The 288,358-nt window shown below is 35.9% G+C and overlaps 9 protein-coding genes across 14 annotated transcripts; 6 read left to right on the top strand and 3 right to left on the bottom strand.

Annotated features, from left to right (window-relative positions):
- Window positions 1-166,509: 166,509 nt before the first annotated feature.
- LOC111510076 (nucleolar MIF4G domain-containing protein 1 homolog) lies at window positions 166,510-175,777 on the top strand. Its single transcript, XM_074171450.1, has 11 exons — window positions 166,510-166,851; window positions 166,930-167,125; window positions 167,850-168,601; window positions 168,694-168,802; window positions 168,856-169,068; window positions 170,189-170,507; window positions 172,538-172,713; window positions 172,788-172,975; window positions 174,971-175,135; window positions 175,227-175,358; window positions 175,430-175,777. The coding sequence occupies exons 1-11, from the start codon at window positions 166,603-166,605 to the stop codon at window positions 175,712-175,714; spliced, it is 2,784 nt and encodes a 927-aa protein (XP_074027551.1). The 5' UTR covers window positions 166,510-166,602; the 3' UTR covers window positions 175,715-175,777.
- A 1,726-nt stretch (window positions 175,778-177,503) lies between these two features.
- LOC111510077 (mitochondrial coenzyme A diphosphatase NUDT8) lies at window positions 177,504-178,613 on the top strand. Its single transcript, XM_023165937.2, has one exon. The coding sequence runs from the start codon at window positions 177,782-177,784 to the stop codon at window positions 178,493-178,495; it is 714 nt and encodes a 237-aa protein (XP_023021705.2). The 5' UTR covers window positions 177,504-177,781; the 3' UTR covers window positions 178,496-178,613.
- Window positions 178,614-185,183: 6,570 nt separating this feature from the next.
- On the bottom strand, window positions 185,184-227,368 carry Clic (chloride intracellular channel protein 5). The gene is made up of 4 exons (XM_023165939.2): window positions 227,182-227,368; window positions 193,087-193,353; window positions 188,927-189,129; window positions 185,184-186,039 (listed from the first exon to the last, which is right to left on the bottom strand). The coding sequence occupies exons 1-4, from the start codon at window positions 227,251-227,253 to the stop codon at window positions 185,799-185,801; spliced, it is 783 nt and encodes a 260-aa protein (XP_023021707.1). The 5' UTR covers window positions 227,254-227,368; the 3' UTR covers window positions 185,184-185,798.
- LOC111510080 (mitochondrial pyruvate carrier 2-like) lies at window positions 214,850-218,926 on the top strand. The gene is made up of 3 exons (XM_074171449.1): window positions 214,850-214,987; window positions 215,054-215,157; window positions 218,639-218,926. Exons 1-3 carry the CDS (start codon window positions 214,953-214,955, stop codon window positions 218,902-218,904), a joined length of 405 nt encoding a protein of 134 aa, XP_074027550.1. The 5' UTR covers window positions 214,850-214,952; the 3' UTR covers window positions 218,905-218,926.
- A 4,464-nt stretch (window positions 227,369-231,832) lies between the features above and the next one.
- LOC111510078 (heat shock cognate 71 kDa protein) lies at window positions 231,833-242,811 on the top strand. 4 transcript variants are annotated; one of them, XM_074171441.1, is made up of 3 exons: window positions 231,833-231,985; window positions 234,712-234,919; window positions 239,891-242,811. In XM_074171441.1, exons 1-3 carry the CDS (start codon window positions 231,944-231,946, stop codon window positions 241,495-241,497), a joined length of 1,857 nt encoding a protein of 618 aa, XP_074027542.1. In that variant the 5' UTR covers window positions 231,833-231,943; the 3' UTR covers window positions 241,498-242,811. The 4 variants fall into 4 exon arrangements, with proteins under 4 accessions (XP_074027542.1, XP_074027544.1, XP_023021706.2 ...); XM_074171443.1 differs by lacking the exon at window positions 231,833-231,985 and adding an exon at window positions 232,675-232,789; XM_023165938.2 differs by lacking the exon at window positions 231,833-231,985 and adding an exon at window positions 232,796-233,007.
- A 3,542-nt stretch (window positions 242,812-246,353) lies between these two features.
- Window positions 246,354-262,355, top strand: LOC111510075 (heat shock cognate 70 kDa protein). The gene is made up of 3 exons (XM_023165935.2): window positions 246,354-246,513; window positions 253,572-253,779; window positions 260,642-262,355. The coding sequence occupies exons 2-3, from the start codon at window positions 253,572-253,574 to the stop codon at window positions 262,246-262,248; spliced, it is 1,815 nt and encodes a 604-aa protein (XP_023021703.2). The 5' UTR covers window positions 246,354-246,513; the 3' UTR covers window positions 262,249-262,355.
- On the bottom strand, window positions 247,258-248,782 carry LOC141480825 (uncharacterized). Of its 2 annotated transcripts, none has more exons than XM_074171447.1 (3): window positions 248,261-248,782; window positions 247,980-248,201; window positions 247,258-247,923 (listed from the first exon to the last, which is right to left on the bottom strand). In XM_074171447.1, exons 1-3 carry the CDS (start codon window positions 248,429-248,431, stop codon window positions 247,276-247,278), a joined length of 1,041 nt encoding a protein of 346 aa, XP_074027548.1. In that variant the 5' UTR covers window positions 248,432-248,782; the 3' UTR covers window positions 247,258-247,275. The 2 variants fall into 2 exon arrangements, with proteins under 2 accessions (XP_074027548.1, XP_074027549.1); XM_074171448.1 differs by having other exon boundaries at window positions 247,258-247,888.
- Window positions 262,356-262,478: 123 nt separating the features above from the next.
- LOC141480824 (uncharacterized) lies at window positions 262,479-263,823 on the bottom strand. The gene has a single exon (XM_074171446.1). It carries the CDS (start codon window positions 263,719-263,721, stop codon window positions 262,594-262,596), a length of 1,128 nt encoding a protein of 375 aa, XP_074027547.1. The 5' UTR covers window positions 263,722-263,823; the 3' UTR covers window positions 262,479-262,593.
- A 57-nt stretch (window positions 263,824-263,880) lies between these two features.
- LOC111515553 (heat shock 70 kDa protein) lies at window positions 263,881-287,771 on the top strand. 2 transcript variants are annotated; one of them, XM_074171445.1, is made up of 3 exons: window positions 263,881-264,004; window positions 276,832-277,042; window positions 285,715-287,771. In XM_074171445.1, exons 1-3 carry the CDS (start codon window positions 263,957-263,959, stop codon window positions 286,995-286,997), a joined length of 1,542 nt encoding a protein of 513 aa, XP_074027546.1. In that variant the 5' UTR covers window positions 263,881-263,956; the 3' UTR covers window positions 286,998-287,771. The 2 variants fall into 2 exon arrangements, with proteins under 2 accessions (XP_074027546.1, XP_074027545.1); XM_074171444.1 differs by lacking the exon at window positions 263,881-264,004 and adding an exon at window positions 268,690-269,118.
- Window positions 287,772-288,358: the final 587 nt, after the last annotated feature.

Genomic DNA, 288,358 nt, shown 5'->3' with positions numbered 1-288,358 from the left:
AGAGATGATTCGCCCGGCAGCAAACGTCAAATAATGAATTTTATGGGTGAATTTTTGATATTTTGAGTAGAATTGCAGATATCATTGGGATTTTCTAATTTTTTTTTATTGAAAGACAGCCCATTTCAATCACTGATAATGAAGTTTCGGAATATTTCGTTTCATCGTAAGTTCAGAAAAGATAATTCAATGCGGTGTTCCTCAAGGTACGGTACTGGGACCGATCCTATTCAATATGTATACATAAAACTCGCTATTATTCAAAAATGAACATATTCAGGTAACTTCAGTCGCCCACATAAAATATTTAGGAATAATAATAGACAATCATTTTGAATGTAACTATCATTCCGACTATGTGAGAAAAAAATTGAGTAGCATATCTAGCAGACTCAAACTCTATAAGCGTTTGTTGGATATGAAATATCTAAAAATGTTGCATAGTCCATTGGTACAACCACATTCACCTTACGGGATAAAAATATGGGATGGAATAGCCGATATACATTTAAAATATTCAAATACTTCACAAAACTGGATTTTGAAAATTATATATCGAAAAGATATTACATATCCCACGGAATCACTATTCTCTGATTCTGAAACTTCAGACATTCGACAACTCTACTATCAATCACTAATAATACATAATCATAAGAATAAAGCTAAACTTCAGCCGATACAACATATATATAACACCCGCTTTGAAACCATAACATATCCCGAAAATTAATACGCAAAACAGTAAGAGATCATTGATCTATGTTTGTCCAGTCATATACGCTGATATTCCGGAAGACTTAAAAAACATTCAATCCATTATCTTATTAAAAAAAAAATTGAAGAGATGGTTGCTTAATTCTTCTAGAAAAATGATTCATGAATTCATCGGCAGAAAATATTCAACAACCAATAACAAATTCGGCAACAAACTCCCCATAGCACATTATTTGTAATAAAACCTTGACGCTGAAACCTTTATTCTCAACTCAATAACCATAATTCAGCAATAATGTAATATCAAATCAACATACCAATATCACTGGAGTTTTTTCTCAACACCAAATCGTTATTTTTAACACCTCGACACGTGTTTCGATCACCAAGTGATCATCTTCAAGAAGAAGTCTAAACTGGAAAAACTTGCAAGGGTAACCCTATTTATCTATAAAGGTGTACCATACAGGTATACTCTATTGGTATACCACACCTGTGGTGTCTTAAATTAATTTTACAATATGTCCTTATGCAATAGTTAGTTGAATCTAATATTTAAAAGTTATAGCTATATATATAAAACCCTTTTCAAGCTATATAGAAGTTAATTTCACAAAATTGCCTATCTACTTGTCCTAAATTTATTTTTACAATGTGTCCTCATGTAATAGTCAGTAAATATAATAATATTATTTTAAGAAGCTTTATACTATGCTATTATGCCGTCATTGTTATTTATAATATTATTATGTTTACTTATTTCTACACCCTCATAGGCATCTAGTTGCCTGTTGTTATTAACGCTGGCGGCGTTATCGGTCCATATTTTTTTGGATCGACGTTGGCTAGGCCATCATTGTCAATGTCGAGCACTATAGGTCGATGATAATCAATAGTCGTCAATCGTCGCAAAACGCCGTTCCTTTCATAGGTCTCTGCAATGTTAGAGACAAAAAAAAGTCGCAGAGGGACAAATCTGGTGAATACGGTGGCTGATACATGCTACGAACAAGCTATGACGAGTGAGCAGGTGCATTATCGTGAAGCAAAAGTCATGAGTTGTTTTTCCAGAATACCCTCCTCCCTAGGAGTAAGTATTTTCACTTGCATTGACCTGTTTTTACTAGTTAATGAAATAGTTGTACTTATCTGCTTTTTTGAAGTAGTTGAAACTAGATAAGTACTAATCATATGATCGGACGGTGGATCATAGTAATATTTTCAGAATATAAAATGTTTCAATCTAAAAGTAGTTGATGAAATCTTGCTTGACACTCCGATGGACGACCTCAGCCAGACTAACCCACACAGCACCAGATATTCATGGAATATTCCCTGTATGTCATAAAACGAATGTATATATTCCAAATATTCATAGAATATTCTTGGAATATATACATGCCTTTAGAATATTCATAGAACATGCTTGAATGAATATGGCAGGATTATTCTCGAAAGAATGTGCATAGAATGTTTATAAATGGATTATTCCCCCTTGAATATTCTAAGAATATTGTCGATCGAATATACTATATGGTATATTCTTAGAATATATCGCCACGGTATATTTTGGAATATTCTATACAATGTAATTTTGAATTATCTTATAATAACGTATTCAAATAATTCAATATTATTAAAAACAAAAATATTTGAAGATCTTAATCGAATGCATAACCTAATGTATATAACCCTGATAGTGTTAACCAGTTTTTGAACTCAACGCGAAGATTCTGGATGAATTGCTTCAACGGCAACTGTTGGAAACTACAAAAAAATTTGAATGGGCCAAAAAATGAACCAATTGCATCAATACATTGGTTAATTCTCATCCTATTTGTCTTTGAAATTATTCAATTATAAAGCGAAAAATACTGGCAACAGAAAAATGGGGAAGTGAAGAATTGGAGTAAACGTTTCTCATTGGTCAATTGAGGTATAGCGACAGTCGAATAAGCTCTATGAAAGCGGCTGTCCCTTAATGCTTGGTACCTTTGCGTTAAATTCGACATTTGATTCAACATGGCCTTTGACGTGGCAGGTTCGCGTGTTTAATGCATGGTGTATTGGTGTTATTATCAAAGTATAATTCTCTCACGTCCAGTGTACCATTTATAGTTTGGGGTTGTCCAATTTGCAGTAGAGCGAATAGTTTGATTTTGGATCTTCAAACAGGAGAGTTGCATATATTCAGTCTTATAGAGAAAAGTAAGTGAATGACACATTCTTTTGTATAATTTGTTTTCATAATTTTTATCACTCGTTTTCAAGATAGTATCAATTTGCCCAAAAGAAAACAGAGTGGTACCTGGTACAGGCAGGTGCGCCAAGGAACTGAAAACGTAATGAGTACCTTTCAACAAGACAATGCAAGTTGCTCTCCAAGTCATAAAATGTTGTAAATGTTCATGAGTAACCTATGCGAAAAATATCTATTTGATTTTTATTTCCAGTTTTATTGTGCCACTTTCAAATAGTGATAATGAACGTTAATGTACATTTTGCTCCAGGTATTACTATTGAAAAACTGGCAGATGCATTGTTGGACAAATATAAGGAAAACTATTTTGGTGAGCAAAGTTTGGATAACTTTAGGTAAGTGAAGTTCATTGAAGAACCCATCATACCACTCATTTTAGATACTTCATTTGTGGGTTTATTTTTTGAAGTGAGAAACCTAACCTAACCTATGTCTTGATGTAATACATTTTTTCTTTTCCAATGAAATGATAAATTTATTAATTAGTGCTGAAGAATTCACAGATTTGTTATTTCAGTAGGAGAGTAGGAACATCCTAATTTGAATACATTTCTTATATTTGTAATTTGACAGTATTCAGGAATATTTTATTCAGTAAATAAATATTTTGAATCAGATTTTTTATTTTCAATATTGGTTGAAACGTCAAATATTTCGGTGTATATTGTTTTTGAAATATATTTGTTTATAAATATTGTGTTTTATTACTTGTGTGAATCTTGCATCAAAATGCATCATATACATGCCTAATAGCGTTTACTCGTCACATTCTTGGAATATTCCTCGGGCTCTATTCCTGGAATATTCTTAATAAAAGATACCTTACTATTCTAAGAATATTATAAGATATTCCAAGAATATTCCCAAGGAATATTCTTAAAATATATCAAAGGTTCGCCAGGAGCACTTCCAGGGAATATTCTCCAGAAGATATATATATATATATATATATATATATATATATATATATATATATATATATATATATATATATATATATCCATGGCATATTCATAGCATAATACAATATCCTTAAATGTATATTCATGAAATATACCTGGAATATCTATTGCTATGTGGGAACACCCATACAAGAGGGTGGTCTATTAGGACCATCTCAAATATAATAAATTTTCACCCCAAATTTTTGGATATTTTCAAAAAGTTGCTTTTTGCCTTTATTGTTAGAATAATCCATTATGGAGAGAAATAATGAATACAGAGACGAAATAGTTTGTCAATTGGAGAAAAAAAAGAACAAAAACAAAATTTTAATAGAAAATTTAAAATCAATGCGCCACTGCAGAAACTGTATTGACTTGAATTGACAGTACCGGACTCAGGACCGGTGCTGAATACATTGCATAGCTATTGCATTTCGAATGTAGAAATGTAAACCTGACATAGTAGCTCTGGACTGCATATGGTCTTTCATTAACTCCAAACCCAAATTCTTGATAAATAATCTTCTCTGTTTACTATAATTCTGATTCGGGTCGTTGTGCCTGGTAATTATGAATGCATTTATGCTAGCAATGTTCAAAATACCGTAAAACACTAGTAAAGGCCATCGTTTCGTATTTCTTACAACATGGAGCTCATTTTATCCACAATATCAACTCCACATTTAGAGGAACTTTTGGTTCACCAGTTATTGGATCGATTGTATCACTCTTTTCGAACGAAGATATCATCAGCACATTCTTTCTCTTTCTGGGCACATAAGAAGATGCCACCATATGAACACCAAACCCAAAATTGGAGGAGCCTACAGGACGATCTTTAGTACTTATGTGTTAAAGTTTGCGGCAGTTCTCTTTTATTGCTTTTTATTGTACCCACGATGATGAGTCTATATTCTGTCTTCAATTTTTGACCAGATCGCAACTGACAAACCAGCGATCCAAAGCAACATTTCTCCAAACATCAAACCGGGGATCAACCTAGACGGTGATCTATTGGCACAAAGGTATGAAATCCAAACATGCAAAAAAAGATATTATGGTGAAATAAAGTATAAATTGTAACTTTTTGAATACTTGACAGGTACATGAGATGGTAGATCTATAAAAAAATTATTTCAAACATACCAAGGTTTATTGTATTTTGCCGAAACTAATAGACCACCGTCGTGCATCGAAGTGTTAAACAAAGTGATAATCAACATAAATATTATCAATGAGTTATTCATTTTTCAGCTGATTGAATGACACAGAAAGCCTATCAAGGCTACTTATCTCTTTCGAAATGCTAGTATGAACCAAAATTCATGTTCCATGTTTCAAGTCCATTTGGGTACAAAACTGTATTCGCTATCTTATTTGAAACTCACATGTTACGCCTACTGAAAATGCTTATGAATTTATCAACATTCAGAACACTAAATCTAGTAGGAATAACTAATTCATATCCCTCTGAGAAGGGTTTGCATATAAAAAAACACCGTCTGGAATACACCGAACCGTAAAACCTCCCCTCTTACAAAAGCTGACAAGATGAAATGTGGCCATGAAAAATAAATAAAGCTTTCACGCACTCCCCCAAAGTGATATTCTGGCGTTCAAATGGGCCGAATTTGTTTTATATTGTGTCCTCTAGACACAACAGATCCCGCTTTCAAACGAGATAATTGAAGATGACGATCCCGTACCAAGGGCTCGACAATATTTTCTCTGGCTCATTTCACCATAGATTCATATAGATTTCACGCTGGCTGAAAGAATTCACGACATAATATATACTGAGGTAAACGAATTCAGAAAAGAGAAAATCACCGGATAGCTCAACATGACGCTATTACGATGGCCATATTTCTCTATATCACAGGAGCAATGGAGTTGAACAAAACACTCACAGCGCTCTATGAAGCTACAAGAACTGTCTTGTCTTGGATAAAGAGAATCATAATATTCTTACTGGAGAGGTTGACATCTGGCAAATTACCACCGCCATAAACAGCGCCGTTCAATCGTGTTCCGAATTGAAAAGACGGAATGCCGGAAGTTCGGAAGAACATTGAACGTCGGGTACACAAGATGGAGACTAAGATCACATTGGCAAGGCAACACGTATCAAATGTGTGACGGATGACAGGAAGGCCAATATGCCTTTCACGCCCGCATTGCTGCAACTTTCCATCCACCCTTCAAGTAAAAGCGTGCTACAGACCACCATACAGCACTGCCTTGATAGGATACGAATGCTAGTGGCTGCTGGAAAGTCACTAGTGAGCCGAGCGTGAAGTATCGCAACAAACTTCAGGTTCCTCGAGAAAGCTTCTTGTTCATTTCAAGAGCATCCGCTTGTTGTGGATAATCCACCGACCGCTGATCAGGTGGAATCCATAGACACTTCAGACTTACTGCAGGTCGATGCTTTCAGTACGGAGATTCGACAGCCTGAGCTCAATAAACTGCGCAACTTCATAACCCCGGATGACGATCGAAGAGCCCTTGTGTGTTACGTTGTTCAACGGGGGTGGAAGAGAAATTTGGTTTTGGAATGAAAGTTAAACCCCCCTTCGGTATATTCCAAAACCGTATGGGTATCAGAAATATTTTTTTCGGTCACTGAAAAGTTTACTCAAATGACCACTCGGCTAGCTCAGCAATTTGGGGGTGAGTATGGAGAATAAATCCACCAAAGGGTGCTGTTCTTGATATTTTACAAAAACTTTATTGAATCTTTAACAGGTTTCAAATAACATACAATGACCAATATCAAGAGAGAATATGCAGTGTTTGTATCAACCCAAAGTGGTTTTGAGGGGTATTTCTCAAAGTAGATTAATATATATATATATATATATATATATATATATATATATATATATATATATATATACATATATATATATATATATATATATATATATATATATATATATATATATATATACATATATATATATATATATATATATATATATATATATATATGTTATATATATATATATATATATATATATATATATAACAAAACAAAAATGTTTCCGTGCCTGTGTGATCACACCTGATTTGAGCACGTTACTTAACAGGAAATAGGTTCAATAAATCAATCAATAATAATTCTAATCTAACACTGAATCACTTACAAAACTCAGTAATCACAAATTTGATACAAATCAAAGTTACACTGACTGATAAGGGCAAAATAACAGTTTGATGCAGCACTTCTTATGAAATAGAGGCAGCAAATCGTGTTAAGTCTCTAGTAATCGTAAAGCGTTAAGGATGCTAATGATTAAGCAATGTGTTGTTAAACAAACTGAATCGGTGTCAAGCACAGCTGCGGCAAGCTTTAGGCATTCTTGAAGCTATAATAATTGATCAAGTGTGTTTATATGCCGCGGAATGCAGCAGGATACAGCGGAATGCAACAGGATGCAGCGTGCATGCAAGCTCACGATGGTATTTTCTAGGTTGTGACATGTATTGCATCAGTTAGGCCATAGCAAAAAGAAGCGGACTCACCAGGACAAATCAAATGAATAATGCTATTGCTACTTATCATGCGGCTCCGTGATGTCCAACTTAAATGCAATATCTAACAATGGCGGCTGGTGGTCTGAGGCGGCCGTTTCGAGAGGCTAGGGCAAAACACCAAATCCGACCTCTTGTCGGGATCCCGTACCAGCAAACTCCTTGTACTCGTACTCGGGACTCTCGAGTCTTTCCCTTACGAAACCCAAAATACTTTGGAATGCAACAATTTCTCCAAATTGTTAACAAAATTAGGAAAGACCTCTTGTTTCTTCCTCGTCTCCTCTCATAACCTATTTCCGCCTTTCGAATTCCTATTTATTGAAATTCCTCATATAACACTCTTTCTTGCCTTCAGACTTCCTATAATTGATCAAGGTGATTGTTTGAATGTTCATAACGGTCACCTTTTACGTAACACAGCTGCAGCTATTTTATAATTCGCCTGAATCAAATTTTACCGCCAGGAAGTAAACCTGACTAGTTCGGTAGTCGATCTTTCTCGACCGGCTTGCGAACTACGACGGCAGCAAATGACACCTATGACAAAGGCAACATCTAGGTTTTGTTTACTTTTCCAAATGCGCCAATTGAATATCAAAACAGGAATGCCAAGTAGGTATTGACAATTGTAACATATTGGCCTTCCCTCTACACTCATTATTTTCATCTCTTTATATAAATGAATGAAGATATTTTGACTTTTCTTCCTTTTCTGGAGTACCAAGTTTGTTTATAATAATGAATTCCTTTAAAATGTTCCTAATCAAAGGTAGACAACCAACCCTACTTGGCAGTTGTAGTGTGGGCTGCCTATCTGAACTGATATTAGTGTATTTACATAGAATAAAATAGCCCAATGTTACTTGGCGGGAAACCGGCACGTAACATGTGGTTTCCAAGAACTTTGCTTCTCCAGGTCCAGATAGGCTCAACACTTGGTGGAAAAAACTATCAAACACCTGTAGCTATCTGGACAGAGTTCTCATTCATGACTGGATGGAGAGCAGCCGAGAGGGGGAGCAGAGAAAAGTCTTATCGGTTACTGAGAAATCACTGTTGATATTATTCCAACTACGAAGGACGAGTAACGATGTGCCAAAAAGTTCTGAAATAGCTTCTAAATGGATTGTAGTTTATTGTAGTAACAACAAAATATTATTATATTTTATATTCATTTGAAGTATAGCAAAAAAGCTACGATTACAAGACTTCAAATCATAAAATAACAATTGTCGTCAAAGTGCAGCTGAAATTAGATGTTTGTAGTTACCAATAAACACATAAAAAATGAATGAAATAAAATCGAGTATTTTTCAACTAAACTATCCTATTTCCAGTTCCCAAAAAAGAAAACATCCATTCATGTTATCGATCCAATCAACTGCCAGTGATTTTATTTGATGTGTGTGTTATTTCTAAAATCTATTCATCAGTATTTTTGTATTTCAATTCCCAATCGAAGGAAAAAATCCCTCCGAAATTTTTCCGCTTCGATGGGCTTCGTATATTCCAAATAAAAATCTTTTATTAGTCTAATCAACAAGTTCAAAAACATGAAAAATTGAGATGAAGGTCCTAAAAATATGAGTGATAGCTCATTCGATTCGAAATCACCTCAAGAAGAATGTTTTTGAAGGATTTTGGTGCAGGTAAAAAATTGCAATTGTTATTAACAAAATAAGATAAGAAAAATGGTATTTAGTGTTTCGTTAATAACTCAAAAAATATTAATATTTAAGCAATTTTGAAAAAAGCTCGTTAAAGAGGAGGGAATTTCCGATGAAAAAGTCTTGGATCCAGAAACTTTATCTGCATTATTTATAATTTTAATTTGACGTTGAAAATAGGGTTCCGCGGGGCTGTTACGGCATGCGCGCGCTGCCGCTGAAGAGAGTTTATCAAAAGAAATAATTGGCCTATGAAATTTAAACTTCGTGGAGCTCTTTTGATATTATATACTTCATGCGATTCTGCGATAAAAGTTCATAAAAATTTATTAATTTGTTGATTATGATTTTTTATAATTTATAATTCATTGCAAAATGAAATATCTAAAAATTGTTGATGATTTTTTTTTTCAATTGATATTCAGTGTTTTGGCTTTCTATTACTCCATCTTGATACAAAAAAAGGGTGAGGGAATCTTCCAAAGAAAGGAAGGAAGTAATCAATTTGAAAATAAGTAACTCTATACATGGTGATTCAAAACTACTTTGACAAACTTCAGGAGGTGATTCCTCACATTATTCTGATATGAATTGTCTAAATAAATAAATGTCCGGAAACGCTTCGTTTCCGAGATACAGGATGTTGAAGTTTCATTTTTATTTTCGTTTTTTTTTCGAATAACTTTTGAAATACTGAACTCAATTAAACGAAACTTGGTAATAGGAGGTTTTTGAGGTGTCGAATTCGAACCTGATGTTCTTATTGCTCTTACTCGTAGGGAGCGCCACCTACACGTCTTTTTCTTTTTTAAAGATTCATAACTTTTTTGGGCGTATTTCTAGCACATTTTTCAGTAAAAAAATCGATTCCTCTATCATATCTACGTAAATAAGCTACCCTTGTTACTAGTCGCTGTAAGCAACCGTTTTCTAAATATTTGGACTTGAAAACTTCAAGTCGATTATTTGATAATCGATGCATGTTGAAGTTATTACGAATATTTTGCTTTTTTCACAAGAAATTTTCTCAATTTTAATTTTTAATTGTTCAAAATCGATTTTTTCATATTTCGATTGTTCAAATAATTAGTTAAGAAATAATTTTGCTTCTGAAAATCATAAATAATTTACACTTTGAAATAGTTTGGCAAGAATAATATTTTTTTATTTATTATTCAATTGTTTATTAGTTTAACAATTTGTTATAAACAAATATTGACCAACGTTATATTTTTTTTCGGAAGGAGAAAAAATTATAAAAACAGATACCTATGTATAAGAAAGTGTCATAATTTTTTTTTTATTTATTATAAGAGATATTAGAAAGTATTATGATAAATAAAAAAAAATTGCACTTTTTTAAATATAGCTGTTTTTATAATTTTTCTCTGCTTCAGAAAAGAATATAACGTTATATATGTTTATAACAAATTGTTAAACTGATAAATAATCAAATAATAAATAAAAAAAAGTTTCTGCCAAACTATTCAAAAGTGTAAATTATTATTTTCAAAAGCAAAATTATTTCTCAACTAATTACTTTAACAATCCAAATATAAAAAAATCGATTTTAAACAATTGAAAATTGAAATTGAGAAAAAATGTTTTCAAATCATAATCATCTCTAGACAACAAAACAGAAAAAAAAATTCTTCAAAAATATTGAATTTCTCTATTTGTTTAAAATAATTTAATAAACAAATAACGTAAAAAATTCATGTCCTATGTTAATAACTGCCATTGTTTATGTGAAAACAGAAATAACTGAGTATCAATTGCAATAGTTATAAAAAATCATAATAATTAACAAATCAATAAATTTTCATGAACTTTTATCGCAGGATCGTATGAAGTATATATATCAAAGGTCTCCACGGAGTTTAAAATTTACAGGCCAATTATTTATACCTTTTATCCCATTATTTATGCCAACGGAGATTGGGAAAAAATTTGTTAGTTAACAATTGAATAACTTTTTGAAAAATGGTGATAAAACTTTTTTTTCTACGGGACTCGATTCACTCAAGTGTTAAGAAGATACTAGATTTTTTCAAATTTTTAAAATGACATTTTATGTTACAAAAAAAGTATTTCTTTTGATAAACTCTCTTTAGCGGCAGCGCGCGCATAGCCGTAACAGCCGCGCGGAACCCTATTTTCAACGTCAAATTAAAATCAATAATAATGGAGATAGAGTTTCGGGAGTCTAGACTTTTTTATCGGAAATTTCCTCCTCTTCAACGAGCTTCTTTCAAAATTGCTTGAATATTAATATTTTTCAAGTTATTAACGAAAATCTAAATACCATTTTTTTTATCTCATTTTGTTAATAACAATTGCAATTTTTTACCTGCACCAAAATCCCTCAAATACATTTTTGAAGAGGTGATTCCGAATCGAATGAGCTATCGCTCAAGTGTTTAAGACTTTTATCTCTATTTTTCATGTTTTTGAACTTGTTGATCAGACTATATTTGCATCATTCCAACCCCAGCAGGTCATCACCAGAAGTGAATGCCGGAAACCTTTTGTTTCTATATTTATTTTTCATGTTGGCATATTTCATCCCGTAGGGTTGACTTCCTCGTGAATAACCGTATACTTACATCTTCCTTTTACCTCCTGCATTCGTCTCATTTTCATCCCGTCCACAACGCGCGGCCCCGGCGGAGGTGATATACAACCGTTTTTCCATACATTCCGCGCATATTTCCACCGACAAGAGGTACGAACTCTCCCATTGTTTGGTGATATTAAATTCTGCTTGACTTACGAGGGGATTCTAATAGGTCGATCATTCCTTTGAGGAAGAAATTGCCTGAGATTTATTGTCGTTTTTGAATTGCTTCAATTTTCCAGCCGCACAGGAGACTGGATTGTATCTCGAGTGGCATACATTTGAAGTGGTAATGAAAAAGTAACGAGGGTGATCCAAAAGTACCAGGCCCAACGAAGAAAAACACAAAAATTTTGGAAAAAAATGTATTCATTAATCAATATAATCTCTTTTCAGCTCTATTAACTTTGCCCGCGACGTTGAATAAGTTCGATAACATTTTCATTATAAGAACTGTCTTGCTCCTCAAAATAGCCATCAACTGCTGACATCACTTCTTCTTCGTTGGAAAATCTTTGACCACTGAACCATTTCTTCAAATTTGGGAACAGAAAATAATCCGAGGGGGCTGAATTTGGTAAATAAGGTGGATGAGGTAGCGATTCAAACTTCAGTTAGTTAATTTTGGTCATTGCAGTAATAGCTTTTGTTACAGTTCGATGGCAGGAACTGCGCGAGATAACATATCCGGAACGATATTATCACGACCCTTTCTATGAAGGGTCTCTTTGCGCCTCCAGCAATCAAATTGCTGGACCAAGAAAGTAGAGAAGCGTAGCTTCTCTACTGACCACACTATTGCCAAACATTCTCGTTCGACCGTGCTGTAATTTTTTTGCGCTCTTGTTAGGGATCGGCTAATGTAAGCTATCACGTGTTCTTCGTCCTCTGATCTCTGAGTGAGTACAGCACCGATGCCATAACCACTAGCATCTGTTTGTAACTGAAATGGCTTAGAAAAATCAGGACAGCTGAGGATTGGTGCAGATACAAGATGGTCTTTTATTTTACAAAGGGAAGCTTCGCATAGTTCTGACCAAACGAACCTTTTATTTTTCCTCAATAAATCTGTCATTGGAGCAATGGTAGAGGAGAAATTTGGGATGAAACGCCTGTACCAAGAAGCGGTACCTATGATCCGACGAACCTCGGAAACATTTTTGGGAGAAGGAATATCCAAAATAGCTTTGACCTTTTCCTGATCTACGTGGAGTCCGCAGCTGTCGACAACGTACCCCAAATACCTTAATTCGGGTAAACAAAATCGATATTTTTCGCGAGACAATGTTAGACCAGCGTTTACAATTTTCTCAAAAACCGTTTCTAGAACTTCCAAGTGCTTTTCGAAAGAGTCGGAGACGATGACAACGTCGTCTAAATATACAAAAACATAGCATGTGCTATTCGAACTGCCAAAAGCGAGGCCACTGGAGTGACTCCTTTCCTTACCAATTTTGGTAGAGAAATCATTCTCAACGGAAACAACCATAGAGATTTATCGTTAGAAGACGAAGAAAATATCAAATCTTCCCCTATTAATCGGTCATTAGAGTTTTCTAAACTGTTCGAGGATATCCGAATTCGTCTTACCAATGCCTTCGAGAAGAGTCGTAAAAGATATAATTTGCGTAGACGTGATGTTAAATATGATATTGGTCAGCGTGTTTGGCGAAGAAATTATATACAATCCAATTCATCAGCTTATTTCTCTTCTAAGTTAACTCCAAAATTTGTTGGATCATGCATCGTTCATCAGCGATTGAGCCCCTGGACATATGAGTTAAAAGACTTACAGGGTAAACATATAGGAGTTTGGCATTCTAAAGACTTAAAGCCTGGTAGAAATGAGGGTGAAGACCACAGCGAAAATATGAGCGACGATCAATCCGAATCGTAATCATATCAGTAGTAGCTAAATCAATGTTAGTGTTGTCGGATATAGTGTAACTTTGTTTTACTCTTTGACCCTTTGCTCTCACGAGATTCTTTAGGATATTTTCGGCGTCATAGAAGTACCTTAAGACTAACCTTTTATTTGTAGTTGAAATAGTCTTGGAAGTCTTCGACAACTGTATTAGTGATTTTTTTTTGTATGTTATAGATTTTTTTTGTCTTCTGGTAGTGTCATGTAATTCATGTACATAATTCTAGTTTCCTTTGTTTTCTTTTGAAAATTTCCTAGAAATTTTCTTTGACGAAAGGGGGGAGTTGTTATAGTTCATTTTCCCAGTAGTCTTATTATAGTTGAATTCCTAATAACAAGCAACTTATTTCCGAACGTTGGTAACTGAAGTTAATGAAATTTCCCTATCATTCAATAATTTCTTTTTCAAAAATATAATTATAAATCTCCCGGTATATTATTCATTGGTCTCCGTGCGAACTATCGAATACAATCTATGCCCGCGCTACGCCTACCCTATTCCTTCGAATGAAAGGTGCGAATTCAACAAAGACAGAGAAACGATCAAGTGTCGTCTCTCGTTTCCTCGAATCCTTCCAGCAAATATTAAGTTTTTTTCAAATAGGTTTGTTGATCATTCGTCCCTCGAATTTTGGAATTCTCGGTGCACGGTGAAAATAGGACATTCAGTCAGTAAGCGAGTGTACTGGAGATCAGCGACTTGGTATTGTTATAAAGTTTTGTCGATTTGAGGATTATTGCAGATATAAATCATCACATAGGAATTAGTTTGATGCTCCAATTGATACCAATCCTGAAATCTTCTGCTTCTATGGATTTATGCACTGAACTCTACTGTAGGAAATTTTGTATCTTATCATTTTCTTTTGGAAACCTACTATTGAGTAAATGAACCCTCTAATATTGAGGTAAGGCAAAAACAAACATTGAAAATAACTATTCATCTCCCTTGTTGTGTTATATCCTAAGATTCGAATGGTATAATTTTTAGGGTTCCAGTTTTGGATTTTTCATTTCCTTGAATGCACCACAGATCACTTTCGATTTATTGCTCGACGATAGATTGTCTGGGTGAAATAGGAAAAGTCCTCAAGTCCCGCCAAGCTAAGATCCGAAGTATTGTCGTAGGATCGGTATTCGTGAGGACTATTTGGTCTATTTTTTTTTACAATATTGCAAGAAGGATACGTCCGGTAAGCGAGTATTTCTTCATTGTTTATCTATAATTTCTACCGCTGGGATTGCTGCTACGATACCGTAAAAACCAAGAAATACCAGTGCAGGCTCTTCCTTAATTATAAACATTTTATTATCACCTGAATATATGAGACCATATTTTCTTATGTCATAATAATAATAATTTTATTTTGTGAGCCAATTATAGCTATATTTGGAGATTCATATATGAACGATATGTTGTCAGTTATCAACCATAGTTATCAACTTGTATTGGTTAAGGGATATCTAGTAAATCAATTCTTTTTATTGGACATTAAGTGTTGATTATTTATGATCGGTTGTTATTTATAATTGTCGATTATATTTCTTTCCCGTTTAAGTAAGTTTCTTGGCGACACAAAACCGTATTAAACGGGTGGCGCCCCTTTATTTTATATAACATTTCTTTTCTTTTGAGTTCCCACGCCCACACCACTGAGTGAGCAGGCTGGTTTTGGTCAAGAAACAATAATGCAGCATAATGTCAGATATTTATAGAATCATTTTCATCTCATTGTAGATGAAGGTTCATATTGGAATTGCCCCCGTAACACTTTGTGAACTAGTCTGGATGAAACAACACTTTTTTCTAAGCCAAATACTGTCATTATTGCTTCATTTCTTCACTCAAACGTTGCAATAGGTTCGCATAATACTCGCCTTCGATAGTTCCACTTTTTTTTAAGATAGTCAATGAAAATTATCACACGCGCATCACGAAAAACCGATGCCAAGAACTTGCCTGCAGATGAAACGGTCCTTGCCTTCTTTGAAGCCGGTTCTCACTCTTGAATCTACTGTTGTGGTTGTCCTTCTGCAAATCCCTCTCCTTCTCGACCTGAGCCCTCACCCCAGACTCAGGGGGCTTCAGACATTTGTGCTGCTTTAGACCAGATGAAGAAATTATTCGTCAAATTCCCCGTGCTCGAGAAAATGTTCACGGTGAATACAGCCGTGCTAGCTGGAACTGCCAATGTCTAGACAACCGACATTGCCTAGATTCTGAAGATACTCTTTTGGAATGCCAATTGCATTCGCCACAATAGATTAGATATTTATCAAGCGATCCCTACAATGCGTCCAATACGGCACTGAGGCCGTGGGTGTCGAAATTCAACTGAGCAGGGGTTGTCACAGACTAATCTCGGTTTACAACCCTCCAAACAATCTCATACTCCCAGAATTACTAGATGAACTGCTGATGGGAAGCGACATTCCGACAATTGCTGCTGGTGACTTTAACACCAAGCATGGACTATGGAGCAGAGCCACAAATCGAAACGGTCAAGCGCTCCATGGGCATGCTGACAGGCATGGATTCCGATCATAATCCAGTTATCCTGGTACTGGACGATGATCTTCCTTAGCTTGTCAGAGATAACACAGATTATGTCCAGAAGAATATGATATACTTCCAGGGACCTAAACAAACCTAAACAAAATAGTTGTCATGTATAGATGAATGGGATAACGTGTAATAGACCCATTAGACTGTAGTGTTCTTTGATGAATTGGGAATGGACAAAGTGGTAAAAAAATTGTGATTACTAGCCATCAAATTGAAGAGCATAGTTCCTACTTTCGTGAATGACGGTTTTTTATATCACAATTGTTCCGTGTGAATCTACCATTCCGTTCCAAAATTAAATCCAGACTTCCATTTTCGCAGCAAATCCTGATACATATCGTATAAATCAAGCCTCAACCGGTTTCATCCACTAAAACGTCACTATCGTGCAACATTCGAACGTAATCAAAATCGTTTCATATCTCTTTTATGTGTGTATGATTTGAAATGCGTGTGCAGGGAATCAACAATAATCATCGCCATAGAGACAATCGTTTTCAGTCGAATATCCTCTGAATACAGATGATTTTTCAGTGGTGTAGATTTCAATAAGGTTGAAATAGTATGGCGCTATTGATCTGGTGATAATTCAATACAATGAAATGTTTTTGGTATAACAGTACTAATAACAAATTCTTACAGATCATTCATTTATTGAAACCTAAATATGGTACGGAGATTTTAATAAAATTTCGTTATTTCTGTGATCAAGTCTCCCTCTCACATTTTCTTTAAGAAATACCGATTATTCCTTGTTGACTTAGAAATATCCTTCTATGATGAAGGTTTATTGTGTTTAAATGATTACGTCGAAAAATTATTATTTTACCAGAAGTAACTCATGAAAGTTTTCTTTTTCAAAACATTTCATATGTGTTTCACTTCCACATTCACTTGAAGTTTGAACCTATAACGTTCATCATCATAGATTATCAACAATATTCCAACCAATTTCGAGATATTTTTTCATATACTTCATGATAGACTCATAAATAACCTTAGCACGATGCTACGAAATAATCCGTATATTGAATCTCAAGAAAGGTTGATGCAGTCGAACTGCTGGAAAAAAATTCCATAAAAATGAAAAGATGAATAGATTAGTACGATTCTGATCATTCCCAGGTTGATTTCAACTTAGGAGCCACCGGTAGACAGCTGTTTCAACCTGTTGGGCTTCGTCAGTATCGGGTAGGCGGTCTTCGATTGAAAACAAACCGTGAACCTGCACGTCGTCTTGATTTCAGACAGGTTGGAGCCTCGCTCCCTTACCCTTTGAACTGATGTTTGCCAGAAGGACAAACGGGTCATAACTGATGGTGGGGGTTGATGGTATGACAGCATGAGTGTCCTCAGACATCAGTACCGCCCTTCACGGTGTACCCCTGCCTGGCTGGGGTGAGTTGGATGGAAAAGTTGTTCATCTTTCAACGGAAGATATATGGGCCTCATTCGACAGAGTATCGGGGCCTTCTATATTGGGAGGGGTCGTCTACAGTATAATTCATAGCTTTCGCCGCTTGTCCCCAGGCGCCTGAAGCATACATGATGACAGGCTTGAACATCGTATTGTAGATGGTAATTTTGTTTTTGAGACTCATTTCAGATTTTCTGTTGATCAGAGGGTACAGACGTGCTATCCGACCCTCGATCTTTGATTTGACGCTCGTTATGTGCGGGTTCCAAGTGAGCCTACGGTCTATCAAAAGGCCGAGGTACTTTACCCGCGCTTGCCAGTAAATCTTCCTTCCAGAGATGCTCACTTTTCTGGCCGGAGAAGATTTCAGTCTTCCCATGGTTATTGACTGAGTCTTATCCGGGTTCACTCGGATCTTCCAAGCAAGGTACCAGCGCTCGAGGTCGTCCGATGCACGTTGCATATAGACGACACCGAGCTCCCGACCCATGGAAGATGAGAGGAGAGCCGTGTCATCGGCGTACAGAGATATCTTCACACGCTCGGACCTCGGAAGGTCACTGGTGTAAAGTGAGTATAACGTCGGAGAGAGCACGGCCCCCTGTGGCACTCCAGCAAGGATCTCTCTGTTATCAGACAGAGATCCCTCTACTCTAACCTGAAATGTCCTGTCTTTCAGGAAGGACCTGATCCACTGGACGAGGCCCCGAGGCAGGTCGAGCGCATTTAATTTGTGCAGAAGAGCTTCGTGCTCTCTATTGGTGTACCACCAAAGTTAGCTTGACAAGTTTTGATCAATATATAAGGCTAACAACTGCGTTAGCAGTAATTTGTGAAGATCTACTAGAATGTTATCGTAAAATGTCCACATGTTTCTAGAAATGATATAAAATCAAGAATGAATAATGCAGTCAAGCTGCTGGAAAATAATTCCATAAAAATCAAAAGATGAAATTGAATTCAACTTAAGAGCCACCCGTAGACAACTGTTTCAGCTTGTTGATCAGCATCAGTACCGAGCAGTAGGTCCTCGATTGAAAACAAAATGTGTAGAACCAGGAAGAGTACTTAGTAAACAACTGCGTAAACGCTAGCGAGACAAAAGTGGAATCACCTGTAGGTGTGCACCCAACAGGGCCGTCGCCGTGGGGGGATGGGGGGATAGGTGGAAGCCTCCCCCTGCTTATTCGACTTGGGAAAAAGTTGGAAGATTTTGGGCCGTGAAGATAGAAAAAAATAATAGTAAACAAATGAAAAAAAATTGAATCAATGACAGGAAAGAAAGGGAGAGGTTAATAAGAAAAGGGAAGAATCAGGAGAATGTTGGGATTTTCCAACATGCATAACTTGGAGATCCCATACTTTAAAATTCTGAGTTGTTTGAAAACTTCGAAAAAGTTTAATTTCTCCCAAGTAAGAGTACAGTCCTGAACAGTCCGCACATTTTGAAGTGACAATTTTACAAAATTCCCAACTTTTCGCTGTTTTTTCGACTTGGAAAAGTTGGGAAATTTCGGGCCATGAAGATAGAAAAAATAATAGTAGAAAACAATGAGCACAATATTATTTCTTCGTTATCTTGTTTGAATCAGATTTATGGGCCTAGGACTCTTCATCCTTCCGGCTGTTTGAGTTTTTCTTGGGTTCCTGTGGCGGGGCAGCAGGGGACTGCATGGTCCTCTGTCGTCTTATTTTGGCTCTTTGCCCTGTGTGTAGAAGTCGCAGCGTACTTCTTTGGCTTTGCGGCCATTTAGGCACTGTTTCTCGTTTTATTTTCCGGCAAGAATAGATTGCAGGACCGGAAACTTCACTAGAAGCTCCTGCAGCTGCCCTAAGGCCGTTGGGAGACCTTCGGGAGAGCTGCAGGCGTTCTCTGACGATGAGACGGCCCTCGCATACAATACGTCGCTCCAGATTGAGTTTCCTTCGACAGGCCTTGGGTTTGTGGTCTGTCTGTTTCCGTTCGGCCTATCTGAGGTCCTTTAATTTTCAGAGCGTTCTGGGCACCCATGGAAGCTCGCTGGGTGTTCTCCCTTGCAGTTAAAGCATCACAAGGGCGAGTTTTTAGGTCTTTTGCATTCTTTGGTCATGTGCCGTTCGGCACATCCAACGCAGGCTGGAACTGCTTTACAGTTGCGTTGCGTGTGACCGAACTTTGGGCATCTGTAACATTGCCCTGCTCGGTTTCTCGACTTCTGTGTTTTGGCGCTTACACGCACGTTTTGAATTTCGGTGATCTCATACGTTTTGTTTTGGCTCCTTGGAACTAAAACAAGCACGATATGGAGATAAACTTAGATTAAGTCTACCCTGAAGCCTACAGGGTAGACTCTACCCTCGTTCACCGCCTCTCTTTCGCAAGCTAATTTCCCCTTCCGCTTGGCACGTACATAACATTGCGCGTGCGATAAACAGTATCTAAATGTTTTTTTTGCATTTTCCAAATTAATAAATTGGCCCTCCCTGCTACCCCGTTCGTACGCCGCCTGGGTCTGTGGCCCCCCTGCTCCCCACTAGCTACGCCACTGAATATCAATTATAAATAACAACTTACCATTGAAATGGATTAAGGCCAGAAGTTGCCGTTTAGTAATTGTTCTTCTTCTCACTCTCTATCCAACATTTAGTGGGTTCGATTTATAAGTCATTAACCCAGTTCAACTATAGAAATGTATGCTTTGACGGCTGGCGTCAATGTTTTGGTTGGTTTCCGGGTTTTTCCGGTGTCTTCTTTGGTTATAATTTCCATAATCTCAAACCAAAACACCATTCTTAAATGATTCAATGTAAAGAAGTATTGTCAATTTGGATGGTATTTCCACTCAAGGTGTCCTATACAATATTAAAGAGATTCGAGAGGAACCATTCATTTATTCAGTTCGTAAAACTTTCGTCTGAAAAATCTCATTATTGAAAAGTTTTCAATGTATCAAGAGCATATTGTGTACTAAAAAATTCAGTAACGACATCCGCGTTCAGTATACAAAGCAGCAAGAAAATTAAACCCGACTATTCTCCCACGCGAAACAAGAATTAATCGTCGACGAGAGTGACGTCACACCATTTTGCTGCAATGAACTATGGAGAACAATCCCTCATGGGATATTCGTTCGATTTCCGCCGGCGCTATAATGAATGTCATGAAAAACACTGCTTCGGCAGCAGTGTGAAGAAACGCTCATTAGGAATGTTCAACGAGTTCAGAGTGGGATACAGGTATCATCAATGAATGGCATTTGTTCGAGTTTGTTACGGCAAATCAGGATGGAATTTTCTAGAACACCTTTTATAACTTGAAACCTGTTATGTACATCTTCATGCGGACGACACTCAATTTTATCACAGTTTTTATCCAGAAAATGTCAAAGAAACTTGTGCACGGACCACATGACACCGAAGTACACCTTCAACACAAACTTCACTACCAAAATCATAAGCCGTGAAGAGTGGAAGACCATTAGTCATCACATGTTTGGAAAACACATGGTATACAGATGAATCGAAGACCAAACATGGAACGGGAGCTGGAATATAATAATAATAATAATAATAGCTTCATTTTCCAACAGTTACCCATTTACAAGACAATATAAAATTTCATTCACAATGCTTAACCATAAACGAAAACTGAAATGAACAAAAAAGAAAAACTAATTCTAATTACCTACTTCAAGTACATGTTAGCAATTCTAATAATGTTGTGAAGGTTAGTGAATAATAAATCACCATGGGCACGAATGCTATTTCTTGCTGTGAGAGGTCTGAAAATGGATTGAGATCGTGAAGCTGGCCGTGGTATGTTGATGTTGATTTGTTCAAGAATTTTAGGACAGTCAACTCTCTCATTCACTAACTTGAATAAACATATGAGCGACGCACATTTTCTGCGATGCTCTAAACTAAATAGTTCCAAACGTTCATACATGACATCATTACTGATATCTCTCTCAGGGTAAGAACCATCTATTCTGAAAAGTAGAAATTTACGAAACTTTCTTTGAACTCTTTCAATGGCTATATTATGAATCTCATAGAATGGACTCCAGTCAATACTTGCATATTCGATCTTCGAACGTACGTAGGTGAAATACAACAGCTTCATGGCTTCAATATTATGAAAGTTTCTGCAACTTCTAACAATGAAACCATAAGCTCTGAGAGATTCTGAAACTTTTTGTGGGATATGTCCACCAAATATTTATTTATGATCGAATATTACCCCTAGGTCTTTGATCTCAGTACATCTCAGCAAATCTGAATCCTGTATTACATACGGGAATGTATAAACCTCTTTTTTTCAACTATAACTCACTATTTTACATTTCTACACATTGAGTTTCAATTTAATATCGCTACACCAAGCAACAAGAAATTCTAATTGAGATTGAAAATTTACACAATCACCTACTTCCTTAATCATACAAAATAATTTCAAGTCATCTGCGAAGCATAACCGCTCACAAGCTAAACTTTCACATAAGTCATTAATAAACAATAAAAACAAAAGGACCTAGGTTGGAGCCCTGAGGCACGCCAGAAGAAGCTATATATGTTCTAGATTTATAACCGATATAGAAATTCAAAATACAGCTATCCGCTAGGACTAGACACATCCGTCTTTCAGGCGGAAGTGTATGCTATCTTGCAGTGTGCAGGGCATATTAAATTGAGAATGCCATGAAGAACTGAATGAACTTGCAAACATAAACTCATTAACTTTGTACTAGATGCCAGGGCATTCAGGAATTACAGGTAATGATAAAGCTGATGAACGCGCTAGACCCGGATCATCAACTTCATATATAGGTCCTTAACCAGCTCTGGGGGTACCAAAATCATTGGTATGAAACCAGATTAGAACATGGACCAATAAGAAGCACACAGAGTACTGGACAAAATCCCTGGCAACAAACACAGTAGAACCTTCTTTAGGGAACCGTACAAGAAAAGAACCGAAGGACTATTTTAATATAATAGGGATTGACTTGGAATAATTACAGGGTTACTAACCGGTCATTGTCCACGCCGAACCGCTTGGCTACCGACCGACCAATGGGAGAATAAACGCAATAAGCCCAAGAGGCTGGAGTGTTTTCTGGAAACTTGGACTAAATGGATCAGGTCAGACAGCTCCCAAGGTATCAAAAAAAAAGTGGAAACGTCCACTCTGGTATTAGTCATTTCAATGAACTAGCTACTTGTCACTTGGTTTCGATAAACAGAGAAAAATCTAACGTTTATCATTTTCGACTTTAGAATCAATAGGAGTAAAATTATCAATTCAGTTGAAATTCATATAAATGCAGATACACTTGATGTTGTTGATGGAGCCAGGAATCTTGGCGTGTTGTTTGATTCTCATATGAGGTTTGAAAAACACATCAACAAATGTATTCAACCAGCCTGCCTCCCTCAAACTTTTATATGGTTAATAGAATTCAAAAAAAAAATGTTAGAGTTACGTGTTAGCACAGTTGAATGTTAATTGGATAAAACTGGCCGACACATGATGAAAATCCGTATAAAGGGTTTTACAAAAACCTCAGCACGTGTTTTGCTATACATATAATAGCTTTCTCAAGCGTAAAATAATAATAATTCATTATTTTACTCTTGAGAAAGCTATTGTATGGCGAAACAGATGTAGAGGTTTTTGTAAAAACCTTCATAGTGGTAATCATACAATAAAATGTAGGTATTAATAAATTTCAATTGAATTCTGCAGATATCTCTGATAAGTCATTATAAACGAGAGATTCTGAAAGTCCTGAATTTTTTGTTTGGAATAAGATAAGAAAACAAAATATCTCACAAGCTCAAAGATTTTGGGTGGCTTAATATGGAGAATAGGAGAAAACTGCATGCAGCATATCTCTGTCATATACCTATATATGTGAATGCAATCCATCTTTGTGTTGTTTTATCTGTTGAAGTAGTTGATCCTTGCTAAAGATACCACTTTGCAATGAAGCCCGTAACAAGGAAAGAAAAATTATATACCAAATAGCAAACAAGAACGGATACACTAAAATGACAATAGATAAATTAGAAAATAGAATCAAACAAAAAATACAGAAGAAGGATCAATTTACCTCAACAGATGAAACAACACAAAGATGGACTGCATTCACCAGACCAAAAAATTAACGAACATCTTCAAACCTTTGAACATCAACATCACTCACAAGCCGAACACGAAAATCACACAAAAAATAAACAGCTACGAAAAAGAAGAAGACAAAAAACCAAACGGAGCGTACAGCATACAATGCTCGGACTGCAACAAATTCTATATCGGCCAAAACAAGAAAAAACTGATTCGAAGGTACGACGAGCACAACAAAGCATAAATAAACCCTAAAAGATATAAATCAAACCTCGCAACCTACGTCATACATCACAAACATAACCTTTCCCTACCAAAAAACACCAAACTCATAAAACAACTCAATAAAGGAAACCGTATGAACATCTGGGAAAACCTTAACATCCATAAATTCAAATGTTATAATTCACTCATCGAGAAATAAATACAAATCGAAACCCAGCAAGACCTAACATTCAATATAATCCACAGAACAATACACATTCCTTGAAACAATGAACTTAAAGAAACACCAACTCAAAGGATATTACCTAATGTTACCCAAGTATAGGCGAATTTAAAGAGACATCCGGATGAAAGGAGAGGACAAATACATGCACTATGGCGTTCTAACCGTATGAAAGAACAAACAAGAAGATAAAATGTTCAGTTTGAGTGAAGCCATGAAAGTGATTTGTTCACAAAAAGGATTTGATTCTTTAATAACTTCTAATTATTATATGCGAGCGCTTTCGATAGCAGACTGTGTCGGCCCAAAGCAGCGAAAACCCACGCTACGCCACTGTGTTTAATATCATCAATCAATCAATCAATCAAACATTTATTGAATCAGTTTTTCTTCACAATCACATTAGACAAAAAAAAGCATAACATCATCATAAAATACTGGCTGAATTAACGGGTCAAACAAACATTAAAAAAGACAAAAAAGTCCATATAAAACATACATAAAAAAAATTAATCAACTACAATCAAATTAGGATCCAAGGAGAAAGTTATCCACAGAGTATTATGCTTTTTGCGATAGAAGAATCTTGATTTGCCTTTTAAAGACATTGACATTTGAGGATTTAATGTCCTCACTAAGCTTCAACCCCAATGCACATAGATAGATAGATAGATAGATAGATAGATAGATAGATAGATAGATAGATAGATAGATAGATAGATAGATAGATAGATAGATAGATAGATAGATACATTTATTTTAACAGAGTATTTTATAATCATTCACAGGAGTGGCAGAAAATTTTTGTCTGAGAAATACGTCAAAAGAAAAATTGTAAAGATATCAAATATGTGTACATATAAATCTAAAAATGAAGCATTCAAAATGAATTACTTCAAGTTTCAAACACGATTACAAACATATTAAAATGTGCGTCATATTGCGCATGATTACTGAAAGTAGAGATAATTTCTATAAATACATAGAGCAATTTTGAATAAAATTTTGTTTCATAAATTTCCACAGGCCAGAAAATATTCATCAGTGTTATAGGGCTCCAGATTACATAAGAATTTTCTTACAGATTTCAGAAATCTGTTAGCAACGACAATATCTTTTATGTTTTTCGGAAGATTATTATAAAATTTCATTCCAGCGTAGATAGTGCTACGTTTATATAGGGATTTTGCATGGATGGGATATGAGAAGTCTTTTTTTTGTCTTGTCTCGTAAATATGCGTTTTGCGATGTATGTCAAAATGTCCTGGATGATTGATAATAAATTTTATTGATTCATATATATAGATTGCTGACACAGTAAGTAGTTTGTTGATCTTAAAGGCTCCTCTGCAGGAATCTCTTGTATTTATATTAAAGATTATTCTGATAATTTTTTTTTGACATAGGAAAACTCTATTAAACCCTTGACATGAGCCCCAGATGATTATCCCTTGTCTCATAGCGGAGTAAAAATTCGCATAATATACTGCAACTAGTGCTTCAAGATCAACATTTTTTTTTAGAACTCTCATGGCGTATGTTACCGAAGATAGTTTATTGCAAAGGTTATCTATATGACTACTCCAACTTGGAGTGTCATCAATGTATATGCCTAGAAACTTCACTGAAGTATTACAAATGATTTTTTGATTGTGCATAATTATGTTTTGTGGTGTTTCTATACTGTTATTGACTTTGAACATGATACAATTTGTTTTTCCCTTCGTTCAGAACTAACTTATTCTTATCACATAGGGTGATACTTTAATACTGTCGAAGTAAATATATATATTTTCTGAGCTTCAGTTTGATACTATCAACATGGAACTCCCAGGTAAGTTTATTATGAATATCAACACTTAAGGATTTAGTACAATTAACTTGATATAAAGTTTCATTATTTGATCTAACCAAATAGCTTATATTAATTTTAGTATTTTTAATAATAAAGTTGAGCATTTGAGATTCAGCAGAATTTAGCAGCAGGCCATTTATAGAACACCACTCAGAAATTCGATCAGTTACTTCATTAGCTTTGATAATTACTTCGGACATAGTTCCCGCAGATACTAAGATGTTAGTATCGTCTGCAAAAATAACAGTAATTGAAGCTTTTGAACAAAATTTCGGAAGTGCATTTATAAAAACCAAAAATAGAAAGTGTCCCAAAACAAAGCCTTGAGGTATCCCTCTTGATATACATTTTCTTTCAGAATTCATTCCATTCACATAGACCAGTTGACTACGAACATTTTTCAATGAACTTACAGCGAACATGAAATGTGATCCACTATTAATGGCTTGAGAACATCATTGAATGAATTTTTATGGTCCCGATGGAAAAGTGTTATCTGATATCTGTTCAGTTTTGTAGTTTAGGTTCAGGATCTGTTTAATTCCATACGAACTTTTGTTTATCGAAAAAAAATAAATGAAAATCATCATTATTATCATTATAGGACTCGGTCGTTATGACTGACATTGCAAATTAATATTTTACACATCCAGAAGAGGGAATTGAATTGCACGGCACTGTCTACATTGCACGAAACAATCATCCTTATGTTAATGCACTACCTCTCAAATATGCATCTCATTTCAAACTGCTGCTGCCTATCAATGTATCTGAACTTCAGTCTGGGTAATTTGGAACCTTTCTCAACCCGAATATTCTTCCAGAAATTGAATTCGTCTGGATTTTTGCTCGTTCCATATAATTGCTACGGAGCCACTATGTAGCAGATTCACTTGAATAATTCAGGACGTCTACGTATAGAACCCTACAAAAAACTGGTGTGTTCAAGACGTGATATCGTTCACATTTTCGATGAGTAAATGACTTGGAAGCAAAATATGAAAATGTCGGAATGATGTGACAGATGGTGATGAATTTGCACCATTTATCATTCAGATAGACTGTGTTTGCTTCTTCACGAGAACAAAGAAAAAGTAATGGAAAAGAGTATGTGAATTATTTCGATGACAAGCTTATTTGTATAGGTATAGGCAGATAGAAGGATAGATAGATAATTTATTTGACTACGATACATGATGTTTGTAGCAGGTCTCATTTACAAAAAACAACTATTCACACTGATGAGGGAACAAACACTTAGACCAGGGGTCTCCAAACTACGGCCCGCGGGCCAAATCCGGCCCGCCAGTGTCATCAATCCGGCCCGCGGTAACCAATGATTTACTGCCATCAATCTGGCCCGCGACAGCCAATGATTGCCTAATTGTTGTTACTATTGCTATGATGAGTTGAAGAAGAAAACACAGAATGATAATTACTCGGTTTTATTTACTTGCAAGGTAAAACTTAACGACAGAAATGATGACAAAGAAAACTTAACTGAAGTATCTAAGTTTAAGCATATTAATAACTAACAAATAATTGAAATGTATCACAGTAAAACAAAAACACCAATGAGATTTATGTAATTGTGATTTTCCACCGACAATACTTTGTAGTTGTGGATCAATTTTACTTGTACCAATTATCAAAAGAGATTCAAGATGCTCATCGGTTATTTGAGATCTGTAAACATTCTTTGTGTACTTCATCTTGGAAAACGTTTTCTCACACAAGTAAGTAGTACCAAAAACAGAAAATAACCCACGAGCAAATTTATGCAAATTATCAAATTGTTCCAGTGGAGGACTCTCATAAAATTCCAACAAAGATGAATTTTGATATTTGTTCTCAAGAATATCACTGCACCGTAAATCAATAATTTTCATTGGGACTTCCGGAGCCAGGGTTTCAATGTCAGAATCAAAAGGATTTTGAAAAAGCTTAATTTCATTCGCAATGACATCAAAATCTGAAAAACGAGTATCAAAATTTATCTTCAAAGCACTCAAAGTTTCGATTGCAAAATTGACGGGAAATTCAGTCTCTGTAGTGTGGCTGAATATTTCACATGTTTCAAAATGTGTGAAACATTTTTTACGTAATTGTGATTGAAATAGTATTATTTTCTGCCTGAAGGATTTGATATTGGTGTATAAATCAGGGAGAAGCTGATTTTCTCCTTGCAATCTCAAATTCAGTTCGTTCATATGATTTGTCAAATCGACCTAGAAGGCTAACTTCCACATCCATTCACTATTTTCTAAATCGGCAAAAGGACGCTGTTTCTCATTTAAAAAAATTTTGATCTCTGCTCGAAGTTCAAAAAAGCGCTTGAGGATTTTTCCGCAACTGTTGAATAAACTCGCGGAATTGTCGGTGATTCAGCCCAGTAGATCTGATGAAGTTAACAACTGATATGACTGGTTTTAGAACTTCAGACATATCCAAACATTTTCCGCACAAGGACTGTTGATGAATGAACAATGTAAGACTAATGGTTTTGAACCACCATCATTTTTCACAGCCTTTTACACATGTGCAACCACTCCTTTATTTTTACCATACATATTTTTGCCTCCATCAGTTGTTATAGATTTCAAATTTCTCCATTGAAGGTTCTTTTTATCAGTGGCATTTTCAACTCCCTTAAAAATATCTGCCCTAGTTGTCGTGCCGTGAATACTATCAATATCAAGTTCTTCATACACTTCATAGCTTTTATCTACTCCGCGAAAAAAAATCAACACCTGAGCAGTATCTGACACATCCGCTGACTCATCCAATGCTAGAGAAAACCACTCATGATGTCCATTTTTGTCAGACAGTTGAGATGATATATTTTCTGCGATGTCTTGCACCCTCCGAGCCACGGTGTTTGCTGACAAACTGACACTTTTAAATAAATTTACCTTTTCGGGGCATATTTCTTCGGCTACTGCAATCAAGCATTATTTTATCATTTCTCTAACGGTGAATGGTTTGCCACGTTTTTCGATTTCAAGAACCACACGAAAGCTGGCGCGAGTTGCAGACTCTTGTTCAGTATTCGCTTTGGTAAACAAAGATTGCTGCTATTTGAGTCCGCGTTTCAAAGCTTCAAATTTTTCCTTCCGAAAACTTCATGTATACTTGGAGTAACTTTGAAGATGTTTCGATTCATAGTGTCGTTTAATGTTATAGTCTTTGAGAACAGCTATGGTTTCATTACAAATTAAACATAGCGCCTTATTACTGGACTCAATCACAAAATACTGAAAGTTCCATTTTTCTTGGAACGTTCTGCATTCACTGTTGATTTTTCGCTTCTTTTCCATACTAACAAATCACACATAAAAACAATAAGTCAAATCAAAATACTTTTATTGAAGAATTACCCGATGAAATAATCCCATAAAATTTTTTGCAGTAACTACTATGAGAATCATTAAGCTAAAACATATTCATTGTTCCTAACTGAGTAACGAACTACAATATATAATGAAAGAAAGATATCAACATCGGGCTTGATACTGAAACAACACTCAAGTGATGAAAAAGAACTATATTGTGTGAGAAACAGGTCTACAATTAATTGAAAGTAGAGCAAACTTCATCACGCACACTCTCATAATCTCTATAAAAACCTGTGGAAAATATTTAGGTCAGTTGAAGTAGTCAAGAAAAGCATTTTCTTTCTTGATGAACTCAATCATTTTTGATTAGCTTTTGTCTTACCATATTAGCCAAAGATATGAAAAATGTAATATCATGTTATTTTTCATTTCAGTGCAATTGTGGATTATACTACATGAGCTGAAAAGTCTTGGCCCAATACATTGATGGCGCCAGTCTTATTGCATTTACCACTTTTTCAGGTTGTCCTAACCTTTAAAAAAGAGCTGTTGCAATTTTATAATAATCTATTCAAACTTTTGTGAGTTATTGTGCTAAGAATGACACTAATTTTAATTTTGTTATTTTCGAAATAATATATCAAAATCAATTTCGAGTTTTGATTTCACACTGCTCCTTGATGGACAAAAATACCGTTTTAGGGAAGCAATGGCTTGAAAAGTGCTACATCGACACGGTTCCATCAGAAACAACAATTGAACGTTGGTTTGCTGATTTCAAACGTGGTCGTAGAGACACTGACGATGTTGAACGCAGTGGACGCCCAAATGAGGCAGTAACACCAGACAACATATGTATCTGTATCTGTAGAGTAGGGAGGGTGAGTATAAGCCTACCTCACTTACACCACATGTGACCCATTGTACATCCCCAGAGGAGTTGTCCTCCTAGGTCATCGTCCATCCTGTCCCACCAGCAAGGTAGACAGGTCACTGGGATACATCTCCTTTATATCGGCAGGTGTAGGCCAAGACTCGCCGAACAAACACTCTCTTATTGACGATAACTCCAGGCACTCGCACAGGACATGCCTGTCAGTCTCATTTTCCTGTTCACACATCCTGCATAGAGGTGTGTCCACTAGCCCCATATTATGGAAGTGTTTCCTTAGTTGACAATGGCCAGTCAGATATCCTACATAGATTTTTCCTGGTCATCGCCAGATATTTCTTCGCCTCCAGCTTCCCAGGCTCGCCCAGGGTAATCCTGGCAAGACTGCATCCTTTGATTCCATCCTATCTCTTTAGGGATTGAGCATGGGTGTGACTTTTGGCTAGTTCCACAATTGTCGAAGTCATCAGGCCGTAGGTGTCACTAGGTCCTGAAAATCCAGCCGCTTCCTTGGCTAAAGAGTCGGCAATGCGATTACCTTTACTCCTGTCGTGCCCTTTAACCCACCTCAGGATAATGTTATTATCTACTGAGGCTTTGGCTAAATCTTGGTGAAACTCTAGTACTAGCTCTGAGGTTATACATTGTCTGTTCAAAGCTAATAGGGTTTGTCTGTTGTCAGTGCAGATTGTTATGTTTCTGCCTGAAATTCCTTTCTTGGTTATTTTTTTTATTCTGTTTGGACCACGCTGGTATTTTTCCCATTCCCTACTTAATTCTTAGGCTTAGTGATCTGGAGTAAACTCCACACCCTGAGCCTTCTTTGGTTTTTGAGCGGTCTGTATGAATCCGTATTGTTTTGTATCATCTAACTCTATGTTCTGCTTGATTTATATTTTGCAGGGAGTATTAAACACAAACTTGGGTTCAATTGCATCGCTTGTTGCCTGCAGCAGAGGTTGCGCAGTAAGTGCTTTCCGCCATAGTCCCAGCCTCAATTGACCCATTCCTACTTCGAGGTTCACACCAGCCGTGCGCAATAGTACCATGGCCATTAACGCAACCTCCTCAACGTACATACCCAGAGGGGTCAGACCCCACCAGACAACATAAAAAAAAAATCATAAAATCATTTTGAATGAGCTAAAAATGAAGTTGCGTAAGTTAATTGACATTGTGAAGATATCAAAAGAAATTCACTTCACTCCGGAATCAAAACAATTGTCATCCAAGTGGAAAGTACCTGGTGAACCTCGTCTAAAGCGCCCGAAGGTACAATAATCGGTTGGAAAGGTTATGGCCTCGGTAATTTGCGATGCACGTAGTATAATACCCTTTGATTATCTTGAGAAGGGAAATACCATCAACAGTGAATATTATATAGCGTTATTGGAGCTTTTGAAGTATGTGCTCTGCTGTTTCATCATTTTCCAAACAAAGGCGACACATAGTGTGTTCTGACAGTCCAAGTATCTGCATATGATGATTCGAATGACAGTGACCTGTAAGAAGGCCTGTTAGACATTGTAGTTCATCCCTACTGTAGTCCAACAACTGTTTGGTATCAAGCTTCGAAGGGTGAATAAACGCCTTGGAGTGAGCCACTCCTGGAAGATTCTTCCAGAAGTCCATAAATCTTCTTTCTATCCAGGTGTTCAATCTTTGTTTGGCAAAGCCCAAAGCGATGCCAATGACAGCTTCTGGTCCGATGAAACCGCTTGCAGCACTCTCCTTTGCAAGAGAGTCGGCAGCTCCATTGCCTTCCAGACCAGTATGGCCTGGAATCCAGACCAGAGATAATCCATTAAGTCTTCCTATCGAGGAGAGTCGTTTTCGGCAATTTGCTACCAATCTAGACGTTGCTCGGTAGGAGCCGCCAAGAGCTTCCAACGCCGCTTGACTGTTCGAAAATATTTCTATTGACTTGTGTATGAGGTTGGATTCTTCCAATCTCTCCGCACACATTTCAATAGCGTGAATTTCCGCAGTCGCATAGGTTCCTAGGCAGGTAGATATCTCTCTCCTGGGTGTTCGACTGAAAATACCTGCACCAGAACTGGAAGGTGTTTTTGATCCATATGTGAACCAACAACTATCTGCTCTTAATATTTCCTTCTCCCGCAGGATCCAGTCCTCTCTACTCGGAAACAGTACTTTATAAGGCAGTTCGTAGTTGACTGTTGGACAGTCAGAGGTCATTTCCAGGATGCTGTGACTTCCAGTGTCAACCAACAGTTTGTTGCACTCTGCACTGTTGCACTCTCTTAAGAAAAATGTGGATAGGAGGTAGATCTAGAAGGATCTCCATGGCCGCTGACAATGAGTGTTAATGCCCAGTTCTTCCGTTATCCATCGCACCTATTGTGATGGGTCAGTTCCCACCAGGTTCCTCAAATCCTCGTCCCAGATTACTGTAGTTCGACCACTCTATGGGTCACCTTTAAGGCGTTCATTAACATCATTGATAGCATAGCATTGACAGCATTGGATAACAAACTGCAAATTTGTGGTTTGTTCATCGATTTTTCTAGAGCATTCGGCTGTGTGGATCACTATGTACTAATCCAGAAAATGCATCGCTATGGGGTTCGTGGAGTTGCCCAAGATTGGATGAGGTCTTATCTAGAGAACAGGTCACAAACAGTGATAATTCAAGGTGTTCACAGTCAGTCCTTGGCCTGCAAGCAAGGAGTTCCACAGGGGTCTATACTCGGACCACTGCTTTTTCTTATTTATGCGAACGATTTGATACAATAACTGAATAGTCTTCCAAAGGTACATATAGTTGCTTATGCAGACGATTCAAATGTTCTGGTCACTGATTGTAATATATTAGCACTTGCAGAAACAACAAAATCCATATATGAGAAAATAATGAAATGGGCTGAGAAAAATTATTTAGCACTGAATATCAGCAAAACAACATTAGTCAAATTCACAATGCAAAACACCACCGAAACTCCCAAAATATTATGAAGATAGCCAACTAGAGGTGACATCCAAACCAGAAACCAAAATGCTAGGTCTAATTCTAGATCATAAGCTGAATTGGGGTCCTCAAATAGATTCACTAAGTGATAAACTACGAAAGAACTGTTATGCACTGAGATTTATGTCGAATCATTGTGGAAGAGAGGTGCTCCTAAACTATGCAACTATTAGCTGTCACTTGCGCTATGGAATCTTGAATTGGGGTATGAGCTCCTCTGCTGAAAGAGTATTTATATTACAAAACCGCGCGGTCACTCATGTAGAAGCTCATTCAAAGAGCTGGAAATATTCACAGTTGCTGGTCTGTATATATATGAGATGTGTCTCTACGTTCATGAGCATAAAAAAAACTTTAGCGCAAACCAGCAAGACCACCCATACGCAACTAGAACTGGAGGGTTGTTGATAGCGAATCCTCACCGAACCTTCCTCTATCAGAAGAGTCACAGTTGAGTCACAGTTGGACCCAAACTGTATAACAAGCTGGATGTTTCTATTGAGGACTCAATGAACATCCGCATTTTCAAAAGACAATTGAAAAAATATTTCATCGAAAGAAACTGCTACACCGTTGACGATTTTTATTAGTTACTCTCGATGAAAAAACTGTTAATTACCTTCATATGTACAGTTTAGTATCTGTCGTGTTTTGTTTTTTTATATTCACATATATTTGTTTCTAGTTATACATGGACGTCTTCCTTGTTACGGTATGTAAATATTTATTGTGATGCTTTCATACTGTTCAACAAGTGAAATTATTATTATTATCATTTTTTTTTCACCGTAGTGTGCGCTGGTCAGGCCCTATCCCCTGAAGCCCCGATACATTCGGGAGGACGCGCCAGCATAATCAACCAATGACCACTCCCCACACCGTAGGGTAAGTGATCATTGGGTCCGAGAATCATGTGCCCTGAGCAAACGCAGTGAGCCAAGAATGACAGCCTTCTGCATCTGTGCGGCTAAGATTTCTGCCTTAGTGCGGCAAGCCGGTATGATTTTGAGATTCGAGAGTAGAGAAGACATCATTTCACCAAGGACTCCAATAATCAGAACGACCATCTTGACAGAGTGATATGGATAGAGTCTGCGGAGTTCGAAGAGAAAATCTCGATATTTTATCCGTTTTTCCTCCTCTTTTCTGACGATATTCGTCTCACCAGGAGCTGAAAACTCCACGACAAATATTGTTTTGGTCTGGTGGTCGAGAAGGACTACATCAGGCTTATTAGCTTGTATGAGCCTGAGGGTGGGGAACGAATAGTTCCAATAAATTCGGCACTTCTCGTTCCCCACAATGGATTCAATATCCCCCGGAGCGTAGGGCAACACCGGTGTCTCGTCAATACCGTAAGAGTGCCGTAGATGGTAATATAGCACTCTTAGGGCCGCGTTATGTCGATGGATATAGGCCGAGACCGCATATGTTGAACATGCTGATAGCAAGTGCATTAGGGTCTCGGGCACATCGCGGCAGGCCCTGCACCTTGTGTCAGGAACCTCTATACCCATCACGCGACTGTGGTAGACTAAGGTGTTGAAGACACCATCCTGGCAAGTCATGATGAATCCCTCAGTTTCCGACTTCAGCCCACTCGACCTGAGAAAAGCGAACGTCAGGCGCTTTGATAAGCCAAGGTCTTCAATGTTATTGAAGAAGACCCCATGCATCGGCTTATCCCTGTGTCTCCGCAGAAGTAAGGTGATCTCTGCGGCTTTTATCTGAGCTTTTTGCTGAACGGGTTCCAACTCGGTGACAGAGTTGTAGTCACCTCGATCAGAGTCGAAAACTATACCGAGTTCATCAGCTGCTCGAGCAGCTGCCCTAAGGAGAAATGCTCCAATTCCTGCTCTCTCATGGTCACGGACCATGCAGAGAAGGGGATTCAAACTCCTGACGACTTTACAGGCTGTATCCAGTACCATTCTGTCATGTAGACACCCCAAACTGAAAAGTCCACGACCTCTCTGTTGTCGGGGGAAGTACAACCGTGAAACGGACGATTTGAAATGCAAACTCCTATAGAGATACATCATTTTTCGGGTCCTTACGTCGAGTTGATACAGCTCCTCCCGAGTCCACTTCACTACTCCAAACGAGTAGAGTAAGATTGGAACGGCAAGAATATTTGTTGCACCAACTTTGTTCTTCCCCGACAGCTCCGATGACCAGATCTGTCGAAGTTTGTGCTGATACTTGCCGCGGAGAGAGTTTTTCACTGCAGTTACCACTTGTGAGTGGCGTTGTTCCACCCCGAGGTAAGTATACGTCTCTCCGGCATCCAGATGGTGTAGGATGCTTCCATCTACGAGCTGCACATCCTCTTCGTAGTCCCCGCATCGTCCTCTTTTGAGATGAACCACTGCACATTTGTCTATCCCGAATTTCATACCGATAGCATGCGTGTACTCTTCCACCACCCTCAAGGACTGATGGAGATCCTTCTCTCCAGAGGCATACAGTTTAAGATCATCCATATCAAACAGATGGGTGGCCTTGTGCCTCCGGTTTCCGGGGGTGCCACAGTTATACCCTCGAGTGTTTCTGAGCGCAACGGATAATTATCATTATTATTATTATTATTAATATCAATATTATTGCCAAATACCTGGTTTATTTTTCGGTCTGTTTCGGCAGTGCCGAAACTAGCCTAACTACATCATATAGTAATGAGGTAAGAAGACACAAGAAATTGAAATTTGGAAAAAATCTACAACATTTTCTATCGATCAGTATATACAACATTTTCAAAAAAACTCAATATTCATTATTCATGAGTACTTCATAGTGTCTGTCATACGTCTATGATTTTTTTACAACAGTTGAATACTCCTAAAAATTGTGAGATAATTTTTCTAAAATCAGTTATCATGACTATTGATTGAGTACACAATACATACACACAATTTCCAATAACCCCTACATTGTAAATGAGAAATCGATGACATATTCACCGCACACTCGCACAATGTATGATCATAATATCACTCATGCTTTGGTTGAATATTTCATGAAGATTTCCTTGTGGCTGTTGTTTTCTACACCCTCCGTAATCATGTTTTACAATGAGCACGGATATTTGACGAGAGCCCAACTAGTTTTTTGTTCACGTGAGGTTACTGAATTATTAAAATACTGCATTACAACTGTTCATGACTGCAAGAAAAAAGTTATCCAATCTTCTTCAAATTACTTTTTAACAAATGCTATTACATCTCTGTAATTTGAACGGATTTTTCCGAAAGTTCAAAATATTTTGCCATCAAGTGATTGTTTTCAAATATCTACTCACGTTTTTCATTGGGATTTAGAATTTTTTCACCATACACTCAGTAATAGTAATAGTAATAGTAATAGAATTTTTTCTTTCTTAAAGAACTATCAGCAATTTCTTCTTAGGTATTCGATGAGAGCAATCTATGGTGACATGTACCAATTTTGCTGGAGATTTTCTCAAAGAGAGTCACAAATGTTTTTTTGCAAAATGAAAAAAATTGCTATATTTCTCAAAAATTATTATCAAACCATTTTTCGTGTAAAAACATTTGAAAATTGCCTCATTTGCAGTGCAGCTAAATATTTCTGGTGAAATTAGAGACTGTACGAGTAGAGTTCAGTATTGGGTTACTTGGAAACTCAGTCTTCCATTCGTAATCACTCCTACAGCGTATTTCAATTCGTACAGAATGTATAGGAAACGTCAATAAAACTTGAAAAATATCTTCAATATATCATCTCATGATTAACTGATGAATCAAAATTCATATATTCATTGATGAATGAAAAAATACTGGAAACGTTTATTTAAGAAAACAAGAATGGAAGTTATGACTTCTCAATAACTAGTCAATAAAAAATCTCAACCACCCTTCCCATTTTCATGAATTACTCAGTAACTTTTTGTTCGAGTTTTCCCAATTCTTCATCTCAGATATTGATCATGTTCAACTCCTGCTCCATATTGGGAGCTACTTCCAGGAAAATCTGCCACAAGTGAGTTTCATAAAGTATTCATCGTTCACCGGACCACACATGAAGTTTATTTCTATATTGATCTCATGTTTTATTCATGGCAAAGTTTGGTATCATTTCAATCAGATATTCCTAGAAGTCATACATTCTTAGTGTGCCTATTCAATAGATTATCATCACCAGTCACTCTGCAGGAATTTTATGGTATACCCATTTGTGTTCTACTTCATTTTATTATTGGGGTCTATTATCCACTCAGTAATTTTAATCAGGAGATCAAAAATTTCTCCTGCAACGAGAATAGTTTTTATATTAGTTTTTTGGAGAACTGTTTTTGAAAAAAGGCATAATGTGGAAAGCAACATTTTAGAATTATTATATATTATTATATTATGGCTAAAATGGCTAAAACTAGATGGCTAAAACTATTGGACAGAGATGTTATGTTTTTCTTACTCCCAAACTATTCAATAAAATTCCAACTGAAATTAAGAATCTCAATTCACTGTCCCTATTTAAGCGGAAAGCCAAGAAATGGATCAATATGAAACCAAGAAATGAGATACAATGTTTGATAGACTTCAAAAATGCAAATTGAAATGTATCCATGTTCTAAAATCGCATCTACTTGTGTATCATTTGTAAAATTATAAACTCTATTCAGCATACATATATATATATATATATATATATATATATATATATATATATGTGACTGTGCTTCAATTAGTGATATCGATTTTCTTCATTTTTTTCTCATTAGTATTTTAATATTATGTGATTGTGTTTGTGCTTGTTGACTAGCGTGAAATTATTTCATATATTTTATTTATTTATTTAATTGCTTTCCGATATTTAATCCAATATTTTATAAATTTACTATATATTAACAAATAACTAGTTACTTATTTTAGAATTCATTGTATAATAACCTTAGTGATCCACGCGCAGGTTAGCCTTTGTGGATTTTCTCTGTGTTTGTTTACTCGCATTCTTCAAAAATGAATTGAAAGTGTATGTAATAATTCTTTGGTAAATAAATATTATTATTATTATTATTATTATTATTATAAGGTTGAAATGGTCTTAGATTTTTTTAAATATCAAATAATTTTTTGTAGAAAATATTCACAAAGGCATTATTCATTCCATAATTTATAGGATGGGTGATTTCAATTGCATGAAAAAAATACGAATAATTTCAATATTAGCATCCGATGTCAACAATTTATTTTATTGCTTTTTAATGTACTCGATCATAAAAGTCACAAAACCTATTGAATAAATAAATATATTATTAAAAAACTGAAAAACACGCTTTTAAAGAATATCGAACTGAAAAGTTTGAAATTTTGTTTTTAAATAAGCTTAAAACAATAACAATATTGTTGTTTTAATTTTTATCGTTGTTTCAATAAAAAAGTGAAATCAACAATTTTCCACCAACGCTTGATATACAAAAAATATGGCACAGAGCGCCCACGCTTTTTTCACAATTATTTTCCGTTCGTTATTGTTTTAAGCTCATTTAAAAAAATATTCTTAACTTTTCAGTTTGATGTTCTTTAAAAGCGTATTTTTCAGTTTTTCAAAACTATATTTATTTTTTACTTTTTAGTTTCATATGCTATAAAAGCGTGTCCCTTAGTTTTTTTAAACTATATTTATTTTTCACTTTTTACTCCGAATTATTGTCAAAAAAATTTTTTTTTTAATTCTAGTGACTGGTATTATAAATCTTTAACAGACGGCGCACGAATGTAAAATTCCTCTCAAACAAGATAATAAAGTTTGAGGTCTTAAATTCTATAGTAATACTGAGATGCATGTAGTATTGTAAGTCTCCAACAGAGGCTGAACAGTTGTAAAATTTGTTTCGAAGTAAAGATAGAATTTACAGTAATAATTTCAAAAACTAATTCAGTCTTGATATTTTGATTTGAAGTTTGATTCAAAATATTTTTTCAGTGAATAATTTTATTTTTCAAATCAATCCCTTGATTTGATATGTATATGAAGCATTTTAATTTTAATTTTTTGAAATATTTAAGTACCTACCTGAATTTTTCAGGTGTACAATTTACGATAACGTTTTCATTGTTGAAATCCATATTCTAGTTTGCTTTCAAATAATCGAATTTTGAAATGTATCTTTCGTTCCGTTCAAAATCACGGGTAATTAAAAATATTCAACTATCTAAATATTTCATCTGTAGTACAAAATTTCGCTTACGCTTATAATTCTTAAAATCCATCTTTTATTTTGATTTTCTTTTGAACAACCTATCTTGAAACTTGATGACGTGGAGCGAGCTTTTTCATTAAATATTCTGGTATTTTATTAAAAAATAATTTGAAAAGGAAATAAACTTGATGCAACTCTCGTCTATTGTGCATTTTCAGCCATCCGATGTCATTAATAAGAGGTGTCACATTCTCCCTATATTTGGTATTACAGATGAACCGAGTACACGCGTTTTGGACTCTGTATCCTAGAGCGGGCTAGATAATCAAGACATGGGCCATAAACAATATCACAATAGTTAAATATCGATAATATAAGTGAATCACATAATGTGATTTTAATTTTTTTATTAAGGTAATGCCTATTGGAATATAATTTTCCCAGTATCGAATAAGAGTGTCGATCTCAATCACGATCTCAATCACGTCCAAATATTATGGCTGTTGATTTGATAGGATTAATAGTGAGTGAATGATCCTTGGATATTTCAATTAATTTGTTATATCTTCATTCAGTTAACTTTGTTGGTTCATAATATTCTCGATTCTATCACTGAAAAATAAGTTTGTATCGTCTGCATATGTTTGTATTTGAAATTTTTTCAAGACCTTTGAGAAATCTGAAGTGTACATAGTGAAAAGAAGGGGAGCTAATACTGATCCCTGGGGTGCGCCATGAGCTACCCTAAGTTCAGACGATTTTATGTCTTCCATAACGACACGTTGAGTTCTATCATTTAGAAAGGATTCAATGAATGAGCACGACATATCATCAAAGCCAAAGTATTTCATTTTGGTGCACATTAAATGATGATTCATTGTATCAAAGGCCTTGCTGTAATCGATGGATAATAAAAGTTGTGTTTTACGTTTATCTAGATTATTTATAATCTCATCAGTTATTCCCAAGAGTGCAGTAGTAGTACTATGACCTGGCCTATATCCATGTTGAGGTGGTGGTAGTATTTTATTTTCATTCACATAATTATACATTTGTTCATGATCTGCTTTTTCAAGAATTTTTGAAATTGATGGTAATATGTTGATAGGTCTGATATCTGAAAATGTTTTTGGCTTAGAAATTTTATTAATCGGAAAAATTAGTGATTTTTTACATGAGAAGGGGCAAATACCATTTGTTTACCACATTTATTTACCATAAAAGTGATTATCGGAATCAAGTAAGGTGTACATAGTTTGATCATTTTTATGGAGATTCCATCAGAACCAGTGGCATTTGTACCAAATGCCACTGCCATATCTGTACCAAAAAATGAATATGTTTCTCACCCAGGTCGAAATTTACTATAGAGGTCTCCAAGTTGTTCATAAATATGTCTGCTAAAAGTGGACTAAGAGGTGAGCCCATTGGCAAACCTGAATACTGTTTATGAAATTTGTTGTATGAATGTATGTATGAATGATTAATTTTCTCTTATAAAAATGTTTGTAAGTGGCTCTTTCCAACAATTACCTTCAATTATTGGTCCTTTCTCGTGCTCATGTAGATTTTTTTAATCTACAGTGAGCTGTAAAAGTTCAGATATCCTTTTGTTCCTATAATTATCACTCCTAAACCTAGTCAAGACTTTTTTCTCACCTCCATGGAAAAAAAGTGTGGAGCCTGTCAAGTATACTGAAAAAAACTCCTCACACGATAATAAACCCTTCACAAAATGAAGAACTGTGTCATTTTTCACTTGTTTCATTGATACATGTACTATGTGGACATCATAATTTTCGTAGAGTTTACGTTGTCAAGCGTATGATGAAAAACCTGATTGCATTGACGTCTGACCTTGAACAAAGTCAAAAAATATAATCCAATTTTCAGGTACTCAAACATTAATCAAGGAAAACATTAATCTTCGTCTTCTCAACTCATCTCGAGATAATAATGTAACACTATATTTTACCTCTCAGACACATATTATCAGCAAAAATGAATTGCATCAAGCTAACATTGGAACCAATTAAAACGAGCGTTAGGGATTGTTTTCCAGCAATTTCACTGCGAGTGGTGGTAATTACGCCCTGAAAAATCACAGCTTCCCGGCTAGGCCCTAATTACATCAGCTTGAATTAACGGTTCACTTTACTGGAGTTGCCATTCAATGCCAGACAAAAAATAATTTTCTTGGTATTAGCGCCTCGAAGCGCTAGATCGTTTATGTAGAGCGAGCAGAGATTTTAGCAATTCAGCTGCTGTCAGTTTCATTCACCAGTTGCTTTCAATCAACCAGTAAAATTCTATATTTAGGTCACTTTTCAGGCATCTTCAGCAAAACGAATAAAATGGGAATACAGTAGACTTAACACGATGACGTTTATTTATTTCTGAACAGGTACAGTTTTTCATTTAACCTTCATAAATCCGTGGTCAAAAACTTATATTAAATACGGAGTGGGGTCCAAATGCACCCCAACATTTTTTTGGCTTATTATTATTTTTTTAATGTTATAATTAGGAAATATTTAAAAAAAACACATTCTGCTTATAAAAAAAATACATTTTTACATAAAAAAGTTGTCAGCATTGATAAATGAGTAAACACATTTTGGAAAAATATTATAAAATGATTAGGAATAATAAAAACAAAAATAATTATGAAAAAAGAACAAGCACTTTAGTGACAATTTAAATAATGATTTAATTATCACACCTGTTACAAACTGTTATATTTTTTTAATGTTCTGCACATACAAACTGATTGCACCGAATACAAAACTTTCGAGATTTCCTGTTTTTACTTCTCTCGCATAAGAAACATCGCTGCTTTCTGCCAATAACGGGAACAGGTTGATCGTTCCTTACGTTTAATTCTGGCAAAATGGTTATGATGAATTGTTTTATATTGGAATGTAACGACTTGTCATTTTGGTATCTACGAATTATGTTTTTCCTAATTAATTCTTGGATCAACTCCAACAAAAACATTCTTCTCCTATCCAAGCGATTTTTTTCCAATCTGGATTTTTCAACATCCAAAGTTTATAGGCATTGATGCCACCAATGTCCAGCAGATGAAAAAATATTGCCATTGGCCACCGATTACTTTTTCTTTCTGTCGTGAATTCCTTCGCTAATTTATCTGTTGTGTCCACTGCACCCTTTGTTTTATTGTATTGTAAGATAATGTCTGGTTTGTAATTAGTTTCTTCTCCACTCATTTTGTCATCGTTATGTTCAGTCGATAAAAGAATAACTGCCGCATTTTTTTTGTACGTAGGAAACTAAGGTTTTATTTTCCATAAAAGCAAACATGCTTGAAAAGTCCTTCTTATATCTTGCTGGAAGTAGTTCTTTTGGAATACAAGTTTTATTTTTACGCAGTGTACCACACAAGGTAAGGTTTTCATCTGAAAGCATATTAGCTAACTCAATTCTGGTAAAAAAGTTATATGTAGTTATTCCATATTCTGAAGATAAATGGTTTACCAGGTCCAACACTACCCTTTGTCCTTGGCCTTTCTCCGGTTTGTTTCCTACTTTGCCTAAAATAATTATTCTGTAATAAAAAGTATGACGGTATTTCGAATTTTAAAGGAACCACTCTTATACCCTCACCATCTGCAACGAGTACAGGCACTGTTACCGCGAGACTTTCCGAACCATCTTGAATTTTGCAATTGGATGCTGGAAACGATTAGAAGAAATTGTGACTTTCTGAAGACGATAGAATTCACAGACGAATGTAGTTTTTCTCGGAACAAGATTATCAATTCTCATAATTACCGCATATGAGCTGATGAAAACCCTCACGCTATTGTCGAAACTAACCATCAAGAAAAGTTTTCTCTGAACGTGTGGCTCGGAGTTATTGGGGATGATTTGATTGAACCTCATTTTCTACCTCCTCGATCAAATGTTGAGGCATACGTTCAATTTTTAAGAGAAGTGCATCCAGTACTGCTGGAGGAAGTTCCTTTGGGCGTCAGAAGGAATATGTTTTTTTATGCCCGATGGGGCTCCCGCCCATTTTAGTCAAGTAGGACGTCAGCATTTAACTGAAACATATGCAAATCAGTGGATAGGTCGAAGAGGACCACAGAACTGTCCCGCTCGATCCCCGGATCCCAATCTTCCTGATTTCTCTATTTGGGGCCATTTACTGCTTATCGTACTCCTGTTCGCGATGTAGAGGACTTAAGAAACCGCATCATCGATGCGTGCAGGGTGATCAGAGAAACTCCAGGAATATTTGAGCGAATACGTGGCTCAATGCGCCGTCGTCTATACGCATGCGTAATGTCAGGTTGATTTCAATATTGTAACTTTTTCAGTGCTTGTGAAAAAAATTGTTATACAAATTTTATGTACCCCCTTTAAGGGGCTGTACCTCAACAAGGGATGCTCCAATGAAGTTTCTTTATATGGAAGATCCTATTTTTTTTTCAATGAGGAATCACTTTCTTGAATGTTTTACACTTATTCAGTTACACCCTGTATTGGCAGGTATAGGCCAAGACTCGCCGAACCCACACTCTCTTTGGCAACCTTGAGGTGTCTCACGGTGGCCTCCGCGAAGGTTTTGGAAGGTGCAGCAACATCACTGTCGCTGCGCGACTTCTTCAACCTTCTCGGGGTTCCTTGCCTTTATTCAAGGCGGAGTTCTTGGTGCCCGCCGCAGGAAGTGCCTTGCTGTTGGAGGTGGAGTGCACTTATAGTTGCTGCCACTCCTGCTTCTCTCGCTCTTTTCCACCTTTTGGCCTCGACGCCGCAAATGCGCTTACGCCTTAGCCTTTGTATTACATCACGAGGTGACCTGCTATGTCCAGCCTCATTTCAAGCGGTAGATTTGGGTGGACATTTCTGTTCCTCCTCAGCCACCGCCACTGCAGTTCCCACGAGTAGCAAGGAAAGAGTTGGCCACCTCTAGCAGGGCTCCGCATTACCAAAGGTAGGCTGATTACAATGAGGTTTCGCCCTCGTTCGTAACCGCATATCACCCTGCGGTCATTCAACTGACGGCACGATTCCCTACACCTTTGCTTGGGTAGACTGGCTTCTGCAAAGGCTTCTGGGGAGTTTTAGTTCCCCTCACCTTACTTATTTCTGCCACTGACCAGGAGTCTGTAAGGCCTCATTGGCTTTCCGGACAGGGCCCCCAGTCCCCTGGCCGTTTCTTTGTCCGCCACCTGGGGACGCGCCCGATAGGTAGCCCAACCCACGGGGGCAGTTGACGGTTACTTTGAGGAGCAGGACAGTTCTTATTATAAAAACGGTATCGAACTTATTGAACGCCAGTGGGACCAGTTTGGTATAAACATTTTTTTTAATAGCCCACTCTATATGAAAATGTATCCGGCGATAGGTCAATCCGCCTGGTATATACCCAGAGAAACAGACCATCATTCCATCAGGTGGTTCCCACTAAACGCTCGAGTATGTCAACAGAATGCTATTGGGTTGGCAAGGAATCAAAGTCCTGAATCCATCCTTCTAATGGCGGAGACGTGTATGACATTCGGAAACTATGTGAAACCTTCCACATTCCGAATGCTGATTTGAATATTGTCGATTCTGCATTTGTTCCTCGCTTTGGAGCTTTTACCGCCAACTGCTTTAAGCTTTCCAAAATACTCGGAATGCTTTCTATGAGCACTCACGGTCAGGAAGCTTTTTAGTCTAGTACACAACTGTGACATTCCATTTTTTATTTCATATTGTTTGCGACACAATCTCAACACAAAGAAACCCCTCTTTGCCAATTTTCATTTTTAGATTGTAACACACCAATTATTTCAAATTTCTATTTTCTATTCTCACAGAAATGGGATACTTCTAAGCAGCCTGCAGTAGAACTCCAAAACAATTATAATCAGAATGACGACACCTATTCAATGCCCATATTGTTGCATTTTGATTATTTCTATTCATGTCACGGTTAGGTATATAAATAGACGTCAACTAGAACTCTTCTCTCTGTCCAGTCATAGAGTTTTTATTTAACGTTTATTATCAAAAGAATCATGAAACAGAAATCAATTAACAGAATTCAGCTCATGCAAAGTGAGAAGGAAAACACACCTCAAAAGTGCTGCTCTGTTCCCTCCTGTTCATAAAAGAGGACATATTCATCCTCACTCACAAGCGATTTCGGTGAAATTGGGGACACGTGTGAATCGTTGTATTCATTACACGTACCACTATAAGGGTATCTGCAATATGCTGTGTAATGCCCGTTGTAAGTAGTCCTACTGTGATTCGAAAGTGCATATAGATTGTAACGACAAGGAGCCACATTGTCTGTTGAATAATTGCTAAAGGAAAGTCGATGGCAACATTAAATTCACCTCTTAATATTTCCGTTGGAGAGAACCTTTTTAAATGAATTACTAAAATACGGGGAAACTCATGGATTGATAGGGACTATGTGCATTTTCTTCTTTCCTTGCACCTCAAACAGGTTGGTTTTTCATCTCCATCCAGGGTTTCCTCTTTTGCGAAGAAATCCAAGGATTGTGACAAACTCAATTACGGAGAGACAAATCCCAGGAAGGATCGAAGGTTCGGTTGAGAATCCACAGTGTGTGCACTCCAGAGTGGATTTTAATTGACCAACGAAATTGTCTACAATCTTAGAGTTGTTCATGTTCAAATATCTCAGCCAGGACTCTTGCGCTTTTCCGCTGTCGCTCAATTTTTCGTCAATCTCCGTTAAGACCGGTTTAGGTTTCTCAGTAATCCCATTGAGGTCCTCATGTAAACCTTGTAAAAAATATCGAAGGACGTCTTGACGGGAAGATCCCATGAATCGAGAGGCAAATCTTTGAATCTGACTTTTGAAGTAGACAGTGTTTATTACTCTATCAGATGAAGCATCTGATCAAAATACCTTGATAACCTGCAAATGCTCTGATTGAAGCACCTTTCATACTAGGAATACTAGTACTGATATCTTCCAGGTATGTCCCGGTTTTTGAATATTCCAGCAACCATCTCGTGTTTGATGAACTTTAGATCATTTTTCAACCCATTAAACCCAAGAGTTATGGTTGAAGAATGTATCTCTGATCTAAAGTTGTAACTGTTGACATTATGTTCGCCACTGCTGTCTTCTTGTGAGTAATCACGGAATCGATGATTCACCCCTTCACTGGATCGGTAAGATAAGGAATTCGAAGCTAAACTGCCTAAAACTGAACTGGATATGGCAGGCGTTTTCAATTCTAGAACTTGTTCATGTTTCTCTGTATCTTCTGATGGGAAATTATGGGGAGTATTACAATCAATATGGGAGGTTTCATGAGGAAACAATCTTCCATCGTGACTAGGGTATGAATAGGATTTGAAAACAACGGGATGAAAAAAAGTTTCATCCAGTGAATGTCATGATAGGATGGTGCCAAAAACAGAAGCCGAATTATCACGCTGTATAGCTAAACTAATTTTTTGGATCAGAAAGGTGGTCCATCTTTTCTCTTTAGTTTCTTCAGTCATTCTTCTGCCGATTTCATAAACAAAATTTAGAGATAAGGGCCCAAATACACCAAAAGTTTCTACAGCCACAGGATTAGATTGAAATTAACGTTCTTATCTGGCCACTTAGAACAAACCACTTATTCCACATACCTTTACGGAGAACTAATTTATCTCAAAATTCTCCTTTATGTAGAAATTCTCCTTTATGTAGAATTGTTTGAAATACTAACAGGTACAATGATCAAATTGGTACTTTTTCTATATCCCATAAAAAATTAAAGACCATTTTGAAACGTCTCATGTAGTTTTGCTTGAATTAATTTACTTTCTTATTAGTCAATGGGCTATGCTTGCAACCTGGCAGTAGACAAATCTAAAGAAATTAACTTCAACGTTCAAGACAGTCTCGGATATACCTACACAGTAGGTTGAATCGACTGATGCCTATCAGAAAACAACTACTTCCCTGGCTGATACCACGAAGGGCGTTGGATTATATCCGACAGGCGTCAGTGGAATCTTCGCAGAAAGTTTCCTGCACATGCGATTGGCAATACAACTGAAATAGTCGACCTTCAATTTTGGAACGGGCACACCTGCAGACTAGTTTCGGGCTCATTAGCTACTCGTTAGCCCAAGATAGTGACCATCATCGACTTAAAGTCAACCTATTGTGTAGGTATATCCGAGACTAAAGTTCATTTCTTTAGATCTGAATTAATTAATGCTGACGAATAATAAACGGTTGGATTTCATTTGGAATTCCAATTCATGATTTTCAAGAAAATAATAGTTCATTACTGAAGTTCATTGATGTAAAAAAACGCATTTATATTTTCGCTAGCAGGAATTGATATCTGAGAAGCATTTTTTCAAAAATAATTTTCGTATGAATTGAAAAGGTATTTTTTTTCTTGGGAATCTTCCCAAGAAAGGGATGGAACGAACAATTTCAAAAATTAACTCTATACAAATATGTGTTTTTTCATATTCTGAAAAAATCATTTTGAATTTTTTTGTTCGATCATTCAATAAATAGACATTATGAACAAATTTATTCCCAAAATTTTTTCAACAAAAATAAATGGAAATGGCAATATATCAATTCATAAGAATGAATATTTTCAAATGAAATCTTTGGTAGTTTTTGAGAAATCAAAAAAAAATGACCAAGTTGTTCGTAAGTTCTGAAACATTCGTTTTCGAAACTTTGCTCGATTCGTAAATTTCTTTGTGTCAAACTACTAGTTGAAAGACATCTCAATCAGAAATTTCTTTGAAGGCGAACTCAAAAGTTGCGAAATTGCACCCACTCACTAGACTATTTCTGTTTGCTTTCCGTCACACCACGGTTTCATTCTCGAGCCAGAGTGTAGGTGGATTGAATAGTTAACTTTACATGTGGGGTGATCTTTGAAAACGTTTTCGCCTCGTAGTGACTCAGTTGAGATTGAAGTGAGTCGTTGTTTTGATCTTGTGAAATGCGTTTTTATGGGTTTGCAGGGATCTATCGAGGATAAAAAGTCGTTAATGTTTCCTTTCATCACCAAGTTCACACAAAGAATGGAACAAAGCTATGTTAAGAGTGTAGTACTTTGAGCTTCTGGTTGCTTGGAATGCATGCAGTCCTTTTTTTATTTCAAAATAACCGCATCAACCACGAGAGGTTATTAGCGGAGGAACAATTAGATATAATTATATTTTATCCAATACACGAACAGATTTTAAAAAAGGTAATGAAGAGTTCAAGTTCGCGAGAAAAAAAAACTCACCTTATTTTTTAATAGACAGCGTATAGAGTGCATAAGTCAAATGGAATAAATTCATTATTTCGGTTACGGTACATATTTTAAGAAAATCCCAAAACAGGTCAAATCTAAATTATAATTTGACATACTTCAACGGAAAAATGCTACCCCTACCTTCAACTCCCGTCGAATGACAGGTACAACCCCCAAATTTTTCAATAGAAAGTATAGGCTTGTGATATATCGTTTGTAAAGCCTCTTCATTCTCTATATCGAATTCTTATCGCTTTCAATAATTGAGATAAAATAAATCAAAATCATGTGTTTACCGAAATTCGATAAAATGCACTCAAAACTTATTGCAATATACTCAAAACTCATTTCATGTTGAGGTATCGATAATAATAGTAAGTAAGATAGTAAGAAGTAGATAGTAAGAAAGAACCATAGCAATGTTCTTTTTGGAAGGTACCCTTCAAAGAACTTCAACTAATTTTCGTGGCAACGATAGTTTAAAACGAATTGTCAACTTGTTTTGAATGTTACAACATTAGTTGTCAGTATTTTAATTCAAGTTTGAAGTTCGTTAACTTCAAGTCTGACAAATGGTTAGATTAACGGAAATGCATAAAATGACAGTTTTACAAATGATTGGTTACGGAGATGAAACCCAAACTCAAAAGAAAGTAGCTCGCCTCTTTCATGAGAAATTTCCTAATTCACCGTCCATATCTCAAGGAACAGTAAACAGTAAACATAGTAAAAGAAAATAAAATGCATCCCTATAAAAGATACCTACTCAGGAGCTCACGGAAGACGATTTTGATAGAACTTATTTTTGTGAGCAAATGATGGACATGTTGGATAACAATATCATACAATTAGAAGACGTTTTGTTTCTGTTTTGTCTCTTAACGGTCATGCTAATCGGCAAAATTGCCACTACAGGTCAACGGAAAATCCTCACTGGATGAGAGAAGAACACACACAATACCCTCAAAAGGTCAATGTTTGGGAAGGGATTGTAGGAAACCATATCATTGGTCCTTTTTTATTGACAGCAAATTGAATGGCGTTAATTCAATCAATCAAGATATGCTTTATTGTCAGAAGAACATAATTCTCGTAGACAAAGCTATACAATGTGATTTGGTCAAACAATTAGTTAGATTACATCTACGTAAAAAATCTCAATATCTAAATCCTAATACTAATATACATAAATTGAGATTCATACATGTTTTACAACTCTACACATGATTTTTATATTCATATATGGATACATGCTGAGATGTTTTATGAGCAGCCCACGTAGTAAACATACAGTTATGAAGATAATTAGTCAAAAGGGGAGGAAACATATTCATTAAGGCTATAAGGTGAGATTTCAAGCAGTAGTTTCTTGGACGATTTTCTGAAACGGTTAATGCATGCGCTGTCCTTTATAACTGTCGGAAGATGGTTGTAGATTTTAATCCCATTATAGATGATTGAATCCTTTATTAAATTGCTGGAGGGGATAGGTAGTCTGAAGAGAGAGCTTTGCCTCGATTCATGATGATTCAGGGATCTATGTAAGGTATGTCTATTCTTGTGTATGAGGCTCACCATCTCAAGTATATAAAGTGATGTTACTGTTAATATTTTATGTTAATATATTATACGAACTGCGTAACAACCTGATGCGAGTTTTTTACACAAAGATTTTATGTGACATTCAAATTTCAATTTATTGTCAATTTCGAACCAAAGAAATTTCGTTTGTGATTTATTAGTTCATTTGACATTGGTATATCAGAGTGCAGCGAAAAGTGACTATGCTAGTTTCATTTAAGTTCAGAGCTAGAAAGTTTGAGTCACACCATTGTTTTATTTTGCACATATCTTTTTCTATTTTATTAAACAGTTGCTGTGGTGTTTTACTGTGCCACAGTACAGTGGTGTCATCCGCAAAGAGGGTAATTTTTGCTGAGATGTTCAATCTGGTGATGTCGTTAATATACAGTAAGAAAAGTAATGGGCCAATAACCGAGCCCTGAGGGACGCCATATTGTATGTGTCGTACTTCAGACTCCGTACCATGTCGAACGATTTGTTTGCGCTGTTCTAAATAATCTTTTAGCCATTTCAAACTCCCATTTCTGACTCCATAGATTTCGAGTTTTTGCAGCAGAATACCGTGGTTCACACAATCAAACGCCTTCGAGAAATCGCAAAATACTGCAGCGGCGCACTCACCTTTATTTATGTTATCATACATGTTCGATAAGAATGAGAAGAGAGCATCGTTGGTTCCCTTATGTGGTTGGAATCCGAATTGTTCTTCTGTTATTATATTTTTTAATAATAAAAAGTTTTGAAGTCGATATATCACTAGTTTTTCTATTAACTTCGCTAAACTGTTCATGAGCGATATTGGTCTATAGTTGTCTGGCACTAATTCACATTTCAAGTTTAGCAAATTTATATCCTGATCCAGACAACTCTGAAGTTCCAGTGAATACGATATGGTTTCAACAGAATGGAGCATCCCCACATCACCAAAGTAAATGTCCGGCAATACCTCGATACAACATTTCCCAATCGGTGGATAGCAAGGCGAGGATCGATTGAATAGCCAGCGCGATCACCTGATCTTTCATCATTAGATTTCTTTTTATGGGAATATGTGTACAAAACTAAATCATCCTAACCATGACTTGAAAGAACGAATAACGCTTGCGATTAGGTCGGTCACGCCTGATATGTTGAATAATGTTAGAAGACAGTTTTATCTGAGATAAGGAACATCTACTTTGTTAATATCCATAGTTCTTTTTCTTATTCTTCATTTCATTAGGTTTTGCATTAAATTTTAGTTTTTGAGTGTATTTTTATCGAATTTCGGTAACCACGTGATTTTAATTTATTATATCTCAATAGTTGCAATAAACTTCAAAACGATAATATTTTTGAATACAAAATGGAGAGACCTTTCCAACGATATATCACAAACATATATTCCCATTTGAAACATTGGGGGTTGTACCTGTCATTCAACGGGGGTTGAAGGTAGGGGTAACATTTTTCCGTTGAAGAATGTCAAACTATAATTTACAATTTACGTGTTTCGGGATTTTTTCAAAATTTGTACAGTAACCGAAATAATGAATTTATTCCACTTCAAAGAATACTCGCGTATAACATCAATCGAATTTCAATGTATCAGTGAAACCAATTTACACTCTTGAAAGCTGTGAATGAAGTTTGTTTGTTGATGAATTTAATAATTTTCATCCGTTTTGTGTTCGTTTTGAAATTAATTGCGTATTTACTCGAGTGTATAAGCTAGGATTGAATAATAATCCAGAATGCATATGCTTTCCAACATAAAAGCGCTGCGGTTACACGCTTCGTTATAACTTATAATAGCGTCTCAAAATTATATCGGATCGTTACATAACCGCAGCAAATTAACTGTGAAATATGCCAACGATATTTTTCAATTAATTTCCCGTTCATTTTTTGCATTTCAAGAGTTTCATGAAGATACCCGAACGGATTTGGACTGACGTTGAGAAAGTGAATTGTTAATTTCCCAAATAGATAAAAATTGAGGCATTCGCAGTGCCTAACTTTGATCATTATCAAACTGGTTCTGCTCACTTCTTGATGAGTTTTGTTTCTGAATGGCTGTTTCATGGAATTATACTAGTTGTGTGAGAGTTCTTCGGACGATTTACTCACTTTAAAATGATGTGAAACGTCGAAAGTTCTGCAAGCAACGGCAATTCAAAAATTATATCAAATGCAGTGACTGGCTTGTTTGAACATCACGGGAGCCATGATAACAACACCAACCGCGGCAATGGAATCAATTACGGGTCTGACCCCTCTGGACCTGTACGTTAAGGAGGGCCATGTTACGATTGCGCACGGCTGGTGTGAACCTCGAAGTAGGAATGGGTCAATTGAGGCTGAGCCTATGGCGAGAATCGCTTACTGCGCAACCTCTACTGCAGGCAACCAGTGATGCAATTGAACCCAGGTTTGTCTTTAATAAACTCTACAAAATACAAATGAAACAAAACACAGAATCAGATGCTACAATGCGTATACGCATATATACGGACGACTCACTTTCCAAAGAAGGATCAGGATATGGAGTATACTCCATAATCCTAAGGATTAAGTGGGGAATGGAAAAAAATCCAAAGTGGTCCAAACAGAACTGACTGGTATCTCAATCGCCACAAAATAGATAACCAGGAAAGACATTTCTGGAAAAAACATAACAATCTGCACTGACAGCAGACAAGCCCTATTAGCCTTGAACAGACAACGTGTTACCTCAGGAGTAGTACTAGAAGATACCACGAAGATTTAGCCAAAGCCTCGGTAGATAATAACATCATCCTGAGGTGGGTTAAAGGGCACGACAGGAGTAAAGGTAATCGCATTGACGACTCTTTAGCCAAGGAAGCGGCTGGACTAAGAATTTTAGGACCCAGTGGCACGTACGGCCTAATGACTTCCACAATTGCGGAATTAGTCGAATGTTACCCCCATGTTCAATCCCTGAAGAGATATGATGGAATCAAAGGATGCGACCCTGGGAAGCTGGCTGGCGCCGAAGAAATATCTGGCGATGACCAGGAAAAATCTACCCTTAACAGTAGGATTTCTGACTAGCCACTATTAATTGAGGAAACACCACCATAATATGTGGCTGGTGGACACACATCTATGCAGGATGTGTGAACAGGAAGATGAAACTGTCAGGCATGCCCTATGCGAGTTCCCGGAGTTATCGTCAATAAGATAGTGTGTGTTCGGCGAGTCTTGGCCTACACCTGCCGATATAAAGAAGATGTCTTCCAGTGACATGTCCACCTTCCTGGAAAGGACAAGATAGACGATGACCTTGGAGGAAAACTCCTCGGGAGGATCTACAATAGATCACATGTGGCCTAAGTGATGTGGGCTTACACTCACCCTCCCTACTCTATAGATACAGATGATTGTAATGTTCAGACAACTTTACTGCTTTCACGCCGAATTTGTGTTTTAGTGTAATCATATATCCGTTTCACTTTTCAAACAGCGTATTCAATACTAAATAATTAGAAGAAACTTATGGAGTTTATACAAATTTTTGCCGAGTGTTCGTTCAATCAACTCAAATGTGCAATTGTTTGAAAATAATGTTTCCACTAGAGCACTTTTTTGACGGATATTTTAACAATCAATAGATTTATAATGGTGTATTTGCCTTCACGGCCGATGTCTAACAAGTTGTTTGATGTTTCTAGGTTCATTAGCCATGGTCTTCAGGTTTTTAACCTCGACGTATAGGTTGCAACTGCGGTAGGCATTCTCAAAGGCAATGCGGAAACGGAAAGGAAATACATCTTGAGTTCATCTCTGATAACTGGGTGAATATTTCAACTGCGTAAAGCATATTAATGTTTGGTGTGCTGATTTCTCTTGAACTTCCTAGAAAGACATTCCACATTCCGGTTCCTTTTTTTCTGTTGAAATTATGTGTTTGTGGATCTCTACTACTCTCCGTACCAGTCGACTGAGTTCCGCCACAACTGACTTGTCCATTTGGACTATTCGCCAGCTTCTTTCATGCTCTTTCAGATCCTTTCCATGTATCTTTTGGTGGTTCCGATATATACCTTCCACAAATGCACGGTATGCGATATATCTTTGGACTTCTTCCGTCTTCAGCGAACCTGGGACTTTTCTGTATCTTCTTGATGAGTTTGAAAACCTTTTTGATGTTATGTTTCTTCAAGATTTCTCTATTCCTGTCTGTGACCCTAGGATTTTATGGTAGATACGCACGTACAACCATCTGAGCCTTCTCCTCGTTTTGAACGATGGCACTCTTCAGTTTCATGGCCTTGTTGAACTCGGGTACACTCAAGGTCATTAAGAGATGTTCCAGTTCTTCCTCTAGATGTTCTGTTCACATATTCTTCGAGTCCGTTCAGTTAGAGTATAGATGACTCCTCTCTTTTGACAAGAATGATGGTTTAATAGTACATGCAGGTACCTATCCGTGTGAGTTTCAGTACACTTTGTGGGCTAGTTCAGCACCACATCTTTCAATGAGTACATCTAGGAATGCTATCTGCTGGTCCAGTTCAGCCTCTATGGTGAACTTGATGCTGGGGTGTTGAACGTTCAAATGGTCTAGAAAAACCTTTAGAGGGACCCTTTCATATTTCCAGATGACGAAGGTGTCATCCACGTAACGTTGCCACAAAGTCGGTTTCAACTTAAAGGTGTCAATTGCCTTCTCTTCAAAACATACATAAAGAAGTTGGCTATCGCTGGGCTATGTGGACTTCTCATCGCCACAACATCTAATTGCTTATAAAAGGTTCCCCTCCTTCGAAAGAAACTCCCCGTGAGACATGCCCTGAAGAGTCAGACGATATCACTCGAAAACAAGTAGGCTAGCTCTCTGAAAGAGTATTCTAGTGGGACGTCGGTAAACAAAAATACAACATCGAAGCTGTCCAGAATATCTATCGGCTTCAGAGTTGAGTCTCTAATTGTACTAACGAAGTATGTCGAATCTTCGACATAAGAGTTCGTCTTTCCCACATGAGACTGGAGGAGCGAGACCAAGAGTTCGTTTTTCCTAAATAAGGCTGGAGGAGGGATATCATATGCTCTGCCAGGTGATTGGTAGGCGAGCCTGAGGCACTGACTAATAGTCTCAGTGGCGTGATGGGTTTATGTACCTTCGGAAGATCGTGAAGCCTAGGTGGAATGGCTTCAGTTCTGAGAATGGTTCTCTTTATGATTTCCGGAAGTGGGCAAGCTTTGATGAGTTTGTTGACCCCAACTCAATCAAGATATTGTGTTGGGTCCCGGTTAGGTTTGCGGTAGTTTGGAGGGTTTGGTTGTTCTTCAGTTTTTCTGTTATCTTCTTCCGTTTCCAGAAGCACTATGGCATTTTTCTTGTCCACTAGATACCCATGATACCCTCATCAGAGTTTCAGCTTTTTGAGGTTACAATCGCTCTTTTTGGGATATTGTATTTCGGGGGGTCTTGCCTTTCTCAAAATATTTGCTATCACAATCCTGATTCCTTTCGCTTCTCCATGTGATAGATTTCTAATTGCCGCTTCCTTATTGGCGGTAACGTTCTCTGATGCAGAATGATCGCAAAATTACCACCTTGTGCTAACAATAACATTTCGTCTTCCGTGAGAACCCGGTCTGTTCGGTTTATGACCACTCTGGACTTGTCTAAGTGTGGGTCTGCTGAAACCTAGTCTTGTGTGATTTTTCAAATTTCACTTTGTGGTTTTTGCTCACCCTGTCCCGTCCATTTTCCTATTTAGAGTACGACAGTCCACTCAGTTGTTAATCTCCCGGCAAAGTTTCAGCAAGGCTTTGTCCATCTCTAGTCGGCCCTGTGTTTGGTTTATGACTACTGTGGACATGTCTAAGTGTGGGGCTGTTGAATCTTCAGTCTTGTGTAATTTTTCAAACTTTACTCTGAGGTTTTTGCTTCCCTGTTCCGTCCATTTTCCACTTTTGAGTAGAACAGGCCACTCGGTTGCTAAGCGCCAGATATAGTTTCAGCAAGGCATTGTCCATTTCTAGCTGGCCCCGTGTATAGTTTATGACCACTGTGGACATGTCTAAGAATGGGGATGCTGAATCTCCAGTCTTGTGTAATTTTTCAAACTTCTCTCTGAGGTTTTTGCCTCCCTGTTCCGTCCATTTTGTACATTTGAGTAGGACAGGCCACTCGGTTGCTAAGCTCCAGGTATAATTACAGCAAGGCATTGTCCATCTCCAGCTGGCCCTGTGTATGGTTTATGACCACTGTGGACATGTCTAAGTGTCGGGCTGCTGAATCTCCAGTCTTGTGTGATTTTTCAAACTTCACTTTGTGGTTTTTGCTTACCCTTTTCCGTCCATTCTCCACTTTTGAGTAGAACAGGTCACTCGGTTGCTAAGCTCTAGGTATAGTTTCAGCAAGGCATTGTCCATTTCTAGCTGGCCCCGTGTATAGTTTATGACCACTGTGGACATGTCCAAGAATGGGGCTGGTGAATCTCCAATCTTGTGTAATTTTTCAAACTTCACTCTGAGGTTTTTGCTTCCCTGTTCCGTCCATTTTGCACATTTGAGTAGGACAGGCCACTCGGTTGCTAAGCTCCAGGTATAATTACAGCAAGGCATTGTCCATCTCCAGCTGGCCCTGTGTATGGTTTATGACCACTGTGGACATGTCTAAGTGTCGGGCTGCTGAATCTCCAGTCTTGTGTGATTTTTCAAACTTCACTTTGTGGTTTTTGCTTACCCTTTTCCGTCCATTCTCCACTTTTGAGTAGAACAGGTCACTCGGTGGCTAAGCTCTAGGTATAGTTTCAGCAAGGCATTGTCCATTTCTAGCTGGCCCCGTGTATAGTTTATGACCACTGTGGACATGTCCAAGAATGGGGCTGGTGAATCTCCAATCTTGTGTAATTTTTCAAACTTCACTCTGAGGTTTTTGCTTCCCTGTCCCGTCCATTTGGCACTTTCGAGTACGACAGACCACTGGGTTGCTGAGCTCCAGGTATAGCTGATCCCGTGTATGGTGGATCCGTTCTCGGATCCACCCGGCTCTTTCAGTTCTTGAATAGATCCGATTTGCCTGAGCTGATTTAAAAGACCGTTTCAGCTGTAAGAAAGCTAGTGTGATGTCCCAACAGAGGCATACAAATGTCAACGTTTCCAGTAACTGTGCTCTACGTTTCCTACCTCTATCAAGCTGGTTGTAAAGCTTCAATATTTCCTTCCCATAGAGGGTTTTGACAAAATGGTTGAGGCTTTCCCGGCCGAGGTTCCTTACGTTCGAAATTATTCCTTAGTTCATGTATTTCTATAGCCTCGAATAGTAAGCATCCTCTGATTGTTCTTTGAGAGACAGTGTTCTGCAACAACCGATTCATCATTTGGCTTCAGCAACAGTCAAGCGCATTTCAACGCTTCTTTTTGTAGTTAATGGATCTCCAGAAGTCTATTCATTACCCAAAGAATGTACCGAATACCGTGTAGTTTTGGCTCGTTCTACATCGGAACCACGAGAATAAGCGGTAGAATACGTTCGACAAAGCTATGATATAGAGATAGAAACATCTTCATCTCTTTCAAAGTTTCCTTCGATACTGAAATTCCTGTACACCACCTCGTATATGGATGAACAGTTTGGGATGATAATGTCTCTCAGGTAATAAAGCTCATCCTACGTGGTTGGTTGACATTGTGACGAACTTCTATCGTGTAGAATGTGAGCAAACAGAAGCGGAACATTCTTCCAGACCTCACACGAGTTTAGAAACTCTCTGAATTTCATTAGAGAAAGTGGATCGAAGTATAGGGTGGATCTCAACATATGCTAACGATTTTAGTAACATCTGAAGTATGGAATATAAATATTAAATTTGATTTATTCCCGACAAATTTCACATTGAGTTGTTTCAACGGAAGTTTTGACCGTTTTTGAGAGTCTACTTTGGACTGCAATATTTCAGTGAATAGTCATTCAATTCAATCGAAATAACCGCCATTTCAATAAGATTACTTTTGTCTGGTTAAAGTTTTGGGCTGTTTCGGCAGTGTCCAATTTCAATCTATAGTAATAATAATGAAAATGATAATAAACATGACGAGGTAAATAAATAGATTATGCTAGGTTTTAAAACCAGTTCTTCCACCTCAACCACAACAAAAATTAATGAACATTTTACCTATAGTTCCACCAAGATATAAATAGAACTCAAATATAACAATGGGATATTAAACAAAAATAATTTCATGTTTCATTGCTTTTCAAACTATTGGCATATTTTTTGAAGTTTGAATTGATGAAGACAACTCGGGAATATCCAGGAGATTGGCGTGAACAGATATCTGCTAAGTAAATGACCTTTTATACATTTCTTTATCGTGTACAGGAATATTGATCATATTTTTGCACAGAAGATTGATGTTATGTACATCTGTCCTATATATAGATTAGAGTGATGACTAATGATAACTAATGCTGGTATAATGGCCTACTTCTCCCTTATTGAATCTCACCTGCGATATGGTATCGCCTTTTGGGGATTTGGAAAGAACCAGTTGATGAATTGAATGTTTGTGTCCCAGAAAAGAGCAATTCGATACATTTCTAAAAGTGAACCTAAGGACCAGTGCAAACCACTCCATACACAACGATTTATTTGTACAACCGGCAACACCTGCTTGCACTAGCAACCGGTAAAACCTCGATACCATCTCTCATTGCATCGATTACGTCATACGCGTCTCTCGCTCTTACACACACATACACATATTTACATGAAATATTAATTTTTTCCCAAATCTAAGTATATTTTCCTGGCTTCAACATAATAATGATGATTACAGTCTACGGAAATTAAAAAAAATGCTGTCAAGTATAATGAATGAGTCAATTTCGGTCCCGATGAAACCAACGCTATAAATACCCAACATTCGCAGTTACTTTCAATATCTTACGTTGCTGTAGAGGCTAAGGACAATGTCTACCGCGCGGACGAGCCAGGTTCGAATCTCATAACTATAAACTTTTTTTAATTGAAATCACGTGACTGGAACGTGACAAGAGGGCCGAGGAGTGATGCGGAGTCCCAAGGAGACCGAGTTCCATGCTTGAATCGCTACGATACTCGTTCCATCCTGCGTCGATGATGTCACACGTTTCTGTCTTCCACTCACTCTCTGAAATACTTACCAGCGACGCATGACCTTGAAGTGGTCCAGGAACAAATTTGTTCATCTACTCGGGTTAGTAACTGCTTCTTTCGCTAGTTTGTCAGCTCTTCCATTTCCAACTATACCAATATGTGAAGGGACCCATATAAACTGGATGCAAATATGTTTCAGATGTAGTGAGTGGAGAGACTGTTTTATGCGAAGCAAGATGGGATGATTGGTGTATAGTTGTGTAATTGCTTCGAGAGCGTTTAGTGAATCTGTGACAATCAGGCATTTTGGGATGTTCTTTTCCTCCATGTACTTTAATGCTCTCCAGATAGCGTATAATTCACCTGTGAGTATTATGTTTTCTTTCGATAATTTAAATGAACAGCTGAAAGCAGAGCTGGTGAAAGCTGCCCCTACTCCATCTTCCATTTTAGATGCATCAGTGTATAATGGAAAGAAGTCTTCGTATTGCTCCAGAAGTTGGTTGAATGGTACATTGAACATCCTATGATTTGTATTCGTTTTGCCAAATTGTAGCAGCCCATATTCAATGTTGGCTCGGAGGATTATCCAGGGGGGGGGGTATTGGGTGTATTGGGAGTTGAGAAAATACTTGGTTGTTTGAGTTGGAGACTCGAAAAATACATTTAGTAAAACATAAGTTATGTATACTGTATTGAATACAACTGTATACAGTGAGAAGAGAATCGCACAGTCGCTTGCGCTTGGTAACCCATCGCCACGCCAGCAATTTTTTATGTGAAATTTACAAAACCTCTTGTCAAGATACCCTTGGATGATCATTATGATGATATTTTCAGTTGAACCTGGGCCAATCGATATCAACACTCATCCACACTTTATTACTCCAAGGATACAGTGAACCTCATCAGACCGGGTTTGGTGTGTATTTTCGAATGCACTACAGTTACATTAGTGAACAATGGTTGCGTTGTTCGTATTGGTAACTGAGTGAACAATGCACAATCGATTAACGTTGTTTTCCTACAATCGCGTGTCTGAATTTAACAGGTGTTCATACAGATAGTCGAATTGTTGAAAACCCGTAGTGCAAGACGAGTTCGCTCAAAGATGTAGTGTTATTGAAATTGCAAGTACTGGAATTTATCTACGATCTTGTGTTGAATGTGGAGAGTCAGCTTTCAATGAAAGCGTTGATGAATGGTTTCGACTCGTTTGCAGTTCATTGTTTGTGATTCAATATGAATCTTGTCTAGGTGGAATTTAGGTAGTTGTTGTTTCAGAAACTCAATAAAGTTATGAGCCAACAGAAGTTACAATTTGTACTGACTGAATATTGATTCAAATTTACGTACTTCTGTTGATTTGAAATTATATTAGTATAATATTTAAGGCATTACTTCACAATTAGAATATGATTTCACTCATTATCTCACACTTTCCATTCTGGGGAGTGTACAGCGGTTATGTTCTCCAAAATGTTTTTGTTCGACAAAAAAGAACCCTGAGATACCTCTGTAAACTAAAATTTCATGATTCGTGATAACGCTTCACCTCAAGCATTACAACATACTCACGGTAGTGTCTATATTTATACATGAAACAGTGTCTCAATAATGAACATAAACAAACAAACTTTTTTTTCGAAAAGTTTCAATGAAGTTTAACTTCGGCACTTGTTTGTGCTTTAAATTTAACTTAAAATAAAGCGGCCGACTGTGACGCACTGACGTTCAGTGTTTGTCGAATTCAACTTTTTTTATCAAAAAAATTGAAAAAGTGCATTTCTAGATCGAATTTAACAAAGAGTTACTTGAAAAAGTTGTGTCTACGGCAATTTTATATACATATGCCAAATTTTATGCAACTAGGATAAAGTTAACGTTTTGCTTATTTTTGACAGATATCCCCTTTATTTTATAAAACAAGTTCGGTTGTCATCAATTAATGTATACATAACAAACTCATCATGGAGTTTAACTCTTCTGATACATTTTTACTTATACGGACATTTTTAGAGAGAAATTGAAACTTTGCACCAGTCATGTTAAAATTTTTATAGCAAATTTTTAATTTCCCTCTGCATAAATAATACACCTCTTCAAATAAGTTTCAAATAAACTGAGTTTCTCCATCCACTATGACACAATAACATACTCAGCCAAACGGATGCTAGGGCTCATTTATCGTAACTGTAAAAACTTTCGTAGCAGAGACAGTTTTTTAACTCTTTTCAATGCATACGTCAAATCTCGGCTGGAATATGCCTCCCTTATATGGTCACCCATATACAATGTCCACATAAGCAAAATCGAGTCTATACAAAGAGGCTTCATGAAATATATTACTTACAAGCTAGAAGGAGTTTACCCTGAACAAGGCATCAACAACAGAATACTACTGAATAAATTCAATCTATTATCCCTTCAAAACTGAAAAACCTACTACTCTATAATTTTTATTTATAAACTAGTGAATAATCTGACTGTCCCGAACTACTCTCCCACTTCAACTTTCATGTTCTACGAATCAATTTTAGAAATGAACTGACTTTTTATCTACCAAATTCTAGAACAAACATATTACTCAAATCAACAGTTGTTGCAATGAGCAAACTTCACAATCAACTCTGTGAAAATCGCGACATTTATTATGAACCTATCGGTCAAGTTAAGAACCACGTTAAGAAACTTTTACACTCTAGTCAAAATACATGAGCCCAAATTGAAAGTTATTCTACAATGTGAGCTCATTACTACTACTGTATTACTGCTGAATTATGTTTTTTTTTGTAACACACCTGAACTATTTTTTTACTTGTTAGCTCTTTATCTGACTTATGTTTTTTTTAATTACTCTCCTAGCTTGCTGCACGCAAGTGTTCCTCCAAATGTTTTGCTCATTTCTCCTAAATGTTTACTTTATTTTATTTTTTGTATTGTATTCATGTATATGTGTATGTATATATGTATGTGTATTGTGTGTATATAGGCAGATATAAACTGTAACATGCTTGTTAATAATATTGATATGTCTTGTTATTGGGATTTATTCCTGTTTAGACATTAAACAATTTTTTTTATGAGAATGGCATAGAGCTTCAAATAGGGAGATATTTTTGTAAATGAGGCAAACCGATTCCAAAATAAACAAAGCAATCACTGTTGGAATATTTTGCTCAACAAATTTGTGTCTGCACGAATCACGAGGTTTAATCTCACACATATACCTGATAGCCCGTTTCTGCAGTACTAATACAGACAGAAGTGCTGATGAATTGCATACTTCCCAAAACGGTATTCCATAACGTAGGTGGGATTCAACGAGAGCGTAATATACCGTTCTGGCAGTTTTGATTCCCAAATTTATTGAAGTTACTCTCACTCCATAATATCCAGAATAAATTTTACTTTCAAGTTGTTTCGTATGTTCAATAAATTTGAGCTTATTGTCAATGTGAATACCTAAAAATTTAGAATCGGTCTCGTTATTGATCACTAAGTTATCACCAAATGACAGGTTATCAACGACACATTTGAATGATAAAATGTATGTTTCAGTTATATTGAAGGATAGCAAATCAGCATTATGTAAATCATTTGAGTTTTTGTTGTTCCACAATATATTCGTGTCATCAGCGGAAAGAGTGAAATTTCCAGAAATGCTCAATTTTGTAATGTCATTGACATATAATGGGAATAAGGTGGGTCCTAAACTTGATCCTTGGGGAACATCACACAAAATTACCCTTTTTTTTCTGAAAGTCCTGTTGTTTTTACCATTTGAATTCTTCCTGAGAGGTCAGATTTGAACCATTTGAGCATCATTTCTCTGCAACCGTATTGGTGAATTTTTCTTAGCAAGATCTTATGATTAACGCAATCAAACGCTTTAGAAAGATCACAAAAGATCGCAGCTACTACATTACCAGAACTAATGTAGCAGCTGTGATCTTTCTAAGGCGTTATTTCAAATCAATAACAGGACCGAACAGAATCATTTATATTGTTGAATAATATGAATGATAGTTATATGTGACTTCATATACGGGCCATACTTATATGATTCAGATGAAAAAAGAATACAAAAAGTGCAAAATTCTTGTTGCCGCCTAATTTATGGACTTCGTAAGTATGATTCAATTTCTGAAGCCTTTAAAAACTCCCGCTGGCTCAATATGAAAAACCGTATGATTCATCATTTGGGTTGTTTTGTCCATACATTTATCACCCTTCCCCATTCTCCTCTTTTAATACAAAAACTAATTCTGCGTGAAAATATTCACTCAAGAAACATTAGACATAAAAACGAATAAACTATGCCACAACATCGCACTGCACAGTTTCAGAGAACTTTTTGATGCTATATAATTCATTGCCTGAGCAATTGAAGTGATTCAATATCAGGAAATTCAAATACAAATATAAAAATTATATCTATGATAGTCAGTAATGTCAACTTTTGCGTTTTAGACAACAGATCAATTAAATTAAATTATTTATCAACTATCTTTAGAAGGTAATCACAAATTATTATTTTATTTACGGTTCTCATTTCGTGGTACCATCACTGTTAATTGCTTTCATTTTTGTATGTTTGCGTGCATTATGGAGTGGTGCTTGTTGGTTGAGTTAGAGTAGCTTTGAGCTAAACTTCGCCAAGGAGTACCAGAATCTCCTGTAACCTATTTTCATTTTCAAATATATCTTTGTATTGTTTTTTTTTTGTATTATTAATAAAGCCGATTTATTATTATTATTATTATTATTATTGGTTGGATGCAAGAGCAATATATACCTTCATTTATCACGTGCAGATGTTGAATTCTGCCATTTGTTAGGTTACTATCTCTCGTACTGAGCAACCTTTCAAAAAAGCATTTATTAATATTATTATCATCAGATTATAAATACTTTGACACGCTACTGACACTATACTAGATGATAATTATACATTTTCCACAATGAATATCATTTAAGACTCGTTTCGCTATACGGTAGCTTCATCAATTACTTAGGCTGTTCAAGTCGATTTGCGCCTTCTTTATTTTTTATGTTTTTGAATGAACATCATGAAGTCGATGATTTCTGATAATTGAAAATAGAAATCCGTCAGAGTATCATTTCTCGAACTAGGCTGAAGCGGACAACTAACAACTGGTTTGTCATCGCGCCATCTGCCTGTGAACGAGGTAACCAACCGCATATCGGAAATCATCTAAATGAAGTTGTTCAGGCCAGGTATCAGTCAGAGTCATGGACTGATACCTATCAGAAAACAACTACTTCCCTGGCTAATACCACGAAGGGTGTTGGATTATATCCGACACTCTGTCATACCGTAGTTAGGAAACATTCTGTGTATAGGTTTTGGAGTCGAAAATGAAGGGGAGATAATGAGGTCTTTATAAGCCAGAGTTCAATTTTGTATCTCAATCTGTGATTCAAAATGTTCGAATAGCAGTGAATAAAGATTTCTAAGTCAACTTTGGACATTTTCAACTATATATGCCAGGATGAGGATTTATAGTTACTTTCTGATATCCTGAAATGACGGTGGATAAAGAGGGTTTGCTAAAATTGTTCTATATTTGAATTCGAAAGTCGGATATTGGTTAAACAAATTTAACTTTTTGAATATTACCAAGTGACCCAATTTTTCTTCAGAGAAACATCACTCCATTTGTCAATATAAAACTTCACGAAATAAGAAAAATAGACCCTCACAGTGTCAGTTTTAATCTTCTCCGTTATTTCCACTTCCTATCCGATATCGCTACAGAGCAATGACAAATGAACTAGTGCTAATCTGAGAACAGTGTGGAATTCATGGGCGCAAATATTTTTATCTTTTTACAACACAAAATTTACGCCCCATTAATTTTAATGTCGCCATATTTTCCGCATTCATGGCTACATTTACGGCTTTCTATCGTGTGATGGTGATGATGTTTTTCCGTAAAAGTTCAATGATATAATTAATATTGCCAGTGACAACTTTCAGAGCGCGAAAAAACAATTGGGGTGGATTTTGTGGGGAATATATTATTTATTGCTCGTTATATAGAAATCTTTACTGCGGGTTCGCTATAATAATAATAATAATAATATTTATTTCTTCAGATGATGTGGTGCTGCAGATTTTTCCGGGTTTTCCTGCAGCTGAAAAAGCTAATGCGCCACTGGAATCAATGAAGTCGCCCCCGAGCGCCAATTAATTATTATTGTTGTTTTTATTTTATTTTTATCGTTGTTTTAATACAATGTTCCTATTTATTTATTTGGTTGAAAAGTACTGTTGACAGAAATCAATGCACACTAAACAAAGAAAATGTCAATTATAAAAGTAAATGTGAAAACATATGAATGTAAATAACTACATACAGTGTGTAACAACGAAAACTTAACAGAGCCGTTTTTGAATATAAAAAGTAAGATTTTCTAAAAAAACTCGGACACGTCGATTTCTAATTAAAGGGGGACACCTTTCAGACCAATCAGATTTTTTTTAGTACGCACCCCCTCGGAGGAGTGCGTCCGACGACCCTTATTTAGATAGGGAAAGTAGGTCGAGTGGCACTTTGTTTTGAAGGTCTTTCAAATACTTTTACATCTCTGTTAAAAGAACATTTTTGTAACGATTAGTTTTCGAGTAAATTTGAAGATTCAAAGGTATGTTTATTGAGTTCAACACTTTTTAAAATAAATTAAATTGTTTTCAAGGTACAATTTACGTTCGAAACTTTCATAAAAAAATAAATGTTCGCTTTTTATGACAACCTGCTAAAACGTGTCCATTTGATTTCGTGAAAAAGTAAGAATTATTTGTTTATTACGAGGAGATTTTTTCGGGGGATGGGGTTGGTTACCACCCTTACATTTTAGGTAAATTGAGTAGCACCTTCTTATGAAGGTTACCTTTTGACGTGGATATTTTATGCTTCTGATGAAAAAGTGAATCATACTAAAAACTTACCTACACAACGAATACAACCTGCTGATTTCCTTGAATGCTGATGACACAGAAAAGTTTAAAAAACTGTTTTAGGGTTAATAAATCCCAATAATTGTTTTTAAAGCACACACAAAAAAAGTAACACCTAATAAGGGTAACTCACATAGGAAATTTAGAGTAAATATTCAAAATATGCGCCATTTTGCTCCATGCAACAATAAAGAATTTGTTCGAATTTGGCTCTGACATTATTCAACATCTCAGGAGTTATAGCTCGGCTTTCAGTGGTGTTAAATCTGGTGATCGTGCTGGCCATTCAATAGGACAATTCAAAATGATTATTCAAAAAATTTCGAACCTGCTGGGCATAATGGGGTAGTGCACCGTCTTGTTGAAAATGGATAAATTCATCTTGGCATCTTGGATCCTGTTCAATTATTTCAACTATACGAGGTTGTATTGCCTCTTCAAGAAGTTGTAAATAAGAATCACCGGTTAAATTTCCATCAATGAAAAATGGACCTATAATATTATTGCCTAATATTCCGGCCCAGACATTCAACTTTTGGGGATGTTGGGTATGTATTTCTGCGTATTGTCTTGGGTTTTCATCTGACCAATAACGGTAATTGTGACGGTTCACGCAACCATTTAAATAAAATGAGCTTTCGTCCGAAAAACAGATGTTATAAAGGTAATTTTTTAAAGAAAAAGGTTGAAAGGATATGTTTGAAATGCTTTGTTATAGAGCTCTGTTATGAAAACTACTTGATTTTCGTCAGGAGGTATATTACCCATTGCCTGGTGATGAAAAACTTTACGGAAAACGGACAAGGTAAAGCTGCCCAGTTCACAGAAAGAGACCGGCTTTGCTACCTTCTACCTCTATAACTTTTCAGAAAGAAGGCGGCAGATGGATCTCTATCAAAATTGTATAAAACGCGCTTAGTCAGAGCACAAAGGCCATTTGTCAACAGTGAGGGTACGGCATTCTGAAAACGATCAACTTAATGCCCACACAGTCAACTACGACCTGCCTAATACAAAATAGAGAGCATTGAATCTTCTGGAAGAGATGAGTATTAAGGGCAGATATGTGTTGAGACACTGATGGATCAGAAATATCTTCAAGTTCTGATGCGTATCCGTACAGTTATAGACCCAGAACATATCTATTAGCCTGCCTGACTGTGGGACTGCATATCAAGCAGATATCCATGCAATTGATTTATGTTTGGGGAGATTTGGAAAATCAAACCTCTAACACCCCAAAACAATACTGACGGACAGCCAGGTATCTCTGGAAAAACTTTCACTTCCCGGAAAAGTATATACAGAGTGGTCCAACGAAAAGTATGCACTTTGCTTTTCTCCTTTTATGTAACTTAACGCAAAAATGCTCAGACAAGTCAATTTTGCTTTTGAGGGAGACACATTTTAGATGTATTTTTTTACCTGTGCCTTCCACCCCCAACGAGGGTGAGTAACAACCCTAAAATTTCAAATGGAAAGTGGGGTCGAGTGATATATCATTTGAAAGGGCACAAAATTATCTTTCCGATGAATAGGTTCAATGTGAAGATTCAACAAATTATCTCCGGTCTGGACTTTCGACCAAACTGGCCAGATAGGTTATGAAACTGCTGACTCCCTCACAAGCAGAGGCACTGCTAGTGGTTTCATCAAAGCAGGCTCCACCAAACAAAATCGCATTACCTGGACCACAGAAAATGTTCCAGACTTCTGGTAAAATCATAGAGATTTTAGAGACAATTGGAATCGTCATCGCCACGTGATGATGTGTTTCCAAAAGAAACAAAAGGAATGATCACTCCACGTGCGTTCAATAATTCATGAGGGATTTGATGAATTATTTCTGATTACACGTATTTTTCCGCTGTGGGAATTCAACAGTCGCGGCTTCCACTGTAACGCAGGCAAAGCCAATATTGGATTATGCACTTCCGAAAATCACACTTTTCCGGATAGTAGGCCAGTTAAATTTTTGCCTTATTTTGCTCATATGAGTATTTTGCTTATCCTAAACAAGTTATTATGAATAAGGGAAAATGTTTACAGATTGCAAATAACCATTCGTCGCGAAACAGTACTTTTTATTTCGAGCAGAACGAAAGTATAGACAAGCTCGACTTTTCAAATTTACCTATTATATGACTTTTTCAGTTTGAAAGACATAGTTTCTGGTAGTATTATACTTCTGTATTGAATTTCTCAAATTTTGAACTCATTCATTAGATGGATATGATTTGAAGGGGTTATATTTTTTAGAAGTGATTAGAAAGAAAGTTTTTGGCTTTCTACTACTCCATCCTGATACAAAAAAAAAAGGATGAGGGAGTCTTCCAGAGAATGGAAGGAAGTAACTCTATACATGGATGTGTAGATCATACAAAGAAGTAACTTTCAGACACAAACTGAAAGAAAGTCCTCCTGAAACAGCTACTTTCATATAAACATTGAATTATACGAAAGAAAAAATTCTTTCGAAACAAATACTTTTATATGAACACTGAATTATACAGAAGATACTTTTCTCTACTCAGTTTGTATTTCAAACATTTGTTGTGGAATAAGGATCAGATATCATTCATATGAGTTCTACTTTGAATGAATGGTAATAAATTGTACTCACATAGAACACTGTCACCCTCACTGGTATACACCGATGTTTCGCCTTAATACACTTGCCCTAAGGCTCTTCAGTACCAAATTGGATAACATTATAGAAAATACACACACTTCATTCATGAATTACGATTTTTTGATGTCACGGAATAAGCTTGATCTGCTTATTTCATCGATGACATCGTAATGACATTCATTCACCTATTTGATTTAATCAAATAGGTGAATGAATGTCGTAATTCATGAATGAAGTGTGTGTATTTTCTATAATGTTATCCAATTTGGTACTGAAGAGCTTTAGGACAAGTGTCTTAAGGCGAAACATCGGTGTATACCAGTGAGGATGGCAGTGTTCTATGTAAGTGCAATTTGTTACCATTCATTTATAGTAGAACTCATGTGAATGATATCTGATTTTTATTCCACAACGAATGTTTGAATTACAAACTGAGTAGAGGAAAGTATCTTCTGTATATTTCAGTGTTCATATAGAAGTATTTGTTTCGAAAGAATTTTTTTCTTTCGTGTAATTCAATGTTTATATGAAAGTAGCTGTTTCAGGAGGACTTTCTTTCAGTTTGTGTCTGAAAGTTACTTCTTTGCATGATCTATACATCCATGTATAGATTTATTTCCTTCCTTTCTTTGGAAGACTCCCACATTCTTCTTTTTTTGTATCAAGATGGAGTAGTAGAAAGCCAAAAAATTTCTTTGCCAATGAATATGATAAATTTATAGGGGTATATTTATAGAAGGAAAAAACTTTTGGGAAATAAAAGTTTTTTTGGCTTTATCTGCATCCAAAAAAATGTGGGAATCAAAGGAATCAATTTCAGAGAAGTAACTCTATGAGAGGACTATTCGCAATGTGGTGATTGAATTTGAATACACTGGCTCAGTAAACGATCGACCAATAACTATTCGTCGATGAAACACTTCTACTGTCTATGAGAGTGTGCAGGAGAGTCGCAGGCAGTCGATTTCTATCGCTCCATCGTTGACAATGTTTCATGGTGTATTTTACCAGTTCGGAAATGTCTAATATGATATAAATTGATTTGAAAATTGAAGAATTGAAAAGGTTAGCTGAAAAATAAAAATTATATCAAGCAAAAAACTGAAATTACAATGAAATAAAATACAAATAACAAAAAAAAAATGAAAACTAAAAAATTATCAACAAAAAATGAAAATTGAAAGATTCCAAACTAACTTACTTCACGACGTTCCGATTGTTAGTATCCACAATCATGTTCGGGGGAAAACTGGACTTATTCCTCACCTATTTATAGGTCATTCGAGTGCTTTCACCAACTCACCATTGGCGGGATTTGGTCATGTTCCTCTTGATTAGAAGTTTCCATATGTTGCGTATCTCTACGCTAGCTTGACTGAATACGTTGTTGGACAACATATAGGCGGCTTCTTTGAATTTTCTCCTAAACCAGTATTCCTCCTTGTGGATGATTTCAGCTTGAGCCCACTTGATGTTATGTTAATGAGTCCAAACATGCTCTGTTATTCCTGATTTGCTGGTTTCTCCTCGCTGTATGTGTTTCTTGTGATCGGCAATGCGAACTTTCAATGGTCTCTTAGTTTCACCGATCTATGATTCTACGCACTCGCAGGGTATCCGGTAAATGCAATTCTTGAAGTCGCAGTCCGTGTTTTCGTGAGGCTGTTACGGATAGTGTTCCCAGATCTGAAACAGGTTCTGATGTTATACTTGGACCCAATTCTTCTTATCCTTTCCGACAATCCTCTGATGTAGAGAAGTGCAAGTACTGGTTGTGGTAGCTTCTCTTCCTTGTGGAGCTCTTGCTGTCTCCTAGCTAAAGCTGTTCCATCATTACTTTGGAGTAACCATTCAGTTGAGGGTCATGATGATGACAATTCTTTTTCGAGACCTTCCTTTGTATTACAGAAACCGAAAGCACGGTCTAATAGAGTCTTGATGATTCCTCTCTTAGTCGATTGATGGTGATTGGATTCCTGGTTCAGATACTGTCCTGTGTGAGTGGGTTCTCAATATACAAATTTTTCCCATTTAGTGACGGTTCTCTTCACCAATACGTCTAAGAATGGCAATTTGTTATGGACTTCCTTCTTCATTGTGTAATTGATGGAAGGACTGACGTTGTTGACGTGCTTCAGGAAGGTGTCTAGTTTTGCATTCTCATGGTTCCAAATTATGACTTCTTATGGTTTTTTTCAATGGCCAGATTTTCAAACCACTCCATATATATGTTGGCTATGACTGGTAAAAGTGGCGGTCCAATTGGCAGTCCCTCATCTTGCGTAAAAAATGCGTCCTTCAGTTGGAAGTAGCAGTTCCGTACCCAGCAATCCTAGTAATTCCATGATTACTTGTATCAGTTAGTTTGTTCTATCTTTCAGGTCCCCATCTTCAGATAGCTCTGTTTGCATGATTTGAAGTGCTTCTTCGACAGGGACGTTGGTGTAGAGGCTTTCCACGTCGAAACTGATCAGTTGATCCTGCTCTATGACTTCGATTGCCCCTAGTAGTTCAACAAAATACAATTTGACCAATTTTGCATTGTGACTTGGGCCTGCACCCGTATAAAATTTCACTGACCCAGGAACTGAAGGTTAACGACCCTAATTTACTTACCCTGATTTTCATCGAAAAATCGTCTTCAGCTTTCAAGAAAGTTCATCATCAATTGCGACCCAAAATCAGTTCTGCAACAACTAGACTATTTCTGAACAAATCCTCTATACGAGTGATATGAATCCCATCATTGGAACCATATCCAGAGCACACACCAGATAATTTGTGATTCAGATTTTTTGCGACAAGTAGGATGTGAAAGGATTTAGTGGAGCGTTACTATGGTGACCATTTATCATTTTAATTACTGGACTAATGTGTCCATTGATTTCCTACCGGTACGTGTACCGTATACCTATTAGTTACTGAAATCATTTTCAGACAATTGTTTAACTGTTGAAACATTTTTCATCAGAGTTTAGCTCATTTAGAATTGAAAAGTGTAAACTATCGAGAAGAGATACGTATGAGGAAATGAATATTTCGAAATGAATTTCGAAATATTAATCTCTCCCAACTACCTGCACATACCTACACAGTAGGGTGTGGTAAACGTATGTTGCAAAATAACTACTTCTCCGGCTAATATCACGCTGGATATTGAATTGTATCCGACAGATATTTATGCAAGATTCCTCACAGAGACTAGTCTCACAGATGGTTCTCTCACAGCAGGACTATGCTGAAATTATTCAAGTAGGTCACCTGCAGACTGCGGTTTCGAAGTATTACCTCTCGTCAGTACAGAAAAGATTCTACCCAGGTAGGAAAGTGTAAGGAACTCGATTAATTTGAACACTGCTCCGCATAAATGTCTGTTGGATATAATTCAATATCCGGCGTGCTATTAGCTGGGGATGTAGTTGTTTTTTGGCAGAAGTTTACACCCTACTGTGTAGGTACTTGGGAGAGATTAATATTTTGAAATTTATTTCCTTATTCATTTTGAATTTTCAGTTACCTGATTCGGTATAAAAACCATTGCAAAATCTTCAACCGTTCAAGCAGTTTCTTCTGAATACGAATGGGAATCGAATGATACCTCATTGAAAAAGGTTTAACATTCACAATCTAATACTTCTTCAAAAATATGAAGGTAAACACGTTATCAAAAAACATTGAAAATCAATTCTATTTTATCTGAACATTTGCCAGGTAATGTGAGAAATGTTCAAGAGAATACAAAATACAATCTCTCCCAACAAGGACATCGAAGGTTATAGTAAATTCCTGGCAAAAAAAATATTTTTCTGGCAAATAATCACGATGAACTTCGACGACAGAAATGTATGCAAGGTATAGTCGAAGTTAACGATATTGTGCACACTTAAAGTTGACGGCACTCTCAAAGGCTGAAAAAACCAATACATATAAATGAACAAGCTGTGAACTAGTCCACGTGGACTGTAGAATTGGCAGTTCGTATTGGATAATTTTTACTAACCAAGTTTTATGTTACGGTGACGAATAGAAATCGTGAAATGCGGGGATGGTTATCGCCGTCATGTCATCAATATTCAGTTCAGGAACTTATCGCGATTTAAGTGTTGAAATTCGATATTGGTGCAGCTATAATTACTTAAAATTTCTTCTTCGGACAATTACTAATAATAATAACGAGTGTGATAACAACGAAGTCTTTTTCCAGTGTAGTGATTTCAATAGCGATGGTGAACAATGCGAAAAAGAGAAACCAGTGAATAAGATTCGGATGCATTTGAATATTAAAACAAAGAGAGTATGTTTCAATGCATATAAGAATCTACATCTCATGTTTGGTTTCCAGGGGAAACAAACTATTACAAAAAACATCAGATTTGACCGAAATTCCTTTCTCAACTGTAAAATAGTCAAAAACAAACCGTATGAACGCAGGGCGCGATGTGATACAAGAAAACCAAAATCTTTAAATGTTCATCTGATAAAATCATTGGAGAAAATAATATACGACTATTACAAAACTGGAATCATAAGGAAGAAATTGAATACTTCCTGCCATAACGTGAGTTGCTGCGACAAAACTCTTCAGAATTGAAAACAAACATCAAGCACTTATGGAAAGCAGATGAATAGTGGAATTGCTTAACAAATACTTGGAACAAATAACTAAATATAGACAAGAACAATGACAAATTTTCTATTTGAACGAAACTTGGTATAACACTCACGACACAGTTACGAAAGGGTGGACTAATGGTTCGAGAATGTGTACGCCTAACATATCTGCAAACACAGGATCGCAGCTGATCATTGTGCGGAGGAAGTAAAGGATGAGTTTCGAATTCTTCGAAATCATGTTGAAAAAAACTTAAGGACTGTAATGTTGACTATCATAAGAACGGAGAAGGTAATATTTACGAGAAATGGTTTGAAAACACATCGATCCCAAATCACTCAGTTTTAACAACAAGGATCTCTATTAAAACCAGAAGTGGAAGTTTTTCAAGCAAAAAAAGACTGTTCATTGGATTGTTTTTTTTTTTTCGGAAAATGCTTTGTTATTGGTTACTTTATCTAACGTTACTTCCAATTCTGGTATTTGATGAATCAAAACTAACAATTAGAAATCAAATCAATTATTATGTTTGTATTACCATGTGCGACTTCTGGAAAAACAGTGTTTTCCATGAAATACTATGAGACAAGTTAAATTTATACAGTATCATCTCCAAAACAGAACCCACTGAGTGGTAACTGATGACGTTGTTTCAGAAATTCAGTTTATAAGTTATGGGGATCCCCAGGGAAGTATGTTGGGGCCGTTATTATTCATCATATATTCAAATGACATGTTTCACTCGTCTTCTCAAATCGATTAGGTTTTTCTTCTCCGTTAAATTGGAAATTCCATGCAATTTAACTCAATAATGACTCACCTGTCGAATACAACAGCATTATTATAATCTCCCAGATCGAAGAGTTCATTTTGATCTGGAACAAAAATCAAGTTCAATAATATATTCGAATGGATCATTTCAGAACAAAGGACGTAGAGGTTCTGTAGAGGAAATTATTATAGGTTATGAGCTTTATTTGGAAACTGACTTACTACAAATGAAGAAAGATACTTTTCGCTATGAAAACTGATATATTTTAGCTTGGAATGGATACAATATAGATACTTTTTTCTTCGTTACATGATGTGTAACAAATCTGCACTTGACTCGTGCTGATTATTTCCTCACAATTTTTGTCTAACTTCAAAAAACGCGTTCAAAAAATTAAATCAATTGTCTCATCATAGTTTCTTCAGTGAGCAGGAACTGAGCTGAATAAAACGTGATTCACAAAATGGAAAATAGAGCTCAAATAATTGTTTGCAAATCATGAAAAGCTCTCGAAAACTTCAAGAACTGTTCCAAGTGTCTCCTTATTAAGAACGTTTGGATAAAACTTTTTAATGGAAATTATTTCGTAACCTAAGGAAACTTCGGAGCATAATAAAATGTCACTTCAATTTTCTAATGATATGTAAATAAGGGAATACTGAGAATCCAATTTTCCCACAAGGCAATCAAAATCACATCATGCTTCCATATTTCATTCAACAAAGTGATAACAACGTATGAACAGAAATGATTTATGGGGAGTTTTTCATTATAATTTTGCATGAAAACGAAAATATCTACCATTGGGCACTCAAACCAAATCAATAGAAAAAGAATAAATGTCCCAAATAAATTTGAACCTTATGAGTGTAAACAAATGAAAAACTTTATGAGGAAAACGTTACGAGAGGAATGTCTGAGCAAAAATGTTCATTTGAAAGGCCTACGGAAGATGCAATTTGTTATTCGATCTTGATCAATTCAACCGTTCAAAGGTTTTGTAGTTCAACCTTGGTTGAAAATCTATCTACAACTTAGTTGTATACAGGGCTTTTCATGATGAGCGTTAATTAGCCGTTTCTGGCAAACTATTCAACGGATCAACCTGTAAATTCCATAGTATGCATAAGTCAATATGACCTACACGACTAAAATATTTTAGACGAAGCGGCGTTGTCGCTTCTACTATAAAGTAGCGGCTTCTTTGATTTTTCAAATGGAACACCAAGTATATAATATAATATTATGATTCATTATCACTTTGTCAACAAATGCATATACTATTTTCCTATACCTATCTATTACCGTTTAGAATATATAAATTAATTTCGATATTTTTTTTACCAAACATAAACTTTTATAAATGCTGATAATCTTGAACTCTCTTGCACTAAAACGATCAAACTTGAAATGGAGTGGAGATATACTATGAGGATCTTCACTCCGAGTCATATTTTCATTTGCCTCATACAGGGTCTTCAAAAAATGCAGATACTTAGATCTCATGAAAAAATGAGTTGAACTAAATTTTTTCAAAAGGAACACCCTGTATATTTCAACATTTTTGAGCTCTACATCCAATTTTAGATTACCTTTTATCAGATAATACTATTTCTATTTTGAACCGTTTTCGAGATAAACTGTTTCAAACGGAAATTGACATGGTTTCCTTGTTCATCACTCATTTTTGTAAAACAGATTTCATTTGATGTTTCTCAATCAGTCACAGATAATACAATGAAAAGATGATTATTAAAATACTCCCCAACCATGAATGAAACTTCTCTTCAAACGATAGTTTTATTAACGCTGAAATACGAACTGAAAAGAATAAACCCATAAATTAATGAGTTAATTTAATCGTCAGTGTATTTCAGAATATGTTCAAACACATCTCCAGCTCTACCTAAACAAACATGTAATCTCTTTAAAATATTGTCATTTGTAGCGCTTCTGATCAAGTCTGGAGTCAAACTATTGAAAGCAGTTGTAACTCTCGATTTCATATCTTCCATTGTTGTTATTGGAGTAGAGTAAACCATATTTTCAATGAAACCCCACACGAAATAATCTAATGGATTGCCATCTGGTGTTCTAGGAGGCCAACGGAAAGGTCCATTATTACCAATCCATCTGTCTTCGAAGATTTCGGTTAGAGCTTCGCTGACTGAATGAGAATTATGGGGTGGAGCACCATTCATTTGGTACCATACACGTTCTCTTCCTGGTCTATTATTTAAAATCATTTGAATTCCATTCCTCAGTAAATCTTCATATTTTGATGCATTTAAATTATCATCATAAAACTCGATATAAAAAATTGACTCATTCTTTATGGCACAAAATACATTAAATTGCCATCTTTCTTGAAAACCCCTTTGGCGGACAACATGGGGATTTTCTGGCGCCCAATATTGACTGTTGTGTCTATTGAAAACTCCATTTTTTGTGAACTTGGCCTCACCTGTCCATATGATATTGTCAAGGAAATGTTCATCCTCTTGAGTCTTGACAAGTAACCATCCAAAGAATTCCACTCTACGAGGTAAATCAGTCTCTTTCAAATGTTGGACACAGTAGAACTTATAGGGATGCCATTTAGGCTTATTAGGAATTCGACAAATTGTCACGTAGGGTATACCTATCTCCCTTTCAGCCTCGTGCAGAGAAGCATTTGGAAATGCATGAAAGTATCCCAAAACTGTTATACCATTGTCATCATCATCCACTTTAGCCTTCTTACGAATGATTTTTGGACGGAAGGTTCCATTCAACCTACAGTTTTTTAGTAATCGATTTATCACATTATTATTCGGCTTCGGAAGTTGTGGATATCTTTCATGAAATACTCGGCATGTTCTACTTGCAATTCTATTGCACTCACCATAAATTTTTAATAAATTCAAGAAATCTTCATTACTGTAACCTAATCTTGACATTATTCTATTATAATTGGTAGCTATCACAATCAGTCAAAACCACCAATGAAAGTCTGACATTAAATTATTGGTTTATTTATTTTTCCAGAGCATACTATTGAAAAATATTAATGTGTACTGTTGTACACTGAGTATACTATCACTAAGTATAAAAAAAAATGTTGAATATCCAAAATTAGTGATGAATTCAAAAAAACGAGCAAGAAAACCACGTCAGTTTCCGTTTATCTCGAAAACTGTTCAAACTAGGAATAGTATTATCTGAACAAAGTTGATCTAAAATTGGATGTAGAGCTCAAAAAAGTTGAAATATACAGCGTGTTCTATTTGAAAAAATTGAGTTCCACTCATTTTTTTAGGAGATCAAAGTATCTGCATGTTTTGAAGACCCTGTATGAGCCAAATGAAAATATGACTCGGAGTGAAGATCCTCATAGTATCACTCCACTTCATTCCAAATTTGATCGTTTTAGTGAAAAAGATTTTAAGATTATCAGCATTTATAAAAGTTTATGTTTGGTAAAAAAATATCGAAATTAATTTATATCTTCTAAACGATAATAGATAGTATAGGGAAATATATATGAATTTGTTGACAAAATGATAATGAATCATAATATGATATTATATACGGGGTGTTCCATTTGAAAAATCAAAGAAGCCGCTACTTTATAGTAGGCGTGTAGGTCATATTGATTTATGCATACTGTAAAATTTTCAGGTTGATCCGTTAAATAGTTTGTCAGAAACGGCTAATTAACGCTCATCATGAAAAACCATGTATACAAGCTGCACTCAATCGAGGTCCCTTTATATATTTTCAATTGCATTGCCCATGACTATTTTTTTTCATAACTGCATAATTTCACAATCAACAATATGAGTACCTAAGCCCACAAAAGCCAACATATAGGCTGAGAAAATGGAACATAAAGTGGATTTATTCCGCACAATTTCAGGAATTTCTTCCATCTGCTAGCTAGAGAGAACTTCTTTTGATGGGAAGATTTCAAAATGGAAGAATAAAAAGGCCCCTTTGAGATAACTGAAGAGAATAAAGTCTAGGCTGGAATACCGTGGTCGAAGTACTGAAGTACCAACCGTTTCGCCTGCTACTGCTTCAGACATCGTCAGTGGTATGTGCTTTGGCTGCGAGGACAAAGGTTATGTCCCGAAGTCCCAGCGATGACTGACTGGCGAGCTACGTCTTCACTTATATTCATAACTGCAGAGGGTGACGAATATGATAGTTAGATGTTGAGGCTGATGGTGGGGATGGGGAAGGGGTGATCACGTGGTGTTCGTGTAAATGCTCACTCCTAATCGGTCGCATTTTTACTGGGTCGTCCTGGTCACTGTCATTAGGTGGAAATCAGTATCAAAATAATGTAGTCTCTATCAAATTTATGAATATATATTTGTGAGTGTGTCTCATTTTTTTTTTCTCTGTTGCTGTTTCTTGTTTGACTGAAGATGGGGGGCTCACTTCACTCGAAACATGTCTAATTACCATCAATTTCTGACTTACAAAAATAAATGTATGAATTTCATGGAGATAACATTGTTTTGATTCAGATTCTGATTAATTACCTCCACTCTGAGCTATGGACTATTTCTCAAATACGTCATCAGGTGGTTTTGCTTACCTACTTGGATTTTATTCTCTTCAATCGTGACTTCGGTCTATATTCTGATGCGTATTGAAATATTTATGGGCAAGCAGAATACAACATTCCTCTCCAACATTCCCAGGCAAAGCTCTCTGGCTTACAGAGACAGGCTTGTCTGGCAATCAATGGTGCCATCAGTTCCACACCGTCAGCGGCCATGGAAATCCTTCCAGATCCACCTTCTCTTCACATTTTTCTGGAGAGAGACCTTAGATGGACTGCATACAGACTTGTGCACATTGCCAATTGCACAAATCAATTTAATGCAGAGTGCCACAGACTGTTGGTTGACACTGGAAGTCACAGCATTCTGGAAATGACCTCTGACTTTATGCCTCCAACTGTCAACTACGAACTGCCTTATAAAGTACTGTTCCCGAGTAGAGAGGACTGGATCCTTCGGAAGGAGGAAATATTAAGATCAGATAGTTGTTGGTTCACAGATGGATCAAAAACACCTTCCGGTTCTGGTGCAGGTGTTTTAAGTCGCAGACCTATTGAAATTAGTAGCAAATAGCCAAAAACGACTCTCCTCAATAGGAAGACTTAACAGATTGTCTCTGGTCTGGATTCCTGGCCATACTGGCCTGGAAGGCAATGAGGCTGCGGACTCCCTTGCAAAGGAGGGTGCTTCAATCAGCTCCATCGGACCAGAACCTGCCAAACAAACATTGAACACCTGGATGGCAAGAAGATTTATGGACTTCTGGCAGAATCTTCCAGAATTGGCTCACTCCAAGGCGTTCATTTACCCTTCGAAGCTTGATACCAAACAGTTGTTGGACTACAGTAGGGATGAAGTGCGATGTCTAACAGGCCTTCTTACAAGTCACTGTCATTTGAATCATCATATTCAGAGACTGGGACTGTCGGAAGACAGCGCGTGTCGCCTCTGTTTCGAAAATAATGAAACAGCAGAGCATATACTTTGTGTTTGCCCCGCTGGGGACCGAACCAGGTTTTTAGAGTTCGGCAGAGCCTTACTCTTACCATCTGACCTCAAAGAATATTCACCATACAAACTAATCGGCTTCGTTAAGAAACTTGGTCGAGTTTGAATAGGGATGATCCACAATAAACCCTTGCGGGTTGCGTTGGAGGGTCGAATAGACCCACTCACTTCAAACCTAACCTAACCTATATTTGAAAAAACACTTTATTGGTAGATTTTCATTAATTAGTTTTACAGAAACGCAACGCGTGTTTCGCTATTAAATAGCTTCTTCAGGCGTATGTACACTAACAAAATTCAATATTCAGGAAAAGAGTTCCTGGAATCGGTGCGACATAAAAATGAATGAGTGTTCATAAAAATTGTATTGGCGGATCCAAACTTTTCTAAAAATATCTCTAGTTCTTACAAACTTATATATCTCACACAGAAATATAAAACTCGTCTCGGAAACATTCCCAATAAAGTATTCTGTCAAATCAATAGTTCTCTGGACATCCGAACAAAAGTAATGATATGAATGGGAGTTCTGATGTGATATTTCAGTAACAAAGACATTCCAATGTTACTGAGAGTTCCGTTCTATCGATGGAGGTTGGAAATGGGTCTCACTTTTATTACTTTCCAATGCTGAAGTTGCCGCCCATCCGAAATATAAGTGTGGGGAATCTTAGTTCTCTTGAGGGGAAAGTCACCTTTTGAATAATACAGTGACCTTGCTAGTCCATGCCGTCTGGAAAGGGTGCATGTCGATTTAAAACTGAGAACACACCAATTAGGTTTAGTTTGTGGTCACTCTGAGACGAATATAAAGTTAAGTTTCAAATATATACGAGTATCGTGAAGAACTTTGACCTTTTGCTATTGAAGCCCAATAGTTAACATTTTTTTCGTTGGAATGTAGATCTTTATTATTAGAATAATAATAATAATAATCAATGGTCTTTATTCATCGTTAACAACTTACAAGATTGCCGATGAAAGGCGAAGTTAAGCTTACACTGTTTTACATCTTAACCTACTGACTTCAAGTGAAAAAAAATAAAATAAAAGATATAAAAGGGAAAAATAAAGTGAGTAAATGATTATAAATGACAAGTTAGCTCTGAAGGATATTGCGATGTATTACATCACAGTGAATGAAAATGATTGATTGAATAGACTAAGAGTTATATTATGAAGAATTCAACAATCAATAACCAGTAAGGAAACAGCCAAAAAAACATTTCTTCGGTTCAAGGAACTTTCGAATTGATTTAAAATGAACTTTTAATTTTCGTGGAGCATAAGGAATTAATCGAGACTTATAATATGCAGATATATCTAATAAGTTTGGAGGTCCACATTAACTTTTTCTACTGAAGTTTGCCAGCTATCATAAGGAAAAGAAGAATACAACTGGATATCATCATCATATTGTTTATTACTTGTCGTGCCAGATAGGTACCTACAAAGTCGTAGGATTAAAGGAGAGGCAAGGAATAAGATGCTTTTCACCTAAACTTGGGCATGTCATGTGCCTACAAAGTCGTAGGATCACATGAAAGGCAAGGGGTAAGGAGCTTTTCAGCTGAATTCGTACATGTCATGTGCTCAAGTTCAGGTGAAAAGCACCTTAACCCTTGCACCTCATGTGAACTTACGACTTTGTAGGTATACAGCGTGACTCACGGTCGATGGTAGGTTAGACGTTTCTGGAAAACGCAAAGCATGATTTTTCTGAAAATTTCACCTCTCACATTTCCTTACCTGTTCTATCGATCTAAAATATTTTCAGCATTGCGGCTTTGCCACTTCTATCAAAAAGTCCTAGCAACTTTATTTTTTTAAATGGAACACCCGGTATATTAATACATTTTTGGAATCGCTCTAGTGTTTTAATATTTTTTTGTTGATAATTTCTTATACCTATCTCTATCTGTTTTCGAGATAAAAAATAAATTGTGCTAAATATGGTCCAAAACATAGCCTTAATTGAAATTAAGTACATCAGTACTCTCAATTCATGAAAAGTTGATATTTTGATGATAGTTTGGACAAATTCGAAATATTCAAATAACACCAAGGAATCGACTCCATATCATACAGGGCGTGCTAAAATTACTATTATTTCCATTGTGCATAAAAGCAGTCGAAAGTTCATTTTTTCAAATGAAACCCCCTGTATATTACTCGATTAATTGAAAGATGGTGAAAAATGCTTCAAGATGATATATATGTCTCTGATAATAAAAAAAAATTATAGGGTCCATGGGATTTGAACACACGATCTTTGGATTACAAGGCATATGTTACAACTACATACGCCAACTCACGTTATTTTAAGGAGGATTATTGGTTAGTCATGAAGGACTTTCTACAGTTGGACTGAATACTACTTCCTCATCGTCAGTGACTTCACAGTGATTTAATATTACCAATAGCACGAACTGCATGTGTGAATTTTTCTAAATGATTTTTTGGTAGGTGTTCTGATTGAAATATTTCTATCAAAGAGATTTTCAATAACAGTTGTACAGAAAAAAATTTTTAAAGAATTTGATTTCTAGGTAGCCGTGGAAATATTAGGCTTATGACAGTTTGGTGACTTTTATTAGTAATTCATAAATGGTTATTAACGGTGTTTCAAAAAATCGCCAAAAATTAATGCAAATATTGATTATTCAAACGAAGTTCTTATGAAATTATTTATTATATACGGACAGTGTGATCAAATCATTGCCAGAACTTGTAGAAAACTCAATCAAATGTATCCTGTATTGACACCAATGAACGAGAGGAAGTTTGTAAGATTACAAAATAATTTCCTTAACTATGGATCCATGTTAAAAGCACCTTCATCATTACCAAAACCTGTTACTTCAAATGAGGACAATACTATTAACGTTTTGGCATATTTTTATGTATATCCAGAAGCTTCCATTCGCAGTGCAGAAAAAGATTTAGCTGTATCACATGCTTCAGTACAACGAATTTTGAAAAATCACGGAATGCATCCGTATAAATTTACCAAAGTTCAAACTCTAAAAGCAGAAGACTTCGAACGTAGAATGCATTTTTGTGAATCCCTTTTGATTCATACACAGGAAGATCGAGAATTTTTGTCAAAAATAATTTGGAGCGACGAATCAAAATTTACGAGGGATGGTATTTTCAATAGAAGGAATAAACATTTTTGGGCTGATCATAATCCTCATGTTACAAAACAAATGGGTTTTCAAGAAAAATTTGACCTGAATGTATTCTGAAGAACAATACAGAGTACCTACAGATACAACACTGAATGCAGAGAGATATCTCCAAATATTAAGGACGACTGTAACCGATTTTCTTGAAAATTTGCCTTTAGAGGAATATAGGAATTCGTGGTTTCAACTGGACGGAGCGCCAGCTCACTCCACCCAGGATTTCCAGGAAACTTGACGAACTCTTCGACTCTTCGTTTAGGCGTTTAGGGCCGTGGGATTGGCCACCGAGATCACCCGATCTCACGCCACTTGATTTTTTATGGGGTATTTCAAAAGAAAGGGTATACAGTATACCTATATATGCTATGCAGTATGCTATAAGCTTGATAATTCCACTGCTATCTAAATCCTAATTCTAAAAAAAATAATGTTTCTAGAAGAAGCGACTATATTGAGAAAACTTGACGATTTAGGTATAGGGATATGGCATATTATATTGAAGCATTTTTCACCATCTTTCAATTTACCGAGTAATATACAGGGGGTATCATTTGAAAAAATGAACTGTTGACTACTTTTATGCACAATGGAAATAATAGTAATTTTAGCACGCCCTGTATGATATGGAGTCGATTTCTTGGTGTTATTTGAATATTTCGAGTTTGTCCAAACTATCATCAAAATATCAACTTTTCATGAATTGAGAGTACTGATGTACTTAATTTCAATTCAGGCTATGTTTTGGACCATATTTAGCACAATTTATTTTTTATCTCGAAAAGAGAGAGATAGGTATAGGACATTATCAACATAAAACTATTGAAATACCAGAGCAATTCTAAAAATGTATTGATATACGGGGTGTTCCATTTAAAAAATAAAGTTGCTAAGACTTTTTGATGGAAGTGGCTACGCCGCAATGCTGAAAATAGTTTAGATCGATAGAACAGGTAAGGAAATGTGAGAGGTGAGATTTTCAGAAAAATCATGCTTTGCGTTTTCCAGAAACGTCTAACCTACCATCGACCGTGAGTCACGCTGTATGTGTACCTGCCACACAGATACCTACAAATTTGTAGAATAACATGAGAGGCAAGGGGTAATGTCCTTTTCACCTGAACGTGGGCATGTGATGTGCTCAAGTTCAGATGAAAAGCACCTTACCTCTTGCCTCTCATGTGACCATACGACTTTGTAGTTCCTGTCTGGCAAGTACCTATGAAATCATAAGATCACATGAGAGGCAAGTGGTGAAGTGCTTTTCACCAAGTTCACCTGAGCATATAACATGCCCAGGTACCTTCAAAGTCGTAGGATCACATGAGAGGCAAAGTGCTTTTCACCTGAACATGGACATATGACATGCCAAATAGTGTTTTTTACCTGAGTTCAAGATATTTTTCGTAGAATAATTTTGTTGGTGAAGGAGACTGGCTTAAAACTGGGTCCTCAATTGGATGCTCAAATCTTCCTTGTCTTGTTCAATTTGGTATTCATAATAGACTAGCTTATAAATTTCACTCCAATCATTCAGTACAGCGATTAGATCATGAAATAGCCACTTCGATGTATCCCAAACTACTTTTCAACACTTTAATTTCGAATTACTCAACCTAAAAATAATTTTCGGTACAAAATTCTGCCAAAGTTAAAACTACTTGTTTTTTATGATGTGTAAAATACCCATTTGATACTTTGAAGTTAATAACGTTTAGCCCCAAGTTATTGATCAACATTCATAATCCTCATGAGAAATTAGTAATTATACAATATACGAATCAAACTTTTAGGGCTGGCATTCATCGTGATTCTATCATAGCGTTTGATTTGGCTTGTATCACTGACACCAAAGGAGTGCTTCAGTATACAAAAGGATCAATATTGAGTATATCAATCACCATTACGTTCGACACGCATAGACCAACGCCATCAGATATGCCTTGAACCTAATTGATGGCAAACAAACCAGAATTTATGTTTTATTTAGAGGTCTTCTGGGTTGTGATTATGCAGACATTCGTATGAGTCAACTTGAAATAGTAGATGTCGAACATTTTCAGACATTTTTAGAGTCGAATTTGAAATCCAGTACCGAAGAATTATACAGGGGTGTGAAAAAGTCCGAAATAAAATTAATATCTTTTTAACCAGTATTTTAGGGAAAAAACGCTGAAACACGTCAGTTGATTTCACGTTGTACACATTTTTTGGCAATAAAATATTTTTTTTGTCAACCCCTTAGCTGCAACCCTCCACAACTTTTTTTTTCAAATGCAAATCTATGTCGTGTGTGGGCTCATTGAAAAGCTCGTAAAAAATGGATTCTGACCACACCATTTATTTTTTTGCGGTTACAACGAAATGTGAAAAAACTCTTTTGAAAAATTACAAATACCTAACTTAGTGCCCTCTACGGGTGAATTAACGTAACAGATGGTGAAATTGGCCTCCACCCTCTACTTGGCAGGCTCCTAGGCGATGGAAAAACCCGTCTACGGAATTCCGAATGGCCTCAGCCACTCCAATTCTCCAATTCCAATTCCACTCTAATTGTGCTTTTTAGATCTTCAATATCAGCCGGCCTATTTTGATAAACCTTGTCTTTCATATATCCCCAATAAAAATAATCCAATGGCGTTAAGTCTGGGGATCTTGGCGGCCATTCAATTGTACCACGTCGTCCAATCCAGCGTCCTGCAAATATGTCATCGCGATATTCTCTGACATTAATACCAAAATGTGGGGGAGCGCCGTCCTGTTGGAACCAAAGTATTTCAATGGGGAAATCTGGATCTGCTTCATTGGGAAATATAACAGCTAAAGCAGGGACTAATTCAAAGCGTGAAAAGTCTAAGTAGCGTGCAGCTGAAAGGTTTCCATAAAAAAAGTATGGCCCTAATATTCTGTTGTTGATGATGCCCATACATTTACTTTCTGAGGACGCTGCGTACGAGCTTCGCATATCCAGTGTGGGTTTTCCTGACTCCAGAATCGATAGTTGTGCCTGTCAACTACCCCATGTAAATAAAAAGTAGCTTCGTTCGAAAAGAGTATGTTGAAAGGAAACCCATTATTCTCGTCACATCGCCTCATTATTTCCTCACAAAATTGCAAAAGCCTGGCATAGTCATCTTCCAAGAGCTCTTGGACAAGACATACCTTATATGGGTGGTATTTTTCTGTTTTCAAAAACCTCCCAATCGTACGTCTGGACGCAGGATTGTTTGGGGCCCATGAAACCGTTGACAAATGTGGATCTTCCTGCAGAGATACGGCAATGTCCAAATTTTTTATCTTCGTCTATAACATGTGGCCGGCCACTTCTGGGCAAGTCCTTCACTGTACCATGTTCTTCAAATTTGTGTAAGATCTTACTCACAGTAGCCTAGGAAATGTGATTTTGCGGATATTTTGCATTAAATAAAGTACACACCTCACTTTGACTCCTCATTCTATCCCCTCATCCCAACAATATCCAGACTTCGATATGCTGCCTCTCTGACAATACCATTTTGGTTTAGCAAATTAAAAAAGAACACTTTGAAGATACCCAATTAATGAACTAAACATACATATTTCAATTCCACCCAGAAATGCCACAATTTTAAAACTGAGTCAAGACAAAAGTTCTTATCAGGGCATTCATTTTGGTACAAAAACTGCAACAACCTTTTTCTCTTTTTGAGGTATTAGCAAAATTAGGTAACGAAGAATCGAAATGGAAAGATATAGCTTCGAATAGGAAAAGTTCCAATTATGTCCGGTTCAAAAAACATGAATTAAAGTTATTACCTATATTTGAACCTATCTAGTGAATTCAACAAATTATGGAAACCATGAAGTTCTTAGGTGTTACTTTGGATAGTTAGTTAGCTAACATAAAAATAACACATAAACACTATATATACAAAACTAGATGCTATATAATAAATAAACTGCGAGATACTGTATCAGCAGACATCCTGACATTATTATATTTTGGAATGTTTCAGTCTACTCTGCAATCTGGCGTGATCTTCTGGGAGACCTCTTGTCACTTTTGAAATGCTTTTTTATCTCAAAAAGAGATAATGAAAACAATGTGTCACGCTCATCCAACTACAACATGTTAACGTTCAATCAAGCAACTCCAAATAATGAGTGATTTTTTTGCTAGTATCTTTTTGGCAACACTGTTTTTGACAGATCACGTATGAATCGTGTCTTGTATCATTGTCAAACTGGTTCAGTTTGGTCTATAATTTAACCATTTAACGAATGATCAACGCTTGCAAATTATTGAATTTCATTACTAAAATTCATGCAGTTTCCTCAGCCTACTGAGGAAGCTATTCAGAAGCTTGTGACTAAATTTCGAACCCAGTTTACATTATTGGACATTGAACCACCAACACGCATACGTAGATTGAGGACCGAAGAATCGCGGCTGTATCCGCCAGTGTTCGTGATGACCGTGAAATGTCGATACGCCGCCATTCGCAGCAATTTGGCCTCTGTTACTCCACTACGTGGAAAATTTTGCTGAAGGATTTGGATGTAAAACCTTATAAGATACACTGGTGCAAGAATTGAAGCCACACGACCTCCCACATCGTCTTACATTTGGTGAATATTGACCGTTCTATCGATTTCAATAAAGATTTCATCAATTTTTTCCTATTGTTTATGTTATTTTGAAAATAAAAATCACCCTTCCATGTTTGTATGTCTTTGAGCTGATTATGTATTTTGAAACAAATAAATGAAGAAAGACTTCAACAACCCTAAGCAAGGTTATCAGTCTGTGAAAATGCACCTGAGGATATCGCTATCAAAAGTTTCAAAAAATTAAGAGAAATAATAGATATGAATCTGAATAATATTTCATTAAAAATGAATACAGATATTTCTTTTTTGGAAAAGTATCTAATAATGAATTGTTGTGGAATTGGCCGCGGTGGTAGTGCGCCCGACTCACGATCGGAAGGACGTGGGTTCGATTCCTGCCTCGACCAGATATTTTTCTCGAGAGAATTCATCTGAAGCTGGGATGATTCTGCAACCGTGTTAGGAATCACACGTTGAAAGATAAGACCACGTTAGTCCTTAGCTCGCACAAGTTTCTCAACTTCTGAGAGTTGTCGTTCGTATGGGGGCGACAGCTGATTAATAGCTTATAAACAGACAACAGATGTTGAGGAATTTTATATATCTTGATACCTTACTATTGTTCAACTGACTATTGTATGTATAAATGTTTTTTGTTTTGTGACTATACACTATCTTAACAATTTATTTGTAGATTACCTTCTTTTTTTCGACTAGTCTGATAAGTTTAATACACATGTGTAAATATAATGCCTTGTATAATGGAAAAGTTGTATATTATTATAAAAAGCTCGAATACACTTTTAGCCTTATTGATTTATACTGTAGTACAAGTTTATTTCACTGATGTCCCTACATGATGATTTGGCTTCAGAAGCATCGCAATTCTTCGTTGCAGATAATTACTTGCTGATTTCTTCAATCTTTGTTTTGTCAATCCATGACCTTCTATAACGAGTTTGAGAAAGTTTCAAAATTTTATCTTTCGTCTATTGGGACACTTGCCTTGTCATTCCATTTGGATAATTACTGGAGTGTTTTTGGATTTGGATTCCAGGACGCCGGCAACCGGAGGTTGCATATCTTAATGAGGACCTAGAGGTGATATCGAATTGAGGTGGTAGTAATCAGGTTCAACCACGAAAACCTAGGAATCGAATTTCTCCAAACCGTATATAAGAGTGTTACGACAGACAATTCCGTTTTCTGCTTCGATAGGTTTGTTGGGGGTTAAATGGATACCAATATGCCTTGGTACAATCATGCCGCTGGAATTGCGAAGGCTGCTTCTCGAAAGCTTGTAATACTGTTCCGAACCAAAAAACTGTACACACTTCAGCAACTTTTGATGCTATATGAAGCTCAGATCAAACCTTCTCTGGAGTTATGGAGCTCCATCCAGAAAAGAGCCATCCGCCTGATTGGAGACACAAAGATCACTTGCAACCTTGATAGTTTGGAACATCGAAGGAAGATTGGGAATTTGTCTCTCTTCTACAGATACTTTCATGGGATATGTTCAAGTGACTTTGCACATTTAATTCCATCAAGAGCGGTACATATCAGAAATACGCGACGGACTCTGGTGATCATTGTTTTGAGGTTCAACTCTGTACACCTCAAACTTTACTGTTTAATAAGGAGCCTTGAGGATTTTCCTGTAATACTTGTGTTTTGAACGTAAGAAATAAAAAGTCAAGCAGGAAAAAGATATCACTCCACCTGACCAATAATATTGGTTGTTGTATCTCTATTTCAATGTACAAGTATAAATCGAGCAGGTTTACTGTTTCAACTCCTGAAACATCCGTCAATAACTGTAATTGTTGTTGATGGATAGAAATTCAATTAGGCAAGAGATAATAATCCTATTACATACCGACCGGCTATATGGAATTCAATGATAATACCCAGAACCTTCAGCGTAAGAAGAGAAAAATTATTTTCCTTTTTTATCCAGCTCACAAAAATAATCGTTTTCAAAAGGATTACATTCATGACAAAGCATCAGTTGGTCGGGTATCAGAAAAGTATAAACGATATTATTTTCTCCACTGAAGTATTTTAATTCAATCTTCTCAGCCGAGATTCGCCCGAGTAGTCGTTATTGGTAATTGATCGAAGGAGATGGTTTCTTCTATGCTTTCGTGCTCGTATCTGTGGATGATAACTCGGGAATTGAACGGTTTCTTAATAGGTTTCACTTCTCGGAGATCTGGCAAGTGTCCGATATTTCTAAGGATCTCATAAAACGCTGAGGTCTTCGAATCGTGAGATTCTGGATATCTGCGGTACTTCAATGTTAACTAAAATGTTTTTGTCCCTCAGGATGTTATTTAATAAGAGTTATTGGGGGATGACGGTGGGGATGGAGGCAGTGGTGAGGTGTTCTTGCCACTGCTCACTCCAATCTATAACTTACTGAACAGAACTAAAATGTTTTTGTCCCTCAGGATGTTATTTAATAAGAGTTATTGGGGGATAACGGTGGGGATGGAGGCGGTGGTGAGGTGTTCTTGCCACTGCTCACTCCAATCTATAACTTACTGAACAGAGCAAACACATCTCGCCGAACGAGAGAATGAAATCTTCCCCGGTAATATTTGGAATGGGTCGTTTCATGGAGCAGTTTGTATACTTACCTTCCTGCTTTCCTACTGTAATATAACCGATAAGGTATATACGGTTTTATCTATTATTATCGAATATATCGACCGTTTTCGCAATTCCTCTATCGTAAAATCCCCTTTGCAAAATCCCGTATCGCAACTCTCTTCCGCTACTGACTTTCGTTACCGTTTTGCAACCTTCTTCCGCAACTGTCCGATCGCCACTGTCCCAATCAACCGACTACTTAGTATTCTCACGTCCGAAAAACTGTTCCTAACACTCCTCCCTTGTACCGTCCCTTGACTGGTCTGATATCTGGTTAAAATTGCCGAATTTCTCCATAATCCTTCCTACTCAAGACCTTTACCTTCTTTTCATCGAAATCATTGGTCACTATTTATTTTAAATAAATTTTCGGACCCACCTATTCAGATATGGCCGAACTTCCTGTCCTCGGAGCTGAAATGCAAACTCCTGTCTTGTATTATCGCGTTCCCAGTATTATAACTTATCAACAGGATGATGGGTTTGTTTAGTCTAGCCGAACGAAATATAATCCTCATGATGCCGATAAGGTTCAACAATCATAAATTAAATTCAACACTAACTCTGTTGGAAAAGTATTGATACCGAAAAACCGGGTGACTGACCCCGATCTTTATGAATGAAATGATATTTTTCGTTAACTATCGCAACGGCAGTTGTTACATTAGCACAAAAGACGGGAGAGTGGATAAAAATGTCAATAATGATCAAGAAGTTATAATCAATACCGGTATCCCAATCGGTCCGACATGAATTTATGGAATATTGCACAACATGAGGGCTGGCTGGTTCCAATGGTAGTCAATAAGTTCTGGAAGAGTTTCTAGGTTTTTTTCTGAATGGACTCAATGGTGAAATGTTTGACCTAAAGGAGTTGGTTGAATATAAATCTGGAAATGGAGAACCTCTCGTTGACTCTGCTTTGAGCAATGATTCAAATAATGAATCAAACGTGATGGAATAAAAAAAATAATGAAAAAGCAACTAGAAGGATTTATTGCACCAGCATACCAATAAGTGGCCTCTAAAGTCGAGCATTCATCGTACTGAGGACCAAAATCTGAGAATATTCAGCCACTCAACATTGAGGAAGTAAAGCGCTCAAGGTACTCGTCTTCAAGAACAGTTCAGAGGGGCTCATTTCGTCATCCTCATATTGCATCTGAAGTTCTTCGAAAACATCCACGATGGTTGCACGAATATTATCAAGGCTATGCAAGTTGAATTCGACTTGAACGTTGATTCGACATAGATATCGTCGGAAACACAGTCTCCAACAGAGAAGCAGTATAAGCTATTCGCCGTCGTTTAGCACGATGACAAAAATGCCAATATTGGACACTACGTGACGGTAGCCTTCCATGTCGGCTACAACTGTTTAATAAGATACGATGATTCTACGGTCGAGACCGTGCGAAAAGAATACGTGCTGAAGCCCCAGGGAATACTAGTTCTTTAGTTGTTGTTCTACAGGCGAAGCGATACGATACGATCTAAACGCCCTCTTAGGGGGATGATGTTGCCACGGTTACGTAGAGTTCATCGCCTGGGATTGTACGGAATTTCTTTTTTGAGTTTCTATCGAATTAATTTTTTTGTTGGGTTTAGTGGATTTTCCTTTCTTTCATTTTGTTGAAATGAGAAAAATGCACTTTGTAATGTTTTTATTTTGCAATAAATGAATTGTCTCCTGATTGTTCCTGGGTCCTCCTTTCGCTGGGTCGTTCTTGATTGATCCACATTGTTAACAGGTACCCTGATGGGGTGATATCGATCGGAGTTGCATCCCCAGTACTGCATGACACGTTCTGTTGACTGATATACTTCCTTCACCTCTGTTGAAGTTGTTGATGTTCATAGATCTCAATGGTCTGTTTCTGCTAGGTTATGTTCTGCAATTGCAGATTTCTCAGTTGCATGGGGTTGCGCGTGTGCTCTTATATCCTGGTGTTGATGTTGCGTTTGATAGTTCCGGTATGAACTCAGTCACAGGAACAGGGAATACTGTAAACACCAGTGGATGTTAGTTTCTATCGAATTAATTAAATTTTTTGTTGGGTTTATTGGATTTTTCTTCCTTTTATTTTGTTGAAAAATCCACTTTGTAATGTTTTTATTTTGCTGTAAATGAATTGTCTCCTGATTGTTCCTGAGTCCTCCTTTCGCTGGGTCGTTCTTGATTGATCCACGTAGTTAACAGGTACCCTGCTGTGGTGATATCAATCGGAGTTGCATTCAAGTCCATTTATGTCCTTCCCCAGTAGTGGATGACACGTTCTGTTGACTGATATACTTCCTTCACCTCTGTTGAAGTTGTTGATGTTCATAGGTTTCTGCTAGGTTGTGTTCTGCAATTGCAGATTTCCCCGGTTACATGAGGTTGCGCCTGTGCTCTTATATCCTGGTGTTGATGTTGCGTTTGATAGTTTCGTTATGAACTCAGTGACAGGAACAGGGAATACTGTAAACACCAGTGGATGTTAGAGGCACTTCTTTGTTCTTGGCCGATCTGGTAGTGTTGAACAGTTGATTTGTTGGCTTGTAAATTGTTTCAATATTTTGACGTTCAAACAGTTTTCCAGAACGGTGCAAGACTTTGTTTGTCCAATGCAAGGAGACTGTGCCTACCACAGGCGATTGGAGTATTTCTTCTAGGATGTTGAACACGTTTGGTTTTTTGTACTGTGAATCTATTGGAATGTAGAGCTTGATTTAGATCACGAAGTTCTTCTTCAAGAAGATGTGTCTCACCAATTCTGGTAATATGGTCAGCAAAGGTTTTTATCATAGCACATTTTTCCCTGGATGTTGACTTGAGTCCTCGTTGAGATACCGAGTAGATTGAATAGGTTTGCGATGAGTTGTATGACCTAGTTTTCTATCGGTTCCTCTGTAGACCAGTTCATTCAAAAATGGTATATTTCGTTCATTTTTCTTTTCCATGGTAAACTGGATGCAAAAATGAATGGAGTTGATGTGGCGTAAACACTGTCCTAAAGCTTTTCAAACTTTAGTCTTCAGGGCTGGGTATCTGTGGTCTAATGAAAATAATAACTCAGAATGTTTCACGTATAACTACGATGAACATCTTCAGCGGTGGTTAGCAGAAAAGCTTTGCGACCTCTTCGTGATAATCGAGTATTTTCCTCTTTTCGTTTCATTAACAAATTCTGACGCTTTGAGAATGGCAAATGATTCTCCTATTGGTAGTCTGATTATTTTGTGATGGTCGGTTGAACTCCAATATTTCGCAGATCCAAAATTCAGGAGTTTTGAGTACAAGTCCATAGGAATTTCCCTTCATGATGGTACACTCATTTACCACTCGAACTTATTGGCAGTTCTTGAGATACACTCTACATACTGTATCTGAGTAACGTTTGTAGGTTTGAATTATTCAGATTTACAAATCCATTTGTGATTTCTACTGAAAATAAGGTATGTATTACATTTAACATAATATCAATTCCACCCCTTTCATATACCACGAGTATATTGAGTGACAATGCCGTGAAATATATATTATTTAATTCCATAACGATTATTCGGAATACGAACTGAATACAGAAAAGTATTTTTGTATAATTCAGTGTTCATATAAGAGTTGTTCCCATGTGACCCATTGTACATCCTGCCGAGGAATTGTCCTCCTAGGTCATCGTCCATCCTGTCCTTTCCAGGAAGGTGGACAGGTCATTAGGAGACATCACCTTTATATCGGCAGGTGTAATATGGAGGTGTTTCTTAAGCTGACAGTAACCAGTCAGAAGCGTAAGTTTTTCCTGGTCATCGCCAGATATTTCTTCGGCGCCAGCTTCCCAGGGTAGCCCAGGGTGATCCTGTCAAGACCGCATCCTTTGATTCCATCTCATCCCTTTAGGGGTTGAGTATGATTGTGACGTTTGGCAAGTTTTGCCAGAGTGGTTGTTTTGAGAATATTTTTCATTCGTGTAATTCAAGTAGTTGTTTCAAGTGGGCTTTTTCTTTCAGTTTGTGTCAGAAAGTTTTTCTTTGCATGATCCACAAATCTTTGTAGAATTTTCAGTTTGGAAATTAATTGCTTTTTTCATTTCTTTGGAAATTTCTCACATTTTTTGTATAAGGATGGAAAAGTGGAAAATAAAATACTTCCTTTTCCTAAAACGGATCTCTCCTTGAAATATATCCTTTCAGAATCAATAAAATATTGTTATATATTTTTCCTGACAATTTTGAGCAAATCATTGAGTTACGAAATCTCTAACACATTACAAATGTTTTCCCGCTTTTCCTCTACAGGGAAGGATAATGACTTAAAGTTCTGTTCTTTCTGGCTCTCTCGATAATAGGATGACAACAAAAATATTTCTGAAATGGTAGTGATGTTCAAATTCGATTTACAAACTCCCAAACTCCCGTACATTTGAGCGAAAATTTTTTGTACCACGAGACATCGAATGTAGGTACTCAATAATAATTTTTGTACACAATGGCGTTACATGATTGCATGAAATTGAAGTTCCACAAACAAACTTTACCAATTACTCCAGAAACCCAATCAAAACAAACACGTATAAGCCCAAACTTCTTTCGGAAGTTGCCGGAAAGGAAGGACGAAACAAAACTCATACCCTACTAACGACCGCTATTAAAAATCATTATCCTCTTATGGCTGTTAATTTACCATGTTTACTACATATGCAACGTTATTATGTTTTCCTTATGTTTTCCACATAGCTGAAAACCTGTTGAACACCCTTTTCATTCAATTCACTGTATAACTGGATATTTGACTAATTTCCAGTTTTTTTTTCGAAATCAAACACAAGCACTACAGGAAAATCATTGTGGCGCTTTACGAGCGGTGCCGGTGCGAAAGTAGCGATTCTCAGTGGGTTTGAATCGATGGAGATCAAATCCATTCGGAAAATCGTCCTCGGGAAGTTTATTCCACATAAACGCAGTTCTCCAGATGAAATAGTCCTTAAACAGTGAAGTTTGAGGTGTACTGAGTTGAACCTCAAAACGATGAGCAGCCACAGTCCATCGCGTATTTCTGATATGTACCGCTCTTGGTGGAATCAAATGTGCTAAATTACTTGAACACTTTCCGTGAAAGTATCTATAGAAGAGAGACAAATCCCCAAACTTTCTTCAATGTTCCAGACTATCAAGGTTGCAGGTTATGTTCGCGTCTCCAATCAGGTGGATGGCTGTTTTCTGGATGGAATCCAGCAGCTTCAGGGTATGCTTACGGGCGGAGCTCCATGATTGTGCCAAGACATATTGGTGTCCATTTCAACACCCAACAAACTTATCGAAGCAGAAAGCGAAATTGTCTGTCCTGACATCATTTTATCCGGTTCGGAGACATTTACCGTTTTGGAAAAACCGATGCCTGGGTTTTTGTGGCATTTAATAACTACCTGGTTACTTTCACCTCAACTCGAAATCACTTCTAGATCCTCATTAAGCTTCTGCTGCCGATGAAGATGTGTATCCGCAGCTGATGTCCTGGAATCCAAATGGAATGACGAGACGAGTGTGCTGTCATCAGTAAAGCATTAAATTGAATTCCTGGTTTTTTCCAATAAGTCATTGATATACAATAAAAAGAGAGTTGGAGACAATATGGATGCCTGGGGAACACCAGCGTTGATGGTGAAAGTGTTCAAGAGATATTCATTATTCATATTCATTTCCAAACATTATTGAGATAGAATACTCCTATAGACTAGCGGGTTGGCTGTCCTTGTTCGTCTTCCACTGCCTGAACTACTGTGCATGCTGCGAGTGCATTGGATTGGGATGTGGGGGTTGAGCAAACCAGCCATCGGATGCCTGCTTCCACGTAGCCCCGCTGGCTTGTGGTTCTGTGATACGGGATTGACAGAACCACAAGCCACGTGGCCACGCTGGCTTGTTCTGTCATTCCCGTATCACGTTGTGATCCCTAACTGAATGGCATCCCAACGATGGCTTAATCATAACGCGTGTGTATCCGTGCCGAGAGGATGAATGACACTGAGCCTATCAGCTGTTTCTACGGAACCTTCGAGATACCGGGCGTCCTCTCGTCGTAGCATCGCCTAGTCACGGTAATGCGGGGCTCTGCCGTGATTGACCTTCTTTCCCTAGCTACTCGTGGGACCTTTATGGACAGAGTGAACTTAAAAATTATTTCTGACGCTGAGTCCACAGAGGAGATGGATGTCGTGCTTACGACTCCAACTGACCTCCCTGTAAATTTAATCCAGGAGCAAGTCTACAGAGGAGATGGATGTCGAGTTTACGACTCCAAAGGACCTCCCTGTTAATTTAGTTCAAGAGCGAGTCTACAGTGGAGATGGATGTCGAGTTTACGACTCCAACGGACCTCTCTGTAAATTTAGTTCAGGAGCGAGTCTACAGAGGAGATGGATGTCGAGTTTACGACTTGAACTGACGTTCCTGTACATTTAGTCCAGGAGCTAGTCTACAGAGGAGATGGATGTCAAGTTTACGACTTAAACTGACCTCCCTGTAAATTTAGTTTAGGAGCGAGAGCTGCGGCGTACGCAGAATCTGTCTCAGGTGGGGGAACTAACCCTCCATGAGCAGGTTTAGCAAACGTGAGGTTTCACCAAAACCAGAGGTGAAAAAGCCCTGCACGGCTGAATCTAAGGCATCGTTGACGTGCAAAAACCCTCATATGGGAAGGTTGTCGTGAATATCAAGGTGGGAATCTTACAACTTGACTACCTCATTAACAGAGCATATACTTTGTGCCTGCCCCGCTGGGGACCGAATCAGGTCTTTAGAGTTCGGCAGAGCCGTACTCTTACCATCTGACCTGAAAGACCACTCACCATACAAAATAATCGGATTCGTTAAGAAGCTGGGTTGATTTGGCCGAGTGAGAATAGGTGTGAGCCACAATAAACCCTTGCGGGTTGCGGTGGAGGGTCGAATAGACCCACTCACTTTGGACCTAACCTAACCTAACTCCTAAAGACATCCAGGAGAAGATATTACCATTTTAGTACTTGAATGGCAGAAGAAATGTTTGATTTGAAGATATTCATCCATTAACCAGCTTCGTCTTCTATGAACGATAATCCTCTGGGGTTTCCCAGAAACTGTACCATCAACGTATTAACAAACACTTTTCAACGTGAAACTTTTAACGCGGGTTGGACAGTATACACACGTGACACGCACGTGCAACATTAACATAGAGCGTGCTACAAGGCAGTCGTGCTACAAGTAGCACGAGTAAAACAACAAAACTCATATCAGACTAACGCAGTATTATAAAAAAATAATTTCTGTCGGAGTGATGGTAAAATTTTCCGAGTTTATTACATGTGCTACCTTATTAAGCTTCCCACATAGCTGAAAACCTGTTGATTTCCCTTTTGATGTAATTCGCTCCTTTCACCGGAATATTAGGCCAATTTCCGGAGATGTAGCGAATCAATTAGTCCCTTCCAGTCCCTTTTGCAAACTTTGTGAAAATGTGTATGGAATGGGTTGATGGTTCAATTAAAAAATCATCAGGTAGATTAAAACTTACTGTTGTTGAGGATGGCCTTGTCAAAAATGATGTGAAATTTATGATAATAATGCTTATTGGTATGATCAGACAAGTCCTTAAGTTGAATTTCTCACTAAGACATAATAACTTGAAATATTCTTGATAAAATATTTGAATGTGTTCAAAATATAATTTACCGGTAGAAGACCATGTGCTCGATACCAAGGAGAGAGAGAGGGAGAAGAAACATGACATTTGTCATCTGAAAATACCTCACTCTTGCCTCTCATATGAATCTGCGATCTTGTAGGCACGTGTGGCGGATACTCGACGAAAAACAACAACTGACCCAGCTAATGCCACGCAGAAAGCTGAAGTGAAACCATCAGGCAGCTATGCAACGTCTTCCATTCGGAAGATTGTTAGTATCCATTACTCCAAGAGATGACGATTTATAGGTCATTCGAGTGCTTTCCTCTCTCCGCTCCACCGGTAAATGGAATTCTTGGCATCGCAGTCCGCGTTTAGTGGCCTGGTTTTCGTGAAGGTGCTACGGATGGTGTTTCCGAACCTGAAGCAGGTTCTGATGTCGTACTTGGACCCACTTCTTCTTAACTTTTCCGACAATCCTCTGATGTAGGGTTGATGTAGGGATGTATGATTGTGACGGCCTCTCTTCCTTGCGAAACTCTTACCGTATTTTAGCCGAAGTCTGTTCTTCCATCACTTTGGGGTAGGTAACCATTTCGTTGATGATCTTTTTTGATGATGCCTAGTGTTGGAATTGTTTATTCTAATATATCGATGTTAATATTTCATCTCCCTATATGAATAATTTTGTTTTATGTTTTTGGTAACTATTGTATAGAGTAGAGTTCAGTTGTTAAAATTATTAATAAAAGTCAAAACCTATTTTTGAAACGATTCAATAATAAGAATCCATCCCATTCAAAATACCTAGTTCCTTCCCGAGACCTTTCTTCGTATTTCAGGAAAGGCAAATTCACGAAATAACAACATGAGGCATACACATACAAAGATTACAGAACTGTTGAAAACTTGCCACCTACATCATTACAAGAGGAAAAAGTATTGACTGGAATTAAAAAAAACAATTGCTCCCAAAAACAACGTTAGGTGATACCAAGCAGCATGTTATCAGTGTACCAAATACATCAATAGATTCACTTCCTAATTCGAAAAACTGTATGAACCTAATAACCAGCATATTAGCGAAGAGTAACAAGTATCTTTGTTGCACCGAGTACGTCTAACCGAGTAACTCCCTGATGATTTTCCTCAGTTAAACAGTGTCATGCCCTCGTTACGAAATCCAGGTCTCTGCTCAGGTGTTTTCATTAGTGGAGAGATTAGGGCTAGAAGGGCAGAAAAGTAATTATAGTACACATGGCCATTATACGACCATCACAGATCTCTAAAGCACAATAGTATTTGTGGTTCAGCATTTGCGGGAAAACTGTTGTTGCTCCATAAAGGACTGGGATTACACTTTCAGAGAAAGGGTCGCATCTACACAAATTGCTTCAAATTCATCTGACAAGTGAGAGTGCCCAACTTTATCTACAGTGCATGTAAAAAGTTTTGAGGAAAAGTTCCTGCCTCTATTGATTTGGATTATTTTCATCCATAACGGTGTGAAATCTCGGAAAGTATGGAAATCTACTCATTTCCGAATTGAAGAAATAACTGGTATTGTTGGTCTTGAGAAATAGCAAAATTTGTCTTATATAGGAGCATTTGACAATGCACTACCTATATCTAAAAGATTGTCTCTGGCTAGGAAGGGCATAGAATCGACCATAACTGGCTGGATCTATACCATGCTAGTAAACAGAACTATAACTACAACTCTTCAAGGCAAGGCCATTAGATTCAGGGTCACCAGGGGCTGCCCACAAAGTGGGGTACTATCTCCCTTTCTGTGGTCGCTCTTGCTGGATAGTCTGCTTGATGCCCTTGACAGAATAAAAGTTGATCTGCAAGCTTATGCAGATGACCTTGTCATCCTGACAAGGCTCACGACGAGAAGGGTAGCTTGTGATATCCTCCAAAGCACGTTGGACGTTGTTCACACTTGGTGCCTGAGGGAGCAGATGTCTGTCAACCCCAGCAAAACTGTGTTAAACCCCGGTCACCAAGAGGAGAAAATTGGACGATCTAACGCCACTTTCCCTCAATGGTCAGGTCATTCCATTTGGAACGGAGGTAAAATATCTTGGCATTGTCTTTGACAAGACTCACCTTGAACGCTCACTTGGAAAAAGTTTTACACAAAGCCAGACTGTCTCTATGGACATGTCGAAGGATTTGTGGTGGAACTTGGGGTTTAGGTCCCAAAGAAATACATTGGATTTATGTGATAATTGTCAGACCAATGATCACTTATGGTGCAATGGCCTGGTGGCCGAAGGCTTTACAGAAAACGGCCCAAGCGAAGCTCTCTGGCTTACAGAGACAAGCTTGTCTGGCTATTAGTGGTGCCATCGGTACTACACCGTCAGCGGCCATGGAGATCCTTCTAGATCTACCTCCTGTCCACATTTTTCTAGAGAGAGAGAGGCTAGATGGACTGCATATAGACTTGTGCACATTGCCATCGGTACGAATCAATTCAATGCAGAATGCAAGACTGTTGGTTGACAATGGAAGTCACAGCATTCTGGAAATGACTTCTGACTTTATGCCTCCAACTGTCAACTACGAACTGCTTTATAGAGTACTATTCCCAAGTAGAGAGGACTAGATCCTCCGGGAGAAGGAAATGTTGAGAGCAGATAGTTATTGGTTCACAGATGGATCAAAAACACCTTCCGATTCTGGTGCAAGTGTTTTTACTCGCAGACACAGGACAAAGATATTTATTTGTCTAGGAACTTATGCGTCTGTATTTTAAGCGGAAATTTACGCTATTGAATTGTGTGTGGAGAGATTGGAGGAATCCAACCTCATACACAAGTCAATAAAAATATTCTCGGACAGTCAAGCGGCGTTGGTAGCTCTTAGCTTTTACCGAACAACGTCTAAATTGGTAGAAAATTGCCAAAATCGACTTCCCTCCATAGAAAGATTCAACTGATTCTTTCTGGTCTGGATTCCTGGCCATACTGGCCTGGAAGGCAGTGAAGCTGCTGACTCCTATTACGAAGGAGGGTACTGCAAGCAGCTTTATCGGACCAGAACCTGTCATTGGCATCGCCTTTGGCTTTGCCAAATAATTATTGAACACCTGGATGACAATAAGATTTATGGACCTCTGGCAGACTCTTCCAGGATTGGCTTACTCCAAGGCGTTTATTCTCCCTTCGAAGCTTGATACCAAACAGTTGTTGGATTACAGTAAGGATGAACTACGATCTCTAACAGGCCTTCTTACAAGTCACTATCATTTTAATCATCTTATGCAGAGACTTGGACTGTCGAAAGACAGTGTGTGTCGCCTGTGATTGGAAAATGATGAAACAGCAGAGCATATACTTTGTGCCTGCCCCGCTAGGAACCATATCAGATTTGTAGAGTTCGGCAGAGCCGTACTCTTACCGTCTGACCTGAAAAACCACTCACCATACAAACTAGTCGGCTTCATTAAGAAGCTGAGTTTATTTGGCCGAGTGTGAATACGTGTGTGCCACAATAAACCCTTGTGGGTTGCGGTTGAGGTTCACATTAGACCTAAACTAACCTATCCTTATATATCTTCATATGTAAAATAATAATATTACCGTCTTTATCATTTCCTCTTTTAATACATAAAAAAAATCCTTCATAATATATTTAAGAAAATAAAGGGCGGAGAGTACTACTCTGTTGTTCTTGTATGTTGTTGTTGTATGAACCCCCTCTGTCTACCCATTTTGATTCAGCCACGATCGAGGAGACTAGGTGAACTGTGCTTTTGATGAACTACGACCCATATGTCAGCAAAGACAAGGTAATCGACTTCTTCAGTGATAGATGATATTATTATCATCATCACCTTCAATCTTAACATTTTACCAAAATCTGCAAAAATATTTCTTTTCTTATCTCTCCTCGATACAGTATTCAAACATATTTTGATTTTCTCATTACATTCACTCTATAGTTCCAACAGAAATTAGACCATTTCTTGATATGTCGCCATCAAACCAGTATTTATTTTCATAGTAAGTTAAAAGGGCTTTCAACATGTGAAAAGGTCGTTTTGAATTCAACCCAATTGTATTTGAAACAAACGAACCTCATTTGTGATAGCCGGTGGGTATTTGTTACAATTTCTGGCAGACTGAATTCATGTTTGCCGGCATTAGGGTCTTCCGACCTACCAGAGTTATTCGTTTATGAAAAAATAATATATCACGATTAATTAAAATCCAAAAAGCGGCGTGGAAGCCAAGGAAATAGAAATTCGTGTGCCTGAAAGATTCGTGAATTTCCATTTGTTTGAATCATATTCGGCCAACTAACATATTCTGAGATCCAGATAACTATAGAGAAATTAGCACCCTCATTAAAGTGGTGTATCAGATATAAACAAGAGAAAATAATCCCTCATTGAAAACATATGGATTGATTCTTCAAGACCAACTTGATAATTGAATGAATATATTATTTAGAATTCAAGATATTCAGTATTTCAAGTTCATGTGTGAAGAGATTCAGGTGATAGTAGTGATTCATGAGAAACCAAGCATCTTTGCCAAATCGTTTGGTGTAGTTCGTGGAATTACTATGTGAAGAACTCTCTCCGCGGCAAGTATCAACACAAACTCCGACAAATCTGTCGGAGTTGTTGCAGTTGCTGCATTATTGTTATTATCTATATACATATTTGAACTTTATTAATATTTCTGGCACTGTGGAAATTTAAATTATTAATTAGTTATTATGTCTTGTAAGATTAGGATGTATCCTATAATAATAAAGATTACAAAGATTACAAAAACAAATTTGCCTGCCATTCCAATCTTACTCTACTCGTTTGGAGTAGTGAAGTGGACTCGAGAGGAGATGTATCAACTCAACGTTAAGACCCAAAAAATGATGCATCTCCATAGAAGTTTGCATCCCAAATCGTCCGTTCCACGGTTTTACTTCCCCCGGCAACAGGGAGGCCATGGACGTTCGAGTTTGGAGTGTCTACATGACAGAATGGTACTGGATGTAGCCTGTGAAGTCGTCAGGAGTTCTCTGCATGGCCCGTGACCATGAGAGAGCGTTGAAGCATTTTTCTTCAAGGCAGCTTTCCGAGCAGCTGATGAACTCGGTTTAGTTTTCGACACTGAACGAGGTGACCACAACTCTGTCACCAAGTTGGAACCCGTTCAGCAAAAAGCTCGTATAAAAACTGCAGAGATCACCTCACTTCTGCGGAAACACAAGGAAAAGCCAACGCATGGGGTCTTCTTAAATAACATTGGAGACCTTGACTTATCAAAGAGCCTGACTTTCGCTTTCCTCAGGTCGAGTCGGCTGAAGACGGTAACTGAGGTGTTCATCATGGCTTGCCAGGATGGTGTCTTCAACACCTTAGTCTACCGCAGTTGCGTGATGGGTATAGAGGTTCCTGACATAAGGTGTTATACCCGCAGCGAGGCGCTCGAGACCCTAATGCACTTGTTACCAGCATGTCCAGCATATGCGGCATAGGCCTACATACATCGACATAACGCGGCCCTAAGAGTGCTATAATACTATATATGGCACTCTTGCGGTATTGAGGAGACACCGGTGTTGCCCTACACTCCGGGGATATTGAATCAGTTGTGGGAAACGAGAAGTGCCGAATTTATTGGAACTATTCGTTACCCACCCACAGACTCTGTAGTCCTTCTCGACCACCAGAGCAAGACGATATTTGTCCTCCTGGCGAGACGAATATCGTCCGAAAAGAGAAGGAAAAATGAATAAAATATCCAGATTCTCTCTTCGGACTCCGCAGACTCTATCCCTCTATGCCCTCTCTACTCTTGAATCTCAAAATCATACCGGCTTGCCCGGCTAAGGCAGAAATCTTAGCCGGGCAGATGCAGAGGTCTGTCATTCTTGGCTCACTGCGCTTGCTCACGGCACATGATTCTCGTACCCAATGATCACTTATCCCCACGATGTGGGAAGTAGTCGTTCGTTGATAAGGCTGGCGCGTCTTCTCGAATGTGGGATAGGGCCTGACCAGCGCATACTACGGTAAAAAAAATAAATGCTTCTGTTGAAAGCTTACTCAGTACAAGATATACTAACCTAACCTTACAAATGGCCAAATTCAACATCTGCACATGATAAATCAAGGCGGAAACTGCTCTCCCATCCAACAAGCAATAGCAAATTCATATTAGTACAAAATATGTTTCATTCAAAATTGAAGAAAAAAAGAGAGGGAGGAGAGCAGGAAAGAGAGGCGAAAAATAAATATATGAGAATTCCATATTTTAAATGTGAAAAGTCATGTCAGAAACATAAATGAAATTCAATGTAATAATAAAACGATAATTTCGGTATTTTCTACGTATTTATGGTGAATAAATATTGAGTATAGGTATCAACTGATCAATATTATGAAAAAAATAGAACCGAATTTAAGCATATATCCCGTCAGATTTTTCTTGAAACAATGTGATGGTAGTGATTTCAGTTCGATGGGGAGCTGGATATATAAGTGTGCAATTATATGAGAGAAATAGCCTCAAAAAAGAGAGGTTTTATGTTTAGGAGCAGTCAGATGATGTTTTAATCTTGAATTCAGATTATGTATATCAGTTCTGAAGGACAATTTAGTGAATAGGTGAGCAGATTTTCCTTTGGATATGACTTTATAATTTTTTTAAGTGTACGCCTAGCATCATAGCATCCATCCCAACATAAACATTTCGATACTGAAATGATTTTCAACCACAGCGAACAAGCCTAAAAATAATTCAAAATGTTCATCATCCTGAAATGGGTTCTAAAGGACAATTCAGTGAATAGATAAGCAGGTTTTCCAGTGGATATGACCTTATTGAATTAGCCAACAAGCCTAAAAATCATTCAGAATGTCCATCAAACTGAAATGGGTTCTATAAGACAATTTAATGAATAGGTAAGCAGGTTTTCCAGTAAATATAACCTTATAGAATGAGCCAACAAGCCTGAAAATTATTCAAAAGGTTCATCAAACTGACATAGGTTCTAAAGGACAATTTAATGAATAGGTAAGCAAGTTTTTCAATGGATATGACCTTATAGAATTAGCCAACAAGCCTGAAAATTATTCAAAAGGTTCAAAAGGTTCATCAAACTGAAATGGGTTCTGAAGGACAATTTAATGAATAGGTAAGCAGGTTTTCCAGTGGATATGACTTTATAAAATTAGCCAACAAGCCTGAAAATTATTCAAAAGATTCATCAAACTGAAATGGGTTCTAAAGCACAATTCAGTGAATAGTTAAGCAGGTTTTCCAGTGGATATGACTTTACAAAATTAGCCAACAAGCCTGAAAATCAGTCAAAAGGTTCAAAAGTTCCATCAAACTGACATGGGTTCTGAAAGACAATTTAATGAATGGGTAAGCAGGTTTTCCAGTGGATATGACCTCATAAAATTAGCCAATAAGCCTGAAAATTATTCAAAAGGTTCGAAAGGTTCATCAAACTGAAATGGGTTCTAAAGGACAATTTAATGAATAGGTAAGCAGCTTTTCCAGTGGATATGACTTTATAAAATTAGCCAACAAGCCTGAAAATTATTCAGAAGATTCATCAAACTGAAATGGGTTCTAAAGGACAATTAAGTGAATAGTTAAGCAGGTTTTTCAGTAGATATGACCTTACAGAATTAGCCAACAAGCCTGAAAATCATTCAAAAGATTCATCAAACTGACATGGGTTCTGAAAGACAATTTAATGAATGGGTAAGCAGGTTTTCCAGTGGATATCACCTTATAAAATTAGCCAATAAGCCTGAAAATTATATAAAAGGTTCAAAAGGTTCATAAAACTGGAATGGATTCTGAAGGACGATTTAGTGAATGGGTAAGCAGATTTTCCAGTGGATATGACCTTATAAAATTAGCCAACAAGCCTCATAGATTTTGTTCAAGTGTCTCTTAGCATCCATGTTCAGCCACCCAACATGAAAATTTCAATACTAAGGTGACTTTCAGCCACAGCCAACAAATCTGGAACTAATCCGAAAGGTTCATCAAACTGAAATGGGGTCTGTATTTGTTTTCCGTCTGTTAATCAAATTTCACATCGAAGATGAGAGAAATTGCACGGGGGATATTCTTCGCACCATCTCTTTTTCTCTTCGCCAGCCCACCCAACTTTTAACGAAGTGAATTATTAAAGGCCAACTTGGTTGTGCACACTGAGTGCTTCCGATAATTTAGTTAGGCACTTTTCCTGGGATTAAAAGAGGTAATATCGTTTGCCTCGCTCGAAAAACATCTGGAAAAACAAAAGTTTATTGGGTTGGGAGGAAGGTTATCGATTTCGACAGTAGTGATTTTCAGGGCAAGGTAATTTTCAATTAGAAGCCTAATCATTAGGTTGTTTTGAAAGTTTTGTCCATTTTGATGTTTTGAGTTTTTGTAGCTACATCTCTCAATAAATATTAATTCTTTTGTGTCATGATATATACTGATCAATAAAAAAATGTGTACTCTATGCACTCATGTTCATTTTTCTCCGAATTTCAATACAAAAAGAACAATATACTGGGTGTGTACAAGCTGAAATATGTCCCGTGCCGAGAAACTTATATTGGAAAAACATTTAGGAATTTCGGAACCAGAATCTCAGAACATGAAAAAAATTGAATTGAATGAAACCATAGATCTCTGTTGAAAAAACACGACTACAACGTACTACATACAAGGTTCCTTACCGTAATGGAGAATATGCTAGTCTTCTGGATCTAGACCTAACAAACAATCCAGAAATTCACACAGTCACTGCAAGGTCTCCATTGGGATCTTCTGACCACAAACTCATCTCAGTGTCGAGTGAATTACCGATAAATGTTAGGAAACAATCTAAGCGGCGCAAAGTTTGGCATTACAGATCTCCTGAATGGAAGGATCTTCAAGGCCATATCGGAAATTTCCCCTCGCTCAATGTTTGTTTCAGCACTAAAGATCCACCATCTTGTGCTTCTGAAGTCACAGAAGTTATTCTATCATCCGTGGATGCATATATTTCTTTTTCAATGGAACGACCTTCTATGGCAAACCTTGGTTCAACAAAAACTGTGAGCAAGCAGTTGCATCCAAAAATGTAGCCTATCAGCAGTGGCGCAAAAATTCCAGTGCCGAAAACCAAACTAGGTTTGTTGATGCTCCCAACAGCTGAAAACTTAGGATGCATGAAAGCAGAGAACTTCACAACCAGAGAATTAGAGATAAACTGCTTGCCTACCTCGACGGATCTAGATCCTTCTGGTCGGTAGCTGAAGCTGTTATTCAAAACTTTACAAATTCCAAAATTCCACCACTAACACAAGCGAATGGTTCAATTGCAACAACGGCCATAGAAAAAGCAAATTTACTAGCTGAACCATTTATTTATTTATTTATTTATTCATTCAATACATCCAGCAGGCCAAAAAGCCCATTTACAGATGTATGCATTTAAAAATTTGATGATTATACATACAGTAAGATTATTTTGAATGAAACGAAGAATCTCTTTTCTGAATTGTTTGAACGTTAGAAAAAATATATCTACACTGGGAACATTATCAACACTTCTAGATGTGTATTGGAAACCGGAATATGAAATGTGCCACAGAATCTAGATGAAATACACGGTGCACTGATTAGCATTTGAGACAATAGAGGCGAGCAATATATATGTCTATTTTATATGCAAAACACATATCTGGAATTTTTTTTAAATATCATTTGGAACTCGTTGAAACTCGTCCAACAATGAGTCATAGCTGTAACCTCTCTCGGGATAAGCACCATGTTGTTTGGAATATGCATATTTCAAAAATTCGCGTCCCACTACACAGTCGTTTTTCTGGAAAAGGCACCATCCACTATTTCCACACTGAAATCTACAATTCTGGAAAATACTTTCCAAGAGAGTCTACTCAGGCAGATGTTGAAACAGCTCAATATCAACAAGGTACCTGGGCCAGATAAAGTGCGTGTTATCGTACTTGAAACGTACGCAAATGAAAAGGGTTATAGGCGTTCAGCCTATTCCCAAAAAGGGCAAGAAACATCTTCCAAATAACTGCAGACCAGTCGCTTTGCTATCAGTGACATCGAAAATCATCGAGACAGTCGTGAACCATCATACACTCAAATATTTGGAAGGCTTCAACATCTTGAGCAATCATCAATATGGCTTTCGGAAACAAATATCAACAGGCGACCTTCTATCGTATGTCACCCTTATTTGGAATAACGCAACGAGAATGAAGAGCTGTTGCGTTTGATATTTCTAAGGCCATTGACCGTGTGTGGCATGAGGGTTTGCTAGCCAAACTTCGATACTATGAATATTACTGGAGTTTTTTCCCAACACCAAATCGTTATTTTCAACACCTCGGCAAGTGTTTCGATCACCAAGTGATCATCTTCAAAGAGGAAGAATAAAACTAGAAACTGATGCGAAGCTAACCCTATTTATGCTATATAGATAGCTCATTCAGGTAAAACATCCAGGCGTACCACCCATACAGGTACACCAACCTAAATTAATTTTGGAATTTTGCCTTATCTGTGGCTGCTCATCGCTTCGAGGTTCGATTCAGTACACCTCGAACTTCACTGTTTAGGAACTCTTCTATCTGGAGCACTGCGTTTCTGTGGAATAAACTTTCTGAGAAAATTTTTCCAAATGAATTTATTCTCCAGCGATTCAAGTCCAATGTGAATCGCTACTTTCGCACAGGCATCGCTCTGGAAGGACAAAAATCAAACCTGCTGGAACACAGGTTTTAATTCAGTAGCATTCATATTCATTTTTCAGAAAGATAACGTGTATTCTATCGCTCACAAAATGTTATTTCAGAGACTATGACACCTTTGCAACACTTTATGCTCTTCCATGCAGATAACATATGTTAGAGGCGCTCGCAAATTCGTACCCAGAATCAATTTTGATATGCATAACCAGCAGGAATCATTGGTGCATGAGCATACCCGTCGGCTGTCGTCATAATTCCGGAGATATTTACTCTTGTGAGGCATTCTGAATATTAGGGGAATGGAATACTGAAATTTCTTTCGTCAACTGAATAATTCGTGTTTGATATTATTGAAAAATTTCTTATTCAAACACATTTTCAAGTATATTGGTTGATTTGAAGAAGAAGTGAAGTTTTATGTGGCCAGTGAGAACAGAAGAATTTTTTTTACAAATGAAATAACTGTTTGGGCAGAAATCCCACTGTTATTTAAGACCAACTCTACAGTTTTCTTCCTGAAAATTTAAGATGCGAATCAGATCTCAAAAAATGTATGACATTACTCATTTGTCAAGAATATACCACGAGCAGAGATACATAGACAAATATAAATTTCCACGATCCACGATTATGGATATATATATTGCGTATTAATTTGTTTGTAGTCTGGAACCCTTATGATTAAAATCTCTATATACATTGATTGTTTCATTTATTTATATTCTGTTCAAATATGTCCAGTTTGAACTCATATTCTATATCTAGTTCTTATTCCAATAGATTGAATGGTTTTATTCATTTATATTCTGTTCAAATGTAGCTATTTTAAATTTATATCCTAGTATGTAATTTAATGCATGAATCTCATTCAATGTCAGATTCAGTATTCCCATTCCTTACAAACAGGCAGATCATTTTGCCTCGTAAGACGTATTTTATTTGTTCACTGTTCATTTCTATATGTACATGTATATTTACAGTAAACAATCTCAAGAAAGTGAATAAATACATATCATTATTATTATTATTTGTTTCAAAATCCGCCAGTTCACAAAACCTGCTTCCTGTTGAATATTACTGTATAATGAGTTTTGTAGATCCTCACAAAATCTAATCAAATCACTGGCATAACTTCCGGTTTACCCCGTTAGAATTAAACAAGATATATGTAAATGGGCATAGGTACAATCGAGGGACTTTCCAAAACCACACAAAGGAGAAAGTGTAGCAGTAACGGGGAAGATATAATCCCTATCCATTGTTCGAATTCGTAGCATACTGCCAACTGAATTGAAATTAGATCAGCGGTGCCGTCTTATTCGAATTCTGGACGTGATAATGGCCGAATTTTTATCGCCACTTCCTAATGGCTCTGCTTGGAAAACGTCATTATTCTTAACCCACTGAACTTGAAAGAAATCAACTACTTTAAGTTGAGAGGAGTTGAGATTTATTGGTTTCACTTTAACGAGGAACTGTATGCCAAATACAAAGGGTTATGGCACTAGGGAGAAATATTACTCAGGTTAATACAGATCCAGATGCATTTTTTGCACTCACTGTAACAGAACATAATAATTCATTCAACCAACAGACTATCAAAAAATATCAGTTATCGAATATATTTTCCAATTTAGTGACTGAATTATCTCAATTGCAAACTTTCGTCAACTCACGCTTCTACTTCGAGTTGTCGTCAGTAAATAAAGAATGTCGAAATGCGTATTCTCACGCTCATACCTACATTTTGACAAATCGAATACTCATTATTCCTTCACAAATACAACTGATCATTATCCTTTCATATACTTGTCATTGCCATCTGCTGTTATTGTGAGTAGTTGTATCGATTAACTTCCTTGACCTGTTTTTCTATACTTCGAAGTTTATGTTGTGTATTATTTCTTCCATGATGAAGAATCTAGGGATATACAAGGGCACTCAGGGTATTTAGGTATATCTAATGGTATGTAGGGGTATCTGGAGGTATTTAGGGTATGTAGGGGTATTTATGGTATTTAGGGGTATCTAGAGGTATGTAAGGGTATCTAAGGGTATGAAGGTGGTATCTTGGGGGTATTTAGGGTATCTAGAGATATATTGGGGTATTTAGGGTGTCTAGGGATAATTAAGCGTATGTAGGGGTATGTATTTAGGGTATTTTAGGGTTTTTATGGTATCTAGGGTATCAAACTTTCACTGATTAGGATTGTAAAATATACATACAAGTGAAGTGAATGTGAACAATATAATACGAATATAATTCACCTGATGAATGTTTCAATCATTTTGAAAGTTCATCAAAATTTATGATTTGGTATGTCCGAAATTTACCCAAGTCTCGTTAACAAAATCAATGTTTTTATTTTTATTCCTGTAGGTTTTTTTCAATACTCTCTTCTCCGTAGCACTAGTTCATCCCTGTCTAAAAGCAATATATTTATTTCTCGTTTTCGACATAAAAAAATTCAATATTCCCAAAAATCAATACAATGTAGTGCATTTGAAAACTCCGAGTGTCATTCATCTCTTTAAATACTTTTTCAAGAGTAGGGAGTTCGTTTCTGAAGAAATATTGATGCACTATTCTCCTGATGGCATTTCTATGAAAGTCATCCACGAAATCTACCATTCTTTACGATTTTGGTTGGCTTTTGGCGCCCAAAATGTATGGTTAGTGGTAAATTTTAATGATTTTGCAGAGGCTGCAACTACACACTCCTGTCTTACTGAATGTTCTCAAGTCTCATGCTTATACACGTTCAAAATCATTTACTTGGCATTTATGTCGAAATGAGACTTTTTAGACCTTTGCCTAGGAGGAGACAAACAAATTTCTGTTGATTCATGAGCTGACTATTCATAGGTCATCCGAGCGCTTCCTTCTCTCCCCTCTTTCCTCATTTCGCTTCACCGGTTTGGCAGGAGTTGACTGTTTGGCGGAGTTGACCGTTATCCACTTGATAACAAGTTTTCATGTGTTGCGTATCTCTACGTTAGCTCGTCTGAATGCGTTTTTGGACAACATATATGCAGCTTCTTTAAACTTCCTCTCAAACCAGTGTTCTTCCTTGTGGATGATCTCAGCATGGGACCACTTGATGATATGAGTCCAAACATGCTCTGCTATTCTCGCTGTATATTTTCTTGCATCTGCATCCACACCAAAACAATAAAGAGCATTTGTAGTAGTTTATGGCCACTTGACCAATACCGTTGCATATTCCAGCAAGCCACGAGGCGTCCACGCACTGATCATTGTTTATATGCGCTGAATCTTTGATTGGAATATAATTTATTTCACAATCCCTTCTTATCCCAATATGTGAGTGTAAGGAGCTGAATCCAATAAGGGGTTTATTGCGTTCATGAACTCGGGATTGCTAATATGATTCCATCTCTGTGCTGAACGTCATAAACTCGGATAGGTGTATCAAACTTCGCAACCGATGAATAAATAAAATGCCGGCTCGCATATCGATCTACGTGACGGAAATTAGACTTCGAGTGATCGGAGTTCTATAAAAACTCGAATAAGGGAGAATTTCCAATTATTTTTCCCACTAGTTTATAGTGGTCGTTGCTTTTGCAATGGAAATTACTTCCACAACTTGTTGAATTTCGATTCCGACATTCGCGTGCACATCAATATGGAAATACGAATAATAAATGAATAATTAGTTTTAATAAAACTTGTTCAGTAGTAATCTTATACATACATCATGACGTTCAATATTTTTTCACCTTCACATGTTTTTTAAACAAGATATAAAAAATTGACCATGACTAACATGTACTGGCCATTTTTGTACTACTTACTACTACAAGGGGAGGATTCAGCACCACCACAGCTCTAACAAATATTGTTAATAATATTTTTAGAGTAATTGATGAAGGAAAGGTTACTTGTCTGATCCTGCTGGATTATAGCAAGGCATTTGATACTATGGATCATAAGGTTTTCATTAGTAAATTAAAATTCTTCAGATTTCACCCTGATTCAGTGAAACTATTGGAATGGCACCTGAAGGGGAGAACACAGAGTGGTTCATGACCTTGAATCCTCAGAGACCCTTGCTTTGAGCCATAGTGTTCCACAAGGATCAATATTGGACCCACTGTTATTCTCTTTGTACATCTCAGATTTTCATTCATTCGTCAAATACTGCCGCATACACCACTACGCGGATGATACTTTCAATGAAGTGAAACCTGATATTACCGCTGCTTTTAATTCGGATCTGGATTCCTTGATAAATGTATCTGGAGCACATAATCTGAAGTTGAACACGAATAAGTCCTGTGAATTGTTTTTCGGACCGAAGCTCAAACGTAATCTAGCCAGTACCTCAATCGACACCAAACCATTATTTTTAACACCTCGACACGTGTTTCGATCACCAAGTGATCATCTTCAAAGAGGAAGATTAAAACTAGAAACTAACGCGAAGCTAACCCTATTTATGCTATATAGATATCCCATACAGGTAAACCGTCCAGGTGTACCACCCATACAGGTATTCAAACCTAAATTAATTTTACAATTTTTTCTTATCTATTATTTTATAATATATGTTTGACTGTTATAGCTATATGTAAAACAATTTTCAGCTATATAAAAATCAATTTCACAATATTGCCTATCTAAATTTATTTTTGCAATGTGTCCTGTTGTGTTTCTGTTGAAGGGTAAGTATGTTGCCGCATTTCTTGAGGACGTCTTTTACTTCGGCAATCATCTTTGGTAACGGAAGTTACAAGTTTCCAACTCAACAGTGCCGAAACTATATTGCCTCCCAAAAATCCACAAACCAGGAAAATCAATGCGCCCCATCGTGTCAGCTATTGGAGCTCGTACCTACCAAATAGCAAAGTGGCTCACTAAGGAATTTGAAACCTTGTCTATTGCGGAACCAAGTTTTAGAATAAAAAACTCTTTAGAGTTCATACAACATACAAAAAACGTGGTTCTGCAAGAAGCTGAGATTTTGGTTTCTTCTGATGTTAGTTCCTTATTTCCTAGCGTCCCAATTCCACATACCTTGTAATACCTCAGGGAATTACTAGAGAAAAATAATTTCAATAACAACTAAATCGATGAATTCGTTTCTCTTACTAATTTGTGTATGAAACAAAATCGGTTCCAGGTAGAAGGTTGCTTTTATGAACAACAAGAAAGAACGGCCATGGGATACTCCTTGTTTCCCTAACTGGCAGACCTGTTCATGAGCAGATTCGAAATGGAAACCAAAGAAAAGTCGAAGTATTTTCCTAGAATTTGGCTAAGGTATGTGGATGATATTTTCGCGATATTCGATACCAAGAAATCGAATATTGAGGACTTTGTTTCCATTTTAAGTAATAGATGTCCATCAATAAAATTCACGTATGAGTTAGAAAATAGGGGACAACTACCATTTCTTGACGTTTCGGTAATAAGGAGCCAATATGGAGGGTTAGAATACGATATATTTAGAAAAGAAACAAGCCCGTACAGGTATATTCCTGACAGTTCACATCACTGTGGACTACACAAACGTGCTGGGTTGAATTCTTTAGTACATCGTCTTTTGACTTTTCCTCTAACACATGATAGGTTCACAGAAGAAAGACGAACAATACAGGAAATAGCAGTCACTAACGGTTTCTCGAGGGGTATTGTAGATGACATTATTAGGAAGAAGAAGTTTAGGTTAAGAATGAACGAAATCTCGACTTTCAGAAAGGACAAAAACCAAGATAAATACATCTCAGTTCCATACCACCAATATACGAAGAACTTTGGAAATATGTTCAAGGAATTAGGTATGAAGGTGGTTTTTGAAACAAGTTATACACTACAGAGCCTTTTGGGAAGTCCAAAAGACAAAGTCGAGAATTCGGAAAAGTCTGGAATTTACGAAGATGAATGTAAGGACTGCGATGCAAAATATTATGGACAGACGAAAAGATCTATTGGAGTTAAATATAAGAAACACATAGCACACTTAAAATATGGTAGACCTGAAAAATCAGCAGTCACCCATCATATTTTGCAACAAATCCATTCCATAGACTTCAGTTCATTAAAATTAGTTGGACAAGTTAAAAATAGGCAACTAGATGCCTATGAGAGTGTAAAAATAAGTAAACACATTAAAAATATGAATAACGATGACGGACCTATACCAAAAAGCATACTATATAGCTTGTTGAAATAACGTTGTTGGGTTTACTGATTACTACATAGGGACACATTGCAAAAATAAATTCAGATAGGCAATATTGTGAAATTAATTTTTATATAGCTGAAAATTTTTTTATATACAGCTATAACAGTTAAACATATATTGTAAAATAGTAGATAAGGCAAAATTGTAAAATTAATTTAGGTTGGTATACCTGTATGGGTGGTACACCTAGATGGTTTACCTGTATGGGATATCTTTATAGTATAAATAGCGTTAGCTTCGCGTGGTTAGTAGTTCTATCTTCCTCTTTGAAGATGATCACTTGGTGATCGAAACACGTGTCGATGTGGTAAAAGTAACGATTTGGTGTTGGGAAAAAACTCCAGTAATATTCATTACTACACCAAAGGTTCCAAACAGTGCAACAATTACTACAAAATACCCTCTCTCAAGAAGAGAGACAAATTCCCAATCTTTGTTGGATGTTCCAGACTATCAAGTTTGCAAGTGATGTTCATGTCTCCAATCAGGCAGATGGCTCCCTTCTGATTGGAATCCAGCAGCTTCAGGGTATGCTTAAGGGCGGAGCTCCATACATGAGAACAATACTCCAAAGAAGGTCTGTTCTGAGCATCAAAAGTTACTGGGGTGTGTACCGTTTTCTGGTTCGGAACAGTGTTCCAAGGTTTCTAGAAGCAGCCTTTACAATTCCAGCGACATGATTGTGCCAAGACATATTCGTGTCCATTTTAACCTCCAAAAACTTTTCGAAAACGGAATTATCTGTCCTGACATTATTATTTCCAGTTCGGAGACATTTATCTTTTTGGAGAGAAGCCTGAGATGATTTCTTTTAGGGATGACCATGAGTAATCATTCAATTTGACCCTCTGCGATCGGCCTGTGAGAGCTGGTCATGCATTTGAGGGAAATGTCATCGAATCCGATGAACTTGAGCTTGCCGAGCAAACCAAAATTAACTGAATCGATAGCTTTACTTTGATGAAGCAGAACTGAAATGGTGACTTCTGATACATCTCTGGTTCTCGCAAGATCGTTGATTACTTTCAAGAGGACAGTCTGTGTTCCGTATTTTTTGCGGAACCTAGACTGCTCGTACGGGAGTATTCGATTTTCTTCCAGGAAAACTTTTACTCGACAGGGAACATTTTTCTCGAATATTTCAGACAATGAGGACAGAATGCTGATAGGGCGCAGGTCACTGAATGTGGTAGGTATCTTCTTTTTCGGAATTGGAATTATATTAGCAACCCTTCGAACATCTGGAAAAATACCCTGTCTGAAAATATGTTCAACTTCATCAATACAGTGTGGTATCACTAAAGAAGTCATCTTGATATTTATATTGGTAATACCTAAACCATTAGATTTTATTTTTTTGATACCAGTCAAAATATCATCATTAAATATATCGGGAAAAGTTCAAAAGAGGCATTGAATTGAACCTGGTTCCTTTTACTCTAGATCCTCATTGAGATATGCAACCTCCTGCTGCCGATGAAGATGTGCCTCCGTAGCCGATGTCCTGGAATCCAAATAGTATGTCGAGACAAGGGTGCTGTCACCAGCAAAGCAGTATATTGGATTCTTGGTTTTTCCCAGTAAGTCATTTATATGAGAGACTAAATAGAGACATGGGAATCAATTGGTTCTTGATTCCTGGAGGTTGTAGGATGGAGGTTCAATTACTGCTGTTGAAAGCTTTCTCAACATTTGATAGCTACTACTAAACAATTTCTTTCTGTTTTGTCGGCGCGTCGCGTCGTCCAAAGCCTACTTAATCTAGACATGAAAAAACCCTAAAAGCTTCGTATTTCAAAGATGACTCTAGCAAAGTATCAGGTGTGCGACATTTTTGAAAAGATAGGTTTAAGCTCCATTGAAATATGCAAAAAAACAGAGTGTCTCGTCAAAAAAACAATTTTCCATCAATAACTATTGATATCTCATTTTTTAGTCCATTTAATTATACGTGATAAAGTGCTCTGAAATGTTTTCATAGAGACAAGAAATTTTCGACAGGAAAAAAGTTACAGCAGCTTTTCGAAAATGTACATTTTCATACTCTCTTTTTAGCAAAATCACTCTAATGGATAACATTCAAATTCATACCACAGAAAATTCAGTCCACGTACATTAATAGTAGGTACGTCGTTATTTCTCGGGTTGTTAATGTTGAAACGCGCGTTTTGTTGAATTTAAACATGCTAAGGCTTACTTCGATAGATGAGACCAACAGAAAATATATATATTCGTACTGGAATATATCTGACAGACATTTTTGTACATTCGTTTCTCCTTGTTTCAGTACGCAATAGGTACAGCCTCAACACCGTACCCTGAGGAGCACAACATGCCATTTCATCTAGGATTGTCATTAATTTATATCATCGTTTCTTTTTCTTCCGGTAGCTATCGAACAGTTTCAATTGTCCTACTGCAAAATGTCAAATCACTCCAGGAAATCTAGATTGACAATAATAACTATCGTCTTATCTCGTAACAATACACAGAAAATGATCCAACAAGCCCTAGAATAGAAGTTTGGTCAGCAAACCCTCATGCCACACACGGTCGAAGGCCTTAGAAATATCAAGAGCAACAGCTCTTGACTTTCCATATTTTTCGATTGCGTTATTCCAAATAAGGGTGACATACGATATAAGGTCGCCTGTTGATCTTTCTTCCGAAAGCCATATTGATGATCGTTCAAGATTCCGAAGCCTTTCAAATATTTAAAAGTTAGATACAGTTTTCCGCTATCTAATCACCTCAGGAGATTTTGAAGGGCTGTGATTGTAACACATCTCAGATTTGTTATGATAAGATGAAGTATTATAATGGCCTGAATAGTGTCCCAATTTATTGGTACTTCAGTTACTAAATATGAATACTGAAATTTTCTTCCTGACTAATTTCAAAAGCCTCACAAGAGGTGAGAAATGATACTATCAAGGTCCAAACTGTATTTGGAGTTATTGAATAAATTTGATGAATATGAGCAGATGGACCATTTATGATTAGGAACCCAGATCGACGCAGCAATATATTATATTTTTATAATATATTGCTGCGTCGTTTTATATTTTCCGTGTTTCTCAAAACTTAATTTTCAGTAATGAGCTGGCCTATCATTCGGCAACAAAAATAGTGCAACACGTCAATAAAAACTTGAAGATGACTGTGAGTGATCCATGAAATGAAGCGCATCAATCATTTCAAGAGACGAAAAAAAAACAGAGAAAAGACCACGGAAGAGAGTCATGAGGAAAAGTAACTCAATTCACCTCCTGGTAAGTTCTCGAAGAGACTAGAAGTGTACATATTTTATTTCCTCTCACGTCGGTCAAATAAGTCCATTACAACGGTGAATGTAGACATTTGCAGAAAGTTTCCACATTCGGGTCTTTCTCGAACGAGCTACAGCATTCTAAAAATATCTCACCAAAGAGCTTATTTGAAGTAACTTGTAGATTCCATTAGGAACGACAACGTCGTATATTGTTCATATAATCATTGCAATAGGTTTTTGTTTGAAACTCAACATGTAATTTTATAGTATATATGAGTCTCAAACTGGACCTTTCTTGCAATATTGCTAACATTAGCTGTCTGTTCAAAAATTAAGGGGAAGTTACCTTTTTCTTGAAAAATATCTAGTTTATTCATCAATTTCTATCTTTTTCCCTTCGAAGTAGTCCCCCTTAGATATAACACACTTGTGCCAGCGTTTCTTTCAATCCTCTGAGAAGTTCTGATAGGTACTTTATGGTATATCCTTGAGCTCTCTTAGTGATTCGGTTTTTATCTCCTCAATAGTCGCAAAACGCCGTCCTGTCAAGTGTCTCTTTATTCTTGGGGGGCCAAATCTGGTAGATACGCTGGCTGAGCCACGATTACGGTGTTGTTTTTTGCCAAAAAATCACGAGAAAGCATTGACGAGTAAGCAGGTGCATTATCGTGATGCCAAAGATATGAATTGTTTTCCACAATACCGGATGAGTTCTTCTCGCAAACGGCGCATAGCTTCAAGACAATATTCCTTATTGACAGTACGACCATATGGGCAAGACCCTGAACATACCCTGAGGCTTCTAGATTCTATCCAGGTGAAAGTCATTCACCTTTTTTTTAGATCCAAAATTGAAGATCCAAGCATCATAATCAACTTGATAGCTTGGAACATCGATGGAAGGCTGAAAATCTGTCCCTTTTCCATATACCTTTTTGAAAAGTGTACGACTGATTTAGCTAGATTGATTCTACTCATGCAGCTGCTCATGATTTCTGGGTTCACTTCGAACCACACTTTTGAAGAACTAATTAATTCACCTCGTCATGATACGCGAAGAAAAGTTTGTAATAGACAGCTACAGACCACGGTCTGGAAGATAGCTTCGGCGTAGGTTTAGTTTTTTTCATGAAACTAGGTAATGACATTTCCTTCGCAGAAGTTTAAATGTTTCTCCGAAAACTGACTGTGAAAAATCAAAAAATTAACTGTCTGAAAATCAAGCCAACACTTGGTTTCTACCATATAAATTGAAGTTGAATAGTGACAAAACTCAATTGCTTGAGTTCACCACTGTAGGTTCAGCTAACAAAAGTGTAAAATTACTTGGCATTACTCTCGACAGTACTTTATCTTGGCATTAACATACAGATCTTCTCGCAAATAAACTATCTAGTGCAATATATATCCTTCGTCAACTGCAAAACATCACAAGCGGTAAGATTCTGAAAATAACGTATTTTGCTTTATTCCACTCACGTATCAGCTACTGTGTTGTTCTTTGGGGAAACTCTCCTGGTTCGATGAGAATTTCCAAACTACAGAAAAAACTGTAAGTATACTGACAAGTGCAGGTTTCCAGGAGCACTGTAGACCATTGTTCAAAAAATTACGTATCACGCCGTTGCCAACATTATATATTTATCAGACGCTGCTGAAAATCTTAAAAAATGACCAGTTGCTAGAGAAACAGTTTGACATACACCAACACTTCACAAGAAATGCGGACAAGGAAGAACATGTCGTTATCGTTTGACCAGAACTCTGCTGAATAAAATCTTTTCAACTCTCTGCCAAATAACTTTGAAGAGCTTAGTATTACCAAATTCAAAAGAGCCATCAAGGAAATGCTACTCAACCAATGTTTTTACTCAGTCTCGGAATACTACGATCATTTTAGGACAGTTCAGGTCTACTCGAGATGATACATACTCACCGGTATCGATTGTACTGTGGTACCCCTTATCATACCCCTTATCATACCCCTTATCATAGGTGAATATTTATTTGTTTACATATGTACGTAGGCGTTGCTTAATATTTTCACATCTTAACAATGTACTTCTTTGTTTTATATGTTTATTTAAGAAAGCCTATACACCTGACTTTCTACAAACATGAAAATGTAACGTAGTTAATAAACTATTCTATTCTAATAATTGATCAAGGTCAATATTGCATTATGACAATTCTGAACCTTCTTTTCTGCCGACAATGGATATTTTCAAAGTGAATTCAAAAATAGCTACTTGTTCAATATAGAAACATAGATTTTCACGGTCTTAGCACTGTTGAAGCTATATCTGTCAAATTAGTTCTCATGGTCAAATTAGTTAACCATGGACGGATATAGCATTCAACAACAAGTACCAATAATGAATTTTTTTTTCAAAATCAGTGTTCTGTGTGGACAACGTACCGCGCGAACGAGTACGTGAATGAATAAAATTGTCGCATTCCAAAAAAGTAATAATAATAATAATGAACGACTTTTATTGTCATTCGAGAATAGTACATAATTGGTTCAGCTCAGTCTAGCCCAAAGCTATTCCACTTAACCAACAGAGAGACAGAGCCCAAAAGGAAAACACATAAAAATACATATATATATATATATATATATATATATATATATATATATATATATATATATATATATATATATATATATATATGTATGTATATGTATATATATTTATATATAGTACGGTAAAATAGAATAACAGGGCCTCTCAGTAAAAAAATCAAAAATCAAACTTTGCTTTACGTAGTCAAGCTTTTGCTTCTAATGGGAAGCTTCTTCAGGGCCTATAATTTAATGAGTTGAGCCATTGAAGAAGCTTCCCATTAGAAACGAAAGCTTGGCTAAGTGAAGCAGAGTTTCATTTTTGATTTTTCGACTGACAGACCCTGATATGAAATCTAGAAAGGTTATTGCAGTCAAGCTGCTGGAAAATAATTCCATGAGAATTAAAAAATTAATAGATAAGTACTCTTTGATCATTCCCATATTGATTTCAATTTAAAAGCCACCGGTATACAGCTGTTTCAGCCTATTGGGCATCGTCACTACCGGGCAGGCGGTCCTCGATTGAAGACAAAATGACGACGTAATCCATCTTGAGTTTATTCAGGGTGAAGCCTGGCCCCCTTCCCCTTTTAACTGGTGTTTGTCAGAAAGACAAACGGGTCATGACTGGTGTTTGATGGTGGCATGAAAGTCCTCAGACATCCATACCGCCCTTCGCTGTATACCCCTACCTGGCTGGGGTGAGATGGATGAAGATATTATTCATCTGTTAACGGAGGACATAGGAGCCTCATTCGACAGAGTGTCGGGGCCTTCTATATCGGGAGGGGTCGTCTACAGCGTAATCTATAGCTTCCCTGACTAAAGACAAAATGAGACGTAATCCATCTTGAGTTTATTCAGGTTGAAGCCTGGCTCCCTTCCCCTTTCAACTGGAGACAAAATGAGAAAAAGCCAAGAAAGTATTTGATAAAAATAGCTGCGTAAACGCAAGCGAAACATAAGTGGAACCACCTATTGGTGTGACACCCAAGTCAACTTGCCAAGTTTTTATGTCAGTGTTGGTGGTTTGACCAATCAACCGACAACTGCGGTAGCAGAAATTTGGGAAGCTAACCTGAAATGCCATCGGAAATCGAATCCACATGTTTCTAGAAATGATATGAAATCTAGAAAGGAGGTTAATGCAGTCAAGCTGCTGGAAAATAATTCCATGAAAATCAAAAAATGAATAGATAAGTACTCTTTGATCATTCCCATATTGATTTCAATTTAAGAGCCACCGGTATACAGCTGTGTCAGCCTATTGGGCATCGTCACTACCGGACAGGAGGTCCTCGATTGAAGACAAAATGTGAAAAACCAGAAAAGTACTTGATAAAAATAGCTGCGTAAAGGCAAGCGAAACATACGTGGAACCACTTATTGGTGTGACACCCAAGTAACGTAGATTTTTCCTGGTCAACGCCAGATATTTTTTCGGCGCCAGCTTCCCAAGGTCGCCCAGGGTGATCCTGGCAAAATTGCATCCTTTGATTTGATCCCATCTCTTTAGGAATTGAGCATGGGTGTGACGTTTGGCTAGTTCCGTGATTGCCGAAGTCATCAGGCCGTAGATGTCACTGGATCCTAAATTTTTTAGTTCAGCCACTTCGTTGGCTAAAGAGTCAGCAATGCGATCACCTTTACTCCTGTCGTGCCCTTTAAACCACCTCAGGATAATGTTTTTATCTACCGAGGCTTTGGCTAAATCTTGATGGCACTCTAGTACCAACCCTGAGGTACCACGTTGTTTGCTATCAGTGCAGATTTTTTGATAGTGTTATATTCCACATATGACATCGACAGGTCTTCCAAAGAAATAGTGCCTATATTTTGTATGAATTTCAATATTCAATACAAATGAAAATCAAAATGTCCGAAATTTCGTCACAGAAAGGAAAATAATGAAAAAATATGTCTCATTGATTCGTTATTCTACACCAATAATGTTATAATCCACCTTTTTTATCTTCAACGGATCACACGCAATTATAAATCTATGGAAGTACACACCCACCAGTTGCTTTGCATTACGTTCTGGTAAATTTATAGAAAAGTTATGATCCTAGGTATGAATATGTATTTGCGATAACCTCAGATATTTTCATGGAAACAGGATACTGACAATTCATAGGCGGAAGTTAGAATATTTTTCAAAACTAGCGATTAAACACAAATATCGCAAGTAATCTTTCAAATGTGTATAATGGTAACGAAGCAATATCAACCACTGCATTTTGCTGATTACGAAACTTCTCTTTTACCGACATTAAACATTTTCAAAGCGACTTCAAAAGCAGCCACTAGTTGCTATCAACACCGATAACCATATTTACCCACCTTTTCAATGCAACTCGCCTGTAAAATCAAGCTCAGAATCCCAATAAACCACTCACAGTTTTTCTGCCACTTCACTAGCACCTCTCAAAATCCCTAATCAACTTGAAAAAATCTAACTTTGCATCGAATAATTTCAACGGCGCGACGATCCATGGCCTACTGAAGTCGTGGGAGCTTTCAGGAGGGATGATAGCGTGCGTTCCCTTTCAGTTTTTGGGTTTTCAGGAGTTCGTCCTTGTTGCTTCGACAATACATGCGCTCGGGCTCCCGCCAAGGAATCTCATTGACTAATTTCAAGTCCCAAACTTTTCCATGGGGTGAATTTTTCGTGGGTTAGTGTAGGATGATGTGGGCGAGTTATTTTCTACCTAAGTGTAGCAAAGCCGTGTGCTATCTTCGGTTTTATGTTCCATAAAGAATGAAAGCAGACTGGAACGGGAATCCTTTTATCGCTGATTGAAAATTAGCGAGCTTTTTTGAAGGAATGCATGTCTGTTCAAAATCTGTTTTTTTGTTAAATTGCTGAAACATCGAAGTCCGCCATTGAGGATGACAGTGTTCTATGAAGGTGAAATTGTAATATCTTTCTTATACTTCTAGAGCAAGATCCCAGAGCCCCCAGACCTACGTCATTTTAGCAAAGCTGAAATTTTCAGGATTATTCGTACAATGTCTTATAGTAATAATAATGTTCATTCATAAATAACGAAAAATATACAGACCTTCTATTGTTACAAAATCAAATGATTCAAAAAAACTTAGTAATATGAATCTTAGAATAAACAAAAAATCCACCGAAGCTGATATTATCAGCTTGTGTATGGTGACATATTTTTATGGTGTGATGTTGACGAATCAAATGAAATACAGTCAAATTAATGGGAGAGAAAAACAAGGGTGAAAATGAGATTACAGGTTAACCAGAAGAATGTGTTTTCAATTAGCTTGAGAATTTCAGATATAGGTTAATTATAAAAAGAGCAGTAGACCAAAGTTGGAACAAAATGGCTTAAGAAATATGTAAACAATATAATTTTTTTCCAAGGAAATAATACTAAATAATAATTTCATAAAAATAAAATTACTATTCAGGTTATCATAACGATAAGATTGAGAATATTCAGCAGAATATACGAATTGTAACTACAATTTGTTGTGGAGTAAGGATAAAATTAGTACAAAAGAATCGTTTCAAACGTTACATTTACGTCATAAATCATCATGAAATATGGGGCAAGCGCGATCATCAAAATCAGGAAAGTATAACTTGTGTTGATGTGATGATGGCATGCCTCAGATTTCCACAGAAAAATCTAACAGAACGAGTGTCTGAAATAAATTATTTCAAATAACCTTAACTTAATATCCGGTAAACTTTCAGAAAATATTCAAAATTACGTTTCTAAATACAAAATAACAACAGGTTTCATAAGTAATAATAATTCAGGCTGAATTATGTTCAATGCAAAACCCAAACAAGATAGAATGAAAAACCAGGTATATATAGAATAGAGCGTGGTGAATGCAGTATATATAGGACAAACCGGTAGAAATGTTGACATAAGGCTCCATGAACACGTCTGTTTGGACAAAAAATCTACAATGTATGAACATCTACAACAATCAAAACACGAGATAGGTAAAGATAATCTCAAAATCTTACACACATGTATTGAAGGAAGAAAAATAATTCATTGGAAGCCATGGAAGAATAATATTCAATTATGTTATCAACCTGAAATTTTTTAAATAGCTTATGATTGTTTTGGCTGAATCGTCCCGATATTGACACACCCAATATAGACTTAGAAACACGAAATTGGTACATGTACACTAATATGACGCATTTACCTCATTGTGACCCTTTACTCGATATGGACTTCCCACCACCTAGATTATGTTAGAAATTTACTTCTCTGTATTTATATACAGGGTGTTCCTTAAACACATGCTAATATGTGAGGAGGTAATTCTTAGACCCATTTTAAGGAAAAAACGTCCCATGGACGTATGTCCTAAACGCCCTAACTTTTGAGATACAGGGTGGCAAAGTTTTCAAAAATAATCAGTTTTTTAACAATAACTGAGATAATTTTGTAGACATCTTTGGCATATTTAGTACATATGTTCCATGCTTCAAGGCGCATTTTCTGATGTACAATTTTCTTAATTTTCTCTGCCAGTGGCGTACGTACGAGTTTTGAAATGTATATTTTTGGCGAAAAAAATACTACGCCACTGCTTTATCTTGAATAAAATATTATTTTTAAAATCTCCATATATTTTTGAGCACATTTGATTTGTTGGGTTTTCTTTGTCCGATGCATGGTTTTCGCTCAAAAAATTAAAAATCACCTTACTTAAGGATAAATTCCTTAAAAATCTGATGCGGTATCGTGTATCGACTGAAAGCAAACTAAGAGATCAGATTTGTTGCAAAATAATTGAGGATCTAAAAGGTATTTGTTTGTTGTCAGATGCACTGTTCTCAATTAAAATTACGTCATAACGCAGCACCGCTTAATAATTTTTGAAAACATAAATTTAGTTATCCTGGAATAAATGACGTGTAGCAGAATTTATTTACTGCACCTCTTGGAAATATGGAGTTTGTCGATATGTGATTTCTTTTAAAGATTAAAAGCAGAAAAAACAGCATACCCACCATAGCAATAAAAAACGAATTCTCTGTATGTACAAACGTCAGTAGCTAATATTGATGTTGGTTTAAAGTAAGGTGTTGGTGTTAAAAACTGTCACAGCGCGTTTTGATTGATTTTGAAGTGAAGAGTTATTTTGGTAGTCCGCTGTTTTTCTGAATATCAGTGAATATGGTAAATTATACGAATGCGGAAATGGCGCAAATGCATTACGTATATGGCCTTGGCGATGGTAATGCAACAGAAGCCAGGCGCATTTATCAGGTAAGATATCCTAATCGTGCCTTACCAGATAGCCGAATCTTTTCAAATATTCATCGTCGACTTGGGGAAACTGGTAGTTTCAAGAAAGGGACTCCGGAAGGTAGACCTCGTATAGTAAGAACTCCTGAAATTGAGGAAGCGGTGCTGCAAGAAATTGAGGAACATCCTGAGACGAGTACGAGGAAGATCGCTAGAACTCTGGATATTTGTCATCAAATTGTTTGGGGTATTTTGGTTGATTTTTTGTTATACCCATACCATATTTCAAGAGTGCAGGCATTACGCCCCAAAGATTTTCCACAGCGTGTGAACTTCAGTCAGTGGTATCTACAAAGTATTGCACTAAATCCGCAGTTTGAGACACAAATTTTGTTCACAGATGAAGCAAATTTTTCTCGGAATGCCATTCAAAATTTCCATAACAATCATGTGTGGGCTGAAGAAAATCCCCATGCAATAACCGAAACACATTTCCAACACCAATTTTCGGTTAATGTATGGGCAGGAATTATAGGTGATCATCTAATAGGCCCATTTTTTCTACCAGGACGCCTTGATGGTCGTTCTCATTTACACTTTCTCGAAGAAGATTTACCTGGGTTATTGGAAGATGTGCCACTTGCGTTAAGGAATCGAATATGGTACATGCACGATGGCACCCCTGCTCATTTCAGTGTAATTGTCCGAAACCATTTAAATACAGTTTATCCTAATCGTTGGATAGGTCGCGGAGGACCTCAGCAATGGCCAGCAAGATCCCCCGATCTCAATAGTTTAGATTTTTTTTATGGGGTCACCTCAAAACTCTTGTGTATAAAACTCCCGTTAATACTTTAGAAGATTTAAGAGAGCGAATCGTTGCCTCGTGTGAAACTATACGAAATACGCCGGGAATATTTGAACGGGTGCGTAATTCCATGCGTAGAAGGGCGGAAGCATGCATACTAAGTGCAGGTGGCCACTTCCAACAATTTTTATAATCAGTTTTGGTATTATTACTAATTAACAAATTTGTGCTATTAGTTTAGACTTACTGTCACAAAATAAAATAAAACTCGTGTTTGTAAAAAAAATTATTTTTTTGCAGATTATGTTTTCAAATATTATTAGGGAATTGGTAATGCGTTATGAAGGAATTTTCAGATTCTCATTCATTTTAGAATTGATCTAATTTCTTAATTTGCTTTCTGTCGATTTTTATTTTTTTGAGTGAAAATCATGCGTCGGACAAAGAAATACCAAGAGATCAAATTTTCTCAAAAATAAATGAGGATTTTAAAAATGATTTTACTTTGAAAAGAAAGCATTGGCGTAGTACTTTTTCCCCAAAAATATTCAATGCGGAACCCGTAGGGATGCCACTGTTTGAAAAAATACAAATTTGTGTACATCAGAAAATGCGCCTTGAGGCATGGAACATATGTACCAAATATGCCAAAGATGTCTACAAAATTATCTCAGTTATTATTAAAAAACTGATTATTTTTGAAAACTTTGCCACCCTGTATCTCAAAAGTTAAGGCGTTTAGGACATACGTCCATAGGAAGTTTTTTTCTTAAAATGGGTCTAAGAATTACTTCCTCAAATATTAGCATGTGTTTAAGGAACACCCTGTATATATATTTATAGTTCCTTAATACTTTCATGTATCACGCACATGAATTTTTGCTACAGTGATTAGTATGTTTGTTTTCAAAAATTGTTTTAATTTATAAACGTGTTGTAATTTGTGTTTTATCGATAATAAACATTATATTATTATCATAATCCTACCAATTTTGAGCTGGGTGCGAATTTTTGTACCTTTGCTCTTATATTTTGCTTTAATTCGACCGAATAATTTTTTCTCAGTAATAACATCTGATTCTAGACGATTTTTTGTTTTTGTCTTCTACCTGTCTCTCACAATCCATTAATTTTTGTAGCAATTGCGCCAAGTAATAAATAGTAATGAAGAGAAATGTTTCAATGTATCCAGACCGCTGCATACTTGGCAGAAACATTTTCAGTCACCCCTGAAAGTGTCTGTGACACACCGTAAAATTGTCATTACAATTTTCAAGATCGAAGTGATAAGTACCGAATTCGTATTGCCCACGTAGTTGCAAGTTATAAATGAACAAAGTTCGGTATGGCACTATAAAAAGAAAGTTCGACGGAAATTGTAAAAGGTTGTGTTAGTTAATCCTGCCACAGTAACTCGATCTGCCCTGTTTTTATTATTCAGGACCGGAAGGAACTTTACACAGAAGCTTCAGATGCAGAACTTTCACGGAGTTTGTGTATTAAACTATTTTCAAACTTGGGTTGACGGTTGTGAAAATGCTTGGCGTAATAACTTCACAGGGTTCAAAAGCCACATACGTGGGTTGAGATAGGTTGAATCTCTCTAGTGAGCTCATAGCCCAAGGGTGTACATTTCATTATTTGAAGTGAAAGCCGAAGACGCAAGGATTTTACATGTTTTGTTGTAGATTTTAATTGAAAAACCCCCCAGGTCTTACAGTATTCTGACAGTACCATCCTTTGTTTCTGACCTCATTTTCGTAAGTGATATTGCTACATTTGTAAATAGTACAGTGTGTAACAACGAAAACTTAACAGCCGTTTTTGAATATAAAAAGTAAGATTTTTAAAAAAAGCTCGGACACAAATATTTCTAATTGAAGGGGGACACCTTTCAGACTAATCAGATTTTTTGTAGTACGCACCCCCTCAGAGGGGTGCGTCCGACGACCCTCATTTAGATAGGGAAAGTAGGTCGAGTGGCACCTTGTTTTAAAGGTCTTTCGAATACCTTCACATCTCTGTTGGAAGAAAATGTTTGTAACTATTAGTTTTCGAGATAATTTGAAGATTTAAAGGTATTTTTATCGAGTTCAACTCTTCTTCAAATAAATCGAATTGTTTTTAAGGTACAATTTACGTTCAGAACTTTCATAAAAAAATAAATTTTTGCTTTTTATGACAACCTGCTAATACGTATCCATTTGATTTCGTAAAGAAGTAAGAATTATTTGTTTATCACGAGGAGATTTTTTCAGGGGATGGGGTTGGTTACCACCCTTACATTTTAGGTAAATTGAGTGGCACCTCCTCATGAAGGTTGCCTTTTGACGTGGATATTTTATGCTTCTGATAAAAAAGTGAATCATACTAAAAACTTACCTACACAACGAATACAACCTGCTGATTTCCTTGAATGCTGATGACACAGAAAAGTTTAAAAAAACTGTTTTAGGGTTAATAAATCCCAATAATTGTTTTTAAAGCACACACAAAAAAAGTAACACCTAATAAGGGTAACTCACATAGGAAATTTAGAGTAAATGTTCAAAATGTGCGCCATTTTGCTCCATGCAACAATAAAGATTTTGTTCGAATTTTGCTCTTACATTATTCAACATCTCAGGATTCATCAATAATTCTACGACGTAATTCATCCAAATCGGGTAGCTGTGTAGCATAAACTTTAGACTTCAAATATCACCACAGAAAGTAGTCCAGTGGTGTTAAATCTGGTGATCGTGCTGGCCATTCAATTGGACCTCTTCTGCCAATCCATTGTCCTTCAAAATGATTATTCAAAAAATTTCGAACCTGCTGGGCATAATGGGGTGGTGCACCGTCTTGTTGAAAATGGATAAATTCATCTTGACATCTTGGATCCTGTTCAATTATTTCAACTATACGAGGTTGTATTGCCTCTTCAAGAAGTTGTAAATAAGAATCACCGGTTAAATTTCCATCGATGAAAAATGGACCTATAATATGATTGCCTGATATTCCGGCCCAGACATTCAACTTTTGGGGATGTTGGGTATGTATTTCTGCGTATTGTCTTGGGTTTTCATCCGACCAATAACGGCAATTGTGACGGTTACGCAACCATTTGAATAAAATGAGCTTTCGTCCGAAAAACAGATGTTATAAAGCAGCTCGGGATCTCTCACTCATGCCCTCACAAAACTCCTATCTTCGGTCAAAATCATCCACATTAAGTTCATGAACAAGTTTAATTTTGTAAGGATGGAATTTATGGTTTTTAAGGATTCTACATGCGCTCATATGGCTTATTCCGACCATTGCTGATAAACCTCTGTTACTTAACTTGGGATTGGCGATGACTTGACCAATCACTCCAATCGCATTATCGTCATTCACTACCCCTCTCTGAACATTTCTTTTCTTATTTAAAACCGAACCTGTCTCCCTGAGTTTTGTGACCAAATCCAGAACGTGATTTCTGCTTAGATGTTTACCAGGGTTTTGCTCGTTAAATAAAATTGATGTTCTATTAGCATTTTGGTCGTTGCCAAAAAATAAAGCAATAACTGAAACCCTTTCAGCAGTAGTGTAAGGCATTTTTAAACAAATAACAATACACGACCCGTTCAAACAAAACAATCGAACGATGTACTAATGAAAACTGGAAGAAGAGGAGTGGGTATTGATTTTACAAAAGGGATTTCATTTAACAAAAAACTGATAAGAAGAACTGCTCGAAATTTTTTTTATTTAGGCATACAAGTTACCGAGTGGTCTGTCTAATGTATTATTAACATGGCAATTTTAACTTCAAATTCTCTCGAAAACTAATCATTACAAAAATTTTCTTTCAACAGAGATGTAAAGGTATTCGAAAGACCTTTAAAACAAGGTGCCACTCGACCTACTTTCCCTATCTAAATAAGGGTCGTCGGACGCACCCCTCCGAGGTGGTGCGTACTACAAAAAATATGATTACTCTGAAAGGTGTCCCCCTTCAATTAGAAATCGACGTGTCCGAGCTTTTTAAAAATCTTACTTTTTATATTCAAAAACGGCTCTGTTAAGTTTTCGTTGTTACACACTGTTTATCACATGTTTGCTTTGAAATTTTCAATTATAAATGCGTTGGAATTGTTGAGGAATGAATATGAGAACATCATTAAGTTAAGTTGATTCATAATCTTAGTTTATCTAGTTGTATATAGTTGCTATTTTATTGGAAAAAAAACAGTTTTTGTCAATGAAAGTCAAAGGAAACATTTCATTTTCTTCAACTAAGGAAAAGTAATCAATTCCAAAAGGTTATGGGCCCAGATGATAGGTTGGGAATTCGTCAGTTCGATGGTACAGATTTTGACCATTGGAAATTTTGAACGGAATTGATGTTTAAAGAACATGAAGTTGACAAAGTGCATGAAGCAGTTCCCTTGCCGAAATACTCCAACTAGAAGAAAAAGGGCATCAAATGTCAGGATATTATTGTGAAGTGCTTAGCTAATTTGAATTTGGAATGCGTTAAAGATAAGAAATCTGCGAAAGAAATGTGTAAAGCACTAGAGAATTAATATCAAAAGAAAGGACTTGCCAGTAGAATTCATTTAAAAAGAAGCTTTCAAATCAGAGAAAAACGAAAGTATGGAAAGTCATTTGAGAAAATTTGATGAGATTGTGAGACATCTGAAATCGGCAGGTGAAAATTTGGAAGAACTTCAGGTTGTTACACATTTATTGATTACGTTAGGGATTTTCCTAATCATTCACCAATATACAGGAGATGGAGTGAAATTCATACATTGAGGTTAGATTTATTCAAATGAAATATAGAATTTCATCAAAAAACTATTTCGAAACATACATAGCAATCGGTTCGTAAGTTAAGCCAAAAATAATGTCAAAATACTGATCTATCAACCTGAAAAGTTAGTTGAAAAGTCTATTTTATCATGACAAAATTCATAAAATATAGTTTTCCATTGTCGGGTGATCGATTGAATGGAAGATTTATTTGTAAATCACAAATAGTTTATAAAATAGTGAACAAAACCGCAATACGTGTTTCGCTATACAATTGATTCTTCAGTCGTGTCGTTACTATCTAAAATCTACATATTCAACGCTTTGTTGCTTGTTTCATGCTATTGAAAATGATACTGGTTTGCTTGTAGACTGATCGAGTTAGGGGTATATTATACTTATCAAGCCTAATCGGTGCCAAAATCTCTTTATATTTGCAGAAAAAAGAAAAATTCGAGAAGCAAGAATTCAAATTGGCCGCGTTTTTGTTGACCAATAAAATTGATCGTGTCTACAGTGGTGTTGCCAAATGTCAATTATTCAATTATTTCAACAAAAATACGAAGTTATGAAACATTAGAGAGGGTACATTGTCTCATACATTCAAGGGAGATAGCTGACTGGGTGGCAATATGGCTAATATAATATATATATATATATATATATATATATATATATATATATATATATATATATATATATATATATATATATATATATATATATATATATATATATATATATATATATATATATATATATATATATATAGAGAGAGAGAGAGAGAGAATATACTTTATTGTCATAAGATTGATCTTGTGGACAAAGTTTCACTTAATCTATAATGCAATTATATGTAACAACAAAATGCATTTATTTTCATTCATACATAAAATCAGTTTGTATATATATATATATATATATATATATATATATATATATATATATATATATATATATATATATATCATCTATCATTATCATTATAAAATTCTTGTACATTATAGTATGGTCTGTCACTTAAAAATTTTTTCACATCTTTTCTGAAGCATTGAAAAGATTTTATTTCTGTTATATTCTCAGGCAAATGGTTGAACATTTTGCAACCATTACAGATAATGGAATCTCTTATGAGTGATGTACTAAGTATTGGCAACTTAATGTTGTTGGATTGCCTTGTCACATAATGGGTTGGTGAAGATTGAAATGTGTTCGAATATTTTTAATTAAACAAACTGTTTCCATTATAAAGATAGAAATCACTGTTAGAATTCCATGAGTGTTGAAGAGTAATCTACAAAGAGTACGTTTTGATTTGCACATATATCTCATGACTCGTTTTTGGAAAACTAAAATATTTTGAAGTAGATAACCACTACATACTCCCAAAAATGGAATTCCATATCTCAAGTGAGATTCCACCAAAGAAAAATAAACAGTCTTAGCTGCTGTTAAACCGAGTTTATTTGCGACTACTCTAACTGCATAACATTCAAAGGACACTTTGTTACACAAGGCATAAATGTGTTCTTTAAATTTTAGTTCACTATCGATATGTAGGTACTCCTAAAAATTTTAGGCTACTTTTGTTCTCAATGATGTTACTCCCAATGGGTTTATTGTCAAGTTCGCATCTGAAAGTTACTATATTAGTATTCGAAATATTAAGAGAAAGACGATTTGAATCACACCAATGTTCCACTGTCATCATATCGTCGGCTATGATTTTAGTTAAATCGTTTGCATTGGCCGATTGCCAAAAAATGGTAGTATCATCTGCAAATAGTGTGAATTTCCCTGAAACATTTATACTTGTCAAATCGTTGACGTAGATGAGGAACAATGCTGGCCCTAGTATTGAACCCTGAGGTACACCCTTATGTATTTTTCCAATTTCTGAGCGGTGGTTTGTTTCCAACATCTGGCTACGACCTGACAAATATGAGCTGAACCAGCTCAGTATCACTCCTCTGTGATAAGTAATAAGGAAGCTTCCTCAGCAGTATTTCGTGATCCACACAGTCGAAAGCTTTCGAGAAATCGCAAAATACTGCAGCAGCAACCTCGCCACTATTGATTCCAGTATAAACTTTTTCCATGAGTGAGAAAATTGCATCATTAGTGCGTTTACCACGCATGTGTTCGATCACGTTCAGACGTGATCGAACACACGCCCTCCTACCAAAAGATGGTTTGCAAATGCGGAATTGGACTTTCCATTCAAGAAACTACGTATATGTTCTTTGATCCTTTGAGAAAATGTTTTCCTCTCTGTCCAATATTAGGCTACAAGGAGTGAGTTTCAGGCTAGATGGATTCCAGGGCATCTGCTGCGGAGCAATTCTTTACCGGCAGTAGGGGGTTGCATATCTTAATGGTTCCAGATTGGGGTGATTTCGAATTGGGGTGAAAGTCATTTGTTTTTCTATTAGTCAGTGGGCTATGCTTGAAGACTGGTAGTAAACAAATCTAAAGAAATGAACTTAAAATGTTCAAGTCAGTCTTGGATACACCTACACAGTAGGTTGATTGGACTGAGTCTATCACAAAACAATAACTCCACAGGCTAATACCACGAACGGCATTGGATTATATCCGACAGGCGTCAGTGCAGGAATCTTCACAGAAAATTTCCTGCATATGCAATTGGCAATACAACTGAAAGAGTCGACCTTCAATTTTGGAACGGGCACACTTGCAGACTGGTTTTGGGCTCATTAGGCACTCATCAGTCCATAATTGAAAATCGAAATTCTTTCAGAGTATTTTATCCTTCCTCTAAAGTTAGAGCGAACAATAAAAATGTCACTCCATCTAGTGGATGAGGTACTAACCAACTGCATATCCGAAATTTGCCCGATTCCTCCGTTCCAACACCGTTCGTGGTATTAGCCAGTGGAGTAGTTGTTTTCTGATAGGCGTCAGTCGATATCTCTACTGTGCAGGTATTAGATGGAAGAATGTATAGATTAATTCGTTGATGGATATAACTTATTCCAATTCAGTCCATTTTCATCCTATCCTGATAACAAAGCCAAGAAAGTTTGGTGAAACAATGTACCTGATATCGCCGTTTTCCCGAACACGGCTTACGAACAATAAACGGACCAGTTGAATTTCTAATATCGGGAGGACAATAAGGGTGCGAAGGACGAAAATCAATTCAAACCGGGTAGCGTAACCTAATGCTCTGATGAGAGATAAGGGTGGTTGAAATTGTGGCGAGAGAGTCAGCTTGTTGGGCATCTCCAGTCGATAATATCTATTGGTTGGGTCGAGAAGGCAGGGAAAGTGAGGATATCAGATTGGAGTTCGACTTCGACAGGCAATAATACGCTTAACGATAGAATTGTAGAAAAGACTGAAGAAGGCAAAGATTCAATACAAGTGTTGGGTGTATAACCTCCCACAATCTGAAAAATACGCAAAGCCAAATTTTAACGTTCCTTTTTAGTTACGGGTTTATGCAGTCACGGTTTTTATGACAAGCTTCTATCGGTTCACCACAGTGGAGACGGGTTGGGTTCAAAGTATGTTGATAGCAATATTTGGGCGCCAGGTAAATTTAATTGCCGATATAGAATGCCTGAGTATTAAACTATTCCTCCAATTTATCAAGTGGAATAAAAAAATAAATGACAACGTACCAGTACCAAACTTGTATTACAAGATCTCTTATTATGACTTTGTGCAACGGTGTGACCGATTGGTAACAGTTGGAAACAAAATGAATACATTCACCGGAAAATTATTTCTATAAAAAAAAATAACAAATGAACAAAAAAAAAATCGCGATTTCTGCACATCAACTCTCGAAAGAGTTCTCTCAAAATAAATAAATTCCCGTTGACAAAAGAACTATTTCAATATATCTATATACATACATATATACACAAGGACATGAAAATATAGGATTCAATACCGTACAACCTATATAGGTTTGCACGATATTATTGTGCATTAATTCGTCAGAAGCTTTGGGCCCAGAGCGCAGACGCCGCATAAATATTTATATAGGTTAGACGCAAAAGGTTAAATTCGTTATTCCTCCTAAAATAAATAAGTAACAATAATCTATAGGTATCTAGCTTTCCCCACTACTTGTGTGTCTTGACGGAATATAATAAGAAAAGACAAAAGTGATTGAATGTTTATACTGCCCCCCGTATATAAAAACGAGACATTATGATCTACATATCGGTTACAAGTAAATTAAGAAGCTATTAATGATAGTAGCAGATCGGTCTAGATTGGAGTCCAATCATAACACTCCTGAGGTCCATCCGGTATATTAATGCATTAGAAATAATAATAAATGGGAACGACTATAAAGGCCATTGAAATGAATCAGATAAAGTAACTTTCTCAATCAATTCCTTAATTTTTTTTTTCATGGCAAACCAGGTAATCCTCTTATTTTCAATATATTTTATGATGAGAACACATCGGATATCCAACTATACAATAAAGTACCACCGTTTTACTAAAGCCTGATTTTGGAAATATTACTTGACAAGAAACACAATCATGAAATTCATGTGTACAAGCAACCATCTGTCTACCAGAAAGAAGATGTTGCTTTACACTTGGAAATTGTTTGACGAGTTTATAAATTCCCTCTTTAAAGTGATTACAATAACTATGTCTAGGCAAACCGAGAGTAATTCATCATATACGTGACCTACCTTCTTTTCTGAAGAGTTGTTTTTTTTCCTCCTTTCTGTTTCTGATCGTAACTTTGTAAATGTTAAGAGGCAGAACCTTGCGCCTTTGTTTTGCTGATCTTCTTATGAATTTATGTAAATGTTAGAATTTCGATAGCCACTGAAATTTAATGAGAATATTAGTTCGAAGCACTGACTTACGTATAGTTAGCTTTATTAATCCTCCTAAGAGTGCGGAAATATGGGTCATCCCTTCCAAATTCGCAACGATATATTTGGAACAATACCCAATACACACTTTCCACTTATTATTTATCCAAATGAACCTACTCCCGTCAGGATGTTTGAGAAAACATTTATGTCTATTTGGAAAATGCTAACTATCACGTACAGAATAGGGCACCGATCTCCAAAAAGTGAGAGGGCCTCGGTTTTCTTCCTTCCTCTCGATTTATCAATCTCATTAAGAAACAAGAACAATCGACTACGTTGATTAACAACTTGCTGTCACTATTTCGGACCAATAGGGTAGCAAGATAGAAAATAAGTATTTTTGATCGTAGAAAAATCTAGTAGAATAGTTGTATCTGTACAATACACGAGATACAATAGAAATGGCGGCGAAAAAACCGTTGTTTTTAGAGAAAAATCACGGAAACTCTTTGAAAATGTAGGTTGGGCACACTGACAAACCAGATGTGTCCCTAGCTGTGACGAAAAGTTCGTCATCAATAAATGACAATTCTGTCGATTCCATAATAAATAAACGAACAATATCTACAATATTTACAAGTAAATTTAGACCGTTACAAAATCAATAAAAAATCAATGAAAAAGTTTATCTTTCGAAACGTCGACCATTGAAGAAAGCTATAAATTTTAGATTTTTTTCGATTGATTTTTTCAATCTGTAGGCAGAATTAATGAAAACGACATGTTTCTGACCAATTGAGTTATTTAGTGGTTTATCTCACGCAGTAACTTTTCGAGGTGAATTTTCAGTTTACCTTCCATTACAATTCAGCATTCTCTCTATTGATTTAGCTCTCTTGATTAAATAAAAATATATCTATCTATCTAAACACAACACCGTAATCTTGCCTCAGCCGCTGTATTCACCAGAATAGGTCCCCTTCGAGATTTTCCTGTTCCTGAGACTGAAGAGACCCATGAGAAGACGGCGTTTTGCGACGAGATAAAAACGGAATCACTGGGAAAGCTCAATGTCATACCAAAAAGTGTATACCAGAACTGCTTTGTGCTCTTCTGTTCCATCATTTTCCAGAGGCAACTCACACTGCCTTCGTCCGAGTCTCTGCATATGATGATTCAGACGACAGGAACCTGTGAAAAGATCTGTTAGAGATCGTAGTTCATCCCTACTGTAGTCCAACTGTTTGGTTTCAAGCTTCGAAGTTTTAATAAAAGCCTTAAAGTGGGTCAATCCTGGAAGATTCTGCCGTCCATAAATCCTCTTGCCGTCCAGATGTTCAATGTTCGTTTGGGAAAGCCTAAAGCGATGCCAGCAGCATCACTGCCTTCCAGGCCAGGAATCCAAACCAGAGACAATCTGTTGAGTCTTCCTATCGAAGAGAGTCGTTTTTTGCAATTTGCCACCAATTTAGATGTTGCTCGGTAGGAGCCAAGAGTTTCCAACGCCGCTTGACTGTCAAAGAATATTTTTGTTGACTTATGTTGGATTCTACCAATCTCTCCGCACACAATTCAATAGTATGTATTTCCGCTTGGAATACAGTCGCATACATTCCTAGACATTTTGACATCTCTGTCCTAGGTCTGCGACTGAAAGCACCTGCACCAAAACCTGAAGGTGGTTGTATCCAGTCCTCTCCACAGTATTGTATAAGGCAGTTCGTAGTTGACAGTTGAAGGCATAATGTCAGAGGTCATTTCCTGAATGTTGTGACTTCCACTGTCAATCAGCAATTGTACTCTGCATTAGATCAATTCATGCAACTGGTCTATATGCATTCCATCTAGCCTATCTCTCCAGAAAAATTTGGAGAGGAGGTAGATCTAGATGGATCTCCATGTCCGCTAACGGTGTGTTACTGATGGCATCAGAGATGGCCAGTCAAGCATGTCTCTGTAAGCCAGATAGCTTCGCCTGAGCCGTTTCCTGTAAAGCTTTGGACCACCAGGTAATTGCTCCATAAGTGATCATTGGTCTGATAATCATAACATGAATCCAATGGATTTGTTTGGGACCTGAGCCCCAAGTTTTACCACAAATCCTTCAATATGTCCATAGTGAAAAACTTTTTCCAATTGAGCCTATCACCTGAGTTTTTTATCAAGGATAATGTCAAAATATTTCACCTCCGTTCCAAATGAAATGACCTCACCATTGGAGGAAAGTGCCGCTAAGTCGTCCAGTTTTTCCCCTGGTGAAAGGGATTATCACAGTTTCGCTGGAGTTGGCAGACGTCTGATACCTCTGGTACCAACTGTGAACTACGTCCATTACCTCTGGAGGATATGACAAGCTACCCTTCCTGGCGTGGACCTTGCCTGGATAACAAGGTCATCTGCATAAGCTTGCAAATCTACTTCTCTTCTGTCGAGGGCATCAAGCAGACTATCATCAGTAGCGACCACAGATGGGGAGATATAACCCCACCTTGTAGGAGCCCCTGGTGACCCTATACCTGATGGCCTCGCCTTCAAGAGTCGTAGTTGCAGTTCTGTTCACCAGCGTGGCATAGATCCCACCAGTTATGATTGATTCAATGCTTTCTCAGGCAGGGATGATCCTATAGATTAGGTTAGTGCATTGTCAAATGCTCCTTCAATATCGAGAAATACAGCAACCGCAATCTCCTTGTTGTCCAAGGAATTGGGAAATTCTCTTCATAAGGTTGTTTGATGCTGAATCTGTCGATTTGCATACTGGTATTTGGAGTACTCAAAGATTTTGGAGGGCACAACGGATTTGCTATCGTTCAAATAATAATAATAATAAAGGTCTTTATTATTTTCAAATAATATACATATAGATTTTAACATTGTATGCAAAAAATAAAAACATTTCTGAAAATAAAGGGCGAAGTTCATTTTCTGCAGACAAACGATAGTTTTACTACGAAAATGTTCTTTCACTTAGCCCTAATACAGTGCGTCGAAGAATTCATTGGCGTTTGTACATGTAATTGACAAATAGACAATGAGAGAAATGAGTGATAAGTGACGAAAATCGTTATGTTTGTTAGTTTGGCAGCGGGGCAGAGGGGTATCTAGACTTGTGTTTTGAATAAATTATTTTTATATTCTGATCTGAAGCAAGTAATACTGAGGTTCTTCAAATTTTCAGGAACGGAATTATATAAATTATAAATTTGGTAGGTGAAAGATCGTCAGAAATTTCAGTTTTGAATTTAGGTGGGGATAATAATCCTTTGAATCGTAGATTTAAATTATGTATGTCTGTCCTGAAAGATATTTTGTTGTACAAATATGAAGGAATTTTAGATAGAATAATTTTGTAATATAAAGTGGCCGCATGATGAACTCTTCTATTTTCCATATTCAACCATCCAATCTCAATTAATTTATGTGATATTCTCTGATTTTTCCTCACGCCGTATATTAGCCTCAAACAGGAATTCTGCACTTTTTGAATTTTATTTTTGCTAATAGTTGTTAAGTTTGGACCATAGACAGAGTCAGCGAAATTAAAATGTGATAAAACTAATGTTTCGCACAGTTTCATTTTGATTTTTCGAGGAATTAAATGCCTGTTTCCATAAATCAGTTTTAGTGAACCATATGCCCGTCGAATCAATTGATTAACATGTTTTTCGAATCTTAGGTCTGCCTCTATGATAATGCCTAGGTTTTTAGCTTCTTCAACAACAGGGATCAATTCATTATTAATTTCTATATTAATAGGAAACTGAAATCTAGCCCGATTATACATAGAACCAAATAACATTACTTTAGATTTAGCGCAATTTATTAGTAAACAATGTTCAGAAGCAAAATTAATGAACGTCGCCAGTTCCCTATCAATTATTTCAGAAGCATCATCTGCTAACTGCGGAGGAAAAGTGTGATAAATCTGTGTATCATCAGCATAGACATGAATCTCACATTGTTCTAAAGATTTTATTAAATTTATGGTATACACAGAAAAAAGTAAAGGGCCCAGGATTGAACCTTGAGGCACCCCCGAGTTCAATGTCATATATTCGGACTGCTTTGATTCAATTTTTACACACTGTTTACGATTGTCTAAATAACTTTGTATAAGGCCAACAGCCGATTCTGAAAAACCTATATAGTGCAAAATATTAAGCAGTAATTTGAAGTTGATAGTGTCAAATGCTCTGCTGAAATCCAGCAGTACTTTATCCATTGAGGCAATGATATCATCGACTATATTAAGTAAGGCTGTCGTACAGCTGTAGCCTTTACGAAAGCCAGATTGAACAACAGGCAATAGTGAGTGGTCGGCTAAATGCTGTCTTATCTGTACTTCAATGGATCTTTCTAGAATCTTGGAAAGCATGGGTAGGATACTTATTCCTCTGAGATCCTTGTATTCTGAAGGATTTTGTTTCTTGGGTAGAACTTGAACCACTGCTCTTTTCCAAACAGTAGGGACAACACCCCTTGAAAGGCAGAAATTTATGATGTGTGTAATATATGGCACAATTAGAGGACAACAAAGTTTGATAAGTTTAACATTCAGCCCATCACAGCTCATTGCATTGGAATTAATTTTACAAATGCTGTCATATACAAAAGTGTCATTGACTTCTTTGAATTTAAAAGTGGAAGGAATAATATTGTTGGTGCTGTAAAAATTCATAAGATATTCAGGTGGGGCAACATTTGGAATGGAGTTTATTAAAAAATTATTAATTTCACTTGGCTTCTTTAGATTTTCAGGAATTTCTCGATTTTTGTTTTTCAAGAAGTTATTTGTTCTCAGTGTTTGCCACAGCTTTTTTGAATCAGAATTCTCAAACTGATACAAAAAGTATTAACAAATATGTCTGACAGAGACGGCATAGAATGACAGAACACAAGATTACATTGAAATGTGCACAGAAGACTGCGCAGAAGTTTGAAAAATTACCAATAAAGTCAATAAGGTGAAAGTTGGCCTACTCCTAATATAATTTTATTATAAATTATTTCATGCTACATGAAATGTAATGAGCAAGAGCAATACTTCAAAATTTTAATGATAACGTTAATGCTGATGCTAATGGCAATAAGGGCTTCATGTTTCCACCCCAACAAACTCAAGGTGATGAATGAACTCATATGATTTTTTGGACAATCCCATCAAGTTGTATCAAAACAAGCAGAACTTCCTGCCAGTCCAAGCCAGAAACCGAATGAAATGAATGAGCAAATGAACAAAACATTGTAGTGAAATTGTGACCGATTAAAGTATTTGTAGCCACTTTGTATTCCCCACTATTTTATTATGTACTTGAGCGGGTCTGCACTTGAGACTAGAATTAATGATCGTAGACGATGGCATTAACAAAGTTAGTAATTAATGCAAAGCGATTTAATGATTCCCCGAATCGAGTCGTGCAAACGCGGGTTAGAATAAAACCCCTTGATACGAATTTAACTTTACAGATGTTTCTTGATTCCCAATATTGATTGGAGTAATCGCCGTTTCTGACTGATATGGCAGGATTAGCTTACAGAATGTTCTATTTGTACTGTGTAGGTATGTATATCATCATTATTTTCTCGTGTATTTATTCATTCGCCTATTCATAAATCTATTTATTTGTTGATTCATACATTTATTCGTTTATTCATCTATTCATTCCTTCATTTATCTATTTATCGGTTTATTTATTCATGTATATATTTATCCATTCATTCATTTGTTAATTTATTTACTGATTCAGTTTTTCCCATTTGCTTTTACCGATTTCACGAATGCTCTGCTGAATTTTTGAGTCACTATAAACCAGGCACAATACCATCACTATACCAACGAGAATAGTTTGTTTCTCAGCACTATCAGAAATTGCTACATATTATCTCTCTATGAAAACGGGAAGGCTGTAAACGATATCAAGTAGTAAAAGACGATCCCTGACCATGCAGGTGACACAAATCACTTCGTGAGGGTTGGTCGGTGGAACAGAAATCAGAAAAGTTGCAATTCAATTCCAACCCGAATGTCGAGAAGTGTTTCAAAAATATGAAAAAAAGTAACTAGTGCTCGCTGAGTTTCCGCGATCGTCATCACTTTCCGAAATGTTAGTTTGCGACTTCGCGTGGAAGTTTCCAGTGTTGAAATCTCGGCTAACAAATCACACCTTCTGAATTAATAATCTGTTGGGAAGTTGATGGCAATTTCTGAGAGTTATTCATTTTTGCGAAAGATAAGTATGAAGGAATGTTGGTAGAGTCAATAGTTTGCAGATGTCAATTGAGGGAGAAGGATTATTGATTTGAATATTATTGATTATTCACTTTGCATCCTTTTCAGATTACGAAAAGACTTGATTAATCTTTATTAAAGATAAAGATTTATCTTTATCGCAGTAGATGTTTGAGTCGAATATGAATTTATGAATATACTTTATTGTGAGATTTTCTGTGAGATGTCTGTCAGAATTCCACTCAATCTCTTATATCTTTTCCGGAATTGAGTAACTCATATAGTATTTTGAAGGGTAATGAAATAATTTATAAACAACCTATATTACCAAAGAAACTGACTATGAAATCGGTGAACGGAAAAAAATGCAAATTGCTATGAATCTATGAGCCTTTATTCAAATAAATGAACATTCTGATGGTCAAAAACAAAAAAGTAAATCCCATTGTGGATATAGTCACATAGGGTGTTTCACGTTCGATTCTCACCATTGGGATCTCAGAAACTATGAGAGATACGAAGATGGTTGAATCAAGGCAAAGTTGCGCATTTACCTGACCATCAATATGCCGTTGGGAAAGTTCTGAAATTTCTAGTATATCCGGAAAAAACAGACATTTCGGAAAATGGTTTTTATTTTTTACTGACTTTATTTTTCGAACGATTTGAGAATAAATTGTACTTCCACATTGCCACTTCTTTCCTGCTATATAATGGTGTTTTCAGATTTGCTATCCGTCGTTTAGTCTTTCGACCACCATCATCAACTTTATTTTTTCTACGTTCGTTTGAAGGTGATTGACAATGTTTCATGATGAATTTCACTAGTTCGGACTTCCATTGTCTACTATATAAAATGATTTGAAATCCCTCAAACAACTAAAAAAGAAGAATTGAGTATGAATAGCTGAAAATAACAATTATATTAACCAAAATAAATCTGAAATGAAATAATAGTGAAATAAAATACAAGTAAAAATAGAACAATTGAAGAAAATAAAAATAAAAAGTGGAGAGATTCCAAGTCACGTTTTAGTTCACGACGTTTCGATTGTTAGTGTCTACAATCGTCTTCTGGTGATGACTGGACTGATTCCTCCGAGAGATGACTATTTATAGGTCGTTCGAGTACTTTCACTTATCCCCGCTTTCCATTTTCCGCTTCACTGGCTCTGTGGGAGATGACCGTTTTGGCGGGAGTTGGCCATTTTTCGCTTGATGATGGGTTTCCATATGTTGCGTATTTCTACGCTGGCTTGGCTGAATACGTTGTTGGACAACATGTATGCGGCTTCCTTGAATTTTCTCCTAAACCAATGTTCCTCTCTGTGTAAGATCTCAGCTTGGGACGACTCGATGTTGTGTTGATGGGTCCAAACATGATCTGCTATTCCTGATTTGCTGGTTTCCTATCGTTGTGTGTGTTTCTTGTGCTCGGCAATGCGAACATTCAATGGCCTCTTAGTTTCACCAATATAGGATTTTCCGCACTCACAGGGTATCCGGTAAATGCAATTCTTGGAATCGCAGTCCACGTTTGGTGGCCTGGTTTTCGTGAGGCTGCTACGGATAGTGTTACCGGATCTGAAGCAGGTTCTGATGTTGCACTTGGAACCAATTCTTCTTATCCTCTCCGATAATACTCTGATGTAGGGAAGTGCAAGCACTGGTTGTGACGGCTTCTCTTCCTTGCGAGGCTCCTGCTGTCTTCTAGCCAAAGTCTTTTCTACCATCGCTTTGGAGTAGCCATTCCGTTGAAGATCATTTTTGATGATGTCTAGTTCCTTCTCGAGACCTTCCTTCGTATTACAGAGCCCAAAAGCACGGTCTCATAGAGTCTTGATGATTCCTCTTTCACTCGATTGATGGTGGTTGGATTCGTGGTTCAGATAATGTCCCGTATGAGTGGGTTTTCGATATACAGATGTTTCCCATTTAGTGTCGGTCCTCTTCACCAAAACGTCTGAGAATGGCAATTCGTTGTGGATTTCCTTCTGCGTTGTGAAATTGAGGGAAAGTCTCACGCTGTTAATGCATTTCAGGAAGGCGTCTAGTTCAGTATTCCCATGGTTCCATATTATGAAGGTGTCGTCAACATATCTCAACCAGACTCGAGGTTTCTTGTGGGCTTCTTCAATGGCCAAAGTTTCAAACCACTCCATATATATATTGGTTATGACTGGTGAAAGTGGCGATGCCATTGGCAGTGCCATCATCACATCATCGAGTGGTCCCAAGCTGAGATCTTGCTCAGAGAGGAACATTGTTTCAGGAGAAAATTCAAGGAAGCCGCATACATATTGTCCAACAACGTATTCAGCCAAGCCAGCGTAGAAATACGCAACATATGAAAACCCATCATCAAGCGAAAAATGGCCAACTCCCGCCAAAACGGTCATCTCCCACGGAACCAGTGAAGCGGAAAATGGAAAACGGGGATAAGTGAAAGTACTCGAACGACCTATAAATAGTCATCTCTCGGAGGAATCAGTCCTGTCATCACTGGAAACGTCGTGAACTAACGTGACTTGGAATCTCTCCACTTTTTATTTTTATTTTCTTTTTTCATTTCTTCATTTTTATTTATTCAATTGTTGTATTTTTACTTGTATTTTATTTCACTATTATTTCATTTCAGGTTCATTTTGGTTAATATAATTGTTATTTTCAGCTATTCATACTCAATTCTTCTTTTTTAGTTGTTTCAGGGATTTCAAATCATTTTATATAGTAGACAATGGAAGTCCGAACTAGTGAAATTCTTTATATTTTCTGATGGGCGCTACATTGGATTCTTTCTGTTTTGAATAGAACCAGATTCCACCTTTCCAATGATTTATCGTCAGTTATCATTCTTTCTCGTAAAATGGGAGATATTGAAAACAAATTATTCCTATCATAATAGGCTTTGATTTTGATGTTTCTAAATTTGACTTTCAATTTGTTACACTCAATGACATTTTTTTATTGTACAAGTTATTGAATTTCTGGCGAAAAATGGCTTTCACGAATGAAGAAAAAAGAGATATGATACAAATTTATCACGAATACGATAGAAACAGTGTTAGAACATCGGAAATGTATTTGAACTTGTATCCCGAAAGACGACAACCACATTGAACTTTATTCAAGCTATCGCATGAAAATTTCACCGAGTCTGGTTCATTTGAAAAGCCGAGGAAAAAATACGGAGACACAAAAACAATCAAAATTTGATAAATGAGGTGTGTATGAGGTGAATTAAAGCTAAATACATCGCCCATTGTATACCGTTATTCATAAAACACAAAATTTTGACACTAACTTTCATTTTTATACTTTAAACTTTATGTTCGAAGCATAAACACAAGTTTAACGTATCCGAATACTGAGCACACTAGGACAAACCATAATACTTGCCAAATATCGAGAAAAAACTCACCTCTCCTCATCCCCACTTAGAATTAACGAATAAAGTAATAATGTATGAAAGCAAAAAGATATATAACAATGTGCCACCCTGTTTGACAGAAATCTCCATACACTATATTTTTCGAAAAAAGGTCAAAAAAATACTTTTTTTCACTGCTAACCTGAGGAATTGCTATTATTTACTCCATTCCCCTAACGAGAATTAATATTTCTCACCCTTGGTGAATAATGACAATAAAAAAACACCTAGGTAAATGATGAGAACAATTCTATAATTTCAAAGATATTCACATAAACTTTTGTTAACTTAATTATCAACTAAAAGTAGGAAATTGAACCTTGGAAATACGCTTAAAAATTATTTGAAGTTAAAATTAATTGTACAATTGTGACAAATCATGTGTATTCCAGCATTTCCTGTATTAATGGAACTAACTAACATTTGGACCAGGTAAATTCACTTCTGTGTTATAAACAATCCTCGAATTTTGCCACTGCAGCCGACTTCCACCCACCATGCCGTTTCATGCTCAGTAAGTCTCCTCCGCTTTCTGCGAGAAGCGTTGTCGAGCTACGTCTTAGAAAATGACCAGTATAACACTCAGGATTTTCTAATTTGAGATAATTAGCCACGACATATGGTACTTTACTAATAGTATTATGCCCAATATTTTGTTTAATATGTTTACTTTTACGGTATAAAATAAATAGTTTTGTAATGTCGGTTGGACTATTAGCTAAGTATTTTTTAATAACATTAACCCATTGTACCTCAACAACAACAAACTTCCTTGATCTTCTGTTCTTTGAATAAAAAATATTTATTATGATAATATCATCGCAAACATCTGAATCGTCTAAGAGCATATTGCATAATTCATCTGTTCTGCAGGCACCGACAACACCAATTACCATAACAGCCTAAATATCATTCAATAAAAAAATTAAACACAATCTAATAATAAAAAAGTATACGTTTTTTGATAAATATTCGTCATCAGGAGCTTCAACTATAAATTTGTCAATTTCTTCCTTTGTAAATACTTTTGATTTCTTAGGTTTATAATTACTGTTTTTTCGTTTCAAAAATGCTACAAGCTTGAAAAACTTTGAAATGTCAATATTTTCTTTTATTGCAAGTGTCGATTTTAGCATGGAATAATTTGCCCACAATGTCGAAACCTTTTTGCCTTCAGATTCCTCTTTGAAATACGCTAATAAAACATTTTCTTCACTTTACTTTACTTACTTTAGCACCTCTCTTTTCTTCACACCATGTTTTCAGTTGGTTATATATATTCATGTACAGTCTCTTTCATTTTTCTGGCAATAAATCACTGCCACCACTCTAACTTCAGGAGGGGTACATCTCTAAATCATCATCACTTGAATTTTCACTTATTTTTCAACTAATTATATTGACGTTTTACTTATATAGATCTTTTAACTTCTTCAAAATAACATCTAAATTTGAATTAAAAACGCATTTGGCAAACTGACAGCAATAATAATCATTGTACAGTGTTTGGTTGTCATGGAAACGCCGGCAAACGTTTTCATGGCCTAAGCAGATGTTGCGCGCTTATCATCGACATCGCGTATTCAACATGGAAACTGTACCGTTTGAATTTGACATGCAACAATTCATAGCTGCCTTGGGTTATCATATAACCAAGGAAATTTTTTTCTCACTATAATGCAGAATTGAGAAATTCTAACTTCTGAACATACAGAAGCGATGAGAGAATTGAAACACTGAAATATATTAAAAATGCAATGAGATATTTCCTAGATTCATATCAAAATTTGACACATGCCAAATTTTTACATAAATAAAACCAGTCTGATTAGAAACACGCTCCACTCTACTTGATATTCCGATATTTCAACAAATTGTTAGAAAATTACTAATGCCAAAATTAAAATTGTTAATATATCAATGTTAGTAGTGAAAAAAATTCTATATATACCTCGGCTGAGAAAGCTATTATTTACCTCGCACATTATATCCCTCGGCGCTACGCGCCTCAGGGTATAAAAATGCTCGGTAAATAATAGCTCACTTCTCACTCTAGGTATATAATATACTATTTCTCAAATCCTTTTATACTTTACAGGAGTTGATGCTCACTTTCTTGTGTTGTGAAAATGTTTGTATTCGTCAACTTATGTACTCACTTCAGATTATAGGAATCTTCGTCAATAAGAATATCTTTTCTTTGACAATAAAGTATACCGATTGATCGATTGAAGTCAGCAGTTTGCTACACTACTTTGTGATGAATTTTTTTTAGATTCCCTGCGCCGCGGTGAACAATAGTTATAGTCCGAATAAGGATATTCCTCTCTTATTCATATACTATTTTGAGTATCCATAAAAAATAATCACCATTATTCATCAACAATTTATTCCACCTCCACACGAATACGATACCACTTTTTGGTGCTATGAATAATCCAAAGAGAATAAATAATGGACAAATCCCATAAATCAAACTGGCCTATTTCAATTTCATATTTTCCTCAATGAATCATTCGACTGATTCTCATATTTGATGATTGTATAAAAAATAGGAGTGTATTCGCTTTGAAACATTCCCTCTGAATTCCACTCAACACAATAGCTATGAATAATACCATCTGATGCTTTTTAAAGAACAATTCAATTCACTAATGACAAAATCAATATCACGATTCTTCCTAAAAATACGAAATATGTCCTAATTTCCTATATTCGGCGACAGTTTAATGAATCAGTTATATTAGAGGCCTTTGTGCGTCGTTTTTTTGCTCGAATGTCAAGAACACTGCTCCAATTTATTAATTACTAGATTGTTTTTCTGGGTTCGCTTCGAGAGAAGTTTCTGGCCGATCGGAAGTTGAACTTTCGTCCTTTTGCTAGTAAATAGAGAACTTTCTCATAACTATACTAATGACGAAAGTGCTCGACAGGAGCACTCTCCTCTTCGAAGCATACAAATACTGATTTGAGCCGGCCACCGAATTGGACCCTTATTACCAATCCATCTATTTGGGTACGTTCTATATTCAGTAACAACCTGTGAATTGTGAGGAGGAGCACCATCTTGTTCAATCCACACCATACATTAATACCCCAAGTAGTTTAAAAATTACTTTCGCGGACGCAGTGGGGATTTTCTTGAGACCAATAGTGACTGTTATGTCGATTCACAACTCCATTATTGTGGAATCGCGATTCATCGCTCCACAAAATTTGACTGAATATGTTAGGACTTTCATGTAATATTACCTGAATACAAGCAATGAATTCAAGTCGTCGTTCAAAGTCCGTGGGTTTCAAACCTTGTACCAACTGAATTTTGAATGGGTGGTATTTATTTTCTTTCAGAATTCTCTGTACATTAGATTTACTCACACCGACTTCTTCTGCAAGAGTACGGATAGAAACATGTGGATGAATAATAATATAAGCCAACACATTGATCTCTAAAGCTTCAGTTCTAACAGATCTCGTATGATGACGATGCTTTATAGTAGAAGGAAATGACCCAGTTCGCAATTTTTCTACAACTCTCGAAAAAGTCATTCGTGACGGAATGGGTCTGTCTGGAAAACGTTCTTGGTATAGACGTTGTGCTTGACGGCAGTTTTTCTGACATTCCCCAAAAATTAATAACATATCAATGCAATCACTTGGACTAAACGCGAAAGGCATACTGGAGTTTTCGCACAAAGAACACAGTTACTGTTTTGCAAAGAATCACTGAATCGAACTGACATGTAGATACAATTCAACAACATTTGTTACTATGGCATCAACAAGCATAAGCTACTTGATGAAATTATGCAATATAAAGCAATTCACCCTCAAGTTAGTCACATTCTCAAGAATTTCAATATTATATTCAACTGATATCGATATCGTATCGTAGAGGTGAGAATAATGATTTGTATTCAGTAGTAGTCTAGTTCAATTTAATAAAAGATATAGAGTGGATTCGTGTACGAGTAAATAAGTTTTTTTGAAACTTTATATTTAAGGAAAAGTGCAATAACTCAACAACGCCGTAACCGAATTTCAAAAACCAAACATGAAATGATATCAGAATTTAACGTAGCATCTGAATATGCAATGATATACAGGGCGTTCTATTTTATAAAATGGAATTTCGGTCTGTAGCACCTACACCAAACACCCTGTATATTTAAAAATTATATCAAAATATAGCTCTCATGAACTCCTAAAACTTTTGTATGAAACATTTTTGTGTATCTCCTTCAACAAACCAGATATTGCCTGTCACATAAAATGTGGGACACCCGGTATACTTGCGGCCAAACAAACAATTCAGAGAAACGGAAGTTTGTAAAATTGCTTTCCAAAGTTCTCAAAATGATCAGGTTGTTCACGTTAAGAAGAGAATGACGTCACAAGATGACAAGTTACGGCGTTGCCAACATGTGCACTATTTCAATTTTTTTTATACTGATGACATGTTTTATTGCTATCAACCTTACTCAATTTTTAGTATTTGTTTGGATTATTTCGACAATGATTCAGGCATATTGAATATACGCAGGTCTTGTCAAAATAAATGATTAGTTCTGAAAAGAAAAGAAAGACTGACAGTTTTCGAGTTTTTTTCGATTCGGCAACGTCTGAAATTTGAGCAACTCACAGAATGAAATGTTACTAGTTTCATTGCTGTTGAACGCATTTCAGTGGGAATTTCAACGTTGTTATGTTGGATATACAAAATTACCAAAAATAAAGTCATTCTCTTCTTAACGTGAACAACCTATATGTTTATCATATCAAAAATCAAATGAACTGTACTACTGTTTGATTCCAGTTTATATATTACGAGTTGATGACCTGTTTTCTATTATGTCAAACGTTAAAAACAGCTGGAGAATAAGAGTAATTTTTCTTATACATCAAATATAGTGTGCAAATGAAGAAACGATATTATACTTTTAATGCATACAACCCATATGGAATCCTCTATATATGATATGTGAAGGATACCAAGTATTCAAGACTTTATTATGAATTAAACTCCGAAACTTCAAATTTTATCCACTTTTTTCATCCACTTTTTTATCCAATTTTATCCTGAAGCCAAAATTCATTTAATATGTTTCAAATCTGTTTTCCGGTTAACCAGCTGTCGCACCCCTACGAACGACAACTCTCAGAAGTCTAAACTTGTGCGAGCTATGGACTAACGAGGTTTTACCTTTCAACGTGTTATTCCTAACACCAAAATAATTTTGGTGAATCACATATGCTTTATGGTATCGGAAAAAAACAATCAGTCAACTTCTGTGATTGTTTGTTGAAGTTGGCTATGATTGGTTCCATGTAAGTTCCAGAAATTTGTTTTTCCGACCAGACCCATAATTTTGAAAACTTATCAAGGAAAATGTCAGGTGGAAGTTGTGGTCGGTGCGTGTTAAGAAGTATTGACATTTTTAAAATTATAGTTATAAGTAATTACGTTCGATTTTTAGGTAAGTTTGGAGTTGTTTTTTTCGTGTTTATGAATTAGCTTCTACGAGCAATGTTGGTGAGTTTCCACAAGACATGATCGAATAAGTATTTCCCATCCATCTATAGGCTTTTACACAGCACCCTAAGACATTCGAACTTTTCCATACAAGTCCTAGAGGAGTTGAAAAAAAAATTACAGCTGCCAAGAGATTATACTTCATATCATTTTATATTTGTTATCAAAGTGGAAGTTGTATTCCCTTTAAATTTTTCTTTTGGTATACCATTCAAGAATAGTACTGCTCTTGTATAAACATATCAGTTTACTATCGACAAAATCGATATCATGATTCTTTGTCAAAGTACAAAATATGTCCTCATTTCCAATATTCACCATCTGTTCAATTAATCAGTTATATCAGATGTCCTCGTCTCTCGTTTATATACTTGAACGTTCATTAATCACTTTATTGTTTTTCTGAGTTAGCTTCGACAAAAACATTTCGTCCGATCAGAAGTTGAACTTTCATCATTTTTATGAGTTAATAGAGAACTCTTCTCTAACTAGACTAATAACAATGATGCTCAACAGAAATTTCTGTTTGAGCAAGATTTTACGAGAATGTAATATTGGTGATAATGACATAAAATTTGACCTGTTTCGGAGTTATTGCAATGTATTGCAACGACCATTCGTACAACTGATATTGTAATTATTTATTACTGTACTCGATTGAAGTATTCAAAACACAGTAGTTATGATGATAACAATAATAATACTAATGAATTTATTTTCAACAGTTACAGGAGCTATTTTCAGGAAATGCTTGGAAACTAAATTTCCAAAACTTAGAAGGTATTGTTAATTATATGAAAAAAAAGTATATCAATGGATTACGTTAGATATAATGCAGCGGCGGATATCATGTTATTTTAATGATACCAATATAGCCTTTTGTTTAAACAGCAAACGTTTTTACTTCGCTTAACATTTTTCGTAAACAATACAATGATATTGATTTATGGTTTTGTTATTGTCACCCTACTGAAAAAGCAATCAATTTGATTGTTTCAGAAGTAAGTATTCGAAAACTTTGATTTGTGTTCGATAATAATATGTTATCAAGAAAATGAATGTTAGAAAACTAATATTCCATAAAAGTAAACTTACAATACAAAACAAATTAGCAAAACTTTAATTTGTTCAAAAGTACAGGGAATCCAGAACTCTTGATCTTTGAGAAATATGTTGGCTCAATAAAATATGATAAATAAAAAAAATTCTGTTTTTTTTTGGATTTTTTCACAGTTGAGTTCTCTATAAAATGGCTACGTAATAGTTCTAACAATTGGCGAAGATATACTTTCCGCAAATTGGCGAAGGTGTGTTTTTTTAATTGGCGAATGCGCCCTATATATTGGCGAATGCGGTCGATACTTTTTGGCGATGGGTACTTATGAGAAATGTAGTTTCACTATATCCGATTAATTATCAAGTAATAGGGACCACCCCGGTTCCGCACGGGTGAATTACTCACACACATGTAGACACTCACAAGAGGTAACTGCAGTGAAAAACTCTCTCCGCGGCAAGTATCAACACAAACTTCGACAGATTTGGTCATCGGAGCTGTCGGGGAAGAACAAAGTTGCTGCAACAAATATGCTTGCCGTTCCAATCTTACTCTACTCGTTTGGAGTAGTGAAGTGGACTCGGGAGGAGCTGTATCAACTCGACGTAAGGACCCGAAAAATGATGCATCTCTATAGGAGTTTGCATTCCAAATCGTCCGTTCCACGGTTGTACTTCCCCCGACAACAGGGAGGTCGTGGACTTTTGAGTTTGGAGTGTCTACATGACAGAATGGTACTGGATACAGCCTGTAAAGTCGTCAGGAGTTCGGATCCCCTTCTCTGCATGGTCCGTGATCATGAGAGAGCAGGAATTGGAGCATTTCTGCTTAGGGCAGCTGCTCGAGCAACTGATGAACTCGGTATAGTTTTCGACTCTGAACGGGGTGACTACAACTTTGTCACCGAGTTGGAACCCGTTCAGCAAAAAGCTCAGATAAAAGCCGCAGAGATCACCTTACTTCTGCGGAGACACAGGGATAAGCCAATGTAACCCCTATGATGGGTTTGAACTCTGTATTTAAAGCGGAAGATACTTTTTGCTAGGGAAAACTATAGCCAAACTTAAAATTAGAGCAGCCGCTGTCACCATTTGAAATTTAGAAACGAAGAATGATACTTACCAGAGAACTATCTTAGATGTTGTCTGCAGAAGTAATCACCCTCCAAAGGTTTGGCTTAGCTTCTCCTATCAAATAGGCACTGTTTTAGTATAGAAAACTTCTTCACTTAAGTCCTTCCAGGAGCTTTGTCGGGATATGCCATTGATACCTCTTATGAACTTTTCCTAGTGAGTTCTCTCATGTATTGTGAGATATAAATATACTCTATGTTCCCCTTTTTCCCCTACTCTCCTACCAGTATAATTACCGGCAATAATACACCGCTTTCAAAGTTGATAAGTATAATAAAAAAATATATAAGAAATTCGAAACTTACAAATTAATATAATATTAACGACAAAAATAAGCAAAAAGAAACCAGACCATCAAATTAACAACCAGACCATAAGAGCATGCTCAACCGGCATTCGATTTAATATTCATAAGCATACCCTTTATTCGGTAACTCTATATGAGACAAACTATTTAAATAAATATTCACCCACAGTGTTTCAATAAAATTATATGGTTAGCCACCAGACGAAAAAAACCTAAAACTTACTTACCAATAGCTCTATTCCTCCGTTCAGCTATAGAACGCGGCTAATCCTTTTATGGTTCACTGAATCTAACACCAATTCCGAATTTCACTCGTCGAATTTGCAACCCGAAAGAAGGAAAGGAAAATCGGGTTTTTCCCAAACTCCCAAAAGTACCTTGAATATCACCCTTTTCGAATAACTCGCGACTGAACTCTCGGTTACCCCTTTCTTCCTACTACTTAATTAGTTTTCCGACTTTATCTCAAAAAATTCTCCTCTAATTGATTTTGCTCGAATCGACCCTTCGACGACCCAAAATCACCGACGGACACCTCACGACTTCCCAACAAAACCCTCTAATTATTTTCTCTCAAATCGACCCTTCGACGACCCAAAATCACCGACGGACACCTCACGACCTCCCAACAAAACCCCCTACCGCGTTCTCTCTCTCGCGACAAAATTTTTCCTAAGTCCGCGGATATTTCCCTTCTCAAAATTGAATGGCAAAGTTACGGCCCATACATCCAATCAGAGAATTCAATTCTATCATTTAGTTCTTTCAGTCGCTTCGTGATTCGTTAAGTATTTAAGTGGTTTTTAGCATAACGTTCCCAGCTTATCGCTGACTTTTCAAAAGACCCAGCTGCGTTTCATAAACAAAGTGTCTCCAGCTATCAATAATAATGAGTTTTTTCGTCTGGCCCTTACAAAGTAACTGTGAATAAACCCACTGTATTTTGTGGTTAAGAAATATGCCTTTAGCACGTACAAATCCTATATACATCCGTTCAGTAGGATATCGTATCCCCATGAACTTCAATTTTTCCTATTCAGATAAATATGTGAGACCACAAAATTAAAAATAAAATACAGGGCGTCTTCTCATAAGGCGAACTGTTACACCAATGCATGGGGTCTTCTTCAATAATATTGAAGACCTTGGCTTATCAAAGCGCCTGACGTTCGCTTTTCTCAGGTCGAGTGGGCTGAAGTCGGAAACTGAGGGGTTCATCATGGCTTGTCAGGATGGTGTCTTCAACACCTTAGTCTACCGCAGTCGCGTGATGGGTATAGAGGTTCCTGACACAAGGTGCAGGGCATGCCGCGAGGCGCCCGAGACCCTAATGCACTTGCTATCAGCATGTCCAGCATATGCGGTCTCGGCCTATATCCATCGACATAACGCGGCCCTAAGAGTGCTATATTACCATCTACGGCACTCTTACGGTATTGACGAGACACCGGTGTTGCCCTACGCTCCGGGGGATATTGAATCCGTTGTGGGGAACGAGAAGTGCCGAATTTATTGGAACTATTCGTTCCCCACCCTCAGGCTCATACAAGCTAATAAGCCTGATGTAGTCCTTCTCGACCACCAGACCAAAACGATATTTGTCGTGGAGTTTTCAGCTCCTGGCGAGACGAATATCGTCAGAAAAGAGGAGGAAAAACGGATAAAATATCGAGATTTTCTCTTCGAACTCCGCATACTCTATCCAGATCACTCTGTCAAGATGGTCGTTCTGATTATTGGAGTCCTTGGTGGAATGATGTCTTCTCTACTCTTGAATCTCAAAATCATACCGGCTTGCCGCACTAAGGCAGAAATCTTAGCCGCACAGATGCAGAAGGCTGTCATTCTTGGCTCATTGCGTTTGCTCAGGGCACATGATTCTCGGGCCCAATGATCACTTACCCCACGGTGTGGGGAGTGGTCATTGGTTGATAATGCTGGCGCGCCCTCCCGAATGTATCGGGGCTTCGGGGGATAGGGCCTGACCAGCGCACACTACGGTGAAATTTTTATAATAAATTTAATCTTCACAAACATACAGTTTATAGACACACGTCAATACATATGCTTGAAGCAGTTTGAGATACATTACTATAGATACATACATGTGAGACTATTAGTTTAGGTTGGGTTTATGACTGCTCAGCGAGTATACGTCATCAAGCCCCCGTTTATCACACAAGTTTCATATTCCTCTAGTGAGTAGAAAGCGTTGTCCGTCAAGAAAAGTTCAATAGTGAATTTGAACGTATACATGGTTGCATTTTTTAACTTATATCTGGTAGCACATTATATAGTTTGTAGTTGAGTGAGTTTTTGGAAGATTTTGCAAGTCTATATCTGGGTACTCTGATTTTATTGGCCCCGCGGGTATTGTGTTCGTGGACAGCGGATTGCAGAGTTAAATTCGGCAGGTTCTTATGTATTTCCATTAGTGTGCTCAAAATAAAGGGAGATGGAAGGGTTATAATTTTCAGTGATCTGCATGTATCACGATAATTAGCGTTGGAGAGAATTCTTACAGCCTTTTTTTGTAGTATGAATATTTTTGGTGCCGCTGTTGAGTTTCCCCAAAGTAGTAAACCGTAATTAAGATGGGTTTGAAAGAGGGGAAAATAGACGGTTCGTAGGGTGTATGAGTTTGTTACGGGCCTCAGTTGGCGGATTATAAAAAAGAGTGAGCTGGACAATTTTAGGCTTAGTTGACTGACATGGTTTGACCGGGTGAGTTTGACATCTAAGACAAGGCCAAGTAGTTTGACATTTCTGTCTTTCTGCAGAGATGTATTTGTGGTAATTGTGGTAATTGTTGGAATTTGTCGTTGTTTAGTTTGAGTCTATTCGCGAGAAACCAAGACTCGGCTTTCTCTTCCGCTTCCTTAGCCAGTCTGACCAGTGAGTTGTGATTTTTGTGTGAATAAATTAATGTGGTATCGTCTGCGAAAAGAACACTTTCGATTGGATATAGGAAAGGGGTCAGATCGTTTATATAGATAATGAACAACAGCGAACTCAATACAACCATTAAAAATGTTACTTCTAATGACAGTTGTACAAAAAGCATATTCGTCTACAGTATACTTCAAGTGCTCCATTTATTCCAACTCTACCGCTAATAATTCTCATTCGTTCCTTATATTAAAATCAGTGCGCCTCTGACTGAACCAGATTAGGACGAAGCTTTAGCTTCGTTAGAGCAAGAACATTGTGTCTAATTTGACGCCCTTCCGACGCTTCAGTGCAACACCTCCTTCACTCCAACCCAAATCGATATCAATCATCTCAATCCGGATAAAAGGTTCTATTTTGATCTTTAAAAGATTAAACGCCCAACTCGAGTGACCTGGGTATCGCATCGAAGTGTTTGGTGTTCTTGAATCGTTTGGAACGGATATCTTTAACGGGGTGTGGAGACAACCTACTATCAGTTGATGAGGGAGACATTTCCGTGGTAATGCTTTCTACAGAGTGGATAGGATAATGGATATGATTTTTGAAGAGAGAGAAAGAAATTGATAACGACATAAAAATAGTGATTGACGAAAAAAAAGAATGTGCGCAGTAGCGGAGAAACGGTAAGTTGAAGACTCAAAAAATCGACATAATTTGTCACATTTCCGTGCTTCTTGTCAAACAGTGCCTCGGCAAGATCTCGGGGTGACAATGTACTCGGATCTGAAATGGAAGCAACATGTCCGCACTATAGAGAACCCAACTAGCAATTTCGTATTTTATAATAGTTGCGGAAACGTTTTGGAGAAACAAATTATAAAACTGCATTTCTCCTAGAAATGTTTCCAATATGTTTATAAAACTGCTATAAATAGGAAATTGGCACCGTTTTATAAAACATTATAGTTATTATCAATATTTTGTAAGGCCTTTTACAAACACTACAAAACAGTTTTATAAACATTTTGGCAGTTACTATAAAATTTGTCTAGCGCTCTTAAAAAGTAGTTTTGTAAAGACTTCCCTTACTGCACTTTTGCAACATATTTAAGCGATACTTATAAAATAATCAGAAGACAATTTTATAAGAGTTTTTTAGTAGTTACAAGTAGGCGTTATAAAATATAATACAGCCGAAAACGATAACAATGAAATAAAAAAGTGTTAAAAATGTTTTCTTGAAGACACAAGAAGTAATTTTGTATTGGACACTAGGAAAATATAATAGATATGTCACCAACTGAAAACTAACAAATAGAAAGGTTGAAGCCATTTTAAAATTTCACTTCTACACTCATAAAACTGTTAAAGACAATGTTTATGTTTCGAAGATTGATATTTTTACTGCAAATGGAATTTTATTGACAAATATATAACCTATTATCAACAAAATTTAAGCGCGCCACTCATTTATAAATGTTTTCGGTAAAATTATTAATTATACAAAAATTCACTCTGTCGACGTATTAATTTTATATACGCAAAATTAACTCACTTTATTGTAAATAATATAATGTTATAATATTCATGTACTTTTCAGCTATAAATATCACTATATGTGCGGTATTTCATATTTTCAACTCATCTCATTTCAGTATCCCGGATCGCTATCATTACAAATGGCGTCATTCTATAAAATGAATTGGTATCAATAGCAAGCATTTCAACGTATTTTAGCTACTATGTTACCCCTATAAAACTGTTAAGAAACACTTAGTGCCCCACTTGAATAACTTAACAAAAATATTCTTACTAAACACAACTGAAATTTTGAAGAATGTTCCAAAGCTGTGATTAGGAATCGATGTCAGCTGGTTGTTCTTAAATACTGCATTTTATTCTTGGTGGCAGCAAATATATATTAGCAGAAGAAATTTGATTTTATAACAGTTATGTTAGTGTTTTCGAATTGTAGTAAATATACCATACTATAAAATAGTTGGGAAATTATCATTGAAGTGACAATATGGTAATAAAAATAAAATTGTGTCTGAAAGCATTTTAATAAAATAATTTCTTCAAAGCTACAGGAAACAGTTAAAAAAAAAACTCGAAATAGTTTTATAACTATCATAAAAATCTCGCAGAAAAGTGTTATAAAACTGCTACATAACAATTCACTTTTATAGGAAAATAAGTTTCATAAGCTAGTTGTAAAAACGTTTCTGTAATAATTTCCTGACTATTTTATAATGGTTTTTCAATTTTATTTCATAAACGTTTCTATGATAAATTTATAAAACACTTTTATTGCCTACAACTGTATTGTGTTCACCGATCATATAATACAATCAATTAGCATTTTGGAAGTAATCATAAAATACTAATAAAATAAAACTGTTGCAACACCATGGAATTATAAACAACTTTGCTGGTTGGGAAAGAAGTCAAATGGAGCCAGCTACTCCCTCACCAGGGGCTTCAAAACGCTCAATAAAGACCTCATCAAAGTTATATCCTGAAGACTTATATCAGGGCCATTATGGAGTATGTCAGTGTGGTTTGGTCTCCACATCACAGACAGGACATTGGTCTCCTGAAGCGCACACAAAGACGGCTAACGAAACTTCCCAGAGAACTAGATCTTCCAACCCTGGAGCGGAGAAAATTGCGCAATAACCTGATCGAAGTATATAAGATGATGTACAGGTTACCAGGGATTTGCGAAATCCCGAGAGTTGTCGAAAATCGTAAATAAGGGAAAAGGGGAAAGAACAAATACGAACGAATGTGAGGACTTATTTCTCACAAACAGAACAGTAAACATCTAGCCTCCCTCCCATCCATCTATGTGGAATCCGGCTCTATTGAACAATTCAAAACGCGACTAGATTCATAGCTCTGTGATATCGCTTTGATGATTGACAGATTGTATCAGACATTATATTATCGTCAGAAAAAGTGTTATATTCGTTACACACTTTTTTATACCATTGTTACAATATTGCTAGCATCACAGTTATATTAGTCACCGGAATTGTAGAAATTATATTAAATTTCTGGATTGGTTGTTAGGTATAGATCCAGAAGACTAACATATTCTCCATCACGGTCAGAAATCCTGTTTGGCTCATTTATAATCTGAGTAAGTCCATTGCTGGCGAGTTGACGCTCCTTGTTCATCTTTCACTGCCTGAACCACTGTGCATGCTGTTTTTGGTAAGTACATTGGCTTGGGATGTGGGGGTTGAGCAAACCGGCCATCGGATACCTGCTTCTACGTAACCCCGCTGGATACGGGAATAACAGAATCATTTGTGGTTCTGTTATTTGTTCCGTAAGTGAATGGCATCGGAACGATGGCTTAATCCTTAGGTTTGTGTATCCGTGCTGAGATGATGAATGACACTGAAACTATCAGCTGTCTCTACGGAACCTTCAAGATACTGGGCGTAGCATCGCCTTGTAACGGTAATGCAGGGCCCTGCCGTGATTGACCTTCTTTCCCTAGCTACTCGTAGGACTTTTATGGACAGAGTAAACTCAAAAATTCTTTCTTTCTGACGCTGATTCTACAGAGGAGATGGATTTTGAGCTTACGACTCCAACTAACCTCCCTGTAAATTTAGATCAGCAGCGAGAGCTTCTCAACTCTCCAACTCTTGATCCAAAAACTGAACCTAAAAAAAAGGTTTGGTGGTGCAGCCAGGAAACGACTGAGTCGTCTCCTCAAGAGCGAGGTACCTTATGAAACCGTCTTGCACCAAATTCTTGAGCGGCTTACGCAGAATCTGTCTCAGGTGGAGTAACAAACCCCCACTCACCATACAAATTAATCGGCTTCGTTAATAAGCTGGGTTTATTTGGTCGAGTGTGAATAGGTGTGAGCCACAATAAACCCTTGCGGATTGCGGCAGAGACCGCAACCTAACCTAATCTCACCTAAGTCCGCTGCTTATTGTAAAAGCCTCAGCGTCATGACCTTGTTCGTCGTTGATATTTGAAAATTTGAGCCATTCGATATTGTAGACATTGAAGTCACCGAATATGGAAATTTCGGCAATGGAATAATTGATTTGCAGAAAGTCAATGGTGTTTGCAAGTGAAGTGAATAGTGCCCTATATTGTGTGTCGCTATAGGTGGTCGATAGACGCAGCATATGAATTTGGTGATCTTCTGTGATATTATTTCGAACCACATAACATTAAAGTTTCGGAGTTCCAGCATTTCCTCTCGTTGACAGGAGAGATCGATTTTGTTAAAAAAAGATATTCCAAAGTTACGTCTGAATCGGGAGTGGAAATCATAGCCGGGATGTAGAAAATTGACGGGGTTTGTTGAAGCACTGACTTTGGTTTCTGTGAGTGCGAGAATATGAGGACTATTTTTTTTGCAAATGTTGGTACACTGAGATTATATTTGAGTTGAGTCCTGTGATGTTTCAGAAATCGATATTACTGCCATTGTGATAGTTAACGAAAAATATAATTTTATTCATAAAGATCGAGGTCGGTCACCCGGTTTTTCGATATCGATATTTGTCCAACAGAGTAGGCGTTGAATTTAATTTATGGTTGGTGATCTTTGGCGGCATCATGAATGGTTAATGTTTCCTTCGAAGTAGACATAACAAACGTATCCTATTGATAAGTAATAATACTGGGAACGTGAAAAATCCAAGCTATGAGTTTGCATTTCAGCTTCGTGGACAGGAAGTTCGGCCATATCTGAATAGGTGGGTCCGAAAATTTATTTATGATAAAAACTGACCAATGACTCCAATGAAAAGAAGATATAGGTCTTGAGTTATGGTTATGGAAAAATTCGGGAATATTAAACAAAGATCAGACCCATCAGGGGACGGTAAAAAGGAGGAGTGTTAGGGACAGTTTTTAGGACTTGGGAATACTAATTAGTTGGTTAATTGGAACAAGAGCGATCGGGGAGAGTGGCGATCGGGCTATGGCGAAAAAGGGTCGCGAAACAGAGTGGCGATCGGACAGTTGCGGAAGAGGGTTGCGAAAAGGGATATTGCGAAAGGGGATATTGCGAAAGGGGATAGAGCTGTTGCGAGAAGATTCCTTTGCGATCGAAAGATTAATTTGGGAGAGCCGTGAAAGGGAGTTGCGAAAGACAGTTGCGGAAGAGTGTCGCGACAAGGGACTTTCCGAAACAGAATTTTGCGATAGTGGAATTTCGGTAAATTGCGGGTAATGAGTTAATTGTGGTGTTGCGTTTGGTGGCACTTACAACGGATGTGTATTTCACATGGATACCGTACCAGAGAGGGTGAACAGAACCCAGTATAGTATCGTGAGTCAATTTGGATTTTTTACTAACCCCGATGTCGGTATAGAGAGAGAGGATGTCATTTCAGTTTTGTAATAATTGTCTTATTGTTGTTGCGTCTTGGGGACGATAAAAGAAGGGCAATAAATCACACTACACCCCTTTCATATGTGTAAATATCTGCAAATTAGTACACTCGGGTTTGAAGCCAGGCAATTTCAAATGATCATTTTAGAATTTCCGCAAAACTTGAATAGACTAATTAAGGTTTTTGTGTAAGTTGGAATTCTACCTTATGAGAAAATATATAACGTTACACAAGTTGATAAAGAGATAATTTTTGTTTGACAATCAGTTATTTGTGACGTGCTTTCTTGTAAAATTTTGATCATATTTTTCGAACATCTTTTTTATTTTTTTGTTGGACTTTCATGTTATATTTTTACACAGTTATTGCTTTGTAATATAAGCCTAATCTGGAGTTCTTGTTGTTTTTAATAGCTCACTATTCAGGATAACTGAAAGGTTTTCAGCCTTAAGTATTAGTCTCCTGCCTCGTTCCGGAGCGAAACTTAGAAGGGAAACAATCTCAGAAAGGTACACGGTGTACCTAGGTTTCCAAAAGACGGGCCCTCGTGCGTTTGGCACGAACCCTACAAATTTTTCGGACTTGCCCTAATATTCAAAATTTGATGCGGAGAAATCTGCATCTGGTGACAGAAAATAAGTGAATCAGAAATGAGCATTTATTACTCTGAAAACGGTAGGTATATTCAATAATATTAGATAGAACCATATATGAATAATGAATACAATACACACATAATATATCGGTGGGTATTACATATTCCCACCCTTGAAACCGGAAACATCGGCCCATCAACGAAATGTTAGCCCGAAAGCAACTCTCTCTGTCCAAGACGTTGCGATGGTATCCCACCGGGCGATGCTGGGTGGGACTAGCATCTACCATCTGCTACTTTCGCACAGGCACCGCTCTGAGAGCGCCTCAAGGATTTTCCTGTGGTGCTTGTGTTTATTATATTATTATAATAATTATGTGCAGAGATTATGAGCTATACAATTCTTTATATATGTAAAATCAGCTCTTGAGCTGATGTCATATCAATGAAATAAATACATTCCACTATCTTACTAAATTTCATCAACGATCTCTGCATAGTACCTGGAATAGTACGGAAGAGCTTAAAAGCCACATATTTTTATAATTTGTTGAAATTTGGATAATAACAATGAAATGTCGAGTTTCAAATCGAAATTTCGAAGTTGAATTCGAAATTTCGAGTGATGGCGGTGGATAAAGTACATTTGGGCAAGAAATGTTTGGCCTTTTACTTCTATAAACTTCTATACTTCTATAAACTATTTACAGAAAGGTAGAAATCATGCAAATAGGTAACTTTCAGACACAAACTGTAAGGAAAAAACCCTCTCGTAACAACTACTTCCGTATGAACATTGAATTATACGAAAAACACATTTTCGTATTCAGTTTATACTCCAAACGTTCGTCATGGAATTGAATCAGATATCATTCACAGGATTGCTACACAACATAGTACAGATTCTTTCATTAAGCGCTTCCTATCTTTAAATTTGCGTAAAACAAATTGTATGTGTGAGATGTCATCGAAATTTTTCACACGTTTGAAAGACCTATTGATGACATTATGTGTGGAATAAAACGTCATTTGAATGTCCGCCACAGCTTCTCTGAGTGGAGCGCATTGGAAACGTCCAACTTTTCATGGCTCTGGCGCATAAATTCGGCTGAATTTGACCGATTGCATGGGTTATGTTGACTTTGAGGACCACTGTGGTATGTGACTCATATGCATACACTACCGTCTCAAAAAAAATCCCACATGGCAAAGTCTAATCGAGTCAGATCGCACGATCAGTTCAGATCACCTACACGTGAGATGACCATGCCCTCAAATCACTCGTGCAGAATATCCAATGTGGCAGGAGATGTGTGCCACGTAGCGCTCTCCTGTTGAAATCACATGTCGTTGGTGTCCAGATCATCCAATTCAGGCCAAAAGAAGTTGGTAATTATCGACCAAAACGTATAGTGCTCGGCTTCGACAGCGATGGTCCGGCCAACGTCGTTCTCGAAGAAATACGGACCGATGACGTCGCAAGCCCAAAATTCACACTAGTGACTTTTTTGGGATGCACTGGACGCTCTTGGATCTCCTGTGAAGTGGTTTCGGATTGTTTGAAATGGGTCTCATCGCTGGAGATGATTTTTCGATGAAAATTAGGGTCAGTTACCAACTACTTCAGAGCCCATTCAGCGAACACACGTCGTTGTCTATGGTTGTTCACCTGCGCAGTTCCTGGGTCACTTGAATTTTTCACGGGTGCAGGCTCAAGTCACGACACAAAATCCGTCAAGTGACGTGAAACCGTTTCACTCGAATTCTCCTACACACTCTAACAGACACCGGTGAAGTTTTCGGTAGATCTTGCGTTTCGTCCACGTACGGGTGTTGGTCTATCGTTTACTGAACCAGTGGTCTCAAATCTATCAACCATATTGTGAATAGTCCTCTCGGTAGTGCGATTATGGCGATCATAAAATGGGCGAAGCGCGCGGTACGTTGCCCGAACAGAACACCCATTCTGTGCGGAAGTCCCTGTTGATAGAAAAGAAGTAAAATTTCACTTGCATGAAACACTGTCATCTTGAATGGCGGACATCCGATGTTTCGGAATGAGACACTTGCCTCATTGCCTCTTCAGTACTAATCTAGATAACATTACATTACATAATACATTTTTATGAAGAAAATGTAGTTTTCCTGACTTTTTATCAGCAACCACATTCACCAAACCTAATTCGATGATGCAAATCCGTGTCTTTCAGATGATGTTACTAATGATATTTGAACGATTTGCATTTATGCTTTTTCAAAATGCGGTGAGATCTTTTTCCAGATCTTCATTATCTATCTGAGGCTTTCGTTTGGTCATTTTTGAAAGAAATTTTTCATGATGGAACTAATTTTTCAACAGCCTTTTTACAGTTTGAGTATTTCCGGATACCTTTCGGCAAGTAACTTACATGTCCGCTCGATAATTCGATTACATTTACCATAGATAATCAAATTTAAAAGATATTTCGCTCATGAATTCTTAAAATATACTTATACAAATGACAACATCAATAAATGAACAACTATCTTCATTTGTTTCCATAGCATTTCTATTGTATTGATCGATGAAGTACTCATAAATGTTAAATAGAAAATTTCATCCAATACCCTATATGCCGATGAAATCAATCGTGCTGTAAATAACAATTTGGTGAAAAGAGTTGAACATTTAAAAAAATGTTTATCAATCTGAAAATTTGTCTTCAATGAAAACCATGAAGGCAAATTAATAGCTCTAATAAACTGTTGTAACTGTTCGAAAGGGAGGTTTCGTAGCCTATAGTTTCAAGGTGGACATGCGCATGATTTATTTTTTCAAGAACAACTGAACTACATATCTTGTAAGCGGTTGATTTTTGGTACAGGGATTTTTTTATGAAAATTACTCAAAATACCAAATACACCTTTCTTATACGGGCCAAATTATTGAAGTCTTCTTCATCAAACTTCATATAATTATGACCACTACCTACTACTAAAACATTCGAAATTGAAATCAAACCGTTTCGAATGGAAATTTTCTTGAAAAATTACCTGGAAAATATCAAAAGTGTCAACGATGTTGGCAAATCCTACTACGATCATCAATTCAAATATCAACAGACGACTACTGGTACTAAGTAAAGAATATACAGAGTGACTAACATATAAAAATACAAACACGATATGATCTATAAACCTACAATAACTGACTTCCAAGAGTTTCTGAAATAGGAATCTCTGCATTACGAATTTCAATTTGAGAAATTGAAACTATCTATTACAAAATTGTCATTTCTGGTGAAATCATATGATGCGAATATTCAAAAATTTCATACAACTTTTTTTTATATTCAAATCATAAAAGTGATATAATTACCTCAAACTTTTGTTTCAATAATAGAACACCGAGTTAAATTATGGCAATTTGAGTACCTATAATTTTTCATGAAATTTTAATGTTGGCAAAAGAAACATGCTTAATGTGACAACACTGTTGAATTTATTTTGAAGCGTGGAAGTGTGGTTATGTTACTTTGTTGTTTTTCTCATATTGTAGGTTAATTTTTAGCATTTTGTTTTGTATTGGAAACTCGAAATGGTATTTAAAAATAAGAAAAAGCCAACATTGAAAAAATTAACACGGAAACAACAGCGCAAAGAAATGCGAAAAGATAAGAAAGCCAGACGTAATGAATTCTACTCAAAAAAGAAGATTCCTGCTGCTCTTGTTCCAAACCCTGAAAGGACTTCCATTCAGAATGAAAAATCTAATCAATTAATTGATGAAAAGCCTCCCGAACAAAAAAGAAAATTCAGGAATGATGTTTCGGCAAACCAGATAAATGTAAGTTGGCCAGATAAATGCCTTCAGGGATATAACTTATGAATTTTAAGGGATAATATTTCTTTCTAATTCTTTTAGGAAACAACAGTAGTACAGTCCAGAAAAAAAGAAATGGAGAGGATCCAAAAGGAAATGGCAAAACAAAGAAAAAAACAACAGTTGTTGCATATAGAAGAAGAAGACCGGATTATTAAAAAAATGGAAAAGCAGTTAGGATTAAAAAAAAAGAAAGCAAAATCGATTCCAAAATTCATGATGGAGGATGGATTTGATTGTAAGTTGGGCGAATTGTTGAAATCTGTCATTGTTAAAGGGATATGTATTTTTATTTTATGAGCTAAATCTGTTATGGCACTGACTGTCATGACTAATGTAATGACAATGTAACAATTTAGGTTTGAGATAAGGTACTTGGGTCTTCTGATTTATGAGTTTTTGAATGCCCAAACTTATGTTTGCCAAATACCCCAACATGTTGTCCTTCAAAACGCTGGAGCAGTTTGTGTCAGTTTTATCTTAATACATGATAATGCATGACCACACATTAGGAGATCAGGAAACCAGTTCCTGCTAGGAAATGGAATAGATGTATTACCATGGCCTACACAATCACCAGATCTTGACCCATTGGGGCATGCATGGGATATGTTCCAAATGAGGATAATTAGTGGCCATGGCGACTTTCTGGGCATACTTGAGTATACCCAGAAAATGTCGCAGAGGACGTACTCTTTACTAGCTTCAATGTCTTTTAAAAGTACTTCGGTTTATCCAATAATCTAAATTTACATCTTCATTATATATTTTCTATGAAATTATTATAGTTTTGTAATCATTTGTACTAAACTGGTGAAATTGATTTATTAAAGATCTGAATTTTGTTTTTACAACAAAGAAAAACAACAAATGTTTCTATTTCATCAGTTTGGACTTCCATTGTCTAATATAATATAAATGTTTATTTCCAACAAAAAGTAGTCATTGAAGCTTGTTTTCAGATATTTCAGAAGTTTTCGATCCAGAATTAATGAAAAATGCAGCGGCAGCAGATCATGATATTAATGAAGCTAATGATGATTTTGATGAAGATTTTGAGTTGATGACAAAACAGTCATCCCAACAACCTGTGATATCTGATGAAGAATACAGTGATTTTGATTCAGAACAAGAAATAGAGAAGGACCAGAAGAATGGCAATTTCAGAGAAGACGATTTCTCAGATGAGTCAGATGATGAGGAGTTCTTCTTAAACAGTGACAGTGAGGAAATTCTTGAGGAGGAGACTGTAGGTGATGAAGTTGAAAAAAAGCCTTCGAAGTCTAAAAAAAGAAAGCATATCGAAATGAATAAAAAAAAGAAGAAACTAAAGTTGGAGTGCTCTGATTCTGAAACTGAACAAAAATTGGGAAATGATAAGAACTATTCTGAAGACGATGAAGTTGAAGAAAAGCCTGTGATATCTAAAAAAAGAAAGCATATTGAATTGAATAAAAAAAAGAAAAAATTGAAGTTGGAGTGCTCTGATTCTGAAACTGAACAAAAAGCCGGAAGTGATGAGAACTGTTCTGATATTGCTGATGAAACTCTTAACAATTCTGGAGATGATGGTTGGTCCGATGGAGATGATGGGGCTGATGATGATGATGGAGAAGGAGAAGTGAAGAAAGGTGTTGCTAGAACATTTGATGATGGAACCTGGGAAGACATTTATGGTCGAAAAAGGGGTAAAGACGGGTCAGTTATAACAAATGTAAGTCCAAATAGTAATTGTCTATTATATACAGCTTGCTAGTTGAAAAAGTATGTGCTTCAAGATTGAAAACATTCTTTAATTTTTTCAAGAACCAATCGAAATATATTCCTCCTGCGATGAGAGAAAAACTCAACGGTGCTGATCCAGGAGATAAAAAGAGAAAAGAGAAACTAACTAGATTGAAAAGGCAATTGAAAGGTGGGAGTTGTTTTTCAACACAATTTTTTTTTTATTAACTGGATTACTTACAGGATACATAAACAGATTAGCAGAAAGCAACATGCACCATATATCAACACAAATAGAAGAACTGTATATGAATAACAGTAGAAATGACATGAATGATACGTTGACTCTTCTAATAATGGAATCTCTCGTGTCATCTGTGATGTCACCTGAACGGCTGTTGATTGAACATATTGTTCTCATCGCCATACTGCATGCTAATGTTGGTACAGAAGTCGGTAAGTGATAATAATGATTGAGAATTTTCAAACTTAACCCCAGTATTTTGAGATTTCAATTTTCCTCGTGACTACCTGAATAAATTCATTGAAGGCATTCAATGCGGTTGATGTTGAAGTCCCTCTGAAAAAAAAACTTATATTTTCCTCGTAAAATCTTATATGACAGGTAGAAGAATTATTATTTCATGTAATAACTCAGTGTCTGCTTCGTAGGCTGTGAAATTTGGTGTGCCACAGGGTTCACTTTTCGGACCCTTACGGTTTCTGATATATGTGAATAATGCACCCCAATATACTATAAACATTTCTGGCCTCAGCTTAAGAACTGTTATTGATGACTTTAGTACTTAAGTACGTACTCAAATTTGAAAATACTCAGGTGTCTGCAGAGGCAAAAATTCTTGGGCACTCATTTGGATGCTAATTTGAACTGGAAAAGACAGGTAAATCATATTAGAGCCAATTTAAGTGAATTTTGTTTTGTCATGAAACACATGAACTTCTTTTTGAATGAATATCGTCTTCTTAGTAATTTTTATGCCATAGTTTATTTTCATCTCAATTTGAAGATCTTCCTAGAGTACTTGTGGCTCAAAACAGGATTCTAAGACTGATTTTCAACTTAGGTGATTGGGACATCTGTCGACCCATTTTTAGTGAATAAAATTGTTGTCGGTTGTCTCCATTTCCCTTTTGAAATGTATTGTGTTCGCCAGACCCGACTTGTCAACATTTATCAGAAATGCATCTGAACACAAACATAACACATGAAATGCAGACTGTTGTGAATACCACGGCTTCGAACAACTCTTCATAAAAATTCCTCACAGTACGCTTTGAGTTGTTATAATAAGCTATTTTTGTAATTAGTGTCAATCATACCTATACATCTGCATATTTATCTATTTTTCTTCACTGAAGTCTTGTATTTTATCTCTATAATTGCAGAAATATCATAATTTCACGATTTAACTTTCTCTCGCCCTTTCAAACCTTTAATTCACAAGAAATCATTTATGGGAGACAGTTTTGAAGCTTAATTTTTTTTTGGTCGGAAACTAAAATGTTTGTTGCATCATCATCAGTTCAATTCTGTAATTTAGTTTTCTGTTTCCAGGGGCCCATTTCTTGCAGTATATCGTGCAACAATTTGACGAGTTCTTCACTTCGGAACAAGAAGTGGAGAACAAAAAATTAGATAACATCGTTTGTATAATCGCACAACTATACAATTTTAAACTCTTCGATTCCAAACTCATCTACGATATTCTTAAAAAGTTTGTCGGTAAATTCAAGGAAAAGGATGTTGAGTGTATTCTGCATATTCTGAAAAGTGTTGGATTTACCCTGAGGAAAGAGGATCCTTTGGCTTTGAAAAATCTCATTTTAGATATCCAGAACCAAGCTGCTAATGTTTCAGAGGAAGAGAGGGATAAGTAAGTATCTGTGTTTAAAAAAAAAAATTGTTTAATGTCTAAACAGGAATACATCCCAATAACAAGACATATTAATATTATTAACAAGCATGTTACAGTTTTATATCTGCCTATATACATACATTTATACATACATACATACATACATACACATATACATGAATACAATACTAATTTATCAGCTAGAAACACCTGAAGCGAGTAAACAAAAAACAAAATAAAGTAAACATTTAGGAGAGTTAAGCAAAAAATCAGGTGGAAAACTTGTGTGCAGCAAGCTAGGAGAGTAATTGAAAAAAAACCATAAGTCAGATATAGAGCTAACAAATAAAAGCAAAGTTCAAGTGTATTACAAAAAAAAACATAATTCAGCAGTAATACAGTAGTAGTAATAAGCTCACATGGTAGAATAACTTTCAATTTGGGCTTGTGTTGACAACTATGAATTAAATCTAAACAAATGAACTTTGAACGTTCAAGCCAGTCTCGAATATATCTACACAGTAGGTTGAATGGACTGACGCCTATCAGAAAACAACTACTCCCCTGGCTAATACCACGAAGGGCGTTAGATTATATCCGACAGGCGTCAGTGCAGGAATCTTTACAGAAAATGTTCTGCATATGCAATTGGCAATACAACTGAAAGAATCGACCTTCAATTTTGGAACATGTACACTTGCAGACCGGTTTTGGGCTCATTAGCCCGAATTTGATTTGTTTGTTTACTGCCATTCTTCGAGCATAGCCCACTGACTAATCAGAAAACTATGAATTATGTGAATATTCAAATTTTGCGGGCTACTGTGATCCAGTGGTGGTCAATTAATGTCTAAATATAACTCTTTCACTCGTCTTCGAAGTCAGTAAGCAGAATTTGAATCTACTATCGAAGAGTTTCTTCTCCAACACTGTTTTTATCAAATTGGGGAATATATTGACGTTGCAGAACTCATTAAATCACAATTTTATTGATTTTATATTTGTGCTTTCAGTTAACCTACACTCTTTTTTTTTTTTTTAATATACTTTATTGTCTGAAGAATAAATTCTTATTGACAAAGCCTTGTGCGAAATATAAATAATATATACATGAAATCACAAAAGTAAAACCACTAAAAGTAGGTTATAACATGAACTGAAAAGAGACATGTAAATAATAACAAACGTTCAGGATATAAGAACATGGTCAACAAATGTAAATAAATCAATTTAAACTAAATTGAATGAAATGAAATCAATAAAATACCGTAGATATTACAGTTAGTCTGTAAAATTATCATCATAGAATTCTGCTAAGCTATAATAAGGTCTCCCAGAGAGCAAGTCTTTCAACTCTTTCTTAAGAGCTCTAAGGTCATTTATGGTTCTTATAGCTTGAGGAAGGTGATTGAACATTTTAAGACCGTTGTAAATAATGGAATCTTTAACTAGCGACGAAGAAAGCAGCGGTAATTTAAAGCTGAATCTTTGCCTGGTTTGATACATTGGCGCGTCCAAGTTGTTAAACAATACCCTATTTTTGAAGACAAGGCAGATTGTCTCGTATATAAATAGGGAGACCACAGTTAGGATTTTGTTAGAGGCAAAAAGAGGTCGACAAGAGTCCCTAGGCTTGGCTTTGCATATGCATCGTATTGCACGTTTTTGTATTAGTAATATTGATTGAAGGCATGTGGTAGAACACACACCCCAAAAGCAAGTACCATAACGGAGGTGTGGTTCAAAAAGGGAATGATAAACCATTCTAGCTTCTGCAGATCCGAGCTCAAATGCAGTTACTCGTATGGCATAACATCCAGAGGAGAGCTTCGATTTCAAAGTATCTACATGATTGTTGAATTTTAAACTATTGTCAATTTTTATTGTCACTTTTATTGTTTAGTAAATGATTTTATCTTTGTAACTTCGAACAAGAATTTCTGTATTCTTAACATGCCGTAAATGTATGTGAAGTCAAGTGAAGTACTGTACTCTGCTCATTTTTTTCTGATCTGAATTTATTACTATCTGTACCTTTCCATTTTCAGCTCTCGGGTAAAATTTATGCTGGACATACTTTTGGCAATCAAAAACAATAATGTCACAAAAATACCAAACTATGATACATCATACTCAGAACATATGAAAAAGGTTATGAAAGCTTTCATCAGAAAAGGAAACTATGTTACCCAGCTGAATATATCTCTGGAAGATCTTCTGAATGGTATGGTTATTTGAATATTACTAGTTGAATTTTCTATTTTTGAATGATTATTGCTAGAAACTATTGATTTTCAGCTAGTGAAAGGGGTAGATGGTGGGTTGTCGGTTCAGCTTGGACTGGGAATCAAAGTGAGGAAAATGAAAAATCAGAACCAGCCCCAGTTTCTGAAGGATTTTCCGCTAAGTTATTAGAATTGGCCAGGAAGCAGAGGATGAATACTGATACAAGAAGAAATATATTCTGTATAATAATGTCTGCAGAAGTAAGTGAATTATTATTTATTTAAATTTTATAGAAGAATCTGTAGTATCTAATCCTCAATCATTGTGATCGTACGTACATTCCAAGAATAGAACCTCCTGTATTCCAGGTAGGATGAAATATGATGGCTTCACTATTGATTCTCCAGATGAAATTGTATATAGTTTTGCAAATTTTTTTCACAGTAAATATTCACGCTCTGCAGTTGATGAAAATACTTTGCATTCGTGCTTATCAAATTCAAATTGTTTTTATAATAATATAAACTTTGAAACCATCAGTGAACAGGAAATCTTGATTGTGGCATGTAAACTAAAAAATAAGTTCACTTCTGGTCCTGATAAGATACCGTCTTTTTTTGTGAAAGATTGCATTGGTGTATTGGTCTATCCCTTACTGACACTTTTCAATCTTGCAGTTGAAAATAATAATTTTCCTGAATTGTGGAAGATATCACGAGTTTGTTCCATTTTTAAGTCTGGAGATCCATCCGATATTCGGAATTATCGTCCTATCTCAATCCTATCGAACTTTGCAAAACTTCTCGAAATTATCATCTACAATCGCGTACATTCTTCAGTTCGTAATATCATATCTCCGCAACAACATGGATTTATGTCAAACAGATCCACGATAACAAATTTAATTGTATTGACCCAAAATGTTAGTGATGTCTTAGATAATCGTGGTCAAGTTGATGTGATATATACTGATTTTGCTGAAGCATTTGAGCGACTTGATCACATGATCCTTCTACAAAAACTCTACCAAGTGGGTTTCCATAATTCAGCAGTACTTTTCATTAAATCCTACTCACTTCAACACGAACAGTTTGTATCTTGTAATGGCTATGATTCTTTTTATTACAATCCTTCATCTGGAGTACCTCAGAGGTCGAATCTCGGACCAATTCTGTGCTTATAATTTATTAATGACTTCAGTAATTATGTCGATTGTAATAAGTTATTTTTTGCAGATGATTTGAAAATATCTACCTGTCGAAACTATTGAAGACTGTAATAAATTGCAACGACAGTTAGAAAATATACAGACTTGGTGTGAAGTGAACAAACTATATCTCAATGCATACAAATGTAGTGTAATAGTACAATTATCGAGTGCAATTATCGTGTTGATACCATTTCACTGTCACAAAGTAACTCAATTAAAGATCTGGGTGTATATTTTGATCAAAATTTGTCTTTTTCCAACCACATTAGATCGAAAGTAAGTGAAGCATTGAGAGTTTATGGCTTCATAGTTCGTAATTGTAGATCTTTTTCAAACATATCTGCTCTATTTACTCTTTATGTAGCCTACGTAAGGTCAAAATTAGAATATGGCTCTGTTCTATGGTCTCCATTCTACAATTGCTATAATACATTAATTGAAAAAGTTAAACGTCGTTTCCTGAAGTTTATTTACTTCAAATCTCATGATATCTATCCTGATAGAGGCATTCCATATGAATCTCTTACCATAACATTCAATATTGAAAGTCTTTAATTACGCAGAAAACTTGATGGAATAATTTTTCTGTATAAATTACTGCACAACAATGTGGATGCTATGGAGGTGTTATCTTTTATAAATTTCTGTGTGCCTCATTTTAGAACTAGAGGTACAAAAATTTTTTACAGCCGACTGGCCACAACCAATTTGTGTCTCAAGTCACCTATGTTTAGCATTTGCAATAGTTTCAATTTAATTTCAAATGTGTGTGATATCAATTTTGATTCCCTAGAATATATTGTTGACACTGCATCTCAGTATTTCATGGAGAATTTTTAATTTCCTGGTATAGTTTTTTTTTCTATTTTATTTTATTATATTATAACATGCATTCATTTCCTCAAATTGTAACTTAGTAATTATAAGGATCGATATTCACTTTTTTTTAACATACTTAGTTAACCCTGTAGATGGTTTTTAACTGTTGGGTAATAAAGGCTATTATTATTATTATTGAAGGTGATTCACGTCAGGTTTTTTATAGGACTATATGGATGCTTTTGAAAAAATTGTGAAACTGGGTTTGAGAAATCAGCAAGACCGAGAAATCATAAATGTATTACTACATTGCTGTCTGCAGGAGAAGAATTACAATCCATATTATGGGGTTTTAGCTCAGAAGTTTTGCGAACTTGACAGGAAATATCAAGTGAGTTTTTCGTTCATGATTCATTGTTTGGAATAATAAGTAATCTTTAATCAGGTAATTTTATTTAATTCTGTTTTTTTTTTAATTTCAGATTACAATAAAATATTCCATTTGGGATAAACTGAAAGCATTGTCGGATCATTCCGGATCGCAAATATCCAATTTAGCAAAACTGCTCATCCACTTGTTCATAGAGAAAGGACTGCCTATATCTACTTTAAAGGTATATTTCATATATTTTGATAATGTTATCAAATTTTCGATTCTGTATTTCTAATTCGTTTCAAATTACAGATTATGCAGTTCACCGAGTTGGATAAAATCACCTTGCGCTTCATGCGACAGATTCTCCTGGGAATACTATTGCATGAGGATGCTGAATCTTGTCTGGCTGTTTTTGCAAAAGTTGCTCAATCAGACAAACTGAAATTGTTCAGAGAGAGTCTTCGATTATTCATTCACCACTTCCTGTTGAGGAATCTAAAATCCGACAAAATACCTGAAGTTCAAAGAGAATTGTTGGAAACTAGGGCTAAAATGGTGGAGAAGTTATTATTATCAAAAGACAGAGTTACGTAAAAAATGAAAAGTAAAATTTGTTATGTTGTTAAATACTATAAACTGTTTTACAATTATTCGAAAGTGACTTGTTATTGATATCCCAAACATCTCACCAAAGCAATTTCAGAAATTTTGAAATTGGAGTGAGGTATCATTTAATAAGTAAATTATTCAATTGCTTTTGTGGCAGGATTGTGCAAACAATGATCAGAGGTAAGAATTAGACATATTTGGACATTATACTGGTGATTCTAACAGTAAAATTTGCACTGAATGGTGAGAACCCTTTCTACGTTCAGAAAATGAGGTAAATGTTCAAATTTCGCGGGTTACCTACATTCGATTAGCGATTTTTTATGTTGGTACACTCGTCTCGAACATATGTTCACGGTTTCAGCTGTTTGGCATGTTTATTTTGTTGGTACAGGCGTAAAGCTTGAAATTTTTTTTTCTGTTATAATAAAATGGATCAAAGAATGCATCAAATTTTTTGTAAAAAATAGATTGAAGTGCCCAAAACACTTGAAATATTGACAGTGGCATACGGTGATTGTCAGAAAAATGTTTACAAATAGTACAAACTTTTCACAGGACGTCGTGAAGATGTGAATGTTGACGCGCCAGCATATCAAAAACCAATGAAAAGTTGATCGTTTCTGAGTATTATGAAAATCATTTCTTGTTGAGGAATCGAATGATCCCCCAAACATGCAGCATCAACTTGTGATGTAATAGACCACTGTATCGCCCCTTCACTTTGAAAAAATCGGTGGATTGCTAAAATCGATAGAAACGCTAATGTTTCGAATGGACCAATGGATGAATCCATTCGATCAATCGATGGGCTCTCCCATGAATTTATGAGTTCCTTTATAGTAACTACATATATTCTTTACAAAATTCGTATTCGATAAAGAATCATGTTCGGTGCTCATATGAATCGTTGATCTTGGTTCTAGGATGGTGATGATACGATTACAATTCATTCAGAACTTCGTGATCCCAGGTGTAATCGGAAACGAAACGATTTTACTTCACAGAACTCATAATTATATCTCATGAAAGCGGTTCGAAGAAGCCAAATTTGTAACCGATGAAACACTAAATGTTCCATTCACAGTGATGGCACATTAAACATGAGTACGTAGAAAACGGAAAATATATAAAATTATTGCAACAATTGTGTAATTAGCACATTTCTTTACAAAATGATGTATCGTGATACGATAAATAAAAACGATTCGAAAGAAAATAATACAATTTTATAATATTACAGATAACCAAAGTGATAACTTTTAACATGAGTAAACACCACTTGGAATAACGATTTAACGACATACATCATCATCATACATTTAACGACAACGTTCAACTTTGACTTTCAAAATATGGATCAGATTTTTATGCCTATTTCATATGATTTGTTAAAATAAACGCACGTAGCGCCTTATAATAATTGTAAAATATTATATGAGTTCTGTGGTTCAATTGTCTGTCATGTGTTTATGAACTTTATGTCTGTGGCATAATTTGTGATAGAGATGGGAAATAGCACTACTTTATTGGATCGTTCTGGTCGCGAACGAGAATAAAACGGTATCATATAACTCATATACTATTTTCAAATAATTCATGTCCGTAAAATATACTGAGACACCGCGACTCGATACGATACTCTGCGATACCGTCTATTGCAAAATGAAAATACCGTCGTGTAACATTCTTGAATTGCCCACGGTACGGTTTACTGTTCTGTGGTAGGGTATCATAAAATCGCGTTCCAAAATACCGTTCGTAAACTACCGACCATCTCTGTGATTCAACCGTCTCGTCAGCCTTTTTAACCTCAAAATTAATTCTAATGGTTGTGAATATTGAAAATTTGTAAATTTATGAACAAATTGTCAACTCAAAACGTAAACAAAAATTGCATAACAATGGAATCACTTTTCATCATGTCAAATAATTTCCAATTGTCACCAGAATGTACCTGAAAAATCTGAATCTTTGTGAAAAATGAGTCAGTATTAATACAGCTTGTTAAAATTGCTGAAATAGAAATTTTCATGTGATTAATATATTACCATGTTTTCTGTATTACGCCTGATAGTAAAAAAATCTCTTGGATCCAGGAATTCAAGTTTGTATTCAGCAGAAAACGTTTTTAGCGAAGAAAATATGAAAAGGACCATTGCAAAGTTTGCTAGCATGAAACCGGTGAGAATGAACACTAATCAACCAGCTAAAAAGGCAGCAGTTTTGATTCCTCTTTGTGAAGTCGATGAAAAAGTGTCTGTTTTGTACACACTAAGAGCAGCTCATTTAAAGTCGCACAGAGGGCAAGTTAGTTTTCCAGGTGGGATGCAAGATGTTTCAGACAAAACTCTAGAAGATACAGCTCTTAGAGAAACCAAAGAAGAACTGGGAATCAGTTCTGATCAAATAGAAATATGGGGAAGTGGTAAATTAATAGTTACAAAACGAGAGACTTGTGTTATGCCTGTTATAGGACGAATAAGAGGCAACTTGGACATTAAAGAACTGAAAATCAACCCAATGGAAGTAGAAGAAGTTTTTACTGTACCGTTGGAGGATTTATGTAACCCTGCCTTCTTAGGATATACTCAGTTTAGGAATTCGGCATCTTTACCTGTTTTTCTTGGTGGTAAACGACGAATATGGGGACTCACAGCTTTGATGACCAACATGTGTCTATGTTCTCTCCTTCCGCCAAAGGCCTATTCACAACGAATTAAATATATAACTCCAGTGAAACCAAGTAAACCTTTATATCGATAACGTCAATTTTAGGGCTAATTTTTTTTATTAGGAATTCGTCCTTATGACCAATCATTTCTGTATTAATTATGAATTCATACAACATATCAAAATCTTTGAATTAAATTTTAATTTTTTATTTGAGGTATCTTTCATTGTTTCCTTAACCCTTGAACTTGATTTCTTTCAAGCAAACAGCTTTTCATAAATCTGAAGGATATATCTGTTCTCCACAAGTATGAGACACCATACTACATTTTACAGGAGAGCCATTGTTAGAAAATTACCTGCAGTATTCCTCCAAAAAGATAACTTTTGATTCCTTTTATCATATAACTTGGTCAATGATTGGTGTGAGTCATAGTGTATTTTGTACTCCTGGATAGAGAATAAATATCTACACTGATTCAGTCTAAATTGAAACCAGTTATATCCTGAATCAATGTAGATTTCCTCCACTTGAATATAGTGGAAAAAATATTTCAGTGCAATAAATGAATGACAAACCTAATTATAATGAACATTCTTGATTCTAAAATGAATCTTTTCCTAAATTATAAGTAGCCGTGATCTCTGAAATCAAAGATGAACTAGGAATCAGCTCATATCAAATAGAAATGTGGCAAAGCAATAATTATGAACATTAGTTTGATCAAGTGAAAGGAATAACTGATTGCAATATTGTTATTGAATTTGAAAGTACTGTCGAGTCATGTCACATGAGATTTGAAAGTTAGAAAACAAGATCCTTCATTTCATAAATCTTCAGTAAGACGTTAAAAGAGATTTTCGGCCAATTTTTCTCTACGAATCCAAATAGAACCAAAGAGCTGCCGACACAGCCCGAAAAATTAACCAGGCATTTGGCAATGGTGGTGTTAATGACTGCACTGTTTGATGTTGGTTTGCTAAATTTCGTTCCTGATATATTAACTCTGAAGATGAAACCTGAAATGTGGTTTTCAATGGTTCAAAATGTATTGAAGAGGTCAAAAAGCTCAAAAGGTGGGTGACCTACGAAACTGTCACATATTGGGGTCTGTTCTTTGCTTTTGCGCAACCAAAACTATCCTTTTTAGAATTGGATTGTCACATGTGATAAAAATTGGATTCTCTACGACAACAGGACACTATAACTTTCTACAACTGGTCCAAACCATCACAGAGCCCTATGGTGAGGAAACGGACAAAATATTGTTTGATAAAAACCAACAAAACTTTTGAAATAACTCAACTTGATATATAGCATTGGAATGTCTCACATCAAATGAATCTAATGAGAAAACTCATCATCACTAACCCCGACCCTGAAAATTGATCCTGAAATTCCATAACCGAACGGCCATATTTTTTATATTCATAATCCTACACTTCATACCCTATAGAATTGATTTACTTTTGCGTGAACTCCTAATTCCTTAAATCCATGATTGCTCAAGTGAGAAAACCCCAACTCATAAACTTTTTATGTACTGTGTTGAGTCAACTTGCACTTGAGTGCATTTTTATAATTGCACTTGCACTTGAGTGTAAAAATCCTCAGAATACTTAAAAATTTATTTTTATGTCTTTGTTATGAAAGCAAAAATGTTCAGAATTTAGTATACAACATACAAGCAAGTGCTATTGCTGTACAGCAGAAAAATTATATAACCTTTCTGATACCACATTAAATGCACCAGCGTTCGTAATAAACTCATCCTTCGGGACCGTTACACTCCCTTTCTATCTAAAAAAATGTATAGTTATCCCATTGCACAAAGGTGGTGCTTTCAGTGATCCATTAAATTTCTGCCCTATATGTCTCATTCCGACTCTATTCAAGCTACTGGAGAAACTACTGGTTGAAATAAGATTGAGAAATTTTTCAAATAATTTTAATATCATAAGCGATAGCCAGTTCGGCTTTCAATCCAAAAGAACACCCACGTTGCTATCTTTTTTTGTCATTCGAAGTTTATGGAAATATTAACAAAAATAGTCATCAACAACTGTGGTCTGTGATTTTGCTTAAGCATTCGACTATGAAGGTCACAGAATACTGCTGAAAAGTCTACCACTATGGCCTCCGTGGAAATACTCATAAATGGTTCGAGAATTATCTCATAGGAAGAAGTCAGATTGAGGAAACCTCATCAGAAGGCGAAATAAAAAATGGCGTACCACAAAGTTCAATACTGGGAACGATACTTTTCTTTTTATTAATAAACGATTCAACATCTATTAATATGGGAGGAAAATTCACCCAATTCGCCGATGATACCACAATATTATGGCGTAATAAATTAATGTAATCTCCACGAGATTATAGGCTCAGATATTGAAAAAAAAATGAAAACTAGTATGACTATCTGCTGCCATTTAATGTTTCCAAAACAAACCTAATATCATTCCGCTGCTTTTTCCACAGCATACCATTAACAATAAACGACGCAGACAAGATGACTGAAAACCGACTTAATTCTAAATTTCCAGGGGTAATAATTGGCAATAAACTCAAATTCGCTGATCACATTTTAACCCTCAATAAAAAGCTAGCTTCAGGGTGTTTTGCAGTGAGAATAACTTAAAATGAACTTGGTTTGTTTGCCGCTAAATCGGCTCATTATTCACTCATTGATTTTCATTCAAGGTATGAAATTTCCCTCTAGGAAGTATGTTGCAAAACTCAATTGCAGACTGTTTTCATTCTACAGAAAAGAGCTACAAGATTCATGAGCAATGCCAAAAGTCGAGACTCTTGCAAACCCTTGTTTGAACTATATAAAATTTTGAGTCTTTGGAATTTTTATTTTGAAACAGTCTGATTAACAAACATGAACTGATATTGAGTGGCAACTCTGATAATTATGCCCTTCGTCAAGCCAATGACCAAGATAACCCATACCAGCCTCTACTCTAATCAAAGTTTCCATAAATTATAATTATCTTGAGATGTTCCATCGTTTACCAGGCCATATTGAAATTTTAGAGGATAACTGTGAATTTTGGAAATCAGCAAAAGATTTACTATGTGGTAGACCCTATTATACTTTAGAAGAGTTCTATGAGGCTAGTTTTCTATAATTTGTTTCATCATTTCAGTTTTAATTTATAGATAAAGTATGTTGTACTGCACTTTTAATATTTCAAACTCTTCTGGTAGTGTTTTATTAATGTGTAATATCTCTATTCAGTACCCGTATGTATTTGGATAAAATTGTTTATTATATGTTCATATTTGTGCAGATATACTCTATATCTGCATGTACTCTATATGTGTATCAATCAGAGATCAATCATTCAGAGACCCTATTGGGTATAGAACATGTCAATCACAATGAACAATAAAGAAGTTCTTATCCTTAAAAAGAAACCTATAGTTTTACAATCAATATGCACAATCACAAATATATAAAGACATACACTAATTCACTACTGATTCATAATAAAATACTCAGTGAGGTCGTAAAACAAATTAATTTGTAAATATTTTTTAATGGCGCTTCCGAATCTGGATAGTGGGATCTCATTTCTAATATTTACTGGCAACTTATTGTAAACTTTTATACTCATGGAAAATTGGTCCCTTTAATACCAGATCAAGATTGTCAAGCCTGGTATAGATATTGATGCTAGCTCTAGTTTGACATGGGTGTACATCATTATATCTCGGAAGTGTATTTCTGGATCTGTAGATATAACATATCTTCTCCAGTAGATATAAGCAGACTAATGGCAGGATATTCAACTCTACAAATAGAGGTCTACAGGAGAGTCTGTTTGACGTTTTCATTATAGCTCGTATTGCTCGTTTTCGTGATAAATGCTCCCCATAGCATTATGCCATACATCAAATATGATTGAATTTCTGAAAAATAAAAATCTCTCAGGCAGTTCCTATCGACATGGTTACGAATTCACCGACTTTGATATGTTTTAGAATTTAATTTATCTGTCATATTATACAGTGTCACTATTAAAGTGCGCACCATATGGGAAACTTTTTTTTTGAAAAGTTTCAATGAAGTTTAACTTCGACACTTGTTTGTGCTTTAAATTTAACTCAAAATGATGCGGCCACTGACGTTCAGTGTTTGTCAAACTCAACTTTTTTTTTGAAAAAAATTGAAAAAGTGCATTTCTAGATCGAATTTAACAATAAGTTACTTGAAAAAGTTGTGTCTACGGCAATTTTATATCCATATGCCAAATTTTATGCAACTAGGATAAAGTTAACGTTTTGCTTATATTTGACAGATATCCCCTTTATTTTAAAAAATAAATTCGGTTAATTGTCATCAATTCATGTATACATAACAAACTCATCATGGAGTTTAATTTTTCTGATACATTTTTACTTATACGGACATTTTTAGAGAGAAATTAAAAATTTGCTATAAAATTTTTACCATGACTGGTGCAGTTTCAATCACTTGGCTATTTTCTTAAAGAAACCTTTGATTTCGAAAAATCAGAGGCAACTAAACCAAAATGCAAATAATTTCGATAGAACTATTATTATTATTATAAATTTTGAACAACAATAATATTATAGAAAATACAAATGGGTACAAAAAATTACTTATTGATCTAAATGAGGTTGTCAAACACTTATAGCCTACATTTCAGTATGTCGTCCTCCACGTTCAATACAAATTATGGTCCTTTTACTGACATCTGTAACTGCATTTTTAATAAATCGGGGAATTATATTTGCACAGCACTCGGGAATGGTATTTTCCAGATGTTGTATGTCAGTAAATGGTATACTTCGGTACACCATTTGTTTCAGGTAACGCCACAAGAAAAAGGCTAAAGGCGTCAAGTCGGGTGATCTAGGTGGCCAATAATGTTCCCAGTTACGTCCAATAACTTTGCCTCTGAACATTTGTTGGAGGGACTGTTTTACAGCAACCGTGTGATGTATTGATGCGCCATCAAGCTGATACCATAGGTCGTATTTAATATTTAAAGGCATATTATCTAAAACTTCACTAACCTAATTATTTAAAAGATTGAGATAACCGACGGATGATAAATTTTCCCTAAAGAAAAATAGCTCAATTATTTGGTCGTTAAGTATCCCACACCATACATTAGTTTTCAAGGAATACTGATCACCACATTCAACTGTGAAATTGGGATTTTCTTGGGCCCACCATCGGCAATTTTGAGAACTTACCGTTCCATATGAAGAGAACGTTGCCTCATCTGTCCATAAAATTTTATACAGAATCTTTACATTTTCTTCTCTCTCTCCTTGAAACCAGAATGAAAACCCCAAACGGACATCAAAATCTCGTTCTTTTAATGTGTTAATAAATTTTGGCTTGTAAGGTCAAAATTTATTCTTTAATAAAAATTTCCAACACTTTCTCTCTTGTAATCGGTATTTTTTATAATAACGGTTATGCTCGTTTGCCCGTGTTCAATAACTTTTAAACAAATGTTGAGTTGGGTCTCCTCATCATATTTACTTAGAGTGTGCTTTTTCTTAAATTGATTTGCTACGGATCCTGTTTCTCTGAATTTCGACATTATCCTTGACACAGTAAAATGTTGAACATTTTTTCCTGGATGCCGTTCATTAAAAATGTTAGCTACTTGCCGGTATGGTGTATTCTCACCACATATTAAAACTATTTCTATTCTTTACTGAAGAGACAACATTATTGCAACAATAACTGTTAAAAATTTGACAAGTGAATCAACAACTTGACAATACCATAGCATGCATTTTGTTTGTCAAGCCCTAGTTAAAAATTTTATTCAACGTGATTAAGCATCCTTACCGCCCTAGTTAGTGATTATAAATAATCTGTAAATACTGAATATTGAAATTTTAATGTTATTTCAACTCTAGTAATTTCATTAATACTTATTGCAGTTTTTGAGTTGTCTGCTTTTTCAAAATTGAAGGTACTGACGTTTGTTTACAAAACAAGTTCAGTTAATTGTCATCAATTCATGTATACATAACAAACTCATCATGGAGTTTAACTTTTCTGATACATTTTTACTTATACGGACATTATAAGTATTTTTGATAACATTGTTAATTTACCTAATAAAGAATGTTACGCGTTACTTTATTAGCACACACACAACTACTGTATTTTTGTCCACCCTGTACCAATTGGAATCAACATGTGATACATTTTTGGAATCAGCTCAGCTAGAGTAATCCGAAAATTGAGACAAAATGGGGGTGTTCCATAAAAAAAAAATGACGGTGACGTCATTACTCGAACGTAATTCACCCTGTAAATTAGATTATTATTTTAAAATACGGTAAATTAACATCAAAAATCGACGTGTTTCAGGATTATTTCTTAAAATGACCTGTTTAGCTAAAAATGAATTTGTTCCATACTTTACGGACACAGTGTATGTGTAAGTGGTCTAACCAAGTCTTTGCCAAATTCTCTCACAATAACTGTGGGAATTTCATCAGGACCAGTAGACATTTTATTTTTGAGTTTTTGTATTATCATCGACATTTCTGCATCTCTGAAAGGCATCAAAACGATCGAGTTAGGATTGGATTTTCTTGTGAAATCAAAATTAAGAATTTCAGGTATTGACTCTACTATTGACTGAAGAAAATTTGCAGCTTTGTCAACAAAAGCTGAGGTTCTTTGGGCAATAAAGCATTTTATTATCATTATTATAGTCCTAAGTATTTCGTAAACAGATTTCCTTTTTGAAAAAGATTAGAAAAACAGTGTTATAAATATTTTACACCTTTATTAATTATGGATTGTTCTCTTGGTTATAAACAAGGTTATTAAAAATACAAAGAACACCTAAAAAATTAATCCAGTACAATAACTCCAGAACAACAGAAAACTTCAAATTTTACACAACTCAAATGAAGAAAAGCGATTGCTCTTCAAATATTTTTTACATCCAGCTAGAAAAATTAAAATAATCAAAACTGAAACTTTACGAACCGAAATAGCATATGTACAAGAAACAACTGGTATATATAAATATTTCTCATCACATTGTATAAAATGCTTTTACATACATATTACGTACTGATTTGTGTGGAATCAGCTAGAAAAAATTTTGGAGTTTTTTTTTCACTGACTAGGTCTAAATTTAAAATAGCATGAAAAGCAACTCTGAAGGGTCTATTTCATGAAATCACTCTTTCTTTGCGCTGCAAAATCAATATCTTTTTTCCATAATGGAGTTTTCAAAGCTGAAAGCTTTGAAGAAGTAATTCAGTTTTAAGTACTTGCTGAAAAATTACAGATAAAAGTGAATACCAATTCAATTCTAATATAAATTCAATAACTACAACTTCACGAAATGACCCTTCTTCAAAATATTCGCCTTACGATTCGGCAAGCACAGGAATGGCAGTAGAATACACAGGAGTTTCGAGCTCTATCCTCGCTGTCGTTCTCAGTCCCAGCTGGTTCTTGATATGACTGATTATATCTTGATCGGCGGGGCAACTTTGAATGAACGCCTCCAACTCGTACATGTTGGCCATGTAAGTCCAGAGCGCAGTGAATGTTGTGGGAATTTCGAACTTGCGGAAGGCTTTTGCACCAATTCGGATATGTTGTAGCCTGCAACGAATACATTTTATTTCTCGTCGTCTCGAAATGTAAACACTTTATATGATAAAACTGACCCGATATTTGATGAAAATCCATTATAGCGTATTCAAAAAATACACTTCGGTTTCGCCATACAACAGCATCTTCGGTCGTCGTGAAACTCACAATATTGTGACCCCCGAAGATGATACTGTATAGTCAAACACGTATCGCGGTTCCCACTTGAAACCTTACAAAACCATGACACGTGTTTCGACATACAATAGCATCTCCGGGCGTCGCAAATCTTACAATATTATGACGCCCGAAGATGCTACCATATAGTCAAACACGTATCGCGGTTTCCACTTGAAACCTTACAAAACCATGACACGTGTTTCGCCATACAATAGCATCTTCGGGCGTCGCAAAACTCACAATATTGTGAGTCCCCAAGATGCTACCGTATAGTCAAACACGTATCGCGGTTTCCACTTGAAACTTTACAAAACTATGACGCGTGTTTCGCCATACAATAGCATCTTCGGGCGTCGCAAAACTCACAATATTGTGACGCCCGAAGATGCTACCGTATAGTCAAACATGTATCGCGGTTTCCACTTGAAACTTTACAAAACTATGACACGTGTTTCGCCATAGAATAGCATCTTCGGGCGTTGCAAAACTCACAATATTGTGACGCCCGAAGATGCTACCGTATAGTCGAACACGTATCGCGGTTTCCACTTGAAACTTTACAAAACTATGACACGTGTTTCGCCATAGAATAGCATCTTCGGGCGTTGCAAAACTCACAATATTGTGACGCCCGAAGATGCTACCGTATAGTCAAACACGTATCTCGGTTTCCACTTGAAACTTTACAAAACTATGACACGTGCTTCGACATACAATTGCATCTCCGGGCGTCGCAAATCTCGCAAAATTATGACGCCCGAAGATGCTACCGTATAGTCAAATACGTATCGCAGTTTTCACTTGAAACTTTACAAAACTATGACACGTGTTTCGCCATACAATAGCATATTCGAGCGTCGCAAAACTCACAATACAGTGAGGTCCGAAGATGCTAGCGTATAGTCAAACACGTGTCGCGGTTTCCCCTTGAAAGTTTACAAAACCCCGATACGTGTTTCGTCATCTTCGGAGAAGATGGCTGTTCATGTTGAGGAAATTCAAACTCAAAATATGTATGTGAAATATATAAACATGTTCAAAGACAAATTGACAATTGTGAAAATACTATTCATCTAATAAATATTTTTTTAAAGTACTTTGAATTTTAGAACAAATTTTATGTTTTTAAACTCGGCTGACAGCCTAGTATGAATTATTACACAGTTATGCAAGATACGATTCCCAATTTCCGGTTTTGGTCTACTTGGATGTAATTCCTGAAATTGTCTTGTATGATAATTATGAATGAAATGATTTTCACCGAATTTTGAACCGCTGCAGTTTTCATTTTTTATAATGGTGAGGTTAATTAAGGAACAAATTGCCAATTGATAAAGTGAATCTAAATTACAACCCACTCACTGATGGAAGTTAATTTAAAACTCCCCAAATCCACTTCAAATCTACTCGTGGATTCTATATGTTATACTAATGGTAAATTTAAGATTCGAAAACCTACATAATATGCAACATTTTACAGCTGATAAACCTCATTTCAATTTGCAGAAATATTTTAACGAATCCTTTTATTTTGCTACTATTTTCATCAACTATTTACTTTAAACTGCGTTTTTGTTGTTTTCTGGTTGTTTAACGAAAGGTTTATCACACAATTACACCTGCAGCATGTTCATTGTTATTTTAGAATTTCTGTACAAGGTTTAGATAATTTTAATGATTTCTAAAAAATTCATTATGAAGTAAGCAGGCCCTTTTCAGCGTAAGTTTTTATCTAGCAACTGAATTATCAGTGGAAAACTGATAACATCAAAATAAAATTGTACAACAGATTGGTTAAGGCATGTAATGGTTTATACTTGTCTCAATTAACTTCTAAACATTTTCTGCATCAACAAGAACAATATACCAAGAGATGATTCATGATGGAGCCATCAAAAGACTAGTCTATATTTTTTCATTAATTTTCAATCATTCTTTGAAGACCCAAATAAAATTATCAGCCAAAGTCAGTAACTTTATGGATAATGAATTCGACCAAATATTTTCAAAGGATATAACAGGAATTTTTGAAAATTTAGTTCAAGATTCAGAAAGTTTTGTTCGTGACGAATTCTAAATAATCGTTTTTTCCTATATAGTCTGTTCAAGAAATAGTAATTCAATCATCAATTTTTATTTTGTCCCCTTCCAAGTAGTTCTCCTCAGATGTAAAACACTTATGTCAGCGTGTTTTCCAATCAATCTTGGAAACAGGAGAAAGTCGCACCAAATCTGGTGAACACGGTGGCCGAGGCATGATTACAGTGTTGTTTTTGGCCAAAAAATTACTAACAAGCAATGACTGGTGAGCAGATGCATTATAGTGATACAAAAGCCATGAATTCATTTCCCACAATGCCGGATAATTTGAAAAGTTCCGGAAACTGGCGAAGAAGTCGGAAATTGAACCCAACGAAACCCGGGGTGATAGACCTTGGTCGAATGCAACCTAGAGCAACAAACGTTTCGTCTCCTACCCCAACATCCATCATCAGTGGTGGGTGCGTTGATTCCGAAGACGAAGCTTATATCTCTAAATCTCAGTGACGACTAAGACTTCGACTTGTGTTTTACCTCATATGTATACTGAATTAACAAATTTCAATTTTCAATTATTCCTGGTGTCATTGATGTTTTGGCCATTAGATAAAAACGGCCGCTGAAAAATGGCTGCTGACTTCACACCTGTAGAGTTTGATTGAATGAAATGGATACAAACCTAGGCATTAATTCACAGTCAAAACAGGACATTGTGTCTCCAGTCAGGAATCTAGTTCCTCTTTTGGCGAGGAAATCGTTGATGCGCTCCAAGTGGGAAAGAAGTGGTTGTCTACTCTCCGAAGTATCTGGCGATTCGTATTTGCGCACGTACATCTTGAATTTGGTGTAAAGATTTTCGATCAGAGTGGCTACTTCTTTATCCTGAAAAATCAATCACGAAATGGTATTATTGTTTGCAGAAAAACATTTTATTCATTACGATTGTTTCAAGTCTCGTTATGAAGCTTGGTGTTTGTTTCCAAAGGAAACATTTGTGGATGGTCTATGCATTTCTCAACACTTTTCTTTAATATTGACAATGATAATATTCACTAAATAGTCTTTGAATAACATGATACACAGTTTTATTTAAAAGAATATAATTCTAAGTTCAGTCTTACTTAACTCATGTCAAATGAATAGAGAGAGAGAGAGAGGAAAAACGACGTAGAACAGTTTATATTTTCGTTTTTCAATGATATTGGTTATTCGGTTTTTAGATTTTTGAAAATTAGTCACTTTTGCAGTTGATGGTTGTTAATAGTATCTATACTAAAACCAATAATGATTGAGAGTAGAAGTAAGCCCAGTTGACAGCAAATCGGGGGCGTGCTTATTAATTTTTGAGAGGGTTAAGAATGAAAGGAAAATTCTTAGTACAATTAGTTAAAATATTCATACACATTTTTTATTTATTTCATTAAAACTTTGCAATATCGTAATTTACCTAATCGTTGTGGTCATTAGGTGGGCCTTATGAAAACGGGGTAATAATCGTGGTAATTATAGTAGGTACCAAATAAATTAACAATATTAATAAAAAACACATATATATATATATATATATATATATATATATATATATATATATATATATATATATATATATAACTTTTTTTCACTATTGAATTGCAGCAATTGATAAGCGAACTCTTTATAACTATTCTCAAGCTTTCGAGTAACTTAAACTCATCGTCAGGGGTACTAGAAAATACAAATTACAAATTTTTGATAATAGAATATAATATGAATGTAAATGTACAAATTTTCGTCTAATCTTCAACCTCAGATTCGTCACTGTTGCTACCGCTATCATCAAAGTGAATTATGATTGGTTCAATATTGTGTTCAATACGGTTGTCTACGTCCCACATTTTTTGCTCCTCTTTTAAAACATGCTGCATGCATTTCTCCCAGTCTTCTGCAGAAACAGTTCGAATAGCTTCTTGTAGGTGATGTTGCACGTCCACTAATTTAAATGTTCTGTTTTCTCGTGCCACATATCCTTTTACTTGCGCCCAGATTAATTCTATTGGGTTTAATTCGCAGTGTTATGGTGGTAACCTTAAAACTGTAATTCCACCTTTAAACTATGTTTGTTATATTGGATGTTCTTATTAATTAACCATTCTTGAATTGCTGCTTTTTTCCATGATTGTTTCGGTAATGGTTCTAAATGTCGACTATGGTATGGGGCATTGTCCATGACGATGACAGACCCAGGTTCCACAAGTTGAATGATGCCTTCAAACCATTTTTCAAACACCTCCGCATTCATCTCTTCATGATAGTCGTCTGTTTTCTTAGATTTAAATATTAATTCACCATTTGGTAAAAATCCACTGTCGCTTCCTATATGCGTAACTATCAGACGACTACCTTTTCCAGATGGCTGTTTCAACCCAACTGACAAACCTTCAATAAAGGCTTGTCGTGCACTTGTTATATTACCATCCTGCCATACTTTTTTGACCGTATGTCCTTGGTTAACCCATGTCTCATCCATGAAGTACAATTTTTTTTTGAGCTTCCGAAATTCGTCAATTTTTCTTAGATAGTTTCTTCTCCATGCTATTATTTCTTGACGTTCAATGAGAATGCTTTTCCTGTCAACTTTTCCCTACGTAAATTTCATTTCGTGTACAAGTTTCCTAAAAGTTTCTTTACCTATTTTTGGGACCAATTCATGATCGCTAAGTGCCTCCAGAATTGTTTGTAGTGTGGGCAGCTCATTTCTGAAAAAAAAACTGTGAATAGTTCTGCGTATACTGGTTTTGGCTTCTTCATCAACTGTGATTTTTTTTCGTCCGCTAATAGTTTTTGGCGTTTGTACGTCCCCATGAATTTCTGCTTCTCTTAGTATTTTGTAAATCGATGATTTTGGTACACTGGTATAATCAGAGCACATATCAACTAATTTATCTTTTGTAATTGTGGAACTTAATGATGTAGAAATGCCCGGTTGGTTATTCGGAGGTACACACGTAGAATTACAGCACATATGCACAAAGTCATCTTTTGGTGGCTGATGATCTCTTTCAAGACAGTGAAATACTCGCAGTACAATTTGTTTTTCTCTTACTGACCGAGACTCCGACCGTTTTACCTTTTTCGACGTGGAAGGCCCGACCATGTCTCCCATTTTTTGAGTAGTTTGAGAACGGTGTAGAAATATAATTATGTAACGCTTAAACACTTATTAGCACTATTATTTTCACCAATTGTTATCACAATACGTCGATTGCTGACTAACTTAACTGTAAAACGTACAATTCACGCTGTATAATTCACAAACCAATGATACGCTCATGGCTGCAAGTACATTAGTGAGGACTGCAACGATGAGATGGAAGTTACGGTAAAGTGACAAAGACAGAAATATCGTTGCGTACAGCGTTGCCACTAGTTGTAATAAATATCTAACACTATACAGAAAATAATGAAATGTATAAGTATTACTCATCACAAGCTCATTACTGATTTTTGTCATAAATAATACCTTTTAATCGTACTAGTATTGTGTATTATCTATAATTTGCCACAACCTACAACTCTACTGCTTACTATATTTTGATTCTGCTATAAACTGATAACGTAAAATTTAGATATGACAACGCGCTTTACTCTCAATCATTATTGGTTTTACTATATATTATATCCATCCAAGTAGCAAAGTAACCCAAACAAAGATAGATGCGTTGTTACGCCTTGTATTTCTCTTTGACTAATTAAGTCAATTTCTAAACGATTCCTTGTTGTTTCACAACTTGGCGTGAGAGTGGCTACTAGGGATTAGAGAGCATAGCTCCCAGGGTAGGCCACCAGCTTTTAAACAGTGAAGAAGGGCTTGACTGAGATGGAGGGTAGTGTGCCACCCGCTTTATCAACCCTGGAGCTTATACAGTATACATAACAAAAACGGGAAATTTACTCTAAACGGTAACCAACTTAATCAAACTCGAATCCAGTTAAAATATTTATTATTTCTTTTTCTAACATCTACACCTTTCTCAGTTGGTTTCAAACTTGTCAACCAATACCCTGATTTACGTGTCAGTGTATACATTTCATCAACCGTTATTATAGGACTCCCCCTACAATACTGGCAGGAAGCCTTGAGCTCCTAAGGCCACAAAGTGTCAAATGTAAGAAGATATTACTTTTCTAACTGTAAAATTGTAAACAATACCAAAATGTTCACAAGAAATAAATTATATCCACCTATAGCACAAATGTTTTAATTCTAAGGGGACAGTCATTAACCCAGGCTCCCCAAGGAAGAAAGGAGGATGTCTCTCAATACTTGAGACGTTGCTGTTTTTAAGTTATACTTTACCTTAGGTATAGCTATATCGCCAGCTTACAGTAAGTTGAGCGAATCAATGCTAATCACATTACATGAGACCATTATTTTAAACATTGGTAAACTATCCTTGAAAGATAGACATATGCAATCGCTAACTTCATTGTAGACCAGTGAACGAAGAACAACCATACGTAGTGAATTGTTTTACACCTCAAAGGGATTAAACAGCGATTTCGGGTAACACGGTCGATTGAGATTGCTTGAGTAGAGCAGTAACAGAGATCTATCTATATTCATAATGAATTTGTATTTTTAATAATGAATTTTTGTTAGCTATGAAATAAATAAAAACAAGCCTGCTTTTCAAATGTAAGTTATAAAGCCTAAAAGATAAATATTGTTTTTGTAATTCATTAAATGAAATGAAGCTTTGCTGTATTGAGTGAAAAAATGAAAATGATGATAATGATAATAATAATAATGTGACTTACAATGTTACTATGCCCGGTTAGTGGTTACTGATCATGACTTACCTGAACAAATAGATTGTGTCCACCAGGTACGTTTTTCATGATATGCCTTTCAATTTTTTCATTCTCCAAAATGGCCATTCCTCTATCGATGAGGATGGGAGGGGGCGTGGCCTCGAAATTCGTGCGGAAATCAGGAGGAGGTTTCTGCATATCGACTGTAGTAACTTTGAGGCTGATAGTTTTGAGTTCTGCTAGGAGATAAAGTTCCATGAAATATTCCTGGCAGAAGAGACAAGCGCCTTTTCTTCGTCCATCGATTGTCGATGCCTATAACAAAAACAATTATTGGAATCTGTAGAAATCTGTTCTGTCGTTAACTAGGTATTACCTAGGATTAACGAGGTCTTACAATTCAACGTATGATTTCTAGCACGGTTTGGACGATGGGTAGTGAAAATAGAAAGTCCAACCTATGGACTCAAAACACTGTTTGTGATGGGTCAGTCTCCACCTAGGTACTCAAAAAAATCAATTTTCCATTTATTTACGAACAATCAAGAACATTAAAAAATGGAAAAACATATATCATCGAAAAAAATTTGTTTTCAAATATTCCAATCGATTTGTGTCAGCCTTGATGAAAGTCAACTTAAATTGTTTTTTTTTTTAATTTCTCATTCATGTAGTTGAAATATTTTTATAAACAAATGCATTGTTTATAAGATAATGGAAATTTTTTGTGAGTGATGATTTTAAAAGAATCGTTAACAAAATTCTATTGCTGCTCTTTTGAATTCTGTGAAAAATACTACTTTTTCTGACTTTCATTAATCTTTCGATTAATAATTTGTTATAAACAAATACATTTTCACTCTTCAGAGGAAAAAATTAAAAAGAAATAAACATGTACCGTTTTGAAATAAACCAAAAATAATTTAAAAACTGTGACTTGTTCACAATGAATTGTTTATCAAATAAACGAATGAAAAATCAGAAAAACATATTTTTTTATAATATAAAAGACGAGAATATAAATCATTCGAAAATAAAAGGTTCCTTAATATTTATATTCACTTGCAGAAATGAATAGTTAACTGATAAATGCATTCTTATGCAATAAAATATGTTTCCAAACGAGTTTTTAAAAATCATTTTTTGATTATTGAATGATTTGCTTCCTCTAAAAATTTCAATCCCCTCATAAACAATGCATTTGTTTATAACATTTTTTTGAACAATACAAATCAAAAAGTCATATCAATCTAGATTTAATTAATGAGAAAACAAACCAACTGAAATATTTAAAGAAAAAGTCAATGCCTTATTCACGTTCAATTTTCAACATCTTTGATTGTTCATAAATAAATTAGAGATTGTTTTTCCAGTAAGGATATTTTTGAAGTTTGCAAAAAATAGCTCCAAGAAAGGAAAAATGTAGGCTTCAAACTCGAAATTTAACAAGATTATTATGTAAACTTTTTCCAACTTGGAAAAAATTATCATTCAACAAAAGTATATTTGAGAAGAAAATTGCGAGAACATTTTTTACCGGCTCATTATTATTTACTGAATTATCCACCAAGTATTTAATTTTTACCGCCCAATTGTAACTATAAATATTGGGGCTACAGTTTCCGAAGCTGAACACTTCATCTTTTGGAAAATGTATGCTTTAAGGGATCTTTTTTCAAATTTTGAATAGATCGTGAGATGTTTGCAACACCTATTTCTTTCGTTCAACCAAATTGTTTACAACTCTTAAACTATTTGTTAACGCAAGTGAGCCAATCTGCAAAATACACTCAAATGACACAGCTACATCTATCAATTAATGGAAATTATACAGCTTGCCTATTTGGTTATGAACAGATTACGAGTGTTTTCTAAATCCAGTTATGTTAAAATCATTCTTTTATTAACAGTGTCATGGAACTGGATAAAATGACTTTCTACTAACAATCAAGAAATTGAAATACCTTTCGTTTAAAATTAGAAATCACACGACACAAGTCACTTCTTAATTAGGTACATATAAATAATGGAATGGTTTATAACTGTAATAACGTGTCTGCGACAGGTTGGTATTTGTCAAATACAAGTAAACTATCAATGCAAATAATTATCGTACAGTGAAATACACTTACAGAAATCGACTTTGGTAGGTTATCCAACATTTTTTCTGTATATTCAGTGGATACGATAATTAGCAATGCGCTAGGCTTTATAGTTTGTTTCAGACGAAATAAAAGAAAAAAGAGTACAAAAAATGTGTACTTTTTCAATTAACGAACGAATCAAAATGTTTGTGATTACATTTTCAATGCATCTTCACTACCAGAGATGAAAGAACGATAACTACTCCTCAAAAACCAACATTTCTGTTGAAATGTTCGCTACGAATTGATTCAACTAAGAAGAAGGCTTCTTGCAGCACCCTCCTTTGCAAGGGAGTCAGCAGCCTTTGCAAGGGAGGCAACAGCCTCCTCTGCAAGCAGAACCTGTCATTGTCATCGCTTTAGGCTTTACCAAACAAATATTGAATACATGGATGGCAAGAAGATTCATAGACTTTGGCAGAATCTTCCAAGGTTGGCTCACTTTGGACCTAACCTAACCTAAGAAGAAACTTCTTTCAGCTGTTGCTTCCCTAAGCAACTTGAAAATATTTCAAAATAAAAGCAACCCATCGTGTAAAACAACGGCAACCAATGTAAACAGCTGACGGAAGAGAAAACACTACTGCCTATGTACTGGCACTGACAGGCCAGGCACTGAAGCAAATATAATACTGCTAACCAAGAAGCAGACATCAATAACCACGAGTCTTCCAGGAGTATATTATATTCAGAGACTAATCATATTCAGAGACTGATCAATTTGGCATATCCCCAAGCGTCAAAAGAAATTGTATAGAAAATGCGAGTATAGATCTACGAGTTAAAGGTCACAGCAATGCAGCAAGTCTTGTGACTACGCCTCTTGACGATACATGCTATATTGACAGATGCTGCAGCTGCATGTGGTCTTACGTTTTTCGCAGAAGATATCAACGAAATGAAGAAGCAGGACAGCATGCTCCAACACCACATCAAAGTTGAAGCGACACTGTACTGATTTGAGTAAGTTACCGATAAGGTTTAACAATGACCCTAGTAACAAAAGAAGAAGTTCAGAAGTTGCAACTCCGAAAGATGAAGAAACTGGACAACCGATACGTGTTTCAATCGCAAGATCTCTTTCAGACATGGATATTAACAATACAAGGAATAAGTTAGAACAATTATGATGGATCTGAAGTTAACTCGAAGCTCGACACGATTAGCAGTGAGTCTCTAAGAACGGTGCAGTTGCAAAGACTTACTAAGCTCAGCGAGATGTCCTATTCCTCCGCAATGGCATGTTGCATGGTGAGTGGGAGAGCCCAAGCAAAGCAACAGAAGTTCACCAGCTGGCCGTACCAAGAGCACAGGTCGAAGATGTGCTGGAACAACTCCGTAGTACTTGAGCAAGACACTTTGACATCTAGGAGCCTGACGAGAGATCCAAAGAGATACTATACTGGGTTAACTGTTGCTGTGAGTGGAGTAACGATGTAAACTACTTTAGTACTTCGAAAAAAAGGATACACAAGGATTCGAAGAAGAATGTACAACATTTTCTTCAAGAGAGTAGCGGCAGACGCACCTGGATCTTTTCATTTGACCGACAACAGCAAATATTTGATAGTAGTAACGGACTATTTCTTCTAATGAATCTTCTAACAGATCTTAAGTTAGCTCGAAGCCCGACACGATTAGTAGCGAGTCTCTAAAAACGGTGTAGTTGCAAAGGCTTACTGAGCTCAACGAGATGTTTTATTCCTCCGCAATGGAATGTTGCATGGTAAGTGGGAGAGCCCAAACAAATAAACAGAAGTTCACCAGCTGGCCGTACCAAGAGCACAGGTCAAAGATGTGCTGGAACAACTCCATAGTAGCTGAGCAGGACAATTCGGCATCTAGGAGCCTGACGAGCGTTTCAAAGAGATACTACTGGGTCAACTGTTGCTGTTAGTATTGTAACGACTTTAGTACTTCGAAAAAAGGATCTACAAGGGGGTCGAAGAAGAATGTACCTACAACATCATCTTCAAGAGAGCAGCGGCAGACCAGCACACCTGGATCTTCTTATTTGACTGTCAACGGCAAATATCATAGTAGTAACGGACTATTTCTTCTAATGGAGGTTGTTCCTACTACACCAATATATTTTACTTTACCAAGTACGGCAGCAGATACGTTTTTTAATAACGTGGTTGCCAGACATGTAGTAACGCGTGTCAGAACTGGTGCAAAATTGATAGTCTGGCTATTGGAAAACCAGTAATATACGGGCAAGCTGTCTGGAAGTCTAGAAAACTGGAAAGGTTATACCAATATGTAAAACAGTTCCCCAAGTAGATATTGGCAACTATCGCCAAATTTCATTATGAAGTGTTCCTTGAAAACTACTAGAAACAATAGTTGTAAATAGAATTGTCTTATTTCTTGATGAATAAAAAACCCTCTTCGATCAGCAACATGGCTTTAGAAAAGACAGATTGGTTGAAACAGCTATTGCTGGAAAATTTGAGTTCATTCACAATAATATTGATGGGGAAAGCATGTAGTATCAATTTTATTCGATCTAGCGAAAGCTTTCGAATCAGTAGGTAAATAATGAAATTATGATCAGATAAATTGTACAACGTTGATATCAGAGGATTTGCAATTGCATGAATTGAATCATTTACAACTTTCTCGTCAATAAGGGATCAAAAAATATTTCAAGAGCGATAGGATTGGTAATTATTTGTGATAACAAACTTGCGATCATCAAGAATCACTATGTATTACACCCCCCTGAAGAAATAAACGACCATTCTGTTTAATATAGTTTTGCGCAGCCGCGCAAAGGAGGGTTACAAATGAGGCAGCAGGCGCGCGTGTTGATAAAAAATACTTTTTTCAAATGAAGAAATACATGTACAGTGAGTTCGAATTATATCAAGGAGGTTAGGTACAGCGCCATCTGCCCGCGAATAGATCAAGCAATAATGTCGATAGTTCTGTCAAATACAGATCCCAAGCTAGAGAGTTACAAACAAACATACATACATACAGATGAAGCTAATAAAAGCGTGTTAAAGTTAAAAACACCAACAGATCGGCCAGCAATATAACATAAGAATGAAGTGTTTAAATCATAAATGTGAATGTTCACAGATCGGTTGGAAGCATAAGTTTCACACCAAATACACAAAACGGGACTACGATTATCGCATATTATGAATCAGTTGACGAACAAATGCGAAAAGTGGGTGAGTACGAGCTCTAGTTCCATTTCGATTTTTTCAACCTGACCGGAATGTGCGTAACGGTTCGAAACGGTAGACAGAATAATAACATTATTTATCTAATGAAAATGTAAGGCAGGTACGGCTTCGTTATGCGGGAGAGAAGGAGGCCTGCCACTTCTGATGGATTACCTGATTGGCAATTGCCATAAAATTCATGTGGCCATTTCTTTCTACTATTCATATGGGATTCAAAACTATGCCAAGTTGATAAATGAAATGATTTTTGCCGAACCTGCTCAAATTTACGTGTAAATGCTGGAACGGATCTTGAATCTGAAGTGCCTCGGAAGTTGTAAATCGTTAAAATGTTATACGAAGAATTATCTCCGACGCCAAACTAATGTTTTCGAAAAAGTTGTCGGAATTGTATACCACTTCAATTTAATACCGCGCCATCGTATAAACGACTCATACATCAAATAGAATCTGCCGACTGGCTTATCTGACTGATTTCCCTATCTTTAGTGATATAAAATCAATTTCCCTGAAGTGCAAATGTCTCAGAAGTATTTATCATCAAGTATTTACTGGGCTCCTTCATTTATATCCAGATCTGAACGCTTAACACACGGGAACACCAAAGAGCACGAAATTCATTAAGCTTCTTTCCCAAAAACTAATTTCTTCTAAAAATTATACCCCTTCCAATTTTTCAGCAACTTCTTTCTGCATAAGGATAGAAGACTACCTCACCATATAACTCTCTTGATCGTTTCACAATTATCTGGTGTGTTCCAGAGTGTTCCCGAACTTTCTAAACCATTCCCAAACACTCCAGTTACAGAATAACTATAAAATATTATTTCAAACAAATCGCGGGTCAAAATAATTCATGCTTATGGAAAGTGACAATGACAGATCGGAAGAAGACAGATAAAAACATTGAAAGAACGAAAAATGGAACGTTTTTACACGCTTTATATTAGCTCCACCTATTTGTTTGTTTGTTTGTAACTCTCAAGCTCGGGATCTACATTGACAGAATTATCGACATTATGAAATAGGGCAAAAACTTGCTGACAAAATCCTGAAACCCGGTTCTTTTAAAGACCAAACAGTTGAAATCAATAAAAATATGTTCTTATATCCCACACACACTGAAGAAGTTTTACGAATTATACAAAAACTAAAACTAAAAAAAAGTCCTGGACACGACGGTTTTACTGCAGAAATGTTGAAGCATATAGCAGATTTTATAACAGTCCCTATTACCCACATAATTAATAGTTGCTTCGAAAACGGAATCTTTCCAAACATTTTGAAAACAGGTGTTATCAAACCGCTCTTCAAGAGTGGTGATAAACAACAAATTGGCATGCGGGGTAAGCCGCATGATCTATTGAAATCGTATCTCTCAAACCGTAAACAAGTAGTCGATATTGATGGTGCAGTAAGTACACCAAGGACGATTACCTACGGGATTCCCCAAGGTATGGTCTTAGGCCCTCTTCTGTTCACCATCTATAAAGACAGCCTATTGAAAATGACCTCTGAAGGAACTATTCTGAGCTTTGTGGATGACACATCAGTATTTTATAGTGACGATACATGGCAACAACTGAAAGCGAAGGCAGAAAAAGATTTCAACAATATCAATAAATGGTTTTTATACAATAAACTAACTTTGAATGCGGAAAAGACCAAATACTTACCCTTCACCTCCTATACTAACAATTTGCCGAATATGGGGCCATTGAATATAAACCAGAATATATCAATTCCAGAAGCCAGCTCCATTAAATACCTCGGTATAAAAATTGACCGACATTTGAAATGGGATTTACATATATCGTATCTCACAAATAAACTTCGAGGATTCATATCAAGATTCAAACTCTTGAAAGAATACCTTGATATCACCCATTTGACAACTGTGTATTATAGTTTAGTTCAGTCCCAACTTTCATACGGCATAATAGGATGGGGAGGAGTAAATGACACACACTTTAATTGCCTCAATATTGTACAAAGATAATTTATACAAAGAAAGTGGCGTTTTCGATATTAGACAACTCTATTGCCAAAAATGTTGCAGAAAATATACAAAAATGAAATTAAAATAACACGCTCGGATCACCCATACAATACTAGGAGACAAAAACATAGAGTTGTAGTGGGACAGACACTGCAGCTATCTGGGTCCAAAAACTTGGGATTTACTACCTAAAACCATAAAAACTAGTCAAAACTACGTTAAGTTTAAGAAACAAGTAAAAAATTGGCTAAATAGTTATGACAGAGATATATTCCAAAAAATTATTTCACTGTAGAAACTGCAAAAATTCAAACCTGTTATAATTTATTAGTTTTAACAAATTGTTTGTCATATTCAAAAGACAATGATATATATCTCTAATAAGACTCTAAATGAGACTTTTTACCGACTGTGATATTTATCCCATGTGATACCTTGCATAAAACTGTTAACCATCTATTGGTGATATTTAGATAATTTGTAATGTGATATATGTATATTATGTTTCACTGAGATTTCAAACCGATCGTGTTATTCACTTGATCTGGATGCGACGCTTTTACCGACTCGACTGTGATATTTTATATCATGTAATATCTTGCATGAAACTGACAATCAATCATTGTGATATTTCAAATATTGTATTATGTGCTACATGAATGTTTTTTTTGTCATTTTTTTGAAGCTTTTCTAGAGGCTATATCACCCACAAGGAGCAATCTTGCGATTGTTTCTTCAGTGATGCCATTGTTTATTTATGCAGCTCTCAAGCACTACTGATATAAACTTATGTATTCAATATTGTAATTTTTTGATAAATAAACATTATTATTATTATTATTATTATTATTGCCTGATGTATTCGCGGGCAGATGGCGCTGTACGTAACTATCGACATTATTGCTTGATCTATTCGCGAACAGAATGCGCTGTACATAACCTCCTTGATAGGTCGTTCAAAAGAAAATCAAAATAAAAAAATGGATTTTAAGAATTATAAGTGTTAGCGAAATTTTGTACTACAGATGAAATATTTAGATATATTTAAATATTTTCTCCCGCCTGGCTGCGGGATGTTAACCACTACATCTACATCGTTCTTTGACCCGACAACTTTGTCAGTGTCAAAAGACTGTGCCTAAGTTCGTGTATTTTAATTTTTCTTCTTTAATTACAGCTTCCACTCTGTACGAAACGACAAACATGCGGTTTTGTGGTCTTGACGAACCGAAGCCTGTTGTGTATTTGTTTTGACTCATCACGGTCGACGGTCGTCATTAAATTCCAAGATGATTTCGATACCATACTTTTTCTAACGTTACTTCAACATGCACATGAATGAATTAATAACTAATTATAGCCATTATGTAATGCATAATCCGATGCGGGGAATTACGTCAGTTTTCAGCTAAGATTATTATTTTTATTGCTCACACTTGAACGCTGAGTAGCCGATACGTTTTGGATACTTGGAAATTTAACTCTGCGCTGGGTCAGTCGAACATTTTTGAAGAAGAGCGTTTTTGGTATATTTGCATTACTTTTCAGCTGAACTGAGTCGTGCATTTCGAACTATAGAAAACGATTTAAAGTTGCTCGTTTGTGATAACACACAATTGATTCTACGTTATCGTTTTCGTAAAGGAAACGTTATCTTTCAGTCTTATTTTAGCTTGTCCTTGGGGTTTAGGATTTTTACATAATCTGCAAGATTCATCGGTAACAAATTAGCAGACGAAAAGAGAAATGAAAATTTCTATGTTATTTACCACTTTTATTTGTAACTGACGTTACTGCAGTTTCGTCCTATAAGGACATTTTCAAACTTAAACAATAAACTAAGAATGATTCATTACATTCGCTAATATATACCATTCAGGTACTTGATTGAGTACCTGAATTTACAGTTCACAATGCGCATGTGCCAATTTAAAAACCGGAGAGTAAATTAAATCGATTTGGTCATTTAACAGGTTGCACCCGCAATGTTTATGCTTGTGAATTTCCAAGGATTCTAAATAATTGTGTTTGCAACCCTTCCTTGCATAGTGCAGAATTTCCGTATTGTTTAAATTCGGAAACTTGTGGTTGCATACCAAGGAATGGTCCCAGTCTGAAGGACCTTTCATGTTCAGCATACCGTTTTTGGAAATTTCGTCCGCATTGTCCCATATAAACACTATTACACTCCGGACACTTAAGCTTATAAACTCCAGATTTCTCAACTTGTCGACCTTATCTTTCGCATTGAAAAGAAAATGAGATAACCTGGCAAGTGGTCTGAATGCTACTTCCACATTGTTTTTTCTGAAGAAACCTGCGATAATTACTGTTCTTTTTCCAAAATATGTTAGCGTTACCCATTTCTTGATTTCTGGTTGTTTGACCTGAGGATATATTAATCTGCAAGTGGATTTCCGGCTTTGTTTCCTGACTAACTTCTGGATAGTATCTGCTTTGAAACCGTTATTATGACCTATCTGTATAATTGTATCAATTTCCCTAGCTAGATTGTCTGCAGACAAAGGCAGTGAGAATGCTCGGTGCAGCATTGAATTGTAGGCTGCTAATTTATGACTGTCTGGATGGAAAGAATCGCTTGGGATGGTGATGTCTGTATAGCTAGGTTTTCTGAAAACATTGAACTCGAATTTATTCTGATTGTGTGTAATGGCCAGGTCTAAGAAATTTATTAAATAATAAATAAATAAAATATTTATTAATCCTTTCAACTATTGTTAACAATAGATAGGATAAGTCAAAAACAGTGTCATTAAGTTTTAATTGACAAACAGGACGAAACAAGCACAATGATGACTAACATAGACTATGTAACATACACTTCGATATCATCTCAAAATTGAAAAGTATAATTCAAATTCCTCAACAGTATAGAAACATTCTCTGATAAGGAGTTCCCTAAGTCTATACTTAAAAACCGCCAGGGATCCCGCGTATTTTATTTCTTTCGGAAGACAGTTAAAAAAACGGCAGCCTGCATTGATGGGAGATTTTTTGTAATAGGAGTGTTTGGGCTTGTTCAATTTGATATCATTTTTATTTCTGGTATTGTAAGAATGTGAATCACTATTAATGGGAAATGAATGTTTGTTATTGAAAATATATGATAATAGTTTCATTAAATAAATTGATATAACCGTGAGGGTCCGTTTAGTTTTGAAAACCTGTCTGCATGATTGGCGACTACTAATGTTAAAGATAAGCCTTATAATTCTTTTCTGAGCAACAAAAATTCTTGTTATGTCTGATGCCTGACCCCATACTATAATATTGTAGGAAATTGCGGAATACACAAATGCACAGTAAACCTGTAATAATGAATCTGTGTTCAAAATATTTCTTAGTGTTGCCAAAATATAAAAGCTTTTGTTGATTTTTTTACATACTATTTGTATTTGATCTTCCCATGTTAGGTTACAATCTATGAGCGTTCCTAAGAACGTAACTCTGATTCAGGCACAAATCGAAAGCTGTTGAAACCTCAAAGGAAGTGATATGGTCTACTTTGGCTTGATCTAATATGTCTAAAATGAGGGGCTTACACTCGTTGTATGGTATGTTGGAGAACATACTCTTTACATCGAATGAAACTAAAATTGAATTATATGGTGTGGTTTGGTTCCTTATGTTTTCTACTAAAGTCAGTGAATTTTTAATGCTGTGAGGTGGGACGAAATTGTTAATATTTTTGAACAACTTGTTAAGACGTATTCCTAGTTCTCTTACCGGACTATTTATATACGAAACTACCGGTCTTATGGGGTTATCCTCTTTATGTGTTTTTATCAGGCCATACAGTTTAGGGCAAGAGGTGATTCTCCGTTTATCTGATTCCGTGAAAATGATTTTAGTATCTAAGAGGAAAGTTTTCAGTTCATTTTGACTATTTTTTGTCGGGTCTTTCTTGATGACAGTAAGGTTTTCATCTCGAATGACTGACTCAATTTTCTGAACATATGCTTCTCGTTCAAGGATAACTATGGCATTCGATTTATCAGCTTTCGTGAAAACAAGATCATTATTTCTTATTTTTTGTTGTATAGTTTTTATTATGCCGGTTTCTCTACTGTTTGATAAAGAGAATGGATAGTTATGAATAACTTCATTTATCTTGTATGCCCCTATATCTCTATTGCCTGTCTGTTTCAGTGCAATAGCTGTATCTGTTATCAACGTATCCAAACTATTTTTATTAATTATTGCTGGTGTATACTTCGGCCCCTTGGACATTGTTGAAATTTCCTCTTTGTTAAATTCTACTTTGGTCAAGTTGATGATTCTTTCACTAAACTGGATATCTGGTTCGACTGATTCGCTGTGCATGATATGTTGTTGTTTCTGTGTTAGTGCCCTAACTGAGTTGAGTTTCCTTTCACTGGTTCGGAGTATTTTGGAATATAATAACAGTGTACTTTGGTGTCCTCTTTATTCTTGTCATAAAGAGAGGCTTGAAAAAATGCAAAATCGCTTTTCTAAATATATAATTTGGAAACTTGGCCTACCCTACTTTGGATTTACCTCGCAAATGAGGCTGTCTGTATTAGATTTATTATCACTGGACAGACGTAAACTTGTAATGGTTCTATTCCTTCATAAAATAATAAACTTCCACTACAATTGTTCAGCTATTTTAGATGACCTTTGCCTTTCTGCTAACTCAAAAGAAGCAATCGCATTTTTTCATTTGGGTTGCGATTCCACAAGACTAACTATGGCTCGATGGCAATAAGTTGTAGGCTTCAAAAAAATTTCAATACATACTTTTCAGAACTTAATTTTTTTCATTTGTCATATTTAAAATTCAAAAAAATGGCAATTAGACGACTTCATCAAGAGATTGTTCATTAAACTTCTGAATAGTCGTTTTTTATTTCTTGTAATAATCATAACTTATTCTGGATTCGTACATGTCTTTTTTTTTAATTTGAACTTAATGCACTATTTGACAAATGAAAATGCATACCTTTATTTAATATGAAGTATTAACTTGACTCAAGGGTTTGTTTGTACATTGATGTAACATTTGGGACTTTGTTACAATTCTGTAATGTACTTGATATAGTTACGTTTTTGTTTTATAATTTAGTTATTCATTAGTGTTGTCTTTTCAATATTTTTTCTTTTTTTATGTTCCAGTTGGTATTTTATTAATAGTTTGTGGTGTATAAGACTGATAAATAGGTTTATTTATTTTTAAGCAATTATAATAGTTTATATTAAGGATTTTACTTGTTGGGTTCATAACTGAACTCTAATGCTTGACTGGTTTCAACAATTGAAACTTTTTTGATGTACCATTTGGGATTTTATAATAATTCTGTAGTGTACTTGACCGATAAATAAATAAATAAATAAATGCAATGCACTGTATATTGTTTACTTACTCACTATCTTTCATATGTAAAATTAGGATATTTTTCGGATTTATTCTGTTTATATCCTTAGTTCGTGCAATAAATAAATTACCACCTTGAGAAGTGCTCAAATTTGATCATCACTCTAAGGTAGACATTGTGATGCGGTCAAACACAGATATTTATTATTTAGTTTATAGTGATGAAAGGAATATTCTCTATTCCATTTTTAAATTACTACTTTCCAATTTCTTTCACAGTTATGCGGTTTTTCTCTATCAAGAGAGCTTAACAGCTCAGTACGGGTTGTTTTTCGACAACGCCAAACATCAATAGTTCCGAGTAGAAAATTTCATCAAACAATGTCTGACCATTAAAGTGACCAACAAATAGCCATAATTAATCGAATGAAGTTGGACACCGGGTCAATAAACGCGGTACTGTCGATGATAGCTGATTCGCCTTTTCACTCTAGACCACGTGAATTATTTCATTATTGCATTCAATTACAATACTACCTTGGTGCATTTATAAAGTCGTTGCGATGTCACAAATTGAGAACATAGCTGTTTTTCTGCTTATTGTGTGCTTATTTTTAAACTCGGTGACTCCGACAGAATCGTTAATGAACAATTCGTGTTTCTTTACATCAATCTAAATAAATTATGTGAAGTCTTCTTTTGGGGAGGTCCTCAATCCATTTGAGTAATGGAAATTTTGTGCTGGTCCCTATAATCAGTTAATTAGGCTCTTTAAAGTAAATATAGAAACAATTTATAATCATTTCAGTTGGGACGGTTGATGACGTCTGCAGAACTAGTTCTTAATGAATATATATATATATATATATATATATATATATATATATATATATATATGTATTGATGTCAATTGATAAAACAGGTGTTACTACTGCTTACCGTTTCGCATTCAAGTGTACCCATATGCCTTCTTTGTTTGCTAAAATTTTCCGATGGTTCACATATACTCGACTCAGCTCTTTTTGGTGACATTTTTCAGCCCTGTCCAAAAATTACGACCAAGGTGTCATTCGATTCGTATTTTTGCCTATGAAGTTCAAGTAAAGGTCCGAAAACGTGCTGATAAAAATTACAAAAGTTATAAACAATTAAGTGAAAAAAAATGGGGCTTTAGTTTTTTCTTAGAATCTCGGAAAATTTTCAAAATTTTGGAAATTTGAAAAAAGATTTGAAAAGATCAATGAATTTACGTAAAAAAGTCCCTAGTCCCGAAACTATATCTCGATTATTTATAATTTTTACAGAGCCCTGAAAATAGAGCCTAAAGCGGGTAGTCTGGCTTCTGCGCGCCTTTCGTCACTCTGACATAAAAACAAAAAAATTTATTTAAACATATTAAATGTAAATATTAAGGAATGAAAAAATTCATGTAATGTTGGGATACATCAATAAACGATAATCCGCAGTCAAAAAATTTTTATCCCAATTTCAACGTTAATTATAAATTTGTTAATTAATAACTTTTTCTGAATTGAAAGTTAATATAAAAATCTCTATAATTATCAAACTAAAACCCTGGCATTTTTTTTCCTTTGGTGAAGTTATCCTTAATAGGCAAAAAATAGATTACCGTTGCCAAAATAAAAAAAAATTTATTTTCTACTTTTTTATTGACGCAAATTCATTGATCTTTTCAAATTATTTTTCAAATTTCCAAAATTTTGAAAATTTTCCGAGATATTAAGAAAAACCTAAAGCCCCATTTTTTTCACTTAATTGTTTATAATTTTTGTAATTTTTATCGGCGCGTTTTCGGACCTTTCCTTAAACTTTCTAGGCCAAAAAAACGAATCAAATGATACCTTGGTCGTAATTTTTGGACAGGGCTGAAAAATGTTACAAAAAAAAGTACATGTGAATTAGACTATCTCCTACAAAAATCGAAAAACCTTGTTGTATGATCTGATCATTTAAAATAATTGTTGATACCTAAGAAAATGTAGAATCTCAAAAAACGCTCATTTCACAAATCTATTTCTGATTGTTAATGATAGATGGTCATGCATCAGGACATTTCAATTTAATTATCGGGGTACAAAATTGGAACCAACTTTTAATTTTGGTGTCTTGAGAAAGTTCGTTCCTAATTTTTCTGACGAAATATTTCAGAAATTGATTATCTTTCGATGTTGTGACCTCATATAAGTGCATACACTCTCTGCGTAATATTCACAGAATCGTGAAAGAAAGTTTTTGGCTTCCTACTTGTCCACCTGTATGCGAAAACAATGTGGGAATCTTCCAAGGTAAGGAAGGAAATAATCAATTAAAAAAATTACTTGTGGGTATCCCTCAAGGATCAGTACTTGGCCCTATGTTAATCATAATTTACATCAACGACATTTTCAAGCTCCGTGTGTCACCATTCTTCACTATGTACGCAAATGACACCTCACTTATAATTATCAACACCCCAGAAAGTTTAATAACGGGAAACTGTGACGAAACTTCATACTTGTAGTTAATAAATAATTGGTTCTTGGCGAACCTTCTTTTTCTGAATATTGCCTTAGATTGCATAGCCCCCTGAGAACCTGTGAATATATCTCCATTAATGTCACCAGAACGAAGTTTCTCACCGCGAGGATCTTGTATCCAAACTTCACACAATTGCCTATCAATTTAGGAATATAAAAAAAAATTTGAATGCTGATCAGTTGTGGCAGTTCTATTATGTACAGGTAGAAAGTAGACTAAATGGACTGGCGATGGGATCCCCAGTATCTAGCATTATATCCGAAATATACCTGCAAACCATAGATGAGAAAATCTCAACAATAATAAAAGCACATAATGAAAAAGGAGAATGGGTCAGATACGTTGACGATGGACTGTACATATCACAAAACAATGGAATAAGAATATATCAAATAACAAAGGATATTAACGAAATAAATCAAAAACTGATTTTCACCATAGAGGAAGAAAACAACTCGAAACTCAACTATCAGGACATAACCATCGGATATAACCACAACAAAACACAATTTCAAATGGCAATATACAGGAAACCTACACAAACAAGCTCCACCATACCCGCAAGTTCAAACCATCCACCATCACACAAAATGGCTGTCTATAACGAATTCATATACAGAATGTTAATTGAGAGTGATAGGAATCATTAATATTTTCTCGCTGCTCCAAACTAGACGCATGAATTTAGTTTATATTCTCAGGCTGATTAGTTTCAGCCACATTCCCAAAGAACGACTAGACATAATTTGACTAAATTTTTTGGTGAAACAATGCATGGTAATCCTTTAATTAATTAAGAATGGACTTTTAACCTTGCGAAATCAATTTACTCTGAAGTGCAAATTCCCAATTTGAACAGAATCTTACGGTTTTAATGGCATTTTCAACAGCTCCTCTGAATGGTCTATAGAGATACTTGGTTGAGGTATTTTTTTACAACTGAAGATCGTGCGTGAACATAAACCTCAACTTTTGACAAACTGAAAGTAATAAAGTAATCAAACAGCCACAATCTAAAAAATATAAAACCTGTAGTGAAGAACTTAACATGGACATATTTTAGCCTCCGAAATAATAAGATAAGTATCTGTAGAGTTTCTTAGCTCTTTTTTTATTGCAAACTTTTTGATTACGGTTACTGATTACAATTTTTATATTTTTCAGATGTGGAAGGTGAAAATAACCATACATAGGTCGATAAGAATCTCAAACTCGATGTACAAGTCTAGAAACCTTACACATTTTACCTGTATATTCGATTCAAATCGTTACTTTACACTTCTTATTATTATTAATATTACTGTGATTCTTAAATCATTTTACAATTGTTAGTAAATGAATCTATCTACTACCTACTGAAGCCTAGCACGTCTCAGAACTGCACAATTCTGACTCGTTTTGCGTTTCAATAAATATTTGTTTAATTTCCATTAGTTCATTGAATGTTTTTTGCCTATTTAGCACAACCAAATAGGTGACAGAACGATAACGTTTCTAAAAGTAATCGGAACGGAAAATAATGATTAGCGAAACAGCGAAATGAAAACAATTTAACGCCTGAAAAATCAACTAATTATATCGTGGATAAATTCACTCACAATTATTCAATAACTATTTTTGTATTAATATCGAACATCGGTTATATAAACGAGTCAATTGAGAGAAGTAAATAGATAATATTTTGGCAAACAAGTACATTGGAATGACTGATGTGAAACAGCGAAATTATTTTCTACAAATAATATGCATAAAAGAACATATTAAGACAGGAACTACTCGTAATTTGACATAATGAAAAATAAAATATTAAGAATGTTTTCCAGTTAGTTATTGCAATACATCACTTAAGATCTTAAATTATAAATATCAATAATGAATGTTTCAATACAACTTTCACCATCATTAGAAATTTAGTTAAATAATGTTTTGATATTCCTGTTATTAACAAATAAGAAAAACATCAGCTGACTTTGAAATACAATTTTGTCAATCTTTATGAAACCTATTCTTCAAGCATGTGTCGTAGAGCTTTATTTTTGATGAGAATTGATTATCAAATAATGAAAATTGTATAAATTTTTGTTTGAAGGTGGTTGACAATGTTTCGTGGTGTATTTCATCAGTTCGGACTTCCATTGTCTAATATAATATAAATTGATATGAAATTCCAGAAAAAAATTAAAAAGATTAACAGTCGACTGAGAGAGGAATCATCAAAACTCTACTAGACCTTGTTTTCGGGCTCTGTAATACGAAGGAAGGTCTCGAAAAGGATCTAGGCATCATCAAAAATGGCCTTCAACAGAATAGTTACTCCATAGTGATGGTAGAACAGGCTTCAGCTAGAAGACAGCAAGAGCTCAACAAGGAAGAGAAGCCTCCACAACCAGTACTTGTCCTCCCCTTCGTCAGAGGATTATCGGAAAGGATAAGAAGGATTGGGTCCAAGTATACATACCATCAGGACCTGCTTCAGATCTGGGAACACTATCCGTAGCACCCTCACGAAAACTAGGCCACCAAACGCGGACTGCGATTCAAAGAATTGCATTTACCGGATACCCTGCGAGTGCGGAGAATCATACATCGTTGAAACTAAGAGGCTATTGAAAGTTCGCATTGCTGAGTTTTTTGTTTAATAAAATTGTTATTTTTCTGTTAATCTTTTTAATTTCTTTGAGGGATTTCAAATCAATTTATATTATATTAGACAATGGAAGGTGTGTAAATTTTATTCCACCAAGAGAGTAGACTTTACATTTACTGAACCTTGAGACAGACCAAATATACGCGGACATAGACTTGATAGTGTGTCGAAGAGTAATTTTGCAATCTTCGCAAGAAGCTGCTCACTTTCACTTTCTAAATTAGGTATCACTGTCAAACAGGATACCTATGTATACCGAAAAAAACACAACTGTATATAATATAGGCATCCGACCTCAATGTGACGAGAGAGATAGCGTATTGCCGAACTAGTGGGAAGAGAATCGCAAAGTCGCTTGCGCATGGCGACCCGTCGCCACGATATGCGTCGCCACGCCAGCAATCGGTTTTACGTGCGCATATAGACATTTTACATGAGAAAGTTACGTAGCAATTTCACATGGTTGAATTCAAATTCTAAGGGTGATGGATACCAATACATACATACAATAAAGAGATAAATGGGACATAAAATATGAATGTGTGAAAGTAAACGATAAAAAAAGGGAATAGAGGTATATGGACAAGACAGGAAGGCAAAAGAATGGTGACTGAAGATTTATATTGAGACAATCAAAAGCAAAGAAACATACATTAAGTATGTTCACTATAATAAATCAACAGGGCAGAAAATGTAATTGTATAGAGGTTAATGCAAATATTTGGTAAAATTATTGAGGAATTAGCACATAAATATTATGGTTATTCACTACTTATGTTTAATGAGAAGTTTCGATAAATATAATATAAAAAATGGATTGGAGAATTTAAGTAATTAGCATTTGAATATTTTTGTTCGTTATATTGGCAAATGTTTCAACAGTAGATGTCGCTGAGGTAAAATGCTAGACGCCAAAAGCTCTAAGGCCAGCCCTGGTTACAAAATATATAGTACCGCAGAAAAAACTCAATATTCTAGAAGTGAAGATCAAAGATCAAAATAAATAAGCCTGTCAATCTGAAAGTTGCGATCACAATCACATTAGCTTTGTGATAAAAATATAGAAATGTGTGAATCAAAAGAGCACTAAAAAGGTTACTTCAAGCTTTCTAAAAATTCAAAGTACGAAAGTATCAAAAATATCAGCGAAATATACCTAAATAAGAAAAATTATTGGAGCCTGACTGGAATCCTTTAACTAGTTATCAAATTTGTTCGAATATTGTGGAAAAGATATCTATGACCATTCTTCCTAGTAAATATGATCATTTCCATTGCGAACTGTCCTACGTCATAGAAATTATTCAAGTTGTTGCTCCATCGACCCAACGAGTGAGAAAGTTTCGTAATGGCCATTTATGGCAAAATGCAGGAAAATAAAAAATGTTGCGTCATGTCAATGAATGTGAAATTGAAACTGACATTTTCCGTAATAAGTAGATGCACGTACATTACGTTAAAAATTATTTTTCAATTATACAGAAAGTCGGAAGTCGGAATGTCGACACATGAATAGACTAAGCACGAAAGAATACAGATTTTCAATATAGTGGTATCTGTAGAAACTGCTGCAATTCTATTCCATGCAGATTTGTGTGAGCTGGATATACCACGTCTGGCTGGAAAAGAACAGGATTTTTGGTTCAACATGCAGGAACGAGAATGTCTGCTTGAAGTTTACTATGCACTGTGGTAGTCCGCTATTTCATATAGTTTAGTACCTATAAAAAAATTCTTAGGTATTCAACTTTAAAAGCAGGTAAAAACGGAAACCTTCATGGACAAACTGATGATTTGGTTTAAATATACAATTCATAACTTTCTTTCAAACTATTTTAATCAGTTTTAATCGTGAATTTGTCACGATATCAATCCCAAATGAGATTTGTGTTTCGAAATTTGAAATAAATAAATATGTTAGAAACCGTCAAATTGCAGTTAATGACACGCATATATTTATGAAAAAACATTATATTTGGCCGATTCGTACATTTTCTTCGATAAATTATTATCGTTATTCTTTTTTAACATTTACCAAAACTTTCAAGGGTTATAACTAATACCTATAACTACTATAACTACTTCTGCGAAAGTCGATGCTGCTGCTTCTTTAGGAGAAAGTTCCAAACTACGGAAATATCAGAATTTGGGAAATAATTATATCTTTCGCCCAATAGCTATTGAAACGTTTGGTGTTTTTGGCCCTGAAGCCTTACCTTTCATCAATAAAATTGGAAAAAAGGTAACCGATGAAACCCACGAATCAAGAGCCACATCTTTTCTCATTCAGAAAATTATTATAGCCATCCAAAGAGGAAATGCAGCTTCGTTTTTCGGTACTCTCCCTGAATCCAAAAAACTTGATGAAATTTACTTGTTTCCTGAAAACCAATTTTATAAAGAAAAGAGAGGTAATAAGAAACCACTTTATGAAATTAAAATAAAAGCAAATGGAAAAAATACTTTGTCTCAGCAAAATTCTCAAATGGGTTTCAAAGATATTTCGGATTGTTCAGTGATAAATTCTTCAGTCAAAACCTTTGGGTTAAATGGTTTAAAAAATATTGGTAACACCTGTTTCATGAACAGCGTAATTCAATGTTTATCAAATACGAGATGGTTATTGGAATATTTGAAAAAGGATGAATTCATGAAAGATATCAATACTAGTATTTCTAGTATGAAGGGTGCTTTAATCAAATCGTTTGCAGAAGTCATCAAGGAGTTGTGGTCAGAAGACTCATTTGATAAAGTAGTAAATACAGCCTACTTAAAAAATCAGATTCAAAGTTTTGCTCCTCGATTCATGGGCAATTCTCATCAAGACGCCCAGGAGTTTCTCCGTTTTCTTTTAGAAAGAATAACATGAAGAGGTTAATATAATTAATGAGAAACCTAAACCTAAACGGAGATTGACGAAAAATTGAGCGACAGCGGAAATGCACAAGAGTCATGGCTCACATATTTGAGGATGCATAACTCTAAGTTTGTAGATAATTTCGTTGGCCAATTGAAATCCACGATGAAATGCACACACTGTGGATACTCTTCAGTAACATTTGATCCTTTCTGGGATTTGTCTCTCTCCATACCACAAAGAACCGACCAATTGAGTTTGTGGCAATGCTTAGATTCTTTTATAAGAGAAGAAACTTTGGATGGAATTGAAAAACCGACGTGTTCGAAATTCAAGGAAAGGAAAAATGCATAAAGTCCCTATCAATCCACAAGTTTCCCTATATTTTAGTAATACATTTAAAAAGATTCTCTCCAATGGAAAGTAGAGGCAAATTGAATGATGTCATCGAATTTCCTCTAGAAGGATTGGATATGGACAATTTTGCAGCAGAAAATGTGGCTACTTGTTATAATCTATATGCACTTTTAAATCACAGTGGGACTACTAACAGAGGACATTATACAGCATACTGCAGACACCCGTATACTGGTGCATGGCACAAATACAACGATTCACACGTGTCACCAATTTCACCAAAGTCGCTTGTGAGTGGAGAAGCATACATCCTCTTTTATGTAAAGGATGGAATAAAATCGCACCTTTAATTATTATTAATTTTTTGTTAATTTCTTACATAGTGAAATACTAGTTTTATAACTATGTCAACACAATATAGTAGTTTTACCTCATACTAATACCTGTGTCTCTTGATGTATGTCAACCTACATTAAGCTCTGAGCAAGTCATTGATATTCAATATACCGATCAGATATAATATATTTCGAAATGATAAGGATAATCCACTCCTAATCTTATCGATATATTCGGAAAACAATTCGTTGAAGATATATACATAACTATTTTATTGGGTTTCAACTTCATTATTTTTTGATACCATATGATGGAATGATTTAATTAAAATTATGATAAATCTTCGACATAAATTGCAGATACTCTAATAGCCATATTTGGGCTATTAGAGTATCTGCTATTGATATAATTTTCAAAACAATTTGGCAAAATTATCTAGGCGAGTGCTCTGACTTTAAATCATGACATGTTAAATCTGACAAAATGTCAAAAGTATTGAATTCCGTGAATTTTATCAGGTATATTTCAACCGATTATCTATACTATTTTCTTAATTGATTATCAACTATATTCATTTTTTGTAGATATCCAAAACGAATATTGACGGAGAACCAAAAAAAGTATCTGACCCATCGATATGACCATTTGGTTCCGAAGAAATTGCTACCACTCTGGCACCATCCAGCAGGTAAATAACATTGAAATATAGGTACAGTAGAGTCGCTACAAGCGTCCATTCAAGACAGAAATAACTCAGTCTTATCAGCGTTGAGAAAATTTCAGATCGGGTAACTATTAAAGAATTGTCCACATGATAGTAAGAGCTATGACAATAATATGAATGTGCAAAATGGATAAGAACTCTTTTTCCGTTAATCAGCTATCGCACCCCTACGAACGACAACCCTCAGAAGTCGAAACTTGTGCGAACTAAGGACTTACGAGGTCTTACCATTTAACGTGTAATTCCTAACACGGGTTGGACAACAGCAAGTGAAAATCGATCGTTCAGCCTAGGGCTTGAACCATCGATCAACAAGGCGGCCGATTTGAGTGAATGAACAAAGCATCCACGTGAAGGGAAAAAATAAAATTGATGAATAAATAAGTATTGTTTGAGAGAAATTGAAATTAACCTTATTTACAGAGTATTTACATTTAACATACTGCGCCAAAAAACAATAGTATATTAATAAACGTGCGAGAAAAGTGGACATTACTCGTGACAACGACGTTTCCAATTTAATTAAATTCTTCTTCGGGGCTCAAAAAGTAACTTCTTCGTGTTAATATTACTACTTTAAAAATTATTAGTAAAAAACATAGTAATATTAACACGAAGAAACTACTTTTCGAGCCCTGAAGAAGAATTTAATCAAATCCGAAACGTCGGCAAGAAAACAATTGTTTTTTCAAGAAAAAGTTGATCCTGTTACCCAAACAACCTTCCTTCAGAAAAACTATTGGATCACTAAACTAGTTAACTGAATACTATACTTTTTCTATGACATTTTACAGGAATATTTCAAAAAAAGATTCATTCGTGGAGAATGTTCCGAATTAGAGTATTTCGTAAGAAGAAGAAGAAGAACAAACTCGCCGTTTAATAACTAAGTTCGAATTTTGGGAATATATTATCAAGTATGAAATTCTTGAGGCTTTTTGCTATTGAAAATAGTTGAAACACAACAGTAGAATTTGCTCATCTATTACAAATAGTGAGTTATGAATCTGGTCAATTGTGATTGGTTCGAAGATGTGTATTATGGATCATTTTGGCTACTTTACTAACAAGGAACAGTAAAATAATTTCATTCATTTTTTAGAGCTCATTTCTATTTCAATAGTCATAAAAAACATTATTATTGAATATACATTTTGTTCAATAGATGTGAGTATTGGGAAGACAAAAACAATATAGGTTTTGCTTCTTAGGTACGAATATGTAATTTGAAAACAGTTGTTTCGAATTGAGTTAATAATATTACAGTGTACATAACAGAATGTTAGAAGATTGTATTCACATAGGATAAGAATTTACAACTGTATTGTATTTTCTAAATTGTTATTTCAATAAATATACTGGAAGTGTTCGACTTGATAAAAAAAAAGTAAGTGGTGACTCATTCAGACGGGAAAACAAGCTTGAAAATGAATTTCCATTCAGTGGAGTACATGCACGACAATGGGTACTTAAACACTGATGAACATATGCAAAATATAGATTAAGTCATTAATTTCTTCAAAAAAACCACGAAGTAATATCGTTCTGGAAAGAAAATAGTCATACAAAACAATTTTCTTCTGAATGGCCTGATAACTAATGTCAACCAAAAGTATTTTTTATATAGTTCAGTGTTCATATAAAAGTATTTTTTTTCAAAAGTGATTTTGTTTCGTGAAAGTAGCTATGTCAAGAGGTCTTTTTCTTCCAGTTTGTGTCTGAAAGTTACTTCTTGGCATGATCTACATCGTTGAAAAAAGGTAATTTTTGAAACTGATTGCTTCGTGTATAAAAATGGAAATGTAAAAATCCAAAACCTTTCTTTTCAAAAAATTCTTCTCTTCAAAAAATAAACCCTTTCCAATCTAAAATATAGAGTGAAATTAAGTGAAAAAGTATACACTTTACGTTAACAATATTTTTTTTCAATTCTGATTTGAAGCAAACTATGTGTAGTTACGAATCTATTAATTAGTGATATTTTGATATTGATATTGTTAATGTGTCTACCATCACATGGTTATTAATTGTTATCTTATAACATGTTGTATGTGATCCGAAAAAATATTATTATTCTTAGGAAGAATAATATTTTGAACGAGAAGAAGAAGAGTAACATTCCAAATCATCAAGAAATTAATAATTTTTCATAAATTCTTTACCTGAAACGGATAATTCTACAACCCTTTCAGATTTCTACAAAAAAATCCCCTTATGAACTCGAAATTCTGATTCAAAGCTGTTGACGATTTTATTGTTCTTGAAATGATAAATTCAATCAAAATTAATTCTACAGGAAGCGATGGAATAAGCTTGAAAATGATCAAACTGTGTTGTCCTCAAATTGTTTCCTTCATTACGCATATAATCAATTTTTGTTTTTCCAGTAATGTGTTTCCATCTGCATGGAGATGTGCCATTGTCACAGTGTTACCAAAAAAATCAAATCCAGAAAATTTCAAAGATCTACGTGGAATCAGTATACTACCTACGATGTCCAAAATTATTGGAAAAATAATGGAAAAGCAAATTAAAGCATATTTTGACAATCACAGACTCCTTCCTATTATTCAGTCTAGTTTCAGAAAAGGCCACAGTTGCGCTTCGGCACTTCTCCATGTAGTGGATGATATTATGGAAGCTACAGACACGGGTAAATGCACTATCTTAGTTATGCTCGATCTATCCTTGGGCCTGTTCAATTTTCGCTATATATAAGTCAAATTATCAAACGTTTGGAATATTGTCGAATGCACCTTTATGCAGACGATACTCAAATTTACCATTCATTTGATCCTAATGACATTGCTGATGCATGTGAACGCATCAATATTGATATCAACGCATTTCTAGCTGCTTCATCTTCAAACCACGGTCTACAAATTAATGCTAGTAAGTCAAATATTTTAGTCTTTGGCCCAAAAAAAAAATAGAAATATTGTGAAAAATCTTGTGGAAATTAAAATTGGACAAAATATACTCGAAGTGGTTGATTGTGCTAAAAATCTAGGAGTCATTATAGATGAGAATCTTTGTCTTGAAAAACATGTGAATGAACTAATTCGCAGAGCATATGGACATTTGAAATTGATACACAGTAGTAGACAATATTTATCAAGAAAAATCAAATCAATACTTTGCGAGAGCTTGGTTTTGTCCAATTTTAATTTCGCAGATTGTCTGTATGGTCCAAATCTCACAGTTTTTCATTAAAAAAAAATACAAAAAATACAAAATTCTTGCTTGAGATTGATTTTCGGTATTCGTAAATATTAAAGCATTGCCCATACTTTGAAATATATAAACTGATGGAAATAATTATTTATTATGTAACATGGAAAATAAAATCGCTATTATTATCATTATCTCTTTTGATTTTATTATTGATAACCGTAAACCGTTGTATTGAACGGTACCATTTCAACTCCTGTTTGGATAATTACAGGTCCACAAACGATATTCTTCTGGGCGCCATTCGTGAAATGGGGCTTGGTGATAGCAGGGCTGTCCGATCTCCAAAGACATCCAAGCACGATTAGCGCAAGACAATGCACTTCTCTAGCAGTTGCCGGCTACATCTGGTCCAGATATGCTTTGGTTATCACTCCGAAGAGTTACTTTTTATTCAGCGCCAATTTCTTTGTAGCTGTCACACAGACATGTCAGTTGATTAGAGTATTCTTCTATAATCGATCACTTGCTCAGAAGTAAAAATATATACTGTACCTATTCATTGTATTCTTGTTGAATCAACCTCAAACTGATTTTAAACCATTTCATCGCAACAGAAATTATTAGAAGTTGCTCAAAATAATCTGGTATTTTGGTAATTTGATATGCACGTCTCAACTTCTTCAATCAATAATCAGGATATTTTGTACAACCAACGTGTAATAGTAGTATATTATATACCTAGGGTGAGAAGTGAGCTATTATTTACCGAACAGTTTTATGTCCTGAGGCGCGTAACGCCGAGGGATATAATGAGGTAAATAATAGCTTTCTCAGCCGAGGTATATATAGAATTTTTTTCACTACTAACATTGATATATTAACAATTTTAATTTTGGCATTAGTAATTTTCTGACAATTTGTTGAATATATCGGAATATCAAGTAGAGTGGAGCGTGTTTCTAATCAGACTGGCTTTATTTATGTAAAAATTTGGCATGTGTCAAATTTTGATATGAATCTAGGAAATATCTCATTGCATTTTTGATACATTTCAATGTTCCACTTCTCTCATCGCTTCTGTATGTTCAGAACTTAGAATTTATCAATTCTGCATTATAGTGAGTAAAAAATTTCCTTGGTTATATGATAACCCAAGGCAGCTAATGAATTGTTGCATGTCAAATTGAAACGGTACAGTTTCCATACGCGATGTCGATGATAAGTGCGCAAGATCTACTTAGGCCATGAAAACGTTTGCCGGCGTTTCCATGACAACCAAACACTGTACAATGATTATTATTGCTGTCAGTTTGCCAAATGCGTTTTTAATTCAATAGCTTTAATAGGCCAACTGACATTACAAAACTATTTATTTTATACCGTAAAGGTAAACATATTAAACACAATATTGGACACGACACTATTAGTAAAGTACCATATGTCGTGGCTAATTATCTCAAATTAGAAAATCCTGAGTGTTATACTGGTCATTCTCTAAGACGTAGTTCGGCAATACTTCTCGCAGAAAACGGAGGAGACTTACTAAGCCTGAAACGGCACGGTGGGTGGAAGTCGGCTGCAGTGGCTAAAGGATATATTGAGGAATCGATAGCTGATAAGAAGAGAATAACCGAATTAGTGCAAAAATGTAATTTACCCAATGAAGCTTCAAATATAACTTCTTCTGCAAATCAAGATGCTGTCTTAGAAAACGTCCATGTTGAAGATAATTTAGTGAAAAAAGGTATTGAATGCGTTCAAAATACGAGGATTGTTTGTAACACAGAAGTGAATCTACCTGGTCCAAATGTTAGTTCCATTAATACAGGAAATGCTGGAATACACATGATTTGTCACAATTGTACAATTAATTATAATTTCAAATAATTTTCAAGCGTATTTCCAATGTTCAATTTCTTCTTCTAGTTGATAATTACGTTAACAAAAGTTTCTGTAAATATCTTAAAATTAAAAGTATATAATTGTTCTCATTATTTACCTAGGTGTTTTTTTATCATCATTATTTACCAAGGGTGAGAAATATCAATTCTCGTTAGGGGAATGAAGTAAATAATAGCAATTTCACAGGTTTGTAGTGGAGAAAAAATACCTGATGATATCAGCAGGTTTATTCTGCGATTTCATTCACCAAAAATATACGGAGTGTTCCTAATTTTGATGAAAATAATGTAAGAGCTTGTTCAGGAGGTAATTTCATGAAAAAAAGTTTCTGTAAACATGGGTCCGGAAATGCATTTTTCTAAGATACAAGGTGTTGAACTCTTCCGCAAAATTTCCTTTCTGTGTTACTGTAGTAAATATCATTTGGCAATGTTAATCTCAGTGATAAGAGGTTCATTCGGCCTTAATCAGATACAAATAATTGACTTCAGTGGTGCCAAGAGACACCGTAATGGTATATTTTACTATCCCAAATAGCTCAAAAATGGGAATTATATGGTTAAGTATTACATTTTTTCAACTATACAAATTGAAAACTAAACCAACCAGTGCGATGTTATGAAATTTCGATAAATGTCATTAACCTACACACAAGTAATCAGAATTAGTTACGAAATTTGGGTCACATTAAATTTGAAGTGTTTTTCATGAAGTAATCGAATAATTCTGGGAAAATGAAATAGTGCGTTCAAAAATGTTGTTCATTTGTTGTTCACTAATCTTATGTGTTATTTTTTTTGAATCTTGAACCTTTCTTCCATTCGGAATAAAACATATTACACAAACGCAAGTCATATACTCTGCACACTTTTCTGCAATCATCAAATAGAAACCAGTACCATCTTGGCTGATACCTAGACGGATATTTTTGTTCGGCAGTGATGATCAATACTTTCAACTTGGGCAGCTTGGTGGTAGAATTAACATCATCAGTATTGAATAAATATTACTGGAGTTTTTTTCCAACACCAAACCATTATTTTAACACCTCGACACGTGTTTCGATCACCAAGTGATCATCTTCAATAGGAATATCTTGAAGATGATCACTTGGTTATCGAAACACGTGTTAAGCCCTTAAAATAATGGTTTGGTGTTGGGAAAAAACTGCAGTAATATTCACCAAAGGTTCCAAATAGTGTCTCACAAGATCATCAGTATTAACCAAACCGAAAAAAGGGTGTCGCAGGTCGGAAAATTACACTCACAACACCCTGTATAATACAAATACCTGAAACGTTCTCACCATCGAAAGTAGTTCAAGCAATTTGGTTGCACCACGTATCTACTACGAATAACGGTTCATGACTTTAATCGAGCATGGAATCTAAACAAAAATAAATGATGGGTGAAAGTTAGCGAATCTGGCATCAGTTGTTTTTATACGGTAATACTGGGATTCATAAAGTTATTTGAAATCGAGTATGACGAAGTCTTGATCACGCAATCGTTGCCAAAAAACCAAATGAAAATCAAATTTTTCACACCCCAATGTTCGTTATAATTGAAGTCAAAAATAAAAAAAAAATTGACAGCCACTCACTTATCAGTGCTTTGCCAAAAGGCCAAAGAATGATAAATGTAAGTAAGACTCATTTGAAAATAAGGTGTTATTGAAAAACATTGGCCTATTTTTAGTAAATTTTAAATATATTTTTTCAGACGGCCTATACAGGGTGTAACATAAGTACGTTAAAATATTCAAGTGACGTATTCCTGAGACAATTTTAAGAAAAAAAGTCTATATGAACTTGTGTCCGAAATTACTTCGTTTCGGAGATATGGGGTGTTGAAATTGAATTTTTTTGTTCGCTTTTTGAAAATAACTCTTGCAAAAAATAAGTTATTTGCACGAAATTCGGTACCCGGGGTTTTTTTGACATGGGAAACCATAATTTCGTATTAATTTTCATGTAACATCTAGAGGGCGCTGCGCACACTGTCATTATTTATTTCAAATTGCCCTAACTTTTTTGACAGTAAACTTTTAGTACTTTTCATGAAAAAACCTAATTCCCACACCTTTTTCAAGTAAAAAAGGCACACCTCCTCAACAACGCTGGAGGTGATCGTTTTCGAGATATTTACAATTTTCTATATCGATGCTTTCTATATCGATTACTTAGCTCCTAAGTAAGTGAAGGGCGCTAAGTGAAGTTGCAGAACATTACGAAAACTAAGTATGTGGTGGATATCGTCAAAATAAACAACTTTTTCCTATAAAATGTTCAACGAAATATGATTCGTTTTCGAAATACAGATTGTTGAAATTTTTCAAAACATGGTAGGTTTTTGTCATAAGTTTTTTGCAATTTCAGTTATTTTCATCAAAATGTATACGCAGTATACCCGTACAGACTTCCTCTAAATTGAGTATTATTGAACTGCTTATTTAATCCAAATAGAAAAAAAATGTCAGGTTTAATTATTCAATTAGAAAGTGCTACATTTCGGAGTTTATAAAAAAACAATTCGAAGAAGTACTATGTTATTTATTAGGAAAATAAACATATAAAAATCAAACGAAACTACTATTACAACGACTGTTCAAACTGACGACCCCCGAACAGTGATACAAGCTTCTGCTGTCCTCATCAAAGAATTTCGCACCCGTTGAAAAATGTCCGCAGTGTTTCTTATCGTTTCGCAGCAAGCTATGATGCGATCTCTCAACATTTCCTTGTTTTCAATGGAGCTAGCATAAACTAGTGATTTTAGGTGTCCCCAAAAGAAAAAATCGCCGGAATTGAGGTCCGGTGACCTCGGGGGCCAATGCTCAGTGCCTCCTCTTCCTATCCATCTTTGAGGATATGCTACGTCTAAAACATTTCTTGCTATTACAATAAAATGAGCAGGAGCTCCATCGTGTATAAACCAAGAGTGATTTCGGAGACCAATGGGAATATCTTCCATAAGTTGAGGAAGCTCGTGTTCCAAAAAATGTAGGTTAGCATCTCCATTCAAACGTAAGGGGAGAAAATAGGGCCCAATTAAATAATCCCCAATTATGCCTACCCCTACATTAAAAGAGAATCTGTCTTGGAAATGGGTTTGCGTTGTCGCATGTGGGTTATCTTCCGCCCAGATGTGGTTGTTATGGAAGTTCATGATACCATTTCTTGAAAAATTTGCCTCATCTATGAAGAGGATTTTCGATAAAATTTGCGCATGTTGTTCGACTTTTCTTTGAAGCCATTGAGCAAATTCGATACGTGGTTGGAAATCACGAAGCGTAAGTGCCTGGACACGCTGAATATGATAAGGATATAATTGCTGTTCCTTTAAAATTCTGTAAACTATCATGTGACTCACATTTAAAGTTTGACTAATTTTTCTTGTACTTGCCTCTGGATGTTCACTAATTTCTTCGAGAACCGCCTCCTCCAATTCTACAGTTCTTGTAGTCCGTGACCGTCCTACTGCAGAATTTGTTTCAAAGCTTTCAGATTCGAAAAGTTGCCGGAAAAGATTCGCAAATGTCGCTGCACAAGGAGTCACGCGTTGGGGATACCTTTCCTGATAGATGCGTCTGGCCTCGCTTGAATTTCCGTCAGCCAAGCCGTATGCAAAAACCATATCAGCCATTTTAGCATTCGTAAAGTCGGGCATGGTACCAAAAAATCACTTTATAAACTCCGAACTGTGAATTTGTCAATTAATAGTTAAAAATGTGACAGCGAACTTTCTATTTTTATAAACAAACCTTCATAGCATACTCGATTTGATTAACTTAATTTGCAAGCGGAAAGTGACAAAAATTATTGAAATCAAATTGGACTATAAAGTAATATGCATCGATATAGAAAATTGTAAATATCTCGAAAACTATCACTTCCAGCGTTGTTGAGGAGGTGTACCTTTTTTACTTGGAAAAGGTGTGGGAATAAGATTTTTTCATGAAAAGTACCAAAAGTTTACTGTCAAAAAAGTTAGGGCAATTTGAAATAAATAATGACAGTGTGCGCAGCGCCCTCTAGATGCTACATGAAAATTAATACGAAATTATGATTTCCCACGTTAAAAAAACCCCGGGTACCGAATTTCGTGCAAATAATTTATTTTTTGCAAGAGTTATTATCAAAAACCGAATAAAAAATTCAATTTCAACACCCCGTATCTCCGAAACAAAGCTTTTTCGGACACAAGTTCATATAGACTTTTTTTCTTAAAATTGTCTCAGGAATGCGTCACTTGAATATTTTAACGTACTTATGTTTCACCCTGTATACAATCGATTGCTTCAAAAACACTTCACCAACTTTCTTCGAAAGCTTATGATAATTCCTCTTCCATATTCTCAGTATCACTGTCGTCATTTACATCAATAATGAATTCATTTACACCATTAATATGGTGTGAATATAGTCTTTTTCAACTAAAATTACTCTTTTAATCCTTTACAGCCAGACTTCTTCAGTAATATTAGATACTTCTTCATTATTAAGCTCTATACTTCCCTCCATGGCCGAGATAAAAAATTTGGGATTGAGGTTTCATCTAGAATTTCGCTCCACTAAAAATGTCAGCTATCATAGCCATCACAGCAAAGTCCTATCTATTGTGAAGAAGCAGCCGGCAAAGAAGAGGTCCTATACTGCTCTACACCAACGCCCAACCGCACGTTTCACAAATCACCGTTCGGAAATCAAACGAATTGAGAATCGAAGTTCTGCCTTGCCCACCATACTCTCCAGACCTCTTGCCGACCGACCACCATCTTTTCAAGCACTTCGATAACTTTCTCACCCGCAGAACCTTCGCCACTTAGGACCAGGCAAAAACGGCCTTCGTCGATTTGTGTTACATTGGCAAAAGTACATTGATGAATTGAATAAGTATACACTGAGATATTACACCTTAAAGTAAACTCATAAAACAGATAAAACTTTTGAAACAAATAAACTAATATATATTGAGAAATGAGATCACAACTGCATCATTTTTCATTGAACATTATTCACAACTGTCTATCATCTAACATTTACCTAATATAACTATTTCAAATTCTAATACAAAGGTTGAGCTTAATTTCATCACAAGTGAAATATTTGAATGTTGGTGAGTACTTACCTTGAAAATAAAAAGAAAACCACAGATTAAAAACAAATAGGTTGTAGTTCATAGTTCAAGAATGACAGGTATTAACCTTTATATTAATATGTTTATTGTACCACCCCTTCAGTCATGAAAAAATAAATACAAGCACTAATGTCATTTTAAAAATAAGGTTGATAATGTGAGCCCCAATATGAGTATAAGGATATTCATTCATCCTTTGCCGGAGTGTTTGCCATATCTCTTTGTATGTCAGGGACATCAACTTTGTCTCTGCATTTTAAATTATTGGCTAAGAGTTAGAAATGACTCAACAGCTCATTATTGTTCATCTTGGGAGAATTCGTGTTACCACAGCATTGTTTATTTTAACAGTGTTGCCAGCATCAACAACGTTTCCAGAACTCTAGTGAAATAGTAAATAGTTGATTCTGCAAAAATGTATTCATCAATGGATGAAGAAAAATTAATAAATAAGAAATGAATAAACAAAAAAGTTGAGTTGGAGAATTCATTTTAAAAAATATTGAAATAAAAACCTTTCAAGATTTGTAAACTAAGATCAACAGCTTGGCAACCCTAAAGTGTATTAATTATATGGAATTCCCTTTTAAGTTTGATTATTTTTTGACTGATGAAAGGATGAAATATGAAACAACTTTCCCTATTGCATGTAGATAAATAATGGGACCTTTTTCAAATTTTCCAACTAGTTTAAATTGAAAGGGGTATACTTTTAGGAGGGATTAATTTTTTGCCAAGAAGATTCCTACATTTTTTTGAATGAAGATGGAGAAACAGAAAGCCAACACCTTTCTATCTCAAGAACCTAATTAGTATTGTAGTAACAGATAAGATGCATTGATTTTTACATTTTTAGCAGAATAAACTTATTACTTAGTATCACAATATTAAGAAGTCACTCAGGGACATATTTCATTGTGGGAATGAAAGATGTACATAAAATAAAGGTTTCTACATTTGGAAACAGTTCGAAAGATAGTCCCAAACCCTCAAACTCCTTTTGTAATTTGTTTCCGATGACTTCATCATCCTTCTGGTAAAACTCCTCATGATTATTATAGAATTGAGAATAAGTTCAATATCATCATTATTAATTTTCAAGCTAAATAACACAAAAATTATCTACCTGAGACTTAAAAGCCATGGCAATCATATTGATTGAATATCATACTTAGTAGTATATGAACATCTATGATAAAGAGAGATTAAAAATGTCTATTTCGATTTGTGAGAAAAGTTATATTTCTAAGAAACATACACCTAAACATTTTTTGACATGAAAGACATTCATATAGTCCTCTGAGAGGCGTTATGGACATTCAATAGTGAATGTATGAAACCAAGACACTAGTTATATATAATATGTATCTCAAGGAAATTATCACATTTATGCTCATAATACAGCAAAACTTCATTGAAATTTTGGTGTAGTAAAATTTTCAGTTGTATGTTAACATTTCTCAAATCCTGATTGTTTAAGAGGCGAATTGAAAAACCTAACCTTAAACCGAGTGTAGAAATTGAATTAATTTTTTTCTAATATTTACTCTCCAGTTACATATGTGATCCAAGGTCATAAGTAACACAAAAATGTACTTATGTAAAGACCTGTTTCCACTTTTGAATTAATTCACTAGAATTTCATAACGTAAATGTTATCTAATCTAAAAACATTTGGAGAAACAATATACTTTCTTTTGTAATAAATGAACGTTAATGTAGGCGGGTTGCAATTGTCACACCCAGTAAAAAGACAAAACTACTCTTGCTCACCCTTATGATTAATTCGATTTCGGGTACATCTCCGTTTTCGGCGTGTCCATTTTCTGAAACTTCATCAGCCATCGTAAAAATTTATCACCGGGAAAGGCACTGGGATTGTTATTTCGTCAAACACAATATTTCCACACTCGACTTTACCACACTACTCACCAAACCTAACTGATCTCTTTCTCTTTTTACTTTTTTGTATTTTTTGGTATCTGTCATCTGTGACATAGAACATTTCCATTAGTTCTGTGGTTGGAATTTTTTATAGGTTCAGTTTCAGTTCTAACTATGTTCCGTTATAGTACTTACCCACATCAGTGATAATCTACATCCAAAAAGTATTCACATCGAAAGGACACACCGGTTTTCACGTCACATGTTCACGAAGGTGTGACGCATTGTCTGTCGTCTCCAGTGGTGCTATTTATGTTTACGGACTTTTATGACTTATATTAATTGATTTATTTTTGTTTTTTACAAGAAATGTATGTATGCTAGTTTTGCTTGAATCTGTAATTTTAAAGCAACTAAATGAGCACGTTCAGTTAAAATGAAAATGCATTGCTGAGTGACGTCATTCCATATTGAATATGACGAAATATGTATATCGAGTGAAAAAGATTGCTTGAAAGAACTTGTGATATGGATATGAAATGAAAAGGTTTGTTGAGAAGGATACGAAAAATGATAGCAAGCTTGTTCCATAATAGTGGGGGATTCATAGGGGAGAAATCAAAATGACGAAAAACACGAAGGCCGTCAGATTAATTTCAAAGAGATAATTCGACCAAGGTTGAATATAGTTCCATGGTGATAGAACGAATATTGAAGAGATCGGCCTTGCAACAAAGACGCAATGAAACACATTGAAATAAATCAATAGGTAATATCAAATGAGAGATAATCCTTCCCCGCGACTCAAACCCCACCACCCTTTTTTTACTACGTGAAAATGATTTTCAATCAAGAAAATACCACTGGACATGAAAGATATATCTGAAAATTATAGATTTTCTGACATCTTCTAATATATAAAAATGGATGTTTGTCGGTTGGTTGGCAAGTGATAAACTTCTACATCGCTCAACCGATCGTGATGAAACTTGACATGTATAAGTAATTTTTCATAGAGAAGGTTTTTAGGCTATCCATTTTTCTGTAACTCGCCACTAGATTGCGCTGTAGAACAATTTTTTGAAAGCACTGTTCTATAACGCTGCGCACGCCAAAGTTCGTTAAAACATTGAAACAGCAGCGATACAGCAACATAGTACTAGTTAAATATAAAGAACTGGCATATAATTTTTGTCAAATGATCCCAATGATCTATCTCACTTACCTAACACCCTCGCATTTTCTCATTGGCGAGCCATTTACTTCTCTACCTCAATGAGTTGCATCCAAACGACTGTCTCATGAAAAACAGTATTAAGCAACAGTGACAGCACTTCTAGCAGCGATGGTCCAGTACAGAGAGTACACAATAATTGGTGTACTCTTTGGTCCAGCGAGTATCTTACAGTGGTCTGGTCATTGAAGAGAGAACATGGACACCAACAAACTAACAAAAGATGGAGAGATTCAAGTTCTGACATTTACGTCACTCATACACTACCGTCAGATACTCGTCACGATGTTTTACGTGTTGCATATTTCCACGTAATGGAATTACTTAATTCACCATCGCTTTGTTGAAGCTACTTTCAGTTTTTCCGTCCCTATCATGTTTCCGTGTTCGTTCCTTCGTTATTGTTCATCTTGTATTCATTATATATTTTTCGATTATGGTCATGCCTGATCTAGATATGGTCCATTTAGGTTACCAAAGAATTTCGACTTCAAACTAGAAATATCAAGATTAAGTGGGAATTTCGAAATCAAAGTCTTAATTTCGAGATTGAAGTCGAAATTTTGGGGTCAGTGTCGTAATTTCTAGTTTAAGGTCGAAATTTCGGGTATAAACTCAAAACGTCTTCCTCCGTCTTTCACTGTGCTTCCGTATTACTTCACTTTGAACTCAAATTTACTATTTTTGCATTTAGATTTTGAAATCCTATCAAGAATAACCCGTTGGGCCAGATCTTGTTCAACATATATAGTAGTTAGTCCAGCAAGTCACAATTCACCCTTGTATTATTTTGACCGAATATAAGTTTTCATTACTCTCAACTTTGAGAAACTTCTTTTCCCACTGATAATAGAGACAGGACGCGTTAGAAAAATTCTAAATACAATGGATAAATTGGATGGCTCTTCAATGAAATTGTTTTCACAAATGATGTTGAAAACGTTGCTGTTGAGGTTTGAATTTGTTTGGGATTCTTCTTGTAACTCGAAGTCCTTTAAATATTTGTTTGACGAAGTCGTTTGCAATATCTTGCAATCATCAAGCAAAGATTTGGAATAAATTTCTTTCTTGAAACTTTGCAGCCTCAGTCAAGACTCTAAACAAAGACGCAACTTCGTTCAACTGCTTGAACCACTCATTACCCGAGTTTATGGCCTTGTCTAGAAGTTTGCAAAAAGTTGAAGTTGCTTCATCATTTTACCCATAATTTTTTTTTCTCCGCAATCAATTTGCTTGCTCTTCGCTTTCAAATGAAGGAGATATCTGTAATCTGTAAAAATCTAGCAGTATTTTAAACCATTTGACTCATTTTTGTATACTTTTGTGTTTTAATTGTTTTTGCGTCTTTGTCAAGTCGAATTATTCAGACTGATGTTGTCTACATTATGTTGACTGCTACAAACTATTATTGACTACATACCTATGTGATTTTGCCGACCTAAATATACACGGTTGTCGGCCCTGCCTAAATAACTCGCAATCCAACTACTAAATTGTATGCTTTGTGTGGAGTTCTTTCTTGTCAACATTTTTTAATCTTCTTGCATCTGAGATGACGAGGGATTCCCCTCCCAACGAAGTCCAGTGCCTTTCATACACAACAGTACTCGGAAATCATGTGAATTTTACGGAAGCGCAGAAGGGCCACATATTTTTATTATTTGTTTCTTGGAAATTACGACTTTCAATCTCGAAATTTCGACTTTTATCTCGAAATTTCGACTTTAATCTCGAAATTTCGACTTTAAACTCGAAATTTCGACTTTAAACTCGAAATTTCGACTTTAATCTCGAAATTTCGACTTTAAACTCGAAATTTCGACATTAATCTCGAAATTTCGACTTTAAACTCGAAATTTCGACTTTAATCTCGAAATTTCGACTTTAATCTCGAAATTTCGACTTTAATCTCGAAATTTCGACTTTAAACTCGAAATTTCGACTTTAAACTCGAAATTTCGACTTTAATCTCGAAATTTCGACTTTAATCTCGAAATTTCGACTTTAAACTCGAAATTTCGACTTTAAACTCGAAATTTCGACTTTAATCTCGAAATTTCGACTTTAAACTCGAAATTTCGACTTTAATCTCGTAATTTCGACTTTAAACTCGAAATTTCGACTTTGATCTCGAAATTTCGACTTTAATCTCGAAATTTCGACTTTAATCTCGAAATTTCGACTTTAAACTCGTAATTCCGAAATTACGACTTCAAACTCGAAATGTCGACTTTTTTTTCTGTATTGCGATGGTGAACCACCCAATAAATTTCACTAGTTCGGACTTCCATTGTCTACTATATAAAATGATTTGAAATCCCTGAAACAAGTAAAAAAGAATAGTTGAAAATAACAATTATATTAAGCAACAATAAACCTGAAATGAAATGATAGTGAAATAACCTACAAGTAAAAATATAATAATTGAATAAATAAAAATTAAAGGAATTAAAAAAGGAAATAATAAAAAATAAAAATTGTAGAGATTCCAAGTCATGTTAGTTCACGACGTTTCGATTGTTGGTATCTACAATCGTCTTCGGGTGATGACTGGACTGATTCCTCCGAGAGATGACTATTTTATAGGTCGTTGAAATGACCAACTCCCGCCAAAACGGTCATCTCTCACGGAATCAGTGAAGCGGAAAATGGAAAGTAGAGAAAGTGAAAGTATTTCAACGACCTATAAAATAGTCATCTCTCGGAGGAATCAGTCCAGTCATCACCCAAAGACGATTGTAGATACCAACAATCGAAACGTCGTGAACTAACGTGACTTGGAATCTCTACACTTTTTTATTTTTTATTATTTCCTTTTTTCATTCCTTTAATTTTTATTTATTCAATTATTATATTTTTACTTGTAGGTTATTTCACTATCATTTCATTTCAGGTTTATTGTTGCTTAATATAATTGTTATTTTCAACTATTCTTTTTTACTTGTTTCAGGGATTTCAAATCATTTTATATAGTAGACAATGGAAGTCCGAACTAGTGAAATTTATTGGGTGGTTCACCATCGCAATACAGAAAAAAAAGTCGACATTTCGAGTTTGAAGTCGTAATTTCGGAATTACGAGTTTAAAGTCAAAATTTCGAGATTAAAGTCGAAATTTCGAGTTTAAAGTCGAAATTTCGAGATTAAAGTCGAAATTTCGAGTTTAAAGTCGAAATTTCGAGTTTAAAGTCGAAATTTCGAGATTAAAGTCGAAATTTCGAGTTTAAAGTCGAAATTTCGAGATAAAAGTCGAAATTTCGAGATTGAAAGTCGTAATTTCCAAGAAACAAATAATAAAAATATGTGGCCCTTCTGCGCTTCCGTAGAATTTTATTTGTGATAAGCACTTTGTGCGGAACTGTCTCAGATGAAGTATTATCAATTTTTTATCATCCGGCATAGAACGTGTCTGAAGTAAATGTTGTGTGTTACGAATATTGGTAAATCTCCACAAAATAAGGTTAGTTTCATTTTATATTTTTAATCAGACTTTCAGAATATTTTCTGACAGAAGAATGCAATTGTTATTATTTTGCTTTCGGTGGATCCTTTGAAAGTTAATAGAACCTACTCCTACCTACTACCTACACCTACCTACTTCTACGTTATGTCTAAGAAGGCCAGCATGGAAAATTCGTAAACAGAGTCGGTTGAATTAGAAAATAGTTGCCCACTTTAAACCTCATTTAAATGAAGTTTTGAAATTTACGAGATTCAAACTTCTTCTGAGGTTGTTCGAATAGAACCGTGACTCACTAATTTTCTTTTAATTTTTTTTGTGGTGTGAAATGAGAAGGTATTAAAAACAAGAAACATTTTCCCATTGCCATTTCCAAAGCTGACTGATTTTCAATCTGACGTTTTCTCTTCGAGAAATTATTAATAATTATTATTTTTATACTGGACCGAAAATAAATCAGCCAGTATAAAATAGCCTTTTTTGTAACCAATTTCTCTATGTCTGACTCTGATTACCTTGGACCATTGTACCAGTCTGTTGAAAAATAAGATGAATTATACTTTTTCTCAAAAAATTATTTTTGTTAATCAATTTCCATTTTTCCCCAACAAACTAATCTTCCTCAGGTGTAATACACTCGAGACCGTGTACCGTGTTTTTTCCAGTCCTGGAAGCAGTTCTGATATGTATTTTTTGCACGTCCTTGAGCTCTTTCAGTGATTCGGTTTTTATCTTTACAATATTCACAAAACGCCGTCCTTTCATGAGTATTTTAGATCTTGGGAACAGAGAAAAGTAGTAGGGGTGAGTACGATGGCAGAAGCATGATTATGATGTGGTTTTTGGCCAAAAATTATAAACAAGTGACGAGTGAACAGGTGCATTATCGTGATGGAAAAGCAATGAATTATTTTCTACAATACCGAACGTTTTGCTCCTCGCAAATGGCGCATAACTTCAAGATAATACTTCTTATTGACCATACGACCATGTGGCAAGAACTTTTGATGCACTACGCCACGGTAATTGAAGAAAGCAGTGAGTTTTGATTTCGATAAATAGATGATACATAGATGAATCGATAAGGTTTTTGTATGTTTTCGTTTTTCACAAAACTTTTCAATTAGATCACTCATTTTCAGGTGAGCACTGTTGATGACGAAATTCGAAAGTGCTTTGCAATAATTTTCTAATTATACACTTTCATACAAAAACATTTCCGATTCATTTGATTTCGATGTCATCATACACCCATGATTCCCCGTGGGTTTGGCTACTTATCGGACGCGTCCCCAGGTGGCGGTCCCAAGCTAAGGTATAAGTAATCGTGCCGACAGCTGAATGGCCACAGGGTGATATGCGATCCCCTTGGGGAATTGGGCGAAACCTCATTGTAATCAACCTACCTCTGGTAATGCGGGGCTCTACCAGAGGTGACCAACTCTTCCCCTGCTACTCGTGGGAACACAACAAACAGAAACAACAAAAACAAAAGCCAATCCCGAGGCCGAACAGAAGTGCTCACCTCAATCTAAGGCGGTGGTTGGGGATGAACAGAAATGTCCACTCCAATCTACCGCTTGGAATGAGGCTGGACATAGCAGATCACTTCGTGATGTAACACAAAGGCCAAGGAGTGAGCGAAGGCAGGAGTGGCAGGAACTATAAGTGCACCCTCCTCCTCCCTCACTCCACCTCCAACAGGAAGGTCACTTCCTGCGACGGCCTTGCCTTGAATAAAGGCAAGGAACCGGCTGCCCCTGCAGGAAAGCTCTCTCACTTGTGCACCTCCACGGAGAGAACCCCAAGAAGGTTGAAGAAGCCGCGCAACAACAGTAATGCCGCTGCACCTTCCAAAACACTTCAAGGTTGTCAAAGAGAGTGTGTGTTCGGCGAGTCTTGGTCTACAGCTGCCAATATAAAGGAGGGGTCTCCTAGTGACCTGTCTACCTTCCTAGAAAGGACAGGATGGACGATGACCTAGGAGGACAACTCCTCGGGAGGATGTACAATGGGTCACATGTGGTCTAAGTGCCGTAGGCTAACATTCAATCTCACTACTTACAGATACAGATACGCCCATGATTCGTCACCAATTACAACCCTTTCAAGCAAATCTGGATCGCCGTTGATATCATTCAACAATTCCTGAGCGATGCTTGTGCGACGGTTTTTTTGATCTAAATTCAGCAATTTTCGAACGACTTCTCTGCCCAATATTTTCAAAAAAATTGCATGGCATGAGCTAACCGATATGCTGACATACTCAGCAACTTATCTGATAGTGATTCGATGATTTTCCATAATCTTTTCTACTTTCTCAACATTTTCATCGATTGTTGATGTGCTGGAGTGTCCGGGCGAGCGTCGTAATTCACAACTTCTCGGACAAAGTATTATGACCTTTTTTTCCTGATTTCGGTCCATGCTCTATGTTTTTGATCGTCACCAGGATTATTTTCACAATGTTTCGGCGAAGTTTCATTTGCCATCTTCTGGTGATACCTGGAAACGTCTGGACATCACCTAGACATCACCAGAAGCACTGGGAGCACTGTTTATTGGAATCATTGAACTATTTTATGAACAATGTCATTTAATTTTAACAAAATCTGATGCTCATGTATGTATGGGATTTTTTTCCAAAATAACGCATTGAAAAACTTACCAACCCAATATTTCCTTCGTTGTCCTAAATTGATTCTCTCCCTTCATATTTTTTATAGATGAGCGATATTCCAATTGGGATCGATTTGGGTACCACATTTTCCTGCATCGCCGCTTACAGAAAGGGAAGAGCTGAAATAATACCTGATCAAAATGGTGATCGACTTATTCCTTCCATTGTTTTCTTCGATCCCCAAACAGGAGCAGTGCACGTGGGAAAAACTGCTGATAAATTGTCACCTAAATGCCCAAGAAACTGTTTAAAAGGTACGTTTCAACTCACGTCTACAAAATCAATTGATTAGAAAACTAACGATAATGAAGTGATTTTCTCGAGAGCAGATGAAGGTCTAACGGTTATTGCGTTAGATTAAAACGACAAGGCAGGTAAAACTCTGTACTCTGTACCAGAAAAAGGTTAAGGGAACCTTCAAACAGTAGAGCTGGAAATGAATAGCAGGGCAATGATCATTATTATTATTACATATGAATAAAGGCTGAGGACAAAGTCCAATGCATGCAAAAAGAAAAGAAAAATAATTATATATATATATATATATATATATATATATATATATATATATATATATATATATATATATATTTCAATATTGAATTTCACAAAAAGGATTTGAAGCTTTATATCTTCTATTAATTATCTGCGAGCGCTTTTGACAATTGGTAGTACTGTCATCTTCTAGGCACTCCTCAAACTGAACTTGTCATCCTGTCGTCTGCCTCTCTATACGGTCAGAGCTTCTTAACTCAGGTATTTCAGGTACTTTAGGTAAATTTGCCTGTATTTGTACTGCATCAGGTATTCTTCTTTGTGTTAGATCTTCTCTAGGAATGTGTATGGTTTTGTTTAATATATTGAGCGTGAGGTCTTGTTTTGTTTTGATTTGTACTTGTTTCTCGATAAGTGATTTATGACTGTTTTCCCAAATGTCCATGCGGTTTCCCTTATTGACTTGTTTTATTTATATGAGTTTTATGTTCTCTGGTGGGGGGAAATTATGTTTGTTTTGTATGGCGTGTGTTGCGAGGTTTGATTTATATACTATTGGATTTATGTATGCCTTTTTGTGCTCCTTTGTATCTTTGGATCAGTTTTTTCTTGATATAGAATTTGTTGCAGTCCGAGCATTGTATACTGTATATCCCATTTTGATCTTTATCTTCTTCATATTTGTTTATTTTTTGTGTTATCTTCGTGTTCGGCTTGTATTGAATGGAGTTTGGTACTTTCGGTATATGAAATGACTAATTGTAGACCTAACTTGGTCATAAAAAATGTCAAATTCTATCTGGTGAAGTTTATAAGTGAAATCCGAGTGTAATACCTTCAAATAATGTTGTCTATTTTGTTTTTGAAACTGTTCACTGAATCGGAATTCATAACATCGTTGGGTAAGTTATTCCATGTTTCTAAAATACGATTCCCCAAAAAATATTATTTCTGCCTCGTTGCGAATTTTTCCTTTTTTAATTTGAGTGTGTGACCACGTAACCGCGAATCATTGTTGAAAACAAAAAGTTCTTTTTGATTAGCATAGTTATACTTAGCTATACGGAAAGATATGATGAGGTCCCCACGGAGTCGACGTTGGTCTAAAGCTAGCAATTGTGCCATCCTCAGTCTTTCGGGATAGGTTGGACGCACTTCACCAAAAGTCATACGTGTGGCTCGACGCTGTACATTTTCCAACAAGTCCCTATCGTGCACCAGAACGGGACACCACGCTGGACCTGCATACTCCATGATTGGACGAACGCAGGTTTTGTAGAGTTTCATGGAACTTGAATATGATAGATGGAGGAACGTTTTGCGGATGAGGTAAATCAGTGTGTTTGCGCGTTTGCATGTGGATATTATATGTTCGGACCAAGTTAAGTCAGTATTGATAGTCACTCCCAAGTCTACATAAGAGGACACTGTACGTAACGATTGACCATTCATTGTGTACATTTGGAGTGGATTGCTCTTTCCTTGATGACGTACGACGCATTTGTCGACGTTAAGAGGTAGAAGCCAATCCTCGCACTATTGACTGAATCCACAACCACCCAAACTGTTTTCTCTTAATAAATTATATAAAACCAATATTTCAATTAGAAATGTGATGTCGTTTGTACCGGTTCCATCCGTAAAAATCTCTGAAATGTTCATAAAGTGACTTGTTTGGAGTGGGACAACAACTAATAATTATATTCAAAATATAGGAGTGATACAAAAATGGCTGATGAAGATATTGTAGAGTGTTTTCTGTATCTGTAGAGTAGGGAGGGTAAGTGTGAGCCTACAGCACTTAGACCACATGTGACCCATTGTACATCCTCCCGAGGAGTTGTCCTCCTAGGTCATCGTCCATCCTGTCCTTTCCAGGAAGGTGGACAAGTCACTAGGAAACATCTCCTTCATATTGGCAGGTGTAGGCCAAGACTCGCCGAACACTCTCTTTGGCAACCTTGAGGTATCTCACGGCGGCCTCCGCGAAGGTTTTGGGAAGTGCAGCGACTTTACTGTAGTTAAGCGGCTTCTTCAACCTCCTGGGGTTCCCCTAGTGGAGGTGTACAAGTGAAGGCGCATTCCTGCATGGGCAGTCGGTTCCTTGCCTTTATTCAAGGCGGATGAGATCTTGGCGCACGCCGCAGGAAGTGACCTAGCTGTTGGAGGTGGAGTGGGGGAGGAGGAGTTGCTGCCACTTCTACCTCCTTCGCTTTCTTTCTCCTTTTGGCCTCGGCGCCGCCATTGCGCTTACGCTTTGGCCTTCGTGTTACATCACGAGGTGATCTGCTATGTCCAGCCTCATTCCATAGGTAGATTGGGGTGGACGTTTCTGTTCATCCCCAGCCACCGCCTTAGATTGAGGTGAGCACTTCGGTCCAGCCTTCGGAATTGGGTTCCCACGAGTAGCAAGGGAAGAGTTGGTTACCTCTGGCAAGGCCGCGCATTACCAGGTAGGCTGATTACAATGGGGTTTCGCCCAGTTCCAAGGGGATCGTTCGTAACCTCATATCACCCTGCGGCCATTCAGCTGTCGGCACGATTCCTTACACCTTAGCTTGGGTAGGCTGGTCCACCGTGGCATGTTTTGCAAAACTTTTTGGGGAATTTTAGTTAGATTTCTGCCACAAAGACACAGAAAACTTTAAAGTACATTTGACTTGAACTACCTTAAATATATTGCTTATATTTGTGAACATCAAGAGAGATTTATAAATAATGAACGAAAAAAAAATAATAATATTTTTGCGCTCAAAACTCTTCCTATAATCCCATGCTCATTTCACTTTTATTGTTAGATTTTATTGTTATATGTATATCCTCTAATAAAATACAAAATTTTAGATTTACTCACTAATTGTCTATCTCAAAATTATTTCCGATTCAATGAAAAGTTTCATTCGTGCAGCGAAGGACTAATAATGAAAAACCCGTTGAGTCCTTTGCTGACTGATGGAAAATCTGGAGAATGAAAGCCACCATTAACAGTTAACTATGATTAAAAGTTTCTTGTACTGGTGAAGATAAGTAGTTGATATCTCAGTCTGTTTTACTGGTACCTACGGCTAGGCAATTAGGCAAATTTGTCGAATATGTCAATTTCATTCACCCGTCAATAAAATTCACTACTGAAATGAACGTGAATAATTCAATAAATTATCTTGACAATTTCGAAAATCATTATTCAACATGGTTTTCACAAACCATCTTATACAAACATTGCCATACATAACTCCTTCACACATACCTACCAGCATAAAGTAGCTGCATTCAATAGTATGTTTCACAGACTGATAAATATTCCACGGTCGGAAAGTAATTTTCAGAGAGGGCTGAGTTTCATCAAACAAATCACTGTCAACAACGGTAGCGAGGTAGATATTATCGACTCTATTCCCTCAAAGAAACAACGAAAACAATTCATGGACCAGGTCTCTCCAACTTCAAGGAACTATAGTGTGCGTTACAACAATATAGCTCCTTATCTGGAAAAGAAAGATTTGCTTTGTGGCTTACAAAACAAATGATGATTTAAGCAAATTTATTGGGAACAATGAAGACAAAACTTCAGTGTCAGATAGATCGGGAGTATATCAACTTTGGCCAACTTTATGTTGGCCAATCGAGGTCAAAGAATTGAAGTGAATAAAAGTAGTTTCTAGAATGGAAAGACCAATTCCACATTAGCAAATCATCTATTGGCAGAAGGCAGTGGCGTAGCGTGGGAATCGGCTGCCAGGGGCGGAAGACAATTTTGTCGCCCTCTCAATTAGGTATTTCAATTTATTGTATACCATACATTATATATATTAATTCTAGAGAACTTTTCTGCAAGCACAGTCATTATTTTGCATTATACCGGTTGGATTTTAAATAAAAAGTTCATTTGTTTTAGAATCACGTTTGATAATACAAAAATCCTTACTTCAATCATTGATATAACAGTTACATAGGTACTTTCTTTAATAGCAAAGTATTTTATTGCACCATCAATGTTTGTAGCATCACACACCTCTTGTTCAATAGACAAGATAGACAAATTTGTTAGTCTTAGAGAACTCATGGTCGACCTCAAATAATTTTCAATTAATTTCAATTTCGAACAACTTCTCTCACAGCTGGCATTGCTTATGGCAACTGTAAAAAATATTCGCAGCATGATAGAAATATTAAACAAGGTGTCTTCCAGTTCATAGTTTACAATAAACTTCAATAATTCAAGTGAGTCTGCATTAATTTATTTATTTTCGTTGCCTGTAGCAGTAACGAAAGTTCGCAGTCGAAGTTGTTCCAGCTTGAAATCCAATTTCAACAGATGCGTCGTCTAGATTAGTGCTGTCTGAATTGTCAAAGCATCACGTACTTTCTTAAACGGACGTATTAAACAATATTCAAAGAAAGGGGATTCCCCGAATTCGTCACAGAACACGTAATGAAAAATTCCGTGCTCTTTTCAATTGGTCCCAATTCATAGTTGCGTCAAAATATGAAATGTTTCAAATAATTACAAAATATATTTTATTATTTACTGTGAAATTTTGCCGGCCCCTAAAAAGTGTCGTCCGGGGCGGGCCACCCCCTCCGCCCCCACTACGCTACGCCACTGGCAGAAGGACATGAGTCCAATCATGAATGTGACGTGTTACATTTACTAAATGACCAAATAAAATCAGATAATAAGTCAAACTCTATAATTCATATTAAATCATTGAATTTCTTATATTTTCCAGATTCAAAACGAATTATCGGAAGAAAATTTGATGATGAATTCATTTCAAGATATCACCGGCAAAAGAACATTCAGTTTTCTTTGGTACGAGGGGTTGATGATAAAGCCGTTTATCAGTTGGATGTAAAGTATGAGACAGTTACAAAAACACCAGAAGAGGTTAGTGCAGAGATATTGAAATATCTGAAACGAATGGCCAGTGACTACTTAGGAAGAGGTGTTACAGAAGTTGTTGTATCTATACCGGCATATTTTAGTAATGGGCAAAGAAAAGCTACCAAGAAGGCGGTTGAATTGGCTGGACTCAAATTATTGAAATTCATCACGGAACCTTCTGCCGGAGCACTTCATTACGTGCAAGATAAAAACGTGGCAACAAAATTATTAGTTTTTGATTGGGGAGGAGGAACCCTTGATGTGTCTTTAGTAGAGGTGAAAAATAAAATTTTTGAAGTCAAGTCTGTATATGGAGATACCTTGTGCGGTGGGAGAAATATCGATGAGAGACTGTTCGATCATTTTTATAGACCAGTAGACAAAGATAGATTCGCTCGGCGACTGCAACAAGCATGCGAAGACTTGAAAAAACAATTATCAAGTTTGGATGAATTTTCAACAGTGATCGAGTGCTACGATGGTTTCAATGACTTCGAATTATCGCTTACAAAATCAAAATTCGAAAAATTAACTGAAGATATTTTTCAGAACGCTATAGATATTGTGGAATATGGACTTGATGATGCAGGTTGGAAAAAATCTGAAGTGAAAGAAATAGTTTTGGTGGGAGGTTCAACAAGAATTCCAAAAATTAGAAATATGTTGGATAATCTATTCAGAAAAAAAATACTTAAAACTGATTTGAACCCGGACGAAGCTGTTGCGATTGGAGCTTGTCTCCAAGCAGCAATGCTCAAAAATGAATTCGCGAGTGCGGAAAAATATAAATTAACAGAAGTGACTCCATTGTCATTAGGAGTTGGCGTTCATAAGGATTTAATGAGCACTATTATTAGGAGAAATACATCATTACCAGCCAAATTTGCCAAATGTTTTATAACAAGTGAGAATAATCAAGAAACTTGCAGTTTTACAATATATGAAGGGGAAAGAAAAAACACGAAATACAATAATGTTCTTGGAGATTTGATTTTAGAAGGATTGCCACTGAAACGTTCAGGTGATGTTAAAATGGAAGTTACTTTCTTCTTAGATGAAGATGGAATATTGACTGTAACAGCATCTGAAAACTCTACTGGCAAATTCAACAAAATAGTAGTGACCTTGGGAGAATTTCGAATAAGTGAACGTAAAATGAAAGTTTCTGTGGCAGAAGCTGCGAAACACAAATCAGTAGATGACGTTTTCGAACAATTTCAATTAACTAGAAATAAACTGCAAGAAAAGTGTCAACATATACTATATGACCTAGACAGAATTTCCAATGAATCAGATCGGAATCTTGTTGAAGAAAAGTGTGAGATGTTTTTGGACTATTCGGAAAATTTGGATTTCATCGAGAGTGAAGAACTTGAGAGTCACTTCAGTACCTTTTACACAGCAGTGTCTCATATACTGAACGTCAATCAACTGCAACAATTAAATTATTGAAAATGCAAGTTAAAAGTATTCACTTAGAATGCAAATGAAAGCATATTATTATTTTGAAATAATTTGATATGAAATTTAATGAATCTTCATCAAATTTTTAACCATGGAAGACATGTTTATGTCAACTCATTACTATCATATATCTATCTATTTGTCAAGCTAATAATGTTTTTGAGAAATGTTTCTAACTACATTATTTTCTTTATTAAGTACTTTATGGAACCATTTTGAGTTACCCAACAAAAACCTTATATGCTTTAAAATGTTATATTTATTTCAATTTGAATGATGTGTCAATAAACTGAGCAAAGTATCTATAATATTTTCAATTATTATAATTTCGACTAACTGAGGATCACAATTGTCAGTCCATCACAATATAAAAAATCAAAATATCTGCCTCATATTACAATTTGCTCATAACACAGATATTTTTCTAATCTATGAATCGATGCTGGTTTTCTAGGCGAATATTGAATAACAATCAATTTCAATTTTCTATTTATTCAACTCAATTCTGAATTACAACTATACATAGGTATAAATAATTCTTATCAAATACTTCATTCTGAATGAGTTAATAACAAAATGACCTAGGCATACAAATGCCTGTATTGTGCTTATTCACTCATTCATGAACAAAATTCAAAGTGTATAATAAATATTAATTTGACATTTAGTGATTAGTAAACACTAGTAGAAAATAGATAAATACATAAAAAGAGGGGATAAACACAGAAAGGGGAGATGTCGGGAAAAAAACAATGATTTTTCGAAGCAGTGTTAGCAGCTATATTGATTTCTTCTTCAAAAAATAATTATTACTGGATTTTCGATAATATATTGTTTTGCGGCAGTTTTGAATCTATTCATAGTATTGATTTTCTCCAGGTTCATTGGAAGCATGTTGAATAGTTTTGGACCGAAGGGAAAGACGAATCTCTAGTATTAGGATATTTGAGTTTTCTGAGAATCTTGTGGGACTGGGTATATTAGTTCTACATCTGTTAATGTTTGAGAACATCCATATTGAACACTGGTAGCTGTACATACATCTTACATTCAATAAATCTGTTTCCTTTTAAAGTTCTTCCGTTGAGAAGCGCCAATTTTTTTTCAATATTATTTTCAGTAGCCAGTTTTGTACCGATTGTAAGTGATACAGCGTATTGTTGAAAGTACCACCCAATACTATGATACAATATCGAATTATTGATTCCTCTACAGCAAGTTTTTTCTCGAGAGCATGTCCCATCTCAAATGGTGGTCAATAAAACTACACCCAAATATTTCATGAATGCTGTTTTCTTAATAGCGGGACAATTACAGAATAACCGGTTTGCGCAACTAGGTTTGTGTAGATACAATACGAAATGGTTTGGCTGTGTACTCGAATTGAGTGAGAAAGTCATGAATTTGGTTTTTTGACATTCATGTTTCACCTTTTAATATTGAGGCTGTGTTATCAGCTTACAAACTATGTGCCCCTGAAAATCTCTGATCTGTGTAATATTATTTATTTAAGCAGGGAACAGAATTGGTCCCAAAACTGTTTCCTGAGGCACACCAACAGATATATTCAACTACTTACTGATTTCATTACCGATTTTTCTTGTTTGTGTCCGCTGTGAGCAATCACTTTGCATCAAATGTAAAGCGTTTCTCCGTATTCCATATCCAAAGTTTTCTCAGTAGTATATCATGTGACAGTGTCGAATGCTTCCGCAAGGTCAATAAAAACCGCTAGGCATTTCGACTGTTTCGCTATGGCATTTTCAGTACTTTTGTTATTTATAAATCCAAATTGCTGTTTCATTATCACGTCATGTTTATTGAAGAATTCGAGTAATCTTTTTTTACTTTTTTTTTCAAATTCATACTCAGATTTGAGTTAATGTACCAGATAAGATGTTGTTTCACTGACGAATAGTAACCCTCAGAAGTCAAAACGTGCATGAGCTATGTATTAACGAGGTCTTATCTTCAGCACATTACTGTACTTTACCAGTCACTCTTCGAGTCACAGTGCAGGTATCGAACCTACTTTCAAAATAAGGGTGATGACATGTGTGGTATTCACTAACCAAATCGGTTACTAACTGATAATAATCTCAGGTTATACGTTGAATAAACAGTTTTTGTTTTGTAAAAACTCTCATAAAAATCACTTACTTTTAGTAGAAGAACCTTATGCCACCACAGTATGGAGCAACCAAGTGAAAGAAATTTATCAATACAATTATTGTACTTCCGTAGTTTTTTGTTTTGAGTAATGTTTCTGCGTCTTTACCAAGTCGAATTAGGTATTCATTTTTCCGATAGAACTATTTTTTGTGCTTGGTTTATCAATAGTTTTCGAAGCTTGCCAAAGTTTGTTAGATATATGTGTCAGTTCGTCTATTTAATTTTCATAATATTCCATTCGTGCAGCTTCGCCAGTCTCATTCAGTTTATTTTCATATCTTTTGAAACGTGCTTTTATGAACTACTTGTCAGGTTAGGTTAGATTATTTCGCTTGATATTTTATGTAGGAGAATTTCAAATATCTGATTTAGCTCAAGAGATACTTTTTTTGCCCCTATTGTAGGAACTCAGGTTACCGATGTATTTTTTTTTGTTACTCAAATTCTTGTATGAATTATTTAAGTTAGCGAACTTCGGCTCTGTTTCATAATCAGCAAATTCCATTTTGAGTTAGTGTGCAAACTGACGTATGATTTCCAATAACATTGTAGCACCTACTAGATTATTTTCAATAAACATGTATTCAACACTTATTTTGAGTTTCTCTGAATTCTTTTATATTCATCAATTGCTGAAAGACACCCCAAATATACAGTACATTTCTTCAGTGCCCCCTCTTTTATTTTTTGAACGGGTCAACTCAATTAATGCATGAAAACTTTATTTTGGAATGAAATTGACAGATGAAACTTTCAAGATGGCGACTGGGCGTTATATTATAAGAATTCATTTTTTTAATATCTCTAGTTTCTCGAAAAAGAATGATAACTTATGATACATAATTGAAAAGGTAAAATCTGGTTCTATTCAAAACAGAAGGAACCCAATCTAGCGCCCATAAGAAAAAATAAAGATGGTGATGGTGGCCGGAAGACGAAACGTCTGATAGCAAATCTGAAAACACCATTACATAGCAGGGAAAATGTGGCAATGTGGAAGTGCAATTTATTTTCCAAACTTTCGAAAAATAAAGTCAGAAAAGCCCAATGGTGAGGATCAAATTTGAAAACACCCTGCATATGATACATATTCTGACAATAATGTTTTATTAATGAAATACAAACATTAAATTTATCATTCGTAGCACTAATTAATCAAGTTGCATGTTACCAAGACTCTCGATTGTCAGACCAATGATCACTTATGGTGCAATTGCTTGGTGACCGAAGGCTTTACAGAAAACGGCCCAAGCGAAGCTCTCTAGCTCACAGAGACAGGCTTGTCTGGCTATCAGTGGTACCATCAGTACCACACCGTCAGCGGCCATGGAGATTCTTCTAGATCTACCTCCTCTCCACATTTTTCTGGAAAGAGAGGATAGATGGACTGCATACAGACTTGTGCACATTGATAATTGCACAAATCAATTCAATGCAGAGTGCAACAAACAGTTGGTTGACATTGGAAGTCACAGCATTCTGGAAATGACCTCTGACTTTATACCTCCAACTGTCAACTTCGAACTGCCTTATAAAGTACTATTCCCGAGTAGAGAGGACTAGAGCAGATAGTTGTTGGTTCACAGATGGATCAAAAACACCTTTCGGTTCTGGTGCAGGTGTTTTCAGTTGCAGACCCAGGACAGAGTTATCTACCTGCCTAGGAACTTATACGACTGTATTTCAAGCGGAAATTTACGCTATTGAATTGTATGCGGAGATATTTGATAAATCTAACCTCACTCACAAGTCAATAAAAATATTGTCGGACAGTCAAGCGGCGTTGGAAGCTCTTGGCTCCTACCGAGCAACGTCAAAAACGATTCTCCTCGATAGGAAGACTTAGCAGATTGTCTCTGGTATGGATTTCTGTCCATACTGGCCTGGAAGGCAACGAGGCTGCTGAATCTCTTGCAAAGGAGGGTGCTGCAAGCGGCTTTATTGGACCAGAACCTGTCATAGGCATCGCTTTGGGCTTTGCCCAACACCTGGATGGCAAGAAGATTAATGGACTTCTGGCAGAATCTTCCAGTATTGGCTCACTCCAAGGCGTGCATTCACCCTTCGAAGCTTGATTCCAAACAGGTGTTGGACTACAGTAGGGATGAATTACGATGTCTAACAGGCCTTCTTACAGGACACTGTCATTTGAATCATCATATGCAGAGACTGGGACTGTCGAAAGATAGTGTGTGTCGCCTCTGTCTGGGAAATGATGAAACAGCAGAGCACATACTTTGTATCTGGCCCGCTGGGGACTAAGTCAGGTTTTCAGAGTTCGATAGAGCTATACTCTTACCATTTGACCTGAATGACCACTCACCATACAAACTAATCAGCTTCGTTAAGAAGCTGGGTTTATTTGGCCAATTGTGAGTCACAATAAACCCTTGTGGGTTGCGGTGGAGGGTCGAATAGACCCACTCACTTTAGACCTCCCTACCAAGATTCTCAACACGGAATGCAAGTATCTTGTCGTCAGTCGATGTCAAAGCTTGGTTTTCAACTGACCGCCTTAGGAAGCCTCGTTTATCATTGATATCCGAGGATTGAGTTCTCTGTCGATCCGATAGATGGCGTAAGGGGCGATGTCATCGCCCTTACCACTCTTCCTATCCATCTAATATGATAGGGGATTCCCCAATACATGAAGTATGATAGCTGTTATCTGCTGTACTCAGTAGTACTTGACGAATCACCCGACTGTTATCACATATGAATTAACATTCGGATTTTGATAAATTTTATCATTCGTATTTCATCACCCAGAGAACATTTCCCAAGTAGAGTGTTGTTCATTACGGATGCAGTTGCTACGACTCTACAAAAAAGGTTAGTTTCATCTCATATTTTCAATCAGACCTTCAAAATATATTTCATCACTTCAGTTATTTGTTCGTATTGTTTTCTCAAAACGACTGACTCAATTACAAAATGAAATTGTTGAGAAAGTTTCGTTTCAGGTAAATTTCCCACTCAATAAAAAAACCTCGCACTGTTTATCTTATCACTAAATGAGTGCCGTCGACGACAGTAGAGACCAAACCTTGTTTATCCAACATATACAAGTGTTTTCACGATTTTTTATCGCAAAGCCAAGTTTCATTTAAAGGCTGTAGAAAACGACAGAACATTTTCATTTCAACATAAAATAACTGGTTTCGATGACGAGTCCTCTGACGAAAACACTATCTATGGAATTGACCCAGAACTCAATCAACAATATGCATGATGAACGAAAGTCCCAATGACTGTCTATTGTAAAGTCAAACTTCAAAATCAATCGCCGGATGAGTATTCTGTTGTTAGCTTTCACTACAAGCAAGCAACTACAGCATAGGTCAGGCGGACCGCGTAAGGTCGAACCTCGGACGGCCAAGTATACCATGTATAAATTATAACGTAGATAAGGCATACAAAGCCTTGATTAAATGAAAAAATATTTTTATTTCTGACCGGGATATTATAAGCTTATATCGTCATAGTTACACTATCAATAAAGAGAGTCATAACTCCCTTGGGACATTATAGATTTTATAATTCCCTCTACCTTTCACAAGTAAAAATAAATAGAAATGAAAACTGAACCATATTTTATTTATTCACGTCATTACAAATAATAAATGTACAATTTTGAAATGTTCCCTGAAAATTACTTCCGCCACTGAAAACAATTTCTTCTTTTGTATGGCTGGAGCTTCTGTTCACTACAGTCGAGGTACCTGCCTCTTCTGATGACAAAGTAGACAACATACGCGCCGTTTTATTTCTCAATTCGATGCTATCTTCCAAATACCCCTCCGCCACCGTGGAACTTTTCCAACCTCCGTGTCTTTTTAAGGTAGTCATAGTTGCTCCTGCATTGGCTAGAGCAGTAGCAGAAGTGCGACGAAGGCAATGTCCCGTATAGGAAGATGAGTTTGGCAATCCTAAATACATTGCGATTTTGCTGGGGATTTTCCCAAACATGTTTTTTCCATTTGGCTGAGATGTACATTTATTTTGTCGGAAGCTCAAAAAAAATCGTTCAATACCTTTAGGACGCAAAGACATATAAAGTCTTAATAAAGGCAAAGCGGAGAACTCTTTTTCATCCACAACTGTAAATTTCTTCGATACACCAGTTTTACTTTCCGGTACGTTTACTATCATAACGGAATCCCGGTCCTCTATATCCGATATCTTCATATTCAAAAGTTCCTGACTTCTGCATCCTCCAAAATAACCCATAATCAAAACAACCTATAACAAAAAAAGGAAATAAATACATACAAAAAGGAAAATAAGAAAAAAATTACCTTATGCAATAAATGAATATCATTAGGAGCGTCCTTTAGGAATCTGATAACATCTTTAGGAGATAAAACAGCAGACTTTTTCGGCTTATAACTCTTACTCTTCCGTTTCAAAAAAGCCTGTAGTTCATTGAACTTGGTGATATCTCGTTTCTCATGTATAGTCACCATCGATTTTAGCATTGACCATTTAGTCCATAATGAATTCGGACTATACGTTTCTGACTGAAACGAATAAACACAATTACTACCAAATCTACCGAAAAACATAGAAAATTCCTTACCAGTTCTTGAAAATATGCCAGAAATACAGTTTCAGTGACATCTTTTGGCATAACATTTTTCCGTGTCAGCCAGTCCAGATATATCTTGTATTCTTTTTGGTATACGGCTTCACTTTTCGATGGAATTAATGATTCTTTTGCTTGTTCAGCTTTTTTCAAAATATCCTCCATTATATTTGGGGTAGAAAACACGTTTTCACCGCAAACACAGCTTGATAACAAAGTTCTGTTTATAAACAAGTAACATAGCAACAACCTAGCAACAAGAAAACTCTACTATAATCAACGGTACCTGATTCAAATATACCGGGAAGGTAATGAATTGGTACATTTTTCCGTTTCAAAAATGAACAAAATTTTATTGAAATCGGTCAGAAATAAAATTATCTATGTACCACGGGAATTAATGAGCCTTAATAACCTCAGGCAATTGCTGTCCCTCGGGCCAGAGGCCCTCGGGACGCAAACTTTGCCATCGGTAATTAAGGCCCTCCTAATTCCCTTGATACATAAATAACTATTAAGTCACATAGAATTCACCTTAATACTTATTTTATTTTGAGTTTCCTAGCTAACCTGTTTTACAAGTACCTACAACTGATCCCATTTAGCCTGGCTAATTAAAGAACAAGTATATCCTCCTTTTTGCGAAACTGAGATATGCAGAAAGCCAGGAAGCACTTTAAGTTCATAACAAATAGCGCAATATGCTGGTTGTGGCTTTCCAAAAAGACAAGTAAATGTTGAATTGATATGTGATCTGATACAAAGCGTGTCTGCTCTTCGTCATTAGCTGGATATCTTTGAAAACGATATTGCAAACAAAAATTCATTCATTTTCCGACAATTCTTGAATATAAAAAGAACTCTGAAGAAGACATTGTGAAGTTATTGAGAAATTTTTGACCGATCTTACTCACTTCGAATTTGTTGTTCCTCTCGAGAACCAAACTGGCTTAAAACCGTCGATGTAGTTTCTCACATTAATTTTAGGTCTTGTGTCTTATAAATCGGAATTTGATTTAAAACCAAAATAATACATGGATAGCACCTCATTGTTATCAGTTGTTTTTTTCTGGACCTCATTAAAATTTTCTCACAGTATCCAGACCGCACCTGAAACGATTTGCCGACCCCTGAACTACAGTATACAGAATGAACCATGGCCTGTCACTAATTACACATAAAATTCCTAAGTTTCAGAACCTTAATTAAATTTTATTGCTTGTTTGCATTTTTGTTCAACGAATATTTTCTCTATCTCTAACATAGACTCTTGTTTGAGCAGCATGCCGATCCCCCATTGGCCATGTCTCATTCTGTGTACTATAGCTGACACTAGATCTTAAGAGGGTTACATCCAAGGTCCTATGTTGGACAGTTATTTTTTTGTCTAACATGAATGCAACGTTTGAACTCGCTACTGTCCCCAAGTGGAATGGATGCTGGCGATGCCTTTTAGAAAGACATCAACTTTGGATATTATTGGAATCTTTTCCCAACACCAAACCGTTATTTTGAGACCTCGACACGTGTTTCGATAACCAAGTGATCAGTTTGATCTTCCTCTTGAAGATGAGCACTTGGTAATCGAAACACACGTCGAGGTATCAAAATAACGGTTTGGTGTTGGGGAAAAACTCCAGTAATATTCATTACTACACCAAAGGTTTCAAACAGTGCATCACACGTATCAACTATAGAATCAACACAAAATGCATACTTCGAAAATCGAAGGTAATATAATAGTTTGGTGACTGGTTGTGCTTTTTCCATTGCTACATCTTTCTTGACTATGCAATACCTCCAGTTTTTCTCTTGAATTTTCAAGGGTTTCATAACATTGCAAATGACATATTCATTCTGATATGATTAGTCAGTATTGTAATGGTCCAATGTACCTCAAATAGTTGATTCGAAGTTTGCCATTCTTTTTCGACATCCACTACAGAACCTACACTTATATCTAAAGAAGTCAGTGACATCATTGCAACCAATTGTAACAGCGTTGCTGCTTTGTTCTGATATTGATATTTTGATTACTAACAAGATGAATCATATCCGATAATTATTTGAATCAAGTTCATCCATGCAGATGTTTATCATCAGCCAATAGGGTGAATTTGCTGAACTCCATCAAACAATTACTCACAAACCGCTTTTGGAGGTATTTGCTCCTCATCCCCTTATCAGCAAAGGACAAATTCACAAACAACCGCATTCAGGTAAAAATACGTGAAACCTATATACTTGTTTCAACTAGTCGCCGTGTGTAACGTAAAGGCATGTTTTCATGAACACATTACGTTATGGCTAGTGGAGACAGAGTACTGTTACATGTTCTTCGTAACGACTTTTAACATTCATAACCGTTACAATCCAAACTACCATTTGCTGGTTTTCAGCCGTCGCATCAAAGGACTGCTAGAGTTTATGAAGGGGTTTTCAATTGTCGCGGGTAGATTTTGACGCCCCGTGGCGGCCATTTTGTTTTGGTGACATCTGTCAAATCTTTTGTTAATTATTCAGTTGTTTGTGCCAAATCATCATGGCAAGTTACACGATTGAACAGCACGTTAAAATGATAAAACTCTATTATCAAAATGAGTGTTCGTTAACCCAAACGTTGCGCGCATTGCGCCCATTTTACGACGTGGTGGCTTTTCACAGTCGACTCTTCAACGTTTGGTGGCCAAATTTGAGACGACCGGTTCAGTAAACAATGAGCCAACACCCGTACGTTCAAAGAACGCTAGATCGGCCGAGAACATCGCCGCGGTTCGTGAAAGTGTACACCCGAGGCAGTCTATTCCTCGCCATACACAAGAACTCGGCCTTTCGCAGACTTCAGCGAATTTTGCGTCGGGACTTGTACACCCGTACAAGATCCAACTGACCCAGGAGCTCAAAGTTCATGACCATTGACAACGCCGTTTGTTCGCTGACTGGGCTTCGAATCGTTCGGAAGAGGACCCCAATTTTGGCCGAAAAATCATCTTTAGTGACGAGGCGCATTTTTGGATGAATGGCTGTATTAACAAGCAAAATTGCCGTATATGGGCCGACACCAACTCACGCGAGGTTCACCAGGTGATAATGCATCCTCAAAAATTTACCGTTTGGTGTGGATTTTGGGCCGGCGGCGTAATTGGTCCGTACTTTTTTTAAAACGACGTTAGTGAGGCGGTCACCGTCAACAGCGAGCGATACAGAACGATGATAACTAATTTCTTATGGCCCAAATTGAACCATATGGACCTAGACGACATGTGGTTCCAGCAGGACGGCAAACGCCACGATTGACATTTTGCATGAACGATTTGAGGGTAAGGTTATCTCTCGTAGAGGTGATGTGAATTGGCCACCAAGGTCATGCGATTTGACTCCGCTAGACTTTTTCCTGTGGGGTTTCTTGAAGTCGCAGGTATATGCAAATAAACCACAATCGACCGATGCCCTAAAGGTGAACATAACACATGCCATCGCTCAAATTCAGCCGGATCTATGCGGAAAATTGGACCACTCGGATCTGTGCCACCGTAGGAAGTCGAGGCGGGCATTTGAATGATGTCATATTCCACACTTAATGGCATACATGCGCCTTTCAAATAAAAAAATTATTTTGTTAATACCTCAACCACAGCTTGTTTTATTCCATTTCAACATCTACCCGCCCTTATTGAAAAACCCTTTACAAGAAGTATCCATATGAGTCAATTGTCTGTAACGTAACACCGTTCGACTTGGTTGCCAGATAACATGGTTTGCTTCCAGAAACATTTTGAATTTTGGCCATATAATTGTTAAGTAATGTAACCGAACGAGGTAACGATACACATGCAAAAGGCAAGAGATCTTTGTTTAGCAAAGCCTAAAGGTTTTGGTCCGATGAAGCTGCTTGCAGCACCTTCCTTTGCAAGGGAGTCAGCAGCCTCATATGCAGTCTATCTAGCCTTTCTCTCCAGAAAAATATGAAGAGGAGGTAGATCTAGAGGGATCACCATGACCGCTAATGGTGTGGTACTGATGGCACCACTGATGGCCAGACAAGCCTGTCTCTGTAAGCCAGAGAGCTTCTCCTCTGCCGTTTTCTGTAAAGCCTTCGGTCACCAAGTAATTACACCATAAGTGATTGGTCCGGTAAATATTACATAAATCCAATGGATTTGTTTGGGTCCTAAATCCCAAGTTTTACCAAAAATCCTTCGACATGTCCATAGAGACAGTCTGGCTTTGTGTGAAACTTTTTCCAAGTGAGCGTTGCAGGTGAGTTTTTTATCAAGGACAATGCCAAGGTGCAACAGTACTCGAGTACATTAGCCATAACGTAACATGGTGTTCATGGAAACCTGCCTTTACGTTACAACACCATACCAAAGAGTCCAACACCAAAGAGTATTGATGTTACTGAATTGGCAGCAGTAACATGCAGTAGCTACATGGGCAAAATGAAGTGTTTCTCGTCATTCTGGCCGTCAGTAAAAGGAGAACAGAATATAGTAATTTTCAACGTTCGATTGACCATAAGTAATCAGTGATGAATATTCTTATTGACCAGAAATAATTTCCGGGGAATATCGTCAATTTACAATTGAGAAGGGAAACCGAACAGACCCACCACGGATCTACGTTTTCCGAGCTACTTAATAGATATCAGAATAAAATAAACTAACACTCAGAAAGAATCGGGTTGACTCAGGTAAACAAAAACCAACACCCAGAAAGAATCGAGTTGATTTTCCACAAATTTACAGTAGGTAACAATCTTGAGCTAATGGTATCAAAATCTGAACGAAAGACAAATCTAGTGAAACTTAATGCACAAAACGAACCAAAGATCTTGACAATTATGGATAATAGCGTTCTGGTGTTCTACTTATCCATCTTCAAATGTAGGAAACTTATTGTCAAAATAAACAAAATGGAAGATAGAACTGGGACCTCAGGTGTGGAATAATAATAATAATAATAATAATAATAATCGTCTTTATTGTTACCCAGCTGTAGTTACATACAAATATTTAAATAAATTAGAGAGCTAGTTGCTGACATAACAAAAGGCGAAGTTCAACTTAGCACAAGTGCTACTGAGTTGTTCTTCCACTCAACCTCAAGACATCGAAAACAAGTACTGTTCCCAGACACCAGAATTTGTAAAATGTGTAGATCATCCACAGATCTTTCATTTTAGATACGAACTGGATGAACGCTGATTTTTTATTAATGATAGTGAAAAAAACAGTGACCTTATTATAATGTATAATGTACCGAACCGAACTGGAACTCACCGTTTGTATATTGATTTTTTCAGATGACTGATATTCCGATTGGAATTGATTTGGGGACTACATTTTCCTGCATTGCGGCTTACAGAAAGGGAAGAGCTGAAATGATACCTGATCAAAATGGTGATCGACTTATCCCTTCCATTGTTTTCTTCGATCCTCAAACAGGAGCGGTTCACGTGGGAAAAACTGCTGACAGATTGTCACCAAAATGCCCAAAGAACTGTTTAAAAGGTATTTCTTTACTTCTATCAGTTATGCTTACGTTAGAGATATTGAAACCATCCATTTGAGCATTACATAATATTTTTGCATCACAAAAATAAACACTTGAATTGAAAATGGAAACTCTTAGAAACCATTGATTTGTGTGGAATTGGCCGCGGTGGTAGTGCGCCCGACTCACGATCGGAAGACCGTGGGTTCGATTCCTGCCTCGACCAGATATTTTTCTCGAGATAATTTATCTGGTTGAAGCTGGGATGATTCTGCAACCGTGTTAGGAATCACACGTTGAAAGGTAAGACCTCGTTAGTCCTTAGCTCGCACAAGTTTCTCAACTTCTGAGAGTTGTCGTTCGTATGGGGGCGACAGCTGATTAACGGAAAAACAGAGACAGAACAGACATATGATAGTTTATATATTTAACTTCAATGCTATCCTCATTACTCGTCTGTTCATGGAATAAAAATTGTTCAAAGTTGATATCTGATTATAAATAAACGAAAATGAAGATGAAAAGTATGTTAAAGTTGGAGACCGAATTTTAAACACAAACAGCTGCATTTCTATGAATAGGTAGTCCCAATAGTCTGTCAGATGTGCGGGAGTTAAGTAAAGGCAAAAGTCTAATGTGCGATCCTAATAGAGATATACGCGAGTTAGTAAATATTATGATAAGTACTCAGTCAGAAAATAAAAAAGACTTCTTTACTTCATTTCCGATTGTTTTTAAATTCACTATTAAGTTGATTGGATTTGGTAGCTCGAGTGGCAAAACAGTTGGACCAAAGACATTCTGTAAGGTATCTGAAAATTATTATTCCTTTCCAACAGATTCAAATAATACTTTAATGTGAGTTTTATCAGTTCGGGCTCCCGTTGTATGATATGATTCTAATATTAATATGATTCAATATGAAACTCCGGCCACAGAAGAAGCCCCGATTCTGGCTGAGATACGTTAACGACACCTTCATAGTATGGAACCATGGGAATATAGAACTAGACACCTTTCTAAGGCACATCAATAGCCTAATTGGATTCCACCACCTCCACAATGGAGGAGGAAGTCCACAACGAATTGCCATTATCAGATGTATTGGTGAAGAGGACCAACACTGAGTGGGGAACGTCTATATATACCGAAAACCCACTCACACAGGACAGTATCTGAATCACGAATCCAACCTCCACAATATACCAAAAGAGGAATCATTAAGACTCTAGTGATTCTTGCTTTCGGGATCTGTAACACGAAGGAAGGTCTCGAAACGGAACTAGGCATGATCGGAAAACATCTCCAACGGAATGGTTACTTCAATGATGGTGGGACAGACTTTGGCTTGAAGACAGCAATAGCCTCGCAAGGAGTAGAAGCCGACACAACCAGTACTTATACTTCTCTACGTCAGAAAATTGTCGGAAAGGATGAAAAGAAATGGGTCCCAGTACAACATCAGAACATGCTTCAGAACCGGATGCACCATCCATAGCAGCTTCACACGAAAACTAGGCCACCAAATGCGGACTGCGATTCCAAGAATTGCATTTACCAGATGAGTGCGGCAAATCCTATATCGGTGAAACTAAGAGGCCATTGGAATTCCGCATTGCCGAGTACAAATAAACACACAGCATGAAGAAACCAACGAATCGGGAATGTTTGGACTCATTAACATGACATCAATTAATCCCAAGCTGGGGTCATCCACAGGGAAGAACACTGATTTAAGAGAAAGTTCGAAGAAGCTGCATAAATGTTTTCCAACGAAGCATTCAGCCGAACTAGCGTAGAGATACGCAACATAGGGAAAGTGGTAATCAAGCAGAAAATGGTCAACTCCCGCCAAATGGTCAACTCCCGCTGAAGCGATGAGCGGGGAGAGGAAAGAGGGGATAGCTGAAAGCGTATAAATAGTCATCTCTCGGAGGAATAGCCCAGTCCTCATCCGAAGACTATTGTGGATACTAAAAATCGAAACGTCGTGAAGTAACTTTTATAATTTTCTACTTATTTTCATACTTTTTTCGGTTCTTTTTACTCTACGGGTATCTATATGTTGTATCTTGATTATTTCATAATTTATTGCTTAATATAATTGATATTTTAGCTATTCATTCTAATTTTATTTGTTCTTTTATAGATTTCGAATAGTAGCAGAATCATATTAGACAATTCACCATGAAACATTGTCCACCACTTTCAAGCAAACTTTATTGTGAGATTTTCAGTTAACGAATCACAAAACTGTGACAAGTGTTTCACTATGAAATAGCTTCTTCAGAGTTGTGGTGTTCAATCCTATTAGATTTTGGGTTGCCCCCTATTGTCCATATACTGTGATGAATTCATTTCAACAAATTTCAACAAGAACTCAAAATATAGATCGATAAACAATTCAAAATAGTCAAGTTGTTAAATAACGTGCTGAGCTTCTGACTATCTGATTTTGTTGGATGAAAATATCTTTTGATTTTGAATAGATTCTCCAAAAGAGGCAGTGTAACTTAGGTATGCATCGATACATGAGTAAATACATTAATACAGGTCGGTACTAAAATTAGATACTACCTCCCCAAATCAAACAATATTTCAAGAAATGAATATTATTGGACCTTTTTTCCAACAGCAAACTGTTATATTAACACCTCGACACGTGTTTCGATCACCAAATGATCATCTTCAAGACGAAAATCAAACTGACCTTCAAGAGGAAGATCATACTGATCAAAATGATCTTCATGGGAAAGATCAGTTTGATCTTCTTCTTGAAGGTGAAAGAAACACATGTCGTGGTGGTAAAATAACAGTTTGGTGTTGGGAAAAACTCCAGTAATATCAATTACTACACCAAAAGTTCCAAACAGTGCATCACAAGCAAATATTTTGAGAGTTTCCTGCTCAGACCAGGAAAGAGAAGCTGTTTAACTAATAAATTCGTTACTAAATTTAATCAGAAGATTTTCATTAAAGTCACTAGCTGCGAGCACTATTAAATCTGTTTTAGAATAGTTCAGAACCAAAACATTCGAAAAGCAATGATTTTTTATCGGATCTTCATCCTATAAGATAATAACAAATTTGTCATGGTAATAGTCATCCCAGCACACTCTTTCACTCTTTATGTTGCATTATCTTAAGTATCTGTATCTGTAGAGTAGGGAGGGTGAGTGTAGATCCACAGCACTTAGGCCACATGTGACTCCACGGGGTTCCCTCCGTGGATGTGCACAAGTGAGGGAGCTTTCCTTGCCTTTACTCAAGGCGGATCTCTTGGCGCCCGCCGCAGGAAGTGCCCTTCCTGTTAGAGGTGGAGCGGGGGAGGAGGAGGGTGCACATATAGTTGCTGCCACTCCTGCCTCCTCCGCTATCTTTCTCCTTTTGGCCTCGGCGCCGCAAATGCCCTCACGCCTTGGCCTTTGTATTACATCACGATGTGATCTGCTATGCCCAGCCTCATTCCTAGCGGTAGATTGGGGTGGACATTTCTGTTCTGCCAACGCCTTAAGATTGAGGTGGGCACTTCTGTCCAGCCTCGTGATTGGTTTTCGTTTTTGTTGTTTCTGTTTTTGTGATTGTTTCATTCATGTATGTTCCCACGAGTAAATAAGTAAGTAGTTTATTTAACCACTTTATACAGGGTGTCCCTGGACTTCCTCTTTTCCTCTCGGGAATCTATAGATGGGGTCAAAATATCACCAGTACTTCATATAACTTTTTTTCCTAAAATCCTTCGTTACCAAGTAACGGGCCCTCGAAGTTACAAAATGAAAAATGTTTTTCTTTGATAACTTTTCAAGTGAATATTCAAAATCATCCAAATTTTGGTAATTGACTAAACAAATGAATTCCTTCGATGAGCTTTCATGCAGGAGTCAGTTGTTTTGCTACAAAGTCAGGAACGGACTACCCCCGATGGTCCACACCCCAAAACTTTGAAATGACAGATATTTTTCAATATTTTTCAACAAATTAAGGTTACTTGGACAATTTTATGAATAAAAGTACTCGTGTGGAAAGTCGATCGAAGTAACGAGTCTTGATAAAAATGTAGTTTCACTCGACGACATCAAACCCGCTCGTCCACCATTATGGAGCAGTTGTTCCCTAATTATTCTATGAATAGTGGACTTGGATGTATGGAATTGTTCTGATAGATTTCTGATGCTCATTGAAGGATCATCAGCGACGGCTTCCAAAATATTTTCCTCCAATACAACGGTACGTACAGTCCTAGGAGCGCCCTCACCACTTCGTTTTGGCAAAACTGTACCTACAATAATATCGAAATAAAACAACGTGCTCAAATTAATTATCAATCATTACATACCTGTCTCCCTCAAGCTGCGATCGACACGCTCGAATGTTTCTCTTGACGGTACCGTTCGATTGGGAAAATGCTCGGAATACAGACGACGAGCTTCTGCAGCATTACAAAATGCTCGTCCATAAAATACATGCATATCTGCATATTCATTGAATGTAAACTGTTCGGCCATATCAAAAAAATTCAAAATATCCTATAGAATATTGACAATACAATGATAGTCATATGACAACGCACCACTCAACAAAACAAAATCGCATTCCAGTTTCTCATTTTTTATCAAAACTTTCTAAAAGGTTTTTTTGTCAACATCTGTGAAAGAAATGGAACATAATTATTCCCTGGATATTTTTCACCTGATCATGTGCAGCCGTTTTTGTAGTTCATTCGTTTGCTTTTTATTAGTATAGTAAATATTTTTTCCGATGTGCGTTTTTTCAGCTAAATTTAGATTCGTGTTAAAGAATTTCTCCCATAAAATTATAATTATCAGTGAAACTCCTCAACAGTTTAGCTGTGAAGAAGAATTTGAAACATTCGAATGTTGAGTTTCATGAGATTCAGATAACTGATCAACATGAAACGTGATTATTCCACACGTATTATGTACATACAAAATATGGAATTAATTCGATATTTTATAGTAGAGTAGCTTGTTAGTTTAAAAACACCACGAATCTACAGAACTTGATATTTCTTTTGAAAAAATTTCTGCTATCACAATTGTGACTTAAACTTCCATAAAGGTACTGTACTTTTTGTTTACGACTTCATTTTAGCATACTTTGTATTATTCCTGTTATAAATGTTGTTGAATTAACGTTATCATTATTATTTCTGCTTTGATAATTATTCATTTCAAATAATGGTGGACGAGCGGGTTTGATGTCGTCGAGTGAAACTACATTTTTATCAAGACTCGTTGTTCCGATCGACTTTCCACACGAGTACTTTTATTCATAAAATTGTCCAAGTAATCTTATTTTGTTGAAAAATATTGAAAAATATCTGTCATTTCAAAGTTTTGGGGTGTGGACCATCGGGGGTAGTCCGTTCCTGACTTTGTAGCAAAACAACTGACTCCTGCATGAAAGCTCATCGACGGAATTCATTTGTTTAGTCAATTACCAAAATTTGGATGATTTTGAATATTCACTTGAAAAGTTATCAAAGAAAAACATTTTTCATTTTGTAACTTCGAGGGCCCGAAACTTGGTTACGAAGACTTTTAGGAAAAAAAGTTATATGAAGTACTGGTGATATTTTGACCCCATCTATACATTCCCGAGAGGAAAAGAGGACACTCTGTATACAGTTGCATATTTGTAGCAAGTCACAAAAGTTTGTTCATTGGATGAAAACTTTAAGTAGATATAAAACTGGACATATACCACAATAGAATATAAAGAGAATATACATATAAGAGTAAATAATTTAAAGATAATGTCTCAGTGAGCATAAATCAAATGTTTCACCTTTTCTTCATATTCGTCTAGTGTAAAAAAGGAATTTTCAATAAAGAAAAGTTTGATAATTTTATCGAAACAGAACATGTTGGCCTTTTTTAGATCATCTGGAAGGATATCATATAAGCTAAAATTTAAAGAATTATTTGCCGATTTGGTGAGTTTATATCTGGGTACTCTGATATTGTGTGCTCCTCTAGTATTATGTTGATGAATATCAGACTGTGTAACTAAGTTTGGTAGATTCTTATGGATCTCCACAAGAGTGCTTAAAATGAATAGGCAAGGAAGAGTCATGATTTTCAACTTTTTGAACAGTGGTCGGGCAGTCTCTCTATACTTGGCATTAGCGAAGATCCTTATAGCTTTTTCTGCTGTCGAAATACACTACATGCAGCAGATGAGCTACCCCAAAGCAATATTCCATAATTAAGATGGGTTTCAAATAGAGAGAAGTAAGCGATTCTAGGAGTAATAGTGTTGGTAATAAGGCGAAGTTGTCGTGAGTTGAAAAGTGAGCTGGGCAGTTTCAAGTTCAACTGCTTAATATGATTTGACCACAGTGGGCCCAATACGGAACCCTGTGGAATACCACATTTCACATCCCTAAAACTGGACAAACTGTTGTTAGCAAGGGAAGGCCATTCAGCTGTCGGCACGATTACTTATACCTTAGCTTGGGTAGGCTGGTCCACGGTGGCATGTTTTGCAAAGGCTTTTGAGGAGTTTTAGTTCCCCTCACCCTACTTATTTCTGCCATTGACCAGGAGTCCGGCGACCCCGTCCGTAAGGCCACATTGGCTTTCCTGACAGGGCTGCCAGTCCCTGGCCGTTCCCATATCCGCCACCTAGGGACGCCCCAGATACGTAGCCCAACCAATGGGATTATCTAAGTAATATTTTGAAATATCGAAAATAATACCTATCAGAAGTGGCCTCGATCTAAATGTCAATATCACATTCAGTAGCAAATAATTTACTGAATGGAACATTTTATATGATCCTTAGTGAATAAAAGTTTTATTTTCTTGTCACATTTTAAATTATTCTCGTTTGATGGTTCATTTTATCGTGTTTCAGATTCTAAACGGCTCATTGGAAGAAAATTCGATGACGAATTCATCTCAAGATATCACCTGCAAAAGAACATTCAGTTTTCTTTGGTACGAGGGGTTGATGATAAAGCCGTTTATCAGTTGAATGTAAAGTATGAGACAGTTACAAAAACACCAGAAGAGGTTAGTGCAGAGATATTGAAATATCTGAAGCGAATGGCCAGTGACTACTTAGGAAGAGGTGTTACAGAAGTTGTTGTATCTATACCGGCATATTTTAGTAACGCTCAAAGAAAAGCTACCAAGAAGGCGGTTGAATTGGCTGGACTCAAATTATTGAAATTCATCACGGAACCTTCTGCCGGAGCACTTCATTACGTGCATGACAAAAACGTGGCAACAAAATTATTAGTTTTCGATTGGGGAGGAGGAACCCTTGATGTGTCTTTAGTAGAGGTGAAAAATAAAATTTTTGAAGTCAAGTCTGTTTATGGAGATACCTTGTGCGGTGGGAGAAATATCGATGAGAGACTGTTCGAGCATTTTTATAGACCAGTAGACAAAGATAGATTCGCTCGGCGACTGCAACAAGCATGCGAGGACTTGAAAAAACAGTTATCAAGTCTGGATGAATTTTCAACAGTGATCGAGTGTTACGATGGTTACAATGACTTCGAATTATCGCTTAAGAAATCAAAATTCGAAAAATTAACTAAAGATATTTTTCAGAAAGCTATAGATATTGTGGAATATGGACTTGATGATGCAGGTTGGAATAAATCTGAAGTGAAAGAAATAGTTTTGGTGGGAGGGTCAACAAGAATTCCAAGAATCAGAAATCTGCTGGAGAGGTTATTTGGAAGGAAAATTCTCAAAACTGATTTGAACCCGGACGAAGCTGTTGCGATTGGAGCTTGTCTCCAAGCAGCAATTCTCAAAAATGATTATGCGAGTGCGGAAAAATATAAATTAACAGAAGTGACTCCGTTGTCATTAGGAGTTGGCATTCATAAGGATTTAATGAGCACTATTATCAGAAGAAATACACCATTACCAGCCAAATTTGCCAAATGTTTTATAACAACTGAAAATGATCAAGAAACTTGCAGTTTTAAAATATATGAAGGGGAAAGAAAAAACACGAAATACAATAATGTTCTTGGAGATTTGATTTTAGAAGGATTGCCACTAAAACGTTCAGGTGATGTTAAAATGGAAGTTACTTTCATCTTAGATGAAGATGGAATATTGACTGTAACAGCATCCGAAAATTCTACAGGGAAATTCAAGAAAATAGTAGTGACCTTGGGAGAATTTCGAATAAGTGAACGTAAAATGAAAGTTTCTGTGGCAGAAGCTGCAATACACAAATTAGAAGATGATGTTTTCGAACAATTTCAGTTGACTAGAAATAAACTGCAAGGAAAATGTAGACATATACTATATGACCTAGAGAAAATTTCCAAAGAATCAGATCGGAATCTTGTTGAGGAAAAGTGCCAGGAGTTTTTGGACTATTCGGAAAATTTGGATTTCACTGAGAGTGAAGAACTTGAGAGACACTTCAGTACCTTTTATACAGCAGTGTCTCATATACTGAACATCAATCGATTGCAACAATTAGATTATTGAATATGTAATCGTTCAAAAAGTATTCAGTTAGAATGCAAATGAAAGCATATTATTATTTTGATATGATTTGATATGAAATCTGGTGTAATAAACCATTAAATTTTGTAGATGAATATACATAATGATTCGAACACTAGGTAAGTAACCTATTCAAAATTCACTTTAATGTACCTACAACAGGTAGGTAGGAAAATGGGAATATGGGTAGAAAATAAAACTGAAGCAGCATATCATTTTGAATGGGACTGGGACACAGTTCAACTTTATTTTCAATATCACTGTAAATATTACAAAACACGCATTTTACATTTTAGGCTTCAAGTATTACATGAATGAAAAGTGATTTCACTTCTGTTTTCCTTTACGCTTTGACTTTCGTACTCTCTTCCGACTTTTTTTTGTTCTCCCCTTCCTTTTCAATCCTCTCGTTTGTTCACCACAAGCCTCACGATAATATTTTTCTCTGCTTTTGGGATCCATGGAACACCAACATTTCGCCCCCTCAATGGCAATCTTGGTAATTGGCCAACCGCAACGTTTCAATCGGTACTCTCTCAAGAAATTGAAAAAGGGGTTAATCGTGAGGCGACCTGGACGGGCACATTTTGTTGCAGCAGGTTTCGGTTCACCTGGTTTTGCAGACTGCTTCGAATCTCTTGGTTTTTTTGATGCCCTTGGTGTTCTTGGTGTTTCTGATTTCTTCGATCCCTTTGGTGTTTTTGATCTCTTAAGCCCCATTCGCGTTTTTAATCCCTTACCCACGATTCTTCTTCCGGATTTCTTCAGCCCACTTCGTGCTCTTGACCCTTTCGATTTTGACCTCGATCCTTTTCGAGATTTTGACCTACTCAACCTCCGACGCGATTTTGACCTACTCAACCTCTTTCGTGATTTTGACCTTGACGCTTTTCTTGATTTTGACCTACTCAACCCCTTTCGTGATTTTGACCTTGATCTTTTTCGTGATTTTGATCTACCCAGCCCCTTTCGTGATTTTGACCTTGACGATTTTCGTGATTTTGACCTGCTCAACCCCTTTCGTGATTTTGACCTTGACGCTTTCCGTGATTTTGACCTGCTCAACCCCTTTCGTGATTTTGACCTCGACGCTTTGCGTGATTTTGACCTGCTCAACCCCTTTCGTGATTTTGACTTCGATGCCTTCCGTAATTTTGACCTTTTCAACCTCTTTCGTGACTTTGACCTCGACCCCTTTCGCGATTTAGATCTTGATGCTCTTCTGGATTTTGACCTCTTCTGCCGTTTTCGTGATCTTGACCTTCTCGAACCCTTTCTGGATTTTGACTTCCTCGAACCCTTTCGTGGCGTTGATTTTCTCAATTTAGTCTTAGAAACTTTTTTTCCTCTTGCTCTTTCAGCTTTTTTGCAGTAATCGGACACTTTCACACGTTGGCATCCATATTTAGATGTGTTTTTATTCCTTCGAAATCTACTCAGGAAATTGAATGACATTATTAACTAAAATTTAACTGTTTCATTTCATGATTTGACTTTTATGGATTTTGAGTTGACATCTCAACGGTCTGCTAATCTGTCATGAATATAAGGGTAGTAATGGTGGCTACGGATACGGAACATGTTATTGGTGAATGAAATCAACATACAGGGCTCCCCAATAGTATCTTTCCACCCCAAATATTTTCAAAACGGATGAAAATAGTACATCTGCCGGACTGAGTCATGGCCGATGAGAAGCCTCTCCCTCAAGATGTGCAGTAGATGTGTAGAAATCTGGGTAAATATTCGTTTTGAGGGCAACCGGCGATTTTGAAAAGAATTTTAAGTGTACTTACGTATTTTGATGCGTAGATTACGAATCCGAACTGTGGCTGCTCATCTTTTTGAGGTTCAACTCAGTACACCTAGAACTTCCCTGTTTAAGACCTCTTTCAGTTGGAGAACTGTGTTTAAGTAGAATAAACTTCCTGATGAGAACGTTTTTCAAATGGATTTATTCTTTAGCGATTCAAATACAACGTAAATTGCTACTTTCCCATAAAAATTGTTTTTTCATAATAATAATAATAATAATAATAATAGCTTTATTGTCCAACAGTTACCCATTTACAGGACAATATAAAATTTTACTCACAATACTTAACTATAAACGAAAAATAAAATGAACAAAAAAGAAAAAATAATTCTAATTACCTACTTCAAGTACATGTTAGCAATTCTGATAATGTTATGAAGGTTAGTGAAGAATAAATCACCATGAGCACAAATGCTATTGAAATTTGGGCACATAACATATATTGGGGAATTGAGCATAATGTTAGTTCTTGCTCTGAGAGGTCTAAAAATGGAATGAGATCGTGAAGCTGGCCGTGGTACATTGAAGTTAATTTGTTTAAGAATTTTAGGACAGTCAACTCTCTCATTCACTAACTTGAATAAAAATATGAGCGACGCACATTTTCTACGATGCTCTAAACCAAGGGTCTCCAAACTTTGAAGCCTTCGGGCCATAATTATTTTTTAAGTTTATTCCAAGGGCCAATTTCTGCCCTTAACTATATTTCTAGACTAGGATAGTCGCAAAGTGCATGACCTAAGCAAACTTACCCTTTTTTTTGCATTTCAATTATTATTGTGTATTATGACACTTAACGACATCTAGTGGCGAGTAGTGGTACTATGTACTATATTTTTCAGCTACCCGCTAGGAGGCATTACGCGTAATTAAATATTTGGAATTGCCGCGTTGGTTCGAGAAAGTTCTGGTTCTAGCTAGTGTATTCCGATCACCTCGAGATGGCAGTGATACTTCCATATAAAAAGGCTTGCGGCGCAACTGCGAGTTAGTCTGCGTAGGAAAGGCGAAGGAAGCGAAACTGTCTATTGTGAAATAAAGTAACACCCGTCAATAAAATTATTTTGATTTGACTTATTGTTTTTATTTGTGATTTGTTGGTATGGAAAAGAAGCGAAAAATCGACAGTGAATGCAGAACGTTCCAAGAAAAATGGAACATGCAGTATTTTGTGATTGAGTCCAGTAATAAGGCGCTATGTCTAATTTGTAATGAAACCATAGCTGTTCTCAAAGACTATAACATTAAACGACACTATGAATCGAAACATCTTCAAAGTTATTCCAAGTATACAGGAAGTTTGCGGAAGAAAAAATTTGAAGCTTTGAAACGCGGATTCAAATCGCAGCAATCTTTGTTTACCAAAGCGAATACTGAACAAGAGTCTGCAACTCGCGCCAGCTTTCGTGTGGCTCTTGAAATCGGAAAACGTGGCAAACCATTCACCGATGGAGAAATGATAAAAGAATGCTTGATTGCAGTAGCCGAAGAAATATGACCCGAAAGGTAAATTTATTTAAAAGTGTCAGTTTGTCAGCAAACACCGTGGCTCGGAGGGTGCAAAACATCGCAGAAAATATATCATCTCAACTGTCTGACAAAAGTGGACATCATGAGTGGTTTTCTCTAGCATTGGATGAGTCAACGGATGTGTCAGATACTGCTCAGGTGTTGCAGTCCTTGTGCGGAAAATGTTTGGATATGTTTGAAGTTCTAAAACTAGTCATATCAGTTGTTAACTTCATCAGATCCACTGGGCTGAATCACCGACAATTCCGCGAGTTTATTCAACAGATTGGAGAAAATGATTTACCATATCATACTGCCGTACGCTGGCTTAGTTGCGGATAAGTCCTTAAGCACTTTTTTGAACTTCGAGCAGATATAGAAATTTTTTTAATTGAGAAGCAGCGCCCTTTTGCCGATTTAGAAAATAGTGAATGGATGTGGAAGTTAGCCTCCTATGTCGATTTGACAAATCATATGAACGAACTGAATTTGAGATTGCAAGAGAAAATCAGCTTCTTCCTGATTTATACACCAATATCAAATCCTTCAGGTAGAAAATAATACTATTTCAATCGCAATTACGTAAAAAATGTTTCACATATTTTGAAACATGTGAAATATTCAGCCACACTACAGAGACTGAATTTCCCGTCAATTTTGCAATCGAAACTTTGAGTGCTTTGAAGATAAATTTTGATACTCCTTTTTCAGATTTTGATGTCATTGCGAATGAAATTAAGCTTAAAATTAGATACTTCAGTTAAGTTTTCTTTGTCATCATTTCTGACGTTAAGTTTTACCTTGCAAGTAAAAAAACCGAGTAATTTTCATTCTGTGTTTTCTTCTTCATCTTATCACAGCAATAGTAACAACAATTAGGTAATCATTGGCTGTCGCGGGCCAGATTGATGACAGTAAATCATTGGCTGTCGCGGGCCGGATTGATGACACTGGCGGGCCGGATTTGGCCCGCGGGCCGTAGTTTGGAGACCCCTGCTCTAAACTAAAAAGTTCCAAACGTTCATATATGACATCATCACTGATACCTCTCTCAGGGTAAGAACCATCTATTCTGAAAAGAAGAAATTTACAAAACTTTCTTTGAACTCTTTCAATGGCTATGTTATGAATCTCATAGAATGGACTCCAGATGATACTTGCATATTATATCTTCGAACGTACGTAGGTGAAATACAACAGCTTCATGGCTTGAATATTATGAAAGTTTCTGCAATGTCTAACCATGAAACCATAAGCTCTGAAAGATTCTGAAACTTTTAGTGAAATATGTCTACTAAATGTTAATTTATGATCGAATATTACCCCTAGGTCTTTGATCTCATTACATCTCAGCAGATCTGAATCCTGTATTACATACAAGAAAAAAAATCTTCAGAGAAGGGTAGTGAATGACGATGATGCGATTAAGTGATTGGTCAAGTCATCGCCAATCCCAGGTTAAGTACCAGATGTTTATCAGCAATGGCCGGAATAAGCCATATGAGCGCATGGAGAATCCTTAAAAACCACAAATTCCACAAAAACCACTAAATTAAACTTGTTCATGAACTTAATGAGGATGATTTTAACCGAAGATAGGAGTTTTGTGAGAGCATGAGTGCGAGTTTAACGCAAAATCCCGAGCTGCTTTATAACATCTGTTTTTCAGACGAAAGCTCATTTTATTTAAATGGTTGCGTAACCGTTACAATTGCCGTTATTGGTCGGATGAAAACCCAAGACAATACGCAGAAATATATACCCAACATCCCCAAAAGTTGAATGTCTGGGCCGGAATATTAGGCAATCATATTAAAGGTCCATTTTTCATTGATGGAAATTTAACCGGTGATTCTTATTTACAACTTCTTGAAGAGGCAATACAACCTCGTATAGTTGAAATAATTGAACAGGATCCAAGATGTCAAGATAAATTTAACCATTTTCAACAAGACGGTGCACCACCCCATTATGCCCAGCAGGTTCGAAATATTTTGAATAATCATTTTGAAGGACAATGGATTGGCAAAAGAAGTCTAATTGAATGGCCAGCACAATCACCAGATTTAACACCACTGGACTACTTTTTGTGGTGATATTCAAAGTCTAAAGTTTATGCTACACAGCCAGCCAATTTGGATGAATTACGTCGTAGAATTATTGATGAATGCCGAGCTATAACTCCTGAGATGTTGAATAATGTAAGAGCAAAATTCGAACAAAATCTTTATTGTTGCATGGAGCAAAATGGCGCACATTTTGAACATTTACTCTAAATTTCCTATGTGAGTTACCCTTATTAGGTGTTACTTTTTTTGTGTGTGCTTTAAAAACAATTATTGGGATTTATTAACCCTAAAACAGTTTTTTAAACTTTTCTGTGTCATCAGCATTCAAGGAAATCAGCAGGTTGTATTCGTTGTGTAGGTAAGATTTTAGTATGATTCACTTTTTTATCAGAAGCATAAAATATCCACGTCAAAAGGCAACCTTCATAAGGAGGTTCAATTTACCTAAAATGTAAGGGTGGTAACCAACCCCCATGTCCCGAAAAAATCTCCTCGTAATAAACAAATAATTCTTACTTTTTTACGAAATCAAATGGACACGTATTAGCACGTATTTGTCATAAAAAGCAAAAATTTATTTTTTTTATGAAAGTTCTGAACGTAAATTTTACCTTAAAACAATTTGATTTATTTGAAGAAGAGTTGAACTCAATAAAATACCTTTTAATCTTCAAATTATCTCGAAAACTAATCGTTACAAAAATTTTCAGAGATGTAAAGGTATTCGAAAGATATTTAAAACAAGGTGCCACTCGACCTACTTTCCCTATCTAAATAAGGGTCGTCGGACGCACCCCTCCGAGGGGGTGCGTACTACAAAAAATCTGATTAGTCTGAAAGGTGTCCCCCTTTAATTAGAAATCGACGTGTCCGAGCTTTTTTTAAAAATCTTACTTTTTTCATTCAAAAACGGCTCTGTTAAGTTTTCCTTGTTACACACTGTATATTCAATGAATAAATATATGTAGAGAGTCAGTACTTCTGTTCTTATGTGGGGAAGTCTTTTCAATAGATTGCAGGATGAATAAATATAGTTTCTCTTTCGCAGAAAAAATAAAGTATAATATTTCAGCGTTGGATAAACATAAAATTCAACTGATTTTTGAAATCTTCTCACTTGAAGAAAGCTACATTATCAGCGAGACAACTTTGGAATATCCCAGATAATTTCAATTCTTCCATCCTTATTATCCCTTTTTTATGACCACCCTAAGAATTTGAATAGATTTAGTCTCATCTATAATGAGTGTAATAAAACTAATACTCTTCAGACAATTCACGTTTTTACCTGTTCGGTGCAAGTGTTTGGGTATAAAACTAGCTATTTAATATTCAACCATCATTTTGCTCCTAGACTTAGCAAACATTTGTAGTATTTTGTGAGTGGGAAGCCTGAAAATGTATCAGAATAATGGGGCAGTGAAAAAGTGTGCACCACGAAAACCAAAAAATATTGAAGTGAGTATAACTTATAAGTATTATATATATATCGGTACATATAAATACTTTAGCACTTTGGTCTATCGATATCATCTGACATTAAAATTGATTTAATTTTCAAAATGTGAAAATGTTGAACTCGAAACTAAATGACGGTTAATGAAAGAACACTGAATTATGTTTGAAAGAACTCCTTGTAGGCATTTTACTTCTATATTAATGCGTTCATAAATATACTGGCAAATTGTGTAAATTAACTTCTTAATCACAAAACTAGAACACATTATTCCAACTCGTTCTTTTTTCCTGACGTTTTCCACACTAGCGATTGGAAAGTTTCCTTTAATTTTTTAGTTACATTTTCATCGTGCATCAACATGTTTCTAAATCGAACTATTTGTGGAATCACTTAAATAAGGTTTCGCGTTGTATGGTATAAAAATGAAGGACTATGTAGATGAAACTCTAAAACTTTCCCCGTTCAAGTGTAAATACTCCATTCTGGAATGGTCCACAATTTGGCAATATATTAATTAGAGTAGTAGATGTTTTACGGTTCACGAAGCGGCTCGTATGTATGTCCCTATACAGGGTGTTCCTCAAACACATGCTAATATTTAAGGAGGTAATTCTTAGACCCATTTCAAGAAAAAAACTTCCTATGGACGTATGTCCTAAACGCCTTAACTTTTGAGATACAGGGTGGCAAAGTTTTCAAAAATAATCAGTTTTTTAATAATAACTGAGATAATTTTGTAGACATCTTTGGCATATTTGGTACATATGTTCCATGCCTCGAGGCGCATTTTCTGATGTACACAAATTTGTATTTTTTCAAACAGTGGCATCCCTACGGGTTTCGCATTGAATATTTTTAGGGAAAAAGTACTACGCCAATGCTTTATTTTCAAAATAAAATCATTTTTGAAATCCTCATTTATTTTTGAGAAAATTTGATCTTCTGGTATTTCTTTGTCCGACGCATGATTTTCACTCAAAAAAATAAAAATCGACAGAAAGCAAATTAAGAAATTAGATCAATTCTAAAATGAATGAGAATCTGAAAATTGCTTCATATCGCATTACCAATTCCCTAATAATATTTGAAAACATAATCTGCAAAAAAATAATTTTTTCACAAAAACGATTTTTATTTTATTTTGTGACAGTAAGTCTAAACGAATAGCACAAATTTGTTAATTAGTAATAATACCAAAACTGATTATAAAAATTGTTGGAAGTGGCCACCTGCACTTAGTATTCATGCTTCCGCCCTTCTACGCATGGAATTACGCACCCGTTCAAATATTCCCGGCGTATTTCGTATAGTTTCACACGAGGCAACTATTCGCTCTTTTAAATCTTCTAAAGTATTAACGGGAGTTTTATACACAAGAGTTTTAAGGTGACCCCATAAAAAAAATCTAAACTGTTGAGATCGGGGGATCTTGCTGGCCATTGCTGAGGTCCTCCGCGACCTATCCAACGATTTCGGACAATTACACTGAAATGAGCAGGGCATCGTGCATGCACCATATTCGATTCCTTAACGCAAGTGGCACATCTTCCAATAACCCAGGTGAGTCTTCTTCGAGAAAGTGCAAATGAGAACGACCATCAAGGCGTCCTGGTAGAAAAAATGGGCCTATTAGATGATCACCTATAATTCCTGCCCATACATTAACCGAAAATTGGTGTTGGAAATGGGTTTCGGTTATTGCATGGGGATTTTCTTCAGCCCACACATGATTGTTATGGAAATTTTGAATGGCATTCCGAGAAAAATTTGCTTCGTCTGTGAACAAAATTTTTGTCTCAAACTGCGGATTTAGTGCAATACTTTGTAGATACCACTGACTGAAGTTCACACGCTGTGGAAAATCTCTGGGGAGTAATGCCTGCACTCTTGAAATATGGTATGGGTATAACAAAAAATCAACCAAAATACGCCAAACAATTTGATGACAAATATCCAGAGTTCTAGCGATCTTCCTCGTACTCGTCTCAGCTGCAATTTCTTGCAGCACCGCTTCCTCAATTTCAGGAGTTCTTACCACACGAGGTCTACCTTCCGGAGTCCCTTTCTTGAAACTACCAGTTTCCCCAAGTCGACGATGAATATTTGAAAAGGTTCGGCTATCTGGTAAGGCACGATTAGGATATCTTTCCTGATAAATGCGCCTGGCTTCTGTTGCATTACCATCGGCAAGGCCAAATACATAATGCATTTGCGCCATTTCCGCATTCGTATAATTTACCATATTCACTGATATTCAGAAAAACAGCGGACTACCAAAATAACTCTTCACTTCAAAATCAATCAAAACGCGCTGTGACAGTTTCTAACACCAACACCTTACTTTAAACCAACATCAATATTAGCTACTGACGTTTGTACATACAGAGAATTCGTTTTTTATTGCTATGGTGGGTACGCTGTTTTTTCTGCTTTTAATCTTCAAAAGAAATCACATATTGACGAACTCCATATTTCCAAGAGGTGCAGTAAATAAATTCTGCTACACGTCATTTATTCCAGGATAACTAAATTTATGTTTTCAAAAATTATTAAGCGGTGCTGCGTTATGACGTAATTTTAATTGAGAACAGTGCATCTGACAACAAACAAATACCTTTTAGATCCTCAATTATTTTGCAACAAATCTGATCTCTTAGTTTGCTTTCAGTCGATGCACGATACCGCATCAGATTTTTAAGGAATTTATCCTTAAGTAAAGCGATTTTTAATTTTTTGAGCGAAAACCATGCGTCGGACAAAGAAAACCCAATCTCCAAAAATGTATGGAGATTTTAAAAATAATTTTTAATTCAAGATAAAGCAGTGGCGTAGTATTTTTTTCGCCAAAAATATACATTTCAAAACTCGTACGTACGCCACTGGCAGAGAAAATTAAGAAAATTGTACATCAGAAAATGCGCCTTGAGGCATGGAACATATGTACCAAATATGCCAAAGATGTCTACAAAATTATCTCAGTTATTATTAAAAAACTGATTATTTTTGAAAACTTTGCCACCCTGTATCTCAAAAGTTGAGGCGTTTAGGACATACGTTCATAGGACGTTTTTTCCTTAAAATGGGTCTAAGAATTACCTCCTTAAATATTAGCATGTGTTTAAGGAACGCCCTGTATATTGAACGAAATGAGATATCGATCTCAAATTTGGCACATTTGTGAAGTACATTAAGGGAACTTTGTGTTTTAAAATCGACGAAAGAATCGATCTTTTTTCCATATTTTTTCTTTATCTACAATAGTTTATTCAGTGATGTTCGAAAACAGATAAATCCAATTTTGCACATCGTCCTCTACAAAATTGGAATATCAAATAACGACCAATATTTTCATCAACAGCGTTACTTTGAACGTAACCCAAAAAAATTGTACCAAAACTTGAATATCCAAACATATTTAAGTTTTTTCTCGTAACCTCAGATTTTTAGAATATTCTCCATAGATTTTGACGGAAAATATCAAAGAAAGGTATGAGACCAAATTTGCTTCACGGGTTTTATAAAAAAACATTATCATTTATTTCGTGACTGTATCGTATTTCCAAAAAATTCAGAGAAATTTGGACAAATTAAATTTTTCTCTGTTGAATGAGTAAGAACTACTGTAAATTTTCTCAGAGCAGATTTCGTTAGCCTCAGTATTTATTTAACACGGGTTATTTTTTGACCGGGTACCTATAACCGTTTTTTTGTCGTGTCTGTCTGTCGTATATCTTTATGTGTGTAACGACTTTAGGAAACACTCTATATTTTGAACTAAATGGAATAATGATTTCAAAAATCTGAAAACTAGAAAATGACTTTCCAAGCATGTGAAAAACGTCTTTTTCAGAATATGCAAAACAAATTTTGATCGGTTTTTTTTTCTACTCGACTAATTACAAAAATTTCCTTCAATTATAGTTTAGAAAATATTTTTGCCATATACCTATGCAATAGTTTCTTCAGTAATGCACAAAGACTGAAAAATTTAATTTCCAATATCTTACTCTATGAAAATGAAAATATCCAAAAAAAAACAATATTTTCATCAAATTTTTCATCGATAGCATCCGATTGAACGTAAAAGGTATTGAAAAAATGCCGAAATTTAAGTCTCTAAACATTATGCTATTGCTGTTTGTTAAACTGTATATTGATTTTTCATTAATAGAAAATTTACAACTAGCGACATCTCAATCTCAGTAGTCAAACTTTTCTTTGTATTTTCCACAGAGTCGTTTGAAGCCCCATAAGAAGAAAATTGAAATTAAAAATGAAATGTTCATTTAACTTTTCCATTACATTCACTGATGATATTAACAGTATAAAATTCGCAAATAACTCAGAAAATATTGAATGGAAATTATACATTTAAATCAGAGAGGTATAATTTATTTGGAATCAATAGATTTAAAAATTGGTGATTATAGCCCAATGATCAAATATATTTGAATTGTTCATCTTCATTGAATTTAGTCTGCAACTAGAAAATTGGTAATTAGGATAGATCTCAACAATATGTGAAATGATGGCTCAGGCAATGTCTAAGAATTTAGGCTCAGGTAAAAATTGTATTCATAATTATCCAGTTGTAATAATAGTCATAATGATTCAAATTACTGTAAAAGCAATTCACAGAATTTGTTTAGACAGTTTAGACACTGCCCTTTATTTAAATTAACATCTAGCGACATCTCAACTTTGGTAGCCGAAGTTCCTATAGTGTTGTGTGAAGCCTCATAAAAGGAAACTATAATTGAAAATTAAATTCTCATTCAACTTTTTCATTATACCAACAGATGACACTGAAATTTAAAATTCGCAAGTATTCAACATCAAATATGGATGAATTAAAATTAACCTGTAATTTACATTAGAGACGTGAAAATTATTAGTGGATAACTTTAGAAGATCAAGAGGAAGATCTTCCTCTTGAAGATGATCACTTGGTTATCGTTGGGAAAAAACTCCAATAATATTCTGATGATCATGATTGGAATTACCTACACGTGAATAGTTTAGAGCCTCCGAATACAAATGAAACTGAACATTGAAATTCCTATTGGAAACATCGGATATCGAGACAAACTATTTTCTTCGACTGTTTTTTGATCAAAGAAAATATTCAACAGCGGTTTTTTGAATTCTCGACATCTGCGTGACTGCCGGTATACAGAGAAATTTAAAAAAATTAAATTGATTCGTAGATCTTGAAGTGTCGTGAAATTTTTAGGGAAAAGGCGATTTAACTTAAGGTAATTCAATTCCGATTTTTTTTATTACGATTCTAAAAAAATAATTATTCTGGAGTGTTTTCGTTTTTTCCTCTATTTCCCAAATATAAGTTACACATGGGCTAAAAAGTCCCGGGCTTGAGGAAGTAAACGCGTTTTTTTGTTCAAAATTGTTTATGTGTTCATAAAATCAATCAATACAATACAATACAATCAATACAAGCATGGAAATCGTCACGTACAACATGTTAAGTTAGGAGTTAGAAAAATAAAGCGGTAAAAATACCTATACATAAAGTACATAAACAAATAATTCGATAGTAGTTGTAGGAGATAATTATATAAACAAAAAAATAGTATGAACAGTAGAATAGTGAACAAGCAAACAATAATGACGTCAAGCAGCCAGATCAGTTTGAAAATATTCATCAACCGAGTAATTAGTATATTATGCAACAATCATGTTATGATGGTTATTAAGACACGAGCATTAACCGGGATACGAAACGAGCCGAAGGCGAGTTTTGTATGGTATATGCGAGTGTATTAATAACCATTACATGAGAGTTGCATACGCTATTTTTTCTAAACCCCATAAATAATGAAAAACTATAAAAATAATTATAAAATAAAGAAAGAAATGAAAACAAAATGACAATAAAAAGATTCGTACCGGCGTCTTGCAAAGCCGTCAAGATCGAAGTCAACTCCTTAGCTCGCTACGCCACGAGGTACCTTAATAAGTTTTGCGAAATTAATAAAATGTATCATGCATATGTCAAATAGAAAAAGTAATTATGACAAAATAAGTATTTAAAAATATAATGTTAGGTAGATATGTACTTACTTTTATAAATAAGTATATTTCATCGGGTGCTTCGTCGATAAACGTTTTTAATTGTTCAGGTGAAAATATTTTTGATTTTTTTCCAACATATCCTTCGGACTTTCGCTTTGATAAAGCTTGTAGCTGCTTATATTTTGAAATGTCTATATTATGGTTGATGTTTATCAACGATTTTATTATTGAGTAATGTGTCCATATACTAGATGATTTCATAGTTTCCATCAATTCTTGAAAATAGGCAATCAAAACATTTTCCGAGAATGTCGAAATATTATTTGTATTTCTCCAGTCCATAAACCGTTGATATAGTTTTTCGTACACTTTCTTAGATTTTTGGGGTAAAAGATTTTTTGTTGCATTTTCTGCTTTCTCCGATATGTGTGGAGGAGTCGATACCTTTTTTCTACACCCGTACTCTAACAATACACTTATATGACCATAATCCCTTTCATAATGATATCCATTATGATACAGATTTTTCATAACGATACAGATTATCAACCAATAGAAACCCATAATTTTTCAATCAAGAATCCTGTTCCTTTTTTTGTGCTAGATTCTAACCTAAGTAACTAATTGCTTTATTTGTCAAAATCATTTTTCATATTACCTACCTATATTATCAAAATGTCTGAAAACAGCGATATAGAGGGAATACCATCGATTCCAATATTTTTAAAAGATCAGATTGATTACAGTTGTTATATTCAATATAAATATAATTAGAATCTCTATAGTTTTCATATATCCATGATAATACCATTAAGTTTGTGTTTTTTTTAAATATGAGTTAAATATGAGTTAACCGGGATACGAAACGAGCCTTCGGCTCGTTTCGTATCCCGGTTAATGCTCGTGTCTTAATAACCATCATTACATGATCGTTGCATAATATACTATTATTGTAGAGAATATTTTTCAGGATATTTTTGAAATTGATCGGATCAGAAATTTTCCTATAATGAATATGGGGAGTTTATTAAATATTTTCATAGACATAATATGAGGTCCGTATGATACAGATGTTAATTTGTGTGTTACACCTGATAATTTTAGCCTACATAGTATTTGACGCTGTTCATCATCATTATTAACTGGATAGATGGAACTGCAAAGATTATTACTTGTGTAGGAATTGTTAATGATACTCGGCCATGGAAAATAGGTCGTTAGGGAAATGGTGTTTTGTGGAATCTTAGAAATACGTACAATCACTTTTTCCCTTTTTTCATTGGCGTTCTGAAATTACACTAAACAACTTTTCAAAGACCTAGAAGAAAACTGCAGAATCATTTGGAGTTTATCGTCATTTAGAGATTATTTACTTTTTTTATATTTTATATGATTTGATGACCATACAATTTGGAGTTTATCGTCATTAAGTCATTATTTACTTCTATTAAGATTTATATGATTTGATGGCCATACAATTTTGACTGTCTTTGTGATAAAAACAAAAATTTACATATTTCTGAAAATCTTTGTGAGTCGATTATAACTTGAAAGATAGTATCACTCTCACCTAGAAAACCATAACCCGCTTCCAACATTCAGAGTAGCTTGTTTGTTACAAAAAATCGTTGAAACTTCAATTCGAATGTTACAGCTCTCACATACGATTATCGTTCCAGGCACCGAGAATATATCCAATTGGAATTGATTTGGGAACGACATATTCCAGCGTTGCTGTTTACCGAGATGGTACAGCTGAGGTAATACCTGACAAAAATGGAGATCGACTCATTCCGTCCATAGTTTTTTTTGATCCGCTCAGTGGAAAACCTACGGTGGGAAAATCTGCAATTAATTTGGGAGTGCGATGTCCTGCCAATTGCCTGAAAGGTGAGTTCTTATTTTGAACGATATTTTGAACATTTTCAATGTCTCGGACGATAGATCCACTTTTCTGACAGTTTTCGTGAAACAAACATTTTTGTAGCCTGAAACTAACTTGCAGAAAATTTCATGAAGATTATAGAAACTAAATTATGTTTGATTTTGAGAACCACTCGAACAGATATGTGTTTATACCACGTTTGAAGTTAGCAAACCCACGTTTAATTGTTGTTTTCGATGGAGGGGAGCCCTTTTAACATTTTTGAACCCATTGCTTCTTTTGAACGGTAATTTTCCCATCAAGAAGCAGTGTAATATCAAAACACGAAATTGTTTTTCATTCGTTGTTTTGAAAATAACAAAAGTGGTGTCACTCTTAGCACAATAACCTGATCCAATACCTGATCTGGACGCATACTGGTCTGGAAGCAGTACACTGGTAGCTAAGTTATAATAATGATGATAATAATAATTTTCATTATCCTGCTCAAAAATGAAACCAGAAATAAGAACACAATTTACTAAGAGAACCACATCCATTGAATTTTTTTTATTATTCAATCATTATTATAGTAATAGTTTTTGTCTAGCAGAAAAGAGTTGAATGTAATTTTGAAACTGGATGGTACTAAAGTTTTTTCAGTGCAAGGGATAGCAAATTGAATAATCTGAGCCCTTTTACATTGGGGGAATTATAAGTCAGTGCATTTTACCAATATGGCATATGAAGGTCTGTCTTACACCTGGTATTAATAGGATGCACATTTTCATTTCTTATGAAACAGTTACGGTTATTGTAATGTCTAGGGAACTAATTTTATAAACCCTTCCGGTAGGTACTACGTTGTTTTTATTACTACAGAAAACATATTCCTACTTTTTATATCTTAAAGGCAACGAGTATTGTGCTGGGCATTGACATATGAACTTGAGTGTGAATAAAGTGTGTAATTGGGAGTTGAGTTCTGTTTGATTACCCTTTCTGAACACTACAAAAAGTTGGCGACGAGGATAATTGGAAGTGCCGTTATTCAAGTCAGTGTTGTTGCAAAAAAAAAACAGTAAGTTTTTTTCAGAAGAAACATGGCTACTATGGGAATACAGTTGGAGTTTAACCCTGAAATAAATGAATGGTCAATTCATTATAAGAGGTTAAATCAGTTTTTTATTGCAAATGCGATTACCTCTGATTCGGTAAAACGCGCAATTCTTTTAAATAGTTTGCATCAAAATGCATATACCTTGCTACAAACTTTGTGTGTTCCGGACAACCCAGAAAATACAGACTTAAAAAACTTGGTAAAAAAACTGGATGAGTACTACACGAAAAAAAGTGTTGTTTTCGTGGAACGATTTAATTTTTACACTGCAGCCAAATTAAAATCGGAGAGTGCACAAAAGTGGTCGTCAAGGTTAAATAAACTAGCCATGAATTGTGAGTTTGACACATCGTTTGATACGAAATTGTGCGATAAGTTTATAACCGGGTATAACCCAGGGAAAGTGAGAAATAAACTGTTTTCTGAAAGAAAAGACGTTACCTATGCTGAAGCGTTAAATATCGCTATAATCGAAGAGTCGGCATTAACGGGAATTATTGAATGTGAAAGTGAAATGAAGCAGGAGCCGAGGGAAGCCGATATAAATTGGATGTCAAAGCGGCGAGCCCCAGCACAAATAAAACATGGTAGAGGCAGTCACTCTTCTCAATCTCAGGCATCAGCATCTCCAGGTTGCTTCAGAGGGAGAAAAGAAGGTGGAGGAAGTGCAAACGAAAGAAATGTAAAGTGTTTTCGGTGTGGTAAGGGTCACTATGCAAATAAGTGCCCGTTTCGTGAGTACATTTGTAATAAATGTTCGATAAAGGGTCATTTGAGTTCTGTCTGTAACAAACAAGGACAACGAGTAAATTTTTTATCGGAATCTTCAACTGTACCAGTAGAGATACAGGATGAAAGTTCGCCGGTGCTTTGTTTAGGACAGGAATCAGATAGACCTATTGTTATTGATATATTTTTATATGATATTTCACTAAAAATGGAACTTGATTCGGGAGCTGCCATTTCGATTTTACCACTTAGTATTTATAGGAAACATTTTATGGATTTTCCGCTGTCGGATACAAACATGACTTTGATAAACTTTTCAGGGGATAAGGTTTTTCCTGTGGGTTTAATTACACTTCAAGTTACCTTTAATTACAATCAACAGTTTCTAGAATTTTGTGTTGTTGATACAAAGGGATCTCCACTGCTTGGGAGAAATTTCATTCGTACATTTAATATGAGTTTTCAAGAAGTTAAATATTTGGAAGAAAAAACAAATGTTGAGTATTTTATGAATAAATTTAAAGCAGTTTTTTCTGACACTCCAGGATGCTTTAATAAATTTCAGTTAAAATTAACATTAAAGCCAAATGCCATTCCAAAATTTTGCAAGCCACGCCCTTTGCCTTTTTCGTTAAAAAATAAAGTTGATGAGGAGATTGAGAGATTATTACAAAACAAAATTATTTCACCAGTTGATTATAGTGAATTTGGCACCCCAATTGTTCCAATTTTGAAACGTGATAATTCAGTTCGAATTTGTGGTGACTACAAAGTCACAGTAAATCCATTTTTGGTGGTGGACAAGTATCCAATACCAAGGATAGACGATTTATTGTCAAAATTGAGTGGAGGTGAAAAATTTTCAAAAATCGATTTGGCGCATGCGTATCAACAAATACCTCTTCATGTGGATTCACGTAAATATACAACAATTTCAACACATAAAGGTTTATTTGTTTATAATTCCTTACCATATGGTATATCATCAGCTCCAGCGCAGTTTCAGCGCATTATGGAACAATTATTTATAAATATACCGGGCGTAGGATGTTTTCTAGATGATATTATAATAACAGGATCTAATGATGAAAAACATTTAGCAAATTTGGAAAAAGTTTTTAAAATTTTACAAGACTGTGGGTTAACATTGAAAAAGGAAAAATGCAAATTTTTTGAGACTAGTGTTTCTTACTTAGGATTGTTGCTCGATAAAGCAGGAGTTCATAAATCTCCTGAGAAACTAAAAGCTATCGAACAAATGCCTATACCAAGTGGTATAACGCAATTAAAATCATTTTTAGGAATGATTACTTACTACAATCGGTTCATACCAAATATGCCGGATATAGTGAACCCCCTGTACAAACTACTGAAAAGAGATATTTCTTGGAATTGGGACTCAAAATGTCAAGAAGCATTTGAAAAAATTAAAAATGTTTTGCTATCTGATACTTTTCTGATTCATTTCGATGCTTCAAATGAAACAATCCTCAGCGTGGATAGTAGTAATTACGGTTTAGGGGCAGTGTTGTCACAACGGTGTAGAGATGGCGTAATGAGACCGGTATGTTTCGCATCTAGAACGTTAACAGAAGCTGAAAAACGTTATTCTCAATTAGATAAGGAGGCCTTAGCAATTGTTTTCGGAGTTAAACGTTTTTATCAATTTTTGTATGGTAGGCATTTTACCTTATTCAGTGATAACAGACCTCTAGTTAGTATTTTTGGGCCTAAAAATGGAATTCCCATCATGGCAGCGAATCGTTTACAAAGATATGCATACTTTTTAAGTGGGTTTGACTTCACTATAAAATACGTGAATACTTCTGAAAATATTGCTGATTTTTTGTCACGCCTACCTGTGGGTGATACTCAAGATTTTAAAGAAAAAACTTTTTCGTGTGAAGATGATTTACTTGAATTTGAAGGTTCCCATGTAACCTTAAATTATTTATCTAGTTGTTCATCTTTACCTATTGATATTATCAAAATGAGACAGGAAACCATTTTGGATCCGGTACTGAGGGACATATTGAGTTATGTAAATGAGGGTTGGCCTTCAAATTCAAATGATCATATAAAAGCTTATTTCAGGAGGAGAAATGAAATAGATTCAGATGAAAATATTTTGCTTTGGGGTCACAGGGTGATTGTTCCTTCCTCATTGCAGGAAGTTATTCTAAAAGAGCTACATAGCAGTCATCTGGGAATTGTAAAAACGAAATCGCTGGCGAGGTCATACGTTTGGTGGCCTACATTGAACAAAGATATAGAAAGGTTAGTAAAAGGTTGTTCCGAGTGTCAGAAAATTCGTAGTGCTCCGGAAAAAACATCATTAAAACCTTGGCCAGTACCCAGTGGAGTATGGCAGCGTATCCATATTGATTTCGTTGGTCCCTTGAGTCAGAAATATTTTTTAGTTGTAACGGATGCTTTCTCAAAATGGCTGGAAGTTTTCCAGATGAGTTCGATTACTTCCAAGGCCACTATCGAAAAACTACGAGAACTTTTTAGCCGTTTTGGTTTACCCGTGATGTTGGTATCCGATAACGGACCTCAGTTAATTTCGGATGAATTTCAGATATTTATGAAATCAAATGGAATTAACCATGTAACTACGCCTCCATACAACCCTGCTTCAAATGGGGCAGCTGAAAATTCAGTAAAGACAGTAAAGCAATTCTTACTTAAAGAAATATCTGAAAATCAACTGAAAAATGTAAATTTATCATTATGTAAGTTTTTATTAAATTATCGGAACACTCCTCACTGTTCTTCTGGTGAAACACCAGCCAAATTATTTTTAGGAAGGTCTCTAAGAAGTCGATTGGATTTAATCATGCCAATACAAAGTAATTCAGTTATTAAAAATCACACCGAAGTGAAAAATAATTTGGTTGCTGCTCAAGAATCAAATAAAAAATTTTACAGGGGAAACAGACAAAATAATTTTTATATAGATCAGATTGTGTATGTTAGGGATTATAGGACTGTAAAATCGCGTTGGTGTAAGGCGCAAATAGAAAAGTTTTTAGGAAAAAATGTGTGTCTTGTTAAGGTATGCAAAACTGATTTTTATTGGAAAAGACATTTCAATCAAATAAGGTATTGCAGTGATAACGATTTTGTTTTAAATTCAGATTACTTTGGAAAACGCTATGATCAAAAAGATAAATTAAGTGAAACTATAAATGCTAGTGTAGAAAATAACAATGATTTGCAATTTTCCACTGATTTGAATCTGTCAGTACAAAAATCCACTGAAAATGAACATTCTGAATCGGTTAACTGTAACCCTCACTTACAACCATCTGATATTGTGAATTCTCCAATAAATCGTCCTACAAGAATAAGAAAAGCTCCTGATAGATTAAAATATTGATTTTTTCTTTGTCGTTCTCATAAATATGAAAATATATTTTTTTTTACATGTTCATATAAACACCAAATAAGGGGAGGAGTGTGTAATGTCTAGGGAACTAATTTTATAAACCCTTCCGGTAGGTACTACGTTGTTTTTATTACTACAGAAAACATATTCATACTTTTTATATCTTAAAGGCAACGAGTATTGTGCTGGGCATTGACATATGAACTTGAGTGTGAATAAAGTGTGTAATTGGGAGTTGAGTTCTGTTTGATTACCCTTTCTGAACACTACAGTTATCATATATAAAAACACAAAATTCGAATATATACAGGCCTGGTAAAGTCAGTATTACTGATTATATTTCTTGAGACTCCTGCTATACATCTTGTGACCTGTTTCTGGGCGACAAAAACATCTTTGTTGCATAAGCATAAGCTCCTCAGAAAGTAATACCATAGATGGGATTCCAGAAACAGCATAATAAGCTGTTTCTGGTCAAAAATTTTACCAAGGTTTTTCAGAAGATAATGTATCTCCTATGCCTGTCAAGTAGTTCTTGTGATGAACAACACAAGCAGAGATGTGAAAAAATAGTTCATTAAAAGTATTTGATTACAAAATACAAATGCATTGTTACTTCACTATTAAAATTAGAAATACCGAGTAGTTTTGAATGAAAGTATTCAAATACAAAATGCAAAATACGTAATTTCAAAATAGATGTTGCAAATGAATACCTTATTACTTATTAAACTGATTTTAATACTAGATTTTGTTCACCGAATGAAAATAGTCGTTCAACAGGTGTAGGTATTATATTTAAGGAAGAGTTTTTTTACATTTGGATACGTGTTCAAGGATCCAAGTATTGTCTTGTAATTTATTGCTTATTTTTTATTTATTTACATCAAGCAAGTGAAGATAACTGGTCATGAGGGGATGTCAACAGGAAGGGGTCTTATCACCCCTTCTTTGGAACATAGTTCTGGATACCCTAATCAATCACCTCAACAGTAATGGATTCTACACAATCGCATATGCAGATGACATAGTTATCATGCAGACCAGGAAAGATCTACGCTTGACAGTAGGATTCCTGACTGACCACTGTCAACTAAGGAAACATCTCCACAGTATGGGGCTACTGGACACACCTCTATGCTGGATGTGTGAATAAGAAGATGAAAGTGTCGGACATCTCCTATGCGAATGTTCGGAGTTATCGTCAATAAGAGAGTGTGAGTTCAGCGTGTCTTGGCCTACATCTGCCGATATAAAGAAGATGTCTCCCAGTGACCTGTTTACCTTCCTGAAAAGGACAGGATGGACGATGGCCTAGGAGGGCAACTCCTCGGGAGGATGCACAATGGGTCAATGGCTCACCCTCCCTACTCTACATAAAGAACTGAGCAAAATCACTAAGAAAACAAAATAATCAACACAAGAACACAGCTCTCAAAAAATACATAGTTTGATTGACGCCATTAACCTAAGATTGTTCTTGGTGACAACATTTAGGATCACATTCAGTGCGTTCATAAATAAAGTCATTTTGGATTTAAAAATGAAAAATAGTAAAAACGAATTAAAAAATGTAACAAAACTATTTTGTGTTTCACAAATATTGAATATTTATGTAAAGTATTTCGAATAAAATACTGAATACATTTCGAAAGAAGTATTTGAAATGTAAAATAAAAGTAGGTATTTTGCATTTTGTGTTCGTACTTGTGATACAGGTATATTCCTGACAGTTCACATCACTGTGGACAGCACAAACGTGCTGGGTTGAATTTTTTGGTGCATCGTCTTTTGACTTTCTCTCTAACACTTGATAGGTTCACAAAAGAAAAACGTACAATACAGGAAATAGCAGCCACTAACGGTTTCCCGAGGGGTATTGTAGATGACATAATTAGGAAAAAGAAGTTCAGGTTAAGAATGAACGAAATCTCGACTTTCAGAAAGAACAAAAACCAAGATAAATACATCTCAGTTCCATACCACCAATATACGAAGAACTTTGGAAAGATTTTTAAGGAACTAGGTATGAAGGTGGTTTTTAAAACAAGTCATACACTGCAGAACCTTTTGGGAAGTCCAAAAGACAAAGTCGAGAATTCGGAAAAGTCTGGAATTTACGAAATTTGAATGTAATAAGGACTGCAATGCAAAATATTATGGACAGACAAAAAGATCTATTAAAGTGAGATATAAGAAACACATAGCACACTTAAAATATGGAAGACCTGAAAAATCAGCAGTCGCCCATCATATTTTGCAACAAAACCATTCCATAGACTTCAGTTCTTTAAGATTAGTTAGACAAGTTAATAACAACAGGCAACTAGATGCCTATGAGAGTGTGGAAATAAGTAAACATAATAATATTATGAATAACGATAACGGACCAATACCAAATAGCATACTATATATAGCTTGTTGAAATAATATTGTTGGGTTTACTGATTACTACAAAAAGACACATTGTAAATATATTCAGATAGGCAATATTGTGAAACTAATTTTATATAGCTGAAAATTGTTCTATATATAGCTGTAACATTTAAACATACATAAGGACATATTGTAAATAATAGAAAGGCCAATTGTAAAATTAATTTAGGGTGGTACACTTGTATGGGTGGTATTACTGATTACCTACCTGTATGATGTACCTGATTAGTATAAGTAGCTTTAGTTTTGAGTAGTTATTAGTTTTATCTTCCTCTTGAAGATGATCACTTGGTGATCGAAACACGTGTCGAGGTGTAAAAATAACGATTTGGTGTTGGGAAAAACTCTAGTAATATTTATTTTGTGTTCGTATTTAAAATACTTTATTTCAAAGAACTCACATCTGTGAATATGAGACAGACGCATCTCAACATTACAAAACCGTTGAGGTGTTACAGTCATTGATTAAGTAGATTGTATCCTGACCAAATGACAGAATATGCATGAGTTAGGTTAGGTTAGGTCTAAAGTGAGCGGGTCTATTCGACCCTCCACCGCAACCCGCAAGGGTTTATTGTGGCTCACATCATTCACACTGGACCAAATAAACACAGTACGTGCTCTGGTGTTTCACATTTTCCAAACAGAAGCGACACATACTGTCTTCCGACAGTCCGAGTCTCTGCATATGATAATTCAAATGACAGTGACCTGCAAGAAGGCCTGTTAGACATCGGAGTTCATTCTTATTGTAGTCCATCAACTGTTTGGTATCATGATTCGAAGGGTGAATAAACGCCTTGGCGTGGGCCAGTCCTGGAAGTTTCTGACAGAACATAAATCTTTTTGCCATCCAGGTATTCAATCTTTGTTTGGCAAAGCCTAAAGCATGAGAATCAGAATATTACAGTATATCAGAGCGTTGTTAGCTCCTTAAAATATTTTCATTGCGAATGTATAAAATTTCAAATTCCTTCTCCTGTTTTCTTTGTTGAAAATGATTATTTGTGTTATTTTTTCAGATGCCAAGAGGATTATCGGCAGGAAATTTGATGACGACTACATCTCAAGAGTCTGCAACCTGAAAACCACAGATTTCATGCTGGCACGTTGGACTGATGACAGCACCGTTTACCAGCTCACAATTGGTGGTAGGAAATCATTCAAAACTCCGGAAGAAGTCATTGCTCACATATTGGTATACTTGAAGCAGATGGCTTCTGAATATTTGAACACAAAGGTGAAAGAAGTGGTAGTTGCAATACCAGCTCACTTCAGCATCTCGCAGAGACTGGCAATGAAAAAAGCCGTTGAGCTGGCAGGTCTGAAGTTACTGAAATTCATTTCAGAGACAAGTGCTGGAGCTTTACATTACATCAGAGATACAAACAAAGTTTCAAAGATATTGGCTTTCGATTGGGGTGGTGGAAAGATTGATGTCTCTGCGATTATTCTGAAAGACAAGATCTTCGAAGTTAAAGCTGTTGCCGGGAACACACTACTAGGAGGGACTGATATAGATGAAAGATTACTGAAATTCCACAGTGGATGTTTCACTAGCCGAATCAAACATAGGCTTATGAAAGGTTGTGTTGACTTGAAACACCAGTTATCTTCTAATTCAGAATATTCTGTCACCATCGACTGCTACGATGGATTAAACGATCTGAATTTGGTACTGAGTAGATCTGAACTAGAAGATATCAATAAAGATATTATTCAAAAAGTAATCAACACAATCGATCTTTGTGTTGATGATGCAGGCTGGACCATAGATTCAATAGATGAGTTAGCGTTACTTGGTGGATCTACAAGAATGCCTAAAATCCGGGAACAGGTCATGACAAAGTTCCCAGGTGTGACAATGAGGTCTGACTTCAATCCAGACGAAGCTGTTGCCGCTGGTGCATGTTTGGAAGCTTTTTGGATCAGAAACCCTTCTAAAAGCAATTGCAAAATGATACATGCTACTCCACTGTCAATTGGTCTTGAATGCTATGGTCACTTCATGGATGTATTTATTGAAAGGAATTCATCTCTACCTGTGAAAAAAAGTAAGAGGTTTCGCACCTCTGAGAACTATCAAGAGAATGTCACTTTCAAAATTTATGAGGGTGATAGAGAAAACTGCCTTCACAACTATAAATTGGGAGAATTCAATATTTATGGCCTGCCTCCCATGAAGGCAGGAGAATTTGAGTTTATTGTGACGTTCGTTATGGATCATAATGGTTTCCTGAAAATAGAAGCATCTGAAGATTCCGATGGAGAAACTAACAACCTCTTGATCAAAACTGTGATTTAGGTTTGTGCCGAATTGAGCCACATTCTCCATTGGAAGAAGCCAGGTCTTTGCGAGACAAAGATTAAACTTTTGAGCAATTGGTCTGTATCAAATAAATTCTGAGGGATAAATGCCACCATCTATTATACGACTTCTCTCTGGAAGAAGCCAGGTCTTTGCGAGACAAAGATGAAACTTTTGAACAATTGATCTTATCAAACAAATCCTGAGGGATAAATGCAACCGTCTGTTATACGACTTTCATCGATTAGAAACCCTCCTGGAAGTAATTGCAAAATGCTTTGGATCAATATGGTTTTGTAAGAGTAGAAGCATCTGAAGATTCCGATGGAGAAACTAACTACCTCTTGATCAAAACTGTGATTTAGGTTTGTGCGGAAGTAAGCCATATTCTTCACTGGAAGAAGCCAGGAGTTTGCGAGATGAAGACGGAACTTTTGAACAATCTGAAGGATAAATGAAACCATTCGACTTGTATCGATTTAAGTTTGTGTCTGATAGGGTTATAGTGAGAGAATCATGGAGTATACTGAAAAACCTTCGGTAACAAACTCTGAAGACATCATGTCGAAATTTCAAGGTGCTTGATGCCTTGGTATTGCCAATACTGAGGAAAAGTGATTTGTTGAAGAGAACGAGATACGAAGATTACTGAAAAATTCGTATTAATGGACATTTACAAAGTTCAAACGAAAACATGGAATGAAGAAAATAATCTTTATAATTTGTGTGTATGAAAATACAAATAAAATTGATTTGTGAAATGTCTTTATTTATTTATACAGTGCTCTACAGGTTACACCCAACTATCGAACAGGGATACACATCAAATCACAATACAATAAAATTACAATAAGTTATAAGGTAAAAACAATACACATAGAATTAGCTGAAGAAAAAAGACCCAATCTCAGAGATGGAACAGTAAAAAATGTCAAACTGACAACTTGCTGAATTGCATTTGACACACATGTATTTCATTAATTCGGACTTCCATTGTCTAATACGATATAAATTGATTTGAAATCCCTGAAAGGATCTGTAAAACATTAAAAAGAGATTAGTTGAGAAAAAATATATCAGGCTAATCTCTTTTTGATTTTTTACAGATTTTTTCAGGGATTTCAAATCAATTCATATCTTATTAGACAATGAAAGTCCGAACTGATAAAATACACCACGAAACATAGTCAACCACCTTCAAACAAACATTTGACACACATGTTATGCAGAGGTGAACGTTTCAGAATATTTGTACGTGGTGTTGGCACATGAAAAGGATCAACCACTCTGGAGGTTGGTCTAGATACATTGAAATCAAGGTTTTGCAGAATATGTACGTCAAGAATCAAATTATTAAC

Source organism: Leptinotarsa decemlineata, unplaced genomic scaffold (assembly GCF_025532065.1).
Source record: "Leptinotarsa decemlineata unplaced genomic scaffold, Ldec_3_MD MMD2_tig00000010_RagTag_RagTag, whole genome shotgun sequence".
NCBI classification, from domain to species: domain Eukaryota; kingdom Metazoa; phylum Arthropoda; class Insecta; order Coleoptera; family Chrysomelidae; genus Leptinotarsa; species Leptinotarsa decemlineata.
The sequence above is the reverse complement of the archived record's forward strand: the minus strand, read 5'-3'. Positions and strand labels throughout refer to the sequence as shown.

Bases quoted from the DNA above. Each gene is read 5' to 3' on its own strand.
- LOC111510078 (XM_023165938.2), top strand. From the start codon at position 232,810: ATGATTATGATGTGGTTTTTGGCCAAAAATTATAAACAAGTGACGAGT. The intron at 233,008-234,711 runs GTAATTGAAGAA...TATTTTTTATAG, and splicing joins TTTTGATGCACTACGCCACG to ATGAGCGATATTCCAATTGG. The intron at 234,920-239,890 runs GTACGTTTCAAC...TATATTTTCCAG, and splicing joins CCCAAGAAACTGTTTAAAAG to ATTCAAAACGAATTATCGGA.
- LOC141480825 (XM_074171447.1), bottom strand. From the start codon at position 248,431: ATGGAGGATATTTTGAAAAAAGCTGAACAAGCAAAAGAATCATTAATT. The intron at 248,202-248,260 runs GTAAGGAATTTT...TATTCGTTTCAG, and splicing joins TGGCATATTTTCAAGAACTG to TCAGAAACGTATAGTCCGAA. The intron at 247,924-247,979 runs GTAATTTTTTTC...TTTTTGTTATAG, and splicing joins ATATTCATTTATTGCATAAG to GTTGTTTTGATTATGGGTTA.
- LOC111510080 (XM_074171449.1), top strand. From the start codon at position 214,953: ATGTCAAAAGTATTGAATTCCGTGAATTTTATCAG. The intron at 214,988-215,053 runs GTATATTTCAAC...CATTTTTTGTAG, and splicing joins AATTCCGTGAATTTTATCAG to ATATCCAAAACGAATATTGA. The intron at 215,158-218,638 runs GTAAATAACATT...GGATAATTACAG, and splicing joins ACTCTGGCACCATCCAGCAG to GTCCACAAACGATATTCTTC.
- LOC141480824 (XM_074171446.1), bottom strand. From the start codon at position 263,721: ATGTCATTCAATTTCCTGAGTAGATTTCGAAGGAATAAAAACACATCT.
- LOC111510076 (XM_074171450.1), top strand. From the start codon at position 166,603: ATGGTATTTAAAAATAAGAAAAAGCCAACATTGAAAAAATTAACACGG. The intron at 168,803-168,855 runs GTGGGAGTTGTT...GATTACTTACAG, and splicing joins ATTGAAAAGGCAATTGAAAG to GATACATAAACAGATTAGCA. The intron at 170,508-172,537 runs GTAAGTATCTGT...TTCCATTTTCAG, and splicing joins TCAGAGGAAGAGAGGGATAA to CTCTCGGGTAAAATTTATGC.
- Clic (XM_023165939.2), bottom strand. From the start codon at position 227,253: ATGGCTGATGAAGTTTCAGAAAATGGACACGCCGAAAACGGAGATGTA. The intron at 193,354-227,181 runs GTGAGCAAGAGT...TTTTTGTTATAG, and splicing joins AAATCGAATTAATCATAAGG to GCATCGACAATCGATGGACG. The intron at 186,040-188,926 runs GTTTGTATCCAT...TATTCGTTGCAG, and splicing joins GACTGTGAATTAATGCCTAG to GCTACAACATATCCGAATTG.
- LOC111510077 (XM_023165937.2), top strand. From the start codon at position 177,782: ATGTTTTCTGTATTACGCCTGATAGTAAAAAAATCTCTTGGATCCAGG.
- LOC111515553 (XM_074171444.1), top strand. From the start codon at position 269,059: ATGTATCAGAATAATGGGGCAGTGAAAAAGTGTGCACCACGAAAACCA. The intron at 269,119-276,831 runs GTGAGTATAACT...TTATCGTTCCAG, and splicing joins GAAAACCAAAAAATATTGAA to GCACCGAGAATATATCCAAT. The intron at 277,043-285,714 runs GTGAGTTCTTAT...TTATTTTTTCAG, and splicing joins TCCTGCCAATTGCCTGAAAG to ATGCCAAGAGGATTATCGGC.
- LOC111510075 (XM_023165935.2), top strand. From the start codon at position 253,572: ATGACTGATATTCCGATTGGAATTGATTTGGGGACTACATTTTCCTGC. The intron at 253,780-260,641 runs GTATTTCTTTAC...ATCGTGTTTCAG, and splicing joins CCCAAAGAACTGTTTAAAAG to ATTCTAAACGGCTCATTGGA.